This window comes from Ceratotherium simum, chromosome 12 (assembly GCF_057802395.1).
Source record: "Ceratotherium simum simum isolate JZ-2026a chromosome 12, ASM5780239v1, whole genome shotgun sequence".
NCBI classification, from domain to species: domain Eukaryota; kingdom Metazoa; phylum Chordata; class Mammalia; order Perissodactyla; family Rhinocerotidae; genus Ceratotherium; species Ceratotherium simum.
The window spans coordinates 8,282,221-8,570,578 of NC_141911.1; the positions used below are offsets into that span (position 1 = coordinate 8,282,221).

At 40.5% G+C, this 288,358-nt stretch overlaps 2 protein-coding genes across 6 annotated transcripts; one reads left to right on the top strand and one right to left on the bottom strand.

Annotated features, from left to right (window-relative positions):
* Nucleotides 1-24,068: 24,068 nt before the first annotated feature.
* NUGGC (nuclear GTPase, germinal center associated) lies at nucleotides 24,069-78,965 on the bottom strand. Of its 5 annotated transcripts, XM_087437373.1 has the most exons (22): nucleotides 78,554-78,965; nucleotides 77,087-77,178; nucleotides 74,870-74,933; nucleotides 73,483-73,548; nucleotides 67,918-68,005; nucleotides 64,985-65,089; nucleotides 64,266-64,374; nucleotides 63,250-63,472; nucleotides 62,506-62,736; nucleotides 59,457-59,666; nucleotides 53,100-53,275; nucleotides 51,643-51,661; nucleotides 51,265-51,354; nucleotides 45,929-46,034; nucleotides 44,587-44,720; nucleotides 40,562-40,726; nucleotides 34,119-34,276; nucleotides 32,470-32,608; nucleotides 31,179-31,287; nucleotides 30,394-30,530; nucleotides 27,549-27,639; nucleotides 24,069-24,313 (listed from the first exon to the last, which is right to left on the bottom strand). In XM_087437373.1, exons 5-22 carry the CDS (start codon nucleotides 67,958-67,960, stop codon nucleotides 24,174-24,176), a joined length of 2,385 nt encoding a protein of 794 aa, XP_087293499.1. In that variant the 5' UTR covers nucleotides 67,961-68,005; nucleotides 73,483-73,548; nucleotides 74,870-74,933; nucleotides 77,087-77,178; nucleotides 78,554-78,965; the 3' UTR covers nucleotides 24,069-24,173. The 5 variants fall into 5 exon arrangements, with proteins under 5 accessions (XP_087293499.1, XP_087293496.1, XP_087293497.1 ...); XM_087437370.1 differs by lacking the exon at nucleotides 73,483-73,548; XM_087437371.1 differs by lacking the exon at nucleotides 73,483-73,548 and having other exon boundaries at nucleotides 78,879-78,962.
* Nucleotides 78,966-79,105: 140 nt separating this feature from the next.
* On the top strand, nucleotides 79,106-185,945 carry ELP3 (elongator acetyltransferase complex subunit 3). The gene is made up of 15 exons (XM_004433537.3): nucleotides 79,106-79,195; nucleotides 82,336-82,435; nucleotides 85,157-85,295; nucleotides 92,002-92,072; nucleotides 93,129-93,192; nucleotides 95,207-95,275; nucleotides 97,809-97,963; nucleotides 114,371-114,532; nucleotides 119,145-119,271; nucleotides 131,146-131,339; nucleotides 152,494-152,584; nucleotides 155,069-155,134; nucleotides 156,725-156,952; nucleotides 157,888-157,969; nucleotides 184,401-185,945. The coding sequence occupies exons 1-15, from the start codon at nucleotides 79,177-79,179 to the stop codon at nucleotides 184,475-184,477; spliced, it is 1,644 nt and encodes a 547-aa protein (XP_004433594.1). The 5' UTR covers nucleotides 79,106-79,176; the 3' UTR covers nucleotides 184,478-185,945.
* The last annotated feature ends 102,413 nt before the right edge of the window (nucleotides 185,946-288,358 follow it).

The window sequence follows — 288,358 nt, forward strand, 5'->3', positions numbered from 1 at the left end:
CAACAGTCCGTCTCTGGTGTGGCCCTACCCACAGGGGAAGGGAGGGAGGGGACCCAAATGCAGCCCAGGCAACCACTGATAGCTGATGACACAGACGCGGAAGGGTCTAGTTTTCTGCACCCGAGACCCATGAGTAGGCACAGAACCCTTAAACTGTAAAACTGCAGGGGAACGAAGCTTAGCCTTTTAAAGCCAGCAGCTTCAGGCGAGGGGATGTTTTTTTCTCCCTTTTGTTTCTGGTTTACTTCGCTTCTTCTAATGAGAAGATTTGTCCATATTGTTGCACGCAGCAGTAGTTCATTCCTTGTCTTTTTCTTTTTGCCGAGCAGTAGTCCATTAAATTCATGGACCACGATTTGTTTATCCACTCTCCTATTGATGGGCACTTAGGCTGTTTCCAGTCTTTGTCTATTACGAATAAAGCTGCCCAAACAGGCAAGGGGACATTTGACAGTGAAGTACAGGAAAGACCTGGAGGCCAGGTGTTCAGATGATACCTTCTTGTCACCTAAAATCAGAATGGTTCAAAAAATGGTTTGCTTCCACTCAATCGCAGAAGGCATTTGTAATAGGCATTTTCCCCCGGACAGTGTATGAAGCTCTGACAGCACTGAAGGAGAGCTGAACAGACTTCTGAACCAGCTGCACCTGCGGATACGGAAGGCAGTGAGGCACGTGAGAACATAATCGACGTGCTCCAGGGCTTCCTGCTTTCTTTGAATGATTTCATTTGATTGTCCCATCAGCTCTCTAGGGCAGAGGTGGGGAGGGAGTTATCATCTTCAGTTTCCATATGGAGAAACCGAGCAACACTGAAACTGAAGGTCACGATGCTGGGCTCTTAGACACAACATCCACAACTCTCTTCTACCTCCAGAGCGTCTACATCTGGGGGATTCCTTCCGTACATTCAGTTATTCATTCAACAAACGTCTGTTGTGTACCCTCATGTAACATATTCCAAATGTTTGCAAACATGAAGTAGACCCAGCCTCCATCCTTCAGCATCTCGGTCTGGGGGAGAGAAGGCACGAGAGTGAGAATCACAGCCCAGCACCCCACAAGGGGCTCCTCACGGCTTCAGGCGCTGCTTCTGTTGGATAAATCTCAAACCTTCATCCTCAGGCCTGCCTTTATTTTTCTTTCCCCCAAAAGGAATCTAAAAAACTCTAAGAAGCTTAACATAGCTAAGGAAAATGGACAAATCATAATCGTCCAACTTGTACATTCTTCACAAACTGAATAGACTTGTGAAACCAGCACCTGGGTCAGGAGCAGAACATTCCAGCACCTCAGAAGCCCCCCTTGTGCCCCTTCCAGTCACTAATCCCCCCAACCCAGGGAACCATGATCCCATACTCCATCACAGAGATGGTTTTGCCTGTTCTTGAACTTCATATAAATGTGTGTCTGGCTTCAACACCATGTTTGTGAGATTATTGGTGTATTTAGCAGTAGTCCATTCATCCTCGTTGCTGTAAGTATTCCATCGTGTGAATATATCACAACCAATTTGTCCTTTCTACTCTTGATGGCCAGTTTCCACTTTTGACTATTATAAATAGTACCGCTGTGAACATTCTCGCGCACGTCTCCTGGTGAACAGGGGTGCATTTCTCTTGGGTCTGTACCCTGGGGGGGACTTGCTGGGTCACAGGGGGCATGGTGTTCCACTTCAGCAGATATTGCCCAAGAATTTTCCAAAGTGGTTGCACCATTTGCCCTCCCTCCCACAGTGTGTGAGTTCCAGGCGCTCCGCGTCCCCGCCTGTGCTAGTAATGTCTATCTTTTCCATTCTGTCCATTCTGGTGGGTATCTACAGTCATCATCCTGTGGTTTTAATTTTTATTTCCCTAGTGACGCATGAAGTCAAGCTCCTTTAACTATGCTTATTTGGTCTGATTTTTTTTCTTTTTAGGTGAACTCTGAGACTGTAATTCCAGCTGTCCACACATCTCCAATTACACCAGCAGGTCCCTGCCTGGGATTTGCACGGACTCTTCCGTCTGCCTGTAGTGGTTCCCCAGATATTTGCAAGGCTGGCCCTTCTGCCTCCTTCCAATCTTTTCTCAAATGTCACCTTCTCAGAGGAGCTGACCTTAACGATCCTGTTTAAAACCGCTATCTGCCCCCACCACTCCTGAGCCTCCTTCCCCTGCCCCACTTTTTCTTTTCCTTTTTTTTCATTGCCCCAATTGACTTTAACTTACTACATAATTCACTATGCTTGCCAGTGACTACTAATGTATTGTTTATGCTTGTAGAACATTAGCTCCGTGAAGGCAGCTGACTCATGCATCCCAAACGCCTAGAACAGTGCCTGGCACACAGTATGTGCTCAATTAATATTTGCTGCATGAAGATCTGGAGAAAGTGTGGTCTAGGCACAGGGAACAAGCAGGTTCGAAGACCCCAGTATGGAAACAAAGTGGATGTGCTGGAGGGACAGAAAGGAGGCAGTGAGGCTGGGGCACAGAGAACGCAGTGCACCAGGGGATGAGGCAGACGAGGGGCGGACTGGATTCATTCTGAGCCCAGCGAGAAAGGTCGCTGCTCCACTCATGTATCTCCCTCTCTTCCCAGGGAGCACAAAGATCGCAATATGAATTTTTTATTCCTTTTTAATTTAAAATAATCTTTAAATTAAAAAATTTTTAATTGTGCTTAAATACACATAACATAAAATATATCATCTTAACGATTTTTAAGTGTTCGGTAGTGTTAAGTTATATTCGCATTGCTGTGCAACCATCACCACCATCCATCTCCAGAACTCTTCTCATCTTGAAAAACTGAAACTCTGTCCTCATTAAAGACTAACTCCCCTTCCTCCCGTGCCCCGTCCCTGGAAACCCCTGTTCTACTTTCTGTCTCTATGAATTTGACTAACTGGGTACCTTGCTGTTTCTTTCTTTGTAGCCTGCTCTACAAAAAATATATTTTTATTAATTTTTATCTTTAGCATTTCCTTTTTTGTTAGTTTTTAACCTGTTTCATGTGGAATACAAATATTTCAAAAACAATTCTTGTGCATGTTCATAGACCAGTGTTTATATTTTTCTGTTGTTTTTCAGCTTTGTAGGAATACCCTGGAAAAAGTATGTAATCTCTCAAAACCAAGAATTTGGATTTACTGTTTTTAAAAAGTTAACTATTGTTTAATAATTTAATTTCATCAATTCAGGTCTTGTTCAGGAGATAGTTTTGGTAAAAAGTAATTATTGTACACATGAAAACATAGAGGAATTTAGCTTTTGTGGTTTTATAAAATTTTGTTTGATCAATAATATAAATGCTTTATGCTTTGTCATCTTATTGTTTATTTCAAAGCACCCGACTGATCTTAACTGAAATCCCTCAACCCCTCATAGCCTGCTCCCCCTGCCCATAGGAGCTAAACGTGAGGGAGGAGGCACGGATCTGAGGACAGGGGCTTCCGAATGGGAAGGTCCAGGCGTCTGGGAGAGACTATGCCTGATCCGCTTTAAGTCATTCCCAGTGATTTTTATTTCCTCCTTTATAACTGTCTGTATCCCCCCCCCAATAATTATGTATACTGTATTAGTTCAAAAAAATACAATAACCTTTTAAAAAGACACTGTAGGGCTGAGTTAGGGGCAAAGCCATAGATTTATGGTGTCGAGTCCTGGACTTTAATCTGACCATTCGTAGGGGCACGTCCTAAGGCAAAATCATGAAACTTCTCGGTCTCAGTATTCTCCATAACCCCATATCACAGGGCAGTTTCCAGGATCGGATGCGATAAGGCAGTGACCGTGAGCCCACTAGTTTCATGAGATGTCCGTAGGAGTCTCTTGAAAAAGGAGTCTCTGGTCAGAGCAAAAGTGTCCCTTTATTGCAGGGCTTATCAGAGCCTTATATGTGTGTGTGTGTGAGGAAGATCGGCCCTGAGCTAACATCTGCCAATCCTCCTCTTTTTTTGCTGAGGAAGACTGGCCCTCAGCTAACGTCCATGCCCATCTTCCTCCACTTTATATGGGACGCCGCCACAGCATGGCTTGACAAGCGGTACGTCAGTGCGCGCCGGGGATCCAAATCAGCGAACCCTGGGCCGCTGCAGCGGAGCGCGCGCACTTAACCACTTGCGCCACCAGGCTGGCCCCCTCATCAGAGCCTTTAAGATGCTATTGAGTCAGGGGCTGGCGGGCTGGCCCTGTGGCGTAGCAGTTAAGTGCATGTGCTCTGCTGCTGGCGGCCCCGGTTCAGATCCCCGGTGCGCGTCGATGCACTGTTTGGCAAGCGATGCTGTGGCGGCCTCCCACATAAAGTGGAGGAAGATGGGCACAAACGTTAGGCCAGGGCTGGTCTTCCTCAGCAAAAAAAAAGAGGAGGATTGGCGTGGATGTTAGCTCAGGGCTGATCTTCCTCACAAAAAATAAATAAATAAATAAGATGCTATTGAGCATGGTGACTTTCCAAGAGGAGGACATAGTATTAAGATTTCTCCATTCTTGATTAAACACAGAGAACAGGGCTAGTGTTCCATGGGACACACTGAAGGAAATTCTGAGCTAAGGTAGTAAAAAGATTTGTTTATAATTTAAACAAAAACAAATATTAGAAAAATGTAAGGCTTGTTCCTCTGAGTGCCAAGTAACAGATGTCTTCTACTATTAGAGTGTGAGGAGAAGCCATTCATTCTGAGAGGACAGTAAGATCCTGCCTGTCACCTTCCTGAGGGAGGGACCACAGCCCCCTTGTCACTGTCTCCCCATCCTGCAGCACAGCCCCATAAATGCCAGTGAGCTGATGCCTAAAGCGCGGCGTCACTTCCACGCTCAAGGCCCATGGCTGCCCCCTGCCACCGGCTCACCCTCTCCGTCCTGTTTTCTTCCACCTTCACCCCCACACCCCTTTCTTTCTCAGCACTCAGCCAGTCCCTTCTTGCCCTTCCCCACCCACACCCTCCTACTGAGACTGTGCCCACTGCCCGCCCTTCTCCACAGCCTCCCAGACTTTCCAACGCAGCCCCCCATTGGAGACCGGCCCGAGCCTTGTCCTCGCCTGAAGCCCTCTCCACTGACTGCCCTCCTCTTCTCGCGATGGCCATTGTGCTCAGGGGCCACTCCACCTGTTCGGGTGCCCGAACAAGCTGCTTTCAGTTGCTCTGAGCTCACTGAGGTCGGGATTCATGTGCTACACTCTTGTGTGCCCCCTCCAGCATCTAGCCCAGTGATGGGCCCAGAGCAGGTGACAGATCAATATTACTAATTAGTGACCTGGACAGTAGGTTTCAGAGAGCCTTGTGGAGAGAAGACTGGACTCCAAGCCAGGACGCCCAACCTTTACTCCCAGCTGCGCCCTCCCAGGTGCTGTGGGCGTGGGCAAGGCACCAAACCTCTTCAAACCTTCGTTTCCTCATCTGTAAAACTGGGTTACTACTTCCTGGCCTTCCCATCTCAAGGGTTCTTACAAGGGAGAGGGATGTTGAAAACTCAAAGCACTCACAAATGTTAGCCATTGTTATTATTTTTCAGAGCTGACAGCCCCTGACAGATGGAGTACTAACAGTGATGTGGTTCTTTCTCTAGTGTCCAGCTGCTGACAGCTGGCACTGGGTCCAAGAAGTGGGAGCAAGAGCCTCTGCCTTGTGGAGTTCCCTGCTCCTCATCCATCATGGAATCCGCCCAGCCATCTGCTTCGTCTCCTTGTGCTCAGCTCATTTTCATTCGTTTCCCGGAAGGTGTGGGGATGATGGACTACACGAGGCAGCACAGGTTTTCTGACACGGGTCCAGGGTTGTAGGCAGTAAAGGCGATAAGCCCCCTCCCCACCAGGAGCACAGCCCAGAGACTCAAGATTAGGGCTTGCCCGGATCTCCTTCTATTGTCAAACTCAATGACCCAGGGTACCCGAAATGAGTCACATAGTGAGGGGCTCCACAGGAATCTTTCTCGGAGCTGAGATGATGTAAACTGTGTTTGGAAATTGGATGATGAAGTAATTTTAATTGAGCAATTTGTAATTGGTAGCCAAACATGTTTATTCAAGTGAATCATAAGAAACTTCTCAAAACAGGGTGAGATTTGGGCCAAAACTCAGAAGAAGAGATTTTGTGGGATAAATGTAAAACAGACAGCAATGTTGGAAAAAATTCATCTGCCCACGTGCAGGATATGGGATACCAGGCTCTTCAGGGGCATGTAAGAAAAAAGCCTAAGATTTTAGATGACTTTGAGGTTGATGTAAGTCAGCAAGAGTTGAGAGAAACACCTATTTCAAAACTTAGGCTGCATTAATGGAGACATGGTGAGCAGGAAAATGGAGATGACAGAGCTCCTGCAGCCTGCATCAATGAGCTCACACCTGGTGAAGTACATCCAGTTCTAGGTGCTTCTGATTGACCTTAGAAGTGTGCCCCTGGGGTTGACCAGGGTGATGAAGGGTCCAGAAACCAACAGGAAAGAGCAGTGTTTAGCCCAGAGCAGAAACCACTCAGGGAGATGTGATTTCTGTTTGCAGATGTATTAATGGCTGTTGTGGGGAGCAGTGTCAGGTTTTCATTAAACTCTCCTAGAGAGAGAGGCAGACTCCCACTTGACATGTAGAAGCTCTCATTCACAGTCGAGCTGTCCGGATCTGGGTGTCTCTGCTGAAGACTGAGAGTTCCCCGCACTTGCCTTGTTTCATCAGATCCCAGGCAATCTGTGCCGGACAGAAGTACCGCAGAGGGTCTCCCACACCAGGTGACTGGGCGCACCCAGTGACCTCTGATAGCTCTCCAGTCTAAGAGGGCCTTACACGAAAATTTCCTCCACCTCCATAAAAAGTAACCTACGATTGATTTCGCTGCTTAGATTGCTTTGGTTGGGGGAGAGAAAGAACATTCCATGCATGCCTTTAATATTAAGAACTAAGAAAGGAAACATTATATTCAATAAATATAATAGGTAATAATAATAAAGCTATTTTGGCTGCATATTATGCCAGAAAGAGAGAAAAGGAGAAAAAAGAAAAAAAGATGAAGAGAAATCGGGAAAGAATGATGGAGGAAAACAAGGCAAATAAATGAAAAAAGGGAGAGGGAGGAAAAGAGTGAAGGAATTAGAGAATAGAAAGCGATAGAATATTTTTCTTTCTTTCTCTTCCTTCCTGAAGCACGGTACATATCATGGCTAGTGCAAAATGGAGGTGTTCTTTTTTTTATTTAGATTTTACATTTATCAAAGATTGCATGCATTTTAATAATCTTTTAAAATAATCAAATAGTTCCACAGGCTTATTACAAAAGCAACATCTCCCTAACCTCTCAGACCCATTTCCTAATTGCCATAGGCACCCGCTTTCAACCCTGAAACTGTTACTTTTTATATTTATTTCCACATTTCTAAATAACACAGTTATACTATTTCTTGATTTGTTTGGTTTTTTGTTTCATGCATTGTCCATTCCCACTATGGGAAAAAGAGTTAGCTTTCTTTACTCTCTCTCCCACCCCAGGCACTCCTTCCTCTGTCCCCCTAATACAGCTATTTCGTACTTTTGTTCAGATCATTTTTCGGTTTACTTTATTATGACTATACAAATACTGTTCACAGCCAAGCCATGCAATATATTTTCTTCTACAACATTTTATTTTTCCTGAAGTTAATAATTATCTTATTTTTCTGTTTGTGTAGTTTTCTATTTATCTATCTAATTCTTCTCCAATCTCCCCCACCCTCCACACTATTTGCATCCACCTCCTCTAGATATAGTCAAATACATCAGCTAGTCTACTAATTTACATTTCTGTAGGTATCTCCCCCACATTTTCTGGTCTGCTTTGTGCTGGACCAATTGTTCTCTCCACCTAGTTTCTGGCTATTACCCAGAGATTGTCCTCCGCCTCACTCCCGGAGCTTGTCCTTGATTCTATCTTGGGTTGGAGCCTCTGCTTTCTTACTATCCTGCCTTACTCTTTCTTAATTTACTTCCTTGTTTTGGTGGAGCACATTTATGGTGGAATATATTTATGGAGACCTTGCATGTCTGAAAATACCTTTATTTTCCCTCACCCTTGACCAATAGTTTGTCTGAGTATAAAATTTAGGTCAAGATATTTTCTCCTCCAAATTTTGAAGGCATTCTACCGGCGTCCTCTAGCTTCCAATATTATGAAGTCCAAAACCATTCTTATTCCTGACCTTCATATATGACCACCTTCTTTTCCTCTCCAGAAGTGTTTGAAATTTTCTCTGTCCCCAGTGTTTTGAAATTTTACAAAGATGAGTGTTGGTGTGAGTCAGTTCTTACCCATTGTCCTGGGCACCCATTGAGACCTTTCAATCTGGAATCTCAGGTTCTTTATTTCTGGGAAATTTTCTTGAATTCTTCCCTTCATAATTTCCTTCTCTTTCCCTCCTCTCTTTTCTTTTTCACAAACTCTTGTAATTCAGATGTTGGACTTCCTGGACAAGTTCTCTAGTTTTCCTAGCTTTTCTCTCCCAGCTTCCATCTTCTCATTTTTTTGTCCTACTTTTGGGGACATTTCCTCGAATTTATCTTTCAAATTTTCTTTTCAATTTAAAAAAAATTTTTGCTGGTATATTTGTTAATTTCCAGAGGCTCTGTGATAATTTTTTCATTGTAACACTTTCTTCATATATCTTCATATATTCTCCCTAAGATATTAGGGAGATATCTTCATATATCTCCCAAAAGATATTGATGATAGCCTTGTAAAAATATTTTCTTCTCCCTGCAATTGTCTCTTTTTCCTCTTGTTGCTGTTCGTGCCATCGAGTTGATTCCAACTCCTAGCAACCCTGTGTACAGCAGAGCAGAACCTTGCCTGGTCTTTTGGCGCCATCTTCTCACCTTCTGGCGCTCTATCAGACAATGCTGCGTGGCTATTCATAGAGTTTTCATGGCCAAATTTTTCGGAAGTGGGTGGCCAGGTCCTTCTTCTTAGTTTATCTTAGTTTGGAAGCTCTGCTGAAACCTGTCCGCATGGGTGACCCTGCTGGTATTTGAAATACCAGTGGCATAGCCCTCAGCATCACAGCAACATGCAGCCGCCACAGCATGACAGCCAACAGATGGGTGGTGTGGTTCCTTGACTGGGAAATGAACCCAGGCCACAGTGATGAGAGTACTGAATCTTAAACACTAGACCACCAGGACTGCCTCTGTTTTCTCTAAGTTGCTTATATTCTATTTGTTTTGGTCTTCATCTTTTACATGAGAGACTTTCCTCTAAAGACTTTAGAGAAAAGTCTTATGCAGTTGACTTGTAAACTCCTCGTATTTAAGAGTGGAGGACTGAAAAAGCTACTTGAAAGCTCTGTGGATGTGGGTGGGCCAAGTCAGAGTTTCACTGTAGGGTGATCTGGATGGGCTGTTTTACTAGGGAACCCCCAATGTTTGTCTTTAAGATTTTTTTCTTGTTGTTTGATCATTTTCAGCCCTCCGCTTGGAGAGTCTCAGACTGGCAGCCAGTGTTCCGGCAGCTGAAGGGAAAAAGAGGGTTGGGAAGAAAGTCTCAGTGTCCTGTATGTGCACTTAACTTGTTTGCAATATGATTTCAGTATGACATAACCAGGCTTGATGTCCCTCAGTCTAGAAACCCTCCAGAGGCCAGCCTACAGTTTTCTGTTGGGGTCGGGAAGGAACAGGAGTGTGGAGTCAGAGAGGCTAGCTGGGAGTTGAAATCCTTTAGTAAGCAGATTCTCAGCCAATCATCCATCTTCAACCCAGTTCAAGTGGTACCTGGTGCTGTCAGTTCCTGAGACTTTGGGGAGTTTTCTGGTGTGTACCAGTTGCTGTTGCTGGGTAACAAACCATCTCAAAACCTCATGGCATGAAACAAAAACCATTTTAGTAGGTTCATGGAGTCCATGGGTTAGGAATGTGGACAGGCTAGGCAAGGATAGCTTTTTTCTACTCTACAATGTTTGGGGCCTGAGTTCGGCAAATTCAAACGGCTAGAGGTAACTCAAATGGCTGAAGACTGAAACCGTTGGGGGTGGAGATCTACTTCCGAGATGGTTTTCTCATCACTTACCCGGTACTTGGGCTGCAATGACATGAAGGCTGGACTCAACTGGAACTGTCTACTGGAGCAATTACACATGGTCTCTTCATGTGGTTTGGGTCTCTCACAGGATGACGGCTGGTATCTGAGAGGGAGCATCCCGAGACCAAGCGTTCCAAGAGAACCAGGCAGAGGCTGCATGGCCTTTTATGAACTCTCTTCAGAAATCGTACATCACTTCAGCATCACTTCTGCTGTACTTTATTGATTGAGGAAGTCACAAGATCAAAGTCACAAGGAAGTTCCAGATCAAAAGAGAGGATGTCTCTTATTGGGAAGAGTGTCAAAGAATTGGGGGGCTATGTTTTAAAACCACCACATTAGGTTTCAAACTAGATTGTTCCTCAGCCTCTCTGCTTTCCCCACTCCCAACTTAGGGTTCAATTTTCTTGAATCTTGCAAGTCAGTTATCACTAATTTTTCTGCTTTTCAGCTTCTAGAATTTTGTTGCTGTTCTCTTGTCTCCCATTCTCTTTGGCTTGGCTTGTGGCCAAAAACAACAACAGAAAACCCCCACAGAATCCTTTTAAAATTGTTTTAGTGGAGTTCTGAAGGCAGAGGAGATAAATGTTTGTATTCAATCTGCCATATTTAACCAAAGTCCAATTTATTTAATCATTAAAAATTATTTGCACATATAATTTTACACTAATTCATTAATGTGATTGTATTATCCATGATTGTTTTAGCCAATTTTTAAAATATTTGTCAGTCTACATACAGCTTTGTATCTAGACCCTTTGTCATCCTGGTCACCCTTCTCTGGACAGCCTATTCTTTCTCAAAGAGCCTGTTGAGAGGGACCACCTGACACTGAACCCAGGTCTGTGGGTATATAGCCGGTATATATATAGATATAGACAATTGCCTACTTACTCTGGACGCAATTCTTTCCTGTTGTAGCCTGAGACCAAATGACATTTCTTAACTGCCCTTCCACACTGTTGACCAAGTCACGCAGACCACCCTTACACATGGGCTGCTATTAAGCCAGGTTTTCTCCATCTCGTTCTTGTGCAGTTGATTTCTAGACTCTGAGTGGGAGTCCACTTTACATTTATTCCCAGTTATATTCGTCTTGTTTGTTTCAGTTCATCACCCCAGCCAATTGAGATCTTTTGAATTTTTATTCTGTCTTCCATAGTATCACTTAATCCTAGCTTTGTGTCATTTACAAGTCTGATGAGCTTGCCATCTGCCAGACCCAAGCCATTGATAATATATCGAAAAGCCCAGGACTGAAGCTCTGGGCAACTCCACCGGCTCTCTCTCCCTAAGATGACATTGATCCACTGGACAACTACGCTTAGCCCTTATCACTCAACATGTGTCTACTTGGCATTCAGCCCGTATCTCTCCATCATGACCACAGGAATGTCAGGAGTCTTTTGGCTTCTCTCTGTCTATGGAAATTATTTTAAAATATAATGTACTAATAGAAGATTTGAGGTATGGTTAGGCTAACAGATTGAGCCTTGAACACTGAGCCATTGAAAAGATAGTTTGTTCCTCATAGTTCCCAAGAGGAAGGTGCATGCCACACCATGGGGAGGGCCACATGGAAGCAACAGAGGGTCAGGAGGCAGAGGAAGTGAGGGGAAACCGTGGGCAAGAGCCTTTATTGTTATTTCCTCAGGAAGGAACCAGGGAAATAGGGCAAGCAGGTTTAGAAGTGGCTAGTCTAAATAATTTCAGTGGGCTCTGGGGCACAGGGGCTGTCCCTAGCTGTCTGGCACCTGGCCCTGGGGTGATTAGAGCAGGTGGATAGTGGCCTGAAGTGTGAGAAAGATAAAGGAGGTGGCTGGGGTGTGGGCTCTGGATTGGTTTGTTTGCATATGAAAAGCACACTCACTGGAGGGCAAGTTATCTCTAGGAATTGGATAACCCTAGGGTGGGGGAGGGGGCGGAGAGGGGGTCAGTCCCTCCAGGGTCAGCAAGGCCCCAGATGTCAAAGCATCAGAATATAGAAAATAAAAGATGTGATTAATACACAAATATAGTGTGTCAATACACACACACAGTGGGCTAACGTGGATTCAAAGTGAGTCTGTGGGCAGTCGCAGAGAAGTCCTGCCTCGGGGCTCACGACACTACACGTCTGCTCTTTCTCTGCCCCAAATATTTTCTCTTTCACCTTCCTCATCCAAAAGAAGACAAGTGACAGAATAATCTGGCCACTATTTCCACAGACCATTCCTATGGTTCCTCTCTGCTGATAGCTTTGGAAGGCTCCACTGGGAGGCAGCGGAGGTTCAGCGTACAGGGAGTGGCCAGCACTGGATCCTTCCCCTGTGTCCCTCAGCATGCTCCTTGGAAAGTGTGTGCACATGTGTGTGTCCTTCTCAAGATAGATCCATTCCTAGATCAGTAGTTTTCCCCTTCCCCAATTCCTAGTGAAACTTTATGCATGGAAACCTCAAATCCATGTTAAAGGCAGTGAGTCAGAATCAAGAATGGCTGGGATTAAACATCTGCTCCCTAAGATCCACTAGGATGAGCTCTCAGCAAGGGTGAGTGAGCATTCTTGCTGTAGGTCGCCTCTCCTCGTCTCTGGCTTGAGTACATCTGGTCACTACCCAGCACGTACTGGCTGCCTGCCACGCACATGCCACTGTGCCCCTCGTAGAGCGGACCACCTCCACCAGGATTTTAGCACATGTGAGGAACAGGCTCGTGAATCTCACTGTCTTTCTCTGGAAACTCTTCCAGTCCTTTGAACGAGTAGAGGAAAGCTGCTGAGGACCCAGACTAAAGGCAGATGGCACAACCCTTCTGCTCTGGTGTCTCCACGTCCCTACGTGTCACCAGATGAAGCCAGCACACCAGCAGGCGCCATATCTGTGTGAGCATAGTTGACTCCCCATTTGGTCACATTCCTTGGGTCACTGTCCACTGCCACAGTAGACGGAAAGTGAAAGCCCCTCCAGCCTCAGCTCCCTCCCTGCCCCTCCTCAGAGCCTGCATTCCTAGCAGGCGTGTCTTGGATTAGAGATCCAACAAAAGGGATTCTGCGGTCCCTTCCAACCCTCATGCCCTCTGACTGTGGGTTTTGATTGAAGGATCCCTCCTTCAGAAGCCATCCTCCCTGGGAGCAAGGCCTATTTTCTTGTTTTCTCCTTTGAGGGGTCCTTTCCCCAGCCTTACCCCCTGAAGCTGCTCATACACAGAGCCTGTTCCACTGCATGACTGATCTTCAGGCTGGGCGGCAGTATCTCCAGAGGCCACAGGCACTTTGCCAAGGGGTTGAAGCCCAAGCATCCAGATGCTGACAAGCCAAGCCCCCATGCTTGGCCTTTCTGAGCACTGGTGGCTTCCCGGGCCCCTTTGGTGCTGAAATTCCGGTATTCTGTTCAGCACATTCAAGCATGCAGTCTCATATTACCAGCACAGCTTGGCACACGTTCAAAGCACTGTGCAGTTGCACCCAAGCTTCCCGTTCCAGGCACCAGGCCCTCTTATGCCTAACCTTTTCTGATGGAGAGGGGAAAGCACTTCTCAGGGAGTCGGGGGACCTGCCATTAGTTGGAGGAATATTAATCCTTCAAGTACACAGCAATTCTCTTAAAAATTGCCAATGTATTCTACACGGGAAGAAACTCTTGAGGGATCTCAAGAGTTAAAGGAATAAACAGAGATAGAAGAGTTTGCCTCGTAACCCCCAGGCTGCTCCACTGCACAGGTCCGGGGGCACCACTCACATTGTATTCGCTGGGAGTTGCACCCCCTGCAGTTGTGCAGGGCTGCTGCCTGCTGTTTCCTTCCTATTTCTTCATCCAGTCCCATTGTCATTTGGGACACAACTCCCTACCCTTTGGCAAACTTCAAGTTAGTCTTTTAGACTATGAGTGCCAGAAGGGACCTTTGTGTTCAGTGACACACTCTTCCCTCATTCTGGAGGTGAGGAGGCTGTGGCCCGAAGAGGCGGAGTAACCTGTGTGGTCATCCCGGGCAGAAGAGGCAGGACCTGTAGCCAGGGCTCTTCACCTTCTCTTTACCTTTGCTCCCCAGAAAGTGGTCCGTAGACCAGCAGCACGAGCAGATGTGGGAGCCTGATGCAAGGGCAGCATCTCCAGCTCCAACCCCAGACCTGCTGAGTCAGAGCCTGCCTTGGAACAAGACTCCCTGCTGACTTGCGTAGACATGAGAGTTCAGAGCACTGACATTCCCACACCCAAGGAGAAATAATGGAGGCCTCTAAATGTGTTCTTGTTTTCAGAATAACCCAAATTTCTCCCACTCTGAAAGGGGAAATATTGATGAGGTTGTATGGGGAGGAGGAGGAGGGACTAAGATGTGTGCCTTTTCAGAATCGACTCATCTGGAGAAATTTACCCTTCCAGGTAGACAGCCTCGGAGGAGACATCCATTATCAAAATAATATACATTGAACAGTCTCAGTAAGATGTAAAGAAATACATGCCTAAACACAACCCTTAATTGTCATCAATTACGGCTACCTAATGTTGGCTCCGCCCAATCTGGGCTTGAGTGGGAATATTTAACTCACCCTGAACTCTTTCTAAGACACAGATAGTTTCAAAGTTTCAACAATTCTACTAGGTTTTTAAAGACTTCTTTCTACTACAGGTCTTGATTTCAGAGAGAGAGAGAGAGAATAAGAATCAATTGTCTTGGACTTTCTCTCCCAGGCAGCAGTCATCAGCTCTCTTCCCACCAGCTGTATCAAATCTGTCTTTTCCTCCACAGTGATATAAAAAAACAAAGATCATGGTCACATAACTTGTCCCCTTTCCAGCATCAAGAACCCACATATTTCTCCGGAGGAAAAAAATAAATGAAAGAATTTCTATGTAGACTATGCAGCCAGATTTTAAAACAGAGATTTAAAGTGGTTTTTCTCACAGAGGCTGTCTAGAACACAGCCTTATCTAGATTTCATGGATCATCATCAATTTTCTCTTTGTCCCTAATCAGATTAAACTGTGTGGTTTGGAGAGGGGGTATATACTGAGTTATGACATGGTATTTAGATTGAAGAAAACCAGCACGAATTCATATTCTTCTGGGTAATTCAATTGGGATGGGGAGAAATGCAAAAGAAACAAAAGAACTGGAAGTCAATTGATAACACTGGTTGCACATGGTATAATGCTTTCAGAGAACGTGAGGGCGCTCCTCTCAATTGTCTCCATCATATGGAAATGCTGATGTTGTTGTATTTTGATAATAACATCTTATTTATCCAGGATTGTCAGGTAATGAAGTGTTCCACGAACAACACATTCCCTTATGTCGTTTAGCACAGAAAAGCTTTTTTTATTTCTGCAATTTGGATTGTGCACATTCTAAAATTATCATATTCCTGCTTTCTTAAACAGAGCTTATTGGCTATAATTTAATATTTTTAATGAGTCAGAGTCACTATTTATGACTCTTGTAACTGCGGCAGTGTACAGGTGGCATCTCCCAAAGAAGAGACCTGGGGATGGAAAGAAGCTACTTGAAGTTGGCAGTGTCCATCTGAGATGGGCTAACAGAGCCCGTCTCAGCGCAAGCGGTGGCTTTAGTGATATCTGCCCGGGACAGGACAGCATAGAGATGCCTTCGCACAATCATGCCGAGAATCAGAGTCCAAGAATAAGCTCTCCTCATATGAGACGAGATAGTGTGGCTTCTAACATAATAATAAGAATAATTGCTTTGGAGAAATGTGCTTGCTTGCAGCTAATTTGCAAGGCCACATTCTTGCTGGTGGAGAGGTAAAGTTGTGGAATTAGGATCCATTCCTCCCCACTTGAGAATTTCAGGTTTTGACAAACCTAGGCAGAGAAGCATCTCCATCGCTTTCTGGCCAAAGCCTGAGCTCTAGAGTTTTCCAATGAATGGTGAAAAAGGGCGGAGTTCCCAAAGTAGGGTGCGTGGGGCCTGGAGGGGGCTGTTGGAGAAGGGAGGTAAGGAGGAGAAAGGACGTGAGGAGCAGAAACAGAGGGAGGTCAGGAGAGAGGGAGCCTCTGGAGGTCTCAGCCTGGAAGTTTCCTCTCCTTAGTAGCAAAGGCCATGCCTCTCGTCCTCCCACTGCTGTGCTCCGAGATCCTCCTGGCCCTTCAGTAGTTCAGCTGATCTGGAGGGGCAGGGGAAGCTTGAGAAAGGAAAGTACCTCCCTCCTGATGCCCACAGGCTGAAATGGAGATAAGGGTCAACTGCCTTCTCTCCCCTCCTCTACCACATTGTAAAAGTCTGTTTGGCAGCACCACCCCTGGTCACCAGCAACCATGGGCAGTGCCACCCCTGGTCACCGGCAGCCCCGGGCAGGCGACATTCCAGGCCCAAGAGACTGGAGGCTTATTCCTGGTTCTCCTCAACCTCCCTGCCCTAGACACTCACCCCCATAGGCTAGTAAGAATCACTCTGCAGGACAGAAAGTGAGGACATGTTTCTACAGGGTTAGACTTGTATCAGTTTTTAGTGTCTAGTGTCCTCCCTCATTGTCAAGCTGTCAGCAGTAAATTCCAACTTTTTTCATTAAAAAGGATGAGGCACTTATGTGGTTGTTTTTAGCCAAAGATGTATATTCTAAACCTAATCATGAAAAGATATCAGACAAGCCCAAATTTTATAAAACAGCTGGCCTGTATTCCTCAAAAATGTCTGAGGTTAAAGGAATCAAAGAGATATGACAGCTAAATGGCATACATGCTCCCGGGCTGGATGCTGTACTGAAAAGGGTGCTCTACAGGCTAAAACTGGGCCACTGGGGAAATTTGCATGTAGACTGTGGATAAGATGACAGCATTGTATCGATGTTGAATTTCCTAAATTTGATCATTGTACTGGGGTAATGTGAGAGAATATACTTGTTTTTATGGAATACACTAAAATATTAAGGGGTAAAGGGATGAGACATACGCAACCTACTTTGAAATAGATAAGAAAAAGTATGCACAAGCGCGTACACATACACACACATGAAGAATGATACAGCAAATGAAGTAAAATAGTAGCAATTTGATACAGGTAATAGGAGTTCTTTGTATTATTACTGCAACTTTTCTGTAAGTTGGAAATTCTTTCAAAGTAAAAAGAAAAATGTCAAAAAGAAAGTGATGGGGAACTCCAAAAGAAAAGATCATGAAAGGACAATTCAAATAGAAGAAACTCAAATAAACACAAAAAATGTTTCAACATTGGTAACAACCCAAGCAGTACAAGAGGGAAATGTTAAAAATCTGACCCTGTTAACCCACTGCAGTAAATGATAATATCCATTTCTGGTAAAAAAAAAAAAAAATCAATGTCACAGGAATTCTCATTTCTGCTAGTAAGTGGACAGTGTTCTTAGAAAAAAATTTAAATTTTAAAATGCTTTTATAATCAGATCCTGTAATAGAATTCTTAAAAGTTTATCCTAAAGAAAAAAATCAGAGATAGGGACAGAGATTTCTATATAAGAATATTCTCTATGATATTATTTACAATGAAGAAAAACAGCACTATCTAAATGTCCAACAACAGGATAATGATAAAATAAACGATAGTACATCTATACATTAGAATATTGTGCAGGCGTTGAAAGTTGTGTTTTCAAAAACTATTGTTTTCCCCGCCCACCTCACAGTCTTCTGAGCCACGTACCTTCTCCCCTGGTCTCCTCTAGAATCAAGGCCTGCCCTGAACCCCAGTCTTGCTGTCTCTGATGGTAGTATCCTGCCTAACTCTAGCCAGTCTCCTCTTTTCCTGAGCAGATAGATCTGCTGTGACTTATAACCCATGATAGAGCCTGTAGGCTACACTAAGGCACACAAGGAAAGTCTCTTGCTCCCGATATTAACTTCCTGAACCAGCTCTTGTTCCTGAATCTCCTGCATTCCTCTTGAGTCTACCCTTGGTATGTAAGCTTTTCCTTTCTTTCTGGCATCAGTTCTGACCTTTTCTTGTGGATTCATGTTAGTATCAGCCTGATGCCTCTTACCAAGACACAAAACTCTGTCCCAGCGTCCTCCCCATTTGTTACTCTGCCAAGGTGGGTGCCTTCCTGACAGACAGCTCTTCGTTACATTCTTCAGGCAGTTAACAAACAGCCCCACTGCCAGTGCCAGCTCTGATGAACCTTCTAAGATTCGGCTGGAGTTAACTCCATGGCTCCTGATAGCAATGAGGTAATTTCATTTGGGCAAAACTAAGATTTAGAGGCGAGAGATATAAATCCAACAAGATGTTGGTCCACAGCCCTCACTTGGCCTACAGGTTCTTTAGAAGTATGTTGTTTACTTTCCAAGTATTTGGAGATTTTCCATATTTCTTTCTGTTATTGATTTCTAATTTAATTCCACTTTGGTCAGAGAATAAAGTCTGTTTAATTTCACTACTTTTAAATTTATTGAGATTTGTTTTGTGGCTCGGGATATGGTCTATCTTGGTAAATGTTCCAAGTACAATGGAAATAAATGTGTACTCTGATGCTGTTGAGTAGGGAGTTCTACAAATATCAATTTGTAAAGTTGGTTGATATGTTGTTCACGTCTTCTACATCCTTTCTGAGTTTCTCTACTTGTTCTATCAATTATCGAGAGGGGGTGCTGAAACTTCCAACTATAGTTGTGGATTTGGCTGTTTCTCCTTTGAGCTCTATCAGCTTCTGCTTCATGTATTTTGAAACTTTGTTATTAGGTGCATAACTAGGATTGTTATGTTCTCTTGATGATTAACCACTTTATCACTATGCAACAACCCTCTTTATCCCTGGAAATATTCCTTACTCTGAAATTTACTTTGTATAATATTAATACAGCCAGTCTTCATTTAGGTTAGGATTTGTAAGTATATATTTTCCATATACACTTTCTTTTACTTTTAACCTACTTGTGTCTTTATATTTAAAGTGGGGTTCTTATGGACAATATATAGTTGGGTCTTGCTTTATAAAACCTAATCTAATAATCTCTGCCTTTTAATTACTGTTTTAGACTATTTACATTTAATGTGATTATTTATATGGTTGGGTTTAAATATATCATCTGGCTATTTTCTATTTTACCTTCTGTTATTTGTTCCTTTTTTCCTCTTTTCCTGCCTGTTTAGGATTGAGTATTTTTAATATTCCATTTTATCCCCTTTAGTGGCTAATTAGATATATCTCTCTTTTGTGTTTCTAGTGTTTGCTCTAGGGTTTATAGCATACATCTTTAACTTATCACACTCTACCTTCAAGTAATATAATTTCAAGTAATTTCACTTTATGAATATTTACAACAATATACTTCCATTTCTCCCCTCCTGGCCTTTGTGCTATTGTCATACATTTTACTTTTACATGTTATAATGCTTTGCTATTGTTTTTGTTTTAAACAATTTTTAAGTATTTTAAAGATATTAAAGAAAAATAAGAAAACGTCTTTTATATTTGCCCACATATTCACTATTTCCAGTGTTCTTCATTTCTTTATGAAGACCCAGATTTCCATCTGGTACAATTATACTTCTGATTGAAAGCCTTTAACATTTCTTGTGGTACTAGTCTTCTGGTAATTCATTCTGTCAGCTTTTGTATGTCCGGAAAAGTCTATATCACCTCACTTTTGAAAAATGTTTTCGCTGGGTATGGAATTCTAGGTTAACAGTTTTGTTTTATTTTTTTCAGTTCTTTAAAGAAATCACTCCACTGTCTTCTGGATTGCATTGTTTCTGATGAGAAGACTGCTGTCATTTTATCTTTATTGCTCTGTGTGAACTATTCTCCTCTTCTGGCTGGTTTTAAGATTTTCTCTTTATCACTGGTTTTCAGCAGTTTGATTATGATGTGGCTTGGTGTGATTTTCCCATGTTTCTTGTGCTTGGATCTCACTGAGCATCTTGGATCTCTAGGTTTATAGTTTTTATCAAGTTTGAAAAATTCTTAGCCATTATGCTTTTAAATATTTTTTCTGTGTCTCCATCTCTCTCCTATACTTCTGTGATTTCTGTAACACACATTTTAGGCTGCTTTATGATGTCCCATAGTTCGCTGATACTCTATTCATTTTTTTTTCCCAGTATTTTTCCTCTCTGTGTTTTATTTTGGTTATATTCTATTGCTCTGTGTTCAGGTTCACTAATCTTTTCTCTTTTTTTCATCTTTACTGAAGTATAACTGACAAATTGTAAGATGTTTAAAGTGTACAATGTGATGATTTGATATATGTATACATTGTGAAAAGATTTCCCCCCATCAAGTTAACTAACTAATACATCCATCATCTCACATATTAACCTTTTCTTAAAAAAAAAACTAGGGGCTGGCCCCATGGCATAGTGGTTAATTTCAGTGCGCTCCACTTCGGTGGCCCAGGTTCGCGGGTTTGGACCCTGGGTGTGGACCTACACCACTTGTCAGCCATGCTGTGGCTGCAACCCACATATAAAATAGAGGAAGATTGGCACAGATGTTAGCTCAGGGCTAATCTTCCTCAAGCAAAAAAGAGGAAGATTGGCAACAGATGTTAGCTCAGGGTGACTCTTCCTCAAAAAAAAAAAATTAAAACAAACAAAAACTACTCTTTTCTTTTATAGCATCTATTCTGCTGTTAATCCTATCTGAATATTGAATTTTTTTAATCTCTGGAAGTTCTATTTGGGTCTTTTTTATTTCTTCCATTTCTCTCCTCATTGCGTTCTATGCTTTATCCTGTCGTCTTGAGCATTTGGAATAAATTTAAAATAGCCATTTTAATATCCTTGTCTACTAATTCTGTCAACTGTATCATTTCTGGGTCTGCTTCTCTTGATTTTTCTCATTATGGGTCATATTTCCCTGCTTTTTTGTATGTCTGGTAATTTTTGTTTTGATGCCATACATTGTGAATTTTCCATTGTTGGGTGCTGGGATCTTTTATTCCTTTCAATGTTTTTATGTTTTGTTCTGGAATGCAGTTAAGTTAGCTGGAAATAGTTTTATCCTTCTGAAGCCAGTTTTTAAACTTTAGTCTAGGACTATTCTGGCCCCACTACTAAGGTAATATACTTCTGTGGACTCTACTTGATGCCCTATGTGTAAGAAGGTCTTTCTATTCTGGCTACTCCTAGCTTGATGTGAGATTTGGGCATTTTTCTGCCTGCTCCGTTCCAGTGGTTCTTTCTTGGTAGCTGCATGTGCTAATCAGTACTCAGTTAAACATTCGAGGGGGACCTGCTTCATCTCTCTGGAGATTTCTCTCTGTATAGTATAGCTCTCTTCTCCACAGCACTCCATCCTGTTAATTCTGTCCACCCTGGACTCCCCAAACTCTGAACTCTGTCTCCTTAACTCAGGGAAACCACCAGGCTCTGTTGGGGTTCCTGCTCCCTGTATTCTGGCCTGGAAACTCTATCTAGGCAGTGGGATGGGGCAATTGTAGGGCTCACCTAGTTTGTCTCTCTTTTTTCAGGGACCATTGTCCTACACTGACAATTTTCCCATACCTGAAAACTGTTGTTTCATAAATTTTGTTTGGTTTTTTAGTGGCTTAAGGCCAGAGGGTTAATCTGGTCCATGTTACTCTGTCATGGCTGGAAATGGAAGTTTTCCTCATTCCTCACTTGAAATACAAAAAGTAAAACTATGCAAACTGCAATAGAACTGGGTAGGTTTAGAAGTTTAAAATGAAAAGGAAGCACTGAGACCCAGCTACAGGGATGAATCCTTTTTTATCTTACTTAGGCAAAAAACATTAAAACAAGAAGAGAAGGATTTAAAATCCTAGAATTTCAAAGCAGCAAAACACTTTTTAAATCATCCAGTTCACCTCCCACATTTGGTATATGAGGAAATGAAATCTTAGACATGTTAAGGAGTTGTCAAAGGTCACATTAATACTGGGAAGAGGTTGGATTAGAACCCAAGTTTCCCAATAAACAAGCCATTAAACCATGTTACTTCTATTCTGCCCCCAAGTAACAACCATTTATCAAGTATTGTGTGTCAATACTTTGTAAGCATTATTTTAAACTTCCTGATGGACCCTAGTAGTTTCAAGACAGGTTCTACTGTTATCAGCATTTTACAGACAGATAAGCTGAAGCGCAGGGAGTTTAAATTTCTCTAAACAGTGGTTCTCAAAGTGCGTTCCTTGAAACACTTCAGGGGTCTGCTAGGCCAAACTATTTTTATAATATTAAAATGCTGTTTGCTTTTTTCTTTTTACCGTGCTGATCCTTGCACTAAAGGTTTAAAAGCCAAGGTGGGTAAAACCACTTGTACCTTAGCGTGAATCAAGGTAGTGGCACCAAACTATTCTAGTAACTATTGTATTTCTCACTATCCTGTGCTTGCAGTTAAAAAAATAAGCCAGTTTCACTTAAGAATGTTAATGAAACAGTATAAGTTATTAAGTCTATTAATTATTGACCCTTAAGTAGATGCCATTTTATTATTTTGTGCGACAGAAAGGGAAGCACACTTAAAGCACTTCTACTGCCTTAAGAAAAAGCATTTGCATGATTCAATTTTGAGTTGAACTTGACAATGTTTTCATGCAATATCATTTTTACTTGAAATAACAATTGACAAACTATGGTTAATCATACTCGGTTATATGGTGGACATTTTCTCAAAAACGAACAAAATAAACCTACCACTTCAAAGAAAACAACAGTATTTGTTGCCAACGATGAGAGGAGCTTTGAGGAAAGAATTTGGAATTTTATAAAACTTGTATCCTCCACTGTGAGTTTGACAGCTTCCCAACACTTCAAGACTTCCCTGATGAAGTTGGTGGAGATATCAACAAATAAAATTTTTTGGTATTAAATAATGAAATATGTCAAAATTTAGAATATTTGCTTGACTCTGTGAACAAATATTTTCAAAATGACCAATACCTGATGCCACAAAATCATGCATTGGTAAAAGACACATTCAAAGTATGAGATAGAAACACATTGTAATGTAACAGACCACGAAAAAAGTTCCCCACTGTGGTTTCAGATTCCACACTGCAACTAACCTTTAAGAAACTACCACTTTCAAGATGGTAGTACCAAAGAAGAATATCCAGAAATTATTTGAAAAGGCTACTAAAATACTCTGCTGTTTCCAACTCTACATCTGTGTGAGATTGTATTTTCTTCATGTATATCAACCAAAAAGACATATTATGACAGACTGAATGCAGAAACAGAGAAGAAAATCTAGCTGTCTTCTATTAAGCCAGAGAATAAAGAGATTTGTAAAAGTGTAAAATAAGGTCACTCTTCTTACTAAATTTTTTAAGTAGTTTTTCCATAAAAATATAATTTATGTGTTAACATGTAATGGGGTTATTGTTGTTATTTTTAAATGACTTAGTAATTACTTAAAAATTTTCTCAGTTTTAATTTTGAATACAGGAAATATCAAGAGATATAACCTATGTAAACAACAGCTCTTTAGGGTCCTCTATAATTTTTTGTGTGTGTGTGAGGAAGATCAGCCCTGAGCTAACATCCATGCCAATCCTCCTCTTTTTGCTGAGGAAGACTGGCCCTGGGCTAACATCTGTGCCCATCTTCCTCCACTTTATATGGGACAAGCCACAGCATGGCTTGACAAGTGGTGCATCTCTGCGCACCCGGGATCCGAACCAGGGCCACCAGCAGCAGAGCACGTGCACTTAATCGCTACACCAGGGGGCCGGCCCGCAGGGTCCTCTATAATTTTTAAGAGTGCAGGGTCCTGAGATCAAAATGTTAGAGAAGCATTGATCTTAAATAATCCTCCTGAGAAGTGGTAAAGCCACGTCTCTTGTCTGTCTGGCTCTCAAACTCATATTGTTTCCACGGCACAATGTTACCTCCTTACCCAAAAGTCTCACCAGTATTAAAAAGGGAAATAGAATTGGATCCCTAATGCTTTCTTTTGCAATGGTTTTTCTTTCCATAATATTTAAGTTTTTCAATGTTTAGATATTTTTCTTTGGTGAAGCACGAGTGTCTTGTTCCTAAAGCTTTAGAAGTCTGTTAGGGATTCAAGATGACTATTTTTGGCTATAGAATAAAAATGAAATGATGTTGCTCAGCAATCAGCTTATGCCAGAAGTAATAATAATATATTGAATTTTATATTGTATATAAAGCCGAAACAGTTGGAAGATGTTCTTTATTAGATTTTTTTAAAAGAAGTAATTCTAATTATTTGGCTCCAGGCTTGTTTTTCATCCCTTTAGTGTTAAAGCCCCAAGAATTAAACCTATGTTCGAGGAGGGCCAAGTTTGCTGGGGGACATCCTGAGGAGGAAATCTTGCATGCCCCTCCGCAGCACTGCATTCTCAGCAACCTCCCTCAGGCCTCTGCGCAGCTTTTCCATCTCCTTGTATTCACTCTTGACGTCTACAGAAGAGCAGAAAGCATGCATCAAGAGTCAGAGTCCTTTTCAGAAGTGTCCCCAGAAAACAAAGCTCCTGAGAATCCTGTTATGACCTATGTCACCTGTCCCAGAATACGAGACCTAGAAGAGAGATCAGAGAGTCCAATCGATTTGTTCTATAAATAACCTGATAAAACTAGGCATTCTTTCTCTTACCTTAAGGCTCATCTCAGCATAGGAGCCACTCTCGAAATGAACACAAAACTACACATAAAAAAGGTTCTGGGAAATCACTGGGTCTTTACTAAGGCCTCACAAGCACTCAGTGGAGGGATACAAAGCACACCACACAATAAATCTCCCCTAAGTCTTCTCCAGGCATCTCTCTCCTTCCCCTGATGTCTCTCCTCCCAGCAGTCCCCATTCGAAGTGAATTTGCTCTGTTTTGGCATCTCAGGTTTTCATACCATGATCTGCAATCAAATTATATCATTGTGAGGGTTAATTGTATGTGTCAACTTGTCTGGGCTGCAGTGCACAGATATTTGGTCAAACATTATTCTGGATGTTTCTGTGAGTGTATTTTTGGATGAGATTTACATTTAAATTGATGGACCTTGAGTAAAGCAGATTGCCTGACACAATGTGGGTGGGCCTCATCTAATCAGTTGAAGGGCTGACTAGACCAAAAGGTTGGTCTCCCCCAAGCAAGAGGGAATTCTCCAGCAGACTGCTTTCAGACTTCATCTGTAACATCCTCTCTTCCTGGTTTTACAGCAGATTACTTTTGGACTTGAACTGCAACTGTTTCCTGAGTCTCCAGCCTGCTGGCCTCCCCCTTCAGATTTTGGACTCACCAAGCCTCCATAATCACATGGGCCAATTCCTTAAAATAAACCTCTTTATACATATATACACATACACTCGATTTGTTCTGTTTCTCTGTAGAACCCTGACAAATGCAGTCCTCTTTAAAGGGACACCTCAGACCGACCTTGGGCTTGGCCCTGGCATTGCTCCTGAATGCCCCTCCAATCCCCCTGGGCTCTGCACACCCCATGTTATGGCTCAGACTCACCCACCCTGAGCCTGGTCAGCAATGGGACTCAGGACCAAGAAGGGAGTTAGAACCCCGAGTCTACTTGTCTTGCTCCTGAGTCTGGAAGGTGTCCCTCTCCTCGCCGCCTCTTAAACCCTATCTATCCTTCCAGTCTCTACTCCAGGACCCAGCTTACATGAAGCTTCTCCAACGTCCCAGCCCTGAATAACCACTGTCTTCTGAACTGCTGGACTAACAGTCTGGTGCCCGAGTGCGTCCCCTCCCTCAGGTTTTTGTTTAAATGTCACATTCCCAGTGAGACCTTCTCTGACCACCTTGTCCCCTACTCCCAGCCCTCCCTCTCCCCTTTCTCTGCTTTATTTTTCTCCGTAACATTTATCACCGTTCGGCATGCCACACATTTTCTTTATTATTCTGCTCATTGTCTGCCTTCTACCCGCTGGGCTGTAAGCTCCGTGAAGGCAGAGATTTTTGTCTGCATCAGTCACTGCTGTATCAACACCAAGAACACTGCCGGCACTAGGAGACGGTTATAACTACTTGTGGAGTGAATGCATACTATCCGCCACTGTGATTTACATTCTTACCCGTCGTGTCGTACCAACTAGGTAAGACTTTGCAGGGGCTATTTTAGATCTCTTTGGCACCTGGCACAGTACTCCCCACATGGTGTATATTTGCTGCTGATGGTGAAGAAAAGGAAATGGTCTTAAATTATGGCAGGAGCAATTTACATCAGACTCAGGGGAACATTTTCTGTGTGCGAGACCTGGACACGGAAGACCTTTCGGGAGCAGGAGTTCTTGAAAGAAGACACAATTGGATAACTATAATCTTAAAACAGTTCCTGTGGAGGCCTAGACAGAAAGTCACGAGAGAGCCCAATAAATTACAGTCTGAGGGTGTCATCTCCTTCCTGAGAGACCATTAGGAACAGGTTAGACGTCTAGCTACCCAGCCAGAGATGGGGATGATGATGCTTTGCAGAGAGAGAGAAGTGCAGGACAGACATTCAGAAGCAGCAATCATGGCTTTTACTTTGGAAATAGCTCTGACCACATCCGCTTGGACATAATGACACACAGCAATGGCATCAGACCTATTTTTTTTCCAGCAGGCAACTGTGCACATAGTTTAAAATTTAAAGGCACAAAATATACAGAGTGCAAAGCAAGTCTCCCTGTCCTCCAGCTTCACAGCTCCCCTCCTTGGAGGCAACCAGGATGACCAGTTTCTCATGTATCCCATGGAGATTTTTATGCATATACATATGTATTTCCTTTTTTCCTCTCACAAATGGCAATATATTACACACAGTTCTTCACTTTACTTTTTTCCACTTTACAATATATTTCAGATTGTTCCATACCACTACTATATATAAAGTCATTTTATTCTTTTTAACAACTGCATGGTCCTCTACTCGTTGTGTACCTAAGTTAACATAACCAGTGCCCTTCCAATAGACATTTGAGTTGTTTCAGTCCTCCACTAGTTGTGCATGTAAGTTAACCTAACCAGTGCTCTATTGATAGATATTTGAGTTGTTCCAATGTTTGACATCATAAACAGTGCTGCCCTGAAGGACCTTGTCCACAGGCCATTCTGCTCCAAAAGATATGTGCATTTTTAATTTTGTTAGAAATTGCTCAATTGCTTTTTGCACCAGTTTACTCTCCAGTTTATACCAGGGGGCTTGGTGGAGCCCATGGCATGAAAGGGACAGGGCACACACAGCTGGTGTTGCATCCCCAGGCTCCTGGTGGATGAAGAGAAACTTCCTCCACCACCACCAGAAAATGAGGCTTTTCATGAGAAGGTATCAACTTTAAAAGAATAAGTTTATGGAGACAGCAGGGCAGAGTTATGGACTTGAGTTTGTCACTTTCCAGCTCTGGATCCTTGGGCACATGATCTAATCTGAGTCTCTGTTTCTGCATCTGCAAAACAGAGCAGTAACATCTGCCTCCGAGGGCTGAAGTGAGAATTCGATGAGATGCTGTGCACAAAGCCTGAGGACAATGCTTGGTCTCCACGGGGTGCTCAGCAAAGGGTGGGAAAGTCATAATCGTCATCATCATCTCCATTCCTTGCCCTGAAAATTCTTCCTAACCTAATTTCCTTAAATCCAGTAAAGAGCAACCACAGCTAGGGGTGTCTGCAAGATCACCCTTTATACACAGGTTTTATGTATTTACCTGCAAGCTCCTTGTAGAGACCATCCCCCTGGGATGAAGCAAGGGTCAGCATGGTGGCAATACTGCCCTTTACCTTCTCCGTGATTCCATTCTGCACAAAAAAGGATGGTCATTCTGTTAGGATGGCACAGCCCAAGGGAAAAGGAATCTTATGAAAGGGACCCCACACAATCCCCCAACCAGAGAGTGTACAGACCGGGGTTGCCAAAATCAAAGCCAGGTCCAAGGGGGGACACTTTAGAGAACACCGAAGGGCGAGGAGTCATCAGGGCAACGTTTCTGTGGGATCCCACCTGCCTCAGCATCTCCTTTCCTGCCCATCAAGACTCACGGGGGATTGCACCTCTGGTGCTGACTGACTGAGTCAGGAGCTAATGGAGGCCTGGGGAGAGAAGAGGAGCCACAGAGATGGAAGAAGAGGACACGCCTGTCACTACACCACTATGCTATCACACAGTCAGTCACTGGATGAACGTTTACTGCGTGCCTGCTTTGTGCAACATGCCATACTTGACATACCTGATTCTTCCACCCAACGGCCTGAGAAATGTCTTCTTGCTACTCTCAGTCCTTCTATCAACAAAACCACGTTCCCTCTTCTAACCACCTCTTGTCTCCCTTTGAAAATTACCTGACTCTTTGCTCTAAACTGACAGAATCCAGTCTTGAACCTGGATCTCCAGACTCCGGGTCTTATGCCTTTTTCTTCACTACAGCAGGCCAAGAACCCTAAGCTTTAGTCTCAGCTCTAGCTGTGAGCCTTGAGCTAGTACCTTAGGCACCCTGGCTCTCAGCTTCCTTGTCCGCAAGCTCAGGGAAGGGAACGCTCTGACATCTTGCCCAGTTTCAACTTCCTACATTTCTGTCATTTAAGATACATTTGTACATTCTCAATGTACTAATCATTTTTTAGTGGAGTTGTTTTCTTGGGTACCTTAAGGGCCGATTTTTATATACTCAATGGGGATTGGCTGCTGTAGAGTTTGGCCAATTTTCTGCATGTCTTTGTGGATTGTGATAACGTGTTAAATGACAGAAACTCAGCTGCTACTGGTAAATGAGATACATCTTAGCCTATTCCAAGAGAAATTACATCCTTCATATTGTGGAAAAGGTATTTTCCAAAACTGCCATGGTGGGAGGAGGGGAGATTGAGTGGAAGCAGGCTGGAAATGCTTCAGGAAGTAGGTTGGTCCAGAGGTGGACTGAAATAGCAAATAGCCAGGTTCCTCAGGAGGTCAGGAGAGGGCCAGCTAAGCCTGGATTGAAGCAGAATAACTTGGAAACTCACATGGCCAGGGAGGGGCCAACAGTGGCTTGGATTAAAACAAAGAATTTATATTACTTGGAGAGGGTGCAAGCCAAGAGACCCAGAGCTGAGACAAGATGGTCCAAGTGTACTTGACAGAAGCACTTTAGTCCAAGGAAACCATTAGAAACTTCCAAATACAGTCACGCATCGCTTAACGACAGGGATACATTCCGAGAAATGTGTCATTAGGCAATTTTGTCATTGTGCAAACATCATAGAGCATAGCACTTACACAAACCTAGATAGTATAGCCTACTATACACCTAGGCTATGCAGTACTAATCTCATGGGACCACTATCATATATGCAGTCTGTCATTGACAGAAACCTCGTTATGTGGTGCATAACTGCAGATAGAATCGAACCTAAATCTATGCTAGGTATCATAACTGACAGACCTCTAACCGTTTATTGACACTTATTTATTGATATTTTATGTAGACTAGACATTTCTTTCATTAAAAAAACCTGTCCTGAGGGGCCAGCCTGGTGGCGCAGCAGTTAAGTGTGCGCGCTCTGCTTTGGCGGCCCGGGGTTCACAGGTTCAGATCCTGGGCGTGCACTGACGCACCACTCATCAAGCCATGCTGTGGCAGCATCCCATATAAAGTAGAGGAAGATGGGCACAGATGTTAGCTCAAGGCCAATCTTCCTCAGCAAAAAAGAGGAGGATTGGCATCGGATGTTAGCTCAGGGCTGATCTTCCTCACCAAAAAAAAAAAAACCTGTCCTAAGATTATGCCGTTGTTGGAGATGCTGGAGCCAGGTTACCTGGTCCCAAATCCTAGCTCTGCAACTAACTAGCTCTGTGGCCTGTTGATACACCTCTCTCTTGCTTCAGTGCGTGTGTGTGTGTGTGTGTGTATGTGTGTGAGGAAGACTGGTCCTGAGCTAACATGCATTGCCAACCTTCCTCTCCATTTGTTGAGGAAGATTAGCCCTGAACTAACATCTGTGCCCATCTTCCTCTATTTTGTATGTGGGACGCTGCCACAGCATGGCTTGATAAGCGGTGTGTAGGTCCGTGCCCGGGGTCCGAACCTACGACCCCCAGGCTGCTGAAGTGGAGAGCACAAACCTAACCACTACGCCACCAGGCCAGCCCACTTGCTTCAGTTTTTTATCTGTAAAATGAGAATAATAATAGTACCTACCTCACAGACTTGCTGGGGATTAAATGAGCTGATGTATGTAAAGAGCTTAGGACCCCATCTAGATATTACAGTTGTTAGTCTATCAATTACTTATTAAAGAGAAAGATGCAGGAGAGAGCCAGAGGGGCTGCATTTTTGAAGTCATAGCCCCAGTGGGGAGCCCAGCACCAGCATGCATGGTGGCAGTGAAGGAAGAACGCTAAGTGCCAGCTGCCTCCTCTCCCGGCATCGTGGGCAATGGTTGGGCCCACTTTGCAGAAGGCATCTGGCTCTATTTGGGTCCAAATGACTACTAGTTCTTTCCATCTTCCGTACCCGCTTCCTCTACTCCCCCAGGAGCCTCTTCAGGACTGGAATTCAGACTATGGATGTGGAGTACCTTCAGCTGCTGAAATTGGTGCTGCATCCTTTCTTGAGCCCTTTCAAACATGCCCTCGGCCACCTGCTGGTCCACCCCTCTTCTGATGACATCTTTCATTCTCTCACATGCTTTTTTGCCGGTGATCTGAGCTGCCTCTGGCAAAAATGATAGCCACAGTCACACCACAGCAACGACTTGCTTAGAAATCTTTAGCATCAGAAGGACAAGCAAACAAACAAAATACATACACGCACACATATATGTATATATGTACATACACACACACTTACATTATTCATATATGCAGCACCATTTTCCATACAGTGGAAATAGTTTTATAATAACATGATACAAAAAAATTAACACTCTCGATATTTAGATAACTATCACTCAGAAAATCTAATGAGTGAATTAAGCAGAAGCTTACAAAATTCCACTCCCGACCTCAAGAAAAAACAATGGGAGCTAGAAAGTGAGTTTACAAATACTTAAGGAAAATACGAATGCAAATTGGATAATGGATGTTATAGTTTAATTAGCTGAGATGCAGCATGGAGAGGAGAAGCAAGGTGTCTAGATAAAGGGTGGACAGAAGGAACTGGAAACACACAGATAAAAGTGACTCATGAATTACCTCTCCCCATAACTTTGCAATTATTTGGTTTTCAATTTGTAGAGTAAGAGTGTCTTGGGGACTTAGGGTGCAGGAAGACAAATACTTTGAGGGGAGAGCAGCAGAAAAGGATGCTAGAGGAGCTAACAGAGAGACCCTAGAGGAAGGGAATGTTGCCCTCCAGACCCACCTTCATAACAGGGCTTCAGGTCGTTCTGAACAGAGGCAGTGAGAGACTCATAGATCCTCCTCTTCTTTCTGAGGATGTGTTCCTCCAGGCCTCCCAGGATGGCACTTATCTGAGAATCCACGTTAACAAAAGGCCGTTTGTGACAATTCCTTCACAGAAGCAGGTCAGGTGTCCCAGTGTGGGGCCACCATTTCCCTCTGCCTTATAATTCTGGTTGGCTATTTACATGTTGTTTCCACAACTGGGCTGTGAGCTTCTCACAGGCAGGAACTATGCCTTAAGCATCTTTATACCCCAAAGTGCTTCCCACCGTGCCTGGCACCTACAAACAACTTGGTAAGTATTTGCTGAGTTGAACTCAGGCACAGGCAAGGTGCTGGAACAGGCCCTCTTTGGGGGAGGGTGGAGGAGGCACAGGATATTTCTCTAGTGTTGCCATGTAATTTCAGCTGGGCCTGTGCTATGGACTGAATATCTGTGTCCCTTCAATACTCATATGTTAAAATCCTAACCCCTCAATGTGATGGCATTAGGAGGTGGGAAGTGATTAGCGCCTGAGGAGGGAGCTCTCACGATTGGGATTACTCCCTATATAGAAGAGACCCCAGAGAGCTCCTTTGCCCCTTCCGCCATGTGAGGTTACAGTGAAAAGATGGCTGTTCTCTGAACCAGGAAGTGGGCCCTCACCAGACATCAAATCTGCCCATGCTTTGATCTTGGACTTCCAGCCTCCAGAACTGCGAGAAATAAATTTCTGTTGTTTATAAGCCACACAGTTTATGGTATTTTGTTATAGCTGCCTGAACAGACTAACACAGCCTAGAAGAAAATGGGTCACAGACAAGAGTCTTGGGTACTCAAAACTAAAAAATAATCTGCAAAAAAATGACACTTCTTTAAGCTTCAATGCTTTGGATAATACTTCATAATATTGGCAAAAATGATAGAGAAGTTAGTTAAAATGTTACAAGTGGATTCAAATTTTTGTATATCCAAGGACTCCTTGAAGATTCTTCCTGGGAACCGAGTCTACCGCCTCAGCATTCACTATCAGTTGCTTCACAGCGGAACAAAGCTTGCCTTGGTGTCCTGCACCTCAGTGGCAGTCTCAGGACCGCTCCTCTCTCCCCCACCCACTGTGTTTCGTATCTCACAGCGTCTGCTATGGGACACGCCCAGACCCTGCACACTCCAGGGGAACAAGAGGGGAGAGACAGGCAACCTCCAAAATCCTGTTGGGAAGAAAGCCACTCCCAACCTCCCTGCCCTCTTCACCTTATAAGGGTCTTACCTCTTGGATTAGGAAACTTTTTTTGCAGCTATTGTATTTCCAGCCATTTTTTATCCCAATTTCTGTCATTTTCTCCTGTAGAGAGTGCTTAAAAGCATCTATGTGAGGCATCAAAGCTGAACCAGTGGGCTTTCCAGCTCTACAGGGGAAAGCAACATAAAATGTTAAGAGACAACGTGGCTACTGTGGGGCTAAAACAAAGAGGAAACTGGCTGGTATCCTTTTATTCATTTTTAAGGAAAGGGGATGAGATCTAACAGTTATCAAATTCCTATAATGTGCCAGGCATTGTGCTGTGCCTGGCCCTTGAAATAAAAACCTATGAAATCAGTGCAATGATGCCCATTTTACAGAAAAGAAAACAGGTTCAGAGAAGATTGCTGATGTGTTCAAGGCCACACAGCTAGTAAGTTGCAGAGCCAGGCCTTGGACACTGATCTGTTTAACCTCAAAACTCAGTCTTTCCACTGCCAAGGTGTATCCACTTGGAAGAGTGGGACTTGAACTACATCTTAAAAGATGGGTGAGATTTAGGGAAGTGAAAAGAAGAAGGAGTTATTCCCCATGGGGACAACATAGGGAACATCCCAGGAGTAAGAAGCCGCAGGTTATAGAGAGGGCATAGGCTTTAACTCCTAGCTCTCTGCTTATGAGCTGGGTGACACTGGGAAAGCTGTATGATGCCTCTGAAACTCAGTTGGTTCACTTGTAAAAAGACAGAAGCCACTTCAGAGGGTTATTGGGAGGATTCGATGAGATAATGCATGCAAAGAGCTTAGCACAGTTCCTGGTACATCTCAATTGCTCTTTGCAACCCTCCAGGCTGGCTAAAGCAGAGGGCTGACACTGGGCCACAGCGAGGGGCGAGATTGGAAAGGCCACTTGGAAGCAGGTGCAATGTCTTGAATGCCATTCTAAGAAATCTGGAGTTCACTCTACAGACTGTAACAAGGGTGGGGTGGGCGTGGGTGGAATGCCATGATCTTAAATGAGTTTAAAGGAAGATGGGGGTGGGAAGGGAGGCGCTGAGTAAGAATCAAGCAAAGGTAGAATGGTTCAAGCAGCAGCAGGTGGTGGACCAGGTGAAATGCCAGAGGCAAAGGAGGGGGACTGGGGATGGGCTGCTGCACCAGGGATGAGGAGATTCTGTTTCTGTTGATGGAGAAAAGGATTGGAGGTCAAGGAAGGAGGGAAGGAGGGGACACCTTGAAGATCACACAGCTGGTAAGTGTATGAGCACGTGGTATGTCAAAAACAAACAGCCATCAGCCAGCCACTTCCCCTTCTTGAATTCAGGAAAATTTATGAAGGCTACATGTTTGCTTAACTCCACACTTTCCAACCAAAATACCCTGTCCTGGGCTCAGATCCATAAGAAAATTTATCCCCTACTGCATGTATGAGATATCTGAAAAATAATGGGAATCATAATATTAGTCTGAAAGCAACATTCAGGTCACCATGCGAAATTTTTAAGTAAACCAAACCAAGAAGGCTTTTGTGTTTTGCCAAAGACTAAGCTTTGCTCCTCAAGTTGCAAGCTACTCTTTACACTTCCAGATGCAAAGTACAGATTCTTAAAGATGAGACTCTGGCCCAACGTTCTTCAGATGTTTGTTCACAAAGGAGCAAGATGAAGGATCTTTTACCCAAAAATGCCTCCAAAAACAGGATCGATCTGGTCGTAGATGGGCTGAGTGATGGCTTCATTCAGGTCTATTCTTGCGAGAGTCCTGGAGGCATAGATGCCATTTTTCAGGCAAACAGCTTTCAGAGTCTGGTGAAAACCCTGGTTTCCTCTACTCCTCTAGATAATTAAACAAAAAGTTAGTAAGAGTTAGCAGGCATTAACTAGGTCACAGGATCAGAAATGCATTGCCTTTGGCCAAAGGCTATTACTAAGAATCACGGGGAAGAGTAGAGACAACTTGATCTTTCAACATATTATTAAGCTGGACAGAGAGGACAGCAGTCACGACTCAAGTCAGCCGGGTACCCCTGCCCTGGGTTTCCAAAGCACCCGTGCTCACTTTGATCACAAGTCTTCTCATACAGTTTTGTATTTGTCTGTTTACTCATTAGGCTCCTATACTAGACCATCACCTTGTAGAGATCAGGCACAATGTCTTATTCATCTTGATGTCCTCACCATCTGGCAACAACATAAGTAGTGCTTGATAAATACTGTTAAATGAGCAATCATTAAATGAAAATGTGCTATGACCCTACTGTGAGTATATATTTCAGATTTTCCAAGTTGGTCCAAATTTTTATACTTTTTGTTAAATATCTAATGAAATATAATTGATTTGTATATCTTTGTAATATTTTTCCCACAGAAATAAATTAACAAATCAAAGGGAAAACATTATGAAGCTAGAGCTATAAGACACATTGATAAATTTCAGCCAGATAGTGAAACTTAGTAAAGAGAATAAAAGTACATTTGCACTGACCAAAACTTCAGTGGAGGTCTTTGTGATTATCAATCAATGATATATGTTTTAAGGGAATATGTTTCAAGTCAATGCCTGTGTAGCATGATACAAATGGCATCACACCATATATATATATTTTAATATTCTGTTCTTTTCAGTTAATATTATAACAATGAGCATTTCCTCAATTCATTGTAAATACTTTCAAAAAATTATTTCAATAACCACATAATATAATATCATATGGATGTATAATAATTCATTTTATTATTCTCTTATTATTAGACATTCAGGTTATTTTACTATGTTACATAATGATATGCTGTTAGTATATAAAGGTTTGCCCAATTCTGATCACAAAGGAAAGTTGCTTATCAAATAGGAACACCTTGGGTATGTCTGTAGTCACAGAGAAAGAAGCCATTAAAGAGGTGAGAGAGGGGACAATTCAGAGGATGAAGTCCTAGTGAAGGCCTGAAGGCCTCCTTGCTTTCACAAGCAAATGGTCTCACAGGAGTGGTCTCCACCTCATGCCTTCACATCTCAACACCCACTTATTCACATTTTGTGATCTGGGATCTTCCACCATCACATAGAAACAGTTCTCTCCAGGGTCACTTAGTTATCTATTGCTATGAAACAAATTACCCCACATTTAGTGGCTTCAAACAATAATAAACACTCATTATCTCTCACCAGTTCTACGGGTCAGGAAATCGAGTATGGCTTGTTGTTGTTTCACTGTTCACTGGATGGCCGGGCTGGCAGCCAAGGTTAAAAGGCAGATAAGTGCCACCCAGGGAAGAGACCAGTGAACGATTCAAGGTCGCTGAGAACAGACAACATGCACACCAGGCTCAAGCGGTACAGTGTTTACTTATAGCAAGAGGAGGAAAAAGCGTGCACAAGATCCAGCCCCTCGCCGTGCACGGGTCCCCGTGGCCAGTGGATCCACTCCACAGCTGACGCAGGTGACGTGCGGCTCACATCCCACTTTGTGCTGCAGTAAGAAGGACCCGAGCCCTCCCCCACGGATCTGAAATACAGGAAACTCGGAGCTTGCCTGAGGCCTTTGACACCTGCACTAAGTAGAATAAAAAAGTATACACTGAGCATAAAACAGGGAAAGATACTCCCACACAAGACAATAAGCCCAGCACAGGCTGTGAGGGCTTTTATCTGTTGGTAAGACAGTGTTCCAGGCCCAAGGCCCATTCTTATGTGGCCAAGTAGGGGTCAAAACTGCATGCATGAGATGAACTTTCCCAGCAGCTAGCCAGATCTGGCTCAGGGCTTCTCTGTGAGGTTCCATCAGGTGTTGGTGGGGTTATGGTCACCTGAATGGAGCTGTAGGCTCTGTTTCCAAGGAGTTTCACTACAGGGCTGGCAAGGTGGTGCTGGCTATTGGTGACGGGCCTCGGCTCCTCTCCATGTGGCCTCTCCACACAGCTGCTCCACTTCACATGTGGAGGCTGGCCTCCCGCTGCGTGAGTGATCCAAGAGAGCAACGTGGAAGCTTCAGTGGCCCTTGATGACCTAGTCTCAGAAGCCACACACCGTTCCCTCTGCAGCACTCTACTGGCCACAGAGACCAGCCCTCATTCAATGAGGGAGAGAATCCACAAGGACACGAATACCAGGAGGTGAAGCTCACTGAGGCCATGAGGCTGCCTACCACAGTCACCAATGAATACTCTCAATGGCCAAATAGCCTTTTCCTTACGCCAATTCTGCTTGACCTCTCAGGAGTATCTGATAATCTCCTTAACAAACTTTCCTGCCTTGGTTTTCTTATTGGAAAACAAGAAATTAAGCATTACACTAAAAATAAGTACAAGCAAATGAGCATTACACTATTTCCTTCTCCTACTACCTCCCAGACTACTCCTTCTCTGCCCCCTCTCCTGGCTCCTCCTTATTTTTCTTCTCCCTAAATGTGGCCTTTGTTTGAGGTAATGTCATTTTATTGCCCTTCTCTCTACTCCTTCTCAATACCATTCACTCCTATAGATCTGACTATCAATTTCTTGCAGGTGATGATCAAATCTAGACCTCCAGTGCCCCCTCTCTCTAGGGCTTGAGTCCCACACTTCCATCATGCTATTAGATATTCCACCTGGATTAAACACTAAATACATACTCTCCGATACTGAACACATTACCCCCCCATTCCTTTTTTTAATTTATGAGGTCTCTCTTAGGTGCAGATCTTCCCAGAAGTCTTTGCCTCCTTGCTCTCCCACATCCCCCATACCAGAACTATTGACAATTCTGATTGAAACATCCTTCAAATTTGCTCTCCAAGCCATCTCTTCCTTTCCATTCCATCTGCTATGACCCTAGTTCAGAACCTCACTGTGTCTCACCTAATCTAAGAGACTCTCAATCAGACTCTCTGCCTCCACCTTTTCCCACTCTAGGAGCACATTAAGCTTCCCACAGCATAGCTCTGACGAAGCCATTCTCCTGCTCGAAACTTCACCAAATTCAAACCCTTTGACTTGGTCTAAAGTCCCCAATAAATTGACTGTCTCCAGCCTAATACCCCAGAACCCTGCTGTCTGTACTTTAACGTACAGGTAGACAGACTAACCCACATGCTGGCTCCCAAATGTGTTTGTCCTCCCTCACCTGGAATGCCTACCCTTCCCCTCCATGCCTCTGCATATGGAAATACTACTGATCTTTCAGGGCCAGACTCAAATATCACCCTCTGTAGAAGGGTTATTTGGTTGTCCTCTAATATACCCTGTGATTTCTTTCTCAACATCCACTCCTCACTTCTCCTGGCAATTACCAGCTGTCCCTTACCTAGTCCTGTTAGGCCTAAACTATTTGGGACAAGGCATTCTCTTGTTTCAGAGACTGGTTTAGAAATAGGCATGTGACTCATTGAGAGCCATAGAAATACCAAGGAAAGTTTGCTGGGGTTTCTAGGAGGAAGTTTCTTCACTCTTATGAGAGACCTCCCAGAAATGACCATCCTCTTCCTCTAGGCCACTGGCTCTCAACCTGGAGCAATTTCGTCACTACTGAAGAGTAGAGGGTGCTACTGGCATCTAGTGGGTGGAGACCAGGGATGCTAAACATCCTACAATTCATAGGACAGCATCTCACAACAATTATCTGGCCCCAAATGTCAATAATGCTGAGGTTGACAAACCCTGCTCTAGAGCTTGCGCTGCAGAGATGTGAGTCCAAGGACAGCTACAGCCATTTTGTCACCACAAGGGAAGCAGCCTGAGAATGAAGCCCATACCTAGAGGAGAGCAAGGGGATTGCAGACACAGAGGGCCAGAGCCACTGCATTAAGTCGATCCCCCCAGGCCCACTCTCCTCTGGATCTCAGTCACATGGGCCAATACATTTCCTCATGCTTCAGGTTGCCTTGAGTTAGGGACTCTGATTTGCAGCCAAAAGATTCCAACCTGCCACAGCCCACGAGAATGCTCTCCCTCCTCTGAACACTTGGAGAACTTCTGGGCTCTCGTGTGGTCCTCACCACATGCGACATTTTATTGTTCCATGCTATCTCGTCTCCTCTGCATGGAGACTGTACTTGGGTCTTCTTTCTATTCCCCCAAACCTAATAATAATAACAGTTGACCTTTATTACACTTTCTATGTGCTGAGTGCCTTGGTCAAGTTTGGGGCTGTATCTTTACATGCAGTATTTCAACTAATCTTTACAACAACCCTATGACATAAGTACAATTGTCCTCATTTTACAGATGAGGACACTGAGGCACAAAGGAGCTAAGTAACTTGTCCATGGTCACACAGCTGGTAGATGGGGAAACCGAGACTCAAACCAGAGCCCATGCCCTTCATCAGTGGGATATGCTGTTCCAAGCACCCACGCCTGTAGTCAATAGTTCTTGAAGAAACGAGTGAATGCACCAAACTTCACTACTCTTATGAGGATTTACAAATGTTAAACTATGTAACTGGTTGGTAATTACAAGTATCTACAATAGTTTTCAGAGCACAGTTTGGGAGATGCAACAGGCAAGTGTAGGGGTTGCACGTCCAGGCTCTGAAGCTGGACAGGCCTGGGGTAGATGTGGATCCCATGTGTGGCCATGGACAAGTTATTCAGCCTCTGGGAGGCTATAAAACTAAAATAACAATAAGAGCATTTACTACATAGAATTGTTGTGAGGATTCAATAAGTTAATGCACAGTATCTGGCACCAGAGTAAGCATTTCCTTCACGTTTGCTGAATGAATGAATGAATGAAATCATGCACACATGCTACATTCATGGATACTCAGCCACCGACCAGCTGTGCGGAAGGCACACTAGCTCTCATTCTCCTATACCCAAACTCTAACAGTCCTCTCCAGTGACCCCGGATTCATTCCATTTCTTTACTCTCTTAGCTTTTAGTGCTTTTTGCATTTATTCTTTGTCCACACTAGAGGTATCTCCTACTCTCTTTCAGCCTAGTTGCAGCACATACTTACTAATCTAGATATCTAAACAAGCTCTTACAAAAACCACGCAGATAACAACAGTCATAAGAGACCATACACTAGAAAGCTGGTATCATCTGTGTGTATGAAAAAGCCGACAAAAAGGTAGAGCTCCATTACACACCACCTTCTCACTGCTAACGTTCCAACTTTCCAACTCCTATTAAAAAGAAACACAACAACACACACTATGCACTACTCTCAGCGCTAGAGACTTCTGTATCGTCCTTGCCACACAAGCAGTGTTTTCCATCACCCCTTCTTCTCAACAGGCGTTATGGACTGAATTGTGTCTCTCCACATTCACAGGTTGAAGCACTGACCCGCAATGTGACTGTATTTGGAGACAGGACCTTTAAGGAGGTAATTAAGGTTAAATGGGGTCACCAGAGTGGGGCCCTAATCCAACAGGACTGGTGTCCCTATGAGAAAAGGAAGAGACACCAGGGATGCGCACACAGAGGAAAGGCCATGTGAAGACACAGTGAGAAGGTGGCCATCTACAAGCCAAGGAGAAATCAGCCTTGCAGCACCTTGATCTTGGACTTCCAGCCTCCAGAATTGTGAGAAATAAATGTCTGTTGTTTAAGCCCCCCAGTCTGTGGTATTTTGTTATAGCAGCCAGAGCAAACTAACACAACAGTCCTCCTTTTTTCACCCCTTAGCCTTAGACAAATACTGCCTTACACTTACATTTTCATCCCTCAGAAACCCGATATAACTAATTAAAATATAAAACAACAATTTGCATGCCAAGTAGAGGTTACAAGATGTTTTCTTATTGTGTAATCTAATTGATACTTACATCAACCCTATAAGATAGGTAGGGCAAGTATTTAGCACCCCCATTCCACAAAAGAAAAATCCACAGGCCTAAATGGGTGTAGGACCTTGCCCAGGGCTATACAATGGACGTTTGGTGGAGCTGCCACTCAAAATAAGACCCTCAGATCCTAAATCCCAGCTGTTTCTACTGAACCATGTACCCTTTCCTGGGTCCTCGCAATGCACAGTTCAACAATTCCCTCTATGTGCTTTCCTACAGGCAATCTTCACTCTCTCCTATTCTTTTCTAGCTCTTTCTTTCCTTCAAAAGCAATGGGATCATGAAAAAAGAGCTTGGGGATCAGGTAGACTTCACCAAACATCATGGGTTTTCCCTGGAAAGGGTCACTCACCACCAAGCATGCCCCGAGGATCCGTCGATAGGAAGTCCTGGCATTTCTGACCCCTTCTTGCAGAGGCTGTGCTATGTGGGCAAAGCACTGGTCGATGGCCTTCTCCAGCAGCTGTATCCTCTCCTCCACAAATCTCCGCAGGCTACTCACATGCAAGTATTCGTTCTAGGGACAAGGGCCAGAAGGAGCGTGAGGCCACCCCCTCCCTAAAGGCACTTTCTCCTCACTTGGCTTCCTTTAAGCTTGCCCACCAACACAAGATTTAGCTTGAGCTAACCTCCCATGGTTGACTTCTCCCTAACATCCCAAAAAGGCACCCCTTGGTGCACAGACCTCCTTAAGTTTTATGGGATTGAAGAACAGAACAAATATATGCCTCCTGCAACTTATTTCAGGTGTATAATCCATAAGGCTATTTGGAGGAGTAACCATCCAAATAAAAACTCAGTTGTTATTAAAACAGATTTTTCCAACGACATCAGATTCGACAAACATTTAACAGCTTTGACTGTGCACAAGGCAGATTTCGAGGATAGTGTTTCCCAAACTTTAATGTCCATGCAAATCACTGGGAGAGTTTGTTCAAATCTGAGGGCCTGGGATTCTACATTTCTAGCCCCAGGTGATGCTGATCTTCTGGGCTCTGGATCACACTTTGAATAGCAAAGCTACAGGACCACAAAAAGAAAGAGTTGGCCTCTTCTTCAAAGAATACAGGGAGGAAAATATCTATTTAAATAATATAAGGGGGTAACCACCAGTGGCAGCCTGGACCTCCAGGTTCCAAACTGGGAATTTGTGTCTGTTCCCTGTGTGAGAACCTTGGGGGACCACACAGTGCCTGTCTGAAGCAGATGGAAGCCACACACCTTAGCTCAGCACTTAAGGCCCTTGGTAGCCAGGACTCAACCAACTTCTCCAGCACCACAGCTCTGTTTGCCCGAAATGTCCTCCCACGCAGCTGCCCTGAACTTGCTACCATTCCTCAAATGTGTCATCCCTTTTGTGACTCCATGCAGCTGCACAAGCTGTTCCCAACTTCCCATCCTTCCAGACAAAGCTCAAAAGTCACTTCCCATGTGACGCTTTCCCAGACTCTCCAGGGCAGAGTTGGGCTCTCTTTCCTGCGTTCCTGTTGCATTTTGTACACCCCTGTGCACAGCATTCCTCCTGCTCTGCTATGTCTCTGTCATTCCACATCTCCTTTCCTGGACTAGGAACTTGCTGAAGGGACAGACTGTGTTATTCCTGTTTGTTTCTTCCGAGGCATGGCACAAAGAGTGCAGTCCATAAACATTTGTGGAGTGAATGAGTGGCATGGAGCAACTGCTAGATAATGTAGGTTTTTAAGTTCTAGTCCAAATTTGATGACAGAAATAGCTCTCAAATTGATGTGTGACCTTATATAGATCACAGCTTCTCTGGGTCTCAATTGCACCATCTTTGAAGTAAGTGAATGGGACTGAATGATCCTGAAAACAGCCTCAAACTCCCACACTCTGAATCTTAGAGTTGATGAGTTTTAGAGTTTGTGGAGACTATTCAGCCTTAGGAACACCCTTGGGATTTTCATAGTTTTCACTATTAAGAATTCCGGGGGCCAGCTCCATGGCGTAGCGGTTAAGTGCGCGCGTCCTGCTGCTGGCGGCCCAGGTTCAGATCCCGGGCGCACACCGACGCACCGCTTGTCAGGCCATGCTGTGGTGGCGTCCCACATAAAGTGGAGGAAGATAGGCACGGATGTCAGCTCAGGGCCAGTCTTCCTTGGCAAAAAGAGGACGATTGGCATGGATGTTAGCTCAGGGCTGATCTTCCTCACAAAAAAGAAAAAAAAATTAAGGACTAGATCCCTGTTCATTTAAAGTCACTAACTATCCAAACTCTAAATTTTTTGGTTTGAGTCACAATCTTAAAAAATGATCAATCACACACATTTTTAGGTTTGATTTTTCCAGAATGCAAAGGAACTGACAAAACTTTTGCCTTCCAACTTTCTATCAAAGAACTAAGACTGAGACCAATATCTAAGGCCAAGGAATTTTGAGGAAAGCTGCTGGCAACTCCCTCTAATAGGCTATCACAGAAGTGCCAACCAGCCCCCTTCTCTGTGTTTTCTGTCGCCTGGAGTCTGGCTGCAAGGATGGGACTGAGCCCCCACACAGGCTGTACCTCCGCATCAGCAGAGGAGAGCATGTGGGGCAGGCATTCTAAGTTTGATTGCAAAATGCTTTGTCCTTGTGTTTGTAAAATAAACCAAATACACACAGCACCATGTCTGATTCATTTTCCATCAGCACTTCCAAAAGCAATCTTTTGCTGGGCAGAGAGGCAACTTTCAACCTTAAGAACTTTTTCGGGAAGTTAGAAGGTCAAACCCTTCCCCAGTATTTCAGAGGACAAAAGTCAAATTAGAAAATCTTAGATTTCAGGAGAGTTTTTCTTTTTTTTCTTACAGAACTAGACCAAAACAAGGCATAAGAAATATGATGAAAAGGACAGTGAATCTCACTCCATATGTCACTTTTACACAGAATTTCTTAAATGTGAACATTTGACCAAAACTGCATAGACCATCTACATTTGGCATTGCTTCCTTTTCACATGGAAGTCAGGTCCCACTGTCTGCCTCTCCTTGCCACTGGCTACCCCAGGTTCACTTGCCCACATTCTCAGGACCAGCCCCTTGAACTCTCATAGGGCCCTACTGGTGCACTTCCACTTTCTCTGCCCCTTCCCTGTTCTGCATAACAAGAAGTCAGACTTAGTTGTGCAAATCTGATGGGTGAAAGAAAGTGCGGAAATAAATAAACACCAACCAAATGAGAATACACAAAGCCTATTTATTCAGAGCTTGCTATAGCAAGGGAGTCAGCTACCATCACTTGCGTTTGGCAAAGACTCAAAGGCAGGCCGAGGGGTGGGTAGGCTTCACACACGCCCTGATGGGAAGCCACTGGCACAGGGAAGCCGCAGGAGAGCTAACTAAAAGTGGGGATCCTCTGTGATTCATTAGGATGCATATTTGGCTGTCTCTAGCTGGTCCTAAGTTGGAAGCAGGGATAAAGATTAGGGAAGCTGTCAGTCATTAACCAAGGTCTGGCCATTTGGGGCCAATCGTTACAGAGTTTAGCTTCTTGGATTGTTATTAGACTTAGCAGTCTGCCTTTCCATAAGTCTAACTGACAGCAGGCTGGCTTCCTGAGCTCTTATTGGACATAAGGGGCTGGTTTCCTAGGCAGGTTGCTGCAGGCTGTGGATCAGAGTTCTGTTTTTATATACGATTGTCCGTTATATATTCAGTCCCTCACAAGGAAGCAATGCAGTTGGTAATTGATTCCAGCAACAGAGTTTTCTCCAAAACTACCCCAAGCCTCTAATTTATCAGCTTATACCTCTTATTTTAGGGTAAAAAAAAAAAATCACCCATCAAAGGGATAAATTTGCCCACTATGAGAAAAGTAATTTTTAAGTGATCATTCAGAAGGCCCGCATTCTAGACTGTGAAGATAAATATCTAAACTCTTTGCTGAAAGTCCCTCCTAGTTTCTTTCCTCTTACGTTATTTCCCTATGCTGCTCTGAGTGTGAGATCCTGACAGCACCAGGGCATGAAGGAAATCCACAGAAAGACGAAAATTTTTGGACTGTACACATAAACACGTCTCCGGAGGATAACCAAGAATCGTCTGTATTCCACTAGAAAGAAGTAAACAAACCACTCCTGCCATCACTTAAACACATTCCATCTTATTCAAGTCTCAGGAGAGGTGAAAGTAGCCACTATTTTTACATTTTCCCCTCAGCCTATCTATCCCAGGTAAAATATTCTTCTTTTTTTTTTTTTTTAATCAAATGTCACAATTTTAAACCTCTAATTATCCTTTTGTCCTCTTTAGATTCTCTGAGGTTAGCATCTTTCTTTGATACGAAAAGAAAAAATACTGTAAGCTAATTTTCTGACTTGGTAAAAGGGAGTGTTCTGCCCAGGCTGGGAGGCAGAGCACATACAGACAGTGTCTTCCATACCGGCAGGTTTTCCGTGCAGCTGAAACTGTCTGTGAGGAGCAACAGGCCAAAGGCTTCAGTAACATACTTGGTCACCATCCTCCTCTTCTTGTCCAAGAGCCTTTTCCTGATATATTCTCTTAACTTGGGGATTTCTGGAATTCACAGGCAGCACGACCAATTTTAGAGTTCATAATAAATAGAATTCATAAAAATTAGCAAATCAGGATGGCAGTCTGAATTAACTACAGTTGAGATGCTATGTGTGCCGGGCGCCCACTAAACCAACCTTTCCGGGGACATTTTTCCCAGCTCTAGGATCAACAGTAATGAATGGTAGATCAGCAATGATGAATATTAATTTTATTTAGCAGTATAAAACAAACTACATAGAAAAGTGCAGGCTGGTTAAAAAAATTGGCACTTCCCTTTGGATTGGTACTTACCTGAATAGTGGAACTGAAGGTGCTCACATTTCTAGAGTCTCAGCTCTTCAGTCTCCCTGGATTTTTCTATGTCAAATAACCCTTAATATCAAAATAGCTCATGCTTGATGTAGAAAGGGGTAAGAACCTCTGACGAGTGGGATTCCAGATTAGAAACTTAAATTAGCCCTAACCCTTTGTTAGTCAGAAGAAACAGATGCTATCCTACTTATTTCCCATTATTCCTGTAAGTGGAAATTTTTCTATATTATTCCCTGAATATGCTATGCTGATTATTTCTTTTGTATCCTTGTTCAAGCAGTTCCTCCATTTCTGGAAACATTTCACACCTTCTGCTCCTTAATCTCCACTCACACTCATCCACGTCTAGTGAAATGCATGCACATTTTAAGCCATTTCAAGCTCAGATCCTGCCTCCTCACCAGTTTTCACCGAGTCCTCTAGTCACACAGATCTCTGCGCTCTCTGACCTTCTGTTGTACTCATGGCACCATTTAACTTAGCCTGTTTTTCACTTTGATTTTTGCACATTTAGCTACTCATGTAGGTTTTAAGTTCTATGAAGAAAGGGGCCACGTCTTCTACCTTTTCCTCCTCATGGACAAAGCACACAATAGATATACAGTAAGTACTTCTAATACCCATAGCTGGGTGAGTGAGGAATCTCAAGCCAAATACTAAAGAAATGAAAACCTGATCACTGACTTTCACCAACTCATGGTAAGATTTAGAGCAGAAAGGAATTGTGGTCTCAGGTACCACAACAACACAGAGAGAAAAACAAATATATTTGCTAATAGTTATAGAAACTGTGGTAAGCTAGAAGTATGGCACAGAACATTCTAGAGCAGAAAATTCAGAATGCCAAGCTTAATCTTGAGAATTTTAGTCATTGAGATAAAAAAAATGTAAATTACCAGTTTCCTCCTCAGTGAGCAGAGCCTGCTGCCAGTACTCCTGGGCGCTGACCGTGTACACCAGATCTGAGGTGTCCAGAACCTTGGAGTCGGCTGGCAGTTTTCTCTGCAGTGAAGGAGGCACACAGGGAACAGAACAACTCAAACATGGCAAAGGAAACAATGCAAGGCCCCACAAGAGCCTTCCGCAAATGTCAGCTCATTCACGTTCAGTTCTGCGAGAACTCCATAGGAACAGACAACATTCTGTATGTCAGATGTTCCCATCTGTTCCTGCCTCACAAGATCAGAAGTTGTGAGGAAACTGCCGCATAGATACCATTCTCTTGGGAGTTAAAAATATCAGTTCCATGGGCCAGCCCGGTGGCGCAAGCAGTTAAATGCATGCGCTCCGCTGTGGCGGCCCAGGGTTTGCTGGTTCGGATCCCAGGCGCACACCGACGCACCACTTGTCAAGCCATGCTGTGGCGACGTCCCATATAAAGTGGAGGAAGATGGGCACAGATGTTAGCCCAGGGCCAGTCTTCCTCAGCAAAAAGAGGAAGATTGGCAGATGTTAGCTCAGGGCCGATCCTCCTTAAAAAATATATATATATATCAGTTCCAGAAGGAAATATATATATATATCAGTTCCAGAAGAAATATGTAGAGAAAATAGTTCAAAAGTGTATTTAAATGTTCAGAGAGGGAAAAGTACCAGGACCGTTTTTGGAAAAAGAAGCACAACTCTGGCAAAGGCAGTGAAGGGCTGTGGCCAGCTCGTACAGCTCCTGTGAGTCGACTGCACGCAGCTCTTCCCAGCTCTGCCTGCGGTGACATCACATTGGTAGCTTGAAATTGGCAATGGTGGGAGTATTTACACCACGAGAATCTGCAAATGCTACAAATCAGGGCTTTTTCTTTTTTTTTTTAAACAGCTGATTGTTCAACATTTACCAGCACAACACAACAGACCACTGGGCAAAGGTCCCACGAAGTTTCTCAGCTGGGTAGTTAATGAGCAATCATACACATTTAAAGGCAGAGTAATGTTTAAGCAAATGATAGTTTTAAATGTCAAAGAATTAAGAATCATGTGAGAAAATCTTTTTTTATGATTAGAAAAACATCACAGAGAAGTCACACTAGAACTATACATAAATATTGTTCCATAATCTTTCATTCTTCTCACTTAAAAGAGAAAAACCAGAAAGCATGTGCATGTGTATGCACAGGTATTTTGGGGCGAAGAAAACAGTAGAGAGTTGTCAATTTCTTTCTGATGCAAAGGTATAAAAGCGCTGAGTGAGTAGTCCACTGCGAGAGGGGAGAGGCCACCCCTCCGACAAGTTGTAAACCCAGGTAGTTAAAGCTGGAATGGAGATGCCTGAGTAGCTTCCAGAAGCCCCACAAACTAGAGTCAAGGCTGAAACTGTATAAAGGATCTGCCAAGATTAACTTTTTTTTTCTTCTGATAGTGTTTTGACTCTAGGAAAAAAGTTTAGGGAAAGCTGAAACTATTTTCTAGTAGGAGATAAAACTAACGCGGAATTAAATTTAAGTAGAGTTTTAAAACAGTTAAAAGAAAGGAGTATGCCTAGCTGTGTCTAGATGTTTGCATTATTTAAAATCTTGTTTTAAATTTTGTATATCTTTTCTAAAATTATTGAAAATTAGTTAACACATTGTTATTATAGTACAAAGAAATATTTTTATAGTGTCAATGAAGTGACTACAGTATGCTGGTTCCATATTAACATAAAAAAGAAATAGAAACAGTTATAGCTGGAAGGTAGGATCCAAAAGGTAAGCAGATACTCATTAAATTATCCCATAGAAAGATTAGTCACTGTTATAATTTGCACACATGGTTTGTTATGACAGTGTATAACACAATATGTTAAAGTTTGTAAGAAGTTATCGCATATGAGAGAGGAGAAAACCTGAAAGTTCACGATAGAAGGGATACTAGTTGGAAGCAAAATATAGTAAAGTTGGAGTTACACTGAAATCAGTAATACAAATCATGGCCTCATTTTTTTAAAAATCTGTCTTCTCTAGCGTTGTCATTAAAATGATTCTGCCGTGATATCATTCTGTCCACTTCTTTTACCTGGATGAAATAATTTGATATGTACCCCTAGCATCCTAAATTTTATTTCTAATATTATTCTCTGCTAAAAGAAACCCAAGTTTCTTTGAGAGTAGTAGGTCCATGTCTTGGGGCAGGGAAAAATGAAATGGCCCTGAGTATCTTGTTGTTGCCAGAGAGCAAAAATGTTTTTTAAAATGTCTGGGTACTGCTAAAAGAAACCAGCTTAAATTAAGGGCTCCTAGACTAAGATGAGAACTTGAACATCAAAAAGAACACAATAATTCTGTGAAAAGCCATGAGTTCACTACGATCCTCAAACTGAGCAAAATAAGGTACTGGGAAATAATAAGAAATATATATACATATTTGTCTCTGCCCCAGTTCCTGACACAGGGCTCCTAAACCCCTTATAAACAGGGGTGCTAGGAGAATCTTTTGTTCTAACATTTAGTCTTTGACCCCAATTCCCAGCACAGAGCTCCTAAAACCATTGTATTTCCTAAGTGATAAGAACACTAGGAGCATCTTTTGTTCTAATATTTGGTCTTTGACCCTGGTACCTGACATAGGGTTCCTAAATCCCTTGGAATTTCCTGGATGATAGGAGTGTCTTTTTTTCCTAATGAAGTGACTCTGGATGGGCTCCTGGATCAGGGCTGGTCACCAGAAAGACCAAGCCATTAGAAGCTTGGAATTTTCAGCCCCATACCCCATTCTCCAGAGAGGGGAGATGGGCTGGAAATGGAGTTAATAATTGATCATGCCTACATGAGGAAGCCTCCACAAAAATCCCAACAGTATGGGGTTCAGAGAGCTTCCAGGTTGGTGAACACATCCACATACCAGGAGGGTGATGCACTCCAACACCACAGGGACAGAAGCTCGTGCACTCAGGACCCTCCCAGATTTCACCCTATGTATCTCTTCATCTGGCTGTTCATCTGCATCCTCTATCATATCCTTTATTATATAATAAACTGCTAAACATAAGTAATTGTTTTGCTGAGTTCTGTGAGCAGTTCTAGCAAATAACAGAACCCAAGTGGAAGGAGGTCATGGGGACCTCCGATTTGTAGCCAAGTCAGACAGAAGTTGTAGGTAACCTGGGGACCTACTACTTGCAATTGGGATCTTAAGTAGGGGGCAGTCTCATGGGACTGAGTCCTTAACCTGTGGGATCTGATGCTATCTCCAGGTAGACAGTGCCACATTGAGTTACACTGTAGGACACGCAGCTGGTGTCACAGAGAATTGCTTGGTGTGAGAAAACCCCCACACATCTGGTATCAGAAGTGTTGTGAGTGTGGTAGTAGTGCGAGAGTAAAGGAGGGACACACAGGAGGAGGAGTGTAGGTTCTCTTACAGGTGTGCTAAAGCACAGGTAAGAGGCTGTATAATAACCAGCTCAAACAACATGCCAGAGAGCATCAGAACCCAGCTCTCTTTCACCTCCCACACACAATCAATCATCCAGACCTGTGGATCTGAACTCCCTAATATCTCCTGAATGCACGTCCTCTACTCTATTCCTATAGTGACTGCATAATTCAGGCTCTTATCACTTCCACCTAGATTACAGAAAAAGCCTCTCAACATCTAATCTTCACTTGCCCCTCCCCCCACCATCCATTCTCCACACAGCTGAGAAAATAATCTTTCTAAAATGCATAGTATTTCCAAACTGAGACCTATAAATGTGGTCTCAGGGTCTGTAAATTTTATTACAATATTTTTTCTTAATTTTCATTTTTATAATTAAAAAATATATAGACATCTATATGAATGGTTACCTTATAATCAACTTCTGCCTCATATTTTCTATTACTAACATTCAATTTGCTCCAATGAAGGCATGCAGTACAAGTAAAAGTTTCACAATAATTTAAGCTGAAATAAAGTGGTTGGAGAATTAAGGTATCACCTAGCCATCAGAGATGTAGGTACGCAGACTTCAAAAGAACTTGTACCACAACAGTCAGAACCACAGGCACCCTGCAAGCTGACATATCCTGCCCCGACCCTATCTCGTACACGCCAATTTACCACATTTATTAGCAGTAAATATAGTTGTGAATTGTGTTTTGAAGTATTTTATGTTTCTACTTCCAGAAACAACACAATTAGGTACTCATAGAGCATATTTCTTTAACGCCAACAAGAACAATTAAAGAGAATAAGACCAGCTTAACTGAGTTATCGCCTCATTAAAACCAGCATTCAAGAAGGGCTTGGTAAAAGACTTTGGCTTAAGTATGAGATCTGATTATTCTGAATTAGAAACAAAAGCTTTGAAATTTTCAATTCCACATTGTACATCAGACATTTTCTGCATCAATATAACTGAAGTCAAAATACAGGAAGCAATTAAATATAGAACTGGACATAAGGCCACATGTTTTTACTATTAAATCCAGCACTGAAGATTTGGTTTCAGCAAAACCATATCACCTATTGCATTATACTAACTATGATATAACACTTATGTTTTTTTTAATATTTCATCTTAAAATTGGTTTCAGTTTTACAGCTGTATAAGACTACTGTAGCAAGGAATTTTATGTTGCACACATTTTAGTGGCAGAATAATAAAAATAATTTAAGAAAACACCAAGATTCCCACAGAACAATTACTCAAGCTTGAAAAATAAAGCTTAGGCCTTATCTCCCAACACCCCTGCATATACCCTTTGCTGGGCCATTCAAAACTACTGGCATGTAGTTTACCAAAGATAGCAGGCTTTTGCAATCATGTTCTTTCCTCCGTCTCAAATGCCCTTCCTCCTACTTCTTCATCTTATTCAAGACTACTGGTTCTTCACAATTCTACTCAAGGTGAGGAGTCTTCCCTGAACCTCTCCCCAACACCGCCTCCCCGACTGCCAGTGTGATTTGGGCATCCTTCTTCGGTGTTCCCCCAGCACCCTATGCATTCCTCTAGTGAAGCACACCTTAAACTGTATGTGGATCCCTGATTTTAACTGTACATATGTCTCAGCAGACCATATGCCCATTCAATCCTTCTAACAATCACAGGAGATAGATGCTATTACTTCCCCATTTTACAGGTGAGAAAATGGAGGCTCAGAGAGGTACAGTAATTTGCCTAAGGTCACAAAGTTATTAATCAATAGGACTAAGTTAAGTAAAAACTGTCTACTCCAAATCTTTTGCCCTTGCTACTATGCAAGACCAAATAAACCTTTTTTTCTCAATATCTTTTGCTGAAAAGCAAAAGAATACATAGAGAAATCTGTTAACTCACCTTTAGTTTTTCCTTGAGAATTGTATTCCTCTGTAGTTTTATCATTTCATTTCTTTCTAAAACAGCCTCTCGCTGACTTTGAATAGCTTGCTAGATTGTGAAAAGAAATAAAAGCACAGCAAAGAGTCCAGGGTTACCAAGAGTGATGATGAAGTGATAAGACACACATTTTTTCGGTCTTCATTTGGCCCAGACAAATGTGAATGTATTTGAATTATATAATATTAATTATAAAAAGTATTATTCAAAAATAACTAGTCCATGCATATGTCCAAACTCAAGATGTTTACATTAAATGTGTACAATTTTTTTGTATATCAATTATATCTCAATAGAGCTTAAAAAATAAAAAAATGAAAATAACTAGTCCATACTTACAGTTCTCACTTTTCTTTCCCTGAAATGAAAAATGTACAATGTTAAGTAAAATGTTACTTAACTCATTATGTGTGACGGTAGTCTTGCAACTTTCCCTGAAAGCAGCGTATACTGTACTGTCATGCCTTTATGCCTTTGCATAAGCTCTTTCTTTGGTCCAAATGCTCTCTCTTCTGATCCACCTCCAGTGTCCATTTGAACAAAGTGTCTTTATTTCTCAATATTTTGTCGTCAGTGGAATTTTCTGTGACCTCACCCCCTGGCCCAGTCAAAATGCAACCCCCCTCTCTGGGTCCTATAGCACTTTGCTTGTCTCTCTCATATAACTTTTAACCCTCTTTTAAAACAGTGACCTCAGCCACTAGGCAGTATGCCCCTCTGAATCTACAGCCCCCACCACCGTGTTCAATAAACTTTTAATAAGTTCGATTGCATTATGTTTAGTTTCAGAGTTGGCACTGGAAAGGGGGAGCTTGAGATACTAGTCTGTGGTAGGGGTTGGAGTGAAGGGAATCTGTAGGAAAAAAAAAAATATATGAAGCTGAAATTCCAACCTAGACTAGGGAAGCAAGAAGTTAGGGGGAAAAGCCTTAGCCTATTTCTTCACCCCAGAAGTTTTCTCTGCTTAGTGAATTCCTGGAGACAGCAGACTCAAGTTTCAGTGGGAGTGGGGGAAATGGCAGAAGTGACAGGTGAAGAAGCTCTGGTCAGAGCAGCAACAGTGTTACATCCCATGACCATACACCCTGTGTACCCAGGACAGACCAGTTTATACCTGCTGCTCCTCTGTAAGGGTTAATAACACCCCATTTCACTTTCAAAGTCCCAATATGGAAGATATGCTATAGTCCTCCCAGTTACGGGGGTATTGGAGGTCTACAGGGAAATCAACATCTATTAACATCTATTAAGCTCTAAATGCTTACCTTTCATTATTTTTTGTTAGAATCTGACTCCGTAAGAATGCTTTTACTTTTAGCCAAAGCTCTAAAACTTTGAGAACCTTGCTCCAAATGGGTTTAAAAGCTTAGGAGTAGACAAACCTGAAACAGAATCTGACACTTCAAAGCTATATGGTGCCCGACAGGATCACAGCCAGTGCCTGCCAGCTGTGGGGCATCTAGGCTTTCCACATCTGTGGGGGTGGGTGGGCCCACCACACCGCACAACTCCAGGAGGTGCTCCTTGCCTTTCACACACGTGAGTGGCACCCCTGGAGCTGTGCAGAGGGCAGCCTGTAGGGTGTGAAGCAGCTACTCTGGAAGAGAGGCCACACGGTTCAGATTCCCAAGACAATCTACCCAAGCGTCCTGATGTCCCAGGAAGTCACCCAGACTCCTCTTTCATCCCCAACAGTTACTTTCCTAAGTTCACAATGCCCATGAGTCACAGCTCTGTCTTTAAGGTAGTGGGACCCATGGAGGAAAGCCCACATCCCGGCAAGCCCAGCACGGTACCTTAGATATTCCGGCAAGTGGAGTTTGTCGGTCTTGGTGACCACCAGGGCAACGTCCCTGCAGAAACCCCTCTGGCAGGCTTTGATGCTCTCATTCAGAAGGTTTTCATGGACTCTCCCTCCAGAAACTCTTTCAATGTCACTAATCACCCAGATCACTGAGCATTTATCAATGGTCTGTGAAACATGACCACAATGTTTCAGAACATAAATGGTGTCTCAATTGTAGAGGACATGATTCCTTAATGTATCACTTATGTCCTCCATGCTCTGCCCTCCAGCACTCCAGTCCCACCTCTCACCACTCCCCACCACACTCTCTATGCACCAGCCCTACTCAGCTGCTTGCAGTTTCTCAGACGTAAGTTTCTCTTGCTCTTTTATCTCTCAGGGTCTTTGCACTTGCTGCAACCTCTGCTTGACCTCCATTTGCCTTTTGAGATGCTGCTAAGGGCCACCTGAGGACAGGTGGGCCGCCTCTCCTCCACATCCTACAGCACCTAGATTTATCTGCCATAGTACCAGTCAGACAGAGTTATTGTGCAGGGTAGGCACTCTGCATCCCCCTCCCTCCCACATTGTGAGGTACCAGATGGGAAGGGGCTGCACCTTTCAGCTTGGAATCCTTATCACCTCAAGCACAGTGCTTGGCCCATACTAGAGGCTTCATAGATGTTCGTGGCATAGTGATTGAAAGAATTCAAGAAATCAGACCTCTAGTCCCAGATCCATCAGCGGCTTGCTTTACCTCAGTTGTCTTCTGGGGAAAATTATTGTTTCTCCAGAAAGAGTTCTGGTCATGCACCTACCCCAAAGCTATCACCACAAGGCATCATTTTCATGTTTGCCTGCCCCTGCATATTCAGCACACTGCCACATGTGGCAGCAGGGAGCCAGAAACCATATGATTCAAGTTGCAAAGTTCAGTGAAAATGAAATTACAATTTATGATTAATATCATAAGTATTGCTTTAATATGTAACTTTAGTAACTTTAATGTGACAAGTAATCATATGTTGCCTTGTGACATTTCTCTTACTGTATTGTTTCACTTGTCTTATGTCTCCATATAAATGAAAAGCTGGTCCAACTCAGGGATTGAGTTTATTTGTGGTTCCTCAGAAAAGCACTTTGCACATAAAAGTGTGACAGTTTGTGACTTAATAATTAAATCATTACTTTACTTTATACCAATGGATCTTAACTAGTGGCGATTTTGTACCAGAGGACATTTGGCAATGTCTGGAGACATTTTTAATTGTTATGAGTCGGGGGGGCACATTAGTGGGTAGAGGCGAAGGATGCTGCTAAACGTCCTATAATGCCCAGGTCAGCACCCCACCCCAACAAAGAATTATCTGGCCCAAAATGTCAACAGTGCTGAGGCTGAGAAACCTTGTCCTAGAGCAGTGGGTTTCAAACTTGTTTTTAGCAGTGGAGCCTTTTTCAAATGAAATCTTGGAAAGAATTCCAATTGTCAACCTTGATTTTTAAACACAGAACTGTTTTAATTGAATTGGGGGTGGAGGGTTTGGAGCCCCCACCTGCTCAGTGGCCCCCACCCTCTGTCCATGAATCTCCTGGCTTCAAGGATCATTGTTTTAAAAGCACCAATCTCTACCATAGACAAACTTCGTTATTTTATAGAGAAGGTAATAGGCCCTGAGAGGCAAAGGACCAGTTTAAGACCACACAACTATGGGTCCTGAACCTCCTCCCTATGCAGATAGACTCACATTTAGGTAGAAAAATAAAAACAATCGCTCCATTCCACCTCCCCAATTATAAACAGTTTAGGGCAGCTTTAAGCTATTCTGTCAGGTTGTGGGAGATGGTAAGATACCAGGCTGTGAGCTCCTCAAGGGCAGGGCCTCTTTCACCTGTGTATTCCCCATGGTCCTGGTAAACTACAGGTGCTTAATGAATGTTTCTTAACATGAGAAGAGGACTGGTTACAGTGATTAAATTTCAGGCCCTACATAAAGCTCCTGACTGCCAGGATTTGGTAAAGTTAGAGTCGTGGAAGACAGGAAAAAGCCTATCTATAAGACGAGAGTGACTGGACTTAGGAGGGGGTGGGATGACACCTCCGCCACCCCACCACCTTCCCTCTCCGTGATAAGAATGGGCCTCAGAGAGGTCAGGTGACAAGCCCAAAGTCTCACAACTTCTCGGTGGCAGAACAGAGACGTCTGAATTCCTGGCAGTTTTAGCCGAGGGAAGACAGAGCTGGCAGCTGGAGGGACAGGGGAGGGGGCGTACAGAGGGGAGTCTTGAGTAACTTCTTGTGAGAGGCTATCACAAAACCACAAGAATGCAGGGGAGCCGAGGCCAAGCAGAGCAGGCTTGGAACCATCCCTCTGCTTCAGCCCGACCTCCTCAGAGCGGGTGCTCGGAGCCAGATCTGCTGGCTCCTCTGTTCTGAGCAGCTTTTGATAAGCTGCCCAGCATATCTGAACTGGCAGCAACCAAGGCTCCATCCAGCGAGAGGTTGGCTGCCTCCCTAGGCTGTCGCTCCCTGGGCCCAGCGTGGGACTGGCCAAGACGGACGATTTCACTCCAAGAGCTGAGACCCTGCAGAAACAAAGGCTCTCTTGGCCAGGCCTGAGCAGACTGACCAAGGGCACAGACACTGGGACTGCCTTCATCTTAAAGGAACTATTAGGGACTTCCTGGGGGTAAGACAGAGCCTCAGCTGGGAAGGTAGGAACATGACCTCTGGTTCAAATTCTGCCACTCAGTAGCTGTGTGGTGTTGGGCAAATTACCTCCCCTTTCTGAGCCTTCATTTCCTCATCTGTAAAGTCAAGGTGATACCGGCTCAAGACAAGGTTGACATGAGGGAAGCCATGTTGTAGAAAAGAACCCCTACTGTAACTTTGAATGACCTCTGACTAACTAGCCCAGCTGGATATGCACCCTCCAGGAGATCTAACTGCTCTGTAGATTTTATGACCCCTGCTTGTGCATGTACCTCCCAGCTGTGATAAGATGATAACTTTGTTCTTTTGAGTTCCTTAGGAATGTGATGACCCCCGAACAGAGAATCTATGCTAATAGCCATCATCAATGAAAACTGAAAGATCTGGTGTGGCACTCCCAGTCTGTAAAACCAGAGGGTCAACACTCCTAACCCTCTCCCCTATAACCCACTGGCCAATATATCTGCTATAAGACTTTGTGCCCATTAAGATGTTTTTTTTTAGACATTAGTCACCCATTTTCCCTCTTGCTAGCAAGCCGTAATAAAAAAGTCCTTTTTCTCCTACCACCTTGCCTCTTGACTATTGGCATGTCTTGCGGTGAGCAGAAGGCCCCACATTTGGGACGTAACAAGGGCATAGGCTAGATTATCTGCAAACCGTCACCCTGCACTAGATCTTGATTAGAAACCATAATCACAAAGCTCCCCCAGCCCACAGTCATTCATTCAGCACAAATCTGTGGAATTTGACATTGACATATAGCAGAAAATCAGTGGTTCTGAAGTGAATCCTGCAGCAGCTGTTGTACTGATAGTGACTGGCCCTCCCTCCCAGTTCCCCCAGCTCCAGTCCTGTGTCCCCATGTGTCCCCCCTGTGCTCCTAAGCTCCTTCCGCCTAAAGATGCGCTTTCTTTCTCTATCATGTGCCCCAGTCCCTCTTGCCCTTCAAGCTTCCCCAGGAAGTGTAGTATTAAAGCCCACCCCCAACTTTTCCAAGCTTGTCTTCTGCACCTCCTTCCTCTACATCCCCCACACCCTCTTCCCCCCAGCCTCCCAGGAAGACTCATCTTTCTCAAGCACGCAGCTCCCTCAGCCCTCTGGGTCTTTGTTAATGCTGTTCTCCGGCCCGGAATGGTGCTCACTGTCCCACTTCAGAAGGCGGTTGCCTTCTCTGCCTGGTGGAGGCTGACCTTAAGTGTCCTCTCTGAAGCCTCACCTGCCTCCAAAAGGAATTCACCTCTTAGTGCTCTCATTTGTAAGTAATACGGATCATTAATTAGTGTGACCAACTGACTCCCTTCTGGATTATGAGACTCCCAAGGGCAAGGACTATGTCTCTGTCCATCCAGGACCTACTACAAAATTGAGTAGATGCTCAGTGGGTGTTTGTTGAGGGTGTGGGTGACCAAAATTGGCCACCCTGAAATATATCTCTTTACCTTGATTATTTTCTCTGACGGACATGTGACCTCCCCCAAACTGCCTAAAGAATTTAACATAGAAGACCTGTTTCAGGAAGGAGCCTCTACCATATGATGGCTGTAATATAATGTAAAATAGATGTTACAATAGAAAAGGCACCAAGTCCATCTTATCAAAAATTCTCTTTCCCCAGCCACATTCTCTAGGCGGCCCTGAAAAGACCTGCCAGACAAACATTTACATTTATAAGGGAAATCTCTATTTGTAAAGGTCTCCTCCTCTCTGTATTGGGAAGAGGGGGGAATGACCTCATCTCTAGAAACATATCAATGTGGAAGGTGAGGACTTAAATCTGCATACTCTTGATTACTGTGATTTCTGTCTCCCTCCTGTCTCCCTCCCCACCCCCAACATCCTCCTTTGTCTTTCGCTGAAGATAGTATTTAAGATGAGAACCTCCGCCATTTTGCTGAGAAACTCAGTTTCCCAGGTTTCTCCCATGTATACATGTTATTAAACTTTGTTTTTCTCCTGATAACCTGTCTTTTAATTATTTGGCCAGCCACAAGAACCTTAAGGGAAAGGGCGGAGGGGGATTCTCTCTCTTCCCCAACAAGGGAATGAGATCTCTTGTTGGAGGTAATTTCTATGTTTGAGTGTTCATAGCAATTTGTCCATCTCTTTCATCACTACCTGCCATGTATTTAGTCATTTGTATGTTTCATCTCTCCTATTAGACTCTAGGCCCCTTGTGGGAAGGTTCTGCTTCTCACTCAATATTGCTTTATTTTGCTCTCGGCTTTTCAGCTGTAAAGATAATACATGTTCATGCAAAATACACAAACAATGCAGAGGTGTATGAGTAAAGAGTGGTAGTAAACACAGAAACTGCTGTTAACAGTGGGGTGTATATCCTTCCAGAAGGCAGGATCTTTTTGCTGTGCATTTACAAACATTACACACACACACACAAGCTTCCTAACATTAGAGGTTATGTTCTGCATCTTTTCATTTAGTTCTGTTGGATCATGTAGGATATAGTAGGGGTTAAGAGCAGAGAGGCTCTCAAGCCATCTTGCCTGAGTTAAAATCCTCACTGTTATAATGGGCAACTTACTTTACTGAGAATAGTATCTAGCACAAAGAAAATGCTCAGTAAATGTCTGCTATTATTATTAGCTATAATCTTTTCATCCTCAGGGCTTAATACATTGTCTTACATATTATATGTGTTTGATGAATGAAAAGCAAATGAAGAGAGAGAAACTCTTAAAAATACTTCAACCTCTAATCATTAGGTGCAGATCAGACTACCCTAATGCTTAACTCTCTGGCTGTAGACACATCCGGGGGTGCCTAGTCAGCTCATACCTCATTTACTGGGACTTGAACCCCTACCCAAGATTTTGGCTGGAGGGCTGGACTTTCACGTCAACCATCACCTTCAGACACAGCTGACTGCACTAGGGACGGATACTTGATCCAGTAAAAGTTAATCCATTAGCTGGGCAGTAATTGATCACATTTTCCTTCTTAGGAATTTGAACTAAAACATACAGAGACTATTGTCAGACAGCTGTAGGCAGATGAACTACAATGCCATTTAGAGACAGGCTAGGGTGATCATTTTCCACAACATGGACCTTAATGGCTAAGTAGAGAAAGCTAGGAGAGAAGCAGGACTCTGCAGAGAAACAGTTACAAGAGACCATGCAGAAGATGAGAGAGATAAGAGCTGCTTCCACCCTGATAGGTGGCCCTGAGGCCTGACTGTGTCCCACAAGATCCTTTGATATTCTTTTCATTGACCCCTCTTAATTTGGGATTGCTTTAGTGGGTTTCTGTTCCTTATAACCAAACATGGTAGCAGCCTCTTGGTTCCTTGGTGCTTGGCTGTTGGCTTCTCTGCTTTGTACCCAAATCTTGGCCTCCCTTTCCCACTCGGTGTTTATTTCCTCTGCTTTGTCTTAGGCCACTCTATTGCTGACCCTTCTCATATATCACATACTCTTATTCCAGCTACCAGGCCTACCTCATGATTCCTCCCTCCCCAATTTCTCTGGCCACTCATATCCTGCCATTACCTTGAGGCTTAGAACATAAGTAGTAGAAGAATTTAACTCCCAAGAGCTCATAAAGTCCCTTAAGCTGAAAGTGGAGCATTCTTTCTTGGTTTAGAAAGGGTGGAGGAGTTGAGGGGAGAGGGAACGAAGCCATAAGAAAGAGAATCACCTTTTTCCACATCTCATCTCTCTTGCTGTTGAAGTCCCCTGTGCCTGGAATATCCACCAGCACAACCCCTTCTGGAATCAGCTCTGATTTGGGAAGAGTCACTTCCACATGTTTGATCAAGGGCCAGATCTGTGTCTCAGCTGATTCTCCATCCCAGTCTCTCCTCTGAGTCCGGATGTAGGGGTCCAGCTTGACAGACAGCTCTCCTGCCTGAGGAAGGACAAAGTCACAAACCCCAGATTCTCCCTGCTCTTCTATCCTGGATTGGCTGTAATTCAGGTTCATTGAAGGTACACTGAGTAACGGTAAGAAGCAGCACTGGGCAATGGCCCCAGGAGGCCTGTAATACAGTCTGCAAGGGTCTAGACTCTGAGAGCCAGAAAGGATCCTGGAGATCAGGAAGTTTAAGCTCCTTAACTTACAGATGAAGAAACCAGAGCCAGTTAGAATGGGACTTCAGGAAAGTTACAGCTTTGCTGGAGAATAATCTTATCTTCTAAGTTCCATTTCAATTCTAAAATTAATGTAAGTAATATGCAATTCGCTAAATTTTGCAGAGAGAGGATTTTTCTCACATGGCTACAGGGAACATTTTAATTACCAAAAAGTCCTGATTATAGGAAATTGATATGATATGGTGATCATATTTTCCAAATTTAAAATTGGTCTGAAATTGATCTTTAAAAGGGTTTTTAAAATTTATTTTCCAAGTACAAAACATATCTTGAACAGTAGGCACTTCCAGGATGTTTTAATGATGGTGGGTAAGATGGGGAATGGTTCTCAGCATATTGCTCCAACCTAAACATATCTTGGAGCAATGACACATTCATGCCAGCAACTATGTATGGCAGTGAATCTCTATGGGGAAACTTCAGGGGACAGAAGATTTGGGATGTATGGTGGTCATTGTTAATAAATATCTATAAAACGGTCCTGAAAGAAAGATAAGAAAGTAAATTCTTGAGAGAGTTGAGACTAAATCAGAGGATTTGTTGCAATCTGGGTAGGGAACGACAGATTTCATCAGTTATAATCAAATAACAAGAAACTGTGAAAGAGGAGATGATAAAAGTTTTAAAAGACATTTTAATTAAAAAATAAAGCAGATATAATAAGGGGAACATAATAGAAAAAGCATGGGCTTGAAAAGTCCCTTTCTATAAAAAGAGGGCTCAAGTCAATAAACTGGCTCAAGGCAAACCATTCTGGGAGGCAAACTCCAATTCCCTCATCCCAGTCTGGAATCCCTGACCTAAACTCGGAATCTGTGCCTTCACTCACTGAGATGGTAATTCTGTGCCCGTTTCAATGGGTAACTTTGTAACACTGGGAAGGAATATTTCTAAATACAGAGTAATGAAGAAATATAATATTAATACCTTCATGTAAGTTGTGTGTATTCAGATAAAGCACATAACCAGTTTTGGAATCATTGTGTTTCTTTGAACATGTTCAGTCTAAGTTCTAGATATTAGAAATGTAATTATTTTTAATAGTACTATCCATTTAAATATACGAAATGGCTACTCCATGTGTTTGATTTCTTAGATATACAAGAGCTAAGTGCCTTGAAAGTTTTCATTCATTTGACTTCTAAGTGTGCCCGGTCAAGTATTTAAAATTTTTTGAGAGAATCCAACATATTAAATTTGAACTACAATATCAAAACTCTAAGGAGGGCTGCCCCCGTGGCTCAGCGGTTAAGTGCACGCGCTCCGCTACTGGTGGCCCGGGTTCGGACCCTGGGCGCGCACCAACGCACCACTTCTCCGGCCATGCTGAGGCCGCGTCCCATATACAGCAACTAGAAGGATGTGCAACTATGACGTACAACTATCTACTGGGGCTTTGGGGAAAAAAAAAAAGGAGGAGGATTGGCAATAGATGTTAGCTCGGAGCCGGTCTTCCTCAGCAAAAAGAGGAGGATTAGCACGGATGTTAGCTCAGGGCTGATCATCCTCACACACACACAAAAAAACAAAAAACTCTGAGGAAATTTGATTAACTATATAAGGAGGATTTGTTATGTTAAATATAGGAGAAAATTCAACATTAAATTTTAGAACAAGTGTAAGTAATTGTTCTTATTTTACACAAAAAATGCCAGATTTATAAATAGAATAATATTTTAAAGATCAATTTTAAGATACAAGAAAAACTAGGTTTTTAAATGTACAATTTTAATAAATTAGAAATTAGTTCCATAAGTATTTTGCTTTAATTTAAAATTTAAATTTCATTTAATAAGATGAATACTGATTATAAAGTGAGGAGAACATTGTCCTACAAGTTGAATATCCAATATCCATCATGTCCTTCATCCATGCCAGCAGAATCCTGATTGTTTGTTTGTTTAGGGGTGGGTGGAGATTGGTCTCAGTCAATCATGACACGTCTGCTTCTCGCTTTCTCTAGACTCCTGTCAGCTAGGAAAGGCTACGTGACTCAGTTCTGAACAAGAAAATCTACACAGAAATTTGTTGGGGGTGTTTCTGGGAAAGCTTTTACTTCCCATGAAAGGGGAGATGTGTTTGGTGCCACCTCTTGATCCATTTCTTCCTTCCATGAAGCTAGCTGTGAAGTCTAGCAATTCAATAGCAATCTATGACTATGAGGCAACAAATATGATGGAGGGCCAAGGGAACCAGAGAGATATTGATCTTGACATTGTTGACCCACTGAACCAACCCACAAACCCAACTGCCTCCAGACTTCTTATATGAGAAAATGAATAAATCCCTATTGGTTTAAGCCATTATAAGTTGGGTTTTTTTAAAAAAGTCATTTGCAGCCAAAAGCATTCTTAATTAATCCTCAAGTAACCATAAATAGTCTTTCCTGTGCACAAAAGCTCTCCTATTTGGACACTAAAAATTCCCATTTGACAGCCATAAATAATGAAAAATAACTTGGTCATGGATACTTCTAATTTCGGTATCATCTTATTTCCAATAAAAACACTGCACTTTGAGCAAACCCCCCAAATGGATTCAATTATTATACTTGAGACTCATGATAAAATAAAGAAAAAAAATTTTGAATCTACCTCTTCTGCCTTGAGGGTGATGATTCTGGAGGTGGGAATCTTTCCTTTGGGCTTTGCCCTTAGTAACTCCTCATAGTTCTTCTTTTCCGCCCCATTTCCATAAAGCATTTGTAGCTTCCAGATGGCTTCCTCCACTGCATCATCCCTATCCCACTCATCCGCCTCTTCTCTACCCAGCTCCTCTGTCCTGTGCAGGAGTTTAGTCAAGTTCTTCAGCTCCTCCTTCCACTCCTGCCAAGGCAGAACAGGGCCAAGCCCCTCATGACACAGATACAGAAAACAATGACAAAGGGAGGAAGCCACTGTCCCTGTGGTGGGCAAGAGGGCTGCATATTCAGGAAATCTAAAATCATCTAATCCAGTGAGGGATCATCTAATCCAATCCCCTTGTTTTGTTGATGAGGAAACAGGGACTCAAAGAGGGAAATGGCTTGCCCAAAATCCCATAACAAACTGTGACAGGACCCAGGCTAGAACCCCCATCTCACTCTATTGAAGTTTCTCATTCTGTACTGTATTCTTTTCATTCAACAAAGGCATGAGCTATACTTACAAGGAATATAATCTCTAAGATTATATTAATCTCTAAGAGAGAGGGAAAAGGAAAGAAAGAAAAGGGAGGAAGGAAGGAAGAGAGGGAAAGAGGAAGGAAAGGAGGGAGAGAGGGAGGAAAAGAAGGAGGGAAGGAGGAAGGAAGGAAAGAAGGAAGGGAGGGAGGCAGGCAGGCAGGCAGGCGCCACTTACCTGGTCAGAGAGAAGGTGGATTTTGGCCTCATACTGCTCACAGCAGCCCGAGCTCACTTGTACAATACATGACGAACATATACTTTCTCCAGACACTGGTAGAAACATTTCTTGCTGGATGATGGCGTTTATCAGGGAGCTCTTCCCAGCCCCAGTGCTTCCAAATAATCCAATGTAGATTGGGTCCAATGATGGTTTTTCAATCAAGGCAAGAAGCCTGTTTCTAGATCAGTTTTTAAATGCACATTGTCTTGGTCATCAAAGCATAGTGGGAAGAACACTAAGTTCTAATCCTAGGCAAGTCACTACATCTTTCTGAGTCTTGCTCTCTCCTTGGTCAAAGGGGAATATTAACCCCCATTTACTATACTGAATTGTCATGGGGATCAAATGAGATTATGCAAAAATACTTGGTAATGATAATTCTACACAAACTCTATAATGTCTATATAGATGTGAGGCATCTTTGCTTGTGTTCTATGAAAATTACATAGTCTTGACCCTAGAAATAAGACTTATGCAAAGGTAAAGTAATATTAGGAGGAACACAAAGTCTTATTGAGCAGAAGAAATTGCAGCCTCAGCATTACCCAAGTCCTTCAAGTTAGCTCAGCACAAGCAGTTGAGGGCACAGCTTAGAGTCACATAGTCTGGGTTGGATTCTGTGCCCTTTCACTTACCAACAGTGTGACTTTGGTCAATGCCTTGGCTTCTCTAAGCCTCAGTGTCTGTAAAATGGGGATGATTGACAAAAACAGCTCCTACTTTACGGGGATATTAGAACAATTAAATAAATTTCATATATGTAAAGTATTTAGCAGACTACCTGGCAACAGTGACAGTTAATGAATGGCAACTATCAGTAACAGTAATAATGGTCCAGAGCTACAGAAATATTCAGTCTTCTTTGCTTAGTTTCTAATTGGAAATTCCCTTTTGTTGTCAGAGAAAAGCACTACAATCACCCAAAGAAAGACATCGCCGTAAAATTTGAAGGTAGCTGTTATCAGACTCACATGAGATACTTGACTCCATTAGGAATGCTGTCATCCAGGAAGACAGACTGAATAAGTTTCTGATAAGTGTTGCTCAAAACCCTTCTGGTCCGTGACTCCAATTTTTCATCTGGAATCAATAGAGATGTATTACTTGGGATATACCTTGCAGGGATCAAGTACAAGTTCTCCACAGGAGGAATCTGCTCAATATTGCAGAGCAAGAAAAAAAGAAATGAAATGAAAAGCCAATTAAACAAGATAGCAAATTATCTGACACTAGAGATAATAGCTCATGGGAGATAGCAATCGCTAATTCTGAGAGCCTCCAAGGAGCCACACTGCTCTGAAACTCTGTGTAACAGAAGTCAGCATATGCTTTACCATGGGCTTTAGCCTTTCTAGATTCTTCTCTCTTGTGGTCATAAAGAGAAAAAAATGCAAGGACATCATATAAATACCCACTAAAGTACCAAACCAACCATTTTCACAGTCTTTTTTCTAATCAGGAAGAGGCTATTTTTGATAACAACCCTCCTATCCAGAGACTCCTAGAGATAAATTGTCAAATTGCGTATCTCTGCAGAGACTATGAGGCCTCCCTTTCTGGATCAGGTTCATTTGAAGATGTTTCATCTTGCTTTAGACTTTAACCTTCTCTCCCTTTGAGCATTTTAACACATTTGGAAAAGAACAGAGCCATGTTAGAACAAGCTAGATAGCAATTTCATGACACTCACACTCCTTAAGAGCACTTTGTTCCACAGAGGGAAATGCTCGGAACCGCTGGTCTCGATCTGAACGTCTTCTTTTTTTCATTGGTTCTTTAAATAAATCATCGTCAACTAGAGATAAATGAGAGGTTATTTATTAAAGGTCTTGGGGCACAGTATATTTCCCTGCCCTCTATCAATACACAAACCTGAAGAGTCTAAGAGGAGCCCCGCCAGCTCTGTATGCCTGTAAGCTCATTTCAGAAGCAGGCACTGTTGGGCCATTCCAGTCTGGTTTCTTCCCAGAGTCAGAGGACTTTTTGCATCTAGTTCCAAAATGCAGAGTCCAACATATCTCCCCAAATGAAAAGTTCCTGTTTGGAAATTCTTAGAAGCCAAAGTGGCTGGGTATTTTTCACCAAATGCCAAGTTTTAGGAAATCAACCAACTGTGTAGAGAGAAACCCAAGATAAGGCTAAGTGTGGGGTGAAGAAAGGCCTCTGGGAGGTCTTTCCAAAGTGGGAAAGAAATTGATCAAGAGCAGAATGCAGAAGAAAGAATGGCCCACATGACCAGGGAAAATCTCTTCTTATCCTTGAGCCTCAGTTTATTCATCTGTAAAATAAGAAAGCTGGCAAAAATATAAGTAACACAAGAGTTTTGAAGGGTACCCTACCAGATGGATGCCCTTCAGAGATTAAATTTGGGGAAATTTTTCCCCCTTCTTCACTGAGAGACATTATCAGCCGCTTCCTTACATAGGCAAGAATACAAATCTCTGAGAAGCAGATCTTTGTAGCTCTGCGAAGATTCATTCACTTTACTGGTTTCCCTTGGTTATGAAGTGAAGCGCTGGTAGGGTCCATAATCCTCAGGAAAGGGTATAACCAAAACATTGTGTTTTGGATGGATTTTAGAAAACAACCCCCAGTGGTATTCACCTGGTTAGAAAGGAGCAATAAGTGAGTCTTCAGGGTCAAGGTTATTGGAAATGGTCCTAACCCAGTGCTCCTAGGCTGGCTTGTGCCTTAAGAAATGGCTGTGAGGTGAACTGGAAGAAAAGTTGATCCCCAAGAGTCATAACACTCTAAGTTCATATAAGGGCATGAAGCCCCCAAACTGAGCATGACAGTAGGAAGTGATCTTCCCTGAAGAACCACAGAGAAGGAGCTTCACTTGGGGACCCAAAATGACAGACCAAGCAGAAGGCCCAGCCTCCACACTGGGCTCCAGATATGGGTCTCCCAGACAATCCAGGTGGCCTTCCCTCTCTGTTCAGCCTTGGTCTTCCCCCACAAATTCTGCCGTGTTCTGGAGCCAGCTCACACCCCACAGAGTATTGCAGGGCAGAGGTATGCTGTTTGCCAAAGCTTGAATCTGTGCCATCTCATGCTCAGCAGTGACAGGGAGTTGAAAGAGCTTGTACTTCAGCCCCTTCTATCTCAGACCTTCTAACTTTACGATTGAGCTCAACTCAAAAAATTCATCCTGGCTAAGTTTCAGGACTGCATTAGAACTAAATAGCAAGTGGTTGCTGGCTCAGTGGCTGGAGAGGGAGAGGAAGACACAGAAAAGAAAAGAATATGTCACTCGGGCCCCTAGGCCAGCTACCCGCTGAAGAACACTTTAGTCTGTGTTACAAAAGGTGTCTCAGAATTCCAGGATGTTTCCACAACCTGTCTGTGGAAAGAAAGTAAACGGACATCAGGCCTTGACCTCATCTTTGTAACTCGGGAACTCTTTTGTGTAAACAATGTTTGCACAGCATCTTAGCCACATGTATAAAACAAGGGACAGGTCCACATATCCATGGCCTTTATTTCAACTTTATAAAGACTGGCAATTAATCTGATAAAAGACTGGAATCTTATTTCTCAACTAAAGCAAAGGCTAAGAAGTTAGATAAAACAGCAGGGTTTTAAACTTCTTCTTCAATTTCTAAAATGAAAAATCACCAGAAAGAAGAAAGTACTCCATCTTGGATTTATACCATTTAAGGGTAGTAGTTTCATACTAAATTGTAACTGGAATGAACTGGCCTGAACCTGGACTATATCTCTTATTATTCCCTGTAATTGTTCAAGCACTTCCTCACCTTTTCCAGCATTTTATACCGAATTACCTGAGGAGATAGCAGTAGGGATGGGTGGGGGCAATCCAAAGAAGTAAACCTTAGTCTACTGCTGCTGTTGCTTCTTGCTGCCACAAGGTGTCACTTTCGAAAACTGACCCCAAACAGCCTGACCCATGCAGGTTCATTGCTGATCCAGACCTGTGCCAGAGACTGCCAGGATCTTCCAAGCAAAACAACTTCACCCTTTCAGAGCTAAGCCCAACCAAGGGTGCCCCAAAGTTGCATTTCTTTCAGTTTGTGTGCCCAGCCATGCCTCAGATGGTAGCCACTACCCCACTGACCCAGAAACACTGCTTCCCTGGCCTCTATGGGGATTCATTCTCTGCGAGTGAGGACATTCTTCCTCTTCAGTTCTAAAAACACAAAGGATGCGATACACCCCGTTTTCTGCACGTAGGGGTTACTTCCCTGCATCTTCCTAAGGAGAGTTCCCTACTTGGCTCCAGGGGTCCCCCATCCAGCCTTCTAGGGAGAAGGCCACCCTCGATGTCTCCAGTGTGATTCACCCTGCATTTCTCCTTCTAAGGAAAGCACCTGACATGATTCCAGGGGCCTGACCTTGTCCATTCAAGACAGGCTACCCGCAGAAAATCTAAGCCAGTTTTCTGGAAACTCCTTTTAAAGGGGAGGGGGCACAAATTTAATTGCTGGTCAGACAGTCGACTACATTATGAATAAGCTATTTTAGTTGTTGTTGAAATAATTTATTCACTATTAAAAAGTGTCATGAGAAAGTAGCTTCTGAATTCTTAACCCACTTGCCCTTGATTATATACTGGTAACTAGCTCCTATTTGCTTCATCAGAGGATCTTGTAGGGACATTACCTGGATGTGGCTCCTGACCCACAAAATCCTCAGTTTCTGCCATTTCCTGTTATGTAAACGCCTGCTTTTATCCACTTAGAGAATCAGCCTGAAAATACATACAAAGTACAAGGGTAGGGGGGGCACAAACACAGGACACAGACACAGCAGAAATTGTAAATACAAAAAGCAAAAAACAAAAATAACATGTAAATTTGCTATGCTTTGTTTCCCCAAGTAGATTCCAAGCTCCTAAAGGTCAACGATCATTCTAACTTATCTTTGAATCCCTCACAACACCTAGTACACTACGTGGTGATTTAAATATGACACAAATCAATGTTTGACCATTGCTTTTCAACTACAGTTATATCTATAGAACTTTAAACTGATATGACCTGAGACTTTTAAGGCAAGTCACTCTGAAATGAGAATAAACCTCTAGTGACAAGAGCCATGAAGGTGAAGGCAGATGGCTTTGCTGCTTTGGGTGACATCAGTGCCCTACTCAGGTAAGCCTCGAACCCTTGTGCCAGTAATGTTTAGTGCCAGCAGGTCTCAGCAAGAATCTGAGAGACGGATGGAACCTTTGATATTCCTAGGGTTTCCTGGAGTTGCTTTGGGGGTTACTGAGTGGGGAAAGAGACATGCAATAACTAGGTTCTCCGGATCTTCCTCATCACCCCACCCCCACTTCCACCAGGAAGACACCCCTACTGGGGCTATAGGCAGCAGCACAGCATGGGAATCTGCAGGGGAGGGAGAAGGAGAGGCACATCCAAAAGGAGAAGTGTCAGATCCAACCTGTCTTCAGTTCACCGGCAGACAGGGCTTAGGTACAGAGGGAGAACTGGACCCATAGAGGCTCAGAACAGAGGGCACTGCACAGATGGGACGGGGATATGCTATCCTGGAGCTTCTTTCTCCACATATCGAGGAGAATTTGAGGAACACAAGTGGGGAGCACCCGAAGTGCTTACTCTCCATGTCTAATGTTGCTATTTGGATTCTCAGCTGTGTAATTCAAAAGCAGACAGTCACCAGCCCTTCTGAAATATGCAAAATTCCACCTGATCTGTCAAGCCCCACCAGACCCATAGGCCGTTAGTTAGGGAGACTATGCCTCATTTACATATTAACCCCAAATGAAAATCACAACTCATCAGTTGAAACAGCCTCGTACTCGAGTATAGTTTGGCTGGTGGATATTAACTGACGAAATGGTTTCTGTACTTGGTAGGTGTTGACTGAATGTGGTGTGAACCTCCACTATGTGCAAGGTCCTGAGCCTTAAGTAGAGTTCCTATATTTCCATTCCTTATCTTGTGGCCCCCTCTCAGACCACCTCAGACTCCTTACAGATCTCCAAAGCAGGGTATCCTATTGAACTGCCATGCATTTTAGCACATGCTGTTCCTTCTGTGTGGAGTAACCTTCCCCTCTTCTTCCTGGTGAATTCCTACTCTTTCCTCAAGATCCTGTTTTAGCATTTCCTCTGTGAAACTGTGTCTTGATTCCCAATCATTTCCCCCTTGTGTCACTACTGCACCAAGCACACCTTTGTTACAACGCTTTCCACGCTTTGTTTATGTCTCTTCCTCCTTACTGAACCATGAGCTATTCAAGGTCGCAGCTGCATTTGTTTCAATGTCGTATTTCTATCATGAAGTGCGATGACTGACAATAAATGCTGAATGAATGAATGAAATAATGGATGAGAAGCTTTTGGTGAAATTCTACACCAAAGGATGGTTAAAAACAAAATTTGTTTTTGATATGATTAGAGTCCTGCCTTAAGCAAAGAGTAGGAACAAATAGACAAGTATGCAAATGGAGCAGCATTAATAGTGAGGACTGATCCACAGGAACTGGGAATGTTTAACGTGAGGAAAGGAAGACACAGCAAAGGCCAAAGATGGGGAGAGGACTGCCTAGTGGTCTTCAAAAACATGACCTTAGAGCTGCATATAAAAGAGGGACAGTGTGTGGTTTCTATGGTCCCAAGAAGGGAGAACTAGATCCACTAGGTGGAAAGTACAAGAAAGCACATTTTTGCTTAACATTCTCTAGTAGTCAGAGCTGTCCAAAAAGGAATGAGCTCTCTTGGAAAGTAATGAATTTTCCACTATGAGAGGTGTTTGAACCTATATTGGTATGACCACCCAATAATGGCACTAGACTAGACGAATTTTAAGGTTTCTTCAAATCCCAAAACTCTATGTTCTTCCTTGAAATGTTCACCAGTAAAGCTGGTAGTGGAAGTGCTCTGTGAGGTCACTAAAATTCATGAGAGACACAAGCAATTCCTGGTTTGAAATGCTGAGTTGGAAACACTAAACCACATCAAAATCTAGCTGAGTTAGGAGAAAAAAGGGTAGATGAGCTATAAGGTGCTCAAGTATATAGTAACGCCCATAAATAAGTTCAGATACAGAATTAGGAATTACCCCTAGGAAAGCCATCTGTTGTTTTCTGAAGACAGCTGCTCAATGAGCCATAGTCACACAAAATGTTAGATATCATATCACTGGAGCACTGGAAACAAAACAAAATGTATGATCCTACCAGTGGACAAATCCACTGTAGACCTCCAAGACAACTTGTATTCCGTGTCAAATTCCAGGAAGAAATAGAGAAGCCAGATGAAGTCCAAAAGCACTAAGAAACTGACAAGTGTTACCACCATTCGAATACAGATTAAGGCCCTTCACTCTGAGAGGTAAGTGGATTTAGAGCAGAAGCAGACATGTTCACCAAATTCTAGGATGTGGGCAGTGGTTTGGGCTTCCTTCAGGGTCACAGGAACTTCAGTTCGTCTGACTTCACTTATTAAATCAACAGTACACAGTGGCCAGCAATGGCTGTTAGCATGTAACTATCCAGGGTTGGATTGTCTTTAGCTGCATGCAGTGGAGACACAAAACCATGAGCCTCCCACTACAGCAGCAACTTTGGTGCCAGTACACAAGTAATTTGTGACCCCTAACTGAAATGTGGAGAAATTGGAAATTATTTGAGTTGCAGTTGTAGGGAATTGGGCTTCAAATTCCTTCTGTCAATGTTGAAAGACTGACAGGAAGGGATCATTTGACTGGCAAACTAGGACACTGGAAAATGGAAGGGGATCATTTGATTGGCAAACTAGGACACTGGAAAATGGAAGGGGATCATTTGCAAAAAGGCTGAGGAGGCAGAATGAAATAAATGCCGATCACTTAAAAAGGAAAATCTATAAAAAAAATACATCAATTAATAGGGAGAGTAGTATGGTATAGACACTCAGTATATAGTCACTGACTTGACCTGAAGGATGCAATGGGAAGGGCATTAAGCTAGAAATCAGGTATGGAAGATTCCAGTTCTGACTTTGCCACCAGTCAAAGGAGCTGTGGGACCTCAGACAAGTCATTTTATCTCTCTGGGCCTTGTTTTTCTCATCTATAAATGAAAGATTGAACTAGTCCTCAAAGTGAAAATGTTTTTAGATTTAATTGGGAGCCAAAGGATTAAAGTTCCTATTTTGAATGTTACCTGTTGTTGAAACCAAGACTGTACCAATGATTAGGGCTCCTGTGTAATCAAAAGTAGCACAATTGAGGTTACTGTAGTCTCAGGTTCATTTTGTTTTAAGGAGCAAACGACCCACAGGTGCATAGTTCTTCCTCAAATTATGTTGGGGTCCACTTTCCCCCAAAGAGAGGCAGTAATGATGGTACATTTTGTGAAAATTTGGTTTCTGGGGAGAAGCAATTGAAAACAGCCCAAATGTATTGCTCATGCAGGCAAGGTTTTCACGTGTGGTTTATCTCACTTGTATTTCAACTGTGTGGTTGGCACTTAAGTTTTGCTTTTAGTACTTATTTACATTCATGTGCATTGAGCCTAAGAATAGCATCTTTTAAATTAGACTCTCTGCATATTTAGCTAGATATGGGAAGGTTGCACAGAACCAGTTTCCTGTTAAATAATTGTGACTTTTGACAGTTATTCTTGCTTCTCTCACTCTCTCTTTCTTCTGTTTGTTTGCTTATTGCCTTTTTTCTTAAAATAACACAACAGAGGTGATTCAAATGCAATAGTCATTCCTACACTAGAACAGCTTCATAGAGTGGAAGCAAGTAAAGAATGCTGTGGAGCCCCTTCTTCTATAGACATGAACACCAAAGCCCAGGGAGGTCACACAGTGATTCCAAGTTCACACAGTGATTCCAAGCTCAGTGTTCCCTTCATTCCACCAAGCAGGCTCTAAGGGGTGCTGTCTAAACAAAGCCTCTGGAGGTTAAGAGTAGGAGAGGGGAGAGAACAGTGCCACAAACGAGGGGCTCCCTCAAATGCATGACAAAGGCATTTGGAGAATGAAGGCTGTTGAGTATGAGGGAGAATCGCAAGTTGATAAAATTACACCTAGGGACTCACATTGAAACTACTGCCTGAAAATTCTGCAACACCCTCAGAAGTAAGACAAGCCAGACAGAGTGTGTGTGTTGTGGGTGAGCGTGTGAGAGGGAGACTGAGTAGTACACTTTCACTGCATTCGTCTGTGTCTGATGCAGAACTGAATGTCTTTATTAAGAACTACAAATGTCCTCTTCTCTTCCCCTAGCTCTTCTCCTTTACCAGAATCTCATCTCACCCTACCTTGCTTCACATCATTAACCCTTCCCAACATTATTCTTGTTTTCCTTTCATTCCTGCCCTGACCCCCACCCCAAGGTAGCACTCATAGGAAAAAATCAAAATGCTTAAAGTAGCAAAGTTCCTATAAGGGGCATTTTGATCATTAACTTTGGTTTATTCTCTACTTTTGATAAATGTGGGAAGTGCTTGGTACACAGTAAGCACTGAATAAACATTTGTTAATGAATGAAGTGTATCTTTCAAATCTATCTTAGATGGTGAGATTAATAATGGCAGGAATTATATTCATTCATTCAACAAATATTTACTGAGTGTCTGCTATGTACCAGGCACTGTTCTAGGTGTTGGGGATACATCAGGAACAAAGTGGGGGATGGGGAGGGTGTCTGCATGCACAGGGCAGACTGTGAATGGTGTAGTGGAAATTACTCAGGATTTGGAGTCAGACTGCCTGGTTTTTGGATCCTGCTCCAGTACCTCAACGCAACACGGAACAAATCACCTAACGTCTCTGAGCCTCAGCTTATCCACATATAAAACAAGAATGTAAAAACACTTATATCAGGAGTTCATTGTGAGGATTAAATGTAATATTGCATGCAAAGTTGCTCTACAGGCACTTCAGCATCTGTACAAATATTATTTATTTTCAGAATATTTGGTGAACACAGTTAAATTAGAAATCAGTACTATTCACCCGGGGCAAGTCTATTTAGTTTTGGGGGTACACATGCCACTTTAACTGATAAACTGACTCCCATTCTTGTCTCTGTTGATCAATCACCTTGACAGCTCTATCCCATCTTCCGTCAAGAGTCCTTGGTAAAGTCTCCTCCCCTCCCACAGGGAGGTGGGCTGAAGTATGAAATAAGGAGGAGATTCTTAATAAAATGATGGAATGTTGATGACATTTAGGATTTATTTCCTTTCTTTTTAAGTTTTAAGTACCTTTGGTGTTGGTAACATTTCCTAACCACCGTATTGGACATTGCACTGCTCTTCCAGACTAGATACCTGCCAAAGGAGCAATTTAAACACATTAGCTAGAAGTAAAAGTGAAACAAGGGCCTTCAAACCCCCAAAGGAAAAGAGTTATGTTTTCAGCATTAACACATGTGTGCAACATTAGAAGCACAGCCACCAGAGGTAGATATAATAAACGAGGTATTGGGATGACATGATTTTCTCCGTCCTTCTCCCTCAGGTGAATAGGTAATAAAATAAGCAGATATTTTCATAACATACTCTACCAGATTCTAACGAAATGAATTTGAATCCTCTCATATTGCTCCCCCAAGCTCACCAAAGTTAATGAGGCATAAGATGACATCAATACGACCCCCAACTATGCCTGAAATAGCTGTTTTCTTTGGGGAGGAATGATTAGCGACTTGCCAACGATCACACTCTTAAGTAAAATTCAAACTAAACCCTGATTCTCCAGATTTCTAGTTCACTGGCCTTTACCCATAGCCTTAAAATTCACTTAAACAAGAAAGTAGAATACACTTTCTCTCAAGAAGTAATTTACTTTAAGAAAATCAAGAGAGGGAAAAGAAACAAATCTTCCATATAGAAAAATTCCAAATAATTTATGTAGATAGTCCACCCTCAAGGAGAAAGAGCGTCACTTCCTACTCCATAAGTGTGGGCTTTGCAGGGCAACTTCCTCCCAAAGAGGACAGTATGGAAAGGAGGGGGAAAGAGCAACTTTGCAGTGGAGAAACCTGACAAACACGGCCTTAGCCGGGTGATCAAGGCCAACATCAACATTATAAACCATGTTGACAGTATGTAACTCTGACGTGATGTGATGAGGATGGCACTGTAATTCTGTGACCTTCCTCCTCTAAACCCATAACTCCAGTCTAATTATGAGAAAAACAAACAAATCTCAGAGGTGAAGCCTACAGAATATCTAACGAGTACTCCTCAAAACCTAACCAGTACTCCTCAAATACCTGACGAGTACTATTCAAAACTGTCAAGGTCATCAAAAACAAGGAAAGTCTGAAAAACCGTCACAGGCAAGAGAAGCCTAAGTAGACATGACAATGCAATGCAGTATCCTAGATGGGATCCTAGGACAGAAAAGGACATTAGATAAAAACTAAGAAAATCTGAATAAAGTATAGCTTTTAGTTAATAATAATGTTACAAATATTGGTTCATTAATTGTAACAAATGTACCATACTAACGTAAGAGAGAAAACTGAGGGTGGCTTATATGAAGACTCTCTGTACTATCTTCTCAATTTTTCTGTAAATCTAAAGTCTATCTTTTCTTAAATCAACCATAAGTTACAGCATAAATAACACAAGAGAAACAACTTACCAGAGGTCACTCTTTCTGCTTTGGCTCCAGGAGTCCACAAAAGAGACGGTGGCAGTTTCTTTGCCTTGGTACAGATATGTGGAAACAGCTGAGTTATACAGCCCGTCGTGGCCACAGTCACAAAGCCATGTTTACAAAAGCAGAAGCGAAACTGATTTGCCATCAGGGGGCTATTTATAACAATCTCCTCCCTCAGAAATTGATTTGTGCTATTTCCTCTTTCCTTTACAGTTAACTTGTATGTGAACTGGGGATCTTACACCTTTCTCTGCCCTATGCCTACAAGCAGGCAGACATTGGTCATTTTTCCTCTCCAAATAGATTGCAGCATCCACCTGCAGCACCCTTTTTTTGAGGGTAAAAGTTATTCAGATGGATCTGACTTACTTCAGCAGATAGGAAAAATGCCCCAGTCCCAAAAGAGACAATGCACTGGTTCCCACACCCCCAAATACAAGACAACCAGGAGAGATGGATGATATGAGATGGTGAAAATAAGCTGATTCTTGATACAAAGTCTTGAAATTCACCCAAAACCAAACAACATTGAATTGTTTGATTGTAGAAATGAGTGTCATACGGTTTTAAATAACGCTTTCTGGAACTTAAATTTTACATCTGTTATTTAAAAAAAAAAAAACATAAAAACAAATATTCTTAAAATGCTGTCCAGGAGAGAAGAAAGTAGAACCTACTCCACTTTGCTGCGTCTGACAACCTAAACAATCACATCAAGTGCAGGGAAAAAGCTATCTTTTAAATCTTCAGCTTCAAGTAGTGTTTTGACCTTGAAAGGCAGACTCAGTCATTACTAGGATAACCCTCAGTAATTGTAGGTATGTTTTTAATCTAAAGTGGGGATTCACAAAGCAAAGAGGTCAGAAAGAATTGAAGATAAATACTTAGACTGTGGTCTTAAAAATTGCTTTGAACTTTTGGCAAGATGGTGTGCCTCATCCATAAAAAAACCATAAAAATACCAATACAAAGTTCAAAACAAAGAAAATCAATGTGAATACGATCATTAGTGTTGGATCTTCTATTTATCTCTCTGGGCAAAATCATATCTTATACTTATATTCATGTCACATGTGCTTAGCTCTCCCTCTACTGGCTGTTTCTTTACTTCAACAGTTAACTGTATTCTTAATCAGAGGTACTACTAAAGTACCTGATAAGTAAAATTAATTTTGATCATTTTTAAAGCTGCCTGGGTTCTTTATGGTCCCTGACACTTGCTGTTGGATACCTGAATGCTAGGTCTGTTAGAAGTTTGGGCAAACCACCGGGCTGAATTTTCATTGAACTCACTGGAAACATTGAAGCAACTGAAAGAGAACTTCCACAGAGTCCCACCATCTTATCCAACCACCTATCAGAATCTTCACTCATGTGTTCTGCTTTCCAGCCTATAAATAGATGAACTATTCATGTGTCCATCAAAAACTAATCCCTTCTCTTATGCACCAGATTCCATCCCCTCTCTCCAACTGCAGGATTAGGTAGAGTACTTTCCCCTCTTCTCTTAATTCATCAGATTTTCACTCTCCACTGGATTATTCCCATTGGCATACATACTTGCTGTTAATTATTCCATTTTAACAAACACTCCCTTTGACCCCAGTTTCCCTGCCAGCTACTACCCCATTTCTCTGTACTTCTTTATAGCAAAACTCCTCAAAAGAGTTGTCTAAACTCATTGTCTCAAGTTTCTCTCCTCTCAATCTATTATAAACCTTCTCTAGTCAAGCCATCACTTCTACCATTCCATGAAACTGTTCTTGTCAAAGGCCCCAATGATCCTAGTCAATTTTCAACCCTCATCTTACTTGACCCATCAACAGCATTTGACCCAGTGGATCACTCCCTCCTCCTTAATAGATTTTCTTCTCTTGGCTTCCAGGTAAGCACACTGTCCTAGTTTTCTTCCTACCTCCTCAGCCTCCTTTGCTGGTTACTCCTCTTCTCCCCATCCTGCTAATAACAGAATGCCCCAAAGCTTAGTCTTTGGTCTCTTCGCTTTCTTTTCCACATTCACCTTGTTTCATAGCTTTAAATTTCACCTATATGCCTATAACTCTCAATTGGTATCTCCAGGCCCAACATTTTTCATGTCTTACCACATCCCAAACACATGTCCAGATTGACCCCCTCAAAACCCCACTCCACCTACAGTTTTTTCCATTTCAGCTAACAGCAACTACATGGTTCCAGTACCTTGGTCCAAAAGCTTCAGTGTCATCCTTGATGTTGATGTCTGTCTTTCTCTCATATCCCACATCTGATCTGTCAGGAAGTCTTATTGACATCTTCAAAACATATGCAGAATCTGAACACTTCTCACCATCTCCACTGCTTACTACCCTGACTCGAGTCATAATGATCTCTGGCCTTGTTCAGTGGTTCCCAAACTTTGCTGCACATTGGAATCACTCGAGGGTCTTTAAAAAATACTAATGTCTGGCTCCCACCCCTTGATATTTTGATTTAATTGGTATGCGATGTGACCTGAGCACTGGGATTTTTCACTACTCTGTAGGTGATTCTAAAGTGCATCAAAGTTTGGGAATCACCAGCATAGGTATGATATAGCCAACTAACTGATCTCCCAGCTTCTGTTCTTCATCCTCTACAATCTATTCTCAACACAGCAAATAGAGATATTTTAAAATTATAAATAAGATCATATCTCTGCTAAAAATTCTCCAGTGGCTCCCCAAATCACTTCAAGTAAAAGCCAAAAGCTTTATAATGGCCTATAAGGTCTTATATGAGCTGCACTGTCCCCCACCCCACCCCATCACTTCTTCGACCTCTAGTACACTTCCTCACTCACTGCTCCATTGGCACTGGCCTCCTTACTTTCCTTGAACACACCGGGCATCCTCTCACCCTAGGACGTTTGTGTGAACTGTTCCCTCTACCTGAAATACTCTTCCCCCAGATATCTGCATATCAAATATTAACTCAAATATCACATTCCCAGTAAGGCCTACCCTAATCCCTATTTAAAATTTATGACTGTACTACCCACTTTGATCTTTCTCTTATGTGAGGTAAAAGAGTGACGAGGTGGATGATGGTGACTTTAGATACGGAAGAGTGGGGAAAGAACAGATTTGGAGTAAAAATAGAATTCTGTTTTGGACATGCTAAGTTTGAGATGCATATTAGACACTCAGATCTAACAAGAGGTCAAATAGGGCAGAAGTTGGGGCTGGACTATAAAAATGGGAGCAGATAGATGGTATTTAAAGCTAGAGTACTCTGGGGATACCTTGGGAGAGACAAGGCTGAGAAGTGACCCCTGTTGTACACCAATATTTTGAGGTGAGGTAGACAAGTTCACACGAGACTGAGAAAAAGTAGAAGAGAAACCAAGAGAGTGTGGAGAGTCTTATCATGAAAGACTCTCACGGAAGCCAACTTATGTCAGTTAGTACTAGGATGACAATAAGGGCAGATTACTACTGAATTTGGCCTGATGAAGTCACAAAACTTGACCAGGATAGTTTCAGTGTCGTTGTGGGGTCACAGTTAACTCAATTCTAGTGGGAAATAAGGAACTGGAAACAGCACGTTTTCCTGTCTTTATGTTAATGAGAAGGGTTCATAATTTCTGGTCCATGAACAAAAGAGATCACGGATGGGTCATCCCAAATCCCGCCTCCAAACTCTGCAAACCTTTGTGCGTGTGTGCGTGTTTCTGGAGAGACCTGATGGCTTTTCTGATGGCTATCGACGATACGTGCCATTCATCCGAGACCAAGGCGACCACTGGCGTCAAAGCCCGCACCTCAGATTGTTACTTGATTCCGCACGGTCTCTCCCAGGCTCTGAATTTAGCTTCCACCACACTAGCGGACTCGTCCTCACGCCTTCTCCCACTCACGTTCCCGCCTAGCCCCCCTGACGTGATGCACTCTGAGCTCCTATACCCTTGTACTCTCTCATTTAGGCTTCCTGCCGCAGCCTCTATACATAAGCTTTGTATGTACGGCTATACTACCTAGGTCGAGCTTCCTAATGCCCAGCTGCCGTTGCGTTCAGAGGCTCCCACGCTACAGCCCTTGAACCCCACATGCCATCGCCTCCGCCGCAGCCTTTCCCCCCGCCTCCTGCGGCTCCGCGCGCCGCCGCTGGGGGAGGGGTGGACCTTTGCGCGCGCCGTCTTCTGTGAACAGCTTTACGATACATTGGCCGTCATTTTACGGCAGGCCGGCGTTGCTTTGTGGCTGTCAACTCTCCCCGAGGTGCGAGTTGGTAGCTACACCTTCTGTGGAGACGGCTGCTAAGAAGGCGAAGAAATGAGGCAGAAGCGGAAAGGTGCGAAAGGGAGGGACTGGAAGAGGGGGAATGGGGATGGTAGGGAAGCGGCGAACACGTGGGTGGTCAGACGCTGACCCAGTTTTTCCGGCGGGAATCCGCTGTCTGGTCCAGTCGCCCCACCACCTGAGGTCAGCCTGTCTGTCGGCTCCAGCCCCCTGCCTTCTCGTTTTACCTATTGCGGTTTTTAAACCAACCTGCTCTTACCCTTCCACTTTGGCAGTTACTTGATGTCTTTTGCATAAATAGCAGGAAAAGCTTTATTCCAAGGTATGACGTTCAAGTAGCTAACGTGGTCGGTCGATTTAACGCGTTCTCGGACTCTTAGTTTGCCAGAATTTGTTTTAGGACACATTTCACGTGTGGGGTTTTTTTTTTTTTTTTTAAGTCCTAAGTTAAAAAAACAAAAAAGAGCAACTCTGAATTATTCTTGGATTCTGTGGGACAGTTATGCAGTTATCCCCGTTTGTATTACCTCCTGAGTTAGAATGCAGAATTCCATCTTTAGTTTTTCAACAGGATGGAGTCAGATTTCAAGTATTTTCTCACAGGTTCTAATCTTATCTCTGGACTCATTTGAGCAGTGGGTCTAATAATAATAATGGTTATGATAGTAATAGCTACCATTTATTGAGCCTTTGCTATGAATTCTGAAATCGATATCATCTCCTTTTTACAGATGAAGAAGCTGAGGTTCAATGAGTTAAGTTGCTTTCCCAGCCCAAAATTATGCTTAGGAAGTGGAACTGGTTGGTCAGGCTGTCTCTATGAACCCCAAAAACATAAAATTAAAAATAAAGCTGTCCTTAATCACTATGCCTCTTGGCATCAACTGCAGTTTCTTGGAACAACAGCTCCAAGTGTCACTCAGTTGTCTCGTGGCATCAAACTCGACATGCCTCAAATTAATTTGTCATCTTCTTCCTCTAACTTGCTCCTCCTCAGTCCGTCAGTCCAGACAGCTTTACACTTTTAATTTCATCACCAAGCCCTGTTAGTTCTTACTTAGAAATCATGTCTTGAAATAGTTTATTTCTTATCATTCTGGCCACCATTGTCCTAACCCACCTTCATCGATAACTAATATTTGAATAGTACTTTGGCTTTCATATACATTATTTCAGTTGATTCTTACAATGGTCTTATGAGGTGTGTATGTATTTCCCCAATTTTGCAGGCAAGGAAATAGGGGCTCAGAAGTCCTCGATCTTGGCATTATCATACAGCCAGTAGGAGTTGGGAGCTAGAAACAGGAGCCTATTGTCCAAGTTTTTTACTTTAAATCTTGTGAGGTTTTTTTCCACAATGTTGCCTTTCCAGAGCCTTTTACTTAGTATCCAGATGGTATGTATTCTTTTCACCTTCTAAATCATTTTTTGTATCCTCATTTTCTTTAGTGTATTTTGTATACTTATTTTCTTTAAACACTGCTTGCATCTTTTTACTCCCAAACTTGAGAATGTATAGTTCTCCACTGTCTATTGCATTGCATTTAAATCCCTTTGCTTAGTAGCCCGTGTACCCTGTACTTTATTCTTCATTGAGCTCTGTTAGAAAGCCTGTATTCTAGTTAGGCAACGCACCTTCATACAGAAATAGGTAATTCCTATACCTAAAATTGTTTCTTCTGGATTGCACTCTATTTTGCTTGTTCAAATCCTGCCTTTTTTTTAAAGACCCCTGTGCCATTTCCTCCATGAAGCCTTTTCTTACTAATTTACTTCTCCATTTAATTCTTGATACAGGTGGTTTTCAAATCTTTATTTTTATCGCCTGAGTCCCCTTTTCCCCTCCAAATAAATTCTTATTCAGACCCTTAGTATATAAATAGATAAAAGTCAAGCTGCTTTTTTGAAATGGAGAAAGAGACTCTCCTTTTCCTTCCTCCTTCTCTCCCCCTTCCTCGTCCTTTGCCATCACCAGCCCTACCTCTGTTACATGGCCCCTGGGGCGCCTCTGTAGAACTCTGAAGTGCTGAGTTACATGGTTTGGAAAGCATTTAGCCTTTAATTGTAGAAGGACCTTTTTCTCTCTCAAAGTGTTTTGTATGTGTTTGCCTTGCCTCATTAAATTAGAGGCAGCTTGGTACAGTGAAAAAAGCATGGAAGTTGTGGAAAAAAGACCTGGATTTGAGTCTTAATTATGCCATTTACCATGGCATCTTAACTTGCTTTAATTTTTCACATCTGTAAAATGGGATAACAATACCTACCTTACAGTGTTGTTGTGAGGTTTCAAATGAAATAAAGTAAATAAAAGGGCTCCCTAACTGCGAGGGCTTTCTCATCTATGCTTCTCTCTGATGACTTCATTGTCTTTGCACACCAGCTTTCTCTACAGGCAGGAAGCATGCTTGCTAGCAGCTCCCAAACTGAAATCTCATAGCTTTTATCACTGGAGAGAGACTGGCATTTTTTGCCTTGAGGAAAAGAGCTCAGATTGGCCTGACTTGGATAGGTGGCCATCCTTGAACCAGTCAACAGTAATTGGGGGGATGGGGTCTTGTAAGAACATGTCACCTTTTGCTGTTGCCTTTTAGATGAGAAGGGGAGCCTCAGTTGCCTGGAGAAGGTTGCGATGGTGGACAGACTATACTATATCTTAGAGATGTATTAAGATCCTTAGACAATGTCCTTTGTATTACAATGTAGTATTACATTGCTTTATTATACTACTTCTGCAGATACCTGGATTTGAGTTTCAACTTCGCCCCCTGGTAGCATTTTTATGGGACAGGAAAATATTCCTGTTCTTTTTACCTTACTCTGTTGTGAGAATCAGATGAAATAATGCATCTAAATGTAATTACAAATCTGGAGATAGAGGGAAGCTATTTTAACTACTTTGGTCCTTTCTTGTGTGATTAGGTTCTTTCTCCTGTTTGTCTCTACTCTTTCCTGTATCTGTCATTCTCATGGTGTATGTGCTTCTAAAGTGAGCCCTTCCCATATATAGGTGAAACCAGGTTTGTTTTAAATTAAAGATACAAAAGATGATCAAATTGTAAACAGTAGAGGTTTAGTGTCTTGTGAACTTGAGCTATTTATTTGGCATGGTTGGAATGATTTTGGAAGGAAAACCGCTAATATCTTTACTGAATAATTATGATTTTTTTATGTTGTTAAATATTATGTTTCCAGGAGATCTTAGCCCTGCTGAGCTAATGATGCTGACCATAGGAGATGTTATTAAACAACTAATTGAAGCCCACGAACAGGGGAAAGACATCGATCTAAATAAGTAAGTTGATCTATGAAAAAGAAGGCAATCTTGTTCTTAGGTGGTAGATCTCTTTTATGAAATTATCAAATACTGCTTGTTTCCTATCTCATGTTTTATTTTTTAGTTGAGAATTTAGCTTTCTGCCCTGCCCTGTCACTCATTTATGGCAAAAAGTATCATAGCTTAATAATACTAATAGCTTCTAACACTTAGTAGGTGCTTACTATATTCCACTAGTGTTAGTAGTGCATTATGTGCTCAGTTGATCCTCTCAAAAGCTGTATGAGATAGGTACTTATATCACCCTCATTTGACAGATGGGTAATCTGAGACAGAAAAAGGTTAAATAATTTGTCCAAGAGTAAATAACTAGTAATTGGCAGACCTGGGATTTGAAATTAGGTCGTCTGTCTCCAGAGCCCATGTTCTTACCTTCTGAGCTACATCCCTTCACATCCTTCTTCTCTTCCCTACTGTCTCAGAGGAAGCAGTAGCTCTCTCCCAGGAAAACCCTCCCTTTGGGGCCTTTGATCTAATCCAACCCTTCCCTACTTGAGAACCTCTTTGACATGTTCATCCACTTCTCCACAGTCATGTTCAGCTTTAACTTTGCTACTCCCTCAAATGAGAGTGGTCTTTGATCTCTGCATCTATTTTTTTCACTATATAGTCACTATATACATCTGCTGTAATGAAAAGGTTCTCCCTACTTCCAGGTCAGCAATGATCTAATCACCATATGCATGACTCTTTTTTTAGACCCTATTTTCTGTTACTTGAGATACTCCAGTGTTTTATCCCTTCCTTGGAACATTGTGCTTAATAAACATTTGCTAAAGAAATAAATAACTATCCTTTTTTGTCTATGAATACATTATATTTACTGATTTTTCTACCATGTCTTTAGCTGGTTTTTTCCTGTCTTTGTTGGCTATACCCCTAATTATACCAATCTTTTATTTCTAGTGAACATTTGTACTTCTTGTATATTTTTGTCGTTCTCTTTAATTTATTACATCTAAAGCTAAAGCTTGCATCTTTCTTAAAACCAGTCCCTACTCAGATGTCCTCTTTGCTTAGTTGTGTTAACCTTCACTCAGGCTTAAAGCTCTAGTGTCATCTTTGAATCTTTCCTTTAGGTCCAATTAGGGTCTAAATTTTGCCTACTCTTTCCTCATTACGCCTCTCACTTCCATTTCCACAACTAACTCCTATTCCATCCCTTTTTAACCTTAAGTCTAGACTACTGCAATAGTTTATGCTTTCAGTCCCTTTTAATCTTTTGCTAGATTAATTTTCCTTCTTTTCATGTTTTATCATGTCATTTCCCTGTGCGGGAACTTTCAGCTTGTCCCCAGTGCTTATGGAATTAAATGCAGATTTCTCAACCCATTATGTAAGACTTCTCGATCTGGCCTCAACTTACTTTTCCAACTTTTCAAACTTCTGTACCTTTATATTGAAAATCTTCTGCTTTCTGTCAAGTTGGTTTACCCATATTTCTTAAAATATGTCCATTCCTATTTTTGAGACTTCACATAAGCCAGCCTGTCTGTGCTCAGTGACGTCTTTCTGTTTTCATTGTCTTTCTGAAGCCTACTCTTTTTTCTGTGCCTGTTTTCTGTGAATATCTCCTCAGCATACATTGAGTTCCTCTAGAACTCTGGAAGCATTCATTGTTATTTGTGTGTTTTATCACATATGTTTTTATCACTTACAAATGCTACACATGCATGCCTGTCTGCAAACGTAGAGCATGAAACGACTATGCCTTATACCTCCTGACATACCAAGTATTTAGGTTGTCTCTTGTACATATGGGGTACTCAGTTAACATTTATAGAAAATTATACAAACACCTCACAATATTTCTAGGTGGATTAAAATGAGAAATTAAGATGACTATTAAGGTTTGGCTAGCAGCAAAGAAAAGGAAAGCTGGTAGAATTATAGAGAAAAGCAGGGAATTATCAGTTGAGGTAAAGAGTACTCCTGGGGGTTAGGGTTAGGGTTAAAATCAGGAAGGGATAAATGGGTCTTCTGCAGTGCTGATCATATTCTATTTTTTGGAGTGTGGTTACATGAGTGGTTGCTTTATAATTGTTAAAGTGTATATATATTTTATGTTCTGCTCTTTATGTATATAATATTTTGTATTAGAAAAAGTTTTAAAACACTCTTAAAAATATATGCTTTATTTCCCATTTGGTTCTGCATAGTTTTCCTTTGAATTGTCTTTTTGTTTGTTTGTTTGGTCTAAGACAGTGGTTCACAACCAGGCATGATTTTTCCCCCACAAACATTTGGCAATGTTTGGAGACGTTTTTGTTTGGTACAACAGTAAGAAGGGTGCCAGTGGGTAGAGGCCAATGATGCTGCTGAATAGTCCCCCACAACAGAATTAATCTGATCCCTAATGCAGTAGTGCTGAGATTGAGAAAAGGGTATAATCCTTTGAAGCTGGAGCACTGTTTTGAACGATGCCTACATTGTGTCACCGTCCTGGGCCCTTCCCTGTAGTCATCTAGTTTTCTTTGGTACTCCAGAGTGAGAAAAGGAAGTCATTCATTCATGAATTCTTCTATTTCCCTGATATTCACAGATATTAAAACCACGATTATCATCTGGTAAAAGGATAGGGAAGTGACAGGAGTTGATGTTGTTATTCATAGGTCATCCTTTTGGTAGCTTGTCCTTGAAATAGTGTGATCTTGATAATGCTAGATGCTTTACTTTCAGGGTGAAAACCAGGACAGCTGCCAAATATGGCCTTTCAGCACAGCCTCGCCTGGTGGATATCATTGCTGCAGTCCCACCTCAGTATCGAAAGGTCTTGGTCCCCAAGTTAAAGGCAAAACCCATCAGAACTGCCAGTGGGGTGAGTGATTCAATTCATGAAATATTGATTGTGTATCTGTTCTGCCAGAAATCCCTGCCTCCTTGTAACACCAAGGTAGTGACGTGGAGGTGGGGGATTTGGACTAATAAAATCCATATATTATGATATGTGCTGGAGTGGAGACATGTGCAGAATGGTAGGAGGGCATACAGAGGAAAAAATTTGTTGTGCTTAAAGGAATAAAGGATGTTTTGGTGTCTTTAAAAGTATAGATTGAGGCTTGACTATCACAATCTTAAGCTTGTGTCTTTCAATATAATTGACACCTATAAAAGGTACTTTTAAAAGATAGTTAGTGGTGCAAAGCCATTCTGTATACAGTAATTGTGAAACGGTTGACACAGTAGGGAGCACTCTGAGAGTCCAGAGGACAGAGATGTCCCTGCAGTAAAAAAGACTGGGGAAAGCCCAATAGAAAGCGTGGAGCTTGCTTGACATATGAATGGTGCTCACATAAGCAGAGAAGAGCAGGCTTGAAGAGTAATGTGAGCAAGGGCGCAGAGCGCTAAGGCACAGAGGTGGAGATGATATAAGAGGTGTGGATGTGCAGGGAACAGTGTACACCAGACTGGAGTTGATCATTCATTTGGGAAAGCCTTAGGGCGTGGTATTGAAGAGTTAGTTTGGGATCAGCTTGTAAAAGATCTCAAATGTCCCACAAAGAAGATGGACAGTAGGAAACTGTTAAAGATTTTTGAGAAAGGGAGTGATATGAACAAAACAGATTTTCAGAAAATTAATTTGGATACAAGACATAGGGTAGCTTGGAGACAAAAAGAACAGTTAGTATACTCTTGGTTTGACTGAGGTGTGAAGAGTTAAGATCCTGAATTAGGGTAGGGGCTCTAGGATAAAAAGGATGAATGTGAGAGATAGGGTTTGGACCCTGTTAAAACATGGTACCCAGAGTTGAATTCTGTGGTCCTGTTGTGATCTAAGAAGTTCAGTTTGTTATTGGATGGGGATATTATACTTCTAGTAACTGCAGCTTGTGTTTCTTTATTTGGTGGTCATATCACTTGGATCATATTACATTTGTGGCTACTAAGACCCCAAAACTTTTATATACAATGTACCACCAATCCTGGTCTCTTCTCCTTTGTGCTTAAGTGTTTTTGTTTTGTTTCTTTGTACTTAGTGTAAAACGCTCTTTAAGAAAGACTAATAGGGGCTGGCCCGGTGGTGCAAGTGGTTAAGTGCGTGCGCTCCTCTGCGGCAGCCCGGGGTTCACCAGTTCGGATCCCGGGCGAGCACTGATGCACCGCTTGTCAACCCATGCTGTGGCTGCATCCCATATAAAGTGGAGGAAGATGGGCATGGATGTTAGCCCAGGGCCAGTCTTCCTCAGCAAAAAAAAGAGGAGGATTGGCAGATGTTAGCTCAGGGCTGATCTTCCTCACACACACACAAAAAAATTAGTTAATTAAAAAAAAAAAAAGAAATACTAATAGTTCCAAACCCCTTGTTTCCTATTTTCCCCCCCAGAGCAACTACTTGTAACGCTTAGCTGATTTCTTAATGTTTCCATATCCCTAAATAACATGCTTTATAGATAAGTCTTGAATTTTTAGTTTTCAGCACCGTGTGTGAGCTTGCCACTATGGAAAACAAAGATTTAGCAACCTTTCAACCTGATCGATACACCTGTCCTCAAGTATAACAACCAAAACTAACCTCAAACTTGCTCGTTCATCTTTCATGTCCATCTTAGTTCATGGTGCTCCCATCTGCTGAGTTCCCAAAAGATGTGAAGTGCATTGTCCATTTCTACCACCGCTGGTAGGAATATTTTGGCCTTTATTATTTCTTATTTAGGTTATTTCAGTCATTTCGTAAGCTATTAAAAATAGCAGAAGTATACAGCTGATTGTCATTCCTTATCTGCTATGTGTCCTAACCTCAATGCTTTTATTCCTGATGTTACTCTGGTGGTGATTTGTTTTTATTTTTTTATAGAGAAGTTTTAGGTTTACAGAAAAATTGAGCAGAAAGTACAGAGTCCCCATATACTTCCTTTCCTCCTCCCCAGGTTGCCCTATTATTAATACCTTGCATTGGTTTGGTACATTTGTTATAATTGATGAACCAATATTGCTACATTATTATTAATTGAAGCCTATAGCTTACATTAGGGTCACTCATAGTGTTGTACATGCTATGGGTTTTACCAAATGCATAATGTCATGTATCCACCATTACAGTATCAGATGGACTAGTTCACTGCCCTAAAACTCCACTACTCATCCTTTCCTCTGCTCTAAACCTCTGGCAACCACTGATCTATTTACTTTTTCCATAGTTTTGCCTTTTCCATAATGTCATATAGTTGGAATCAAACAATATGTAGCCTTTTCAGATTGGCTTCTTTCACTTAGCATTGTGCATTTAAGGTTGCGCCATGTCTTTTTAGTGGCTTGATAGCTTTTTTTTTTTTTTTTTTTTTTTTTTTTTGTGAGGAAGATCAGCCCTGAGCTAACATCCATGCTAATCCTCCTCTTTTTGCTGAGGAAGACCAGCTCTGAACTAACATCTATTGCCAATCCTCCTCTTTTTTTTTCCCCCCCGGCAAAACCCCAGTAGATAGTTGTATGTCATAGTTGCATATCTTTCCAGTTGCTGTATGTGGGACGCGGCCTCAGCATGGCCAGAGAAGCAGTGCGTCGGTGCGTGCCTGAGATCCGAACCCAGGCCGCCAGTAGCGGAGCGCGCGCACTTAACCGCCAAGCCACGGGGCCGGCCCCGATAGCTCTTTTTTTTTTAAGCACTGAATAGTATCCCATCGTCTGAATGTACTCCAGTTTGTTTATCCATTCACCTATTGAAGGACATCTCAGTTGCTTCCAACTTTTGGTGGTTATGGACAAAGCTGCTATAAATATGCAAAGGTTTTTGTGTAAATATAAATTTTCAACTCATTTGGGTAAATACCTAGGAGCACGTTTGCTGGATCTTATGGTAAGACTATGTGTAGCTTTGTAAGAAACTGCCAAACTGTCTTCCAAATAGGCTGTATCATTTTGCATTCCCACCAACAATGAAGGAGAGTTCTGTTGCTCCACATCCTCGTCAGCATTTGGTGTTGTCAGTGTTCTGGATTTTGGCCATTCTAATAGGTGTGTAGTGGTATCTCGTTGTTTTAATTTGCAATTCCCAAGTGACGTATGATATTGAGTATCTTTTCATATACTTATTTGATATTATTTCGTATGCTTATCTGTATATCTTCTTTGGTGAGGTGTCTGTTCAGATCTTTTGCCCTGTTCCTAATTGGGTTGTTTGTTTTTCTTATTGTGGAGTTTTAAGAATTCTTTGTGTATTTAAGATACATGTCTTTTATCAGATATGTGTTTTGCAAATATTTTCTCCCAGTCTATGGCTTGTCTTTTCATTCTCTTTAACAGTATTTTGCTCAGAGCAGAACTTTCAAATTTTAGTGTAGTCCAACTTAACCAATTTTTCTTTCACGTATCGTGGTTTTGGTGTTGTATCTAAGACTCATTGCAAAACCTAAGGTCACCTAGATTTTCTCCTGTGTGATCTTCTAGAAGTTTTATAGTTTTGCGTTTTACATTTAGGTCTATGATCCATTTTGAGTTTGTTTGTATTTGAGTTTTTGTTTGTTTTTTTTGCTTAGAACACAATGATTGTTATTATTCTTAGTAGTATCACTATTAGTTATAACAATAGCTACCATGCTGCCCACCTGTTACAGACTGGCCGCTGTGCTAGTATGTTTTCTAATTTAGTCCTCAAAACAGTTTTGAGGGGTCGGTAGTATTGTCCTCATTTTACAAAATAGGAAAATACACAATTAGGGGCAGAGAAAAAATTCAAACCTATATCTCTTTGGCTGACTCCAAATTCATTGCTTTTTCTACTTTATCACTAACTTTTGAAATGTATTCTACAAAAGTACAGGATTTCTTAGAAGTTTTTTAGGAGCTACTATGGGGAGTAATAGGGAAGCCATGGGAGCAAGTCCCATCTCTCCTTCACCCAGGGCTGTTGCTTATATCTCTTTTATAAATTGAGGTTTTGAGTAAAACGTTACTGAACAGAAGAGTTCTGCTGCTCAAAAGATGATTGAAAACTACTACACATTGCTTCCCTGGCACCTACCTCCCCCTTCTCAGCTTGGTTAACTCTTACTCAGCATGATTGTGAGCCTGCCCCCACCCCCGACGACCCCCCCTGCCCAGGGAAGGCATCCCTCACTCCCTTGGTCAGGGCTAATTAATTGCCTTCTTTGAGCATTCCTAGTATTTTCTGCATGCTTCTTACCATGTAGTTCTGAAATAGCTTATTTCTGTATGTCTTCCTCCCCTACTAGGTAGTTTGATTTCAGAGGATAGAAGCAGTGCATTGATATTTTTGTAGTCTTGGGACCTGTCTGTTGTGTGTAGTTCAGAACCTGGCCCATATAGTAGGCCCTCAGTAAGAGATTGTTGAATTAGATTGACCTCATCAGTGGTTTGTATGGTTGTGTCTCATTTTAAATAAAAACATTTGTTTGAAAATCTAAGTTTTTAATTCAGATTTGCAAAATTATTTATTTTGGAGTTTCTCTAGATCACTATTGAATGATTTAAGTTAAACTTTAATAATTTTTATTATGAAAAATAGTTACAAACTTATAGAAAAGTTTAAAGTCCAGTACAAAGAACATTTTCCCCTGAACCATTTCAGAGTAAGTTGCAAAGCTGAGGCCTTTAGATACTTTAGTGTGTATTTCCTAAAAACAAGGACATTTTCTTACATCACCCCAATACAGCCATCAAAATCAGGAATTTAACACTGATACATTACTATCATCCAATCCTCAGACCTCTTTCAAGTATCACCAGCTGTTTAAATAATGACTTACAGGACCCAGTTCAGAATCAACATGTTGCATTTAGTTGTCATGTCTCTTTGGTCTAGACACTTCCTGTGTCTTTCCTTGACATCATTGCCTTAACACTTTTGAGGATTTCGGGCAAGTTATTTTACAGCATGTCCCTCAATTTGGCATAATTAGATGTTTCCTCATAATTAGATTCAGGTTATACATCTTTGGCCGGAATACCACAGAAGTGATACGGTGTTCTTACTGTATCCTGTCAAGTGGTGCATAGTTTCACTGATGTTCATTTTGATCAAGGTGATGCCTACCAGGCTTCTCCTCTGTAAAGTTATTCTTTTCTACTTTGTAATTAAGAAGTTTTGTGTGATGAAGTACTTTGAAACCTTGCAGGACATTTGGTCCTGTCCAAAACGTCCATGAGCACATTTGGTCCATGCCAAATGATTTTGGACAGGACCAAATATCAAGGACCTTTTGGCATGGACCCAGTGTCTCCATGGACGTTTTGGACAGGATCAAATATGACCACATATCTAGGACTTTTTGGTGTGGACCAAATGTCTAATGGCTGTTTTGGACAGGACCAAATGTCTGCTGATCCTTTGAAACTATGTAAATATCCTGTTCCTTATCAGACTTTCAGTTTACTCATTTATTTATTTGTATGAATGGATTAATGGTTTCCTATTTGGTGGGTTATAATCTGTTACTATCATTATTTATTTTGATGCACAGATTATCCCATATTTGACTAAGGAGCCCTTTCAAGCTGATTTCTGTGTCTTTTTAAAATGTCCCCATCATTCTTTGAGCAGTTTCTAGCTTTCTGTTATAATAAAATGTTCCCATCTCATCTTGTACTTTTTTTACCCCAGCCCTGGAATCAGCCATTTCTCCAAGGAGCCTTTTAGTAAAGAAGGGTATTTAGAAACCAAGATCTGATGCACTCACTGCTATTAGGGTGTTGCTGCTCCCAGACCCTCTCAGTGGCCCAAGCTAGGACACATATATGTGTATAGACATACATACATGTGCACATATACATAATTTGCATCTATATTTATTTGTATGTCAATCTGTATATATTGAAAACTATGAGTTCACAACAATACCTTCATTTTCATCCAACCCACAGAGTTCATTCTAGTTTTCTTCCTTGCCATATTTATAACTTTGTTCTCTGACAGTAAGAAACCTGGCTTATATTCACCTTAGTGTATACCCTTATTTGACCAACCACCCCTATATGTAACTAGTATTCTGTCTCCACCATCACCTCTCTTCTCAAGCAGATGCTCTTTTCACCCCACTTGGGCTCTGATAGACCCCATTCTGATAGAGAATGTTTTGTATACACTCTGTGAAGTCTAGCTCCTGGTTTGATAGTCTCTGCTCTAAATGTTGAGATCTAGTGTGTCCATAAGCAGTTTGAGTTAGGTTTATCTAAACCTAACAAAGGTTAGGTTTAGATAAAATTTTATAGAATTGCATAATTTTTTGTTATAGGCTGTTTTAGTAAAACAAATCAGAGTGAACAAAAGAGAATAAGAATTACTGTGACTTTAAAAATTATCAATTCCTTATTTTGCACTTAATTTATTGTAAAACATAATACAGCCTAGTATATACAATGTGTATGTACATTTTAAAGATTAATAACATTGAAAAGAGATTACCCTTATACCCATTGTTCAACTTAAATAATATGACATTACCAATACCTTTGAAGCCTCTTGTGTACCACTTTCTGCATTCCTCTCCCTCCTTCTGAGAGATAACCACTCTCCAGAATTTTGTATTAATTATTCCGTAATAACTTTTTTGTTAATCTTTCTTTTATAGATTGCTGTTGTGGCTGTGATGTGCAAACCCCACAGATGTCCACACATCAGCTTTACAGGAAATATATGTGTGTAAGTATGGTAATTTTGATAAGATGTGTGTATGTGTAGGTATTTTAATTGAACTAGTAAGTCCACTAGAGCCTTGATGGTGCATGCTGGTAATATTTACAACTTTGATTTAATAGATTCATGAGTTAGTTCTTTGAAACAAGCAACTGTTGATAGAATATTTCAGTGTTTTAAAAATGAATCATATAGGGGCCCAGTAGTGTAGTGGTTAAGGTCACGTGCTCCACTTTGGTGGCCTGGGCTTCTTGGGTTTGGATCTTGGGTGCAGACCTACGCACCACGCCTCAAGCCATGCTGTGGCAGTGTCCCATATACAGTAAAGGAAGATGGGCACAGATGTTAGCCCAGGGCCAGTCTTCCTCAGCAAAAAAAGAGGAGGACTGGCAACGGATGTTAGCTCAGGGCTAATCTTCCTCACCAAAAAAAGAAAAAAAATGAATCATATAAAGATTTTAATTTGTTACAGTATATAATAAAAAAAATATAGGTTATAGAACTCAAAACAGTAAACATTCTATTAACTCGATAAATGAAACATAAAAATATGAGCTGTCTACATTCCAAATAGCAGAAATATAGAATGAATTTGGATCAGAAAAGTATCAGAATGAAAAATTATCCTTATAAATAACCTTTAAACTTCTTAAATTTAGATAAATGAAAAAATTAGCAGAAGAATATGCATGTTCTAGGTAGGAAGATTAAACAGAAGAAAGATTTTCTAAAGTATAGTTACCAAGAGAGCACTGTGAGTATCAATCCAGACTTAGAACAACTTGGGTCCTGTTATTTGCCCCTAAAAGCTTAAACCTATAAAATAATAGTGACTGCAGTAGTCTGAAAATGACTGTAATAAAGTTCCTTTGTATGTTTATCTTGTTTACTTGTTAGTAGAAAATATATTATTTGCAGATACTGCAAAAATTGACTTTTCTGTTAGGATTTGAAAATGAAGCTTGTTTGGTATCAGGATTTTATGGAGACTGTAGATACTTGAACTTGACTGTTAAACTAAGTTTTGTATCTGACATCTTCATTCTTTTGTTGCATTGGCAGATACTGCCCTGGTGGACCTGATTCAGATTTTGAATATTCCACCCAGTCTTATACTGGATATGAGGTAAAGTAATGTGAGGTTGTCCTGAGGAAGTGTTACATCATGCTTTACCTATAGTGTGCTTTTATAAGTACTGGCTTTCTTAAAATTTTTATTTTTTGTGTTTTTCCTGATTGCAAAAGTTGTTCCTTCATCACGTATTTGCTGAGTGTCTACATATATTGTTCTGGTCACTGGAGAAATACTTATGTAAGCATTTATTATTAATATATGTCAAATACTATTCTAAGTGATTTATGAATTTAAACCTTAAAGCAGCATTTTGAAGGTAGACATTATTATTATCCTGGTTTTATGGATAAGGAAACAGGCCTAGAAGGCTTAAACAGCCGGGCCAGAGACACACCGCTAATAAGTGACAGAGCCAGGTTTTGAATTCTGTGCTCCTCACTGCTACATTGTACTGCCTCTGCAGCAGTGAAAAAACAGATAAGGTCCCTGGTTTTGTGGAATTTACCTTCTAATAATGGGAAATAGACAATAAAGAAACAAACAAGAAAAGAATGCCAGTAAATGCTAAGCAGAGAAGTAAAATCAAGTAAAGTGTAGTACCTGGGTGGATACTTTAGGCGTGGTGGTTAGGAAGGGGTTGTCTGAGTCCTGAATGACAAGAAGGAACATTTCAAGAGTGTCAGGAAAGAGCATTCCTAGCAGAGAGAATAGCTAGACCAAGGAGCTGTGGTAGGAGTGATGGCGGGGTGTTCTGGAGCATAGTGGGTAAGGGGAAGAATGAGATTGGAGAGACAGACGGCATAGGGGTTTGTAAGCCAGGGCAAGGAGTTTGGCTTTTATTATAGGTGTCATGAGAAGCCATTAAGATTTAAAGCAGGGGAATGATATAATCCAAGTTAAGTTTTTGAAAGATCATTTGATGGCTCTGTGGGGAAAGGACTGGTGTGGGGGCAAGAGTGAAAGCAGGAGAACCGAGAGCAGGCTTTTGAAGCAGTCAGCCTCCTCAGAAGAGGTCAGCAGCCAGCACACCAGATGACTTTTTCTCATATATGGTTTTTCATTTTTTACCTGTTTTCCATAGTTCAGATTTTTAAAAATACAAAAGGAGTTATTCAGTGAAAAGGCTCCCTCTTATTCCCATCCCTTAGCCACCCCTTGCTGCTCCAGCACTGCCCCCAACAATCAGTATTCTCTCTTTCCTTATACATCCTTAAAAAATGCTACATGGATATATAAGCACATATATATTCTTTATCATACTTGTTTACACATATTAGTGTATCAAAACCTTGCACTTTGCCTTTTTCATTTAACAATATATCTTAGAGATCATTTTGTATCAGTATATTGTTTCATGGTTGTAGAATATTCCCTTGTATAATAGCATAAAGTCTTTTTGTTAAGCCATTACAGACTATGTTGTATTTAATGACCTTGTTTAAAGTTTAGTTTAACAAATAACTCTTTTAAATATGTATGCACAGCTATGTCTGTGAGTAGTATAACAATTTGGTGACCCTGGAGATTCTGTAAGTGTTTACACAAAGGTTAAGTATGATCCAAGGAGATGCCCTGCTGTTGAAATACTTCTGACAGTGGAGGTGGAGACTAGCCAGGTGCTATTCAGGACATTATTTTGAACCCTGACGAGACAGAGAAAGGAAGAAAGGAGCACAAGAAAATTTTATTTATTTATTTTTTTAAATTTTTATTTCTTCAATTTTTTTTTTTTTTTTTGTGAGGAAGATTAGCCCTGAGCTAACATCTGTTGCCAGTCCTCCTCTTTCTGCTGAGGAAGATTGGCCCTGGGCTAACATCCATGTGCATCTTTCTCTACTTTATATGTGGGATGCCTGCCACAGCATGGCTCGATAAGTGGTGCATAGGTCTGCGCCCAGGATCCGAACGTGCAAACCCCAGGCCACCAAAGCAGTGTGTAAACTTAACCACTACACCACCAGGCCAGCCCCAAGAAAGTTTTATTTTTAATACAACTCTTTTGAAACTACTTTTTATTTTTACTTTAATGTGGGCATAACAGGATATTTTTGTCTTTTTTTCTTAGCCAACCTCCATGCGAGCTATCCGTGCTAGATATGACCCTTATCTACAGACAAGACACCGAATAGAACAGGTGGGTTTTAAAAAGCATTTTTAAATTAGATTTTCATGCTTTGTTAGGAGGTATTATTGTTTGATTTGAGTCGAACCTGAAATAAGAACTGAAAGAGTGTTTTTTCGCTTTGTAAGTTTTTAATATCCGTGGAGGGAGGGAGATCTTTTGCAATACCGTGCAAGATCAAAAACACTACTTCCTTGAGAGACTGTATTGTTTTCTTTAAGGGTTTCATATTCTCTAAGTCTTTCAATTTGTAGAAAGTCATTTATGATATGAAATTTATGGAATGTAGATATGTCGAAGTTCTTAGATAAGTCGAAGTTCTTAGATAATAGGTAGATGGATTCCATTTTAGCTTCCATAAGCCAGATAACTATTGTGACTGGTTTACGGGGGTGGGAATAGGGAAATAACTGCAAAGGAGTACAAGGAAGTCTTGGGAGTTGTGGAATTGTTCTATATTATGATTGTGGTGGTGGTTATACAACTCTAAACATTTATCAAAACTCATCCAATTATATATTTAAAGTTAATAGATTTTACTGTATGTAAATTATACCTCAATATAACTGATTAAAAACAGGTACCGTGGGGGCCGGCCCCGTGGCTTAGCAGTTAAGTGCGCGCGCTCCACTACTGGCGGCCCGGCTTCGGATCCCGGGCGCGCACCGGCGCACCGCTTGTCAGGCCATGCTGAGGCCATGTCCCACGTACAGCAACTAGAAGGATGTGCAACTATGACATACAACTATCTACTGGGGCTTCGGGGGAAAAAAAGGAGGAGGATTGGCAATAGATGTTAGCTCAGGGCCAGTCTTTCTCAGCAAAAAGAGGAGGACTGGCATGGATGTTAGCTCAGGGCTGATCTTCCTCACAAAAAAAACCAAAAAAACAGGTACTGTGTAAATGGCCTTTCTCTGTTCAAGAAGTCTGAACATTAATACAGATGTTCTTTTTTACAATTTTATTTTAAACTTGTTCAATTTAAAAAAATGTGAGTGCTCTCTATAGTTTTTACAGTAACATCTAGTAGGGCAACTACAAAATCTCAAATGGAAAGTAGTACATACCATAGTCAGTGAGTTGCTTCTGGGTTTATTTAACTAGCCTTATTAGTGAATACCAGCCAGTTCTAATTTCACTTCACTGTCACCCAAGCATATGTGGATCAGGATTGTCAGCTATAGGAGAGGACCCCACTTGGGTGGAGCCTGCATAGTTTAGAAAAGCACATTCTAAACCATTGCTTCTGTTTCTTTTTTAGTCATGATATTTAATTCATTTAACAGGTTTCAGTAGAGTGTGGAATGTTTATGTTTACCAAAAAGGAACATGAGTTCTAAAAGATTTAGAAACAACCATAGAGCAGCGATTCTTTTCTTAACTATAAATGCGCTAGAGTACCTGAGTAACTTTTCCAAAACACCAGGTCTTTGCCTCTGGACATTCTGATTAAGTCTGGTTTAGAGTCCTGGCAAGATATTTTGAAAATGCTACCAGGATGATTTTGTTGTGTATCCCTTGTAAACAACCATGGATATAGAGTATTCTTTTAGTGTTGATATATATATATATATATATACACACACATCCTTACATATATATATTTGCATGTGTATGCATATACGTGGCATGTATATGTGCACATGTATGTATAAATATGTGTAATACATAAAGATGTATGCATGTATAAACTGTTGCTTGCTATTTTCAGAAATAAGTATAAAAAAATGTTCCTTTTTGTCCATGTTGAGTGTAGACATGCTTTACATAGTACATTAATTTGGGTTCATAATTTGGTAATCCACTTAACCCATTTTTTCTCAAGCCTAAGATATGGCAAGAAATTTAAATACCTAGTTTTAAAAATTAGAATTTTGGCTTATTGTAGTTGACAAAATGAAAGATCTGTACCATTCTGTCCCCTAGTATAGGAGACATCATATTTCATATTTTATCAGACTTTTATTTTCCTTTCTTTTTTTCCAGAAAGTAAGCTTGAGGTGCCACCTGTGCCCAGAATCTTCACAATTGATTTAAAACTTTAAAATTTTAACTTAAAACTGCTTTCTTAAGTTTTCTTTCAAATCTAGTGTTATTTTTCTTCCATTTTCATCTAGTCCTGATTGTGTTGGATATAGTCATCTTCTTTGTCTCCAAGGCTTACCACAAAGTCTGGCATAAAATACATGATCAATAAATATTTGTTTATTAGGTTACATATTGTATTGCTATATTTGCCTTTACTGCTTTCTAGTTTACATTCTGTGGGTTTTTAAATTACTACTTAACTCTGCGGGTATTGATGTCAAGCTTGTTTATTATTTTTAGTTCTCACTCTCCCCAGTTATTTGAGCTATAATTATTTTTTTCTCTTTCAGATTCTGGAGTCTGTTTTTTAATCCACAATATTGCTGAATATGTTTAATTGCTTCTCATTTTTAAACTATACTGATGAAAACACTGCAAATTAAAATTCGAAATTTGCAATATCCTCTTAGAGTAATTGACTATATCTGTCTAATGCTGATGAATTTGTGTCTTTCAGTTAAAACAACTTGGTCACAGTGTGGATAAAGTGGAGTTTATTGTGATGGGTGGAACATTTATGGCCCTTCCAGAAGAATACAGAGACTATTTTATTCGAAATTTACATGATGCCTTATCAGGACATACCTCCAACAATATTTATGAGGCAGTCAAGTAAGAATTTTATCATACTCTCCAAAGTGGTTGTCAGTTATCCTCCCAGCAGCAGCCTGTGAGAGTTCCTTCTGCTCTACATCTACTTTCCTAGTTCTTTTTTGGGGATGGGAGGAATTTTGTTATTTGCATATTTTTGATGATTTGTAAGGTTAAATACATTTTTTTCTGGTTTTATTAAGATATAATTGACATACAGCACTGTATAAGTTTGGTATACAGCATCATGATTTGACTTATATATATCGTGAAATGATTACCACAAAAAGTTTAGTTAGTTAACATCCATTATCTCATATATTACTAGTTCTTGTAGTTACTTCTGTTTTGTGGGAAAGGATTATTTTCATTGAAATAATCCTTTTTTAAAAAAAGTAAGTGTGGTTCATTGACATTAGTATTCTCAGAGAAAGAGTGATTTACAAAATCACTGTGAAGATCTTTGCAGCCTTAGGCTGGTCTAAACTGCAGCAGTAGTTTTGATTGGGCTAGGTGAGTTTTCAGCCCACCCAAAAAGAGCACTGGAGGTACTCTTTATCTGAAACATTTAGCTGCTATAAAATCAACAAAACAAGTGACTATTATTTAATAAAGTGTTATTTATTAATAACTACTATTTAATAACTATTAAATAATTCTGTTTATGAAGGAGATCATTTATTCATTCCAAATTCTAGTTGGCAAAGCAGAAGAGAATTATGCATTCTTTTGATACCTCATGTTTCAATTTTGAGCAACAACAATACTAAAGTTTCATATATAGTTCAAAGATTTAAGAAGTGAAAGTCTTAGAATAATTTTTTTTTTTTCAAAAGTTTCAGGAACACCTAGCTAGTTCTTGTGTAGGGTACTATTCCCTCTTTTTTTTTTTTTTTTTTTTTTTAAAGATTTTATTTATTCAGTTTTTTCCCCCCAAAGCCCCAGTAGATAGTTGTATGTCATAGGTTCACATCCTTCTAGTTGCTGTACGTGGGACTCGGCCTCACGTTGGACGGAGAAGTGGTGCCTTGGGGCGCTCCCGGGATCCGAACCCGGGCCGCCAGCATCAGAGCGCGCACACTTAACCGCTAAGCCACGGAGCCGGCCCGGGTACTATTCCCTCTTATTTACCGAATGTTTATTAAGGGCCCACCAGGTACTATGCACTGCTCTAGGCACTGGGCACAGCGTGGTGAACAGACAGATGTTGTCCTTGCCCTGTGGTGCTTACATTCTACTAGTTCAACAGATAAACAGTAAGTGTAATGATGGGGATAGACAGACTACTGTGATAGAGAATAAACAGAATTATTCTCTAGACAAAGTGGTGATATTTAAGCTGAGACCTGGAGTATAAGGAGGAGTTAGGCCAAGAGCAGAATAAATAAGACAAAGGCAATGAAATGGGGAAGAACTTGGGGTGTTCTAGGAACAGAGAGGAGGCCAATGTGGCTAGATTCCAGTGAACAAGGGAGAGAATGTTATGAGGTGAGTTTGAAGAATTAGGTTTGGGCCAGATTATGGATGCTTTTCAGGAGTTAACATTTTATTTGAAATGCAGTAAGAAGTAGATTAATGGTTTTAAGCAAGAGAGTGACATATTCAGGTTGATGAGTAAGAAGGTCTTTCTGACTGTTGTCTGGCTAATGGATTAGAGGGATAAGAGAGTGAAAGTGGGAAACCAGATAGAAGACTGTTGTATCCATCCTAGTTCACATGAAGGTGATGGCAGTAATGATGGAGAAGAGAGGATGGATTAGGGCTGTATTTTGTTGTTGCAACTGACAGGACTTTGGATTGGGTTGGGCATGAGAAAGAGGAAGGAATCAAGGATGACACCCAGGTTTTGGTTGTAGGAAATGGTTGCTGGGTAGTGCCATATACTGAGATAGAAAAGACAGAGGGAAGATTAGGTTTGTGGGAGAAAATCAAGAGTTTTGCTTTGGATATGTTAAGTTTGAAATGCCTGGGATACATTCAAGTGGAGATGTCAGGTAGGCTATGCAAAAGACATCTGGGCTGGCAATACAAAATTGAGGATTGTCAGCTCATAGGTGGTGTTCATAGCCATGCAAATAGACAAGATCACCTAATGGGAGAGTTTCCCATCTCCAAGGTATACTACATGCAAAAGCAATTCTTAGAGCAAGTCTTACAGTATGATCCCATAATTTTTGTGTGCATGCACATATAAGTATAAATACATAGAAGAGGTAGTAGAATGATGATCATCATAGGCATTAGAGCTAAGAAGGAAGGAACATGGGAAACGGGGGTAAAGGAGGATGTTTACATTTACTCTGTATACAGTGTACTGGGTGTTGTGATAAGTATTAATTCACTTATCACCTCCAGCCCCCATAAAAGTTTGCCACAAAGCTTTTCACAGTCTGCAGTTTGGGTCCCCTGGGTCATTTGAGCTAGGCCAGCTGAAGATCTGCATAATGAATTTTTAGGGTGCAGCTAGTTTGACATTTTTATCAATTGAAACTTTAAAAATTTTGTTTTGTTTTTAATGTGAAGTTTTAGCTTTATTTTTGCAGAATATTCTAGTGCCTAAAGGTGTTTATAAGTTGTCTGTTGTTGGGGTGAAAATGGAGTTTGATATTACAACTAGCTAGCTTCAGATTACAAAATGTTTGTAGGAAAACCCTTTTGGAGAAGAAAGCCTCTTTCTGTAATGGACTAAGCAAAGCCAGCATTGTTTAGTTTCTGTTCTTGAATTTACCTCAAGAGGGCAACAAACACTTTGCTTTCAAATAAAAATGTGTATATGATTTGAGCCTTCGTTGCAACAAATCTCATGAGTGGTTCTTGGGAAGTAATAAAAGTGTAATCTGGGAACCATAAAACCATCCATAAATGTTACACTGAATCCTGCCAACCCACACTTGACATGTTTTTCTCTTTTTTCCTGATCTCTATACTTTTATGAGATAACCTAGAAAAAGCCGATTTGTGGCATCTCGTGTGCTTTGTTGAGATAAATTTTTACTGACAACTCTGGTATTTGTGTTTTAGGGAAACTTTGTTTAATTTGAAGAAATAGTAGTCTGGTTTGTACTGTAGACTAGAGACGTAGAAAACTATTGTCAAGTGTTAACGTCTTTGTGAAGTAAAGAGCAGCCCAGAGATACTGTGTTGTGGACATAACATGTTTTTCTCAAAAGTTTTGGATGAGATATTTACCTTCTGCCCTCTGTTTTATCTTGCACAGAGGGTATTTGTGAAAACTGGTTGGGTTACCTGTGTGGCCCACCTCTCTCAGAAGTAAGGTGATGAACTGCGTGTTTATTTTACTAGTAGCTGATATTAGTACAACTACACAGATGTAATACTGACTTTCATTAGCTTAGCAGAGTTTTTTTTTAAAGGTTAATTTTAAATGAAGTTAAAAATTACATATTGTGATGGACAAGTCAACAATGTTTAAGATTAAAAGTGTTTGTTCAAATTAGGGTCAAGTTCTACCATCAGCTTGAGTGTCCCTGCTTTGCGCGCGTGTCTAACCTGATTAAAGTTTTGCTTCTTTCTTAAAAGATTAAGAGTCAGAGTAAGGAAAAGCCCTAACAAGGTGAACCTGGTTATTATTTATGGCAAGTTAGTAGCAAGCAGTATATTATATCCTTGCAGATGGAAAAATTAGAAAGCTGATTGAACAGAGAGTTCAAGGACAAAGCAGGTATGGTTTCTGTGAAGGCTCATTAAATCAAGCAAAGTGATAATCACTCATTATTATCAGCTAGACTGAGACTCTTCAGTAGTCTCCAGAGAGCAACAATTACTGGTGACTGTCATCCTCTAAAAATCATAGCTCTGGAGATGAAAAGGACCGGCAATGGGATCTGAGTCACCCATTCACCAGAATGCAAATGTTGCCAAATAACTCAGAACAACCTTTTAAGATAGTTTTATTTTTTTAATCAGCCTTGCCCAGAAGCAGTTTTACATTCAATCTTTAATGCTCCTTGGCTGTTTTCATAAGATGCAATTTAAAAGGGTAGTTACCCATCAAGAAGTGGGTGAGTCATACCTTCTCCCTGTGGAATTTTTAATTCATTTCCGTTCCTCCCTCTTTTTTCCCCCCCATCAGTGACTTGAAATCCTTCAACCCAGTCCTTATGTGTCTTGGGAAAGCTAGAGTGCTAGGTAATGCTGGGTACCAGGCCCAGAAGTCAGTTTCATAGACTTACAGAGTTATAAAAAAAGCAAAAGCAACCTAAGAAGACCTGAAAGTGACTATCTCCTGTTTTGCTGCCCTGGACCTTATTTCTGGCAGGCCTCAGAACCTCCCGCATTCCTGGGCTTCGGCTCTAATACTCCCCACCCCTCACGTTATATATTGACCACTTTTACTTCCTCCCGTGGTCAACCAGATTTTCATAGGTGGTAACCAGGATCCTTAACATTGTCAGTCCAACCTAGTTATCTAAAGAGATATTAGTTGTTTTTCTTCCAACATTTTATTTCAAACAAACAAAAATTGAAAGAATTTTCCAGTGAGCACTACATTCTTGTCACCTAGATTCTAGAGTACTTGCTTTATCACATACTTATCCAACTGTCCATTCCTCTATCCATCCATCTATCCCTCTTTTTTTTTTTGATGCATTTCAAAGTTGCAGACTTCAGTATACTTCTCCCCAAATGTGTCATCATGCACATCATTCATTAACTAGTTTACTGTCTGTGGTGTTTTCTTTTGAGGTAAGTTTACATACAAAGAAATGCACACGTCTTGAGAGTATCATTTGATGAGTTCTAACAAATGCATATACCTGTGCAATAAAGCCCGATTAGGATATAGAACGTTGCCATCATCCCAGAGAGTTTTCTCATGCCCCTTCCCAGTAAATCCTCACCTGCACCTCCCAGAGGCAGCTGGTGTTCTCATTTTACTCCCTTCCATAGATTAGTTTCGCCTATGCTACAACTTCATATAAATGGAACCATGTAGCATGTATGGTTCATCTTTTGTGTAAGGCTTCTATCACTGAGCACATTTTGAGAGTCATCAGTGTTGTTGGGTATTTCAGTAGTTGTTACCTTTTTAATGCTGAGTAGTGTTCCATTGTGCACGTAGACCACAGTTTGTTTATCTGTTCTCTTGATGGACACCAGGGCTGTTTCTAGTGTGTGGCTATTATGATGAAACTTCGATGAACATACTTGTACAAGTCTTTTTGTGACTATATGTATTTATTTCTCTTGGGTAATAACTGGAAGTAGAATTGCTACATCATGTGTTTAGTTTTATAATAGCCAGGCATATTTTCAAAGTAGTTGTACCATTTGTACTCTCACCAGTAATGTATGGGCGTTCAGTTGTTCCACATCCTCACCAACATATGGTGTTGTCAGTCTTTTTAATTTTAGCCATTCTAGTGGGTGTGTAATGGTATCTTGTTGTGGTTTTAATTTGCATTTTCCTGATGACTAATGATGTTGAACACTTTATTATGTGCTTATCCTTTCTGTATATATTTCCTTTGTGAAGTGTCTGTTAAAATCTTTTGCCCATTTTTTATTTGACTGTTATATATCCTGGATACCAGTCCTTTGTTAGATTTATATTTGGCAAATATGAAAACCCAGTCTGTGGCTTGACTATTCATTATGTTAATGATATCTTTGAGCAGAAGTTTCTTATTTTGATCAAGTCTAGTTTAACAGTTTTTTTGTTTCGTAGTTACTGCTTTTTGTATTGTCTCTAATAAACCTTTGCCTATTCCCAAGGCACGAAGATGTTCTCCTTTATTTTCTTCTAGTTATAGTTTTAGCTTTTATATTTAGCTTTCATATTTAGTCTTAGGATTCATCCTGAATGAGTGTTTTCAGTAGTGTGAGGTAGAAGTCGAGGTTTCTTTTTTCCCATATAGATATCTAATCATTTCAAAATTACTTGTTTAAAAACTTCCCTTTCCCATTTAGATTGTATTGGCACCTTTGTCAAAGATCAGTTGACTATATAAATGTGGGCCTGGGCTCTCTTCTGTTCCATTGATCTATTTTTCAATCCTTATGCTAGTACAACACTGTCTTGATTACTGTAGCTTTATAGTATATGTTGAAATCAAGTTGTGTCAGTCTTCTAACCTTGTCATTGTTTTTCAGAATTGCTTTGGATATTCTAGGTCCTTTGCATTTCTTTTTTTTTTTTTTTTTTAATTTTTTGTTTATTGCAGTAACATTGGTTTATAACATTGTAAAAATTTCAGGTGTACATCATTGTACTTCTATTTCTGCATAGATTACATCATGTTCACCACCAAAATACTAATTACAACCCTTCACCACACACATGTACCGAATTATCCCTTTCACCCTCCTCCCTCCCCCTTCCCCTCTGCTAACCACCAATCCAATCTCTGTCCCTATGTGTTTGTTTATTGTTGTTATTATCTACTACTTAATGAAGGAAATCATACGGTATTTGACCTTCTCCCTCTGACTCATTTCACTTTGCATTATACCCTCAATGTCCATCCATGTTGTCACAAATGGCTGGATTTCATCATTTCTTATGGCTGAGTAGTATTCCAAGCATTTCTATATAAAGTTTAGAATCAGCTTGTAAATTTCTGCTAAAAAATGTGATGGGGACCGGCCCGGTGGTGTAGTGGTCAGGTTTGCGTCTTCTGCTTCAGCAGCCTGGGGTTCACCAGTTCGGATCCTGGGTGTGAACCTACGCACTGCTCATCAAGCCATGAGGCAGCGTCCCACACAGAGCAACTAGAAGGATGTACAACTATGACATACAAGTATCTACTGGAGTTTTGGGGAGGAAAAAAGGAGGAAGACTGGCAACAGATGTTAGCTCAAGGCCAGTTGTCCTCAAAAAAAAAAAAAGTGTGATGGGGTTGGGATTTAGAACAATTTGGAGAAAATCGATAATTTAACAATATTGAGTCTTTCAGTCCGTGAACATATATCTCCTCATTTACTTAGGTCTTCTTTAATTTCTCTTAGCAGTCCTTAGTGTGGAGATTTTGTAAGCCTTTTATTAAATTTATTTCAAAATATTTTTGTTTGTTAATGCTATAGTAAATGAAATTAAAAAAAATTTATTTTCAAGTTGTTTGCAGCTAGTATCTAGATACACAGTTGATTTTTGTATATTAACCTTATATTGTATGACCTTACTAAATTCATTACTTAGTTTTAAAAGCTGTTTTTTTAAATCTGCTAGGATTTTCTTCCTAAACAATCATGTAATTTGCAAATACAATGAGTTTTAATTTTTCCTTTTGGATTTTGCATGCTTCTCTTTTTCTTGCCTCATTGCAATAGCTAGGACGTTCGGTACAGTGTTAAATAGACGTGGTGAGAGTGGGCCTCTTTATGTTATTCCCAATAATACAGGGAAAACATTTAATATTTCAATATTAAGCACGATGTTACTTATGGGGTTTTTTGTAGATACCTTTATTAGATTGAAGAAGTTTCCTGATAGGTTTTATCATTAACTCATTTGTCTAATGATTTCTCTGCATCTATTTAAATGATCACATGATTTTCTTCCTTTATTCTGATAATATAGGTTACTTTGATTGATTTTTTAGTGTTAAACTAACTTTGCATTCCTAGAATAAACCCAATATGGTCATAATGTATTATCCTTTTTATATATCACTGGGTTCAACTTGTTAATACTTTATGGAGGGTTTTGTATATATGTTTGTGAGGGATAGTGATCTTTAATTTCCTTTTTTGTAATTTCTTTGTCAGGTTTTGGTGTTAGTGTTATGCTGGCCTCATAAAACAAGTTAGGAAGTGCTTCCTCCTCTGTTCTCTGAAAGAGTTCGTGTAAGATGAATGTTATTTCTTCCATAAGTGTTTGCTAAAACTCACCAGTAAACCTGTTCAAGCCTGGGGTTTTCTTTATGGGAGTGTTTTAGGTGATTAATTCAATTCCTTTAATAGATAAGGGATATTGAGATTTTCTGTTTCATCTGTGTCCATTTTGATGTTACATTTTTCAAGGAATTTGTCTATTTCATCCAAGTTGTCAAACTTTTTGGTATTAAGGTGTTCATAATATTCCCTTATTAGGCTTTTAATGTCAGTAGGATGTTAATGATCACCCTTCTTTCAATCCTGATATTGATCATCTGTGTTCTCTTTTTTCCTTGATTAGTCTGGTTAGAAGTTTATCAGGGGCTGGCCCCGTGGTGTAGCTGTTAAGTACGTGCGCTCTACTGCTGATGGCCCGGGTTCGGATCCCGGGCACGCACTGATGCACCGCTTGCCAGGCCATGCTGTGGCCGTGTCCCGTATAAAGTGGAGGAAGATGGGCATGGATGTTAGCCCAGGGCCAGTCTTCCTCAGCAAAAAAAAAAGAGGAAGATTGGCGTGGATGTTAGCTCAGGGCTGATCTTCTGCACAAAAAAAACAAAAAGAAGTTTGTCAACTTTGTTGGTTTTATGTCCTCTACTTCATTGATTTCTGCTTTTACTTTTGTTATTATCTTCTACTTTCTTTGAGTTTACTTTGCTCTTCTTTTTCTGTGAGTTAAGTATAGTATAGAAGCTTGGCCATGATTATAGACCTTTTTTTGTTCTACTGTAAGTATTTAAAGCTTTAAGTTTTCCTCTAAGCACTGTTTTAGCTGAATCCCACAAGTTTTGATATGTTGTATTTTAATTATTATTCAATTCAAAATATTTCCTAAAATCTTTTATATTTTGACCCATGGATTATACAGAAATGGGTTAATCTCCAAATTTCCAAAAATATGGAGTTTTTCTTGATATCATATTGTTGTTGATTTCTAATTTAATTTCATTTTGGTCAGAGAGGGCCTATTCCATACGATTTCCGTTTTTTAAAGTTTTTTTTATTGTGACTTATTTTCTGGGCTGGCGTATACAGTCTCTATTGGTGAACATACTATGTATATTTGAAAGAATGTGTATTCTGCAATTATTGGATGTAATGTTATATCTGTTAAATCAAGATTGATTGATAGTGTTGTTCAGATGGTCTTTGTCTTTGTTTTTGGGATTTTTTCTTTGTCTGGTTCTATCAGTTGCTAAGAAAGAGGGATACTAAAATCTCCAACTATAATAGAATAATTATCTATTTCTCCCTTTATTTATATTAGTTTTTACTTCATTTATTTTGAAGACCTGTTATTAAATGCATACACATTTATGATTGGTATGTTTTCCTGATGTATGAGCTTTTTTTTTTGATAAAGAAGATTAGCCCTGAGCTAACATCTGATGCCAATCCTCCTCTTTTTGCTGAGGAAGATTGACCCTGGGCTAACATCCGTGCCCATCTTCCTCTACTTTATATGGGACGCCGCCACAGCGTGGCTTGACAGGCGGTGCGTCAGTGCACGCCTGGGATCCAAACCTGCGAACCCCAGGCCACCGAAGTGGAGCGTGTGCACTTAACTGCTGTGCCACTGGGCTGGCCCTGTGTATGAGCTTTTTATCATTATGAAATTACCTTTTTATTGTTATGAAATGTCCTTTATCCCTGGGCTTGAAGTTTCCTTTATTTGATGTTGATTTAGCCATTACAGCCTTCGTGTACTTACTGTTTGCCCTGTGTATTATCTTTTTCCATCCATTTACTTTCTACCCATATGTGTCTCTATATTGAAAGTGGATTTCTTGTAGACAGCAGTCTACAGTAGTTGGGTCTTGTTTTTTTAATCCGTTTTTACAATGTCTGCCTTTTAATTGGAATGTTTAATCTAACATTTAATGTAATTATTGATATGATTGTATTTGCATATATCAGTTTAGTCACCCCCTCACTTTGGTTTTCGGTAGCCAAGAATAATAGTTTTAATGAATACTGTTATTGTTTAATTCTGTATAATGCATTTTTTCCTGTATTTTTTAATAGGGATTATCTTCTTAAGAGGGAGTATCCCCTTATCTAGCACAAATAGGGATTATCTTCTTAAGAGGGAGGATCCCCATATCTAGCACCTTAAGGATAGAAGGTACTTAGTAAATATTGTTAAGTGAATGCAATGGAAAGAACTTTGCATTAAGAATCAGGAGACTTAGGTTGCAGACTTATTTCTGTTATTATCTTACATTATTACCTGGTTTAAGCCACTTACTTGTTCTATGTTTTAGTTTCCTCATCTATAAAAATGAGTAGGTGGAACTAGATTATCTCTGAAATTACTTCTTTCTCTGACATTCTGTGGTTAAGATTTCTATTGGAATGAGAATTTTTATCTGAAAGATCTATTTGCTAGTTATTTTTCATCTAGCAGTCACTTTCTGACAATGACAACTTTTCTATAATGCATTTATGTATATAGCCCTTAAATTAGAATGTAAATATAATATTAAAAGAATGTGTAATAACTGTAATTTTTTTCTATTAATAGTGCATTGCTGTTGCACTATTAATAGGAGTATCTGACTAGGAGTATAAAATGATAACATTCTTGTCAGCTATTGAAGGAATCAAATGTTATGTGTTGTTTTTGTATACCTTAAACTTTGTCAACTAGCATGCTAGGGAGCAAGAGTCCCTGATTAGTCTCTAAGCTACAATGTCACCAGGTTAGTTTTTTATAGGTAGTACTCATTTAAAAATCATAATTCTGTTCCTCTCCGTTTCCTCAGTTTGTGTTGAGCAGAACCTTATTATTTTATAGACTCTTTTGACATAACTACCAATATCCAGGAAGCAAACTTGACCACCATCTCAAAAAAAAAAAAAAAAAGGAAAAAGTTATTTTTATTTATTTATTTATTTATTTTTATTTTTTAATTTTTTTCCCCCAAAACCCCAGTAGATAGTTGTATGTCATAGTTGCACATCCTTCTAGTTGCTGCACGTGGGATGGAGCCTCAGCATGGCCAGAGAAGCGGTGCGTCGGTGCACGCCCGGGATCCGAACCCGGGCCACCAGCAGCGGAGTGCGCGCATTTAACCGCTAAGCCATGGGGCCAGCCCAGAAAAAGTTATTTTTAAATCCTCAAACAAACCAACATCCAATGCAGTCATTCTTTTGTCTAGAATATCACTAGCACAACATTGTACAGAACATAAAATTTTATTGAGATATTTTCCAGATATGACCATAGCCAAAAAAAGAATGTGTGTGTTCTGTGGTGCTACTACTGAGGAATTACACCAATAACCCCAGATGTTATTTGGCAATTCACATAAGTCTTTGGCTGTCCAAAGAAGTTTTTAAATTCTACATACTCATTTAGGACTGTCAATGCAGAAGAGAGTTTGTACATCATGACTAATGAAAATTAAGATTTCATCTATGTACTATTATTATTTACTTTGAAGTTTGGTTTGAGCAGATTGAGTTTGAGGTAGAGGGGTGTCCATGTAGGAAAGTTTCCATAAGCCTTTCTGAGTTTAGAGCTCTAGTGAGATTTCTTTCCTGCAGGACCTAAAGTAAGGCACATCCAACTTCATTAATAACAGAGATTTTAAAAGAGGAGCAGGTTAATAGTAATGAGAAGTGTTCTTTGATGCCACAGCTTTCTGGGAGTGAATCAAAAAACAGTTTACAGAAGATAATAAAGAAATTTTAACATCAGTATGCTGTCCTCCTTCAGTGTCCCCATGGTTGGGGCCCTTAGGTGCAAGGAGACAGTAAATAATAATAGATATAACTTTTATAGGTCACTTTCTTCTAGAAATTAAAAGCATGCTTCCCAAGAAATAGCCTGTATTCATTTATATTCCTGCCACTTCTAGCTCTTTGTTCTTACGTGGTTCTTGGTTTTATGTGTGTGTCTTATACCTGCAGCTAGGTTGTTAAGCATCTCTGGGATAAGAACTGTTGTATTTTTGCTTTCTGTAAAATACCTGGCCTAGTGCTAGGCACCTTCTAGGGTTGACTGCAAGAGAAAAGATAACCAGTAGAATTATCTAGAGGCTACTGTGGAATGAAGAGAGACCTCTTCTGTCCTCAGTTATGCCTAATTCATTTATTTATTCTTCATATTTGTATTTTTTTATATTGAAGGAGAGTTTTTAGTGCTGAAGCCCTTACCTCTAAACATGTTCAAGCCTACTGCCTTCCAAGAACTTCCTGTCTAGCTAGACATATCCGCAAGTAATAAGGAGAACTCTACAGACAGTCCCCAACTTACGATGGTTTGACTTATGATTTTTCGACTCTACAATAGTGTAAAGCAATACGCATTCAGTAGAAACTATACTTCGAATTTTGAATTTTCAGCTTTTCCTGGGCTAGTGATAGGCGATACTGTCCTCTCTTGTGATGCGGGCGCTGGCGTTGAGCCGCAGCTCTCAGTCAGCTCCCAGTCAGGGTGAACAGCTGATACACTTAGAACCGTTCTGTACCCAGACAGCCATTCTGTTTGCCACTTTCACTACAGTATTCAGTAAATTACGTGAGATATTCAGCACTTTGTTATAAAATAGGCTTTGTGTTAGATGATTTTGCCCAACAGTAGGCTAATGTAAGTGTTCTGAGCACCTTTAAGGTAGGCTAGGCTAAGCTGTGATGTTTAATAATTAGGTGTATTACAGTCATGTGTCAAATAACGATGGGGATTCATTTTGAGAAATGCATCGTTAGGTGATTTTGTCCTCGTGTGAACATCATAGATTGTGCTTAAACAAACCTAGATGATATAGCCTACTACATACCTAGGCTATGTGGTACTAATCTTAGGAGACCACCATCGTATATGCAGTTCACCATTAACCAAAATGTCGTTATGCGGCGCACGTCTATAAATACATTTTCAACTTATGGTTTTTTCAACTTACCATGGGTTTATTGGCAGGTAACTGCATCGAAGTTGAGGAAGATCTCTATTCATAGTATGGGCAAGGTACTTTGGGAATGAGAGCACAGAGTTACTAAGAGGCATTGGGAAGATGTCATGGGAAGAGAACTGTATTTGAGCTTTGTTTTGAAGGCTAGGTGGCAGTTGGGTTTTTTTGCTTTTGAATTCCCAGGTTATTGTCTCATCCTCCCTCCCTTGTAAAAAAAACGCTGTCAACATAAGTTATTGGCTTAAGTTATGCTTTACAGAGAATATTAGCATCTTTTATAGTTGGTGCCACTCCTACGGCATACAAAAAAGTGTCAGATTCAACATAACCCCACACTGGTGGGGTTCAGCCTTGTTTAAGATGACTTTGTAATACTACAAAAAGAGCAGTGGAATTGGAATCAGAACACCTGGGTACAAGTCCTAACTTTGCTTCTTATTAGCTTATGAGCAGGGTTGGAAAATGTTTGGTACATTTCCTAGATGCCCAAGAACTTAAGAAGTCTACGGCCCTCCTGAAAGATATGGGAGTCAAACTAGGTACTAAAGGAGAGCCGTACTATTGCATGGCTATCTAAATGATTTGGAGGATTATAGCAGGACATAAACTGTCAGCTCAGATATTTTGTTTAGATTAGTTAAAAGCCTGTATGCACATATTTGCATGTTAAAGAACAATCATATTGATATCTTTACATCTCTGTTAAATGAAGAGACAAGATTCAGTGATATGTAGGACTACGTATAGCATTAACAAAAAAATTCTAGTAAGAGTACAGTGATCTTATAGGAAAGATGACCTTATACTCTGTTCTTTAGGAAGATACTCCATTGTTTTTGTCATTCAAATTTGATAAGAATTTCTGCTTAATTCCTTTTCAGATGAAAATACAATTCTGAAAAGAAGATAGTGGTAAAAGCCTTTTGTAAATATAAAATATTGGCTTTTAAAAACTTGAATTATTTTTTGTTCCTCCATTTGTGCTCCTCCAAATAGAAATGACTTTTCCTGTCAGAAGAAAGACATTTTTGAAATGTAGTTAAATTATTGTTTGAGAATAAGGTTTGCCCCTATGTCCTATAGTATATTCTCACTACTTGTGAAGAGACCTTATCATCCTTGCAAGCAGCTTCCTCTATATGTCTTGGTTGGGCCTTTGATCATCTGTGCAATAGAAAGATTAGCTAGTAATTTTCTGTTTCCTTCAGACAAATTCCCATTTGTGCAATTGCCTACCCTCTAGTTTTTTGCCAATGATGCAAGGTACTATTGTGCTTCCGAGCTTGCTAACTTAATGGCATCCTTTTAAGAAATACTGTAGGCTTTATAAAAATATCAATTAATAGGGAGGTTTGTGATACAATTTTGGAATGCCTGATTCTAAGATGTTCTCACTTTCTTTTTTTGTTGTTGTTGTTGTGGGAAAGATCAGCCCTGAGCTAACATCCATGCCAGTCCTCCTCTTTTTGCCGAGGAAGACTGGCCCTGAGCTAACATCCGTGCCCATCTTCCTCCACTTTTATGTGGGACGCCACCACAGTATGGCCTGATAAGCGGTGCATTGGTGCGCGCCCGGCTCCAAACCCGGGCTGCCAACAGTGGAGCACTCGCGCTTAACCGCTACACCACGCGGCCGGCCCCCTGTTCTCACTTTCTTAAATGTACTCATTTAGAGTTTCCTGCTTTTTGTTTTTTTAATTAACCTTCATGTAATTTGCTTTCTCCATAAATGTATGAATGGTTTTTTTGTTGTTGTTGTTGTTTTTGAGGAAGATTAGCCCTGAGCTATCATCTGTTGCCAATCCTCCTCTTTTTTGCTGAGGAAGATTGGCCCTGGGCTAACATCTTGCCCATCATCCTCTACTTTAAATGGGATGCCACCACAGCATGGCTTGATAAGCAGACCGTAGGTCCACGCCCGGGATCCGAACCTGTGAACCCTGGGCCACCAAAGCGGAGCACGTGAACTTAACCATTACGCCACCAGGCCAGCCCCTGTGAGTGTTTGTTTTAATTTAAAAAATAGTGGTTTTCCCCAAACACAATAATTGATATTTGAAGAAGGTAAGTTATGTTTATCATATGGCATTATGCATGCCTTGGTACCACCTATTTGAGAGGCGTGGGACTTGCTGATTCGATTGTTTCAGAGAGGCCAAATCATTTAGTATCTGTCTTAGCCAAGATTTGATAAGATCTGAGCTCTTTTTCTGTCTTAAGATTCATCTTTTAGTAACTTTGGACTAGTTGTTTGCTTTTAGTCTTGTTGGCTTAGGTAATCCTATATATAATCTTATGGAATATAGTAATACATAGCGCAAAAGAGTTTGAATGTCTAAAATAAAAGACTTCAGAATTAGTCCTCCAGTTCAGTGATTCTTAACTTTCTGAATAATTATTATTAGCATTAACATTAAATAAGTCAGTTTTTATGGACAATGAATGAAGGCATGAACCTAAAGGAGTTGTTACGAAACTATGGAAATTTTATGATTTTTACTTTTCAAGAAAGAGCTATGAACTTCTTTGGAAAGAAGGAAATTAAATGGCAAAAAAAGGCTTCCCTCCCTCACCCTCCCCAAAGAACTGATAAAGTTGTGGAAGGATGCACCGAGAAGAATTGTTGGGTTCTAGGATGTTACAGAAGTTGGAAAGGAGAGAAATATGATGTCCCATGCTGAATTGTCTAAGGAGTGTGATAAAATGAAGTACAGAGCAAGGATTTTGACATCAGATGGACCCAACTTGAAATCCTGCCTTGGATTTTATGAGATCTGTACCCTTGGACAAAGTATTTAATCTCTTTGAACATCAGTTCCTTCATCTATAAAATGGAGGTAATGAGACGTGCTTCATGGAGCTGATGAGGGGAGCATTCAGTATGTATGGAGTGTATAGCACAGTGCTTGGCCACAATGGCCTCTGGAAACATTATTTCCTATCCTCTCACATCAGCAGCCCCCTCAGCAAGTCATCTTTACTTCTCTGGATTTTTGGCCGGCCTTAAGGCATCAAGATTCAAACAGCTTGACTCTAAAGTGGTACTCACTACTCTGATAACCTAGTTTTAGTGAAAGAGAAAAATGATTCCTAATTTTGTAAATGATTGCTAAAATTAATAGGCTTGGCAGAAAGACGTTTGTGTATGTAGAAGACATTTTATCTAAATTATTCCTATGATCATTATACATACCATCCCCCCTTCTTTTTCTTTTATTTAACATGACTCTAAAATATGGAATGGGAAATAAATAATGCAGATGGTTTCCACTTATGTGAAAAATTGTTGCTAGGAATTGAAAAATAGGATTTTCACAGTTGAAATCACTGCTTTCAAAGAGATTATGGTTGCAGCATACTGCAGGAGAATAATAATGATGATGATGATAACATTACTGTAGTGTTTACTAGTTCAGTCACGTCAGTCCTATGAGGTATAGGTACTGTTACCTTCAATTTGCAGATAAAGAAATCGAAGCACAGGGAGGTTAATAGCATTCCTGTTTGTATAGTTAGGAAATAGCATAGCCAGGATTTGAACTCACACAGTCTGGCTCCAGGGCTGTGCTCTTAACCACTGTCTTGTACTGGGAGGACTAAGAGAAGATAATCCTTTAAATGGGAGCAAATGTCTGAAAGCTGTAGCAGATTGTTTACTTTTAGCTTTGCTCTACAGGTATTCTGAGAGAAGCCTCACAAAGTGTATTGGAATTACTATTGAGACCAGACCAGATTATTGCATGAAGCGGCATTTAAGTGACATGTTGACCTATGGCTGCACAAGGCTGGAGATTGGGGTGCAGAGTGTCTATGAAGATGTGGCCAGAGATACCAACAGGTAAGATGATGGCAAATGAAGGCAAGCATAAGCCTTCTTCTACTCCCACCAATTTTATCTACGTTCATACCCATCCTTTCCCTTTCCTGTGAGTCTCAGAGAAAGAGGTATCGGTATTCCTCCTTTTCAGAGTCATTCTTCTACCTATCCTGTTAGTTCCATCCCCTCTTTCCTTGAGTTTTAGTCATTCTCTACTGGCCCTTTTCCAGTAGCCTATAAACATGCTCATATCTCTTCCTATTCTTGTCATTAACAGCCTTTCCCATATGAAAAACAGGAGGCAGGACTCAAGGTCAGTAGTTTAAAGCAGGAGAGAAGACTAAGGAGAACGGGAGCAAAGAAAAGGGTTTGAACAAGAAGGAAGTCAGGATGAAATTTAAGAGATTGGTTTTAATGAAGCAGATGCTAATTGGCGAGGAAGTTTGCTTAGGGAAAGAGAAGTGTTGCTTAGGCAGTGAGTATAAACTTGAGAAATTTAAGAGTGTGAGGAAAGAAAGAAAGGTCAATAGAGCCATATGAAGTTCTCTTTCCTCTAGAAATATATCGTTGAGTTGAGGAGAAAAGATACACATGAAAGATTTAGCTGTTTAAGGAAATTTGTGATTGGTAAATTAGTGAAAAATAAGAGATTTCAGCAGTTCATTAGGTGGCAGAATTCATTGACCTAGGACGGTAAAGGCCGGCTTCATCGAGTAGGTATGTGTTGAGTTGGGCATTAATGTCTATTTTATTTTAATGGGGTTTGAGTAGACATGATTGGGGGTTGTACTAGGAGAAGGAAGTAAAGAGGAACTAGGGAAACAGACACTGGTCAACATCTTAGAAACAACCAAGAAGAATGCCAGGTTAAGGAGGGTGGAATCTTTCCTTTAGGTAATAGAGGTCTATTGAATATTTTTGAGCACAGGGAAGAATCTGATGGATATCAGGTTTGAGAAAGATTAACCTGAATTGAGTGCATTCATGTAGGGGAAAACTTGAACCAGGAACACTGCTTGGACTGCTGCAGTAATCAAGGGCTGTGCTAGAGAGGTACCTGTGGAGATGGAAAGAGTCTCTTGAAGGTCAGGAAAGCTTTCTGAAGAAAATGACATCTAAGCTGAGACTTACAGGAAGAGTTGAGTTAGTCAGGAGGGGAAGAGGAAGATTGTTTCAGGCAGAAAGAAGAATATGAGCAAACTCCTAAAGATGGGAGCACATGGCACATTGAGGGAATTCGAAGTAGTTAAGTTTTTTTTTTTTTCTTTTTTTTTTTTTTTTTTTATTGCAGTAACATTGGTTTATAACATTGCAAAAATTTCAGGTGTACATCATTGTACTTCTATTTCTGCATGGACTACATCATGTTCACCACGAAAATACTAATTACAACCCATCACCACACACATGTACCGAATTATCCCTTTCACCCTCCCCTCCCCCTTCCCTCTGGTAACCACCAATCCAATCTCTGTCCCTATGTGTTTGTTTATTGTTGTTATTATCTACTACTTAATGAAGGAAATCATACGGTATTTGGCCTTCTCCCTCTGACTTATTTCACTTTGCATTATACCCTCAATGTCCATCCATGTTGTCACAAATGGCTGGATTTCGTCATTTCTTATGGCTGAGTAGTATTCCATTGTGTATATATACCACAGCTTCTTTATCCATTCGTCCCTTGATGGGCACTTAGGTTGCTTCCAAGTCTTGGCTATTGTGAATAAGGCTGCAATGAACACAGGGGTGCATGTACCTTTGCAAATTGGTGTTTTCAAGTTCTTTGGATAAATACCCAACAGTGGAATAGCTGGATCATATGGTAGTTCTATCCTTGATTTTTGAGGAATCTCCATACTGTTTTCCATAGTGGCTGCACCAGTTTGCACTCCCACCAGCAGTGTATGAGAGTTCCCTTCTCTCCACATCCTCTCCAACACATGTTGTTTCCTGTCTTGTTAATTATAGCCATTCTGACAGGCGTGAGGTGATATCTCATTGTAGTTTTGATTTGCATTTCCCTGATAGTTAGTGATTTTGAACATCTTTTCATGTGTCTGTTGGCCATCTGTATATCTTCTTTGGAGAAATGTCTGTTCAGGTCTTTTGCTCATTTTTAATTGGGTTGGTAGTTTTTGTTGTTGAGATGCATGAGTTCTTTATATATTTTGGAGATTAAGCCCTTATCAGATGTATGGTTTGCAAATATCTTCTCCCAATTGTTAGGTTGTCTTTTCGTTTTGTTGATGGTTTCCTTTGCTGTGCAGAAGCTTTTTAGTTTGATGTAGTCCCATTTGTTTATCTTTTCTATTGTTTCTCTTGCCCGGTCAGATGTGGTGTTTGAAAAGATGTTGCTAAGACCGATGTCGAAGAGCGTACTGCCTATGTTTTCTTCTAGAACTTTCACAGTTTCAGGTCTTACATTCAAGTCTTTAATCCATTTGGAGTTAATTTTTGTGTATGGTGTAAGGTAAGGATCTACTTTCATTTTTTTGCATATGGCTATCCAGTTTTCCCAACACCATTTGTTGAAGAGACTTTCTTTTCCCCATTGTATGTTCTTGGCTCCTTTGTCAAAGATTAGCTGTCCATAGATGTGTGGGTTTATTTCTGGGCTTTCGATTCTATTCCATTGATCTGTGTGTCTGTTTTTGTGCCAGTACCATGCTGTTTTGGTTACTATAGCTTTGTAGTATATTTTGATATCAGGGAGTGTGATACCTCCAGCTTTGTTCTTTTTCTCAGGATTCCTTTAGCTATTCGGGTCTTTTGTTGTTCCATATGAATTTTAGGATTCTTTGTTCTATTTCTGTGAAAAATGTTGTTGGAACTTTGATAGGGATTGCATTGAATCTATAGATGGCTTTAGGAAGTATGGACATCTTAACTATGTTAATTCTTCCAATCCAAGAGCACGGAATATCTTTCCATTTCTTTGTGTCTTCTTCAATTTCTTTCAGAAATGTTTTATAGTTTTCGGTGTACAGATCTTTCACCTCTTTGGTTAAATTTATTCCTAGGTATTTTATTATTTTTGTTGCAATTGTAAATGGGATGGTATTCTTAATTTCTCTTTCTGCTACTTCGTTGTTAGTGTACAGAAATGCAACTGATTTGTGTATGTTGATTTTGTATCCTGCAACTTTACCATATTCGTTTATTACGAAGTAGTTAAGTTTGATGAGAGTATAGAATGTGAGGTAGAAGAGTGGTAGGAGGTAAGGCTGAAAAGGTAAACAGAGGGGCCAAATTATGAGGAGCCCTAGAAGTCAGCTCAGGGAATGTGGGCTTTAATCCAAGGACAAGCTGTAAGCTAAGTTGTGATATGAGCATATCTGCATTTTAGAAAGGTCACTTTATGGGGATCACAGTGTGGGAATGGATCAAGAAGAGCAAGCTAGAAGGAAGACCAGTTAAGAGGCAGTTGCAATAATTTAAACAAGACATGATGTCCTGAAAAGAAATGAATGACCGTGTTTGGTGACTTAGTAGAAATGAGGATAAGAGAGAATGGAAAATGGAGGAGGCTTAGAGGGAAGATGAGTTTCATTTTGGATATACTGAGTTTTAGATACTTGTGGGACAACCAGTTGATGGTTTGCTTTAGAGCAAAGCTGTCCAACAGAATGTTCTGCAATGACTGAAAAGTTCTATACCTGCACTGTCCAATATGTTAGCACAACTCAGAACTTTATTGTTCATTTTAATTAATTTAAATATAAACTTGAATAACCACACATACCTACAGACTATAGTGCAATGCAATTTTAGGGTATTGGATATTTGGGAGTGGTGTCAGGAGAGAGGCCTAGCCTGGTCATATAAACTGGGAAGTCATTAGCAAAAAGAGATTAGAAATTGAAACCATGGAAATGACTGAGAACATTCAGGGAGAATGGGATGGAGTCCATGGTTTCTAGGATTTTTTTGTGGTGAATGGGAACGTCTTGGTGGTGCAGGGATTAACATAGGGCTTCAGGGCTTAGTTATTCCTCTGACGGCTCCCAAACCGTTAGTAGGGCTTGCTTCCTACTTGGATGTGGCACTAGAATGTTAAGATGATTTATCCAGCTGGCCCCAAATGATTCTGCCTTGTCACTAAATCGTTCTCTCTTCTCGCTTTTTTAAGGACCCTCCAGCTCACCAGAGTGAAATCTATTTTGTATATAGGTGTCACTCTTCCTTTCTCTCTCTCTATCTCCAAATAATTTCAAAAGATTTTTAAAGGAAAAGAGCATAACAAGATGCTGCTTCTGCTTAGATTTGAGCTTATTATTCTTGTTTTAGACTTAGATATTTACATTAGTAAGCTTGTTTTGGCTGATGATGCTAAACCAAATAATTTTAGTATACATTAACTCTTGTTACTCCAGTCAGTTACTGTCAGAACTTTGAGTAGCTGCATAAGGGAATTTCTGAGAAATATCTTGGAAGTAAAATTATTTACTTCCAGGCCTTCTCAGGGTTGGAGATATAAAAATGACTTTCTGAGATTTCTTTTTCCCCAGCCATATTATTCTTCATTGTGGAACTACTGTTACATGTCTCAGAGATTGTTTTTCTTCTGTTCCTTGTGTTAAGTTTGTTCCCCATTTATTTGTGTAACAGGTGGTGAATTTTCTTTCCTTAGGGGCCACACCGTGAAGGCAGTATGTGAGTCATTTCACCTGGCCAAGGATTCTGGTTTCAAAGTTGTGGCTCATATGATGCCTGATCTGCCAAATGTGGGACTAGAGAGAGACATTGAGCAGTTTACAGTAAGTGTTACCTTAAACCAGGCTAGTTTAGAATGCCTCTGCATGCCACTTCTACCCTCTCTGCTCTTTTTGATTATTTACTGTTAATTTTTCCCCATTATTATTGGATTCCCCAATACATCCTCATGATAGAATAGTAGAAACACAGTAGACAAAGAGGAGTCACAGCTCCAACACCAAATAAAACCCTAACATTTTAGTATACTCCTTTCCAGGTCTTTTTATGCTTGGGCTTTTTTGGAGGATGAAGTGGGTTATACATATATACACACAGACAAACTTACACTTACATATACGATAGGTAATTATTTTAATAGCTTTTTCACTTAACATTATAACAGTATTTATCCATCTTACGGCCTGGTATCTGTTAAAATGTTAACATATTTAAATGTCTGCTTAATTTGCATTGAATAAGTATGCCATACTTTGCTCAACCACTTCCAAATTTTTTAAAATTGAAGATATTACCAGTTTTTCATATTGTAAATAGCACTGCAGGTAGACAATTTTATGCCTATAACTTTTTGTAGTATTTAGGATTATTTCTTTAGGATAAATTCCCTGGAGCAGAATTATCAGGTAAATGTATAAACACTTGAAGAATCTTATCATATTACTTAGTTGCTTTTCAGAGGGTTCTAACAATTTACACTCATTTTAAGAGGGTTATCTTTTTCCCAAAATAATTCTCTTCTGCTATTTATGTACTTTTTTATATATGTGCATATAATATTTTTATCTTTGCTGATTTGATAAAAGTGTGCCATTTCAACTTGCATTTTGTGATTCTGATAATATATTTTTCAAGTTTGTATTCAGTAATTATAATTCTTGCATCTTTTTGGAATTGTATGTTTTTGTCCTGACCAATTATTCTATTGGATATGGATATTTTTAATATTAATCTATATGAACTTTCTAGGTGAGGACATGATGGATTCATTGTTTTTTATATTTGTTACAAATATTTTCTCCAACCTATCTTTGGCCTTTTACTTTTGTTTCTCTTGTCAGATCTGCCCTCCCTCCCTCCCTCCCCCCTCCTTCCCTCCCTTCTTCTCTCCCTCTTTCCTTCCTCCCTCCCTTCCTCCCTCTCTCCCTCCTTCCCTTTATACCTGACTCTGGGGTTTGGTTTTGTATTGTTTTTAGTCTATTACATTTTGGCTTGATCCATGTTAGCTTTGTCTTGGGAAATGACACTGGTCAAAACTTTTTCTTCAGATTCTCAGCTAGGGAAAGTGTCTTAGGGATATCCTTTTAGAGAAAAGGATGAAAATATTTATCAAGTTATTTCATCCACAAAAATACTTTTATTTTACTCTGTTTAGAAAAATGGAATTCACCATGCCTTATTTGTGATGTTAATAATTCTTTCTTTCGTTTTAAAAAGTTTATTATTATTTTTTAAGCCAGTGAGTTACAACTGAAGGCCTGTTTATAAGATAGCATTAATTCACAGATGTCCCTGTTACTAATTCCCCCATATTGGCTGTGTAATAGATTTTGAGTCTTATATCCTCCTCTCAGTAGTTCATAGCCAGGTACTCAGACTCCAAGCCTAAAAGGCACCTGAAACATACTTTTCTTTAGCATAGCTTCTAAGTGGACCAGTGGTATACCCAGAATTCATAACTTTAATTGCCCTTGGAAAAAATATGTCATGTTTCAAGTAATAGCAAATAGCTGAGTCTCACTATTCATTTTCCATAGTGTCTTCAAAATAAAAGAATAGTTTAATAATAATATTGCAAAGACAACCCTTCGTGTAAACAGATTTATCTGCTTGTTTGTATTCTTTTCAGAGAAACCCACAGGGAATATGAGCAGACCATATGCCTTTTCTAACTGCATCCCAGCAAATATATAAAAAAATAGAGTTAAAATGAGAAATCTGATTTCTCTCTGGAGAAAAATTCTGTGCAAAATTAACTTATAAATTACCTTAAAGTAAATAATGTCTACAAATCAATAAGAAAAAGGTAGGCACCCCAATAGGAGAATGGGTAAAAAAACTTGAACAAACACTTCATAAATATGATATTCAAATAGCCAATAAACCTGTTTCAGAGTTCTCAAAGTCAATAATCTTCAAAGAAATGAAATTTAAAACTACAGTGCATTACTACTGTCTGCTCACTAGAATAGCTAAGAATAGCTAAAATGAAAAAAGACAATATCAAGTGTTGGTAAGAGTATGGAGCAACTGGAAATCTTATTTACTGCTAGCAGGAGTGTGAATTGGTACCATCATGTTAGAAAACTGTTTGACGTATCTGCTAAAGGTGAACATATGCATACCCCATGACTCAGCAGTTCTACTCCTAGATGTGTACTCAACAGAAATGCGCACGTATATTTACCAGAAGACACAGTCACAAATTACTGTTGGTGATATCAGAGTGGAAACAACCCAAATGTCCATTAACAGTAGAATGCATAAGTAAATTATGATATAGTCATATGATGAAATACTATAAAATAATAAGAATAAATTAATTACAACTTCGTACAACAACATGGCTGATTCTATCCAACATAACATTGAGCAAAGGAAACCAGATCCAAAAGATTACCTAACATATAATTCTATTAATATGAAGTTCAAGAACTTAAGTTGGAATTGTAACTAGAAACAGACATGAGGTGGGCTTCTGAGGTTTTGTTAATGTTCTTTTTCTTGATTTGAGTGTCTGAGTACTGGTTACATGATTTGTAAAAATCTGGCAAGATGTACACTTACGATTTGTATACTTTTCTGTATCTAAGATATATTTCAATAAAAAGCTTACATAACTTTTAAAACTAGTTTTTGTTTAGGAAATCTCATTTGGGCGTGTTTGGAATTCACAACCTTTTCCTGAATTAGGAGACAGTATATTTTACACTTTAAAAACTTTTTTCCCTTTATTTTATTGTCATATCATTAGCAACCCACAGATATATTTCCCTCAACGTGTTTTGTTCCATAGGAAGGGTTGTTAAATCAGGGGTCTGCTCATATAAGTGCAAAAGATAGCCTTGCCTGGCATGGATCCGTAAAGCTGCTACCCAGCCCACTAAGATGTTACAGCCATTTCTTTGGGGTTGTGTGCCTATGTGTGTTAGTTATAAATAGGCTTAGATCTCACACCTTGTTGTTTAGGTCAGTTCTGGGTCACTAAGTGCGTAACTGTTCATTTGTATCTGTTCATTGCAAATTCACACTCTTATCTAATGGTAGGAGCTTGTAGCTCTGTGTGATAAATAGTGTTTACTTATATTTTCCAGGAGCTCAGATTTATTTTTGAAATGAAGTTTTTTTTTTTCTTATAAAGCCGAAAGTCTTTGTTGTGCTGGGGAATGTTTAACATCTTAGGACTTTATCCTACAAGCATTAACTTCACCCTTTCCACTTATCCTCAGATAGGACTTATTTATTACTCAAAATAACTTTTAGTTGTTTTGGTGTTTTATTCTTTTAAAAACTAGACTGCTCCTGAATATCCAAGCTCAGGTTGCTGAAAATGCTTGAATGATGTCTGTTTCTCTCGAGGAAATATTTATCTCCAGAATCTCCTATCAGTAACTAGAAATCTTTCAAAGGCCATTAATATTTTGGCACCCTTTTGACACTCAGAAGTTCTTTTTTTTCCTACTGCACTGTTTTTCCCAAAAGCCATTGTGATTAAGTTACGGTTTGCAGGGATGATTAGAAGCATTTGTTGTTGTTATTTATTTGTTTGTTTTTAATGTAAAGGCTTGTTACTTAAGGTAGTGTCATAGAATGCAGGTCAGTATAGAATTAGGTCAGAAAAGACCATCTGTTGTAGCCTCCTCAGGTGAGGCAACAAGGCCCGACGAGGTTAAGCACCTTTCCATTGCACCTTTCCGTGTTTCCTTTCTAGGCAAAGGAAAATCTGTTTTACTGTCAATGACTGTGCGTGACCTGAAAGATGTTGAAATTCAGGTCAAGTTGGATCTTACAGAAATAAAACTTTAAACCTCATTCTGTTTTTAGTTATTTTTTATTTGTATCAAAGTAATACATGCATATTTTTAAAGTAAAAATGTACTATAAGGCCTACAAAGAAAAAAAGCGATACCCTTCCTTCCTCTTCCTTAGTGTAGCCATATCATTTTACAAATGTTCCAGTGTCTCTGCTTTAATCTCCCATTCATTCCTCAAATCAGCTACAGTTTGGCTTCTACCCTTCACTGAAACTCTTCTCTCAAATGTTATAAAATACTTCCTAGTCTACAAATCCAAAGGATACTTCTCTGCTGTCATTTTATTCATTCTTAGCATTTGTTATTGTTAAAGACTATCTCCATTTTGAAATTCTCATCTCCCTGGCTGTTGTGACTCTACTGCCTCCTGGTTCTCTTCTTATTTCTAGGACTATTTCTTTTCTGCTCAGGTTTTTTTTTTCTCCCCACCACTTAATGTGGATTCTGTCTTTTGCTCTCTTCTCCACGCTTGCCTTTCTTCGTTGTAGTAACTCTACCACTTACCCCTCAGTGACTCATTTTCTCTCCAACCTTAAGCCTTAGGCTCCTAAGATCAATTACTTAATACTCGTCAACTAGCACCAGATGTCTTACATGTACTTCAAACTTAATACGTCCAATATGTACCCATTTATCCTTTCCCCCAGTAGTCTCCTACTCTTATATTTCCTGTCATACTTGGTGGCCCCATCATCCACGTAATCTCCCAAGCCAGAAATTTAAGAATCATGCAGGAGGAAGTAGAGCATATTTGGACTCTGGAACCAGGCTGCGCCTAGTTTGAATCCTGGTCCCACCACTTAGTAGCAAATTGTTTGACTGCTTTGTTCCTCAGTTTCCTCATCTCTAAAATGAGGCTAATTATAATATCTACGTGTTATGAAGATTAGCTGAAATAGTACATGCAACACACTTAGAAAAATGCCTGGCGCATAGTGAGTGCTCAATAAATCTTTGCTGCTGCTGCTGTTACTATTCCCTCATACCCTTACTCTAATCCAGCAGGAAGTCCTGTCAGTTACTTCCTCTGAATGTCTTTCAAAGCTGTCACCTCCTCTTCATCCCCACCGCCACAACTTCAGTTCATGCTTTTGTCAGCTCCTCTGCACAAACAGCTTCTTTTTTTCTTTTTTTTTATCTTACCATTGTCTTCATTTATTTTTTTTTAAATTTTTTGTTTATTGCAGTAACATTGGTTTATAACATTGTATAAATTTCAGGTGTACATCATTATACTTCCATTTCTGCATAGATTACATCATGTTCACCACCCAAATACTAATTACAACCCATCACCACACACTTGTGCTTAATTATCCTTTTCACCCTCCCCACTCCCCCATTCCCCTCTGGTAACCACCAATCCAGTCTATGTCTCTATGTGTTTGTTTGTTGTTGTTTTATCTACTACTTAATGAAGGAAATCATATGGTATTTGACCTTCTCCCTCTGACTTATTTCACTTTGCATAATACCCTCAATGTCCATCCATGTTGTCACAAATGGCTGGATTTCATCGTTTCTTATGGCTGAGTAGTAGTCCATTGTGTATATATACCACATCTTCTTTATCCATTCGTCCCTTGATGGGCACATAGGTTGCTTCCAAGTATTGGCTGTTGTGAATAATGCAGCAATGAACACCGGGGTGCATGTATCTTTAGGCATTGGTGTTTTCAGGTTCTTTGGATAAATACCCAGCAGTGGAATAGCTGGGTCATATGGTAGTTCTATCCTTGATTTTTTGAGGAATCTCCATACTGTTTTCCATAGTGGCTGCACCAGTTTGCACTCCCACCAGCAGTGTAGGAGAGTTCCCTTCTCTCCACATCCTCTCCAACACATGTTGTTTCCTGTCTTGTTAATTATAGCTATTCTGATGGGCGTGAGGTGATATCTCATTGTAGTTTTGATTTGCATTTCCCTGATAGTTAATGACTTTGAACATCTTTTCACGTGTCTGTTGGCCATCTGTATATTTTCTTTGGAGAAATGTCTGTTCAGGTCTTTTGCCCATTTTTTAATTGGGTTGTTAGTTTTTTTGTTGTTGAGATGCATGAGTTCTTTATATATTTTGGAGATTAACCCCTTATCAGAGGTATGGTTTGCAAATATCTTCTCCCAATTGTTAGGTTGTCTTTTCGTTTTGTTGATGGTTTCCTTTGCTGTGCAGAAGCTTTCTAGTTTGATGTAGTCCCATTTGTTTATTTTTTCTATTGTTTCTCTTGCCCGGTCAGACATGGTGCTTGAAAAGATGTTGCTAAGAGCGATGTCGAAGAGTGTACTGTCTATGTTTTCTTCTAGAACTTTCATAGTTTCAGGTCTTACATTCAAGTCTTGAATCCATTTGGAGTTAATTTTTGTGTATGGTGTAAGGTAAGGGTCTACTTTCATTTTTTTGCATGTGGCTATCCAGTTTTCCCAACACCATTTGTTGAAGAGACTTTCTTTCCTCCATTGTGTGTTCTTGGCTCCTTTGTCAAAGATTAGCTGTCCATAGATGTGTGGGTTTATTTCTGGGCTTCTGGTTCTATTCCATGGATCTGTGTGTCTGTTTTTGTGCCAGTACCATGCTGTTTTGGTTACTATGGCTTTGTAGTATATTTTGAAATCAGGGAGTGTGATCCCTCCAGCTTTCTTCTTTTTTCTCAGGATTCCTTTATTTATTCGGGGTCTTTTGTTGTTCTATATAAATTTTAGGGTTCTTTGTTCTATTTCTGTGAAAAATGTTGTCGGAACTTTGATAGGGATTGCATTGAATCTATAGATTGCTTTAGGAAGTACGGACACCTTAGCTATGTTAATTCTTCCAATCCAAGAGCACGGAATATCTTTCCATTTCTTTGTGTCTTCTTCAATTTCTTTCAGCAATGTTTTATAGTTTTCGGTGTACAGATCTCTCACCTCTTTGGTTAAGTTTATTCCTAGGTATTTTATTCTTTTTGTTGCAATTGTAAATGGGATGGTAGTCTTAATTTCTCTTTCTGCTACTTCGTTGTTAGTGTATAGAAATGCAACTGATTTTTGTACATTGATTTTGTATCCTGCAACTTTACCGTATTCGTTTATTACTTCTAAAAGTTTTCTGGTGGATTCTTTAGGGTTTTCTATATATAAAATCATGTCATCTGCACATAGTGACAGTTTCACTTCTTCCTTTCCAATTTGGATCCCTTTTATTTCTTTTTCTTGCCTGATTGCTCTGGCTAGGACTTCCAGTGCTACGTTAAATAGGAGTGGTGACAGCGGGCATCCTTGTCTGGTTCCTGTTCTTAGAGGGATAGCTTTCAGTTTTTCACCATTGAGGATGATATTAGCTGTGGGTTTGTCATATATGGCCTTTATTGTGTTGAGGTACTTTCCTTCTATCCCCATTTTATTCAGAGTTTTTATCTGATGTGGAATGGATGCTGTATCTTGTCAAATGCTTTCTCTGCATCTATTGAAATGATTATGTGATTTTTATTCTTCATTTTATTAACGTGGTGTATTACGTTGATTGATTTGCGAATGTTGAACCATCCCTACATACCTGGAATAAATCCCACTTGATCATAGTGTATAATCTTTTTAATGTATTGTTGTATGCGATTTGCTAGTTTTTTGTTGAGGATTTTTGCATCGATGTTCATCAGTGATATTGGCCTGTAGTTTTCTTTTTTTTGTGTTGTCCTTGTCTGGTTTTGGTATCAGGGTAATGTTGGCTTCTTGCAATGAGTTAGAGAGCTTCCCCCCCTGCTCAATTTTTTGGAAGAGTTTGATAAGGATAGGTATTAAGTCTTCTTTGAATGTTGGGTGGAATTCACCAGGGAAGCCGTCTGGTCCTGGACTTTCATTTTTGGGGGAGGTTTTTGATTACTGTTTCGATCTCCTTACTGGTGATTGGTCTATTAAATTCTCTACTTCTTCTTGATCCAGTTTTGGAAGGTTGTATGATTCTAAGAATTTATCCATTTCTTTTTTTCTTTATTGAGGTCATACTTGTTTATAACATTGTGAAATTTCATTTGTACATTATTATTTGTCAGTCAACATATATATATGTGCCCCTTTACCCCTTTTGCCCACCCACCAACCCCCTTTCCCTCTGGTAACCAGTAATCTAAACAGCTTCTTAACTGACTTGCTGCCACCAGCTGGGTTCCCTTCTAATCTGTCATTCACATTGCCACCACAATGATGTTTGTTAATAACTTTTATAAGATAAAGTTAATTTAAATAATTAAAATCATTATCAAATAATATTTGAAAATCCAATATGTCCTAAAGGGGTCATATCAAAACAGAGGTCCTTGCCACTTTCAGTTGTTATAGCTGGGGGTTTTTTCCTGGTATTTACCTCTGTATTTCTTACTGCTATTCTTGGATTGCTTTTTCCTGACTATCAGTTTTAGATAGATTCTCTTGTTTTACTGTTATGGTAATTGAAGAGTTAATTCTTTTATGTTCTTCTCTCATTCTTCCAATGTTGTTATATCACTATTTTATTTAAATTAGTAGTCACTGTTTATATTATAGTTTTTATATAAATTATTATTCACATGGAGTCAAGTATATACTAACATTCTTTTTTTGAATGATCTTTTGTTTTTTCTAGAGTTAACAATTGTCTTATTTTTTTAGTTGCTTAGTTCGCTATGTACCTGTAACTTTCAGATGTACCTCTCAATGTTAAAGCCTCTCTTTCAGTGGCCTACCTTATCAGATATTCTATCAGTTCCTTTTTATGGCTAGAAACGTAACTCGTGGCGGTCCTATCTTCCAGGTCTAAAGTGGGCTGACAGTTCTCTGTGCCTAGTTCACTGGTGTTCTCCTTGGGAGCTTCTTTTCACTGCTCCTGGATTGGATCTTTTGTTTTCTAGATCCCAAGTTAATGCCTTTTGCTGGTGTATTCCTTTACTAAAGCACATTCTCTAGCAGTTTCCTAAGAAAGGATTCATCATGGGAAGTACGCCTTTTGCAAGCTCAAAAATGTCTCTATTCTACCATCACACTTACAGAATTCTATAAAATTATTTTCCTTCAGATTTTTTTAAGGTATTGCACCATTGTCTTGTAGTTTTTAGCACTGCCATTGAGGAGCATAATATTGTTCTTATTCCTAATCCTATGTTCCTTGTTCCTTAATCCTATAATATATATAACCTGGTTTTTTTTCCACTCTGGAATATTTTAGGAAATTCTCTTTATCCCATTTATTGTGAAATTTCACAATGGTGCATCTTGGCCGAGTCTTTTTAATTAATTGTGTTAGATATTGAAGGACCCTGTCATCTGGGAAATTTTCTTACGCTACTGGATAATTTTTTCCATTTTATTTTCTATAGTCTCTTTCTAAACCTTCTATTAAGCAAATATTGGATCTCCCAGGTTGATCATCTAATATTCTTATCTTTTCTGTTTTTCATCTTTTTTTTCTGCTTTCTTATTATTTTCTCACCTTTATCTTCCAACCTTTCTATTAAATGTTTTATTCTTGTTATAGTTTTAATTTCCAAGAGTTCTTTCTTATATTATGGTTGTTCAATTTTCTCTAGCATTCTCTTCTTGTTTTATGAATGTAATATATCTTTTCTTATCCTTCTGAAGGAATTAATTATAGTTGGGTTTTTTTGTTTTCATTTTCCTTTATTCAATGCCTCTGTTTCCTCCAAGTTCCTTTTTTTCTTTTTGTTTTGGTCTGCCCTTCATAGTCTAGGCTTTCCCCAGGTTTCTGGTGATCATTAGCCAAATGGTCATACTTTAAAAGTGAGGGACGGAAAAACAAGATTGCAAACTCTGTGTGGCTAGCTGCTGGGTGTGCCTCACTGAAGGATGCTCATGTAATAAGCTCTCCTTTCTTTAAGGGATTCCCAGAGGTCAGTATCTTGAACTCTTATTTTGAGCCGTTTGATTAATCCAGAGACGAACTCTCCAACTTCCTGCTTGGGAGTGGGTGGTGTGCGTAGGTCACAGAAAATTGACTGCTGGCGTCCGAGGAGGAGGGCATGGAGTCCACCAGTCAGTGTGCTAGCTTTCACTTAATCTTCCTGTTTTCGGCCTTGATCTTCACAGGCCTTCCTTTGTACCTGGTATCTCAGAGTCTAGTGGCTTTCCAGTTTCTCCAGAGAACAAACATGTAGCTGGCCGCCTGTAGGAAGAGTTAAAGAATAAGAGATAAACCCCTCCGTGTACAGATTTTGATCCAGTGCTCTCTTCCTTCCTGCCCAGTTCCTGGTACTTCTGATCCATGAGCCTTTCTGGGACTTGGGTGGGCCTGAGCTGGCCTTTCATTGGTATCCCCTTTTGCAGTTTTCTTCACTTGCAAAGTCATTTACCAATCTTCCATCTATTTTCTGTCTTCAAAACATTTATTGCCATCACTTGTCCCCCTCCTATCTCCTCTGATGTTGTCTTTGTTCTTCTGAGTTTGTACTTTTTAAAAAATTATTTCTTGTTATTTTAGTATGGTTTTGGAGGGAACAGAAATAAACACATTTTAATTCTCCATGTTTAACCAGAAATCTAGAACCAATTCCATCTGTCATCATTCTTATAAAAGGAGTATATCAGCCCATATGTCTCCTAAATTTATTATACAAGTACCAGAAGTACTTTTCTGAAATCCTGTGTTCCAGTATGGATTCAGACTAGGTAGAGAATGACTTGCATACATGCTCTTTGTGGATGGCTGCAGAATATTTATTAAAGACCTGAAGAATCTTTAATATGTAAATGTTACAGGGAAAATTACATATAATTACAGAGGAATATCCCTAAGACCAAATGGTGCACACAGAGTACAGCATTTAAAAATATGATAGAAATCAATGAGAGAGATTGAAAAGTCTATAGTTACATTTCTTTGAAAAGAAAATTAAACAGTGGAAAGATCTGCAAGAATAATGTAGCACAAGATAAAAAGCATTTTTACAGTTCACAAGATATAGTACTGTTGGCCGTATAGATACTAATGCCAGGGTGGGGGTGAGAAGAAACTATATGAGTCCACCTTCATTCCTCCATCACATGTCATGCAAAATCAAGATAAGAGCAAATTAGCAGTGCAAAGTCATGGAAAGGAGAACCCGTGGTGTCTCCTTGCTACACCCCAAATAAAGAAATAAGGCAGCCAGCTGGGATGATATAGTACAGGAAATGACTATGTCAAAGTAGATGAATTAGATATATTGCTCAGTGTCCAGATAACAAATGGACAGTGTGTATCCCGGGTTAGGAATGGTGCCAGTTGGCCTGAGGACAAAATGGTCCTATCCAAAGATGGGCATAGTTTTCATATAGTAAACGTTTTAGGTTTTACAGGCCAAATGGTAATCTCTGTCACAACTTCTTAAAAGTTTAAACAATTAAATATATATTATTATTAAATGGGAGGATACAGCCTAGGGATGAAGGCAGACATTGAGTAAATTGTCAGTATGATGATGTTAAGAAAGCAGTAATATAAAATTCAATAGGATTTTTTTCTTTGAGTGAGGTAACTTGTATTTGAAGGTCAGGAAGGCCTCTCTGAAGAATTGGCGATCAAGCTGAGACCTGAAGATTAGCCAGATGAAGAAAAGTTGATCAAGTTTCCAAGCAGAAGAAATTGCCTTTGCAAAGGCAGAAAGGCTAGGTGGTAAGGGTGACATTTGATGAGATTGCAGCAACAGACAGGGGCTGGATTAGCGAGGGCTTTGTAACCCAGCACACACGTGCTTTGCTCCAGTGAGACTATAAAAACAAGTTTCTGTTCTCTCTGCATCCCCTCCCTTGATGGAGGAAAGGAAAGGCAGTCTAAGCACCAAGTAGTTGTGTGAGAGAAGCTGGCTCAGGATTGAAACTTCACCATAAGTAATCTCTACATAAGTAATGGAGAAGTAATTTTCTGTTCTGTATTCACAGGAGTTTTTTGAGAACCCTGCTTTTCGTCCTGATGGTTTGAAACTCTACCCTACCCTGGTGATTCGTGGAACTGGGCTTTATGAGCTGTGGAAATCAGGAAGATATAAGAGTTACTCTCCTAGTGACCTGATCGAATTGGTGGCTCGGATCCTTGCCCTTGTGCCTCCTTGGACTCGAGTGTACCGAGTGCAGAGGTAGTGTATCTTTTATGCCAGAAATAATCAGTGACTAGTCTATCTGTTTACAATTTCTAATGAGAATAGTCTGATTTCATATTGAGGGCTTTGATTTTTTTTAATTAAAAGTGGGACAGCTGGAATTCTGTCTGTAAATAGAGAGGAATGGAAATGAAAAGATAGCATGTCCAAGCCACTTTGCCAGTATCATTTTTATTCATGTATTTATTTCTCCATTCATTCGTGAGCCAGGAAATGGAGTGATGATGGTAAATAGGCATGGTCCTTTGTTCCAGGAGCTTATGATCCTAGATCAGGATTTCCTTTTCCAGGTCTACTTCAATCTAGATACAGTAGTGAGTATGGGAGGAGAAAGTGGAGCCATGTGTCCTACTGTTCTAGAGCCTCTGAAGAAAAAAGGAAGAGTAGCAACAATCATTCTTTATAGATATTAATGTGAATGTGGAGAAAGAGTGACATATTCCTAATAGCATGAAGGAAATCATCCTAACCATGTTTTTCCTAGGAGAGAGAAACCAAGATCTCATTTGCAATCCTGGGCCTTTTATTTATTTATTTTTTTTACTAGAAACGTAATATAACATTGAAGAAAATTTTTAAAAGCCAAAAAGTTACCTGTCTATCTACAACCCTAACAAAGCAATTCCTGTATTTGCGGCCATTAAGGCACATTCCCACCACTCTGCCAAAAACTGCCCAGAATCCAGTATTACAAATACAAGGCCAAAATGTGACTAGCAAATGCATGTATAATAAACTGCTGTGACTACTACTCCACTGAGCACAAAAATTGTATTACTAATATAAAACAATGAATACTGAAAACAAGCAGAATTATCAACTAAATGAAAATTATCAAGGATATAAAATAATGAATTTGCTTAAAAGTTGAAGGATGTTTACACCGTACTTCTGCCACAACATATTGATTTCTTAAATGTTTTTAAATTACAGTTGTCCCTTGGTGTCCACAGGGGATTGGTTCCCGGACCCTCGCAGATACCAAACTCCGAGGATGCTCAAGTCCCTTATATAAATGGCGTAGTATTTGCATAAATCTACACACATCCTCCTGTATACTTTAAATCATATCTAAATTACTTATAATACCTAATATAGCGTAAATGCTGTGTAAATAGTTGTTATACTCTATTGTTTAGGGAATAGTGACAAGAAAAAAAAGTCTGTACCTTTCAGTACAGGCGCAACCATCGTAGGCCTTTTTAATTGGCAGTTGATTGACTCTATGGATGCGGAACCTACAGATATTGAGGGCTGACTGTATTGGCCCAACTTAAGGCTCTAAATTGCCTATGTGATCTCTGTTTTTTAAAATACGCTTAAAAATACTAAGGAGATATTGAATAGAAAATTCAGCTGTCTAGAATTGTTTGCATTGTCCTTCCCCTTCTTTTTCAACCCTTCTGGAACAATCCAGTCCAAAAACCATTAGAAGATGCTGGACAATGCAGGCATCCACGCGGGAGAAGTAGGGAGCCACAGGGCCCAGAGCAGGGTGAGAAGGGTGTTCTTGTGGAGGAGGCAGTGGTGTGGTGCAGGCTGTTATAGCCCGAATGTGATAAAAAGGGCATTCTCGCAGAAGGCTGATCTGGCACAGGATGTCAGAGCTGAGCAGGGTGGGGAGGATGTCTCTGAGGGCATGTAGAGAGGAGGACAGCAACAAAAGATTGGTTACTTGCAGGGGGTTGATGTAATAAGTAGATAATATTAAGGATAATGGGAGCTAGGTTCTTTGTTATCTGAGAAGGGAATTACAAATGTGAAAAAGGAGAAAATTAGAATGTACCCTGCGGGGGCTGGCCTGGTGGCGTAGCGGTTAAGTTCGCACACTTGACTTTGATCCGAACCTGGGGTTCACAGGTTTGGATCCCGGGCATGGACCTACACACTGCTCATCTAGCCATGCTGTGGCAGCGTCCCACATAGAAAATAGGGGAAGATTAGCACAGATGTTAGCTCAGGGCCAATCTTCCTCACCAAAAAAAGAATGTACCATGTGGTGTTTTGGAATAGGAGATATTGGTGTGAACTCATGGTTTTCAACATATAGGTAGATATAGAAATAATTGTAAATGTAGTAAATAATAATAAATATAATGTGTGTGTCCTTTTCACTGTGCCATTTTTTTTTTTTTTTACATTTTTGTGCTGTTTGTTGTTGATTTCACTGTTTAAACTGGCCCTTAAGCATAGTACTAAAGTTTTGTGTAGTATTTCTAAGAGCAAGAAGGCTATAATGTGCCTTATGGAGAAGATACATGTGTTAAATAAGCTTCATTGAGGCTTGAGTTATAGCACTGTTGCCAGTGAGTTCAGTGTTAATGAATCAACAATATGTATAAAAGGTGTCCTTAAACAGAAGCACGTGTAAAACAAGGTTATGTATTGATTGGTTGATGAAAATGTTGTGACCAGAGGCTCACAGGAATCTAACACTGTATTTCCTTTAGGGGCAATTTTTTAATATTCACTAATTCAGATTGTACATATTGAAAACACAGCATACTTCTATGTTACTCAACCAAAACTCCGTTATCTGAATTTAATCATGAGGAAACATCAGACAAACCCAAATTGAGGAACATTCTATAAAAATAACTGGTCTGTAATCTTAAAAAGTATGAGGATCAAGGAAAGGTTTCCATTTTGAAAGGACAAAAGAGACGTGATAACTAAATACAATACAAGTTTCTGACTGGATCCTTCGGCTAGCAAGGACATTATTGCGACACTGGTAAAGCTGGAATGGAGCCTAGGATGAGACAATAGGAAAGCAGCAATGTTAATTCCCTGGTTTAGATGGTTGTGTTATGGTTATGTTAGAGAATATCCGTGTTGTAGGAAATAGTTCAAGTATTCTGGGGCTGTTGGGACATCTTGTTCCCAATTTACTTTCAAATAGTTCAGGAAATAGTTATTGGTACTGCACTTGGGACTTTTCTCTAACTTGGAGATTATTTCAAGAAATTTAAATTAATACAATAGAAAACAAAGATGTAATAAGTAGTATTAACAACGACAAAAGAAAAAGATCATTTGTGTTTAACTGACTTGGGAACACAGAGAAGTGAAGATGCTACTTCCCAGCAGCAGAGCATGGCAACAAATATCACTGTTGTGTTGGTCTCAAGGTCTCAACCCATTGATAGTGATGCTGTCAGCTAGGAGGCACTCACCTTGCCCCTATTACTGCTAGTGAGCCCCTGACACATTTCCCCCATGGGGGCCAATGTTGTGGCTGGACCGGCCCTTAGGCTTCTTATCGTGATTGCAGAATGCACTTCAGCAAAAACTATCAGGGAAGTTTGAGGAACAAGATTTATTACTCACAGGTCTTGGAATAATAAGCCCAAGGGGCACACGGTGAGGGGGAGGGGAGTGGGAGCATGAACCTAGGGTTCTGCCCTTATTAGGATCTGAAGATGGAGTGTCTAGGGTTTTGTGGGTTCATTCTTTATTGGCTAATTTAAAGCATAAGAATGGGAATTAAGGTGTAGGAAAGGAGAAATAGGGTCACTCAAATGGTCAGTTATCTAGGTCACCAGGGCTTTCTCAAAGAGGAAACTTCATGGGTGGGCAGCCTAATTCCTTATCTGGATGTTTTGCTGGTAGCTGTGTCATACTGCTGGCAATATGTTTATTCAGGATGGATGTCTTTTGAAATGGGTTCCTCAGCAATCAAAAAAGTAATGTCAAGCACTTATACTACAATCAGAAGGCTTAATGTCAGGTGCTTACACTGCAGGGCAACCAGAGAACAGTGAAGATTATATTTCCCAGCAGCAGAGCATGGCAACAAATATCACAGAATAGACAGAAATTTTACAGCCATAGACACCATAGTTTTCTTTTTTTTTTTTTTTTTAACAGTTTAATTTTTTTTTTTTTTTAATTTTTTGTTTATTGCTGTAACATTGGTTTATAACATTGTAAAAATTTCAGGTGTACATCATTGTACTTCTATTTCTGCATGGACTACATCATGTTCACCACCAAAATACTAATTACAACCCATCACCACACACATGTACCGAATTATCCCTTTCACCCTCCTCCCCTCCCTTCCCCTCTGGTAACCACCAATCCAATCTCTGTCCCTATGTATTTGTTTATTGTTGTTATTATCTACTACTTAATGAAGGAAATCATACGGTATTTGACCTTCTCCCTCTGACTTATTTCACTTTGCATTATACCCTCAATGTCCATCCATGTTGTCACAAATGGCTGGATTTCGTCGTTTCTTATGGCTGAGTAGTATTCCATTGTGTATATATACCACAGCTTCTTTATCCATTCGTCCCTTGATGGGCACTTAGGTTGCTTCCAAGTCTTGGCTATTGTGAATAAGGCTGCAATGAACACAGGGGTGCATGTACCTTTGCAAATTGGTGTTTTCAAGTTCTTTGGATAAATACCCAGCAGTGGAATAGCTGGGTCATATGGTAGTTCTATCCTTGATTTTTTGAGGGATCTCCATACTGTTTTCCATAGTGGCTGCACCAGTTTGCACTCCCACCAGCAGTGTATGAGAGTTCCCTTCTCTCCACATCCTCTCCAACACATGTTGTTTCCTGTCTTGTTAATTATAGCCATTCTGACGGGCGTGAGGTGATATCTCATTGTAGTTTTGATTTGCATTTCCCTGATAATTAGTGATTTTGAACATCTTTTCATGTGTCTGTTGGCCATCTGTATATCTTCTTTGGAGAAATGTCTGTTCAGGTCTTTTGCCCATTTTTTAATTGGGTTGGTAGTTTTTTTGTTGTTGAGATGCATGAGTTCTTTATATATTTTGGAGATTAAGCCCTTATCAGATGTATGGTTTGCAAATATCTTCTCCCAATTGTTAGGTTGTCTTTTCGTTTTGTTGATGGTTTCCTTTGCTGTGCAGAAGCTTTTTAGTTTGATGTAGTCCCATTTGTTTATTTTTTCTATTGTTTCTCTTGCCCGGTCAGATGTGGTGTTTGAAAAGATGTTGCTAAGAGCGATGTCGAAGAGCGTACTGCCTATGTTTTCTTCTAGAACTTTCACAGTTTCAGGTCTTACATTCAAGTCTTGAATCCATTTGGAGTTAATTTTTGTGTATGGTGTAAGGTAAGGATCTACTTTCATTTTTTTGCATATGGCTATCCAGTTTTCCCAACACCATTTGTTGAAGAGACTTTCTTTTCCCCATTGTATGTTCTTGGCTCCTTTGTCAAAGATTAGCTGTCCATAGATGTGTGGGTTTATTTCTGGGCTTTCGATTCTATTCCATTGATCTGTGTGTCTGTTTTTGTGCCAGTACCATGCTGTTTTGGTTACTACAGCTTTGTAGTATATTTTGAAATCAGGGAGTGTGATCCCTCCAGCTTTGTTCTTTTTTCTCAGGATTCCTTTAGCTATTCGGGGTCTTTTGTTGTTCCATATAAATTTTAGAATTCTTTGTTCTATTTCTGTGAAAAATGTTGTTGGAACTTTGATAGGGATTGCATTGAATCTATAGATGGCTTTAGGAAGTATGGACATCTTAACTATGTTAATTCTTCCAATCCAAGAGCACGGAATATCTTTCCATTTCTTTGTGTCTTCTTCAATTTCTTTCAGAAATGTTTTATAGTTTTCGGTGTACAAATCTTTCACCTCTTTGGTTAAGTTTATTCCTAGGTATTTAACACACCATAGTTTTCTTACCCAAAGTGACAAGGTATAGATCACACAGGCCATCAGATAAAGAATTTGCATTCTTCCCCTTCATTTTCAGCTTTAAATTTCTTACTGCTGTAACCAGTGAATCAAAAGCAACAGAGACATTGCTATAATATTAAAAGCTTAATTTTATGGACTTTGTGAAATATCACTGTGAGACATTATCCTGGCCTACCACCAACTGAGAAAATAAAACCTTCGAGAAAACAAGAGCAGCAAATATAATCTCTGTAAGAAAATTGTAAAGGGGTCATGCCAGGAAGAATTAAGAACATGTATATTATACAACCTAAAGGTTGTATGAAGAGAAAGGCATGATATTGTGCATATCCAACATGAGGCTGATTAAAGAAACTTCCCTGTTCTCAGTTCTCCTATCATGACCCCATTCCAGCTCTCGCTGGAGAATTGGCCAATGGAAGAGTCCTCCAGCTCTAATTCCAGGAGGCCAAACTGTCAGTTATATTTCTCTATTGTTACCGCACCAGGTCCGTTTTTGCCCGCCGCCCAGAAAGCCAATCTCTGAGACAACGACGAGATTGCAGAGAGAGAGGGTTTAATCACAAGGCAGCCAAGTGAGGAAAATGGGAGAACAAGTCTCAAATCCGCCTCCCCGAAAATAGGTACTCAGGGGTGTTGATGGAGAAGGGGGCAAAGTGGTCTGAAATGATTGAAGCTGAGGGGAGATGAGGTAATTGATGATCTGCGCAAGCGTAGTCAGGCTTCATGTCTCTTCGTAGGACACGTGTTCACAGAATGGCGGCATTAACATGCCCTGAGGGTGGAGTTCCAACCTCTTGCCGTCAAAAGGGCCCAGTTGGTGGGTTGGTGGTCTCAGTCCGGCCTGAAGTGGACAAGGGGTTCAGTTCCTGAAAAAAAAGAGCTCAAACACCCATTACCACGGTAACCCAGGCTCCAGAGAGACATCAGATATAGGAACCTAGTGGGAGTCAGATGGCATATTGCCCAAACAGCACAGTTAACAATGAGTAAGTTTATCATGCAGATTTAAGTCCTCACCTTCCATTCTGATAAGTTTCTAGGTAAGGCCATCCCCCCCTTCTTCGTGGTACAGGGAAGAAGATACATTTACAAATGGAGATTTTCTTTACAAATGTAAATGTCTCCTCTAAAGGGTAACCAGAACTAAGAATGGGCTTAGCAGGACCCACCCAGGTACCCGGAGATGTCTATGGTAATGGCCTTTTCTGGGGGCAGGCCTCCCATCCCAAACTCCTTTGGTCAGTTAGTGGGGGTAGGGGTCAAAATGTCATTCAGGTGGAGACATATATTGAGTTGGCAAATTCCAATCCCCCGTAGTTACTAGCTGCTTCATCATCAATAGCTGTTTGCCGGTTTCACTATCAGTACATCACTTAAAGGGTTTATGTGGGACAAGGGCTTTATGTGGATGTAGGCTTAAGATTTTGAAGTGACACTCTATTACTTTATAAATGTGTGGGTGAATTAAAACTTAATGGAACACTGTAAAACAAGAGGTAAAATCTCTCTAAAAATGCGGAACTAGTAATGTCCTCAGTGAGTCTGAGGACGGTTTGAAGATAGTGATGACTCAGTTCCTAACATGGTAAATGCCTTTGGTGGAGAGAGTTGTCTAAAGTCTAGCTGTGATGTCTGATTTTCATGCTTTGAGACTGATAATTTACTTAACTTTGAATGTGATTGTTTTCTAGGTTTTTTAGTATAAAGATTAAAATCTTTAGGGTATTTTCAATTTTATGTTATTTTTTTATGTTTTTAGTGTAGCTATGATATTGTTATAGAAGTTTCCATTAGAATTCTGTTTTTTTTATGTAGCTTACTGTGGACTCATAATATTGAGTCAAGCATATGTTTTTCTATAAACATGGGCAGAATTCCTACAAATATTTTATGTTACTTTATTTTGCATTGAATACTACTCAACTATTACTGTGGCTACCTGCATGGGAATTCATTCAAATTTATTATATTTTGATACTTGCTTTTTACCCATTTTTATTTACATATTTTCTTTGTATATACTGCATTAAATGATTCAAATTTATTTTATATTGACTTGCTTTTTCTTATCAATAATCACTGAAATTCTAGACTAGGCTTTTGCAGTGCTGAGGTATAGGTGTGATGTGTTTCTGCTGTGTACCACCATTCATTGCTCCTAGTACGTTTCTTTTTGATCGTGTGATTTTATAGTTTTTTCCAACAGAGTTTATAGACTATTACTAATTATCCAGAATTTTTATTTTCTTCTTAATTTCCAGCCGTATAGTACTATATTTACATGAACAAAATAATATTTTCTCTATAAAGCTGCTTTAAAATCCCTTTCAATATATGTATTAATAACAGGGTTACATTATTGTTACAAAACTTTCTTTGTATAATTGGGATGCAATTTACACAGCAGTACATTTTATACACTGGCAAATATGCTGTTTGCATTTTTGCATTATGCTTCTTGGTAAAAACTTAGAATAATCTTCACTTCTAATTTTAATGGCAGCATAGTAGTCTAGCATTTTAATTTGTCTTATTCAGTAAACTATTCCCTAATGTTGTACATTTAGATTGCTTCCATGTTTCTTTTTTTTTTTTTTTAATCATTATCCTGGTCTCCGCTACAGCTAAAATTCACGTACAGAGAACTTTTTACTTCTGTTGAAGTAATCTCTTGGAGTAGTATAATCTAGGAGAAAGATTACTCCTGATAAGGATCTAAGCATCTTTATTATTATTATTATTATTATTATTATTGTTATTATTATTATTAATATACTTTCTGGAACAAGGAGAATATACATGAATGTTATAGTTTTTTCTATGTATATTGATATGGTTTTCCAAAGGGGTTATGTTACTGCACAAAGGGCACGATCTGCTCACTGCAAGATAAAAGCCAGTCGTAAAGAGGCAAGATGGTGGCAGAGAAAGGGCATTTTATTACAGCTTGCTAACAAGAGGGAAGATGGCTGACTAACGTCCAAAAGAACCATCTTCAGGGGGCACAAAATCTTACAGCAGTTATATAGGCTGGTGGGTTATAGGGGAGGGAGTTAGGAGTGTTGACCATCTGGTGTTACAGACTGGGAGTCACCACACCAGATCTTTCAGTTTTCACGGATGATGGCTATCAGCGTAGACTCTCTGTTCTGGGGTCATCACATTCGTAAGGAACTCAAAAGGACGAAGTTATCATCTTATCGAAGCTGGGAGGTACATGCACAAGCAGGGGTCGTAAGTCCACAGAGCAGTTAGATCTCCTGGAGGGTGCATATCCAGCTGGGTTAGTCAGAGGTCATTCCAAGTTACAATAGGGTTTCTTTTCTACAATATGGCTTCCCTGAGGTCAACCTTGTCTTGAGCTGGTATCAATTACACCAATTTAGAGTAAATAGATACTGGTTTTATCACTCCATAGAAATGGATGCTTCTATTTTTTATTTTATTTACCTAGGGGTATTAATTTGCATTTTCCTAGTTATTAGTGAGGATTAACATTTTTTCCATGTAACTGATTATTATTTGTGTTTCTTCTTATATCAGTTGTGTGTTTATATATAATTTGCCATTCATGGAATTTGGATTGTAAAGGAGATGGTGCTTTTTAATGAGATAGCTCAAAAAAACTTCATAAATTTTGCGTTTACCTGTCAGAGCCTTTTGAATTATCTTCTCTTTCTTGGACAGATAAGACTAGGGAACCAAAAAGGCATGTCCATGTTCACATAGTACACAACACTTAATAACAATTTGATAGCTATGTTCTGGTAAAACAGCTTCGGGTCTCAGCTTTAAAACTTTATATTCCATTCCAATTGTTATATATATATATTTTTTTAATTTTTTGTTTATTGCAGTAACATTGGTTTATAACATTGTATAAATTTCAGGTGTACATCATTATACTTCTATTTCTGCATAGATAACATCACGTTCACCACACAAATACTAATTACAAGCCATCACTACACACATGTGCCAAATTATCCCTTTCGCCCTCCTCCCTCCCCCCTTCCCCTCTAGAAACCACCAATCCAATCTCCATCTTTGTGTGTTTGTTTATTGTTGTTGTTATCTACTACTTAATGAAGGAAATCATACGGTATTTGACCTTCTCCCTCTGACTTATTTCACTTTGCATAATACCCTCAATGTCCATCCATGTTGTCACAAATGGCTGGATTTCATCGTTTCTTATGGCTGAGAAGTATTCCATTGTGTATATATACCACATCTTCTTTATCCATTCATCCCTTGACGGGCACTTAGGTTGCTTCCAAGTCTTGGCTATTGTGAATAACGCTGCAATGAACACAGGGCTGCATGTATCTTTACGCATTGGTGTTTTCAAGTTCTTTGGATAAATACCCAGCAGTGGAATAGCTGGGTCATATGGTAGTTCTATCCTTGATTTTTTGAGGGATCTCCATACTGTTTTCCATAGTGGCTGCACCAGTTTGCACTCCCACCAGCAGTGTAGGAGAGTTCCCTTCTCTCCACATCCTCTCCAACACATGTTGTTTCCTGTCTTGTTAATTATAGCTATTCTGATGGGCGTGGGGTGATATCTCATTGTAGTTACGATTTGCATTTCCCTGATAGTTAATGATTTTGAACATCTTTTCATGTGCCTGTTGGCCGTCTGTATATTTTCTTTGGAGAAATGTCTGTTCAGGTCTTTTGCCCATTTTTTAATTGAGTTGTTAGTTTTTATGTTGTTGAGATGCATCAGTTCTTTGTATATTTTGGAGATTAAGCCCTTATCAGATGTATGGTTTGCAAATATCTTCTCCCAATTGTTAGGTTGTCTTTTCGTTTTGTTGATGGTTTCCTTTGCTGTGCAGAAGCTTTTTAGTTTGATGTAGTCCCATTTGTTTATTTTTTCTATTGTTTCTCTTGCCCGGTCAGACATGGTGCTTGAGAAGATGTTGCTAAGAGCGATGTCGAAGAGTGTACTGCCTATGTTTTCTTCTAGAAGTTTCATAGTTTCAGGTCTTACATTCAAGTCTTGAATCCATTTGGAGTTAATTTTTGTGTATGGTGTAAGGTAAGGGTCTACTTTCATTTTTTTGCATGTGGCTGTCCAGTTTTCCCAACACTTTTGTTGAAGAGACTTTCTTTTCCCCATTGTATGTTCTTGGCTCCTTTGTCAAAGATTAGCTGTCCATAGATGTGTGGGTTTATTTCTGGGCTTTCGATTCTATTCCATGGATCTGTGTGTCTGTTTTTGTGCCAGTACCATGCTGTTTTGGTTACTATGGCTTTGTAGTATATTTTGAAATCAGGGAGTGTGATCCCTCCAGCTTTGTTCTTTTTTCTCAGGATTCCTTTAGCTATTCGGGGTCTTTTGTTGTTCCAAATAAAATTTAGGATTCTTTGTTCTATTTCTGTGAAAAATGTTGTTGGAACTTTGATAGGGATTGCATTGAATCTACAGATTTCTTTAGGAAGTATGGACATCTTAACTATGTTAATTCTTCCAATCCAAGAGCATGGAATATCTTTCCATTTCTTTGTGTCTTCTTCAATTTCTTTCAGCAATGTTTTATAGTTTTCGGTGTACAGATCTCTCACCTCTTTGGTTAAGTTTATTCCTAGGTATTTTATTCTTTTTGTTGCAATTGTAAATGGGATGGTATTCTTAATTTCTGTTTCTGCTCCTTTGTTGTTAGTGTATAGAAACGCTACTGATTTTTGTATGTTGATTTTGTATCCCACAACTTTACCATATTCGTTTATTACTTCTAAAAGTTTTTTGGTGGATTCTTTAGGGTTTTCTATATATAAAATCATGTCATCTGCACATAGTGACAGTTTCACTTCTTCCTTTCCAATTTGGATCCCTTTTATTTCTTTTTCTTGCCTGATTGCTCTGGGTAGGACTTCCAATACTGTATTAAATAGGAGTGGTGAAAGTGGGCATCCTTGTCTGGTTCCTGTTCTTAGAGGGATAGGTTTCAGTTTTTCACCATTGAGGATGATATTAGCTGTGGGTTTGTCATATATGGCCTTTATTATGTTGAGGTACTTTCCTTCCATACCCATTTTATTCAGTTTTTATCATAAATGAATGCTGTATCTCAAATGCTTTCTCTGCATCTATTGAGATGATCATGTGATTTTTATTCTTCATTTTATTCGTGTGGTATATCATGTTGATTGATTTTCAAATGTTGAACCATCCCTGCATCCCTGGAATGAATCCCCTCTGATGATGGTGTATAATCTTTTTAATGTATTGTTGTATGTGATTTGCTAGTATTTTGTTGATGATTTTTGCATCGATGTTCATCAGTGATATTGGCCTGTAATTTTCTTTTTTTCTGTTGTCCTTGTCTGGTTTTGGTATCAGGGTAATGTCGGCTTCGTAAAATGAGTTAGGGAGCTTCCTCCCCTCCTCAATTTTTTGGAAGAGTTTGAGAAGGATAGGTATTAAGTCTTCTTTGAATGTTGGGTAGAATTCACCAGGGAAGCCATCTGGTCCTGGACTTTTATTTTTGGGGAGGTTTTTGATTACTGTTTCAATCTCCTTACTGGTGATTGGTCTATTCAAATTCTCTATTTCTTCTTGATCCAGTTTTGGAAGGTTGTATGATTCTAAGAATTTATCTATTTCTTCCGGGTAGTCGAATTTGTTGGCATATAGCTTTTCATAGTATTCTCTTATAATCTTCTGTATTTCTGAGGTGTCCGTTGTAATCTCTCCTCTTTGATTTCTGATTTTACTTATTTCAGCCTTCTCTCTTTTTTTCTTGGTGAGTCTAGCTAAAGGTTTGTCAATTTTGTTTATCTTTTCAAAGAACCAGCTCTTGGTTTTATTAATTTTTTCTATTGTTTTTTTAGTCTCTATTTCATTTATTTCTGCTCTGATTTTTGTTTCCCTTCTGCTGATTTGGGGCTTTGTTTGTTCTTCTTTTTCCGCTTCCTTTAGGTGCATTGTTAGATTGTTTATTTAAAATTTTTCTTGTTTGTTGAGATAGACCTGTATTACTATAAACTTCCCTCTTAGAACTGCTTTTGCTGTATCCCATAAATTCTGGCATGTCGTATTTTCATTTGTCTCCAGGTATTTTTTGATTTCTCCCTTGATTTCTTCATTGACCCAATCATTCTACGGTAGCATTTTGTTTAATCTCCACATATTTGTGGCTTTTCTGATTTTCTTCCTGTAGTTGATTTCTAGTTTCATACCGTTGTGGTCAGAAAAGATGGTTGATATTATTTCAGTCTTCTTAAATTTATGGAGACTTGTTTTGTGGCCTAATATATGATCAGTCCTGGAGAGTGTTCCATGTGCATTTGAAAAGAATGTGTATTCTTTGGTTTTTGGATAGAATGTTCTGTATATATCTACTAGTTTCGTGTGTTCTAGTGTGTCCTTTAGGGTCACTGTTTCCTTATTGATCTTCTATTTGGATGATCTATCTGTTGGTGTAAATGGAGTGTTAAAGTCCCCTACTTTTATTGTGTTACTGTCTATTTCTCTTTTTGTGTCTGTTAATAATTGCTTTGTATATTTAGGTGCTCCTACATTGGGTGCATAGATATTTACAAGTGTTATATCCTCTTGTTGGGTTGTTCCCTTGATCATTATGTAATGCCCTTCCTTGTCTTTTTTTACAGTTTTTATTTTAAAGTCTATTTTGTTTGATATGAGTATTGCTATCCTAGCTTTCTTTTCATTCCCATTTGCATGGAGTATATTTTTCCATCCCTTCACTTTCAGTTTGCGAGTGTCTTTAGGTCTGAAGTGTGTCTCTTGTATGCAGCATATATGTGGGTCTTGTTTTTTTATCCTATCAGCCACCCTATGTCTTTTAATTGAAACATTTAGTCCATTGACATTTAAAGTAGCTATTGATAAATATGTACTTATGGCCATTTTTTAACTTTTTTTTCTCAGTGCTTTAGTAGTTGTTCTCTGTTCCTTTCTTCTTCCCTTGCTCTCTTCCCTTGTGGTTTGATGGCTTTCTTTAGTATTGTGTTTGGGTTCCTTTCTCTTAGTTTTTTGTGTATTTATTATAGGTTTCTGGTTTGTGATTACCCTGGGGTCCATAAACAGTAACCTACGTTTATAGGAATCTGTATTAAGTTGATGGTCTCTTTAGTTTGACCTCTGTCTGAAAGCTCTACTCTTTAACTCCCCTTCTCCCACATTTTATGTTTTTGGTGTACACTTGTCTTTTTTTAATACTATATTTTGCTAATAGATTACTTGATATTTTTTAATTGGTCATTTCCCCACCCCACCCCCCTTTTTTTCTTAACTAATTTACACTTCTAATTTTTTTTTTTAATTTTATTTATTTATTTTTTCCCCCGAAGCCCCAGTAGATAGTTGTATGTCATAGCTGCACATTCTTCTAGTTGCTGTATGTGGGACGCGGCTTCAGCATGGCCGGAGAAGAGGTGCGTCGGTGCGCGCCCAGGATCCGAACCCGGGCTGCCAGCAGCGCACTTAACCGCTAAGCCACGGGGCCGGCCCTACGCTTCTAATTTTATGACAGTTGAGTCAATAACATTTTACTGGGTGTTGTTATGAAGCAGCATCCTAATAGATGATTCTGTATTGCAGCCCTAACGGGTGCAGTCAGTGATTAAATGTAAAATTCTGTCCAGACACATGATGGAGTCACAGTAAACTGCTGCTGCCTGCAGCCTATTTGACAGCTGTCTGCCTTCATGTGATATTTAAATCACTGTGAAGCATTAGAATGGGAATACCAATTTGCAACCAAAACATGCTTCTGAAGTGTGAGAAACTTCAGACCAAAAAAGTTCTAGACATCACTTTGAAAGGTTTTTGATGAGCAAATTGCAAATATTAGCACCTCTAAGCTTAGCACCTCTAAGCTTGAAATGCTACCTGTTGAAATAGAAAAGTGAGTATTCTTGAATGTAATTTCTCTTCAAGCCAAGATAGTGAAACTAGATTGAAACAAGTTGAGAAGCCTAAAAATAATTTTAACTCCTACCTAGATGGATGTAGCAAGTTCAGATGGTCAGTAATCTTACCTGAGTTTTGAACTCCTAGAAGACTGTAACAGTGTCTGTTTATCTTTATATATTCCAGATTGCTTAATACACTACTTTGCACACAGACGATGCTCAGCATATATAGAATTATTTCCTTTCCTTTTCAGTGAAAAAGACTTTATCACTGAAAATGGAGATTGCCACCTTTCTATTCCTCAATGAGGGAAAACTCCCATCTGGTATACTCCAGGCATGTCACTGCCAAAGACCGTTAAAGCCATGTTGCATTTTTGTAGTGACAGACATAAATTTAAGGACATCTGTGAACTCTCAGCAGCATTATAAAGCCCTGTGTTACCAGGTCCTCACTGACTTGAGTTTTGTGGTAATCAGGGCCAGCTTCAGGGTCATGTGACCTGCCCGGTCTCATAAGGCCTTGCACTTGGCTTAATGCTCTGCTCTCACCATCTTTGAATTATTAATATTTTTAACAAGAGGCCCCCTGTTCTCATTTTGCACTGGGCCTCACAAATTATTAGCCAGCTCTGCTAGTAATTCTTTCTTTCTGTCATATAGTTGTCCCTAACAACACTACATGATAAAATCTATTTCTTAGAGAGTTAACTTCTATTGAAAATTTTAGTGTCTTTTAAAAGTACTGGTTCATTATTAGAAATATTTGTAGGGCCGGCCCCGTGGCTTAGCGGTTAAGTGCACGCGCTCCGCTACTGGCGGCCCGGGTTCAGATCCCGGGCGCGCACCGACGCACCACTTCTCCAGCCGTGCTGAGGCCGAGTCCCACATACAGCAACTAGAAACATGTGCAACTACGACATACAACTATCTACTGGGGCTTTGGGGGAAAAGAAAACAAGGAGGAGGATTGGTAATAGATGTTAGCTCAGAGCCGGTCTTCCTCGGCAAAAAGAGGAGGATTAGCATGGATGTTAGCTCAGGGCTGATCTTCCTCAAAAAAAAGAAAAAGAAATGTTTGTAGCACCCATCTTCTTTTCCTTTCCCGTCACCTGTGGAGGGAGTGCCACGGAGGCTTTGACAGCGGTCTGCCTGGCATCTGAGGAAATGGAGGGCAAGCGTAGGGAGTACAGAGGTGGCCGCTAGAATAGTTGGGAGATTGGTTACATTGAGCAAATAAGTTACTTGATTTAGCAAATAAGTAACTGTACTACAGATAAGAGAGCCGGATTTCTCACTATCTGAAGGGATTTACGAACATTGAAAGGTAGAAAGCTGAAAAGAACACTAAGGCATTAGATTAGAATTGTGATTATCAGCATGAACTCATGGGTTTTTTCATTTGTATTTAGAAATAGGTATATGTTTATATGTACCCCCGGAGATATCGCAGGTTCAGTTCCAGACCACAGCAGTAAAGCGAGTCACACACATTTCTTGCGAGTCACACACATTTTTTGGTTTCCCAGTACATATAAAAGTTATTTTTATTCTATACTGTAGAGTTAAGTGTGCAATAGCATTATGTCTAAGAAAATAATGTACATACCTTACTTTAAAAATACTTCATTGCTAAAAAATGCTAACCATCATCTGAGCCTTCAGTGAGTGAAAATGTTTTTGCTGATGGAGGGTCTTACCTCAGTGTTGATGGGTGCTGACTGATCCTGGTGGTGGTTGCTAAAGGCTGGGGTGGCTGTGGCAGTTTCTTAAAATAAGACAACAGTGAAGTTTGCTTCACCGATTGACTCTTCCTTTCACGAACAATTTCTTTGTAGTATGTGATACTGTTTAACAGCATTTTACCCACAGTAGAACTTCTTTCAAAATTGGAGTCAGTCCTGTCAAACCCTGCCACTGCTTTATCAACTAAATTTATGTAATATTCTCAATCCTTCATTGTCATTTTAGCAATCTTCACATCTTCAGCAGGAGTAGATTCCATCTTAAGAAACCACTTTCATTGCTCATCCATAAAAAGCAACTCCTCATCTGTTAAAGTTTTATTATGAGATTGCAGCAATTCAGTCACATCTCTAGGCTCCAGTTCTAATTCTAGTTCTCTTGCTATTTCCACCACAGTTGGAGTTACTTCCTCCACTGAAGTCTTGGACCCCTCAAAGTCATCTGTGAGGATCAGAATCAACTTCTTCCAAACTCCTGTTAATGTTGATATTTTGACCTCTTCCCATAAATCATGAATGTTCTTAATGGCATCTAGAATGGTGAATCCTTTCCAGAAGGTCTTCAGTTTACTTTGCCTAGATCCATCAGAGGAATCACTATGGCAGCTAGACTTTATGAAATGTATTTCTTGAATAGTAAGACTTAAACGTTGAAATTACTCCTTGATCCATAGGCTGCAGAATGGATGTTGTGTTAGGCAGGAAAACAACATTAATCTTGTTATACATCTCCATCAGAGCTCTTGGGTGACCAGGTGCACTGTCAGTGAGCAGTAACCTTTTGAAAGGAATCTTTTCCTAAGCAGTAGGTCTCAATAGTGGGCTTAAAATATTTGGTAATCCATGTTGGAAACAGATGTGCTGTCATCCAGGCTTTGTTGTTCTATTTGTAGAGCATAGGCAGAGTAGATTTGGCATAATTCTTAAGGGTCCTAGGATTTTCGGAATGGAAAATGAACTTTGGCTTCAACTTAAAGTCACCAGCTGCATTAGCTCCTAACAGGAGAGTCAGCCTGTCCTTTGAAGCTTTGAAGCCGGACATTGACTTCTCCTCTCTAGTGATGAAAGCCCTAGATGGCATGTTCTTCCAATATAAGGCTATTTTGTCTACATCTGTTGTTTAGTGTAGCCACCTTTATTAATTATCTTAGCTAGATCTTCTAGATAACTTGCTGCAGCTTCTACATCAGCGCTTGCTCCTTCACCTTGCACTCTTATGTTATAGAGATGGCTTCTTTCCTTAAACCTCATGAACCAGACTTTTGCTAGCTTCAGACTTTTCTTCTGCAGCTTCCTCACCTCTCTCAGCCTTCATAGAATTGAAGAGAGTCAGCGCCTTGCTCTGGATCAGGCTTTGGCTTAAGAGAATTTTGTGGCTGGTTTGATCTTCTGTCCAGACCACTGAAACTTTCTTTGTGTCAGCAACAAGGCTATTTCACTTTCTTATTCATGTGTTCACTGGAGTAGCACTTTTAATTTCCTTCAAGAATTTTTCCTTTGCATTCACAACTTGGCTAACTGTTTGGCACAAGAGGCCTAGCTTTTGAGCTGTCTCAGCTTTCAACATGCCTTCCTCACTAAGCCATTGTAGGGTTATTAATTGGCCTAATTTCAGTATTGTGGTGTGTCAGAGGATAGCGAGGCCTGAGGAGAGAGAGAGAGACAGGGGAACGGCTAGTCAGTGGAGAAGTCAGAACAGACACATTTATCAATTAAGTTCACTGTCTTATATGGGTGCAGTTTGTGGTGCCCCAAAACAATTACAATAGTAATATCAATGATCATGGATCACCATAACAAATATAAAAATAATGAAAAAGTTTCAAGTATTGTGAGAATTACCAAAATGTGACACAGAAACACAAAGTGAGTAAATGTTGGAAAAATGGTGGCAATAGACTTGCTCGATGCAGGGTTGCCGCAAACCTTCAATTTGTAAAATATGTAGTATCTGTGAAATGCAATAAAGCAAAGTGCAATAAAACAAGGTATGCCTGTACATATGTGTATATACATACATAAATTTCTTAATTGTGTATACTGACAAGGTCTAGAGGCAATGACACCTCAGCAGTAATGAACACAGTAAGTGCTCACATTTTGATTTCTAAATATCACTCTCCACTAAAAGGAATCAAGGATGCTTGGAAAAATGGCCAGTCCCAGAGCTGTGACAGCAAATGTACAGGATAAACCTGGAACATGTTGTTGTTCCAGAAAGTAAGGAAGTATTCCAAGAATGATTGGGACATGTCAAAAGGACCCAGAAGCCAGCCTGAATGCACGCCCACTGGCCAAATCTAATTTAAGCAACAAAATAAATAATGTTAAATCAGATTACAACTCACTGAATAAAATAGGAATCCATGAGTTTATAAATAAATGAATAAATAAATAGGGAAGAAGGGAAAGCTCTTCATTACAATACAGGCTCAATTAGTAAATGCAGAAGGTTGATAGAAATAGATAACCCCCATTTGAAAATGGTTATGGGGAAGGAGATACAGACAGGAGTCATTGGTGGATGCTAGACTGGTAGTTAGAGGGTTAGTGAGGAACATGATATTGGCGTGATTGTTTCAGCTCTAATACTGTAAACAAGTATCCTTTTTGCATTCTATTTAATAACACATTTTTTGCATTTTCTACTTTTTCTTGATTTTGATGTTTAAAATCGCCCCCAAATGTAGTGCTGAGGTGCTGTCTATCTAGTGTTCCTGAGCACAAGGAGACTGTGATGTGCCTTGTGAAGAAAAGAAATGTGTTAGATAAATGTGTTAATGAATCAATTATGTATTAAATAAAGTGTCTTTAAACAGAAACATACATAAAACAGGTTATATATTGATTAGTTGAAGAAAATGTGACTAAAGGCTCGCAGGAATTATATATTGATGAGTTGAAGAAAATGTGACTAAAGGCTCGCAGGAACCTAACCCTGCATGTTCCCTAGGAGCAATGCCTCAGTGTTTCTAATTCAGCACGTTTATAGAATGTAACTGCCATGAATAACAAGAATAGAATGTATCTGTCATATAATGGACACTAACAGTGGTTGCCATTGATTTTATCAGATTAATTTCATATCCTGTAACAATATTTTAAATTTTAAGTTGTGAAAGTATATACGTATATTTGTGAGTTATTTATAAAATATTTTGGGGTATAAAAGGCATTTAGAAGACTTTAACATTGGCTTATATAGTATGAAACAGTAATGTATTTGCACATTTCCTTGTTAAAATAAACCATACTTTTTACTTCACTAGCCTTCATTCAGTTTCATCTGATTACAAATTTAAAATGTATTTGATTTTAAGCAATTATAGGGCCTGACCCCATGGCGTAGTGGTTAAGTTTGCTGCGCTCTGCTTTGGCGGCCCAGGTTCACGGGTTTGGATCCCAGGCGTGGACCTACACCACTCATCAGCCATGCTGTGGTGGCATCCCACATATAAAGTACAGGAAGATTGGCATAAATGTTAGCTCAGGGCTAATCTTCCTCAAGGAAAAAATGAGGAAGATTGGCAACAGATGTTAGCTCAGGGTGAATCTTCCTTAGGAAAAAAAAAAGAAATTACTGTTGCAAAGATAGAAAGTTAATTTATTTTAGTGAAAACTACAAATAAACCATATCTATTTACTAATCACTCTAAAATATGTTTTTTTATGTCACTCTCACTTTAAACTCTCTGGTATGTCACTGTCTTAAAGAATTTTGGCTTATCCTTGCTTTATAGTGTCTTGATGGAAACTCTACTGGCTTCCAGAGCCTAATAGACTTATTGTATATAGCTTTTAATGCTAATTGATTGCCTTATGATACTTTTGAATAAGGAATATCTATTAGAATCAAATGGATGAATTAGCTAATTGTAGTTACTTAACATTTGGAGGGATAAGTAAAAAGAGAGGGCAGAGAGTCAAGTTGATTCAGAAGGAAAAATGAGAAGAAAAGATACATGGCATATTCTTCAAGTCTGTCTTCTAATCAGCCAAATATTAGACAAAACAAATTGAGGACTTGTCTTTGAATAGGAAGCAGATGTACTGAGCATATTCTTATTTTATATTTTTTTTAAACTATTTTATCTTTAGATCTGATTTTTGTCTAGAACAGGGTGTTGGGGGCTACTAAAATAGAACTGATAACTTCAACTTTTGTTTGAAGTCTCCTTGATCCCTGGCACTTTACACTATATTAATGCCAGGAAATAAATTTTGTCTCCTCTCATCTCTAGGCAAGCTGTTATTCTTCTAATACAGAGTCATTTCTAATTTAGATTTTTGGGAAACAGGGAAAAAATTTATCCTTTGGGACTAGTTGTTAGCTAAGCCAGGATTTTGAGCTTCCTGGTTACTTGTCATTCAGGAACTGTATAGGAAAGTGTTCGTAAGCTGTAAATCAGTGCATTAATAATAATTCTTATTTCTCCTCTTTAAACAAATTGGATTTTGTAAAAAAGTTTTATTTCTTATTTTGTTTAGTACAAATGTCTCTTCAGCCAAAAGTGATTACTAATGGTTATCAGATATTTGTTTTGTACTTTAAAGTGATTTTTGTCAGGTGTTTCTCACAGAAACCTTGAGTGGTAGGTGAAAATCATAATTTCATTGATGGGAAAACTGAGGGATACAGAAGCTGTGAGTCTTGCTTCCTGGTTAGAACATTCAGCCTCTGCTTTTCTGGTCTGCTTTGTAGGTTTTTGTTTTTGTTTGTTTCTTTTTTTTTTTTTCATCCCTACCTTACTGCTGTAGAGAATGATTTATATTTTGCGACAGCTGATGTTTTTCTCCTACAGAGATATTCCAATGCCCTTAGTCAGCTCAGGAGTAGAACATGGTAATTTGAGAGAGCTGGCATTTGCAAGAATGAAAGACCTTGGAATACAGGTAAGAGTTTGACCCTGACTCTTGAGATCAAAGTAATCTGAAACAAAACAAAGGTTTGATACTATCACAGTTACAAACTTATGAATTCGGTCAAAAAGCTTTTATATATTAAAGGCATTCTTACGGTATGTGTTGAAGTTGAAGCTAGTGGTTGCAAAGGCTGCATGCTATCCCTTATACCTCTTCTGCTTTCTTCTAAAAGAGTGTAGGTTTGTCAGTTTAGTAGTTGTTTTTTCTACCTACTCAGTTGGCAACTATGTGCTCAACTTCCTTTTTTAAAACATTTTTTCTTTTAAAGTATTGGGTGTTCACTTCTTGACTAGTATGTTATAGAAGAATATGAGGATATGATGTTTGAAGAAACAAGGATTACGTGCGTGAAATAATTACCAAACAATGCTATTGCCCACATATACCGGTCTTCCTTGCCCTACCCCACCCCCAAGTATTCAGTAACTTTTTTATTTTACTAAGCACCTCCTTTCTGCTGATCCCAGAAGTACAAAGAGCCCAGGAATCTGCAATTTAAGTCTCTGTGGGTGATTCTTGAATCATGATAAGGTTTGAAATGCAGTGCCCTAGAAACTACTTTTTAGAGCTGTTGAAGAGAAAAGGCCAGAAGTGGTGTCAAGGCCTGAGCATTGATTCCTGGGCTCTGCCTTCAAAGATTCTGATACACTAGGTCTGGGATGGAGCTGTGAGATGTTCTCATGCACAATACAAACATAGACAACTACACTTTGGAAGACATCGTTGTGAGGACTGCATATTGTGTTTGGGGACTTACCCAAGACATTTTATTCTCTCAGTCAAATTATTATGGAAAAAATTTTCCAGAAAATTGTTTGTCCAAAGGAGAGTTTGTGAACATTAGTGGCTTATTCTACCAAAAAAAAAAATTTTTAGTTCTAGAAAAACAGCAAATTTATTTACAGTAATTAATAGCACCAAACAAGATTGTATGCCTGCTCTGCTTCCCAGTCTCCGGCTCTCCTTGTTCTCCAACTCCCCTCTCCTCTGAGAATACCACTGCCAAAGTGACTGACCTGATCTGGTTATCCCAATAACCTCAGCATCCAGCTGTCATCTTTAACCCTATACCCCTCATAAAGCTTGATAACCTCTCTTCAAGTAAACTGGGATTGAGTCTGAAGACTGGAATTCAGTCATAGCCAAAAGACATCTCATTTACACAGGCAATGTCTTACCGGAAAATAAGCACACATCAATCTCTGCCTTTAAAAAAGCATCCTCCTCACCTAAAAAAGAAAAAAGAAACAACATGCAAGGGTTCATTAAGAGCATATAAATGTAGTAAATTCACATGCAAGCTACTATATAGAACTGCTGTAGTTAAAAGGTAACATCTAAATGTAATAGATGTGTAATTACAGAGATCTGTGATCCTTGTTTGCTATATTATTTTTGAGTTCATGGTATCCACATCAACAAAGCATTATTATCTGGTGCTGGTTCTGGCATGGAAATTGCTTTGTTTTTATAGAACTAAATAATGAGCTCTTATTTTTCTTATGAAATTCTATACATATATAGCAGTCCTTCATAAATATACTATTAGTAGTGTAGCTTGCATGACATCATCAAATTTCCTAGGGTGATCTTTTCTCACTAGTGGAAAATGTTAGAATTCTGAAAATAATTTTTCTGGTTTATTCTATAGGGAAAACTATACATAGGACATATAATGGAATACTGTAAGGATTTTGTAATTATAAATGTCGGGCTATGTAGCATGCCCACTGGGTTGTGGAATAGAAGTGAGAGTTGCATCACATACACTTGGCCATGCAGACCAAGCATTGCATCCATATCATCTGCAAGCAGCTTTATGCCTCCCAGGGACACTCAGAGAGCCATTTGTAACTGTGGTTCAGGTTGTATAATAAATGCCTTTAAGTTCCTTCTTTCCTTTCTTCTTCCTTCCCTTCCTTCTTCCCATCCTTTCTTTTACAGTGCCCTTCTGTGCAAAAAAAAGCAGTCTTCAGCATCCCTCTTTTTGACATTTCTAAAGTGATATAAATATGGTGATGCTAAAAATGTTAATTGCCATAAAATGGTGAAGATTTTAAAAAATTTGGAATTTGCTCTTTACTTTACTATTTACATACTTTTGTATTGCACTTTCAGATACAGTGATATCCCCTGAGTAAAAACTATTTTCAGATTTTAGGACATATGTTCTTTACTTCCAATATTACATTATATATTGATCTCTTTTGAATTCCAAACTTATTTTAAAAGCAATACTGTACTCATTTCATACATTTCCATTCCTTTTTCTCTTATCCTCAGATTTATTAAAGATGGCTTCATTTTTACGTTCAATTCTTCTGTCTCAATATAAATTATGTCCAAACTTTGAGCCCAGGTTTTGGTGGAGAGGCTTCAATAAAAATTGAAGTTTTATATTTGCCCCCTCCCCTACTTTTCTTTTCTTTTCTTTTTTTTTTTTCTTTTTGGCAGTGTCGAGATGTGAGAACCAGAGAAGTTGGAATCCAGGAAATTCATCACAAAGTACGGCCCTATCAGGTTAGTTTCTTCATTTTATAGAGAGCTTGGATCCTGTTTGTAAATCTTTGTCAAGCCTGGACCTACACCTTCTTGCCAACGGGACTGAACTCTAGAAGTTAATGAGTAAACTAAGAGCAAAGAGTAATTGAGGATCAGATACAGATGTCAAGCCAGGAAAGCCAAATATGAGGGTGGCTGAATTCTAAAAGAGCCAGGTGAAGAAAACCAAGTCTGAACTTCATTCAGGATCAGCACTGTCCAATAGAACTTTCTGCAGTGTTTGAAATGTTCTATAATCTGTGCCATCCAATGTGATATCAGTCACCAGTCACATGTGACTATTAAGCGCTTGAAAGGTGGCTAGTGCAATTGAGGAACTGGGTTTTTAATTTTATTTAATTTTAATGAATTCAAATGTAAATAGCAACATGTGACTAGTGGCTATCTTCAGGGAGAGCTGGATGTGATCCACTTATCTCTCTGTCCAACTGTTAAATTATTGCCCCTTGGTCATACTTAAATGAACAGATCAGCCCTTATCCACAGGGGTTTCACAAAACTTAAGCCTAATGCCTGAAGACATTCATTATAATGAATTAACTTCTCTCCTATGTATCTATAATGTCTAACCAGGTGCCAAACTTTTTGTGGGGTTTAGCTGTCTTAATGGAACCCTAGAATAGATGATATCTGCATTAGTATTTCTGTTCTCAAAATGAATTATTTGTTTCATTGACATTTTTCACATTTGGGACCTTTTGAGGGGAAAAAGTAGACCCAAGCACAGTTAATCATTTTTTTAAATTCTTATACAATCCAGTTATTTAGCAAACATTAAGTTAAGAAGAAATATAAGTATTAGTCTGAATTGTTCACCTCACTCTGGGTACAGTCTGCCCATTTTCGGAATATATCTGGGTGTGACCATGCCCACGTATGTAGGTTTCTCTGTGTTAATGCCAAGTACAAGGGCCACATGAACAATGAGTTGAAGAGTCAAAAGCCTATGTAGATTGCTACCACAAAAGCTACTCTTGGTGATTGAATTTTCTTAAACATTTTAATCTTGTAACTAGGCATAATATTTTAAAGGCCCCTATGGGATACCATACTTTCTTAAAATCCCATCAAGGAACAAGTGACTAATAGCATATTTTTTTTCCTCCAAAAACAGGTTTTAGAGGAGGAGGTAAGGACTAGAAAATGAAACCATTGTGCACCTGACAGTTTTGGGGCTCACAGGTGCTCCCAGGAACTACATGTGTGATATAATGTGTGATTTTACTTTAGAGGTTCTTCATAGAGGATCAAAGATTTAAATACATGGAAGCATTTACTGAGCCAGATCTCTGTTAGGATCTCAAGGTTAATGAAGTTCAGATATTTATGAAATTATAAAATTGTTTTCTTTTTATAAAAGTCCATGAATAAGGCACAAACTCTTACTTAATCAGTGATATTTGAGAGTAGACAAGTAAAGAGAAACATAATTCATGATTATTCATTCTTTATCCCTAATTGTGGATATTAGCCTAAATAAATACATATAATTGTACAAATGAACTTTGTTCTCTAAAAAAATTTTTTGTGTGGTCATTTATTAAACAGGTTGAATTGGTAAGGAGAGATTATGTTGCAAATGGTGGCTGGGAAACATTCTTGTCATATGAAGACCCAGATCAAGACATTTTGATTGGCCTCCTGCGATTACGAAAGTGTTCAGAGGAAACCTTCCGTTTTGAATTGGTTGGAGGTGTTTCTATAGTCCGAGAGCTGCATGTGTATGGAAGTGTAGTCCCTGTAAGCAGTCGGGATCCTACTAAATTTCAGCATCAGGTATCCTGTATTCCATTTCTGTTTGACTCTAGGAGGAAAAGAAAAAAGGAATGGGGCGAGGGGGCGGGGGAGGGCAGAGGAAGAGAGAGAGAAGGAGGAAAGGGGAAAGGGAAGTATAGAAACAGAGGAACCAATATTTTAGTTATTCAGAGATGTTTTCTCTCCAAATTGCACCCTTTTGGGTGTGAGAGGGGAGGAGGGAGAGATAAATTGAGACTCAGTCAAGTGGAATATAATGTTATATTGAACCACATGAAATTGCCATTTTTGAAAGTCAGAAATGGTCCAATACTTGCAATTTCGTATAATTCAACTATTATAGTATCAAAGGAGATGATAATGTGAAAGCACTTATGAAATATTAAAGCACTTCATAAATGCAAGCTATAGGATGTATAGTGGAATAGTATTCCACTCCCCCTTAACAACCTAAATAGATAAATAACTCATGTTTTTAAATTTCGGGAAAATGGGTTAAAACCACTAATGGTGGCTATAGCATCAACTCTAAACCCCAAAATTGGTGATTTAAGAATATTGCCTGGTTTCAGAGCCTTTTAGAAATTGGAGGGGTGACTAATAAATACAAGATTAGATGCCCCAGACTTCCATCACCTGGAGATTGCCTAGAACTTGTTTTAAAAGAGACAGAAGTTGAGAGGCAATTACCCCCTTGCTGTGACTAGATTACATCATGCACAAAATACCTTTTGATGGCTTTTGTTGCCAAGTTATTCCTTTTTTACTGGTCTGCTACAGTGTGCTTTTGGCGTAATTGAATGGTTTCTCTTTCCTTGCTCCCATGAATGGGTTTTTGTCACTCTTACTTTAACAGATTTTAGCAACTACTAAATGTTACCTTTCTTGTTTTATGGACCCCTCTTAATGACTTCTTTCCTTCTGAATTCCCCAACCCTCTCCATTGCTCCTTAAAGGGATTTGGCATGCTGCTGATGGAGGAAGCAGAAAGAATTGCTAGAGAAGAACATGGATCTGGGAAAATAGCTGTTATATCAGGTAATTGGGAGAGGGCAAAGTTCATGATTCATTCACATGTTTAACTTGGTACCACGTTAAAACTACCCTAGGCCTTTCTTGCCCCTATTTATGATGATTATGTTCAAAATTGGGCAGAACGGAACAGTGAAAGACTTGTGCTCAAACACCAAGAAAATTCCTCTAAGCAGTTTGGTGGAATAGAGCTTTCAGAAGCCCTCCAGCTCTGAGGGGCAAGACCAATAATCTGTATCCTGTCTTCCTCAATGTCTGTCACACTAGTTATCGGGATCAACTCCTCTTGTGCTTTGTGCCCAGTTACTCTGTCTGGGAAAATGAAATTTGATGATATGGATCCAAGAAAAACAAACTAATGTGGAGATGATCAGTATTTGTGTTCAGAAAATTAAAATAGAACCTCAGTTGCCAGTATAAGATGTTTAAAGGCAGAGTTCCTTTCTCCTTACATGTTGTTCTCAATGACTTTGCTCTTGGAGAACAGCTTTCCCCTGTTTGGAAGCTTCCCCATACCTTATCTAGGACATGAGATAATTGGGGATGTGGGCATGAAAAGAAAATTCTGGTATGAGTGGAACAAGAAATAATGTATACACCCTTTCACTCCTGCTCTTTAGTATTGTATCCTTACAAAAATTGCTATTCCCAATAAGAAGCTAACATGGTGAAAGCCATGATCAAAATTTAGGTTTGTTTTCCCATTAGACTACTGCATTCTTAAAGGCAGATTATTTTCTCCTTAGAAAATAATCTTTTCTGAAAATGAAAGTTGAAATAAGATTTTTTTTTCAAAAAATCAGTAAATTGTTGCCAATCAATAAATCAGTACCCTTGCTCAGGTTTTAATGATTATAATTATGCAAATGTAATGACCCAGGCTTACTCAGTCATTTAATTTGGCTATGGCTTTGGCCTTATCCAGACAGATTCATATAGCATTTCTTAACATGGCTAGCTTTATATATTTTTCTCTATTATCTTTAGTCCCACTAAAGAAGAGGGAACTAAATGAGGCTCGCCTGATTGGTACTGATATTTGTAACAAAAAAATGTTTACCTCTCAATTGTTTAACCTGTGGTTGACCAGAAGTCAGCCTTTCCTGGTATCAGGAAAGGGCCAGACTGACTTGGAACTCATTCTACACATGTATCTGTGGAGGGTTGAGATCACCTGAAATTACAGTGGCCTCTTTTGCCAGAGCACTGTCAGTGTTTTCAGTACAGTACTTCTCAAGCCTTAATGTGCTTGTGAATCACCTGGAGATCTTGTTAAAATGCAGATTCTGACTCATTAGGTCTGGGGTGGGGCCTGAGAGTCTACATTTCTAACCTGCTTTCAGTGATACCTATTCTGATTGCCTTCAGACCACACTTGCAGTGGCAAGATTTTAGTATTCTCTTCAAAATCAAGGTAAGGATACTTGCTGTGACCCTGGCAGGGCCTGCACTCCCAAAGTCTGACATGCTATCACGTGATTTTCTGGTGTCTGGGAAACTAATCAATTGTAAAACTGAAGAGCATCAGTATTCTATCACTTCTCCAGATTATTTCATTTGCCTTCATGATATCTGTCTCTTTTTAGAAATGTTACATGCAGAGTGGGGCCCCTCACTTGCCTGAGGTCACATTCAGTTGCCCATAAGAGCCTCGGTTTCTGCTTTTTATGAGCAGAATGTCTTTCTATGTGGAAATCAGCATTTGTCTTCTTTCTAGCTTTTTATCATAATCTAAATAATGGCTCAATTTCAAATCATCTGCTTGTAGATTTTTTTAAAATAACAAGAAGAAACTTGCTGAAAATAACAGGAAAGAACCTTTCTCCTTTTCAGCTGCTACAATAGGACTACTAGATTTCTGTACCGGGAGTTTCTTTTGGCCAGTGGGTTTCTATAGGAGCAGCTCTAGAATGCCTCCTTGGAACTAAAGTGAGTTCCGTGAGAGGAAGGAAGTGAAGCATTACTTCCTGCCACTGTGGTCTATAAGCCCCACCATTGCTTTCTGTTGGGGAAACCACATAGGGCCTTGACTTTCTGTTTGACTCAAGATCTGGTCACCCTTCAAATGAAAAAGCCAAGAACATTTACTCTGCGTATGATGCATTTTATTTCTCTAATTTAGTAATATATTACTATTCTATTTAAGTTTCTGAATCAGACACCTGAGAGGTCCATTATTCAGAACTTTGAGGAGGGCAGATTTAAAGTGTTTATTATTATAACGTGTTTTTTATGTTTTTTTTCCTTCCATGTTTGTTCCTTTTGACTTTGGTCTTTCTGCTTTGAATACAATGATGTGTGTGTGTGTTTTAATTGGTTTTTGTAAAAAGTGAAACATACTCTCCATAAACTGGTCCTTAGAATGAAAATCTCTTTGTGATAGTACTGGTATTTGTGTGCTGCATTTATTCACAATACTCTATTAGATGTGATTTGTAAGAAGAGACACTGCGGGGAAGGGTTTGGATTCCATTCCTGTGTTGACAGTAGCTCTCCTTGTGATCTCGGATAATTTTACTTGATCTCCATGAACCTTTATTTCCTTACTGAAAACAAGTGGGCTAGGTTATCTTTTATAGTTCTAACAGTCTAGAATTCTGCCCCTTAGTATCTTAATTTCTTTTAGTTTTCACTGTGACCAATTGTGTTTTACTGATTACATTTTAAGTAGATTCTTATCTGAAACCATATTAGGATACCCTTTAATTTCATCACTAATTGATTTCAGTCTCATTGTAGGTTGGGTATTTGATGATAAAAATGATGATAAAGTTTCCCATAGTTAGCTAATCTTATCCGTGATTTGTGGATGCATATTAACTTCAATCACAACTGGTGGTACTTGGAGACCTTTTTCTTTTTGACCTTGTCGTTGATTTGTAAATTCATCCTTGTCCTAGGCTTTTGTAAAACTCGTACACAGTGGTGGCCTAGATATTCTGTCCTAGCATAACTAGTTGCTTGAGTAAGGGAGGGACAGATCATTTATCATTCTGGTTACTGTGACTTGAGAGTAATGCATTTACATAGAATTTTTTTTTAATTACATTCTGATTTATAATGACTTCTCTTCATCTTGCCAGAAGATTTTCTCTGTTAGTCGGATTTATAATCTTTGATTCTGCCTCTAGACAATATTATTAACTACACAGTAGATCTGATTTGAATCACTAGTCAGAAAGACTCCATGGAGTCTATTTTTTCCTATTAAAAAAATTGTTTTTTATCTATGTTACTTCAATATATTTTGTTTATAGAAGGTACTACTATCCAATTAAAACATTTAAATATGAAAAACCAAAGGGAATATATCTTTTTAAAAAGTTTAACTTTACAGCTACATGAGAAAACTGAAAACTTCCTTGTTTATCAGAGTCAAATGAAGCACTTTCTTAGAGAGGCTTTTAGTTTATTCACTCTCTTTTTTTAAGTATATATAATTGTCTTAGTAAGTAAACTATGTGTTTTACAGTCAACCATCAACACTAAATTAAACAAAGCAAAAATGAAATATTTAGCTTATCAACATCAAAATCACTTAAGTGTCTTGAGTATCTCCTATGTGCAAGGGACCAGAGCTGAGAGTGCAGATAGCGGAAGTATGAGATGCTGCCCTGCCTTTCCCTGCCTTTGAGGGATGTTCATATTGGGCTGGACAGCCAACTCAGTCTTCACCCTACAGATTGTCCTTAACTGCAGAGGAAGACAAGTTTTTCCCTCTACTTACACTATTTCTCAACTCAGGATTAATTGCTTCAGAGTAAGAAAATAATCTTTTTCTACATATAAAAATGGGTAAGTCAGCAATATAAGAACAACCAGTTTATAAAATGTGTAGGCGGGAAATAACAGTTAATTGCTGCTAAATATGTAAGCTGTTGATTAGTCCCTATTAAGTACAAGTGCTTTAGTATCTGGAATCAACTTACTTATGTAGCTTCTGTCAACACATGTCTGAGATTAACAAATCGTTATCTACTTAAAAGCCATGAAGTTGATATACTTGGATGATCAACACTCTTTCCTTTAAAAATGTTAAGATGAAGCAGTTTTTTCCCTTCCCTCTCTTATGGTGTAAAGTGCAAGAGATTATAATGTAGAATCTAACCGCAACATTTGAAATGCCATCACTAATAATCACCATGGAAACCAGAGATCTCTGATGTCACAATGCCCGTACCATTTCCAAAAGGGCAAATGTGACTGTCAATAGCCACTATTTAAAAGCCACTTAATACCCCCAACAGAATGATTTTTTTTTCTTTTGGCAATTTTGGCTAGGTATCAGATCCAATCATGTTACTGTTTCTGTTTGCCAAGCTAATTGCTATGCATGGAGATGAACAGCTACTCCCCAAGCTCCCCCCACTACCTTCGTCATAAGCAATATTCTATTTGTGTTCTTTCAAGTAGAAAATTAATATGGCCATTGGCCAAGAATTGTACAAGGCTGATAAATCACACAGTGTTGGTGAGAAATGAGGAAAATGTCTGAGTGGTTGATGACAGAAATCACTGAATCAGAGACTGATAGCCATTTTGTTTAAACCTATTAAAAAAGGACAGCAGAGGGGAGGGGAGAGGTGCTTGAATATAGGCTGAGTAAACAGTCACTGTGGAGATGAGATCATTCTAAATCATGGTGCTCAGAGTTATATGACTCTAAAGCCATGTCTACAATCCCTACTAGTGAAAAAAATCAATGTGCCTGTGCCTTACATAGTCCAGTATGGCTTCCTAGGACTAAAATTAATGGTCTTGTACCCCAGAACCACTGATTAATAAAATGATATTGGGCAGAAAATAACAGTTATTTTGTTTCATTAAACTACAAATGGCTGAGATTTACTTACTGGACCCCAGAAACTTCACCTGTGTTCCAGACTGCAACACATCTCTCTCTGTTTTAGGTGAAGGTAGTTTTATTCTTTGCATTATAATGTAGTTGAAAAGAAGGGTACATTTGTAACTAGATCTGTCTGGTAATGGACTCAGAATCCTTACCAAATGCCTAGAAAAGCTTTTCCTCATTTTGGCTTATCTATTTGCTGCTAATGGACACAGGAAGCCTGCTGCATGCAAACCAGTTTGTGCCGCATTGTGCATATGTTAATATAGGACTTCTCAGAAAGGAAGGGAAAAGATTGTTTGCTCTTTTATACTTTCTATTTCATCCCTTTACATAATTTATCTTTTAATAAATTACCCCCTAATTAAATGCGCATTGTTAGGGTTCTATATATTCCTCTATTTCTTCCACATGAACAAGGATCATACATATTTCTTTTTTTGGTGCATGTTCCAACAGGATTATGTTGTTGTGGTGGTTAATATCTTTCTTTTTAAAGACAATAGATACAACATAAAATATTGCTTTACTACAAGAACTTTATTAATTTCGGCATCATTATTAATCAGACTAGCATTGATGACATAGAGTACTATTTTGCTAGGTAACAAATTAGCTAAATGTTTGCTAAACTAGCAATTAGGTGTCTGTATTGCAACTGGACTGTGAAGGCATTGCTGCAAAGCTCCTCTCAGGACTTATTATTCCCTGACTTGATTGTTACTCATTTGTACGTGAATCAGGTACCAGTTCATAGTACGCTGCATATCAAGTGCATTAGACCCATTGCACACTTGGCATCACATGACTGTATTAATTATGGCACGTTTTTCAAATATTCCTGAATAGGCCACTACTGAGTTTCCACTGTTTGGATTCTTCAGGCAACTGAATTTTTGGTCACATTTCCTAGGCAGAAGCTAGTGATACTGGTAGACAGTGGCTTATTGGCACTTGAGGAACAGCATTTGGCGAGTGCTGTTGCTCTTCCCAGGTCCATGCTCTTGAGTCTTGTGTCTCAGAAACGTGCACATTAAAGTCTTGGAGGATAGCCTTACTAATGTTGACACATGTAAATTTGTAGACTTTTCCTCCCCGTTCTTGATCTTCTTAGTTTATGGATATTAGGATTGATGGTTATACAATTCTCCTTGGGAAGAGGAATAGTGTTATATCATGTGGTTCCAAATAATATTCCGGAGAGGCCTGGGAGCTTTGATATAAATGACTGCCTTTATTGTAAAGTTAGACACTTCACAGGCTTTTTTCTGAGGAAGGAAATCTTCCCCAAAGTGGTCTAGCCTACACTGTTCACCATCTGCTATCTGTGTTACAGTTTGTTGCAATGTTAACTCCTTATCAATGTAACATTCATATGATTACTACTGTTCTTTTCTCTAAATATTTTACATTGCTATAATCCATTCAATTTGATAAAGCTTTTCTCTTTTAGATCTGTTAGAGGCAGGGATTTGGCAGATTCTTCCCTTTTAGGTGAACAGATAACTAAATAATGCTGGAAAATATTGATGCTGCCTTCCTTAGCAGCAACCAAGATACTGGTTTTATAGAGCCTTTTACTTTGGGCATTTCTAGTTTCAGCAGGACATACACAGGGAATTTCTTATTCTTTGGTCAGTCTAACTTAAGCTCTGACCAAACACATTTCCAAGACTTGACCTGGTGGATTTAGGGTTTTAGATTGTGGCCGTGGGATAATGTTTCCTTGTGCACCTCATCCTCTACCTACCTAAGCATCTAGTCCAGTTCGTCCACCATTTATGAATGAATCACTGATGTTCAGTATACCAGTCCAGAAGCCCCAGATCTATACTCTAGGTGATCCGTTAACCTCTTACTGCAAATCTTACTAATTAGTGTTTGTTTTGGTTATTTATTCCTGTGTAACACACCACCCCAAAATTTAGTGGCTTTAAAACAACAACCATTTTATTTGCCCAGTGATTCAGTGGGTCAGAAATTCAGCAGGGCATAGAGAGGATGGCTCATCTCTGTTCCACAATGTCTAGGGCCTCGGCTGGAGTGGCTTAAATGGCTGGCAGCTGGCTGGAGTGGCTTGTCTGACATCTCACTTTTAGCTGATAGCAGGTCCTCGGTTGAGACTGCCAACATGAGCACCTTGGTTCTTCTCATAGCATGAAGGCTGGCTTCTAAGAGGAAGGAAGCAAAGGCCTGGGCTTGGAAGTCTCAGAACATCTCATATTCATTATCTATTGCTGTATAATAAATTACCACAAAACTTAGTGGCTTTTACAGCAAGCAGTTATCTCACAGTTTCTGTAGGTCAGGAATCTATAAGTGACTTAGCTGGGTGCCTGTGGCTCTGTATCTCATAAAGCTGCATTCAAGGTGTCAGCCAGGGCTGTAATCATTTCAAGATTCAGTTGAGGTTGAAGGATCCATTTCCAAGTTCACTGTGTGGTTTTTGCAGGCTTCAGTTCTTCACAGGCCATTGGTCTTAGGTCCACACTTTCTCACCATGCCACATGAGCCTCTTCGTAGGGCTGCTCATCACATGGCAGCTTGCCTCGCCCGGCAGAATGATCACAGAGACAGAGAACCCCTTTGAAATGGAAGCCATAGTCTTTATAACCTAGTCTCAGCAGAGAGTCAACGAGTCCCTCCTGGCCTTAAGGGGAAGGCATTACATGAGACTGTGAATACTAATAGACAGTGAACTTCAGGGGTCATCTTAGAGACTGGGTACCACAATGTGACTTCTGCCCCCATTCTGTTGCTTGAAGAAGTCATTCGGCCAGCCCAGACTTAAAGGGAAAGGAAATAAATTCCACTTCTCGAAGAGAGAGGATCTGGTGGTGTCCATCTTTGGATACTAATAGAATACATTTTCATTAACTTGCAGTTAATAGGCATCCAGTCCCTTTCTACAGGAAACTTCATTTAGCCTTCTCCCAGGAAGGACTGTCTTTGGGCATACCTAGCTTTAAGGATTCTTGTCCCAATCCCAATATCATATTTTCATATAGCCAATCATGGCAACACAATTACACCTAACTGTGCTAAGCAGAGTTTGGCAGGCCCCATAAGAAGCACCTGCCTCTGAACTTTTGTCTGCCATTTCTCTTCCATGAGGACATTCCTCTCCTTCCGTTACAAACCTATCTAAATGTCTGATGCTTTAGGTCTATGATAATGGCCATTTATATCTTCCTTCTAGGTTATGGAATATAGAAAGACCATCTTTGGACTGAGGGTACGTGGTTTCCCACTGGAGATATCTTACCCTAATCTGCATCCTTTCCCCCCACAAACACTTGAAGATAGTTAATGAACCTTAAAGTCTTTTTTTTTTTTTCCATTTGGGGAGGTTCTAAATTCTATATAACATAAAATCTTCCATTATAACCATTTTTAAGTATACAATTCAGGGCCATTAGTTACATTCACAATGTTGTGCAACCATCACGAGTATTTCCAAGACATTTTCATGACCCCAAACAGAAACTCTGTACTCATTAAGCAATAATTCCCAATTCCCCATCTCTCTAGCCTTTGGTAACCTCTAATCTACTTTCTGTCTCTCTGAAGTCGAATCATACATTATGTGTCCTTTTGTGTCTGGCTTATTTCACTTAGCATGTCATCAAGGTTCATCCATGCTATAATATGTATCAGATTTTGCTTCCTTTTTAAGGCTGAATAATATTCTTTTGTGTATACACACACACACACACACATTTGGGTTATTCCTATCTTTTGGCTATTGTGAATAATGTTGCTATGACATTGGTTTCCAAATAATTATTCAAGTCCCTGCTTTCAGTTTCTCTGTGTATATACCCAGAAGTGGAGTTGCTGGATCAAATGGTAATTCGGTTTAACTTTCTGAGGAATTGCCAAACTGTTTTTTTGTTTGTTTGGTTTTTATTTATTTATTTATTTATTTGTGAGGAAGATCAGCCCTGAGCTAACATCCATGCCAATCCTCCTCTTTTTGCTGAGGAAGACCGGCCCTAGGCTAACATCTATTGCCAATCCTCCTCCTTTTTTTCCCTTTTTCTCCCCAAAGCCCCAGTAGATAGTTGTATATCATAGTTGCACATCCTTCTAGTTTCTGTATGTGGGACACGGCCTCAGCATGGCCAGACAAGCGGTGTGTCGGTGTGCACCCGGTGCGCGCCCAGGATCTGAACCCGGGCCATCAGTAGCAGAGCACGCGCACTTAACTGCTAAGCCACGGGGCCAGCCCCCAAACTGTTTTCAATAGGGGCTGCATCGTTTTATAGTCCCATCAACAGTGCAGAAGGGTTCCAGTTTTTCCACATCCTTGCCAACACTTGTTATTTTCCCGTTTTTTTTTTTTTTAATAGCCATCCTAGTGGGTGTGAAGTGATGTTTTCTTAGGGTTTTAACTTATAATTCCTTGAGGACTGATGATGTTGAATATCTTTTCATGTGCTTATTTGTCATTTGTGTATCTTCTTTAGAAAAAATGTCTATTCAAGTCCTTTGCTCATTTTTTAATTGGGTTGTTTGTTTTGTTGTTGTTGTTGTAGGAATTCTTTATGATTTCTGGATACTAGACCCTTATAAGATCTGTGATTTGCAAATATTTTCTCCCATATGTATTCATAAAACATAGTGTCTTTAGTTTTCTTTGTGGTGTCTTTCTTTGTCTGGCTTCGGTATCAAGGTATTGCTAGCTTTTTTGGATGAGTTAGGAAATGTCCCTCCTCTTCAGTTTTTTGGAAGCATTTGAGAAGGATTGGTGTAATTATCTAAACGTTTGGGAGAAATCACCAGTAAAGCTATCTGGTCCTCAGCTTTTCTTTGTTGGGAGGTTTTTAATTACTGATATCTCCTTACTTGTTATAGGACTGTATAGAATTTCTGTTTCTTCTTGAGTCAGTTTTTGTAGTTTGTGTTTCTATGAATTTGTCCATTTCAACTAGGTTATCCAATGTGTTGGTGTACATACACATTCATATTGTTGTTCACAATATTCTCTTATAGTCCTTTTTATTTGTCAAGTCAGTAGTAATGTCTCTTCTTTCATTTCTAATTTTAGTGATTTGAGTCTTTTTTTCTTTGTACTTTTTTTCATACTTTGTATGATTTCAATCTTTTTACATTTATTAAGACTTGTTTTATGGCCTGATATATGAGCTAACCTGGAGAATGCTACTTGTCCATTGTGGAAAATGTGTATTCTGCTGTTTTTGGTGATGTGTTCTGTATATGTCTGTTAGATCTAAGTGATTTAAAGTGTTGGTCAAGTCCTCTCTTTCGTTATTAATCTTCTGTCTGATTTTTCTATCCATTATTGAAAATGGGTATTGAAGTCTCCAACCCTTATTGTAGAACTATCTGTTTCTCCCTTCAATTCTGTCCATTTTTGCTTCATATTTTTTGGGGCTCTGTTGTTACGTTTATATATGTTTATAATTAATAAACCTTAATGAATTGAACCTTTTATCAATATATAATGTCCTTTGTCTCTTGTAAACTTTTTTGACTTAAAATGTGTTTTGTTTGATAATAATATATCCATCCCAGCTCTCTTTTAGTTACTAGTTGTTTTCTTAGTGATTACCGTGGGGATTACAGTTAAAAAATTTATAACAACCTAGTTTGAATAATACTAATTTAGTTTTAATAGTATGCATCTGCTCCTATACATCTCTGTCTCTCTTTTACATTGTTATTGTCACATATTGCATCTTTAGACATGTGTGTCGATTAACATAAATTATAATGATTGTTTTATGAATTTGCCTTTTAAATTATATAGGAAAAAAGAGGAGTTACAAACAAAAAGTACAGTAATACTGGCTTTTATATTTACGTATGTAGTTACCTTTACCAGTGTTTTTTATTTATTCATTCATATGGCTTTGAGTCTGATGTCCTTTCAGTTCATCCTGAAGGATTCTTGTAGGGTAGGTCGAGTGGTAACAAACTTCCTTAGCTTTGTTTATCTGGAAATGTCTTAATTTCTCCTTTATCCTTGAGAGATACTTTTGCCAGATACAGAATTCTTGTTTGATAGTTTTTTTCTTTCAGCACTTTAAATGTGTCTTCACACTGCCTTCTGACCTCCATGGTTTCTGATACCAGCTGTTAATCTAATTGAGGATCCCTCATGTGTGATGAGTCACTTCTGTCTTGCTGCTTTCAAGATTCTCTCTCTCTTTAGCTTTTGGCAATTTGACTATAATGTGCCTCGGTATGAATCTCTCTGAGTTTATCCTGCTTGGAATTTGTTGAGCTTCTTAGAAGTGTAGATTCATGTCTTTCATCCAGTTTGGAAAGTTTTTGGCCATTATTTTTGTTTCTTCCCTTTATTGCTCTCATCTCCCTCTGAGACTCCTATGATATGTCTGTTGGTATGCTTGATGGTGTCCCACAGGTCCCTTCGGTTCTGTTCATTTTTCCTCATTCTTTTTTCCTTCTGCTCCTTAGACTGGATAAATTCAATTTCATTATCTTTGAGTTCACTGATTCTGTTTTCTCCCTGCTCAAATCTTCCATTGAACCCCTCTAGTAAATTTTTTAATTTTAGCTATTGTACGATTCAGCTCTAGTATTTCTATTTGGTTTCTTTTTATAATTTCTATCTCTTTATTGACATTCCTTCTTTGTTCATACAGTATTCTGATTTCCTTTAGTTCTTTTTCTTTTTCTTTTAATTGAAATTATATTTGACATATAACATTGTGTAAGTTTAAGGTGTACAACATGTTGATTTGATATATTTATGTGTTGCAATATGATTGCTATTGTAGCATTACTAACACCTCTAACACATCACAAATATATCATTTCTTCTTTGCGGTGGGAATAATTAAGATCTAGTCTCTTAGCAAATTTGATGTTTATAATACAATATTATCATCTATAATCACTATACTCTGCATTAAATCTCAAGGACTTATTTCTCTACAAGTTGCAAGTTTGTAGTCTTAAATACCATCTCTCCTATACCCCCACCCCCTAGCCCCTGGAAACCACCATTCTACTCTGTTTTTAGGAGTTCAGCTTTTTTAGATTTCACATATAAGTGATGCTATACAGTATTTGTCTTTCTCTTGCTGACTTATATCACTTAGTATAATGTCCTCTTGGTCCATCCATGTTGTTGCAAATGGCGAGATTTCCTTATTTCTCCTGGCTGAGTAATGTTCCATTGTATGTATATCTACCACAACTTCTTTCTCAATTCATCCACTGACAGACACTTAGATTGTTTCCATATCTAAGCTATTATGAATAAAGGTGCAATAAACATGGGAGTGCATATATCTCTTCAATATCCTGTTTTCATTTCCTTTGGATAGATACCCAGAATTGGAATTGCTGTATCATATGGTAGTTCTATTTTTAATTTTTTGAGGAACCTCCATACTGTTTTCCATAGTGGCCTCTCCAATCTACATTCCCACCAACAGTGCTCAGAGTTTCCCTTTTCTCCACATCCTCTCCAACACATGTTATCATCACTTGTCTTCTTGGGGAAGGCCATTCTAACAGGTGTGAGGTGATAGCTCATTGTGGTTTTGATTTGCATTTCCCTGATGACTAGTGATGCTAAGCACCTTTTCATATACCTGTTGGTCATTTGAATGTCTTCTTTGTAAAAATGTCTGTTTAGTTCCTCTGCCCATTTTTTAATCAGATTGTTTTTTTGTTATTGAGTTGTACGAGTTCTTTATACATTTTGGATATTAACTCCTTATCTACTGTATGGTTTGCAGATATTTTCTCCCATTTCTGTAGGTTGCCTTTTCATTTTGTTGATTATTTCTTTTGCTATACAGACGCTTTTTAGTTTGATGTAGTCCCACTTGTTGATTTTTGCTTTTGTTATTTGTGCTCCTGTAGTTCTTTGTCCATGGTTTCCTTTAGCTCCTTGAGCATGTTTAATACAGTTGACTTTGCCTACTGATTCCAGTGTCTAGGCTTCCTCAGGCATAGTTTCCGTCAAATTCTTATTTGCCTGTTTTTTGTATGCTTTGCAATTTTTTGCTGAGAACTGCACATTTGAGTAGATTCTCTCCCTCCTCAGGGATTGCTCTTGAGGGCTGCAGTCATCCAGTTGTATAGTGACTTTTCCAAACTATTTTTGCAAAGTCAGTATTTTTTGTTGTGTGTGGTCACTAAAATTTCTGTTCTGTCATCTCTGCAATCAGCCTGTGACCTGACAAGGATTTCCCCAAATGTCTGGATCTTTAAAAAAGGAGGGGATGGTGTATGTCTCTTCAAATCTTACAATAGACACCCCGGGGAATCCAGCACAGCAAGGAGGGGCCAAAGCAAAGGCAAGAATCTGTGCTAGTCCCTCCAGGAACCTCCAAATGAAACAGTGCACAGCCTCAAATTTTTGGAGGACAAGGGCTTACTGCCCACCCTGGCTCCAGCTAGCCACTCTAGGAATGGGGGATGGGAGGTGGTTCACATCTGCTGCTCTCTTACCAAAGTTCTCCGCCTCTCCCTTTATCAGGCACTCCCCTGGTTGCTGTAAGCATCTTTTCAGGTTCTAGTGTCCCAAAAGAGTTGGTTCTGATTGCTTTTTCCAGCTTAATGGTTGTTTCAGTGGAGGGACTGATCTCTGGAGTTTCCTACTCTACCATTTTCTTTCTTAAAGTCTATTTTTTAAAAGACTATAAATAGAAGGGATCCCTCTTCCTACCAGCTTATAGTTGGCACAGTCTTTAACTTCTGCAGAGACACACTAATGATTTGGGACATGAGCAACGTAGTGAGAAGGATCTGTGACATAACAAACATTCTGTGCTGGCGGGAACAGAGCCACTCCCTTTTTGAATTAGGTGATTATGACCCCTCACATGTCAGACTCCCTGTGACGAAAAAACCTTTCTAAGATCTGCGAGATAACCCACCAGCATCATCCTACTCTAAGTTACCACAATAGCTTCTATTTAGATTCTCTCTACTTGCTTTATAAGTTACCTACTTTTACTTTTTGTTCATTTTTACTTTGTTATTATCTTGGTATAGGCATTTCAGAATGGATAGTGGAAGCTTTAGGCTGCTGGGTAGCAGGTTGGATCTTATACCTCTCCTGAGATAGTCTCTGTGTCTTCCAAGGTGTTGGAGAATAATGTATTAATGTGCTGTATAATGACTTGAAATAACTACTTTGAAGAGCTAAGATTACACATGGCTAACCTTGTAAGATATATATATATATATATATATATATATATCTTGATCAAATATTTACTGAGTATGTACTAGGAGCCTGGAGGTTAAACAGTTTTATCTCCTGGAATTTTCAAGGAAAGAAAAACTCTGGCCTAATAATTTAGACATTTTCATGTCTGAAGTAGGAAAATAAATTAGAAATGTAGAGGTGCACTCCTGTTCTTTGACACTACCTTTGTTCAGACACGAAGCTGTCCTTCATCCTTAGTTATATATATATTTTTATATATATATATATTTATATATATATTTATATATATATATTTATATATATATATTTATATTTATATATATATATTTATAGATATATTTATATATATATTTATATATATATTTATATTTATATTTATATATATATTTATAGATATATATATTTATATATATATATTTTTTTTTTTTTTTTTTTTTAACAGAGTAGGAAAAAAATTCTGTTTCAGAGATTTAGGCCATTGAGTTAATTGGTTCATTTTCAAACATTCAGAAGAAAAACCTTTCCCCAACTCTCATATCAGTGTGCATTGTTGAAGAGTGAAATATTGCCCTCCTGCTAAGAGATCAATGAGATATAATAAAGTCTCATTTCAGTAGCAAATGAATGAAACTGATGAATCCATTTGCCTTGTATTAATGCTGCTAGGCATATATCAAGCACTCAATAGTTGATTATATCAAGCACTCAATAGTTGATTAACTGAACCCAAAAGTAATTAAGACACAGTTTCTTTAATTTATTTTTATTTCACTGATTTTTTTAATTAAATGATCATGAATTATCATCTCAATTTTTTGCATCTAATCAGAAAAATCAGAGGTTTAAGTTTCAGAGGATAGATTTAGCATATTTTTTTCTCTCTTCAAGTTTGGCTTTAGGAATGTGATGTGGACTCAATTTTAATTTGGTCCAACACATAACTAAGGATGAAGGACAGCTTCGTGTCTGAACAAAGGTAGTGTCAAAGAACAGGAGTGCACCTCCACATTTCTAATTTATTTTCCTACTTCAGACATGAAAATGTCTAAATTATTAGGCCAGAGTTTTTCTTTCCTTGAAGAATTCCAGAAGATAAAACTGTTTAACCTCCAGGCTCCTAGTACATACTCAGTAAATATTTGATCAATTAAACTTCTTTAATTATTTCTTCTCTATTAAATCGCATTAGTAATTTCATGTTTTTTCTTTGCGCAGTTGGAATCACTAAACCCAAGAAGTTCATTATATGTTAAACAATGAATTGTTTAACCAATGCCTGTGTAATCCCCACTTAGGTCAAAAACATAGCCAGCATCCAAGATGTGCCCCCTGTTGACCCTTCCCAATTGTCCCCTCCCCACTCTTTGCCTTCTTCCTTCTCCCCAGTAGCCTAACTTTTTTGGTATTTTCTTCCATGTTTTTCTTATTTTCCACTACCTAATTATGAATCCTCTTGACTATATAATTTAGTTTTGTTGTTTTTGGTTTTAGCTAAGTGGGATCATTTTAGTGTATTTTTGTTGTTGTTCTGACTGCTTTTGTGCGACATTGTGTGTGAGATTGAGTCACGTTGCCTGTGACTGTGTTCATTCATTTTCATTGATATGTAGGATTCCATTATGCAAATATCTCACAATTGATCTGTTTTACTCTTGCTGGGTATTTGGTAGTTTCTAGTTTGGGCTTGTGAATATTCTTGTATATTTTCCCTGGGACCCATAAACACACATTTCTGTGAAATCTATACCTAGGAGTGGCATTGCCTAATTATAAGAATTACATATGTTCACCTGTAAGAGTCTGCAAAGTGGTTTTCTAAAGTGCTACCAATTTTCAGTCCCACCAGGAATGTATAAGAGTTTAAGTTGGTCAGTATGATGAGTATGTAGTGATATTTCTTTGTAGTTTTAATTTACATTCCCTGATTACTATTGAAGTTGTATTGGCCATTTAGATATCCTCTTTTCTGAAGTTTCTGTATGTGTGATATATTTTTTTTTAAATTCATAAGATATTATTATTGCTATTATTGTTGTTACATACAGTCAGTATTCATTTAGATTTAGTAGTATATGTACCACTTCCTTTGCTCTTCAATCCTTGCTGCATCTGTAAGGTAGTTTATTCATTTTCATTGATATATAGGATTCCATGATGTGGATATATCACAATTTATCTGTTTTACTATTGATGGGTATTTGGGTAATTTGCAACTACTGTTTTCTTTGTGCCTAAAGAATTTATTTTAGTAATAATCTCCAAGTAACAAGTAACAAATTATTCATTTTCATTATATGAAATGTCTTTATTTTGCTTCATTCTTGAAGGAAGTTTTCACTGAGTATAGAATTCTGGGTTTGTATTTTTTTTCTTTTAGCACCTTGAAGCTGTCTTTCCACTGTCTTCTGGCTTTTAATGATGCAGTTAAAAAGTCAGATGTCTGCCTTTGAGGATATTCCTCTGGCTGCTTTAATGATTTTTTTTTAATATCATCTTTGTTTTTAGACTGTTTTCTCTAGTTTCACTACAATGTTTCTAGGTCTGGATTTCCTCTGCTTGGGCTTGCTTATTAGGCTTCATGGGGCTTAATTGGTGAGTTGATTTTTTTTTTTAATTAGTTCTGAGTAATTTTCAGCCTCTGACTCATATATTGACTCTATCCCATTCTCTCCCCCTTTCTTCCTGGGACTCCAATTAAACATGTTAGACCTACTCATTGTATCCATTGTGTCTCAAAACCACCCCCCCTTCTGCCCCCCTGCATTATTTTGTTTCTCCATGTTTCATTGTTGATAGTTTTCTTTTGGCTTACTTGACTAATTCAGTCTAATCTACTGCTAAACTCATCCATTGATGCCTTAGTCCTTATTTTATTTTTCAATTCTCTGATTTCTGGTATCTTTTTCAATTCTGTTATATCATGTTACAGTTTCCTAATGCTTTTAAACATTCTTAAATTCAGCTTCTATCTCCATGAACACAGTAAGCATAGCTCTTCTACAGTCTGTATCAATGATTTCAAATCTGGAGTCCCTGCAGTCTCTTGTTTCTTATTATTGTGTCTTGTCTCAAAGTGTACCTCATTGCTTTTTATTATTTGCTGAGCATTTTATGAGAGAATTTGCTTTCAGGAATACTTCAAGACCTAGATGATGTTAGCTTCCTCCAAGGGGGATCTGTGTTTCCTTTTGCCAGGCCTCTGAAAGCACTAGTTATCCAGGAATAAGGCTTGACGTTTATCTAGGTCATCTAGATGACGCCCCCTTCCCCGCCCCACCCGCACCCACCAGCAGTCCCTCCCCCTGCTTCAAAGTGGAGCCCTGAGAGAACAGTCCCGGATGGAGGTTGTTAGGCTGGGGTCTGTGCCTTTGCCAGGCTCTGAGTTCAGAGCTCTTGTTCTTCCCCCTCCTTGCATCTGGGAAGCAGCTCTGCCTTCCGTTGCTCCTCCCCCTCCCACAGCGTGGGCCACAGCCCTTTGTTGAGGAGAGTGAGGTGAGGAGTGTCACAGCCGGTTCTTGGCTTCTGGTGGCCACAGGATTCCTACCCAGTCCCACCTGTCTCCCGCCGGCCTTTGTCGTTCTCAGCTGCCCTTCTTGGACTGGTAAATGCTACTGAGGCAGAAAAGCCTCTACTCCTTTCTTGATGCTCACATTTTCTTATTCTCTTCCTGATATTCAGTAACTGCTTGGCCTTTGATTTTTTTTGTTTAGTGGAAGCATTTTAAATTTTGTCCAAATTTTTAAATTGTCCCCAACTGGAAAGTTGATCCTAATCATTTAGTCTGCCATAATCAAGCCTGAAGTCACCTTCTTTTCTTTAAGCTTAAATACTCCTGACTTGTCTGCCCTTCCTCTAGGATCTATTTCCCATCATTGTTCTTTGTTGCATTTTTCCTCACAAACTCCATATTGTGTTTCTCTTTGTTTTAAAAAGGGTGACCACAGTTTATCAAGTGGTTGCTAAAAAGTATCCCCCCTTCCCAATAGTTCTTACATTTGTAAGCCATATCTGTTTACACAGGTTTTTATAGCCTGCCTATGTTATCAGACCCTTTTATATGACTTATTCTTCTGTTTCTCACCAAGCCCTGGTAGTGAAATGGAAATAAGGTCACCATGTTTGTTTTGTCTAGTGATTAATCAAACAAAGGACACTGAAAAACTGGAGGTAAGGTGATCAAAACAAGTCAAATGTCCTTTCTGTACTGTGCTGTTACCAGAGCAGATGATGTTTATAGCCAGAATGGGTAAAGCAGAGTCAGAGATTACCCATAACACAGGCGCCATAGCTCATTAGAAATACTCTGTGAGCCATGGAGTCAAGCATGCTGGGTCTGAGTTATGGTTCTCCTTCCCAGCTGTGTGACCTTGACTTATGACCCCTTCTGAAACTCACATTCCTCATAGGGTAATAATTCCAATCTTGTTAGGTTTTAAATTAAGTTGGTGTGTGTCCAGCTTCTAGCATGCAATGCCTGCCGCGTATTTAAGTGCTCAGAAATGTGTCTTCCTCCTCTAGCTTTATACTTTATAGTCAACCAACTATAAAGTTGTTGCTTCTTTTGTTGGTTGTTTTGAGATCAGGAGTTAGAATCACAAGCTGGGTCAAATTTAGGTTCATTTCCTGCTCCTAACTTATTTTCTCTTTTAAAGGGAAATGTGTTTATTTTCTGTGTCCTAGGCCTTTACATGGTGATGGATTTACTCCCTTAGAAAGAAAGGGCTGGAGTAATGTGGAGAAGCAAAGAGTTGTCTTACAGCCCCTTCAGGTATCACAATGACTAGTTTACTCTTTTTGTGTGCTTTCTCCTCCTATGTTTTCTAAAATAGAATCAGAGTAGAATTTAACTAAACAGCTAGGTTTGTTCCATTTTCATCTTTGATTAATCTTTTTAAGGTTTTGTGATTCCTCCCCCCCATTTTTATTAAAGAGCATCGAGCAACCCATAATTAACCTGCTCCTATAGCCAGCAGCAAGGCAGTTGGCATGTACATTTTATGTGATTGCCTTTCTTTCCTCAAATATTAGAGTAAGGAAAACTGTGTCTTAAGCTAAATGGTACACATCTTTCAAAGATGGGGAGAGGGGATCAGAAAGCAGAAGGCTTTTTTGTCCGTTGTGAAGGGCTTGAGGCTTGAAGGCATTTGGTACAGAAAAAAGATCAGAGAAGTGCTTGTAGCCCCTGGTCTCCCCAGGTTGGAGGTTCATTGGAGCAATAAGCCGGGGATCATGGTGGGGAGAGGGAAAGGGGGCTTTCCCTCCAAGTGCTGACCAGCTCTCTGCTGCTCTCATCTGTCTGGAGTGAACAGTGTCCTCTGCCTTAATTTAACACTCTGCCCTGGGGCTGCATTCTATCTGAAGTACCTGCAGCTAACACGTCACATATCATGTTAATAACTTAATTTTTAATATCTAAAGTTTATGCACATACACAAAAGCTTATTTTCTTCTCCCAAAAGAGTATGCGTCCTAGGGCAGAGGTGTAGGCCAGTGAGGTAAACAGAGAGGCTGGTCACTAAAGCCAAATCTCAGAGTATCACTCTAGGCATGTCTCAAGGTATTCTTTTTTCACCTTATCTCATTTCATCATCATCACAGCTGGTAACGTGGGGAAGATAAAAATATTTATCCTGCCTCCAAAGGTAGGAAAGAGGCCCTTGTGATATAGGTAAATTCTGGCTGTGGGTTAGGTAACTTGGAGGATCCAACAAAGCAAGCATTTGGACCACCCCACTCCTCCTCGTCCTTAATGCTCTACTAACAACTGTCAGCTCTATAATAGGGCACCCTGGGGACTGCTGCATATAAATCCCCAACCCGGGCATTTAGCAGAATCACACGCAGCTGATCGGGTGGAGAACTCAGTTACTTGTACAGCCTGCTGCGTCTCTCCTCAAGGGCAGGAGCAGTGTTATGCTGGGCCTGTGAGACAGCCTGCCCACATCAGTCCAGGAGGTTGGCTGACGTCAGCTGTGAAATGTAATTGCTTTTTCTTGGCTGGCTAACAAAAGGAAAGTTACTGTGACGAGGACTGTCTAGGAGCCCTACTAAACTTGGAGAGGAGAGCAGAGTGTGGCCTTCACCCAGCCCTGGTGACAACGTGTTCCCATCTAAGCTGGCTAAGAATACTAATACTTTTGCCAGCCTATTCTGCAGATTATAGAAACTGGAGGAAATCTTTCTTGCATGAAACAAGAGGCACAAAGAAAGACAAATGGGTAATATTTTTGTTTAGTTGTTTAAGTAAGAAAAGGTTGGAGTCCAGGCTGGCTAGAGGTCAAACTTCTTTCCCCAAAATACTTAACGCGTCCCAGAGGGTCCAGAAGTAGACTTTCCATCTCAGTGCTATTACATGTTATTGAAAAGAAGGACAGGAGCTCAAAAATAGACCTTTCCTTCAGAAAGGCACATAGCAAAGCCTGGGTGCCTCTCCTCAAGCTCTTAGTTTCTAGGGCCCATCCCCTGTATAAGCAAAAGTAGAGAGCCCCAGGAGCCTGTGTGCGCTGTTGGAATCATTACTGAGGAATGCCGAGTTGTACCCCCATAAAGCTGTTCTTTTAACAGGCAAGCTTAGGAAACCAGGGCACTCGAGACCGTTGATCTCTGCGGTTATCCAAGGGCTGTTTAGTCCTGTGTGGTTGTAAGGAAGTGCTGCTCTCTCACCTCTGCAGCTATTGATAGTGGACAGACGTAGGTTGCGGCATGTTTTGAAGTAAAGCACTTTGACTAGCTGCACATCTTCAGTCTGGTAATTACTAGTAAAGAAGATTACCATCATCTTTGTTTAAAAGAGGAGAATTAAGTGAGCTGAGCAGAACCAAAAGGAGACATTAAATATATTTTCTGACTTCACATAAGCAGAAAGCTGGAAGCATTAGAATTCTGATAGATAAATTGATAATTGTTGAAGCTGGGTAATGGGTATATGGAGGTCAGATATACTATCACCTCTTCTTTTGTGTATTTAAAATTCTCCATGGAATTGTTTTAAGTCCATGGAAAATGACATCTGTTTTGTAAAATTAGAGTGAAAGTATAAGAAGCCAGAAATATTTCTGAAAAATATAGGGGAAGTTTTTATTAGATAGAGATAATGGTATAAATCAGAAAGCTACCTCTACATTTTTAGCTAACAAGGTAGGAAATTTGTAACTAAATTAAGAAGCCCTGCCCTTTATCCCTTTACATTGAGTCATTCCCACTACCTGGCACCTAACATACAGCCAGTTCTTTTTTTCTTTGTAGGTGCACAACATAACAATAACTGAATACTGTACAATAAATCTACAAGCAGTTATTGCATATTGATCATATGTCCGACACTGTACTAAGCCCTAATGACAGAAGTCATTGACTTCAAGGAGCTTACATTCTAGGACGTGAGATAGACGTGCAGGTGAAATAAAGCACAGCATGGTTACTAAAGCAATAGAACAGCTAGCATGGAGAGAGGGGATTATGAATTCCAGCTTCTTTGTGGACAGGGGAAGTGTGTGCAGAGGTCTCCTGGTGGTGGTGGTGTCTGAGTTGGGGGTTCAAGGATGAATGGGCATGCACTGTGCTGAGGGGCAGCACTGAAGGGGCAGCAGCAAAGCCAACATGTGGACTAGTGAAATTATACCTGGTGTGGTAATCCTGGACTGTAAGTAGTAAGGTCAGTTGTGGCAGGAACTAAAGCTGAAGAGATAAACCAGAGACTAGGCCTGAAAGACTTTGTATATCAGGCTGCGGAATTTGAGCTTTATCTTAGAACACACCATTAGCAATTTTAAATAGGAGAGTGGCATGGTCAGAATTACCACTCCGGATTATGATTTTAAATGGTGACTTGACCTCATGTGTTTATCTCTTCCTGTCCTCAAGCTTACATGTTATTTATAATATTTTCAGTTACAAGTAACAGAAAACTCAATTCAAAATGGCTTAAACTCAACATGGATGAACCTTGGAGGTATTATGCCTCCAAGTGAAATAAGCCAATCACAAAAGGACAAATACTGTGTGATTCCCACTTACATGAAGTACCTAGAGTAAGCAAATTCACAGAGACAAAGTAGAATGGTTGCTAGGGACAGGGGGAAAGGGGAGTAGGTTGCTATTATTAAATGGATACGGGGTTTTGCAAGATGAAACAAGTTCTGGACATGGATAGTGTTGAGAGTTGCACAACAATGTGAATGTACCTAATACCACTGTCTCCATTTTCCCACTCTGCCATTCTCCACACATCTCTGCTTTGTCCTCAGCCAACTCCCCTTGCAAGACTACTACCCCAGTCAGAAATTACTTTCCAAAACAATATCCAAGAAAAGAGACCATCTTTCTCTGTGTCTTTTTTCAAGAGCAAGAAAGGCCTCCAAAATCACATATTACTCAGGATCTCCACTTGAATGTCTATAGCCATTTTATCTGCAGCATGGCCAAAACCGAGCTCTTGTTTTCCCCCTACACCCCTTCTTCTCACCGTCTTTCTGGTCTCAGTAAATAGGAACTCCTTCCTCCAGACCTTTCCTTACGCAGACCAAAAACCTTAGAGTCATCTTAGACCCCTCTGTTTATGTAACACCCTATATCAATCAACAAATTCTTTTGACTCTGCCTTAAAATTAAATGTTTCCAGATTCCAGCTACTTTTCACCACTATGACTCTCCTTTGAGCCACCACCATCTCTTACGTAGATTATTATAAGAGCTTCTTAACTGGTCTCCCTATTTCTGCCCTTGATCATTTATTCATTGAACAAATATTTATTGAGTACTTAATAATGTGCCAGTCATTGCTCTGGGTACCAGCAGTTCTGCAGTGAACAGACAGATGAAAATCCCTGCCCTCCTGGAGCTTTCATTCTGTTCTCAAAACAGCAGGCAGAGTGATCTCTTTCACATATGTCAATCATGGCACTCCTTTGGTCAAAACCGTTAGATTCACCTGCCCATGCTAGTAGTCTCTATGTGTAACTGAAGATGAGGAAAAGTCAGGTTTGAATTTTGAAGTGCCTGTGCCTCTACTGAATGCTGTTGTGTCACACAGCATAGTTCAGTTTGAATGTGGATTTTAAAGTGGGAGAAAGGGAGGTGGAAGAATAGTTTCTAGCAAGTAGGAGTCTAGAAATGGAAAGTACTGCACTGAATGACTTCAGAGGCATCTGTATACTACAGTGATGGCTCTGGTAATGGTTTCTTAACCACCTGCCTCTCATCCTACCCCTGCTACCTTATTTCACTGAATTCTTTGGACAAATTGAGTTCTCAAAACACATTGAAATATCTATTAAATAGATGTGCCCCCTCTTGAGATTTTTTTTCAATTGAGATATATATGCAATAAAGTACACCATCTTAAGTTGTACCACTTGATTAATTTTTCCATGTGTATGTTCCCATGTAACTACTAACCCAGATCAAGGTATAACATTTTCAGTATTCCAGAAGACCCCCTTGTTCCCTCTCTCAGTCCACATCTTCCAAATGTAACCAGTATTTTGACTTCTATCACCATAAAATTTGTTTTGCCTGTGTGTGAACTTTGTGTTGATGTACTCTTTTATATCTTATTTCTTTCATGGAAAATTAGTTCTGTGAGAGTCATTCTTGTTGTTGCAGATAGCTATAGTTCCTTCTTTTTTCGTTGCTGTATAGTATTCCATTGTGTGAAAATACCACAACTTATCCATTCGGTTGATAGATACTTGGGTTATTTCCTGTTTGGGATATTATGACTAACATGTCTTTTGTTGGATGTAAGCAATTTTTTCCCCCACTCAGGAGTGTAATTTCTGGGTCATAGGATATGCTTATGGATATAGTGACTTTAGGAGATAGTGCAAACAACAAAGTGGTTGTACCCCTCTGAGAGTTTTGAGATGTATTCCTGTATTCAGTGAGTCTGAACTGCTGCCTGATCCATTATTTGTTCTTCATGTTTTTGTCTTCCCCTTGCTGTACCCCAAGCCACAGTGTTGAACAAAAGTAATGATTAGAACACAAAGACAAGGTGAAATTGTGCAAGATGGAATATCAGTAATCTTGGGATTAAAAGGGAAATTCTCCAGTGACCTGATACAGTTCTGTTACCTCCATCACATCAGTTTCATTTCCATTTTCTTAATACTTGAGAAATTTTGAAGGTGGTAGGAAACAAAACATTGGTGGGAAATTTTCTTCCTAAATAGCAAATGTTTGGGCTAAAGAATTAGGCTGGACTTGGAAGAGCTAACAGTTATTTGATTTCATGCACAATACTGATCACTAGGAATACAAAGTGATGAACAAGATAGAGCTTATGCTGTGTAGGGAGCAGACCAGCGATCGTAGTCCACCATGGGGAGAGCTGGGGTGGGGGGGGCGAAGCACTGTAAAGAAAAACTCTATTGTTTTCATTTACATCACACACAGTACTCTCTGAATACTACAGCACTACTGACACCAGATGTGTGGGTTTTCCACACATCAAGAAATTCTGCAACACCAGCTGGGGGTATTGCAGAATTAAGCTATGGTTTAGCTTAATTCTGACACTATCTCCAGGGACTCCAAAGGTTAAGGGCTCAGTTCCCCAAGACTGGCCCCACTTCAGATGCCAATCACAAGTCCATGTTGTTACCTGTGCTTCTGAGCAACAGGCTATAAATCAGAGGTTCCCACCTTCTTGGGTTTGATGAATTTGCTAGAGGGAACAGCATGAGCAAAGCCTGGAAGCTAGAGAAAGAGCTAAACACACCCAGGGAAAAATTAAAACTTCACTGAGGCTGAAACATAGTGTTTAAGGGGAGAGCAGTAGCAAGAGATGAAGCTAGAATTGAGATGAAGCTAGAATTATAATTGGGAAGCAGATCATGAAAAACTTTAAAATGACAACAGTCAATGTTTCTGAGGAATTGGCCCTTTCCAGACGCTGGGCTAATCACATGTCATGGACTATCTCATTTCATACTCAACATCCTTAAACATGAGTACATTACTGTTGTTGTTACGTGCCATCAACTCAGCTCCGACTCCTGGCGACCTTGTGAATGAGTGATGTCCACAATGTCCTGACCTCAGCAGCCCTACTCAGCTCCTGTAGACTCAGGCCTATGGCTTCCTTTATGGAGTCAACCCATCTCATATTTGGTCTTCCTCTGTTCCTGCTGCCTTCTACTTTTTCCAGCATTATTGTCTTTTCCAAAGAATCCTGCTGTCACGTGATGTGCCCACAGGAGGACAGCCTCAATTTTATCATTTTTGCCTCCACCGATAGTTCAGGCTTAATTTGCTCTAGGACTCACTTGTCCATCTTTCTGGCAGTCCAGGGTATTTGTAGAGCTCTCCTCCAACACCATATTTCAAATGAACCAATTTTTTTCCTGTCAGCCTTCTTCACTGTCCAGCTCTCACACCCGTACATAGTAATTGGGAATACAAGGGTGTGGCTAATCTTGGCCTTGTTCTCTAATGACACTTCCTTACACTTGATGATCTTTCCTAATTCCTTCATTGCTGCCCTATTACAGAAGATAAAATGGAGGTTCAGGGAAATTAAGTAATTGGCCCAGGCCACAGACCTATAAAATGGCAGGTCTAGGTCTTAAACTCATGTGTAACGGGTCAAAAGCCCATTGTCTTAATCACTCCTATGGATACTACCCTATCCTCCTATGAGCTCAGCTTCTTACATTTGATTGTGTTTTATTTTAGAGGTAATATTTAGGATAGTGTTCTCAAACTTAATATATAGATTCCTTTTAAAGAAAAAAAAATTCATGGACCTTTAGTATTGACTTAAATCAGCTACTGTTCCTTAAAGGTTGCAAACATAAAACTGGTCTAAACTCCTGGTGCTTATACTGCACATATAACAAGATAAATATACCAATTAATACAAACAAAACTAACAAAATGCAAATTAACATTAATGTGACTGATGGTGATATTTTGCTGAAATTGTCGCTCACGGTGAGTGAGTGTGGCACTGATGCTAAAGCGCAGGTTCTTTCTTCCTTCAGCATGCCTTTGCTGCCCGTGGCTCTCTGGAGATCCCCTGTTCCTGCACCTCTTCTCTCTTTCAAACTTCCAGGAAACTGTAGTACTGTTGGTCTTCACTGGGAGTGTAGACGGCTCACCCATTAAATCCCCCTCTTTGCATTCAGCTGTGACACCTGAAGCAGTGCTGCATGATGCCAGCAGGCTTGTAAATACACAGGCTCTGAAGTGCAGAGTTTCTATATTTTAATGCAGCTGGAATTCAAAGAAATGAAACTGTTGCAAACTTATTAAAATAGGATTCCATCTTGACTGGAATTTGGTCTGTGAATGAGAGTGGGAGAGGGAAGGTGTATGGCTCAGAGGGGAGCCTCTGCTGGCTTTTGAGGGTTACTAAAGTTTTGCTTAGTAGAGGCTCTTCTTACTTTTGTTTTTCTGCTTCTTCACAGGGGTCGGCACCAGGAATTATTACAGAAAGATTGGTTACAGATTACAAGGCCCGTACATGGTAAAGACACTAAAATAACAGCCACACCAGTCCACCTTGGTGTAGTATCCTCCCTGGCGAAAAAGAAAGATTCATGATATCTTGAATACTCAGCAGAGAGGCTGAGCAAAGCAAATGGACCTCCCCTGTCCCCCTGGCAAGGAGCTTCACTCTCTTCCTGCAGCTGTGGAGACTGGAAACTGCTTTTAGGACCAGGCCAGGCATCTGCTGACCAAGCCTGCAGAGCCTCTGGTGCTCAGAGCTCCCGTGCTGCCCTCTCCTGTGTGTTGTCAAGAAGTCTTATCAGTTTGTGAGGTTTAAGTCATGTATCCAATTTCTAAATTCTCCCTGAGGCTTGCTTTGACTCAGACACAGTGACAAAAGCAAATTAATCAACTCATTTGGACACTATAATTCATGAAATAAAACTAGCTGTTGTCATTTGAGGAGTAAACTTAGGAGTAGGTTATTTATAATATGCTATAGGGACAAAAAGTTCAGGTTGGAACGTATGAGAACTATCAGACTTTGATCCCTGGCCTTTAACTACATATGCATTCCCGCACCAGAAAATGAGTTTTTGTTTTCATGGAAATCATTTTGTTTCCTGTGCCGATGTATGAAATAACAGTGTGACGGGGAGAGAGGAATTGAAGTTTTAGGTTTGTGTTTCAAGCTTGAAACCAGCCTTCTCCATTCAGGAGTCTACTATCTACAATGGGCCATTACACACATCCTTTGTTTCACATTTTTTATTGTCTGTGCTTCCCACACTCTTGACAACTGCGAAACAACGTGAGCAGCACTCATGCCGGGAGAAGCGTTTGGCTTCCCCTTTTGTGTGTCCTGAGCAGGCAGAGTCTGACATGCACGGGTCTGAGGTTGTGTGGCCCGAAGTCAAGATTCGCTTCCACAGAAGCTGTTCCCTGCATTTTAATTCTTTAAGATGGATTTTGGTTTGTTTTAAAGGGAGAAAGGTAAAGAGTTCAACTCATATATGAAAGCAAAAAAATGGAAAACAGGCCCAAATCTAAAAATAGGAAGAAGATTGGCTTTTTCAAAGGTTCATCTTATAGAACTGCCTCTTTGTGACTTCTGGGTAATCTACTAAGGAGAGGGTCAGTTCTTACCCCTGCGCCCCTTGGCTTCTGTGGCATTTTACAAAGGTTTATTAAATGGAATTGATTCCCCTCAAAGGTTTGAAAAATAAATGCTTCAACATACAAAGAAGAATCATGTAAGGTTTTTACTCTCCCTGTAAATGCAGTGACATTTGCCATGAATTTACAGCTGTGGGTTTCCCGTCTGTGGCGCTTTATCTCCTCCTGGGTACTATTTGCCATTTCATTAAACTGCCACCAGGCAGATGGCATTGGCTGGCTTGTGGGCTCACTGGGGAACTACACAGGCTTTCCATGAGTACAGTTTAGGGAATTCAGCTACTTCTCAATTATGCTTGTTTTCCCTATAAAAATGAAACTATTAAACTAATAAAGCATACACCATACTGGCTGTTAGCGCAAGTGATTGGAGAGAGAGTTGAGTGTGTGCTGCTCCCTGACTGCTGGCCCAGGCTTGCCTCTGCCTGCACCATGACCTTGGCTTACACAAGAGTTTCTGGGCCTCCATTGTCCCATCTGTTCTGTCTACCTACATGGATCAAAACATGTAATGTACGAACCTGTCCTTTGTAAAATTGTAAAAAGGCATTCACATGTAAGGTTTACTTTAAAAGATAATTTAGAGCAAGATTTTAAAACAAAATTGCCTCGGAACTTGCACATTTCTAATGCCTCTCAGTCATTTTTTATCTGTATTTTCATCTCAGAGGTGAGAATACCTCCTTTTTGGCTCATCCTCAGCCTTTCTTGGAGTGAGTCTCGTAGCCTTGTGCTAAGCTGTGGAACCTTTAAAGTGTCACCAGTGGGGCAGAGCTCTTGCAGCCTTTCTGCCACTAGAAGCCTCAGCTTCTCTCCTGACTGCAAGGACTTTGCCTGCCGTCCGTGGTACTTGGCGCCTCCGTGGCCTGGCCGGCCTGGCCCTCCAGAGGTGTGTGCTCTTCAGTCCAACCGGCTGCCTCGTAAGAAAGATCAGCTGGTGTGATCCTGCCAGCCTCAACACAAAACCTTAAAGCAACAGCTTGTGTTTCTGATCTATATTGAACAACTCCTTAGCAACTGCCTCAAACCCACTCAGATAGCTCTGCTTTTAGTTCAGCTTTTTGTTAAATCACCTGGAGAGTTATAAAAAAAAAAAAAAAAGCCATATCAAAAACAGACTGAAATCTATTTGAATAGAAAATGAGATTTTAAAAATACGTTATCACCAAGTAAAAGGGCCTGGTAAAAGCTCATTTCTCAAACTTGGGAACGAATGGACCCCTTTTAAAGGGAAAAATTCCTGCTGACCCAAAAGAATACTGAAAAGTACAACTTAAAAACCAAAGCCTGCTCTATGTAAACATCTTTCAAATTGCAAATTTTCATTTCCAGAGGTTTTTGTGGGTTTTTTAAAGATTATCATCTAATTGAATTCACAGAATTTTGTTCTTAACTCACAGACCTCCTGAATTTGTGAAAGAGCTCAAGGTCTAGGTTCTGAAAACCTGGGTTCCTCCATTAACTCTGAAGCTTTGAGTAAGTCCCCTCACCTTTCTGACCTACACTTCCCCATTTGTAACGTGAGATAAAGAGCCATCTCTCAGGGTTAGCCCAAGGATCAGATGTGGTCACATTTGAGAGATATTGCATAAACCACGGCATCCTCTATATAGACAGTTGTTACACTAATGAAGTGGCTTCTTGACAGATGTATGACCTTGGGCAACCAAACTCTGCCTCCGCAAGTTTCTTGTCTGTAAAATGGAAATGATGATAGTACCTCCCTCATGCAGTGAGGATTAAATGAGCTCATGTATGTAAGGTTCTTAGAACAGGACCTGTGGAACATAAAACATACTAGAAATACTAGCTGTTATTACTAATGTCTAACAAGTGCAGTATTTGGCCCATGTTAACGGGGGAGTTTCTTATCAGTTGGCAATAGAATCTGATTTTTTGCTAGAAGCCAATGTCAGAAGAATAGATTCTCTGCTTCTCTGAGGCCTTCTCTTCTCCCATCCTCTAGTTGGTCCTTCTATTTCATTCACGTAAGTCTGAGGTTACAAATTGTCAAATCCATGCTTTGAGGGACAAGAGACAGACTCTGCAACAGCAAAAAAGCATTTTAAGATATCACTGTAATTCTGGGGGCTTCCCAGAAAGTAGTCCAGTATCAATATGGGTTGCCAATCTCCCCTGTGTGCTCTGGCAGCTGTGTCCACTTAGGGAGTCCCTCTGAGGGAGTCTGGCAGCCTTTCGGGGTGGGGAGGAAGGGTGGTGCCACATTTCTATATGTTAGAGTTGTATGTGTAAGCAATATATTTGTGTTTCATTCTGTGAAGGCAGTTTCAAAAACTAAGTTACAGATTTTTTTAAGAAACTGATTTTAACATAGACAAATAGTCAAATACACGCCCGTAAGAAGTAGCAAACCAGCTGCTTTTCTGCATCCAAATGTGCAGGCTTATCTCCTGCCTCTGTTTCTTCACGTGCCTGGAGTACCCTTCGTTCCACCTGGAAAACTCCTCCTCCTCCTCCTTCCAGGGAAGGAGCTGCCACCTGCTGCACCGTGTGCTGGGCTCTGCGTTAGCTGCCTCACGCTCTCCATCCGGGTTATCCTCACTGGAGCCCTGAAGGTCAACTCTCGTCTCCCCCAGTTAACAAATCAGGACGCGGGCTGGTGTCTTTATCTCTGAGCCTGAAGTCACAGACAGGGCCACCATGTTGCCCAGTTTCAGTCAGTACCATTCCTACAGTGTCCACAGATTGCATACACTAATATGAAAAGTGCCGCCCAGCGGCCCAGCACGGCAGCCCTGATCTCAGCTACTAAGTGGATTTAGGATTCAAACCCAAGTCAGGGACATAGCCTCCTTCACTCCCCGCCACCCACGTTTCCCTTTTTAGGGGGGAAAAAAGTGTTCAATCAGCTTATGTTTAAAGAGGATGCTAACAAGTACTGAGCCACAAGTCTGTGCTTTCATGTTATTGTTTGATCCTCACTACAAACAGCCTTTGAGGAGAGTCCGGTCGTCATCCCAATCTTTACAGTCGCAGCTAGTGGAAGTGAATGATTTTGTCAAGAGAATGCAAAGCAAAGGGAGAGTCTGTTCTTTTTATTTAAACGAATATAGCTTTTCTTGGTTCTAAAAATTACATATGCTCATTATAACAAAGTGAAACAGGAAAGCACTAAATAATGTGAAATCCCACCATCAGAGACAACCGTGGTAAGCACCGTGATGAACGTCCTTCTGCCCATCTCTCCCTGCACATGTACACACACACACGATCAGTTTTACATAAACCGGTCATGCTGTGCATGTTCCTTTGTAACCGTTTTACTGGACAGAATGTGGTGTGAACATCTTCCCATGTCAATACACGTGGATCTACTTCATCCTTTTTAATGACTACATATCTGATAATCCATTGTGTGCAGAGGCCATAGTTTTTTTAACCAGGTCTTTCATATCTTATATTCTTTTATATTCTCATTGTCACGATAGTTAGAATCGTGTATTAAGAATGGGGCTGCACACATTCATTGACTCAATACTAAGATTTTCTTCTTTAAATTTTTTTCTACAAGCATCCACTCATCCACAGCAAGCTTCTGTCTCTCTCTCTCTAGTTCTTTTACCCCCAAGTCTTTCAATCCTTAATTCATAACCCACCTTCCAGGAGGTGGGGGAGGAGCAAACCTGTCTGAGGCTTGGCCTTTCTCATTCAGAAGGCAGCAGCACATTGATTGTGAACAAGTCCCATCATGCAAATGCCGGTTCACTGAAAGGCACTGGAGTGTGAACTGCTTTTATTGAGGTCAGAGGTGATCGCACCTTACCTTTTCTCCCCTGAGGGAAGTTAACTGCCTCAAGTCAGATTCCTGTGCCAGCTGAAGCACTGCAGAGAATGTTATCCTCTTGTCTCAGGGCCGACTTTGTCAGCGAGGTTAGCAAATGTGAGCACCAAGAAGACAACCATACCTGCTGTCCCAGTCAGCGCAGGTGGGGAAGGGCTCGGCACTTGGACCCCTAAGGAAGAGCAGGCCTGACATTCAGCTGCCTGGATTTAAGGCTTGCTTCCACTTCTGGCTAGTTTTGCAAGAACTAGCGTCTTGGACCACTGCACGTCTAGGGTTTTGGGGCAGCAGGCAAAGGATCATTTACATCTGCCTGAAGGAAAGGAAAGGAACTCTGGGAAAAGGGAGGAGGAAAGAAGTAGTATCTGTTGAGCAGAGAGTCCTGTTATCGCCCTCACAACAATCCTCTGAGGCAGGAATTACGGTCTCTCCATTTTACAAATGAGAAATCAAGGTTCAAAATAAGTAAACTAACCAAGGCCACAAAGTTAGTAAGTGAAGAACCGAGTATAAAGGCAACAAATTGACATTCACAAACTTGCAAAGATTCAAGGACTCTAATACCTATGAGCTGTGCTGGCTCCAGAATTTCTAAAACAAAGGGTTTCGGGCTGGCAATTAGGTTGGAAAAGGATTCTTTTGAAGCTACATGTGCCTAGCAGACACTGTTTGCCCTACACCCCACCTACCTCAGGCCACTTCTTGGCACCACTGCTAATGAGCTCTTCTTTGAAAAACTACTTGATGAAGAAATACAGCCAAGAGATACATCCAAATTGGGAATAGGAACAATATGGAAAAAAAGAACCAGCACGAAGTAATCAGTCTATTTAAATAGAGAATTGAAACTAACTCTTGAAGTTACTGTTGTAGAAATGAGAGGAAGCATCTGGGTTAAAATGGAGGATTGAATAAACACATCTAGTTTTGCTCCCACCCAAACCTCACACAAGACTAAAGGGGATCAAAAAATAAAATAAATCCACAATGACAGGAAGAACAAAAGACAAAAGTGATAAGATTTTGGAGGTTATAAAGCAGATGGATGGTAGTAACTCAGCAGTTGAGACTGGGCAGTGGAGAAAGTTCACAGCCAATATGATTTATACCTCAGAAACTTCAAAAGCCACAGGAACTGACAGCAGCATACACTGGAGAGGACGAGAAGAGGCCAAAATAAGGAGGACTGATGAAAGTTGTTCAACAGCTGTTAAGTCCGCATACCCATTCCTTCCATTAAGCAGATGCCCTGTTCTCACCTCAGCAATAGTCTGGAGGTTTATTCTCTGAAGAGGGTCAACCAGGATCTTTGGATGAAAGAACTCCTGACAAAGTTGAAGGTCAGCATAATATAACTGAGAACAGGATGATTAAGTAAATCCATGCATAATAAATAGTGAGTACTCAGACTTCCAACTGTCTTCCCCAACTCAGTTTTCAGAATGCTGGCAGCTAGACCTTTTTCCTACAGGCCAGAAATTGAAAGGCTCTTTTGGAGAATCTAACCAGCCCTAGAGGAAAGACCTAAAGATACTGTCATATAGAGTTTCTCAAGAAACAATCCAGATGGCTGCTCCACAGCAAAATCAGTAAGCCCCACTGTTATGGACTCAATGTTTTTGTCCCCGCAAAATTCATATATTGAAGCCCCACCCCCGCAATGTGACTGTATTTGGAGATAGGCCCAAAAGGATGGTAAAGTTAAGTGAGATCATAAGGGTGGAGCCTTGATCCAACAATATTAGTGTCCTTATAAGAAGAGATACAGAGGAGAGTAACATTACTAAGCTAGTGACATAGGTCCCTCCTGGCTTTGCTCTCCCTCACAAAAAGAACAATTAACAACTATTCATGGACAAGACACCACTGAGGAGAATCGTAGAACATGAGGGTGAGGCTGAAGCACCCCGCTCCCTTCTGCACCACAGAGACCAAGACAGATGGCATATGAAGGGGTAAGAGGAGCAGCCACACGCTGACTGCATTGCCCCTCCCCCTGCCAATGCAGCACCACGTCAAGAGGTCACACCTGAGCCTACAGTTCCTCCAGTGGGAAAAAGCCTAGGTGGACATCCAGCTCCCCCAGTGTTGTGGGTCACTTTGTGGGAGCCCCCACTCTGATCTTGCCCCATGGAGACTGCAGGAGAATCTGTGGGACTTGACCACTGGGAATCTGTTTTTTGTTGTTGTTTTTTTTATAGACGTGTGGGGGGGGGGGGAGGAAGATCAGCCCTGAGCTAACATCCATGCTAATCTTCCTCTTTTTGCTGAGGAAGACTGGCTCTGAGCTAACATCTATTGCCAATTCTCCTCCTTTTTTTTACCCCAAAGCCCCAGTAGATAGTTGTATGTCATAGTTGCACATCCTTATGTGGGATGTGGCCTCAGCCTGGCCAGAGAACCGGTGCATCGGTGCGTGCCCGGGAACCGAACCCAGGCCGCCAACAGTGGAGCGTGCACACTTAACTGCTAAGCCACAGGGCCGGCCCCGACCACTGGGAATCTGATTGTGATGGAGAGGGGTGAGGGGTTTGCAACAACCAGCACTTGGATCTTGGCAGGCCAACTTCCTACCTGCATTGCCCAAGTAGTAGTCCCAACCACCACAGCTGCTTTGCTCATCTGCAGAGTCAAGATGGTAGCATAGTCTAACTAGGGAACTCAGCAGGATGCAGGTCTGCCTGATCTGGATCCTCAAATGAAGAGCTTTTTCACCTCTGGAGCTTGGTCTGCCCCTGCCCAGGTAAGGGAGCTGAGTTATAGCCACATCATTGCTGAGTGTAGCCCTTTCCCGGCACAGAAAGCCTAATCAGGAACACCTGGAAGCTGCATAGCCCAGCAATACTCAAGCAGAGGGTACAGCAGGCAGAGCTGATCATCCATAGAGCAAAGCCAGTGGCACCATTTGGCCAGGGAACTTGGGTCTTGAGTCAATACCACAAACAAAGAGCCTTGCCTGGCTTGGAGGGTTCCCCTGCTTTGCCCAGGCAGGAGAGCTAATTCATAGTCCCATTCATTGCTGAATGTAGCTCCCAGACTCTCCCGACCAGAAAGCCAGAGGCTGCTTGGAGCTGGCCTTCTCATCTCATCCTGACAGGGGAGCTGAGTCACAGCCCAGTCCACTGCTAAGTATATCTCCCAGCCCTGCCAGACCAGACAGCCTGGCAAAAACCCCTGGAAGCTGTGTAGCCCAGCAATGTTGAAGCAGAGAGTATGGCAGGCAGAGCTGATTGTCCACAGAGCAAAGCCAGTGACACCATTCAGCCGGAAAACTTGGGGCATGGGTCAGCTTGAGTCAAGACCATAAACAGCCTTGTCAGCTTTGGTGCTGGTCCTCCCACTGTGCCCAGGCAGGGCAACTAATTTGTAGCCCTGCCTATTGCTGAATACAGCCTTCTATCCTACCAGAGAACCAAACCAGAGCACATGGGATGCTACATACCCCATTAAACTGCCCTGCTTATCGAGGCACTTGAACAGAGAACACAGCCTGTGGCTTTCCCCATCTGCAGAGCATAACCCATGACCCCAGCTGGCCAGAGAATTCAGTGCACAATCCTGCCTGATTTGGGTTCCCAATGAGCTGTGCAGGCCCTGAGGCCTGTCCTGCTGCCCTGCCAGGGCAGAGAAGCTAATTCATAGCCTCACCTACTGCTGAATATAGTGCCCAGTCCTGACCATCTAGTAAGCCTCGCCAGAGAACCTAGGTAACTGCAGAGCTCATTCTACAGCCTCGTTTGAGCAGAGAACCAATCCACCAGTCCCATCTAACTGTTCTTAACCAGAGAGCAACACACCCACCTCCAACCTCAGAGCTCAGGTAGCGGCCTCTCCCAAAAATATACCCTGTTAGCAACCTCCCCCCTGCCCAAGGATGTTACCAGCAGACATGTCCAGAAACCCAAAGTAAGCTGACTGGTGAAGAACTGTCTCTGCCAAGGGGAACCTGTCAAATCTGAAAGAAGAGATTGCTTACTCAAATGTGCAGATACAAATATAAGGAACCAAGGATTATGAAATATCAGGTAAACATGACACCATCAAAGGAAACTAATAAAGCCCCAATAACCATAAAGAAACAGAGATCAATGAGCTGTCAAATGAAGAATTCAGAATAATCCTCTTATTCAAGTTTAGTGAACTATAAAAACACACAGACAACCAAATGAAGTTAGGAAAACAATGCATGGACAAAATGAAAAGTTAAACAAAGAAATAGAAACCATAAAAAAAAAAAGAAAAAGAAATCCTAGAGTGAAAAATGCAAAGACTCAGCTCAAGAATTCAATAGAGAGCTTCAAAAACAGACTAGACCATGCAGAAGAAAGAATCAATGACATAGAAGACAAGTCATTTGAAATTATCCAGAGGAGCAGAAGGAAAAAGAGAATGAAAAAGAGTGAAGAAAGCCTACAGGACTTATGGGACACAAGCAAAAGAAACAATATCCACATTATGGGAATCCCAGAAGGAGAAGAGAAAAAGAAATGGACAGAAAGTATATTTAAAGCAATAATGGCCAAAAACTTCACCAATCTGAGAAGAGAAATGGACATCCAGATGCACGAGGCCCAAAAGACCTCAAATAGGTTGAACCCAAATAGGGCCACACTAACACATATAATAATTAAATTGTCAAAAGTCAAAGACAAAGAAAGACTTTTGAAAGTAGCAAGAGAAAAGATAGAAGTTACATATAAGGGAACCCTCATAAGAGTATCAGTGGATTTCTCAACAGAAACTTTTCAGGCCAGGAGAGAAGGGGATGACATATTCAAAATATTGAAAGAAAAAAACTGCCAAAGAATTCTATACCTGGCAAGGCTGTCCTTTAGAAATGAAGGTGAAATAAAGACTTTCCCAAACAAACAAAAGCTGAGAGAGTTCATCACCACTAGACTTGCCTTACAAGAAATGCCCAAGGGAGTTCTCTGAGTGGAAGTAAAAGGATGCTAATTAATATCATAAAAACATAAGAAGGTAGAGTAAAACTCACTGGTAATGGTAAATATAAGTCAAAGTCAGATTCTGTAATATAGTAATGGTGGCACATAATTCACTTAAACCTCTAGTTTAAAAGTTAAAACAAATGTAGTAAGAATAACTGTAACTATAATAATCTGTTATTGGTTACACAATATAAAACATGTAAACTGTAACATCAATTACCTAAATTGTGAGGGGGTGGAGAAGTCAAAGTGTAAAATTTAGGAATGCTATTGAAGTTAAGTTTTTATCAATTTAAAATAGGATGTTATAATTTTTTTCTTTTTTTGATGAGGAAGATCAGCCCTGTGCTAACATCTGCCAATCCTCCTCTTTTTTTTGCTGAGGAAGACTGGCCCTGGGCTAACATCAGTGCCCATATTCCCCCACTTTATATGGGACGCCACCACAGCATGGCTTGCCAAGCGGTGTGTCGGTGTGTGCCCAGGATCCGAACCAGCGAACCCCGGGCCGCCACAGCAGAGCACATGCACTTAACCGCTTGCACCACCAGGCCGGCCCTAGGGTGTTATAATTTTAAGATATTTTATGTAAGCCTCATTGTAACCACAAGGGGAAAAACCTATAGTAATTACACAAAAGGACATGATAAAGAAGTCAAAGCATACTGATACCAAAAGACATCAAAATACAAAAAAAGACAACAGGATAAGAAACAAGGAACAATGGATCTACAAAACAGCCAGAAAACAATTAATAAAATGGCAATAGTAAGTCCTTACCTATCAATAATTACTTTAAACATCAATGGATTAAATTCTCCAATCAAAAAACAAAGAATGGCTGAATGGATCAAAAAACAAACAAGATCCAGTGATATGTTGCCTACGAGAGACTCACTTTAGCCTTAAAGACACATAGACTGAGAGTGAAGGGATGGAAAAAGATATTTCAAGCAAATGGTAACCCCAAAAAAGCATGGGTGGCTATACTCATATCAGATGAAATAGACTTTAAAGATGGTAAAAAGAGACAAAGAAGGTCATTATATAGTGATCAAGGAGTCAATCCATCAAGAAGATACAACATTTATAAATATTTATGCACCCTCCATAGAAGCACCTAAATATATAAAGCAAAACCTAACAGGTCTAAAAGGAGAATTAGACATCAATACAATAATAGTTGGAGACCTTAATACCCCACTCTCAACAATGAATAGATCATCCAGACAGAGACTCAATAACGAAATAGTGGATTTGAACAACACTATAAACCAAATGGACCTAACAGTCATATACAGAACACTCTATTTGACAACAGCAGAATACACATTCTTCTCAAGCACACATGGAACATTTTCTAGGATAGACCATATATTAGGCCACAAAACAAGTTTAAGCAAATTCAAGCAAATTCAAATTTAAGATTGGTATTGAAATCATACCAAGTGTCTTCTCTGACCTCAATGGTATGAAACTAGAAATCAATAACAGAAAGAAAACTGGAAAATACATGGAAATTAAACAACACTCTCCTGAACAACCAACGGATCAAAGAAAAAATTAAAGGGGAAATAAAAAAGTATCTTGAGACAAACAAAAATGGAAAAACAACATACCAGAACTTATGGGATGTAGCAAAAGCAGTTCTAAGAGGAACGTTCAGAGCAATAAACACCTACATTTAGAAACAAGAAACATCTCAAATAAACAACTTAATTCTACATCTCAAGGAACTAGATAAAGAAGAACAAACTGAGCCGCAAGTTAGCAGCAGGAAGGAAATGATAAAGATTAGAGCAGAGAAACAAATGAAATAGAGAACAGGAAAACAATAGAAAAAATTAACAAAACTAAAAGTTGGTTCTTTGAAAAGGTGAACAAAATTGACAAACCTTTAGCTAAACTAACCAAGAAAAAAAGAGAAAGGACTCAAATCAACAAAATTATAAATGAAAAAGGAGACGTTACAACTAATACCACAGAAATACAAAGGATCATAAAAGGCTACTATGAACAACTATACACCAACAAACTGGACAACCTAGAAGAAATGAAAAAATTCTTAGAAACATACAACCTACCAAGACTGAATCAGGAAGAAATAGAAAATCTGAACAGACCAATTACTAGTAAGATTGAAACAGTAATCAAAAATCTCCCAATGAAGCAAAGGCCAGGACCAAATGGCTTTATTGGTGAATTTTACCAAACACTAAAAGAAGAGTTAATGCCAGTTCTTCTCAAACTCTTCCAAAAAATTGAAGAGAGAACACTCTTAAACTCATTTTATGAAGCCAGCATTACCCTGATACCAAAGCCAGAAAAGCATACTACTAGAAAACTACAGGCCAATACCCCTGATGAATATAGATGAAATTCTCAATAAAATACTAGCAAACTGAATTCAGCAGCACATTAAAAGGATCATTCACTATGATCAAGTGGGATTTATCCCTGGGATGCAGGCATAGTTCAACATATGCAAATCAATCAATGTGATACATCACATTAATAGAATGAAATAAAAATCATATGATCATCTCTATAGACACAGAAAAAGCATTTGACAAAATTTAACATCTGTTGGGGCCGGTCTGGTGGTGTAGCAGTTAAGTTCATGCATTCTGCTTCAGCGGCCCGAGGTTCACAGGTTCAGATCCCAGGCATGGACCAATGCACTGCTTATCAAGCCATGCTGTGGCGGCATCCCATATAAAGTAGAGGAAGATGGACATAGATGTTAGCCCAGGGCCAATCTTCCTTAGCAAAAAGAAGAGGATTGGCATCGGCTGTTAGCTCAAGATGAATCTTCCTCACACACACAAAAAAATTTAACATCTGTTCATGATAAAAACTCATAACAATTAGGTACAGAAGGAACATACCTCAAAATAATAAAGGCCATATATGAGAAGCCCACAGCTAACATCATACACAACAGTGAAAGGTTGAAAGCTTTTCCTGTAAGATCAGGAACAACACATGGGTGTCCAACCTCACCACTCCTATTCAACATAGTACTGGGAGTCCTAGCCTGAACAATCAGGCAGGAAGAAGAAATAAAAGTCATCAGAATTGGAAAAGAAAAAGTAAAATTGTCTCTATTTGCATGTGACATGATTGTATATATAGAAAATCCTAAAGATTCCAAAAACTGGTAGATATAATCAGTGAATTCAGTAAAGCTGCAGGATACAAAATTAACATACAAAAAATCAGTAGCATTTCTACACTAACAACGAATTATCTGAAAAAGCAATAAAGTAAAGCATCCCATTTACAATAGCATCAAAAACAATAAAATAGTTAGGAATAAATTTAACAAAGGAGGTGAAAGATCTCTACACTGAAAACTACAAGACATTGATGAAAGAAACTGAAGAAAATACAAATAAATGGAAAGGTATCCTGTGTTCATGGATTGGAAGAATTAATATTGTTAAAATATCCGTACTACCCAAAGCCATCTATAGATTCCATGCAATCCTTATCAAGACTCCAAGGGCATTTTTTACAGAAGTAGAAAAAACATTCCTAAAACTTATATGGAACCGCAAAAGGCCCCGAATAGCCAAAGCAATCCTGGAAAAAGAATAAAAGTGGGAGGCATAACACGCCCTGATTTTAAGCTATGCTATACAGCTGTAGTAATTAAAACAGTATGGTACTGGCATAAAAACAGACACATAGACAAATGGAACAGAATCGACAACCCAGAAATAAACCCATACATATATGGTCAACTAATATTTGACAAGGATGCCAAGAATACTCAATGGAGAAAAGATAGTCTCTTCAATAAATGGTGCTAGGAAAATTGGATACTCACAGGTAAAAAAAAAATGAAACTAGACCCCTATCTTAACACCACTCACAAAAACTAACCCAGAATGAATGAAAGACTTAAATGTAAGACGAGAAACCATTAAACTCCTAGAAGAAAACAGGAAAAAATCTTCTTTACATGGGTCTTGGCCATGAGTTTTTGGATATGACACCTAAAGCACAAGCAACAAAATCAAAAATAAACAAGTGGGACTACATCAAACTAAAAAGCTTCTGCACAGCAAAAAAAAAAAAAAAAAAATGATCAACAAAGTGAAAAAACAACATATGGAAGGAGAAAAAATATTACAAACAATACATCTGATAAGAGGTTAATATCCAAAATATATAAAGAACTCATACAACTCAACAGCAAATAAACAAAGAATCCAATTTAAAAATAGGCAAAGGACCTAAACAGACATTTGTCCAAGGAAGATATATGAATGGCCAACAGGTACATTAAAAAGTGCTCAATATCACTAATGATTAGGGAAATGCAAATCAAAACCAAAATGAGATATCACCTCACACCTGTTAGAATGGCCATCATCAAAAAGACAAGAGATAACAAATGCTGGTGAGGTTGTGGATAAAAGGGAATATTTATGCACTGTTGGTGGGATTGTAAACTGGTACAGCCACTCTGCAAAACAGCATGGAGGTGCCTCAAAAAATTAAAAATAAAACTACCATATGATTCAACAGTCCACTTCTGGGAATATATCTGCAGGAAATGCAAACACTATGTCAAAGAAATATCTGCACCCCCATGTTCACAGCATCATTATTTACAATAGCCAAAACATGAAAACAACGTAAACATCCATCAACAGATAAATGGATAAAGAAGTTGTGATATGTATATACAATGGAATATTATTCAGCCATAAAAAGAAGGAAATCTTGCCATTTGTAACAACATAATGGACCTTGAAGGCATATGCTAAATGAAATAAGTCAGATAGAGAAAGACAAATACTGTATGATCTCACTTATATGTGGAATTGTTAAAAAAAAAAGAGAGAGAAAACCAAACTCATAGAAAAAGAGATCATATTTGTGGTTAGCAGAAGTAGGGGGTGGGGAGACAGGGAATTGGATGAAGGTGTTCAAAAGGTAGAAATTTCCAATTATAAGGCAAATAAGTACTAGGAATATAATGTACAACATGATGACTGTGGTTAACACTGCTATATGGTATATATGAAAGCTGTTAAGAGAGTAGATTCTAAGAGTTCTCATCACAAGGAAAAAAAACATTTTTTTCTTTTTTTCTTTTTGGTATCTATTGAGATAATGGATGTTAATTAAACTTATTGTGGCAATAATTTCACAATATATGTAAGTAAAATCATTATGCTGTACATCTTAAACTTACACAGTGCTATATGTCAATTACATGTCAATAAAACTGGGGAAAAAAAGAAGAGACAACAGAGAACTCACTCTTTCTCTCTCCACCATGTTGAGGACACAGCAAAAAGGCAGCCATCTGCAAGCCAGAAAGAGAGTCCTCACCAGGAAGCAAACCCTGCCAGAACCTTGATCTTGGACTTCCTGGCCTCCAGAACTGTGAGAAAATAAATTTCTGTTGTTTAAGCTACCTAGTCTGTGGTAATTTGTTACAGCAGCCCAGGCAAATTAGATACCCACTGTACACCCAGAACTTCCTATCACCTTTTTAGCTCCCCTCCCCTCTTTTTTTATTTTTTTTTAGTGAGGAAGATCAGCCCTGAGCTAACATCCATGCTAATCCTCCTCTTTTTGCTGAGGAACACCGGCTCTGAGCTAACATCTATTGCCAATCCTCCTCCTTTTTTTCCCCCCCAAAGCCCCAGCAGATAGTTGTACGTCATAGTTGCACATCCTTCTAGTTGCTGTATGTGGGACGCAGCCCCAGCATGGCCGGAGAAGCGGTGCATCGGTGCGCGCCCAAGATCTGAACCCCGGGCCGCCAGCAGTGGAGCGTGCGCACTTAACCGCTAAGCCACGGGGCCGGCCCACTCCCCTCCCCTCTTAATCATGAGAAGACAGCCAAGAATTATTAGATTTCTGAGGAAAACCTCAATCATGGAAGACAGGAGAAACAAACAGGAGAAAATGACTTGGAGAAAACAGATACATTGGAGAAAGGACTCCAAAAATCATTAATAGCCTCAAGGAGATAAGAGATGATATCACATCCATGAAATAACAAGATGCTGTGTGTATATTCACAAAGGTAAATGAAAACACTAAGAAAGAAAGAAACATGGAGCTAAAATTAAAAGCTCAGAAAATTGGAAGACCATCCATGAAGTCTAACAACTAAATAATAGGAGTTATAGAATGATGAAATAGCAAAAGAGAGAAGGGACTCTGTTAAAAAAAACAAAAAAACAAAAAAACATTTAAGATATTTTCCCAGAGAGTGACATAAGCAACATGGTGGAGTGAGCTGTTCCCTTTATCTCTCACTCTTTGAATTACAACTAAATGGACATTCATTGATCTATGAAAGGTACCCACACAGCACAACAGGATGCCTGAGAGACCCACGAGAGACCCACACAGCTATACATCTGAAGGTGGATGGACTGGGCCTCTGTGAAGTAGTGGAGATAGGTGGGCACTCCCCAACCTTTCCCTGGCATGCACACGAACAATTTCCCAGCCGGGAGCACCCCTAGAGCCACTGTGGTCCCACAAGTGGGAATGCACCTTAGCACAACTGTAAGAGGCAGCAGAGGCAGCCCTGAGCATGCAAACACTTTCCTGCTGGCAGGAGAGCCCACCATGCCACTGCAGTGCCAACGAGTGGCCCAGGCTCAGACCCTGCAAAGAAGCTCTGGCCACCGAGCACAGCAGTCAGCACAACCATAAGAAGAGGTAGCAGCAGATCTATGAGCATATGAGAATGTTTTCTCAGCTGGTGGGAGCACCTGTAGTACCACTGCAGCCCCATAAATGGGAATGTGCCTTGGCACGACTGTAAGAAGAGGTGGCAGCATCCCTGAGCCCACCCACAAACACTTTCCCAACCAGTGGGACTGCCCACCGTATCCCCACAACTTCCAGCAGATGGGGTGGGATCAAAAACACAGCTCCTGCTTCCCCCCAGCAGTAGCAAGTGGAATCTGTGACCTGTGACCTGCAACCAATACTACCACAAATGCACTAGTAAGGATTAGTTCATCAAGCACTGTGAGAAACTACAGCAACAATTCAGAGCAGAAGGAAAATGACAAATCTCCAGAATCCAACCCTGAAGTCACAGAAATTTACAATCTAAATGACAGAGAATTCAAAGTAGCTGTCAAAGAAACTCAATGAGTTACAAGAAAACTCAGAAAGACAGTTCAATTATCTCAGGAATCAAATTAATGAGAAGAAGAAATACTTTACCAAAGACATTGAAACAACAAAAAAAAAACAAGCAGAAATTTTGGATATGAAGAACACAAATAATGAGATAAAAAAATCATCTAGAATCCTTAAAAAATAGAGCTCACGTTATGGAGGAAAGAATTAGTGATTTAGAGGATAGAAATATAGAAATAGTTCAGGTGGAGGAGGAGAGAGAACTAAGACTGAAAAAAATGAGGGTATACTTTGAGAAATATATGACTCAATTAGGAAAAGCAACATAAAGATTATAGGTATTCCAGAGGGAGAAGAGGGGGAGAAAGGAGCAGAGAACTTGTTCAAAGATATAATAGCTGAGAACTTCCCAAACCTGGGGAAGGAACTGGACTTACACATGCATGAAGCCAATAGAACCGCTAATTACATCAATGCTAAAAGACCTTCTCCAAGGAGTATAATAGTAAAACTGGCAAAAGAAAAAATATTAAGGGAAGGAACGCAGAAGAAAATAACCTACAAAGGAACCCCTATCAGGCATTTAGCAGATTTCTCAGCAGAAACCTTACAGGCTAGGAGAGAATGGAATGATATATTCAAAATAATGAAAGACAAAAACTTTCAGCCAAGAATACCCTATCCAGCAAAACTATCCTTCAGATACGATGGAGAAATAAAAGCTTTCCCTCTATAAAAGATAAACAAAAGCTGAGAGAGTTCATCACCACTAGACTTCCCCAGCAAGAAGTGATCAAGTATGCCCCCATACCTGAAACAAAAAGGAAAAGATCTACAAAGCTTTGAGCAAGAAGTTAAATAGACAGACAAAAATCAGAAAATTGCAGCTGTCTTTCAGAACAGGGTAGCAAATACTTAATTATATCTTAAAAGATAAAGAGAAGGAAAGCATCAAAAGTAACTATAAACACTGCAACTTAGTCACAAACGCATAACACAAAACAGAATAATTTGTGACAACAATAACTCAGACAGGGAAGAGGAAAGGGATGGAACCTGCTTAGGTTAATGGAGATAAGAGGCTGTCAGAAAATGGACTATCTCATCTACAAGATCTTTCATATAAACCTCAGGGTAACCACTAAACAAAAAATCAGAGCAGAGCCATAATTCATCAATAAAGAGAAAACTGATAAAACCACCACCAAAAACCACCAAAATGAAATGGCAGTGAGAAATACAAAGGAAGAGAAACAATGGAAATACAGAACAACCAGAAAACAAGAGATAAAATGGCAGTATTAAGCTATCATATATCAATAATCACTCTAAATGTAAATGGATTGAATTCTCCAATCAAAAGACACAGAGTAGCTGGATGGATTATAAAGCAAGACTCAACAATATGCTGCCTCTAGGAAACACATCTCAGCTCTAAAGACAAATATAGGCTCAGAGTGAAGGGATGGAAGACAATACTCCAAGCAAGTGGCAAACAAAAGACAGGAGGTGTTGCCATACTTTTATCAGACAAAGTAGACTTCAAGATAAAAAAGACAATGAGAGACAAAGAGGGGCAGTATATAATGATAAAAGGGAATTTCCACCAACATAATACTTATGAATGTATGTGCATCTAACATAGGAGCACCAAAGTATATAAAGCAACTATTAGCAGACCTAAAGGGAAAAATTAACAGCAACACAATATTAGTAGGGGACTTCAACACCCCACTTACATCAATGGATAGATCATCCAGACAGAAAGTCAACAAGGAAATAGTGGATTTAAATGAAATACTTGAGCAGACAGACTTAATAAATATATAGAGAGCATTCCATCCCAAAACAGCAGAATACACATTCTTCTCAAGTGCACATGGAACATTCTCAAAGATAGACCATATGTTGGGAAATTTAAGAATACTGAAATCATATTAAGCATCTTTTCTGACCACAATGCTATGAAACTAGAAATCAATCAACTACAAGAAAAAAGCTGGGAAAGTCACAAACATGTGGAGACTAAACAACACACTACTGAACAACAATTGGCTCAATGAAGAAATCAAAGGAGAAATAAAAAATACCTGGAGACAAATGAAAATGAAAACACAACATCCCAACTCTTATGGGATGCAGCAAAAGCAGTCCTAGGAGGGAAATTTGTAGCAATACAGGCCCACCTCAACGAACAAGAAAAATCTCAAAACCTAACAGAACTAGAAAAAGAAGAACAAACAAAGCCCAAAGTCAGCAGAAGGAGGGAAATAGAAAAAATTAGAGCAGAAATAAATGAAAATAGAGACTAAAAAAACAGTAGAAAGGATCAATAAAACTAAGAGCTGGTTCTTTGAGAAGATAAACAAAATTGACAAACCCTTAGCCAGACTCACTAAGAAAAAAAGAGAAGCTTCAAATACATAAAATTAGAAATGAAGGAGGAGAAATTACAATGGATACCGTAGAAATACAAAGGATTATAAGAGAATGCTATGAAAAACTATGTGCCCACAAATTGGGTAACCTAGAAATGGATAAATTATTAGACTCATACAACCTCCCATAACTGAATAAATAAGAAATAGAGAATCTGAATAGACCCATCACAAATAAAGAGATAAAAACAGTAATCAGAAACCTCCCAAAAAAACAAAAGTCCTGGACCAGATAGCTTCTCTGGAGAATTCTATCAAAATTCAAATAAGATTTAATACCTGTTCTTCTCAAACTATTCCAAAAACTTGAAGAATATGGAATGATTCCTAACTCACTCTATGAAGCCAACATTAGCCTGATACCAAAACCAGACAAGGACAACACAATGAAGGAAAATTACAGGCCAATATCACTAATGAACATAGATGCAAAAATCCCCAACAAAATATTGGTATACGGAATACAACAATACTTTAAAAGGATCATATACGATGATCAAGTGGGATTTATACCAGGGACCCAGGGGTGGTTCAACATCCACAAATCAATCAATGTGATGTACGACATTAATAAAATGAGGTATAAAAAACACATGATCATCTCAATAGATGCAGAGAAAGCATTTGACCAGATCCAACATCCATTTATGATTAAAAGTCTCAATAAAATGGTTATAGAAGGAAAGTACCTCAACATAATAATGGCCATATATGACAAACTGACAGCCAACATCATACTTAATGGTGAAAAATTAAAAGCCATCCCTCTGAGGACAGGAACAAGACAATGGTGCCCACTCTCACCACTCCTATTCAACATAGTACTGGAGGTTTTGGCCAGAGCAATTAGGCAAGAAAAAGAAATAAAAGGAATCAAAATTGGAAAGGAAGAAATGAAACTCTCACTGTTTGCAGACAGCATGATTCTATGTATAGAAAACACTAAAGAAGTCACCAGAAAACTATTAGAAATAATCAACTACAGCAGAGTTGCAGGGTACAAAATCAACTTAGAAAATCAGTTGCATTTCTGTACACTAATAACAAACTAGCAGAAAGAGAAGTCAAGAATACAATCCCATTTACAGTTGCAACAAAAAAGCATAAAATATCTAGGAATAAATTTCACCAAAGAGGTGAAAGATCTATACACTGAAAACTATAAGACATTACTGAAAGAAATTGAAGGAGACATAAAGGAATGGAAAAATAGTCTATGCTCGTGGATTGGAGGAATAAACATAGTTAAAATGTCCATGGGTCAGCCCGGTGGCTTAGCGGTTAAGTGCGTGCACCGCTACTGGCGGCCCGGGTTCGGATCCCGGGCGAACACCGACACACCGTTGCTCCGGCCATACTGAGGCCGCGTCCCACATACAGCAACTAGAAGGATGTGCGACTATGACATACAACTATCTACTGGAGCTTTGGGGAAGAAAAACAGGAGGAGGATTGGCAATAGATGTTAGCTCAGAGCCGGTCTTCCTCAGCAAAAAAGAGGAGGATTAGCACTGATGTTAGCTCAGGGCTGATCTCCCTCACACACACACACAAAAAAACGTCCATATTACCTAAAGCAATCTACAGACTCAATGCAATCCCAATCAGAATCCCAATGACATTCTTCACGGAGATAGAACAAAGAATCCTAAAATTTATATGGAACAACAAAAGATCTTTATTTTTTTTAATTTTTTTTATTGCAGTAACATTGGTTTATAATGTATAAATTTCAGGTGTACATCATTATACTTCTATTTCTGCATAGATTACATCATGTTCACCACCAAAATACTAACTACAACCCATCACCACACACATGTACCGAATTATCCCTTTCACCCTCATCCCTCCCCCCTTCCCCTCTGGAAACCACCAATCCAATCTATGTGTCTATGTGTTTGTTTATTGTTGTTATTATCTACTACTTAATGAAGGAAATCATAAGGTATTTGACCTTCTCCCTCTGACTTATTTCACTTTGCATAATACCCTCAATGTCCATCCATGTTGTCACAAATGGCTGGATTTCGTCATTTCTTATGGCTGAGTAGTATTCCATTGTGTATATATACCACATCTTCTTTATCCATTCGTCCCTCAATGGGCACTTAGGTTGCTTCCAAGTCTTGGCTATTGTGAATAATGCTGCAATGAACACAGGGCTGCAAGTATCTTTACGCATTGGTGTTTTCGAGTTCTTTGAATAAATACCCAGCAGTGGAAAAGCTGGATTATATGGTAGTTCTATCCTTGATTTTTTGAGGAATCTCCATACTGTTTTCCATAGTGGCTGCACCAGTTCGCACTCCGACCAGCAGTGTAGGAGAGTTCCCTTCTCTCCACATCCTCTCCAACACATGTTGTTTCCTGTCTTGTTAATTATAGCCATTCTGACGGGCATGAGGTGATATCTCATTGTAGTTTTGATTTGCATTTCCCTGATAGTTAGTGATGTTGAACATCTTTTCATGTGCCTGTTGGCCATCTGTATATCTTCTTTGGAGAAATGTCTGTTCAGTTCTTTTGCCCATTTTTTAATCCGGTTGTTAGTTTTTTTGTTGTTGAGATGCATGTGTTCTTCATATATTTTGGAGATTAAGCCCTTATCAGAAGTATGGTTTGCAAATATCTTCTCCCAATTGTTAGGTTGTCTTTTCATTTTGTTGATGGTTTCCTTTGCTGTGCATAAGCTTTTTAGTTTGATGTAATCCCATTTGTTTATTTTTTCTATTGTATCTCTTGCCCGGTCAGACATGGTGCTTGAAAATATGTTGCTAAGACCGATGTTGAAGAGTGTACTTCCTATGTTTTCTTCTAGAAGTTTCATAGTTTCAGTTCTTACATTCAAGTCTTTAATCCATATTGAGTTAACTTTTGTGTATGGTGTAATGTAAGGGTCTACTTTCATTTTTTTGCATGTGGCTATCCAGTTTTCCCAACACCATTTGTTGAAGAGACTTTCTTTCCTCCATTGTGTGTTCTTGGCTCCTTTGTCAAAGATTAGCTGTCCATAGATGCGTGGGTTTATTTCTGGGCTTCTGGTTCTATTCCATGGATCTGTGTGTCTGTTTTTGTGCCAGTACCATGCTGTTTTGGTTACTATAGCTTTGTAGTATATTTTGAAATCAGGGAGTATGATCCCTCCAGCTTTGTTCTTTTTTCTCAGGATTGCTTTAGCTATTAGAGGTCTTTTGTTGTTCCATAGAAATTTTAGGATTCTTTGTTCTATTTCTGTGAAAAATGTTGTTGGAACTTTGATAGGGATTGCATTGAATCTATAGATTGCTTTAGGAAGTATGGACATCTTAACTATGTTAATTCTTCCAATCCAAGAACATGGAATATCTTTCCATTTCTTTGTGTCTTCTTCAATTTTTTTCAGCAATGTTTTATAGTTTTCCGTGTACAGCTCTTTTTCATCTCTTTGGTTAAGTTTATTCCTAGGTATTTTATTCTTTTTGTTGCAATTGTAAATGGGATTGTATTCTTAATTTCTCTTTCTGCTGCTTTGTTGTTAGTGTATAGAAATGCAACTGATTTTTGTATGTTGATTTTGTATCCTGCAACTTTACCATATTCGTTTATTACTTCTAAAAGTTTTCTGGTGGATTCTTTAGGGTTTTCTATATATAAAATCATGTCATCTGCACATAGTGACAGTTTCACTTCTTCCTTTCCAATTTGGATCCCTTTTATTTCTTTTTCTTGCCTGATTGCTCTGGGTAGGACTTCCAGTACTCTGTTAAATAGGAGTGGTGACAGTGGGCATCCTTGTCTGGTTCCTGTTCTTAGAGGGATAGGTTTCAGTTTTTCACCATTGAGGATGATATTAGCTGTGGGTTTGTCATATATGGCCTTTATTCTGTTGAGGTACTTTCCTTCTATACCCATTTTATTCAGAGTTTTTATCATAAATGGATGCTGTATCTTGTCAAATGCTTTCTCTGCATCTATTGAGATGATCATGTGATTTTTATTCTTCATTTTATTCATGTGGTGTATCATGTTGATTGAGTTTCAAATGTTGAGCCATCCCTGCATCCCTGGAATGAATCCCCTCTGATGATGGTGTATAATCTTTTTAATGTATTGTTGTATGCGATTTGCTAGTATTTTGTTGAGGATTTTTGCACCAATGTTCATCAGTGATATTGGCCTGTAATTTTCTTTTTTTCTGTTGTCCTTGTCTGGTTTTGGTATCAGGGTAATGTCGGCTTCGTAAAATGAGTTAGGGAGCTTCCCCCCCTCTTCAATTTTTTGGAAGAGTTTGAGAAGGATAGGTATTAAGTCTTCTTTGAATGTTTGGTAGAATCCATCAGGGAAGCCATCTGGTCCTGGAATTTTATTCTTGAGGAGGTTTTTGATTACTGTTTCAATCTCCTTACTGGTGATTGGTCTATTCAAATTCTCTACTTCTTCTTGATCCAGTTTTGGAAGGTTGTATGATTCTAAGAATTTATCCATTTCTTCCAGATTGTTGAATTGGTTGGCATATAGCTTTTCATAGGAGTCTCTTATAATCTTTTGTATTTCTGAGGTGTCTGTTGTAATTTCTCCTCTTTCATTTCTGATTTTACTTATTTGTGCCTTCTCTCTTTCTTTCTTGGTGAGTCTAGCTAAAGGTTTGTCAATTTTGTTTATCTTTTCAAAGAACCAGCTCTTGGTTTTATTAATTTTTTCTATTGTTTTTTTAGTCTCTATTTCATTTATTTCTGCTCTGATTTTTATTATTTGCCGTCTTCTACTGATTTTTGGATTGGTTTGTTCTTCTTGTTCCAGTTCCTTTAGGTGCACTGTTAGATTGTTTATTTGAGATTTTTCTTGTTTGTTGAGATAGGCCTGTATTGCTATAAACTTCCCTCTTAGAACCGCTTTTGCTGTAGCCCGTAAATTCTGGCATGTCGTATTTTCATTTTCATTTGTCTCTAGGTATTTTTTTATTTCTTCTTTGATTTCTTCGTTGACCCAGTCGTTGTTCAGTACCATTTTGTTTAATCTTCACGTATTTGTGGCTTTTCTGATTTTCTTCCTATAGTCGATTTCCAGTTTCATACCGTTGTGGTCAGAAAAGATGCTTGGTATTATTTCAATCTTCTTAAATTTATGGAGACTTGTTTTGTGGCCTAATATGTGATCAATCCTGGAGAATGTTCCATGTGCATTTGAAAAGTACGTCTATTCTTCGGTTTTTGGATGGAATGCTCTGTATATATCTACTAGGTCCATCTGTTCTAGTGTGTCATTTAAGGCCAATGTTTCCTTATTGATCTTCTGTTTGGATGATCTATCCATTGGTGTAAGTGGAGTGTTAAAGTCCCCTACTATTATTGTGTTACTGTCTATTTCTCTTTTTATGTCTGTTAATAATTGATTTATATACTTAGGTGAACCTACATTGGGTGTGTAGATATTTACAAGTGTTATACCCTCTTGTTGGATTGTTCCCTTGATCACTATGTAATGCCCTTGTCTCTTTCTACAGTTTTTGTTTTAAAGTCTATTTTGTCTGATATGAGTATTGCTACCCCAGCTTTCTTTCATTGCCATTTGCGTGGAGTATCTCTTTCCATCCCTTCACTTTCAGTTTGTGAGTGTCTTTAGGTCTGAAGTGTGTCTCTTGTATGCAGCATATATATGGGTCTTGTTGTTTTATCCAATCAGCCACCCTATGCCTTTTAATTGGAGGATTTCATCCATTGACGTTTAAAGTAGCTATTGGTAAGTATGTACTTACTGCCATTTTTTAACTTTTTTTTTCTCTATGTTTTAGTAGTCCTTCTCTGTTCCTTTCTCCTTCTATACAGAATTGATGGTCTCTTTAGTTTGACCTCTGTCTGAAAGCTCTACTCTTTAACTCCCCTCCTCCCTCCTTTTATGTTTTTGATATCATATCTAACCTCTTTTTTGTACATTTGTATCCATTACCATCTTATCGTGGAAATAGATAATTTTTCCTATTTGTGGTCTTTTCTTTTCCCCTTAAATCAGTCCCTTTAACATTTCTTGTAGCACTGGTTTCTTGGTGACAAACTCCTTTAATTTTTGCTTGTCTGGAAAATTTTTGATCTCTCCTCCCATTTTGAATGATCACCTTGCTGGATAGAGTATTCTTGGCTGTAAGTTTTTTCCGTTTAGCACTTTAAATATATCGTGCCACTCTCTTCTAGCCTGTAAGGTTTCTGCTGAGAAGTCAGCTGATAGCCTTATGGGGTTTCCTTTGTATGTAACTTGTCTTTCTCTTGCAGCTTTTAGGATTCTCTCTTTATCTTTAATTCTGGACATTTTGATTATGATGTGTCTTCGTAGGGTCCTCTTTGGGTTTATCTTGTTTGGGGCTCTCTGTGCTTCCTATACCTGGATGTCTGTTTCCTTCCTTAGGTTAGGGAAGTTTTCATCTATTATTTCTTGAAATAGATTCTCTGCCCCTTTGTCTCGCTCTTCTCCTTCCAGGACACCTATAACACGGATGTTAGTGTGCTTGATCTTGTCCCAGAGGTCCCTTAGACTGTCCTCACTCTTTTTAATTCTTTTCTCTTTTACCTGTTCATCTTGGGTAATTTCTTCTAGTCTTTCGTCCAGCTCACAGATCCGTTCTTCTGTATCCTCTACTCTGCTTTTGAGTCCCTCTAGTGAATTTTTCATTTCCAGTATTGTATTCTTCATTTCTGATTGGTTCTTTTTTATATCTTCCATTTCTTTGTTGACATTCTCACTAAGTTCATCTATTCTTCTCCCCAGATCAGTGAGCATCCTTAATACTCTTTATTTGAACTCTCTGTCGGGTAGGTTGCTCATTTCTGTTTCACTTAGTTCCTTTTCTGGGGTTTTGTCCTGTTCCCTTGCTTGGAATGTATTCCTTTGCCTCCTCATTTTGCCTCTTTCCCTGTGTTTGTGTCTACGTATTAGGTAGGTCAGCTACGTCTCCTGCTCTTGGATAGGTGACCTTATATAAGTGATGGCTTAGGAGGCCTGCTGTGTGCTTCCCTTAGTTCTCAATGTTCCAGGGGTGACCCCTATGTGGGCTACGTGTGTCCTTCTGTTGTGGCCTGTTTGCTCTCCCTATAGGTGTCCAGGGAGGCCGAGTTATGCTCCTGGCCAGCTGTTGTAATGCTCAGCTGCTTGTAGTTGTTGTGGGCCCTTCAGTCTCTTTATCGGGTGTGGGGAGCCCCAGCACAGTTGGTTGCAAGTTCTAATACCACATTTGTGTTGCAGTATTTCTTTTAAGTGAGTAGGCCCCCAGCGTGGCAGGTTGTTATGCTCAGGGGCTTACAATTGCTATAAGCCTCCAGCCTTTAGGTTTCTTGTCAGCTCTCTGAGGATTGCAGCTGGGTGGGGCTGGCCTCAGGCACAGGAACACCCAATTGTTTCAGGCTTTGGAAGGTGGGGCAAACCTCCTACGTGGGTCTTTGAGAAGCACAAGTCTTCTGCAGCTGACAAGCCCTGCCACCCATAGGTCCACACACACAGTCAACACAGTCCTGCCCCATGTGCGCGCCCCGACCTCCTGATGTGGACCCAGTCTCTCCACGGCGGGAGCCCCACACACTCCACACTGCCCCACAATCTCCACCTGCTCCTTGTGCACACCCTGCCCCACTGAAGTGGGCTCCATTGCCAGGCTGCAGAGAATCTAGTCACCAATCTATGCAGGCCCACAAGTTGCCTGAGAGCTTGTTGTTGGGTGGGGCCAGTCTCTAGGGTGGGCTGCCTGCCCTGGCTGAGCTGGATTAAATCGGTGCTCTAGTGGGTGGGGCAGACCTGGGCTAGCAGGCCTCAGGGAGAACTCCAATGGCGTCTGAGTCAGCACGCCCACACCAGGCCACAACAATGGCCGCCGCCAATGTCCCCGTCCCTGGAGAGGTCTCACCTTTCACCGAGATGCACTCAGGGCCTATCAGGTGAGTCTCTTTTCACCAAAGAACTGTGCACCTTTCTTTCTGGTGATTTTAGATTGCTTTCTGAAATGGGTGAGTTTGTGTGTGGGCCCTTTAGGAGCCGGTTTTAATGTCTTTGTTAACCAGCTTTTCTGGGGGTACTCCCCAATGTTTTAGTAGCAGGCAAAGTCAGATATTATGCCACTCGTCTCGATTGTACTGGGTCCACAAAATGCCCACAGTGGGGGCACTCCCTGGCTCAGGGCCCCGCTCCTCCAGGGAGGGCTGCATACCTTTGGGCTGCTCCCCGGCGGCCGTGAGGCGCTGTGGCTTGTGAAGGCGGCGTTTTTTCTCTCCAGAAGGGAATTTCTGCCTCTTCCACCTCAATTAGGATTGTCCTTTGTTGCAGGAGTTCCTCTTATCAGTTTTCAGTTTTGTCTCAGGGGTAATTTTTCCATGAGTAGTTGTAAATTGGCTGTGTCCGGGGAGGAGGTGAGTTCAGAGTCTGCTTATGCAGCCATCTTAACTTCCAATCTCACAAAAGATCTTTAATAGCCAAAACAATCCTGAAAATAAAGAAGAAAGCTGGAGACATCATAATCCCTGACTTCAAAATATACTACAAAGCTATAGTAATCAAAACAGCATAGTACTGGCACAAAAACAGACACACAGATCAATGGAACAGAATTGAAAGCCCAGAAATAAAACCACACATCCATGCCAGCTAATCTTCAACAAAGGAGCCAAGAACATACAGCGGAGAAAGCAAAATCTCTTCAATAAATAGTGTTGGGAAAACCAGACAGCCACATGCAAAAGAATGCAGGTACACCACTATCTTACACCATACACAAAAATTAACTCAAAATGGATTAAAGACTTGAATGTAAGACCTGAAAGCATAAAACTCCTAGAAGAAAATATAGGTAGTACACTCTTTGACATTGGTCCTAGCAGCATGTTTTTGAATACCATGTCTACTCAGGCAAGGGAAACAAAAGAAAAAATAAACAAATGGGACTACATCAGACTAAAAATCTTCTGCAATGCAAAGGAAACGATGAACAAAATGAAAAGACAACCCACCAACTTGGAGAAAATATTTGCAAATCACATATCCAACAAGGGGTTAATTTCCAAAATATGTAAAGATCTCACACAACTCAACAACACAAAAACAAAAAACCTGATCAAAAAATGGGCAGAGGATATGAACAGACGTTTTTCCAAAGAAGATATACCGATGGCCAGCAGGCACATGAAAAGATGCTCAACGTCACTAATTATTAGGGAAATGCAAATCAAAACTACAATGAGGGCCAGCCCCATGGCTTAGCGGTTAAGTGCATGTGCTCCGCTGCTGGCGGTCTGGGTTCGGATCCCGGGCACGCACTGACGCACCACTTCTCCAGCCACGCTGAGGCCACGTCCCACATACAGCAACTAGAAGGATGTGCAACTATGACGTACAACTATGTACTGGGGCTTTGGGGGAAAAAAAAAAGGGAGGAGGATTGGCAATAGATGTTAGCTCAGAGCCTGTATTCCTCAGCAAAAAGAGGAGGATTAGCATGGATGTTAGCTCAGGGCTGATCTTCCTCACACACACACAAAAAAGCTACAATGAGATATCACTTTACACCTGTCAGAATGGCTATAATTAACAAGACAACAAATAACAAATGTTGGAGAGGACGTGGAGAAAAGGGAACCCCCATACACTGCTGGTGGGAATGCAAACTAGTGCAGCCACTATAGCAAAAAAAGTATGGAGATGCCTCAAACATTGAAAAATAGAGATACTATATGATCCAGCTGTCCCACTCCTGGGTATTTATCCAAAGAACTTGAAATCAACAATTCAAAGAGATCTATGCACCCCTATGTTCACTGAAGCATTATTAACAATAGCCAATACATGGAAGCAACCCAAGTGCCCATCAGCTGAATGGATAAAGAAGATGTGGTATATATAACAATGGAATACTACTCGGCCATAAACAAGGACAAAATTGTCCCATGTGCAACAACGTGGATGGACCTTGAGTGTATGATGTTAACTGAAATAAGCCAAACAGAGAAAGACAAATACTGCATGCTTTCACTCATATGTGGAAGATAAACAAACATATGGATAAAGAGAACAGATTAGTGAACAGATTACCAGAGGGAAGGGGGGCTGGAGGGTGGGCAAAAGGGGTAAAGGGGCACATATGTATGGTGATAGATAAAAATTAGACCACAGGTGATGCGCACAATGCAGTCTATATAGAAATTGATAAATAATAATGTACTCCTGAAATTATACAATGTTATAAACCATTATGATCTCAAAAAAATAATTGAAAAAATCAAAACAAACAAACAAAAAGATATTTTCCCAAATCTGAAGGATATGAATATCCATACCGAAGTGGAATTGTGATTTTCAAGTGTGACTATTTAAAAACAGACCCATACCAAAGTACAGAACTGTGATATTTCAGAACACTGGAGAGCAAAGAAGATCCACAAGTTTTGATGGGGCTGTGGAACAAGTTTTATATACATACACACACACACACACACACACACACACACACACACACACACACATAAAGGGTCAGGAATCAAAATGGCTTTGGACTTCTCAACAGCAACATGAAAAGCAAGATAGAAAGGAAGCAATGCCTTAAAAATTCTGAAGGGAAAAATTTCCAAATTCTATTCTTAGCCAAATTTTCGACTAGGTGTAAGGCTAGAAGAAAGGCATTTTCAGATATTTAAGTTCTCAAAAAATTTACTTCCCATGTAGTCCTTCTCAAGAAGCTACTGAGGATGTGCTCTACCAAAGCAACGGAATAAACCCCAGAAAGAAGATGCCATTAGAGACAAGATAAAGGATTTCCAACATACGAGAGAGGAGACAGGAATCCTGCAGATGATGGCAAAGGGAGATTCCTAGAATGATGGTTGTACCCAGGGCAGAGGGGCACGAATCCAGATTACAGCAGGATGACTCAAGACACAGACGTGTTGAGGAACGTCACCCTCAAACCCGCACTGTAGTTGTACCCTCTTTGTAACTGAGGCCAGAATGCCCATGTGAACCTGTTCCAAACTCTCAACTGTAGTGAGCTTATCCTTGCCACGTGCTGATAAAGTTTGTGCTCACCCCTTCATGCTCTGCTCCCCAAATCCTCTGAAGTCAACCATGATGGGATTAAGAGCAGAAAACAGAGCAGCCTTGAGTCTGTGGCCATGTTTCTGCCAGACATCCAGTACCTGTCCCAGACTACAGTCCTGCCAGACACTGACTACGGGATTCCTATATTTCAAAGATTTGCTCATAAGCCTACCAATGACTTCTCCAGAAGAGGCACCTGTGAAGTCTCAGGGTAGCGGAAGCCAGACTGTGGAGAGTCTCTGCTCAGCTTATCTTCTCCTGGGAGCCTTCTTCTCACAGCAACAAATTGCCCTGTCCTTACACAGCTGGGTAAAGCTATAAAAATACATACATAGAGACAGGCAGGCAGACAGACAGACAGATGTAAGGGATGATCAGCACAAAGTCAGAGAGATGGGGAGATAGGGAATCGTGATTGGGAAGGTACCTACAAATGTATTCTAAAGTTGTGATAAGGTAAGAACATGTATTTATTTTATTCCTATGCATACTTTATGTATATTTTATACACTCTAAAATATGATACATTTCCCAGTTATTAAAATGGTTTAAAAAGAAAAGAACAATTATATAATGTAAGAGATTTATAATATGATCATAATGGACTGGGACAGAAGGTCAACTATGAATACAAATTAAGAAGTAGAAGGAACAAAGGAAGGAAGATGTAAACAGGAGTGCACCGATTTCCCCATATTCCATAGCAAAAATCAATAGATTCAGCTTCATTTTTTAACTTGATAAATGAAGAAATAGAGGTTAAAGTTATAATGGTCATTAACAGAAAAACTAAGAACAATCTATAACCTTCCAATTTGCAAGAAAAATGGCAGGGGAGGAGAGTACGGAAAAGACTGAAGCCTCTGGAAAGCAAGACTGAAGATGAGGCCAGGAGACTTGAGATGTATATCAACTTTTCTGCACTATTTTATTTTACTTGATTTTTCTTTGGAAAATAGAATTGTTAAAAAAGTAAAGCAATAAAGGAAAATTGCAAGGAAGTATTAAAGACAAACAAAACAAAAAGATAACAGCATTAAGACCAAGCATACACTTGTAATTTTAACATATGTAAATGGAACAAACTCACATTAGGTCAAATAATAAAGTCCAACTATACGTTGAATACGACATATTTAAGATAAGGTGGCTCAGAGATATGGAAATTAACAGGTATCTAACCTGTTGTATTTAACCCATGATCCATTAAACATTAACCAAAAAAAAGCTGGGATTATGTTAATATAAGACAAAGCTGAATTTGAGGCAAAAAGTACTAAACACACAAAAGAAAATTTTATCATGAGAGACCTGATGATCCACAATGAGGTCATATCTCTCATCAATCATTATGTACCACATAACAGTGTCAAATGTAGAAATGGTTAAAGTATAATTTTCAAAAACATAAAAATCCTGACTCTCAGGCAAATGTAAAAAGAATATGTGTCAAAAATTTCATTTACCTAATTAATTAATGAGGGAACCAGAAAGATGTTAAAACCAGTCAAAAGACCATTTGAGAAGCTAGATATGTACATATTGTTAATTTAACAGATTATGGGTTAGATACAAAACTGGTTAATGTCCAATAGGGCCATAAACTGTAACCTTTGGAGTTATCCATTCCTCTGGAAAGAAATGATTTCCATCTCTGCCTGACAACTATCTTTGAGGTAACCTCTGCCCTTAGGGACTTGTAAAATTCCTAGTAGATAGAGTCAAGCCCAGCATTGCACTGAAAGAGCATCTGGTAATCTCTTGCCTATTTCCAAGTTTCAGATAACTTTTCCAGCAAAAGCACAAAAAGCCGGATATGCAAAGAGAAATTAACAAAATGCAATAGCAATGGGAGACTAATTCACCTCAGTCAGAGTAAAACCAAATAATTTTTTTAAAAAAAATAAGTAAAAACATAGGACAGGGGCTACAATCTCAAATGCCTGCAGGAGCCAAGGGATTAACATAAATAAGTGAAGTAGGTTTAAAAACAGATCAACAACCAAAAGTACAATAAATTAATGTGTAAGTACATGCTTCAAGCAGGATGTGATGATATTCTCTTCCTGTTATCACAGAATTTTGGCTGAAGTCCCCAAGCTGAAGATGATAGTGACAAGGACCTCCACTTCTACAGAGAGCTGGGATTTAATGAACTCTAGGGGTTTAATTAAACTCTAGCAGAACCAATAACCCAGTAAACTAGAACAGAACCAATCTAGCTGGACACCCCCAGCCTAAAAAGAGAAGACTGAAATGGGAAAGGAGAATTATTTGAAGGGCATTCAGGGGAGGAGAGGAGGGAGCAGGGGCCTCTCACAAGCCAACTGACGGGTCTCCAAGAGAAACACTAAACAAGGTGGGAATGCCTGGGAAAGGGGAGCCTGAGGTTTCCCTCCAGTTATAAATCTAATGGGCTGATCTTGGTAAGACCACCAGGGTGTACACAGTGAGAGAGGGTTTGGGGAGAAACTGAGTCAGGAGATACTTGTGAACATGGAGCCTGGCGCCTGCCTCTGAAGGAGAATTCTCAAGCCGGAAGCCAAATGGAACAGCTGGGACAGCAGGGTGAGGAGAGGGGACAGAAATGAGTACCAGTACAAGAATGGACGCAACCCCGTGAAGCCAGTGCACCCAGGGAACACAGCCTGCTTGAGACATCTTGAAGTTTCTCCTCCCAAGAGGGGTGTCTGCAGCAATGAAGGGACTCAGCAGAAAGAGACTGTCAGTCTGTGTTACAAATACCATAGACTGGGTGGCTCATAAACAATAGAAATTACTCACTGTTCTAGAAGCTGGGAAGTCCAAGATCAAGGCACCAGCAGACTTGGTGTCTGGTGAAAGACCGCTTCCTGGTTCGTAGATAGCCATCTTCTCACTGTGTCCTCACATGGCAGAAGGGGCAAGGGAGCTCTCTGGGGCCTTTTTTATAAGGGCACTAATTCCATTCATGAGGGCTCCACCCACATGACCTAATCACCTCCCAAAGGCCCCACCTCCTAATACCATCACATTGTGGGGGTAGGATTTCAACATATGAATTTGAGGGGGACACAAACATTCAGACCACAGCAGAGACTATAGACGCAGATGGGGCAGGGCAGTCGGGTGAGGAGAGAATCCACCAGATAGCTAGAAGCAGTGCTGCACAGAAGTCCTTGCAAAGGTGTTTCCAGAACCCAGAAATGCACCTCATGCATTTAGAGTAAAGAAGTGCCAGGTGGCCTTACTGCAGCACCTCCTGTCACATAATGCTTCACCCCTTTCCTCTATGCTCCCTGCCCTTCTCACACCTTTAAGGAGCCTGCAGCTGGAGGAGGTAGAGAGAGTGACAGAGCAAGATGGAACAAGAGTGAGAGGACACCCCAGGCCCCTTCCTCACAGCAAGGGAGGGGACGAGTCTGGAACTGGGCGTGACATGGCAGTGCTGACTTAGCCTGGCTTGGACTCTTAAATGCTGGCAAAGGAGACTGCTCTCCCAGTTAAAACAGGGAAACCACAAATCTGTCTGAGATGTCGCTGGGGCCAGGGAAAGAGATTGATGGAATCATGTGAAGGCAATGGTAGTAAAAAAACATAATAAAGCTGTGTCCTGACAGTGCCAGCTGAGCTGTCCCCTATAATAAAAGGTAAAATGGAAGTTCCAGCAGAGCTCCTGAGAAGGGAGACATCCAAGGGAGGTTCCAGACTCAGTTAGCTGGAGCTGTTCAGACTGATCTTAAACTTCTCATCCAGATCAGGAGTGTAAAAAGTCCAATTGGCGGGGTGGGGGGGCCCCGTGGCGCAAGCAGTTAAGTGCGTGCGCTCCGCTGCAGCGGGCCGGGGTTCGCCGGTTCGGATCCCGGGCGCACACCAACGCACCGCTTGGCAAGCCATGCTGTGGCAGCGTCCCATATAAAGTGGAGGAAAATGGGCATGAATGTTAGCTCAGAGCCAGTCTTCCTCAGCAAAAAAACAGGAGGATTGACAGATGTTAGCACAGGGCTAAAAAAAAAAAATTGGCCATTAAGAGATTCTGGAAAAGAATTCTTTAGAGAGAGACTCACCCCTTTCCTCAAAGAGGAGAGGTGGAGGGGTGCCCCTCGCCTGAATTAGGCTTCAACAGTATCTCCTCTAGGGAAATCTGGAAGGTTCTGACAGCCCCTCTAGGGGAAGTGAGAGGAATGAGAGTGAGAAGGGAGACCAGGGAGGGACACTCCTGGGATTCTTGTGGACACAGGTATGTGAGTGTTTCCAGGGACCAGAGGTGAGCCATGCAGGGAGGAAGCCAGCGTGGAGTGTCCAGGGCTTGTCCAAAAGGCTTCCTAGAGGAGCAAATAGTCTCAGCCAGGAGAAACTGAAAGTAACCCCAGATTCCAAAGGCTACAGAAGGAGCAAGTGGCCAACCAGCACAGAGATGCATGACCTTCTGCCCCACAGGTCCATCCAAACCTCTGCCAGCCCAGAGAGCACAAAGCCAGCTTAGGGCAGACCCGTCCTATTAAAAGCTCCTCCCACCCTGACTTGTCGCTGGCCCCAGCCCTTCATCCTGCAGGGAGTGGCGAGGAGGCGCTGACACCCCACTGTAGCAGGCCCCCACTGGGGAGAAGGCCGAGGTCACAACTTTGAAGTGTTTTTTGGATGTTATGTGGGATGTGACGTTCTAATTGTTGAAGTGAGATTGTGTTGAGGGGCTCAAAGAAAAGGAAGGACATCTTTTACCTAGGAGAGGTCATAAAGGTCATGGGAGGCCCCTGTGAAGCTCTCATCAGCTGGGCTCCTTCAAGATGGTAATAACATTCTAACCACACTTCATCCGCTCTGCCCATTCAGTTAGTGTGGACAACACTAGATTTCTATTTTAAATTGAAAACCAAAAAAACTGAATAACAAATATCTAACTACCTTTCTGTTTTAATAATTCATCCTTTCATTTGAAAAGAGACACTTGTTTTCTGTACCAAGATGTTAATGCTAGGTATGGAATCTGACGTCGCTGTGTAACTAGAAAATTCAGCCTCGAATCCTTAGGCTGGGTTATAAAATGGGTAAAATCATTTTTAACCACAGAAAAGTTGAGAATGAAATGAAATTCATACTATCAATACTTGGGGGTTAGGGTTAGAGATAAGCTGTGTATTTGGTGTGTAAAGTGTCATTTTTCAGAGAATGTGACATTGTTGACTATTTGACAGATCAGCTTGTGATACCAATTTAAAATGTGCAGTTGATTTTTAGATTAGACATGATTTTAAGTTGACAAGTGTGGGAGAATTTGACTAAATTTGTAAACAATGTCAGAATATTTAAGAAAACTTGAGTTTGCTCTATTTAAATTTTTTATGTATTAAATTTATAAGAATTTTTTAAATTACTTGGGAAGGTTTTACTTATTGAGGTCATAAATTGCCCAGTCAGGCTTTTGAAGTCTATAAAAAGAAAACCAAGTATATGGAATTTATACGAATTCATACATGCAATTTAAAACATTTAAGGCCATTTCATTAACGGAGTTGACAATAGGAGTGATTTTGAAGATTCATGATAAACTGCGCGCCAAGGATGGAGAAGTGCAGGGGTCACAGTATGTTCTCACAGTCGGTCCTCTCATTCCTTACTCTTATCCCTCACGGGCTCTGGAAGTCACACAGCAAGGTTAGCTACCTTGACAAAGTCAGCATTCTAGAACTGTCCGATGATGATCAGTTAACAGCATTCATTTATTACCAAGAAGTGACTATAGCGGGAAAATCTATAGACCTCTAGGGGAGGGCACTCGGTGAGAGGAATCCAGAAAGCCTACACAGAGAGTCATAGAGGATGCACAAGAGTTTGCCACAAGAGCAAGGATGCAGAGAGAATTCCAGGCTGAGAGAATCTCACCAGCCTTCGTAGAGAAGCCAGAGAGAGCAGAGTGCTCCAGAGGCAGCTGGATCCTGGTAGGAGGGTGGGCCCAGCCTTCAAAGGTAGAAAGACCAGTTTTAGAGAGAAATAGGCTGAACAAGGGTGAAGGAGAGAAAGCATCTGAGAATTCAAAATGCAGCAGCAAATCAACAGAAAGGAGGGGGGAGGTACACAGAGCTGAAAACGCAGTGTCCTTAACTCCAATTTACTCAGGCACAATGGCACCAGTGTTTTATAATCGTGTCTAAGTAGAGAACCACAAATGAGCAGGGCCTGGGGGCTGGCTCACCTGCTGCCGCCGTCCAGGCTGTGAGCTGCCCAGGCCTGGAGACCACGCCTCCCCCGCGTCTGTGTTCCCAGAGCCTGGAGCCCATTGCGTTCTCCTGCTGTGGGATTATGAAGACTTTTGGAAAGAAGCTGCGAGTCCTCAGCTCAGTGGACTCTGGACAATCAAAAGTGGTGTTTCTCTCTCAAATCTTTATGCACCTGTCTTGCCAAACACAAAAAATAACCAAAGCCTCTTTACATTTTCTAGCTTGCTTTTAATATTGTAAGTCAGGAAGCTTTTATTTTAAATGTTTTTATGAAAAAGTTTTCTATGCTTTAAAATGTCAACATTGATCTCCTACTTTAAACTCCAGGGGCCTTTTTCCTGGTGTTTTTCCCCTGGCCCCCAGGATTATGATGACCTTTCCCGCCTTCCTTGGGCTTCTGTGACGTTATACATTATACAACTGAACGTCCCGCTGCCCCCTCCTCCTCCTCCCACCCCCTTTCTACATGGACAACGCATCCACGCTGATCTAAGATGCACCGTGAATCTATTAGTGACAATCACATCCCCTCCTCGTGAGCTCCAGTCACCCATCTCCAATTGCATCCTTGACATTTCTACGTAATGGCCCACTGTCACCTCAAAGTCATCTAAAATTAAACTTGACCCCCTCCATCCCCACAAAAGAGCTGCCCTGTCTGACTCCCAGTTCTGTTAATGGCTTCAACATCCTCCCAACTACCCAAACTCTAAGTCTGTAGTCATTTTTAGGTTTGCTCTCTTCCCTGCCTCCCCCAACCCAACCTTCACCCCACCCCCCTCGCTGTGTATGTAGTCAATTACTGTATTCTTCCCTCAGATTTCTCTGGCATGCACCTGAATTTTCACTGCCCCGACCACTTTTTAGGTTCATATTACCACTGTTCCTTCTAACGGATCTACCTGCCTCCATTTTCTGTCTCCTTTAATCTGATCTATCAGATTAGTTTTACCAGAACAATGGTGAAAACAACAGCCAACATTTATTAAGCACTGACTATGAGCTGGTTTCTGTTCTAAGGTCTTTACATACATCCATTCATTCAATACTCACAGCAATCCTCATTTTGTTATTCTGCTTTTACAGATGTGAAAACTTGAGGCACAGAGAGGTTAAGGAGCTTGCCCAAGAACACACAGCCAGATGTCTGGAGCAGTAGGATGATATAGGGGCCCCCCATTGTCTACAGGATATAGCCCGACTACGTCCCCCACAGAGTGGCCCCCATCTCGTTCTCTCCGCTCTGCTGTACTCGTGTAGGCGAGGCTCTTGCCTTTGTCTTGGCTAGACACGCCTGGTGTTTTTCCTCTCCTGCCCTCCCAGGTCCTCCCCCATCCTCTCTGCCCTCCTGTCCCGTTCTCACAGACACAGCTCCACCAGCCCTCCTTTCATCCCCCATCGGGGCATCCTTAGCTCGCCGTGGTCTCTGCTGCCTCTGGACACTGCTGCTATTGTCAATGCCACTCCTTCGCACTGTGGTGGCGCCAATGGTATCTCATCTTTTGGGGTGTATGTGCCCAAGTAGGGCGTTCTGGCACAGCTGACTTGACGGGGCCATTTTGGCAGGGAAGATATTTTGAGGTGGCAAGATCCAGTCATAGCTAAATATAAATGCACCATTGTTTTTGCTTTTTGATGTTTATTTTATTGTATTTCATTTTTAGTTACCAAGAAATATTATAACAGACATCCTTAACCCTCATCCTTTCCCTGTCCCTCAACCTCTCCCTGAGCCTGGCTGGTGCTCACGGATGGAGTCGGGGGTCTGGGGTGCACATGACTTGGTCTTTTTTTCCTTAGCTACTTTAATTTTTTCACTAGGATATGCAAGCCCATGGTACAAAATTCCAAAGGTACAAAGGGTCTATCATGAAAAAAAGTCTCCTTTACTACCCTGTCCTCAGCTACCCACCCTTTTCCAAGAACAGCCACTCATCTTTTCAGAGATATTCAGTACATGTGCAAACATATCAATATATATACTTGATATTTTTAAAGATGAAAGTTCAATTATTTGTTTTTTGACATTGTGATTATCAAGACACGGCTATTAAAAAATTATCCTGATGTTGGAGGAACTGGTGTTTAATGGGGATAGAGTTTCAGAATTGTAAAAAGAAAAAGTTCTAGACATCTGTTGCACAACAATGTGAATATACTTAATACACTATACACTTAATGGTTAATGGTAAATTTAATGTTAAGTGTTTTTCACCATAATTTTAAAAAATGGTCCTGATGTCAAAATGGTGGCATTGATATGTCATGCATCTCCCCTCCTTCTGCTCCCCTCTTCCCCAATGCCAGAGCTGGTCCAGTGTCTGGGCTCAGAGCAGACATTCAATACTCTGGTTTGGTCGGGGCTGGGGGGGGGGCGGGGAATGACTCAGCGAAAACCCCAGCAAGGGAGGGAACCCAGGGAGGAGTAGAGTAGGAGGAGGGGGCAGGAGAGGGGAGAGATGAAGGAATAAACCCAGGAGAGAAGTAGATACGGAGAAAAGTTGAAGTGATGCAGAAACGTGAATTGCAATGCTCGCTGGTGCTCACCGCCCGGTCCAGCCATGCACTGACAAGCCAGGACAGCGCACCGCTGGGGAGGCCTCAAGACACTTTCTGTGGGTATCTCACTCATTCAAGCCCCGCCTCCTGAGGGAAGGGGCCCCGCTCGGCCCACTTTCACTACGGTCTGTTCACTTTGCAGAACTGGGCTCTTCTTGGCTTACCAAGCGCCGTTCTTACACCGTCCTCACCAACCCTTTGAGAAAATTGCTTCTGTGATGGCTCACAGAGAAAGAGCCATAAAGCACTGAATCACCGCTGCCCCTCCCGCCTTGCTCGGTAGCGTCTGCTTTGTGTTTACCCCTCCAGAGACAATTTAGGATCTGTTTCTGTGCTTTTGGCCCCGTACACGGCTGCCACTGCCGGCTAAACCGAAATCAGCAGTAACATTTTCCCCAACTCATTGTGTGCCTGAGACTGGCTGCCACTGATAAATTCCCTGCTTTGCCTGGCTACTAACCAAGTTGAAAAAGAAAAGAAAATCAGATCAACAAGAGAACATATCTGTGCTTGGCTGAGGCCCACCCGCTTCTAAATGATAAGCAAGAAGTTCATGCCCCTGACTGAGACTCTGAAAAAAACCTTTCTCTTTGTGTTTGAAAATTGTTTAAGAATTATTTTGAATGATGTAACTTTGAAAAGGCCCACACAGAAGGGAAATGAAACACTCCTTTAAAACATATAATTTTTTTTCCTAAAAAATGCCCAGCCATCCACATGCAAAAAAAAAAAAAAAGAATCTAGACACAGAACTTACATCCTTCCCAAAAATTAACTCAAAATGGATCAGTGACCTAAATGCAAAACTACAAAACTCCTGGAAGATAACATCGGAGAAATCCTAGATGACTTTGGGTATGCGATGACTTTTTGGATTCAACACCAAAGGCACAATCCATGAAAGAAAGAATTGATAAGCTAAAATTCATTAAAATTAAAAACTTCTGCTCTGGGAAAAACACTAACAAGAGAATGAGAAGATAAGCCACAGACTGGGAGAAAATATTTGCAAAAGACACATCTGATAAAAGACTGTTACCCAAAATATACAAAGAACTCTTAGTACTCAACAATAAAACAAACAACCTAGTTAGGAAAGGGGCAAAACATCTGAACAGACACCTCAGCAAAGAAGATATACAGATGGCAAATAAGCACATGAGAAGATACTCCACATCATATGTCAATCGGGAATTGCAAATTAAAACAAATTACCACTACGTACCTATTAGAATGGCCAAAATCCAGAACACTGACAACACCAAATGCTGGTGGCGATGTGGGCAACAGGATCTCTCATTCATTGCTGGAGGGAACGCAAAATGGTACAGTCACTTTGGAAGACAGTTTGGTAGTTTTTACAAAACTAAACATACTCTTACTGTACAATCCAGTAATCGTGCTCCTGGGTATTTACCCAAAGGAGTTGAAAACATACGTCCACACAAAACCTGCACACGGACATTTATAGCAGCTTTATTAATAAGTGTCAAACTTAGAAGCAACCCAGATGCCCTTCAGCAGGTGACTAGATAAATAAACTGGGGTACATCCTGACAATGCATTGTTATTCACACTACAAAGAAATGAAAAGACGTGGAAGAATCTTGAATGTACTACATCACTAAGTGAAAGAAGCCAATCTGAAAAGGTTACACACTGTGTGACGCCAACTATATGGTGTTCTGGAAAAGGCAAAACTATGGAGACAGGAAAAAGATCAGTGGTTGCCAGAGGTTGGGAGGAGGGAGGGATGAATAGGGAGAGCACGGAGGATTTTAGGGCAGTGAAATTATTCTGATGATACTGTAATAAGGGATACATGTCATCATACATTTGTCCAAACCCATAGAATGGACAACACCAAGAGTGAACCCTAATGTGCACTATGGACCTTAGATGTTAACTGTGTGTCAACGTAGGTTCATCAGTTGTAACCAAGGTACCACTCTGGTGAGGGATGTTGGTAGTGGAGAAGGCTGTGTGTGTGTGGAGTAGAGGGTACATGGGAACTGTGTACTTTCTGCTCAGTTTTGTTGTGTACCTAAAACTGCACTAAAAAATAAAGTCTATTAAAATAAATCATAAGGGGAAAGATTTTAAGAATAAATGAATACTCCAGGTCATGTGAGAAAAAAATGCAAATCCCTACAATAAAGGACCGCATGAATGACCGCACGAATCCCTCAAGCCCGGTGGCGCGGTGTTTCCCACACACATCAGGCCCTTCCTTGGACCTGTTAGAATGTGTGTGGTCTGCCCCTGCCCTTTTAAAACAAACTATCAAAGTGTGGCTCGGTAATTTTTTTTGAAAAATTGGTTTTCTCCTTATATTTTTCCCTTTTTCTTTCCCACTCTAATAGGCTCCATTCTAAGTCTCAGGATGTAGACCTTTTTTTTTTTTTTTGGTGAGGAAGATTGGCCCTGAGCTAATATCCATTGTCAAGCTTCCTCTTTTTGCTTGAGGAAGATGGTCCCTAAGCTAACATCTGTGCCAGTCTTCCTCTATTTTGTACATGGGATGCCACCACAGCATGGCTTGATGAGCGGTGCATAGGTCCACGTCCGGGATCCAAACCAGCAAACCCCAGGCTGCCAAAGTGGAGCCTACGAACTTAACCACTAGGCCACCAGGCCGGCCCCAGGATGTAAACTTTTATCACCAGTTCTTTGGTTGAATTAAGTGGACTGGCCAGACAGAGAAAGACAACAGAAGCTGGAACCCAGAAGGAATTAGATGCTGTGCATGAGAAGTCTCCATGCAAGGCCGGTCGGTTGCTCATGTCTCCATAGCCCCCCAGGACCAGTGGTCAGAGCACTGGACAGGGTCAGAAAAGGATTATTCACATAATCAAAGGCATTATTCTCATAAAGCAAGTGAAGAGAACAGGCACGGCCAGTAAGGATTAAAAAAGGATCTGGCTAGCAATTTGTGAAGATCTATGCATGTGAATAACTAAAACATGCATAGAGTCAAACTTGTTTGCATGTATATGTATGCATCTTAGGTTATATATCAATTATTCACACAGTGCACATAGATATGCACTTGTAGGCACAATATGTATACTGAAAAGATCAGAAAAAGTTCTCTTGATTATGTACCTTCAGCCAAAATGCAAAAAAGAATATTTCCAGTTTTCATCGTTATCATCATATTAATATTAACAAGAAAATTTATCACAACGTCATGCAAGCTGTTATGTTTCTCGGATAACAGGTTGTGCATTAATACACAGCTTTTTGTTGTTTTGTTTTCTTAAAGTATTCTGTTGTTACTTCTTTTAAAATTATAAGAAGAGTTCCACATCAATAATTATCCTGAATTTTTTAAATCCCTCTGAATCTGGAATGTAAGCTATAAATGTGTTTATACTTATTTTTTCTTTCTTTAAAACAGCTTTATGAAAATATAATTTACATACCATACAATTCACTCATTTAAAGTGCACAATTCAGTGTTTTTTAGTATATTCACAGAGTTGTGCAACCATCACCACAGTCAGTTTTAGAACCTTTTCATCTCCACAAACGGAAATCCCTTCCCCTTCAGCTATCACCTTCCTATGCGCCCCGCCCCACCATCCTCAGCAACCACTAAACTACTCTCTGTCTCTATGGATTTGCCTGTTCTGAATTTCATATAAATGGAATCATACAATATATGGGCTTTCATTACTGGCTTCCTTCACTTAGCGTAATGTTTTTGAGGTTCATCCACACTGTAGCACGTACCAGTACTTCATTCCTTTTTTGTGACCGATAATATTCAATTGGATGTATATACCACATTTTGTTTATCCGTTCATTTGTTGATGGACATTTGGTTGTTTCCATTTTTTGGCTACTGTAAATAATGCTGTCATAAACATTGGCGAACAAGTATCTGTTTGACTCTCTATTTTCAATTCTTTTGGGTATATACACAGGAGTGGAATTGCTGGGTTACGTGGTAGTTCTATGTTGAGTTTTTGAGGAACTGCCAAACTGTTTCCCACAGTGGCTGTACCACTTTACCTTCCCATCAGCAATGGGTTCCAATTTTTCCACATCCTCACCAATACTTGTTAATTTTCTCTATGATGCTGCTGCTGCTGCTGACAGCCATTTAGTGGGTATGAAATGGTATCTCATTGTGATTTTGATCTGCATTTCCCTAATGACTAATGATGCTGAGCATCTTTTCATGTGTTTGTTGTCCATTTATATATCTTCTTTGGAAATATGTCTATCTAAGTCCTTTGCACATTTTTCAATTGGGTTGTCTCTTTGTTGCTTAGTCTGTTTTTTCTTAATGATTATTGTTTTTAGCCCAATTGGCCATATCTGTTAGTAAGGCCCAGATGTACAGGTTACATTTCATGTCCCCCAAGGCTGTGACTTCAGTAAGAAGGACAAGTCTATTGTGGGATATGCTGCTGCATTGCATGGCTCTCTTGGCCTTAACTACAAGTTCTGTCATTCCTATGTCGTCTGGGGACTCGGAGTAAAGACTGATATTCACTCTGTGCACCGCTGTGAGACAGTTCTAGTCAAAGCACAGTCATTGCTTGAAGAGAGTTCAATGTAAGGAAGATTATGGCTAATTTTGTGAAATAAAGGGTCCAATTCTCCCCTTTTAATAAACTAAAATTTACAGAAAGAATTTAAAAATTTATACCTACCCCAAAGGAGGGAGTCAGTAATCTTTAGTATGATTTGCAACTTAATCTTGATGTAAAACGTGAGCTGCAGCAAAGGATAAATTATATTTATACGGAAAAACAGTCTGATTTATTTATCACTAACTGCTGAGACATCATAAAAATATTCTGTGATGGATGGAATGGACCGTGGGGCCTATACCCACCCACCTGGTGGAAGCTACTGCACTATTAAGCCTCCCGGTGTTCCTCGGAGTGGGTTAATGTGCTGCCTGCATCAGAAGCACCTGAGGTGCTGGTTAAGAATGCCTATTCCCATGTCCCATCCCAGTCCTAAATCAGACTTTCTGCAGGTGGGCCCAGGGATCTAAATTTCAGCATGTTCCCTAGGCAATTCATATGCAGAGGACAGTTGGACAAAATGAGGCTATAAGGCCTTTATCAACCTCTAAGGAATCTTGTGAATTTAATGGACAGAAGGAGCGACCATTTTTAAAGTCCTTAGGTTAAACAGGCATGTTAAGAGTCAGTCTCTCCTTCAAACAGGTGTTCAAGGCTTTTAAAAGAGTGTTGTCAAGTTAGAATTATCCTTATTTCTAGTTATCATCTATTAAACTGAAGTGCAGCCTAGGGCTACCAATACATATTAATCTTGAAATACTAGCTCCAATATTTCCAAAATATACATCCTCTAGAGGACCTTTTTCTGTCCCTACATATATCTCATACAGTGAAAGGGTAGAGATAACTATGTGTTCAGTAGTAGAGAGATCCTAAACTGGCACATTAATATGATGGAATATTATGCAGTTATTAAAATTATATTTATGAAAACTATGCAACATAAACAATGTTTATAATGTGACGTTAAGGAAAACAATCTAGATAGACTCTGATTATTATAGCTTTTATTAGAGAAAACACAAATACAAAAAATATTGTAAGTTCGTTCTCCAAAATATTAACAGTGGCCGTCTTTAGACAACATGACTATAATTTGTTTTCTTCCTACTGTTCAAAATGTCCAAATTTAAAGACCATACATTATTTTTATAATGTAAAAATTTTTTCTAATAAAAGGGATATTTTATTGCCATAAATAATTACTACCACTCAGTTCAATTTGTCTCAACATTGGTTTAGCAGCAACCATCCATCCTGCCTGCAGAGAGTTCACCTAATCAAGAAGTCAAGTCCTTCAGAAAATGAGGACTTGAGTTTTTCTCTTTCATCCTTCACTGGGCTGGTTTCCCAGGAGCAAAATGCTATGGGCATTTATTCTGAATGTTGTTGATTTTCACCAAACTGGAGGATATCACTTCGACAGGGTGTAGCGCTTTCCTGAGATAAATTCCAGCAATGGAACAGGGTGGAATCAGTTCATTTGAAAGCACAGAGTTATGAAACTTGGGTTCTGGGCCCTGACCTGCCCTCAGCTGCCTGTGTAATGTTGGGAAATTTACCTCCCCTCTCGGCTTCTGTGTATCTGAAAATGATGAGGTTTGGCTAGATCTGTAAGGTCTTTCCAGCTTTAACAATCTATGAATCCCGGTTAAAGAGGGCAGTGGCCCAAGGAGATCGCTGTTTCATAGCAAATATCCTCTTGTGTGTATGGTTGTGTGGCAGCATGAGAGGGAGGCCAGGAGAATTTATCCTCAAGAAATCATAGACAAAGGGCACAAAGATAGAGGAGCAAGGATATTCTTTACAGTGTTGTTTATAACAGTAAAATTATAGAGACAATGTAATTTTCCAGAAGTAGGAAAAGGATTAAATAAATTATGGTATAGCCAAAACCCACAATATTTGGCAGTCATTTAAAATTATGTAGGTCTGTACCTAGTGATGTAGAAAGCTATTCAGAACATATTAAATGGAAAAGCTACTTAGAAAAATGTATGAAATATTCCCTTTTGAAATATATATATCTGCACACAGTTCTTGAAAGGTTAATAGTGATTATTTTGTAGTGGCAGTGAAATTGCTGAAAAGATATTTCTTCTGGTTTATTTGTAACTTCTGATTTTCTATACTAAACATGCCTTATTTGTGTAGTTAAAACAAGTACACAAGTATATCAATCTGGGTTCTCCAAAGAAACAGAACCAATAGGAGATATATACATATTATTTATATATATATATATATCTGATAGATAGGAGATATACATTTATATGTATATGTGTGTGCATAAAGAGATTTATCTTAAGGAATTGGCTTACACGATTATGGGGGCTGGCAAATCCAAAATGTGTAGGGCAGGCTGGCAGGCTGGCAACTCAGGCAGGAGTTAATGTTGCAGTCTTCAGGCAGAATTTCTTCTCTGGGAAACATCAGTTTTTGCTCTTAAAGGCCTTCAACTAACTGGATGAGGCCCACCCACATTATGAAGGGTAATCTCCTTTACTTAAAGTCAACTGACTGTAGATGTTCACCACATGTACAAAATACCTTCACAGCAACACCTAGATTAGCGCTTGATGAAATACCCGGGTACTGTGCCCAGTCAAGTTGACATACAAAACTAACCATCACATAGAGGAATTCTTTTCAAGTAATAAAGTAAAATACCAAGATGGAGACATTTTAATTCACTGGGATCTCAGTGGGCCTGGGATAGGCAGTCTGGTGTGAGGAGGGGCCGCCCTCTGCAAGGTCTTGCGTATGGGGGGTCCGGTGGGCGTGAGAGTGGGGAGGCCTCAGGGGAGCGGCGATGCGCGGCCTGGCAGAAGGTATCGGTGCGTGGAGACGGTCCCCCGCTGTGAATCTTCAGTTACCAAAATCTCGAGATGCCTGTGAATCAGGGCCGCTGACATGCAAGTAGAAAAGCAGAAGAAAACCGTAAGAAAAGCAAGGACAGAAAATGTAAGGAAGCGTAACGTCCGAGGCCGTGGAAATGAGTTTGGGTCAAGTTCCATCGGACTTTCAAGGGGCGCAGGGGCCCACATGACACGGGTTTTTACCAATGAAGCCTGGATCTAAATGGCTTTGCAGAGTTCCTTTTCTCCCCGTGCTGGTGGCAATCAAGTGGCACAGACTGATGTAGCATACGTTTCATATAGATTTTGAAGTCATTAGCAGTTCTAAATTAACCAGCTGAGGGATCTCACTGCCTGAGGGAACGGGCACGGTCAGTGGGGTTCCGGGTATCGACGGACTGCTCAGCAGCAGAAGTGAGGCGAAAGACGGACGTTAGAGAAAGCGAAATTATAGGCGCACGGATGACCAGACGAAAATATCAGAATAAAACCTTGCTGCTTCATTTAGGGAAATTACAAGGCAAAACTGGATGATCTTTGTCTCTCAATATTTTTGGCAAACAGGAGGAAGACAGAGGTTGTTTCTTTTCCATTTCTCAGTCCTGGCAGATGAGATACCAAAAAGCCAAAACCCGCTCTGCACAGGGCAGACTGCTCCCGCCAGTATTCTCCTATCTCTATAGAGGCACTGGGGTTTTCTCTTTGCTTCACACTGTTTCTACAATGAGCAAGCATTACTTTCAAAATTTACAAAACAATTTACATTTTAAAACAATTTACAATTTACAAAAAAAACAATTTACATTTTAAAAATCTGGCAGGGGACTCCTGCATTCAAGATGGTAATTTGAGGACACACACTTTACCTCCCCTGTAATGCAAAAATCCTTTGAAATGATCCCAAAAATAGTAATATAGGGGGAAATATCTGTAGCAGGGCTGGAAAACAAAGGATACCATAAATAGGCCAGAAGCTCCAAGGATTTCATAGAAATCCTGAGGCAGATGGGAGCAGGGGGACGTATTGGGAGAGAATAAACTGGTCCACTTCTCTGGAGGGTGATGTATATTAATTATAAATGTACACACCCACATTTGTAGCCACCCAGCCCCTGGGAATTTATCCTAAAGAAATAATGGGACATATGTACAAATATGTCTGTTATGATGATAGCTGTAGTGTCACTCTTGTTTTATATTTTTTCAAGGTTTATTAAACTTCACTTATGTCCTTCAACCAAATGTTCCCCATCCATATGCTCACTCTAAAGGTTGAAACCAGTAAAAGAAAGCATTTCGTTACTATGATTACGTAAATATTTTCCCCTGCTGGGCTGCATAATATGTTAGAATTACAATGATTTCTCTATGAATTCAATTTTATAACACCAGGCCACTTGGAGGAGAATATCTCCAGCATCAAGATTCTCTACTTTTATACCCCATTAACTCCTAATAATTATGTTACATTTTATTTTGGCTGATGCGTTTCTTGTGCAGTTTTATCACTTCTAATTTTCGTTCCTTTATTTCATTATTTGCCTTTATATCCTCAATTTTTTCCTAACCTTTTAGTCATACTTAAATTCTGTGCCCCACCCATCTGTTTTTTTCTGAAGAAGGCCCCCAATCCTCTTCTGCCTTGCAGGCCAGGAGTTTCAAAGTCCACCACAAGTCTGGCGAGCTATCTTCCAGAACTTTCCTGCCCTGCCCTCCGGGGTTGGAGTTCACCAATTCCGTGTTCCCCCCTTTCCTGGTTTACATCCTTGTTTTGCTAGAGAACATCCTCAAGTAACTTCCTAAGAAAGGTAGATAAATAATATTAGAAATGAAAAAGGGAGCACAACTCCCAATGCTGCAGAAATAAAAAAAGATATGGAGAATATATTGTGAGCAAATTTATTAAGTTTGAAAAATTAGTTGAGGGCCGGCCCTGTGGCTTGGTGGTTAAGTGCGCGCGCTGCGATGCTGGTGGCCCGGGTTCGGATCCCGGGTGCGCATCGAGGCACCACTTCTCCGTTCATCCTGAGGCCGAGTCCCGCATACAGCAACTAGAAGGATGTGCAGCTACGACATACAACTATCCACTGGGGCTTTGGGGGGAAAAAATAAAATAAATAAAATCTTTAAAAAAAAAATAAAAATAAAATAAAATAAAAAAGAAAAATTAGTTGAAATGGATCAATTCCTTTAAAAAGTGGAGCCTACCAAAATCAATAAGAAATAGAAAACCTGAATCATCCCATAACCAGTTAACAATCTGAATCAGTAGTTAAAAGTCTTTCCACAAGGAAGCACAGTCAGACAGCTTTAATAGAAAAATCTACCAATCATTTAAAGAATGGATAAATTGCAGTCTTGAAGCATTTCCAAATGCTTCCAAGAAAGACAAAAAGAAGAAATAATCCCTAATTTATATCCTTTTATAACTAGCATAACCTAGTCTAACCTTAAATATCAAACACGAGACAAGGAATGTGTGAAAAAGGAAAGTTGAAAGCCAGTCTTACTCGTGAAACACTATGGTAAGGATGTCTGCTGCTCAACAAAATCCATGCTCTCTTTTTCTTTCTGGGTACCAGGATGACCTTGTAAGTGAGCATAAGTGAGGCCATCTTGTTACACTAAATGGCCCCAGCCCCTCCTCCGTGTGACTACTCACTGCTCTGCACATACTCCAAAAAATTCACACGCTCTCCTGATTTATGGCCTCTGCTTACGTATGTACTCCCCAATAGCTGATAAATTAAAAACTTTGTTCTATGAGTTTCTCTCCAGATACAGGCTGACCACAGGCGGGAAACACACCTACAAGGTATCTATCACAGCCGACAGAAGAATGAAACAATGTGATGCCTGGAGCCTGTCATGCCTGGAGACCAACATCCCTGGACCCCCTCCTTACTGCCCATTTTCCCTATGCAACTGCCTCAAGATTCTGTGATCTTTGAAGATGGGTTTTTGAGACATTAGTCACCTGTCTTCCGATTGGCTGGCTAATCTAATTAAACTTCGTTTCTCGATCTCTAACTTGTTGTGATTAATTGGCTCAGATCGCGGCGAGCAGTGTGAGCCCATGGCTTGGTATGGACGTCTTCCAGCCTCCCTTGCAGTTCGTGTGGCCAGAGGACTGTGTTCTAAACAACGCATTGTGAGCAGAGTGGTGTGTGCAATTTCAGGAAAAGGCTTTTAAGAAGAGCTCACACTTCCTCTACACTCTCTTTCCCTTTGCACTGGCTGAATGCAGAGGATTGCAAGGCCCTCAGGAATCATGGATCCACAAGACAGAAGGAGCCTGATTCCTACCACCTGGATTGTCACCTGAGCAAGAAATAAACTTTGATTGTGTGAAACCATGAAAATTTGACGGGTTATTTGTTACAGCAGCTAACATTATCCTTAATCAGAAGTTGATAGTTTGAAGTGAGGTGCTGCCATAATAAAAGCAAAAATATGTAACCATAGCTTGGCAATTGAGGGGCAAGCTGCAACAAAACAGAAATAGGAAAATCTGGGAAATCCTTTGGTAAAACTGTCACCTGTGATAACTTGGAAGGTAGATGGTGTGCCCACTCCAGCTTGTAGTTATAAGGAAAACGGTTGCCCAAGCCTCAGTGTTAGCATGTGTCAGTTTTTATTCGCCACCTTCTGCAAGTATTACAGGAAGAGTTGAGCACGGACAACAACGCCTGGTTTGAGAACAGAGATGAGGAAATGGTACAAAAATTTGGGTTCAAAAAGCTGAACCAGGTGTGGGAGATCAAAATTGGCCACCCCAAAATATGTCTCTACCTTATTTTCTCTGCCGGACATTTGACCTCCCCCACTAACTGCCTCAATTAATTTAACTCTGGGTATGGGTAATTTACATTTGTAAGGGAAATCTCCATTTGTAAAGGTATCTCCCTCTCTTTACTGGGAAGAGGGGGATGACCTTATCTCTAGACACTCTTATCAGTACGGGAGGAGAAGACTTAAATCTGTATACTCTTTTTTTTTTTTTTTAAAGATTTTATTTATTTTTTATTTTTCCCCCCAAAGCCCCAGTGGATAGTTGTGTGTCGTAGCTGCACATCCTTCTAGTTGCTGTATGTGGGACTCGGCCTCAGGATGAACGGAGAAGTGGTGCCTCGATGCGCACCCGGGATCCGAACCCGGGCCACCAGCATCGCAGCGCGCGCACTTAACCACCAAGCCACAGGGCCGGCCCAAATCTGTATACTCTTGATGACTCTGATTTCTGTCTACCTCCCCACCCCCACATCCTCCTTTGTCTTTATCTAAATCTATTTAAGGTGAAAACCTCTGCCATTTGTTGAGAAACTCAGTTTCCCTGGTTTCTTCCATGTATACATGTTATTAAACTTTGTTTGATTTTCTCCTGCTATTCAACCTCATGTCAATTTAATTTGTAGCCCAGACAGGAAGGACCCAGAGTGGGTAGACAATACTCTTCCTCCCCGAACACAGGAATCTAAACCCTAAGGGCTTCACTAGTTTGTCCAGGTTTCTCAATTATTCACAGGGACTCAGGATTGCAGCAAAGAGGAGATTGGGAGTGCTGCCGTCCGCTCAGCACTGTTGCTTACGTGGCCTCCAGGCAGCTCCCGTTAAGTCAAAAGGACAGAGGCTTGAGGGTGAGGAAGCAAAGAGGCCAGCTTGAGAATTATGCCTAGAACTATGCTGTCCAATACAAGAGGTGAGCACCAGACTCACGGCTCGTCAGAATTCAGAGGTACTGTACGTGCAAAACAGCAGATTTCAAAGACTCGGTAAGAAAAATAAGGTACAATATCTCATTAACAATTTTTTTATGTTAGTTACATGATGAAATGATAATATTTTATTTTATTTTTATTTTTTTTGTGAGGAAGATCAGCCCTGTGCTAACATCTGCCAATCCTCTTTTTTTGCTGAGGAAGACTGGCCCTGGGCTAACATCTGTGCCCATCTTCCTCCGAAATGATAATATTTTAGAATTGTATTGCTACCAGAAAAAAGAAATTCAGGCCTACCCTTAAGAGGCTGTGACTGTAAAACAAACTTTAGCCCTGCAATCTTGCATCTGCAAGAAATTCCCATTTCTGTTTCTGGGCTCTCAAAAATTTCTTTAAAAGGTAGAAATCCCAAATCAAGTACTACAATATCTATCACTAATCATCTTTGATTCAGACCTAAAACATATAAAACATATGAAGAAATTAAGAATGTGATAGAGAAAAATGGGGTGTCCAAAACACATTTGTTTTTACTAATCAAATTCAACACAATAGACTTAATACTTGAAGACAATTCTCTATAGTTTGCGATCTAGAGAAGCTAAAATTTTTAAATAAAAGGTGTGTAAATATGTTTGCCAGAGAATGCTGCCAGCAGGTAAAGATGAAGGGCTTTTAGATTTGCCCAAGCTATGGCCCCTTGGTACCCAGTTTCTTCTAGAAAACATGCTAGTTAAAATAGTAAACTATTTTCATGCTATGCATCAGCCTCTGGGCTGGTGGTACAGCCACTTACGAGAAGTCACATCTCGTTTTCTTTAAGAAATACTTTCATTCTGGAACAGAGCTTCCTGAGAGCCTTCCTTGCAGAGTTCCATTGATCAGGACTGGAGGAAGCAACATTTCAACAGGTGTACGGCCAACAGGCGACCCTGTGCATGATGAAGGGACTGCGGTGCCGCACCAGGTCAGGGGCCACGGCAGTGTGCCTCCTCATGCAGCCCAGCAGGAAGGACCTGCCTCCTCCAGTGAGTGCGGCCGCGTGGTCAGCCAGGATGATGTGCTGAACGCCCTGAAATAGTGAAGGGCTTCACAAGGAAGACCCGACAGCTGCTGTTATTAAAGAGCCCGAGTGCCTTTTTCTAAGCACATGGAATTGTTGTAGCAAGTATATTGAATGGAAGTGGCTGTCACATATTTTGGAATTTTCCATTAAATAATTTGCTTTTTCCAGAAAAAAAAAGTGGTGGTGGTGCTCTTGGTGGGTTGCTCCTACTTCCCCAGCTCATGGTGCCCGGCCCTCTGACCACCTGGCTCTGTCCTGAGGGCCCTTTGGAGGGTCCTGCAGGGCTCGGCAAGCCCAGGTGTCTTCCGGAGCACCTCGTCTTTTCAAAGTTCCCTGATGGTTGTTGCTGAGGAGCATCTTGCAGTCGTAATAAAGAAACACAAGTGCAGGTCCAGCCACAACATTGGCTTCGAAAGGGTAAATGTCTGAGGGGGCTTGTCATAAAAGGATGAATTATACTTCTTTAATGTGCCATTAACAGTGAGCACCTCTTTGGTGTTGCAAATGTGCGGTGTAACAGTAACAGGAAGGATCTAGCTGCTGAATGTACGGCAATATCATTCCTGCACTAGGGCATCATCCTTTTAGAAGGCGACTTCTAAACTTTCAATAATATTCATTCACAGTCTCAGTCTTGGGGCTGCGGGCACCAGTGTGGACGTTTATCCTGAAGTCCTGGCAGGGACCCCCGCGCCAATATGGCCAAGCGACCTTGTCTGTGTTCTGGGGCCGGCCACCGGTGATGTTAATGCTGATGTCCATATAGACACAGGCCATTACGACTGTTCAGCCCTTTGCATTCTCAAACTTATTGCCCGTAAAGGGGGATATTTTGAGATATTTAGTGTGGTTTTGAACATGCGCCTTAGACATTTGATGACCTTCAGCAAGTTTTGGTTACAGACTTTAGGCTGAAGATTTGAAGGGTTTTCTGATTAACTCAGAACCAGAGAATGCCTGTGAACTCACAGCACTTTCACCACCTAAAAACCACTGGATTGTCGTTGAGTTAATTAGAAAAATTACAATTTTAAAGTAAACTTCAATTTTGGAATAATTTTCGATTTACAGAAAAGTTGCAAAGATAGTTCAGAGTTCCTATATACCCTTCACCTAGCTTCCTCTGATGTTAACATCTTACATAACCATAGTAAATTTGTCAAACTAAGAAATTAACACAAGTACAAAACTATTAATTGAACTACAGACTCTGTGAATTTCACTAGTTTTCCCATTAATGTCCCTTTTCTGTCCCAGGATCCAATCTAGGGTTCTGCTTTGAATTTAGTCATCATGTCTCTTTAGTCTCCTCTGGTCTATGACAGTTTTTCAGTCTTTTCGTGTTTTCATGACCTTGAAAGATCAGGTATATTGCAGAATTCCCTCAAGTTGGGTTTGTCTGGCGTTTTCTCATTATTAGACTGGGCTTATGGGTTATTGGCAAGAATACCACAGAGATAAAGTGCCCTTCTCAGCATTTCACGACAAGGAATACATACCAATGTGATTTATCACTGGTGATGTGGACCTTGATCATTTGTTTAAGGCGGCATCCGCCAGGTTTCTCTGCTGTCAAGTTACTGTTTTTTACCTTTCCACACGCTATTTTTTGGAAGCAGGTCACTAAGACTGGCCCATACTCAAGGGGAGGGGACTTAACCTCCACCTCCTGGAGGAGGCAGAAGCCACATATATAATTCTCTTTAAGGAAGCTTTGTCCCTTCATCGATTTATTTATTTCTTCCATCATTTATTTATGTTAGTAGGGACTAATGGATAGTTATTTTATTCTTTGGGTTATAATCCATTACTATCATTATTTATTTTGTTCAAAATTTTCTAGCTTTGGCCACTGGGAGGTCTTCCAGTTGGCTCCTGTGTCCCTTTGATATGCCCCCATCCTTCTTCCCTCCTCCTTCCCTCCCTCTCTCCTTCTTCTTCCTCCCTCCCTCCTCTCCGCTTTCCTCCCTCCCTCTCTCCTTCTTCTTCCTCCCTCCCTCCTCTCCGCTTTCCTCCCTTTCCCCTCCCTCCCTCCCTCCCTTCCTCTCTTCCTTCCTTCTTTCCCTTTTACTTTTTCTTCCCCACCCCCCTCTCTCCTCCCTTCCCTGACTCTCTCTTCCTCCTTCCCTCTCTTCCTTACTTCATATTTCCTTACTTTCCTCCTTATTTATTTATTTGGTGAGCACTTCCTTACTTCCTGCTTCAAGATGATCAAGCTCATCTTGTATTTCTCTGTCCAGCTTTACTGATTGTAATTTTGATATTAAGATTTTAAATACACAGAGAGCAGAATGCAAAGCAGCCATAGTTCACAATATTGATGCTGATGAACTAATTAGCGTGGGGTCCATATGATGTGTTTAAAAACACAAGTGACATTCCGTCTGTCTTTCTTGGGAAAGTACCAGATAACTCCCTGAAAGAAGGACTCACACATGCAGAGAGAAGCTACGTCGTCTCAGCTCCAGAATCGAGCTGACCTCGGGAGCTCTACCTTCTTTATCCTATCAGGCATTCATCTCATCGTGACACCCATTTTCACATCACACAATTTTTCCAGGACAGACATCAAACCAGAAGAAACATTTTGTAAAGATCATCTTAAGAGACTTCATCTGCGTAAATTCCAGAAAGAAGGCGGGTATGATGCATGAGCCATCTGCCTGGATGAATGTGAAGATGCGGTCTGCTCAGCATCCTTCTTGGTTCCCATGTCTATCACTGCAAACATGTAGCTGTCGACTCCTGGTTAAATAAATACAAAAATAATCTGTCCTGTCTATAAACAAAAAAAAGGGGTCCTTCTCAGGAAAATTCAGACTCTCTCACAGAGTGGTCACGAAGTTTTCAAGCACACCCCACAGACTTTTAGCTTGGGTTAGAACCTAGTTGTTATGGGCTGAATTGTGCTTGTCCTCAGAACTCATGTGTTGAAGTGTAGATCCAGTCTGCTGCGACCATACATGGCCCAACTCCCACCACGATAGGAAAAAAAATCACCTGGAGTTGTTGAATTGGAAATCTGAGATTTCCTGAAATTGCCATCATTAGGCAAAATAATTTAGTATTTTTCTTCATGGGAACGCCACAAAGAGAAACAGATGTAATCAGCAGATGTCTTTCTCTTTTCTGTTCCCAAGGCAAGAACACTCTATCATTTTGAAATAGTCATTTAAAGAAGGTTTTTAGTACTAACGTACAGTTTGATTCAGCAGCTAAAGGAATACACTCTGGCCTTTACCTCCTAAACTTCAGTACCCTTAAGGTTCTGTGGGTGTCATCAAAGTGAAAGACAGAAGCACCACATGGAAATCCAGAACTTCAGCAACTGTTCTGTTGCTATCTCGCACTAAAGCACATTTTAGAACCATCAGCTCAACCGTATACAAGCAAATTGTATATCTAGAGTATCCTGTTTGAAAACGAGTGCTTATGTTGAACACATCTCGTGATGTATCTAAACAATGTATAATCAAAAGCTAAATTATGTTATGCACAATTATAACTACATGGGAAACATACACGTTTAACCAAAATGCCAAGAATTTTTATATGGCCGTGTTTGAGGCCATATATAATAAATGTGTGTTTTCCACTCTAAATAACAGCAAAAAAATTAATTTTTAATAAAATGTTAGCTTTATTTTTATGTCTCCTAAGTTCTTTTTATTACAGTGATAGTTGGCTTCAGCCTCAGTTTCAGCTGAATGTTGAATTTTTGCCCTTAGCCATTTGGAGATCAACCAAAATGAATATTGAGCGCACCTCAACGAAGTCCACTTCATCAAAGCACCCATTCTCCTACAGTGTTAATTGAAAGAAGCTGGGACTTTCATTTCTAAGTTAGTTCAACACGACAGAGCAGGTTATGAACAGCCAGAGCAGCTGAAAGAGGCCCAAATGCCCGGAGCTCTAGCCTCTGCTCTCCCCAGGTGCCCTCAGAGGGTGGGGTTTAGGGGCGCCAGGAGGAGCCAGGCGGGTTTCTCTCTGCCCTGGAACCAGTGAGGCGCATGGGCAGTGCCCGCAATACTGCAGCAACCCACGCTGGGCTTAGAGACCCAGACGCACAAGCAAAAACTGAACTCCGTCCACAGTAAAGCAAGCAGAAACGACCTCGCACACCCAGGGAGACAGCTGCTGGGGCACGCTGGGCGCCTCCTCCGGCTGCTTTTTTTTTTTTTTTTCTTTCCCCCAAAGCCCCAGTAGATAGTTGTATGTCATAGCTGCACATCCTTCTAGTTGCTGTATGTGGGACGTGGCCTCAGCATGGCCGGAGAAGCGGTGCGTCGGTGGGCGCCCGGGATCCGAACCGGGGCCGCCAGCAGTGGAGCGCGCGCACTTAACCGCTAAGCCACGGGCCGGCCCTCCGGCTGCTTTTGAAGTCCCCCAAATTGGGCAATTCTGTTTCTCAAAGGATTCGTGTGTGTGGTTGGGCAATTTCCCCCACAAAAATAAAACAAAGAATAAATAAGGTTTAAACACCAACAGAATCTTCTTTGTCTCTTCCGTGGTTAAGACGAAAAAAACTTGATTAAGGTGAAAGAAATTGTACGAGCGGCCATTTTGGCAGAAGGAGGTTGGTAAGCGATATTTGTTTGTGTTTTTTATTTTCTTGCTTTACTTTGGCCTGTGAGTCTTTGCTCTGCAGGCCAGGAAATTCCACACTGACGTTGCCCCAAAGGGAAAGGGTCACAGAGGAACTGGAGGGAAAAACATAGTTTTTGCCTTTAGGTTTAGAAAACTCCAGGCAATTTCTGCTTCCACTGAGATTTACCCTCCATCCTGAAACAACCAAACCTGGACAAAATACATGAAAACTGGTTTTCAAGACCGTGGACTTCAGGCAGGGAAGGACTGTGATCCCGGAGATGGGAAATAGACAGGGCAAGCCCTACGATTGCCCCAGGGAAGGTTTGAGAGAGTTTCCAGACACGGCGCAGGGAGGGGACCAGGTGGAACCCGGAAGACTCCCTAAATTGGAAAGACTGAGAATCCAGAGGCAGAGGAGGCTAGATTTGGCCAGGACAGTGAGCTGCATAGGGAGAGAGAGAACGCCGGAGCTCTGCAGGGGGTCTCCCTAAGTATTCAGCAGAGAACTGATAGTACACACACGGGAGGAAACTACTTGAGCCAGGGAAAGACCCACCTGAAAGAATTAGAGGGAACAGGGCCTGCGATGAATGGCAAATTTGATATCAAAACTTGACAGCGATCATTTCAGATGATGGGGTGCCACCAATGCAGTACTCATTTTTAATCAAAACTTTTATATGGGGCTGTGCCCCAAGAGGAAGACTACATGGCCTGGGAACCAAGGGATGGCGTCCATTATCATCACACCCAATGACCCACGTGGGGAATTTGTGCTTCCTGTCCTGGCAACTCTGGGCTCTGCAACTCAAGTTCCCATGGGGAGAACATCTATTCCAGTGGACACAGAAAGTCCTAGTGAAGTTTAAGCTGTGACTGCACCTGTGCACTTTAGCTCCTTGAGCCGAGGCACCACCAGAAAAGAAGGGGAGACACCATCCTTGTAGGGCTAATTGACACTGATCGACAGAAGGTGGTGGGGCTGCTGTAACAAAATGGGGGAGGAAGGATCCACTTGAGCACTTCTGGTTAGTCCCTTGTCCACTTGGGACAGAAAATGGACAAGTGCAGGAATCTAGCCGAGAAGGGCTTGATGACCAGCTGTGAGAAGGACTCAGAGCCCTCAGAGGTGAGAGTCTGTGTTATGCCGCCAGGTTAGCCACCAGGACAGCAAAGGTGCTAGCCAAGGTTGAGGGGAATCCATAAACACCAAAAAGAGGTGGTGGTGTAGTTCATCCCACGACCTTCCCCTTGTAAATTTCCCCCAGGAGGAAAAGTGCACAGGCATCCTGGAGTAACTGCTCCCAGAACATAGATGGAGAAGCAGATCCAAGGAGGATAATGGACTGTAGTGGACACTGTAATGTGCCAACCAGATCTGTAGCCACTGGCGGCTATTGGCAGATAGCTTCAGCTGTCAGCTTCTTAAGGGATTGCCTCAGCTGCGGAGAGCTGCCTTGCCTCAGACCACATCACTTCCCGGGGCAGCCCACATCCAGTGACTGATCAATGAGGGAGTATAAGGACTTGGCCATCTTGGCCCAACTTGGGACAACTCTGGAGGCTTATCCTAGCTACAGAGCAACCCGTGCGGTTGGCTAAAGCTGTCATGGGGCCTGCATCACAGTTGGACATCTTCCTCTGTCCGTTCCTGCTCCCGTCCCTCCCTTCAAAGGTATTGATCCCAAGGACACTCCTTAGCAAACATCCTACATCTCATAGTCTGCTCCCTGGGAACCCAATCTGCAGCACCAAGGTTACACAGCTAGTAAGTAGAGATGCTGGTTTTCAAAGCAGGTAGTGTGGGTTGGAAGGCTCACTCATAACCATTACACTCTATGGCCTGCCTAAGCCAGGAGTTTAGAATCAACCCTGTGAAGAAGGAAGGGGAGTGGGGGAAATCTTTGACTAACTTTAAATCTAAATCACTGAAGGGACTGAGTTTTTTAGAAGTGACTTGATTAAATTTTGATCAGGTAAATGAAGCTTGAGATAGAAATTATAGGGAAACAAGGGTTTCCTTTTTGCATATCTGAGTCTTAGAAATTATACCCATTACAAAATATTTAGAATCAGTGAGATATCACTATTGGAATTAAAGAAATAATCAGAATTATAGTGCTTATATAGTAACATAACCATTTCTGTATTTTCCCAGGAATTATCTAGTATGTCAGTCTACAAAAATCTTTCTGTGTCCCAAACATCAAGGCATGGAGCTAAAGAGAAAATATCTACAAGTCATCCAATTCGAAGTCATTCTTAGTCCCCTGTGTTAGGCTAAAACAATGGCCCCCCAAAAGATATCGACATCAAATCTGGACCCTGTGAATGTGACCTTATTTGGAAAAAGGGGTTTTGCAGATGTAATTAAGCTAAAGATCTTGAGATGAGGATTATTCAAGTGGGCCCTAAATCCAATGACAAGTATTCTTGTAAGAGAGAGGCAGAGGGCGACTTGAGACAGACAGAAGAGGGGACACAGACACACAGAGGAGAAGACAATGTGCAGATAGAGGCGGAGACTGGAGTGAGGCAGGCCCAAATCCAGGAATTCAGGAAGAGGCAGGGAACAGACTCTCTGCCAGAGCCCCCAGAGGAGCACTGCCCTGGTGGATTTCAGAATTCTGGCCTCCAGACCAGTAAGAGAATAAGTTCCTGTTGTTTTAAGCCATCAAGCTTGCAGTAGTTTGTTACAGTAGCCACAGGACACCAGCACACCCTCTCACCTTCTGCATCAGAACACATCCCTGACTGTTCATGAAGTATACAGCTTTACATCACTCAACTGGCCAAAGAAACAGCTGGAATAGCAGGACTCCCCCAGGTATAAGTGCTATGGGTACAATTGCTGTGTGAAAAAAACGCCCACAGCTAAGACACAGCAGTATTGATCTGCCTGTGGATATGAATTACAGTTCCTTTCCTGAGAGAGTGCACAGGGGGGTGGGAGTGCATAGATTTTTACTTCTTCAGTCTATTTCAGCCAGATTTACGCTCAAGGTCAAAAACCCACAGTCAGTCAGTCTTAGATCCAAAGAATTGATCTTACTGGCATTCTGATAATAAAATAAAAAGAACATCATTTATTATTCCATGACATGCAACCAATTAATGCCAAGCTGGGAATCAGATCTTTACTTTGATCCCATTTTCCACTGTAGAAAGAGTGTTGATACACTGGTGAGCATATCTAAATAAGGAAGAGGACACTTAGAAAGAAAGCCAAGGAGAGAGAGTGTTCTTTCACCTAGAGCAGCAAGGAGATTCATTTCACAATTCACCACTTTGACAGTAAAATTGTATAGAGAGCCTATTGTTATCTCTCCCTCTGGGAGCATACAGAAAGACTTGGCCTTATCTGTGGAGGCTCAGGAACCTCTCAGGGCTTGCTTAGGAGCCCCAAAGCTCAGTGTCTTTTCTCTGAGGAGTGTGGGGGCAGGTGGAGGTAGGAGCGAATTAATGAATAAAGAATGGGTTTTAAAAAGGCTTTAGAGAAAACTCCCAAGTAACGTAAAATTATTTAGTCCAAAGGCTTAAAAGTGAACAGGCAGAAAGGAATAAATAGTATTTTATTTAACTTTCTGAACAATTCTGAGAGGCAGATGTTATTGTCCCCATTTTATGGATGAGAATGAGGTTCCAAGAGGTTAAGGGACTTGAGGTCACAGTAAGAGAGAAAGCTGAGACTGGAATCCATACCTGTCTGACTCCAGAGGCCCTGCTCCTTGACCTCTGCCACATTTCCCCAAAGTCAAATATACACCTAGATAGAAAGGGGATATGCGGACACCCCCCTGGGAGGGAAAACAGTAAATCTTCTCTACTTCACAACACATGAGGTGGCAGGTCACATAAGATAATGAATTTATTCACAAAATACATTGAGTTCTTTCTGTTTAACCAATAAGTACTTAGGGCACAGAAAGATGAAAAAGGCACAGTTGTCTCTACTTTCAAGGAGTGTGTAGTCTAAAAGGAGAAACGTGAAATGCAGAAACGACAAAGTAAAGAGGATGGTGTGAGCAATAGAACAGAGTAGAGCTCCAGCACAGAAGCAGAAGGGAGAGGCTGCTTTCAGATGGAGGCGGCATTCTACCAAGTGGGAGGAACTGGGTCATGTGAGAAAGGAAATATCATGCTAAAGAAAGCATACACAAAGCTAGAGATGCAAGAGGGAATATGAAAATGTTTTGAAAATGTATAAAAAGTAAAGATTTATTTGGAAAGAAGCCCACATGGAAATAAATATGGGACAGACTTCAGCTTTTGTAATATCCGGGGACAGACCCCATATACCCAGAAGAGAATTAATTTGCTTCAGCCCATCAGCCCATTATGGATCTGAAGTTGAAAAGGATTCTTTAGAACCCTTCATTATACTATAATTGAGTTTTAATTAATATTTTATGTAATGCATTAGTTTGGTATATAGAAACAACTACAGTGAAATAAACATAATGATGAACTAAGAATTACAGCATAGAAAAATTTGGGTTATGAAGACTATGTCAAAATATAAACTATTGGATATAATATGCAGTGGAGACTTCTACTTCTGGAAAGATGGAGTAGACCTACTTTTCCCTACCCGCCCCCCCCCCCGCTAAGTACAACTAAAACTCTGGACAAACATAAGAAGACTCTGAAAGGTGGGGAAAGATGGCCAACTATGTAGGGACTTTGGTTCCTAAGGAACCTGGTAGTGAGCTCTCTGGATTTTCTTTTTGTCTCACATATTGCAGACTTGGAGCTAGAAGCTGCCATCTCAGAAACACAAATGAGTGCAGACAAAAAAAGCCCCAACAAAAATTTGCTCTCTCTAGCCAAAGGACCAGAAAAGGGCCAACAACTTAGCCAGACAGAAAACAGGCAACAACTGCTCTACTCCATCACTATGGAAAAAAATTGTGGCCCCATCCCCACCCATGCCAGTAAAGGCCAAGTGGGGGGCCTAGATTTCCACCCTTTCCAGGCTGTAATGAGGCACTTCAACATGCCCCCCTCCAACCATAGTGGTGTCAAAGAAGGCTAAGTATGGACCAGGATGTTCAGCCCTGCCAGGTGATAATGCTGTTCATCACCACCATCACCACCACCCCTCCCCGTGGTGTCAGTGGAGACTACACTGGGAGCCTGGACTGCCACCTACCTAGCAGTAATGAAGCCCCCGTTGTCTCCCCTCTGGGGTGGTACCAGAGGTTGCCCAGTGGAGAGTCAGGACTTTCATCAGCTTACAGCAGTAACAAGACCAGCACTGCCCCCCTAAAAGTGTCAGTGGAGACCACATGGGGAGCAGTAACAAGGCACTCATATGTCTCCAGCCAAGTTGGTATCAGTGGAAGCCTAGTAGGGAGATGCAACTCTTACGTCTCTCCAGTAGTAATGACAAACTCCCCACTGAGGTGTCAACAGAGTCCAAGAGGAGAATCCAGACTTTTACCTCCATCTGGCAACAGTGATGCAGCATCCCCCCTTAGCCTGATGGAGTGGTGTCAGAGGAAGCCACCTAAAACAGAAGGTTTAAAAAGATGCAGAGTCTCATAACATAATACTCAAAATGTCTAGGTTTCAGCCAAAAATCATTTGTCATACCAAGAACCAGGAAGATCTCAAACTGAATAAAAAAAGAAAATCAAGAGATGACAACATTGAGATGATAGAGATGTTAGAATTATCTGACAAAGATTTTAAATCAATCAGCATAAAAATGCTTCACCCAGCAATCAAAAACACACTTTAAACAAAAAAAAGTTTAGAAAATCTCAGCAAAAAAAAATAGAAGATACAAAAAAGAATCAAATGAAAATTTTAGAACTGAAAAATTAAATAACCAAATAAAAAATTCAATGGATGGAGCCACTGCCACAGCAGAAGCACCTGTGCCCTGGACCCTAGAGCAACTGTCGCTTCATGTGCACCCATGCTCTGGACCCCCGCTTTGCACACACCTGCACTCCAGACCCTGGCTCCACAGCCACTCCTCAAGTGCCTGCACCTCACACACCATTGCCAATCCTGCAGGAGGCATGCCTGTGCCTGGACACTGACACCACGACTTCCTCGGACCCTGGAACCACGTTCCCCCCATGTGCACCTGCATTCCAGACCTTGGCTAGATGGCCACACCACAGGTGCCCACACATCACACATCAGCATCATTGACACCATGAGCTCACCCGCATTCTGGACCCAGTGCCAAGAAGGATCCCCTTGGCCACAACTACCCGTTGTGGTGGAAAAAAAGAACAAGGGGACCCCAGCAGCATTTACCACAGAAGACCCTAACCGCCCTCACTCCACCATGGATGCCCGCAGCCTTGGCCACCAAGGATCCCTCAATCTTTGCCAGTGCTGACGTCAGCTGATGGAACTGCACAGAAATAACGCCACTGTGCCCTCCCTAGAGCCAGAACTGCCATACCCCACCCAGCCAGCACCCTCACATCCACTGGTAGGTGAAAGTCTTCACTTCACCAGAGTGTAAATTCTAGAAGAGGTGACTGCTCTATCAAATGTGCAGACATCAATGGAAAGCTACAAGAAACGTGAAAAATCAAGAAAACATGCCATCATCAAAGAAACACAGTAATTTTCCAGTAACCAACCCCAAAGAAATGGAAATACATGAATTGCCTGATAAAGAATTCAAAATAATGATTTTAAGGATTCTCAGTGAGCTACAAGAGAAAACATGGGCCCGGCTCTGTGGGAAAGTGGTTAAGGTTCTGTGTGCTCCACTTCAGCAGCCCAGGTTCATGGGTTCAGATCCCAGGTGTGGACATACTCCATTCACCAGCCATGCTGTGGCAGTGTCCCAAAAATTAGAGGAAGATTGGCACAGATGTTAGCTCAGGACAAATCTTCTTCAGGCCAAAAAGAAAGAGGAGGATTAGCGATAGATGTTAGCTCAGGGCAAATCTTCCTTAGCAAAAATAAAAATAAAAAAGAGAGAAAACAGATACTTCAATGAAATCAGGAAAACAACATATGAACAAAATGAGAGGTTCAACAAAGAGATAGAAATTATTACAAAAGAACCAAACATAAATTCTGCAGCTGAAGAATACAATGAATGAAACGAAAAATGCAATAGAAAGTGTCAATATGAGACACAATCAAGCAGAAGAAAGAACCTGAAAACTCAAAGACAAGTCATTTGAAATTACACAGTTAGAGAAACAAAAAGAAAACAGAATGACAGAGTGAAGAAGTCTTACGATATTTATGGGACATCATCAAATGAGTAAATATATGCAGTATGGGAATACCAGAAGAAGAAGAGAGAGAGAAAGAGGCAGAAAGCTTATTTAAAGAAATAATAGCTGAAAACTTCCCAAATTTTGGGAGGGAAATGGACATCTAGGTTCATGAAGCTCAAAGGTTTCCAAACAGGATCAACCCAAATAAGACTATACCGAGGTATATTATAATCAAATTGTCAAAAATCAAGGGCAAAGAAAGACTTGTGAAAGTAGCAAGAGAAAATGACTCATCACATATAAGGGAGCCCCCATAAGACTATCAGCAAATTTCTCAGCAGAAACCTTGCAGGCCAGGGAAGAGTGGGATGATATATTCAAAGTACTGAAGGAAAAAAACTACCACCCAGAAATACTATACCCAGCATAATTATCCTTTTAAAACAAAGGAGAAATAAGGTCTTTTCCAGACAAACAAAAACTGAGGAAATTCATTACCATCATACTTGCTTTACAAGAAATGCTTGAGGAAGTTCTATAGATTGAAACAAAACACACTAAACAGCAATGCAAAAGCATATGAAAGCATAAATCTCACTGGTGAAGGTAAATACATAGGCATATACAAATGAATTTAACTTTGAAATGATGGTGTGTAAATTACTTTTAACCCTAATATAAATATTAAAAGGTAAAAATTTGTTAGTGAATATATTTATAAAAAGAAGCAAACTCTGAAAACGAGAACACAATGTGTGTGTGGGGGGGGTAAAAGTGTAGTTTTCATATGTGATTGAAGTTAAGTTGTTATTAACTTAAAATAGAAGGTTATAGCTGTAAGATATTTTATGCAAGCCTCTGGCTAATCACAAACAAAAAACCTGTAATAGATACACAAAAGATAAAGAGAAAAGAATCAAAGGAAATCACTACAAAAAATATCAAGTAATGAAGGAAGAGAGCAAGAGAGGAAAAGAGGGACAAAAAACCTGCAAAATAGACAAAAAACAGTGGACACAATGGCAATAGTAAGTCCTCATTTACTCAATAAATACCTTAAGTGTAAATAGATTAAACACACCCATCAAAATGAATGGATCAAAAATAAGATCCAGCAATATGCTGTATACAAGAGACTCACTTTAGATTTAAAGATACACATAGGCTGAAAATGAAGGGATGGAGGAAGATATTTCATGCAAATGGTAACCAAAAGAAAGCAAGAGTTGTCATACTTATATCAGACAAGAACTGTAACAGTCAAAAATCATAACAAGGGACAAAGAAGGACATTATACAATGATAAAAGGGCCAATTCAATAATTGTAAATGCAATCAATATCAGAGCACCTAACTATATAAAGCAAATATTGACAGACTTGAAGATAGAAATTGACATCAATACAATAATACTAGCGTACTTCAATACCCCACTTACAATAATGAACAGAACATTCATAGAGAAAAATCAATGAAGAAACAGCTGACTTGAACAACATGATGAACCAAATGGGCCTAACAGACATATATAGAACTTTCCACCCAATTGCACAAGAATACACATTTTTCTCAGGCACACACAGAACATTCTCCAGAATAGACCACATGTTAGGACACAAAACAAGTCTTAAGAAATTTAAGATCAAAATCATTTTAAGTGTCTTTTCCAATCACAATGTAATGAAACTAAAAATCAATAACAGCAAGAAAACTGGAAAACTCACAAATACGTGGAAACTAAACAACACACTATTGTACAACCATTGGGTCAAAAAGGAAATCAAAAAGGAATTTAAAAAGTATCTTGAGACAAAAGTATCTTGAGAAACAACATACCAAAACTCATGGGATGCAGCAAAAGCAGTACTACATTAAATGTCTACATTAAAAAAGAAGAAAGATCTCAAATAAACATCCCAAAGTTAGTAGAAGAAACAAAATAACAAATATCAGAGCCAAAATAAATGATATAGAGACTAAAAAGACAATAGAGAAGATCAACAAAACTAAGAGTTGATTTTTTGAGAAGATAAATAAAACCGACAAATTCCTAGCTAGACTAAGAAAAAAAGAGAAAGATCAAATAAATAAAATCAGGAACAAAAGAGGAGACATTACAATGGATGCCTCAGAAATAAAAAGGATCATCACGGGCTATTATGAACAACTAAATGCTAACAAACTGGATTACCTAGAAGAAATGTATTAATTCATAGAAACATACAACCTACTAAAACTGAATCAAGAAGAAATAGAGAGCCTGAACAAACCAATAACAAATAAGGAGATTGAATCAATAATCAAAAATCTCCCAATAAAGAAAAGCCTAGCACCAGATGGCTTTAAGGGGGGTATTCTACCAAACATTTAAGGCAAAATTAATACCAATCCTTATTAAACTCTTCCAAAAAATAAAAAAAAGAAAGAACACTTTCAAACACATTCTATGAGGCCAGTATCACCCTAATACCAAAACCAGAAAAAAACACTACAAGAAAAGAAAACTACACGCCAATATCCCTAATGAACATAGATGCAAAAATCCTCAACAAAATACAAGCAAACTGAATTCAACAATACATTAAAAGGATCACACACCATGCCCAAGTGGGATTTATCCCTGGGATACAAGGATTGTTCAACATACACAAATCAACCAATGTGATAGAGCACTTTAACAAAATGAAAGGAAAAAAACCACATGATCCTCTCAATAGAAACAGAAAGAGCACTTGACAAAGTTCAACATTAATTCATGATTAAAACTCTCAACAAAATAGGTATAGAAAGAAGTTAATGCAATAAAGGCCATGTATGAAAAACCTACAGCTAACACCAATTGGGAAAAACTGAAAGCTTTCACTCTAAGATCCAGTACAAGGCAAAGATGCCCACTCTCAACACTTCTCTTCAACATAGAACTGGAAGTCCTAGCTAGAGCAATTAGGTGAGAAAAAGAAATAAAAGGCATCCAAACCAAAGAGGAAGAAGTAAATTATCTCTGTTTCCAGATGACATGATCATATACATAAAAAATACAAAGACTCAATTAAAAAAATTGTTAGAACTAATAAAAAATTCAGTAAAGCTGCAGGATACAAATCAATATACAAAAATCAATCATGTTTTTATACAAAAATAGCAAACTATCCAAAGAGGAAATTAAGAAAACAACCTAATTCACAATAGCAACAAAAAGAATAAACTTAAAGAGCTGAAAAATTTGTACACTGAAAATTAGAAAACATTGATGAAAGAAATTAAAGAAGACATGGATAAATGGGAAGACATCCTGTGTTCATGGATTGGAAGAATTAGTATTGTTCAAATGTCCGTGCTACCCAAAGTGATCTACAGATTCAATGAAATCCCTATCAAAATCCCAACGGCATTATTTGCAGAAATAGAAAAAACAATCCTAAAATTCATAAGGAAACACAAAAGACCCTGAGTAACTAAATCAATCTTGAGCAAGAAGAACAAAGCTGGAGGCATCACACTTCCTGATTTTAAAACATATTACAAAGCTACAGTAATCAAAACAGTGTGGTACCGGCATAAAAAGAGGCATATACACCAATGGAACAGAATAGACAGCCCAAAAATAGACCCACACATCTACAGTCAACTTATCTTTGACAAGGAAATTAGGAAAATGATAGTGTCTTCAATAAATGGTGGTGGGAAAACTGGATATCCACACGCAAAAGAATGAAATTGGACCCTTATCTCACACCATATACAAAAGTCAACTCAAAATGGATTAAATACTTAAACATAAGACCTGAAACTATAAAACTATTAGAAGAAAACATAGGGAAATAGCTTCTTGACATTGGTCTGGTCAATGATTTTTTTAATATGACACCAAAAGCACAGACAACAAAAGCAAAAATAGACAAATGGGATTGCATCAAACTAAAAAGCTTCTATAGCAAAAGAAACAATTAACAGAGTGAAAAGGCAACATATGGAATGGGAGAATATATTTACAAACCATATATCGAACAAAGAGTTAATATCTAGAATAAATAAGGGACTCATACAACTCAATAGTAAAAAACAAATGACCCAATTTAAAAATAGGCAAAGGACTTGAATAGACACTTCTTGAAAGAAGACATACAAGTAGCCAACAGGTATATGAGAAGGTTCTCAACTTCACTAATCATCAGGGAAATGCAAATCAAAACCAAAATGAGATATCACCACTTACCTGTTAGAATGGCTATCCTCAGAAAGATGAAAAATAACAAGTGTTGATGAGGATGTGAAGAAAACGGAACCCTTATATACTGTTGATGGGAATGCAAATTTGTACAGCCATTATGGAAAACACTATGGAAGTTCCTCAAAAACTTAAAAATAGACTATGATATGATCCTGCAATCCCACTTCTGAGTATATATTCAAAGGAAATGAAATCTAGATCTTGAAGAAATATCTGCACTCCCACGTTCAGTGAAGCATTGTTACAATAGCCAAGATATGGAAACAACCTAAATGTCCACCAGCATATGAATGGATAAACAAAACGTGTGCATGTGTGTGTATAAAATGAAATGTTATTCATCCTTAAAAAAGAAGGAAATCCTGCCATTTGCAACAATATGGATGAACCTAAAGGACGTTATTGCAAGTGAAATAAGTCAGATGCAGAAAGACAAATACTGCATGATCTCACTTATATGTGTAATCTAAAATAGTCAAACCCGGGGCCGGCCCGGTGGCGCAAGCGGTTAAGTGCGCACGCTCCGCTGTGGTGGCCCGGGGTTCGCCAGTTCGGATCCCGGGCACGCACTGACGCACTGCTTGGCAAGCCATGCTATGGTGGTGTCCCATATAAAGTGGAGGAAGATGGGCACAGATGTTAGCCCGGGGCCAGTCTTCCTCAGCAGAAAAAGAGGAGGATTGGCAGATGTTAGCACAGGGCTGGTCTCACAAAAAAATAAAAATAAAAAAAATAAAGAAGTCAAACTCATAGAAACAGAAGGTAGAATGGCAATTATCAGGGAATGGGGAGGGGGGAAATGGGGAGATGTCGGTCAAGGGGTACAAAGTTTCAGTTTTGCAAGATGAATAAGTTCTAGAGATCTAATGTACAACAATGTGACTATAGTTAACAATATTGTGTTGTATACTTGAAATTCGCTAACAGGGTATATCTTAATTATTCTCATCACAAAAGGAAAAGAAAAGAAAAATGATAACTATATGAGATAAAGGATATGTTAAGGAACTTGATTGTGGTGAATATTTCACAATGCATATGTATATCAAATCATCAAGTTGTACACCTTAATATACACAATTTTAAATTGTCAACTATACCTCAATAAAACTGAGGAAAAAACTCAACGGAAGGACTCAAAAACAGAACAGAGGGACAGAGGAAAGAATCAGTGAACTTGAAGATAGAACAACAGCAATTACCCAGTATGAACATCAAAGAGAAAATAGACTGAAAAGAAAATTAACTGAGCCTCAGTAAAGTGTAAAACTAGAACAAAAGACCTAACATTTGTGTTTTTGGAGTATTAGAAGGAGAGGAGAAAAAGGGCTGGGTTGAAAAATTACTTGAAGAAATAGTGGATGAAAACTTTCCAAGTTTGGCAAAGGGATGCAAAGCTGATTCAATATTCAAAATTTAATCAGTGCAATCTACCATATAACAGACTAATGAGGAAAAAATTACATGATCATATCAATTGATGTAGAAAAAGCATTTGGCAAAATTCAATACCCATTCATGATAAAAACTCTCAGAAAAATAGAAATAGAGGGGAACTTTCTGAATTTGACAAAGAACACATACAAAAAAACCTACAGATAACATTTACTTAGTGGTAAAAGCCTGAATGTTTTCCTCCTAAGATCAGGAACAAAGCAAGGATATGTACTCTCACTACTCTTACTCATCATAGTGCTGGATGCCCTAGCCAGTGCTATAAGGCAAGAAAAGAAAAGAAAAAGTCATATGGATTAGAAAGGAAGAAATAAAACTGTCCCTAATTGCAAATGACATGATTGTCTATGTTGAAAATCCCAAGGAATCTACTAAAACAGAATAAAACAAAATAAAAACCTCCTAGCAATAATAGGTGAGTTTGGCAAGGTCACAGGATACAAGACAAACATACAAAAAATAAATCATATTTTTATACCAGCAATGAACACAGGGACAACAAAATTAAAAATACAATACCACTTATGATCACAAAAAAATGAAACACATAGGTAAATATCTAAGAAAACATGTGCAGGACTTGAGTGCTGAAAAATACAAAATGCTGATGAAAGAAATCGAAGAAGACCAAAATAAGTGGAGAGACATACTGTGTTGATGGATTGAGAGACTCAATATAGTGAAATTATCAATTCTCCCCAAATTGATATACAGGCTTGATGTAATTCCTTTCAAAATCCCAGAAAGACTTTTCATAGATATCAACAGTATTATTTTAAAATTTATACAGAAAGGCAAAGGAACTAGAACAGCAGAAACAATTTTGAAAAACAGGAATAAAGTGGGAGGAATCAAGCTATCTGATTTCAAGACTGATTATATTATATACTACTTATATAACTTATATATACTACTTATATAACTTATATATTATAACTACAGTAATCAAAACTACGTGGTATTGGTGGAGGGATAGACACATAGATGAATGGAAGAGAATAGAGAACCCAGAAACACACCAACACAGATATGCCCAACTGATTTTTGACAAAAATGCAAAAGCAATCCAAGGGAGGAATGATATCATTTTCAACAAATGGTGCTGGAGCAACTGGACATCTTCAGGTTAAAAAAATGAGCCTGACCTAAGCCTCACACTGTATACAAAAATTAACTCAAAATGGATCCCAGACTTAAATGTAAAACATTAAACTATAAAACTTTTAGGAAAAAAACATGGGAGAAAAATCGTCAGGATTGAGTCAGAGTCTTAGACTTGACACCAAAAACACAATTCATAAAAGAGAAAATTGTAAAGCAAACTTGACGAAAACTAAAAACTTTTGCTCTGCAGAAAGACTCTAAAAGGATGAATAGACAAGCTATAGCCTGGAAGGAAATATTTGCAAACCACATATCTGCCAAAGGACTAATATCTAGAATATATAAAGAACTCTCAAAACTCAACAGTAAGAAAAAAGAATAACCCAATAAGCAAATGAGCAAAAGACATTTCACTGAAGGTGGCAAATGTGTGAAAAGATGCTCAACATCATTAGCCTTTAGGGAAATGCAAACTAAAATCACAATGAGATATCACTACACACCTATCAGAATCACTACAATAAAAAAATAGTGACAACAGCAAATTCAGGAAAGGATACAGAAAAACTGGATCACTCATAAATTGCTGGTGGGAATGTAAAATAATATAGCTACTCCAGACAACAGTTTGGCAGTTTCTTAAAAAACTAAACATACAACCGCTATACGACCCAACCATTGCATCTCCAGGCATTTATTCCAGAAAAACAAAAACTTAGGTTCTCACAAGGTTCTTAGCAGAATTATTTATAACAACCCAAAAGTTTAAACACCTCAGATGTCCTTCAGTAGGTGATGGTTAACGAAACGGTGGTACATCCATACGGTGGAATACTATGCAGCAATAACAAGGAATGAACTAGTGATACACACAACAACCTGGATGAATCTTCAGAGAATTATGCTGAGTAGAGCAAGCCAAACTCAAAAGGTTACATACTGTATGATCCCATTTATATAACATTCTTGAAATGACAAAATTATAGAAATGGAGATCAGATTAGTGTTGTTGCTGGCAGCTGTAAAAGGGCAACATGAGGGATCCACATGGTAAGAAAATGATTCTCTATCTTGACTGTATCAATGTCAATATCCTGGTTGTTATATTGTATGAGAGTTTTATGAGATATGACCGTTGGGGGAAACTGAGTCAAGGGAACAGGGAATCTCTCTGTATTATATACAATCACATATGAATCTACAGTTACCTCAAAATAAAGAGTAAAACCCAAAAATGCAGTGGAAACAGGACACAAGATGATATACACAATAACTGCAACTATATAAAAATATGTGCAAATACTGGAAAGAATAGACAAAACTGAAAATAGCTGTGCTTGGAGTAGAATTATAGAGAATGTTTTTCCTAAAATTTTAAAAGTGTTATTATTAAACTGTGTCTTTAATAATTTGTCTAGAGTATTTAGGACAGCATTCTGGTGAATAGTTCAATATTTCTTACCTTCAGATGCAAATACCAGATTTTACTTTTTATTGTAAGAGTAGCAAAAACTACACCCAACTTAATATGCCCACAAATGAGTCATATAAAATCTCTAAGCCTCAGTTTCTATGGAAGGTTAATAACATCTCTCCTATATGCCTCACAGTATTGTTCAATGAGGCTCAAAATGGTAAGGTGTATTCAGTCTGTAAATCCAACATAGTATGCAATTATAAAGTAGTCCCCATTTTAGATAAATTCAACGTACACAATTTCATTGACTAAAATTGACTGAAGCAAGGAATTTGATTAATTCTATCTACTGTTAAGGGCTGAATTGTGTCCCCTCAAAATTCCTATGTTGAAGTCCTAAACCCCTAGTACCTCAGAGTGAGACTGTATTTGGAAATATGGCCATTAAAGAGGTAACTAAGTTAAAATGAGGTCATTAGGGTGGGCCCTAATCCAACCTGACTGGTGTCCTTATTAGAAAAGCAGATTAGGACGCAGACACACACAGAGGGAAGACCCTGTGAGGACACAGGGAGAAGATGGTCACCTATAAGCCAACGAGAGGGGCCTCAGAAGAAACCAACCCTGCCAACACCTCAATCTCACACTTCCAGCTTCCAGAACTGTGAGAAAAATTTCTGTTGTTTAAACCCTCCAGTCTGTGGGACTTTGTTATGGTAGCCCTAGCAAACTAATACATCTACCTTGAATCCCCCCATTAAAAAGTTTTCAGATTTATTGTTCGCTAATGCTGTACAACAAAAGGTTCTAACCTGGGGTGTAGCCTGGACTCAGAATCAAACCAACCTGGATTACAATTCTGTGTCTGCCATTTCCTAGCTGTGTGGCTTGGGAAAATGACTTACTGTCTCTGGATCTTAGTTTCTTCATGTATTAAGGTGGGTTCCTACCTCATAGGGTTAAATAAGGATCCAATGAGACTGGATTAAAGGAGGTGAAGTTCAAGAAATGCCTGACACCTGCAAGGCACTAAGTTTATGTTAGCGTCCTTTCCCTTCTCTTCAAGATTGAATAGCCCCAGGTAACGGGGTGCCACCTCCACTTGTAGATACTTCTACACATCTGCACATTTTCATCTGAGTTTTACTTGATTTTCAGTTCAGATAGAAAAGGTAAACATAACCCCATTTTATAGAGAGGGAAAACTAAATGATTTGGACAAAATACGGAGTAAATTGTAGAAAAGACTAGAACCCAGGCTTCCTGTTTTCTGTGACTCAAAGGATGGAAGTTCCAAATGTGGGACGTGGCTATCCCCACTTGAGATAGGAACTTCTATCAATGGAGAAAGGGAAAACACCGCTGATGACGGTGTTTGCAAAATACTGCCAAACTATCTAGTAAGAGCTGTGAAAGTGTACTCCGACTTCGGGAAGCAGCCTCCAAGCAAACCCACAGAGGAAGTGATAATTTGTACAAAGAGGTTCACAATGGTTTCATCTAGAGAACTGAAAGTTGGGACATAACTCAAATGCCATTCAGCATGTACCACCACTCTCTCCCAAAACTAGGGAAATGGTAAAGGAAATTAGAATAAATCGATATGCTGGACTACTCTGAAGTTACAAACAACGTCAAATAGATGAATGATTTTAACACATGGAAATGTGTTTGAAAAAATAACAAGTGATCAAAGCAAGACGCGATTGCACCTGCGGAGCTTCCATCTGGGCTGCATTCATCAGCCGCACCGTCAGCCCCGCCGTGAAACTGGAGCGACAGGAAGAGAATGCGTCTTCATTCATTAGCTTCTTCCATCTGTAAAGTCGCTTAGATTTTTAAAATGTAAAGGGAAAGGAGTTCCCCCAACGCCTGCAGGGGGACAGCCGCTGTTTTAACTCCTTCTCCACAGCTCTAAGTGTAGAGTCCCTCACCATTTTTTGAGTAGTCAATCTACCAATTTGCTTATAAGCCGGACAGGGGCCAGGGCTCAGGGGGCGTACTTCCCCACCCGTAAAGCTCTATGTTTTTTCCTTTTGATGGTTTTGGATCCTGCCCTTTCTCTGTAGGTCTTCTGTCCCGGCAGCCCTGAGCAAACACAGCCTTGCTCTCCAAAGCCCGAAATTCTGGACTGCGCCTCTCCATAACTTCTCTTCCACAAAACCCTCTCCTCCCCAAACAACAGCTGAGAGAAAGGAATGTAAAGAGGATACCTAACTAAAAGAGTCAGAGTTTTCCCAGATCTTTACTCCTTGTGTAGAGGTAAGGGGACCTTGAGAATCCGAATTCTGAGTCTGAATTTTGACTTGAGTTGGCCCAGGGCCAACGCAATTGGCTTCCGAGTTGGCTCTGGACCAAGTTATTTAAGCCTCACTTTCGTCATCTGCAAAATGAGGTACCGCCATCAGCCTGGGAGGGTGGTGTGACGATGGTCGTGGAAAAGACTCGAAGCGGCAGCAGCACTGGGTCCTGCCCCACCCCCTCCCCTTTTCCTCTCAGCAGTTCCTCATCCGACTTCCGCTTCTTAGCTCCTCAACTGGGTTCCATTCAATAGATATTTTTGATTCACGGGAAGAAGGAACCTGGGAATGGGCTACCTCCTAGAAATGTCTCTAATTCTTTAAAAGCCTCTTATGAAGAAAACCATATTCTAAAGCAAGGAACAAACACAAGTCTTCTCCAGAACAAGGAAGGCAGTAAATGAGCACGCTTTTCTTCTCACATACGTCTTGCCTAGAGGCGGTGCCTGCCGAGTACCTGGTGACTGGGCTCTCTCTACCACCCTTCCCGCCCAGGAGAACTTGGACCAGGAGTCCAGGGAGGTGAGCTCGAGTCCCGGTTCTGGCGTGGGCAGAGCCTTTGGGCAGATCACCACCCAGGCTGAGCCTTCATTACCGCGTAACCTAACTCGAACGAGTCTCTGCCCCTGAATTCATCCAGACTCATTCTTCCAAAACACACTCTTCATTCCATCTCTTTTAAGAACGGTCTCCAACTCCTCTCCCCTGATTTCTAAAAGAAATCATGTCCATCTCCTTCCATCTGACCTTCACACAGCTCCATGGTCAGCCTCACCCACCCTGTCCACCCTTGTGCATGAGCCCTATCCGGTTCTGGTGCCCGTTCCCCGGCTCTCCCTCTCTGCTGTGCTCGCTTCTTCCTCATGCCTTTGCCCTTGCTTTTCTTTCCGTGCAAACCAAGTGTGCCTATTCAAGGCCAATTTTATATTTCTCTGAAGGCTTTCCAGACTACTGTAACCCCCCTCTTTCCCAACTCCATATGCCTCAAAGCCCCCTGGCCCCCCATTTCATTGAACAATTATTCCCTTTGCTCAGGGGTCACCGTTCACTGCCTTACCACCCGCAGGACTCAGAATGTTCACAAACGTGGCTTCGCCTGGCGTGGAAAGCTTCTTTCAAAATAGATTAGTAAACAAGGACCCAGGGGCTTTTTCCTGAAAGGAGAATTAAAAGATTTGTTTGAAGACTCTTTTTCATTTAAAAATGTACAAGGATATTAGCTTCAGGCTCCCTTCCGAAGCCAAGAAAAATACAAATTTCTTCTTAGAAGGCAAACATTCCATTTTTATGGATTAAATCTGATCCTCAGGATAAATGCTTAGTACAAGATATTTGTACTACTTTCTCTTAGGTTAACACCAGAGGTAACAGGGCAACAGCCTCCAGCAAAGCTGGGGCACTACTGAGCCTCAGAGAGAGTGAGGAGGGGAGGTCAAAGGTCAGAGGTGAAAGGGTACTGATACCCACACACTGGCTAAAATAAATTTTGGAAAACTATTTCATGAGATCATCATAAAGCAGATTATATTTTCCTCATGGAAACCCTATTATAACTGGAAGTTGATTGAGCACCATTAATATACCATAAAAGCAAAGACATACCATCTATAAAATAGTTCTCTAATTATTTACAAAAAAATTTATGCAAGAATTGGCATAAAAATATCATAAATATGCTATATATGCTGATTAAAAATAAACACATAAATGTACAATTCTACTATATCATATATTTTTATCTACAACTAACATATTAGTCATAATACTTGTAAACATTGAATTAATACTAATTTTCCTTCCCTTCTTGGTATTTGGACAAGTTTTAAGAGGATGAGTTGGACAGTCCAGGTTTCCTAAAGAGCTAATTGGAAAAGTTTGAATAAATGTAGCAAATACAAGTACTCAAAATGATCTGGTTAACCTTAGAGCGACCTCAAAGCTTTGTAGGTGGTAAATCAAGCAGGTGGGGGTGGCAGGCGAAGTGTGAGAGCCAAAGAGAGTGCTCCATAATTATTTTGGAAGGAGAAAAGAAAGTCAGTGACATTTTTGGTGGTAGGTGGTGGAGAGGGGGACCAATATGGATGGTGGCAGCAGATATTGGAGCAACAGTGTCCCACATTCTCTTTGTGTTGGTTAATTTTATGTGTTAATTTGGCTAGGCTCTGGTGCCCACATGTTTGGTCAAACACTAGTCTGGATGTTTCTGTGAAGTTATTTCTTAGATGTGATTACATTTAAAACAGTGGACTTTGAGTAAAGCAGATTATCTGCTATAATCTGGGTAGGCCTCATCCAATCAGTTGCAGGCCTTAAGAGCATAGACTGAGGTTTCCCAGAGAAGAAGGAATTCTCAAAATTGCAGGCTAGAAACCTTGCCTGAGTTTCCAGCCTACTGTCCTGTGGAATTTGGATTCAAGACTGCAACACCAACTCTTACCTGAATCTCCAGGCTGTTGGCCTGCCCTACAGATTTTAGACTTGTTAGTTCCCCCAATCACATGAGCCAACTCCTTAAAACAAATCTAGATAGATAGATGGATGGATAAATAGGTAGATAGACAGACAGACAGAGACATGTATATTCTACTGGTTCTGTTCCCCTGGAGACCCTAATGCACTCTTCTAGCACCAGTGGGCCCAAGACGGGAACGAGTTGTGCAGAGAGGGCCCTGCACAGCAGGGAAGCTGCAACAAATGAGGAAGACTATGGCCGAGAACTCCAGTTCACGCCATCCGTAGGCCACTTTTTCAAAGGCAAAAAAAAAACCCTTCTGAGGTTATTGGACAGCCCTGGACACCACAGTTTTTAGAAGCAAGAGCCATCAATTCAGAATCACTGCCCCAGGAGACTATCAGCAAAATCCCGCGGGGCGTCACAAATCTAGAAGGAAACCACGAACATTTTTTTGTGAATCGATCAGATGAACTTAGACGTGAGGCCAATTCACTTTGATATCTTGTCACTACAAGCCCCCCTGGAGAGATTTCCATAGTTCTTCCTGGGGCTGAGTACCGGGGACCGTCATGTAAATGCTTCGCTATCAACCACGTGGTTCAGGGCAGGAGCCAGAGCTCCAGAGCCAGAGCACCTGGTTCCACCACTCTGTCCCCGAGGAGGGACCAGGGAAAACCTGTGTTCTCGTTTGTAAAATGAAGATAATTACCAGGCTCACAGGGTGACTGAAACACTATATGAACAGAAACTGAAACCAGCCGCTCACTATAATCCAGCCCTATTTGCAAGACAACTCCCAGGACGCCTCACACAGGGAAAACAATCCCCTTCAGCTGCGACCACACAGGGCCTAATGTAGGGGTCCCCAGAATTTTGAGAAGGAGCTAATTCTCACATCTCAGAGAGCAGACCCCTTAGGGAAAAAATTGGCTGAAAGACGGTGACCGGCGGTGAAGTTGCTGAGGAAGAGGAAATTGGATTCTGGCAGGGGAAGCATCCCAGCAGCGCAAGGACGAGAGTGTTGCCATAGCACCCTCCAAACCAGGAACCCCACGATCCTTAAAAGCGGGAGGGGGGACTTCAGTAGGCTCCAAGATAATAACAACAACAAGCCCCTTACAATTATTAGCTCGTTTGATTCTCACAGTGATCCTCGGAAGCATAACTAGACTCTCTCTATTTTTTTCCTTTACAGGTAAAGAAGCCAAGTCTCCAAGAGGTTGACACTCGGCCAAGTTGAGATTGTAAAAGGGGAGCGGAGCCCACACACAGGCACGTGTGCTTCTGCACCTGCCCCCTTTCCACACACCTGTGTCCTCCTTCACAACATCATGAAGTGCCTGCTCTGGGCTGGGACCGTTACTAGTGCCAGGGTACAACGACAAACGAGATGGACAAGGCCCTAAAACTCACAGAAAGAACAATAAAAGGGTAAACAATTTTTTAAAATAAAAACGTACTTTCAGAGAACGATCAAGAGTGAACAAAACATCCACCCTCCTGGACCTTTTGCCTAACAAGGAAGACAGACATTAAATAAGCACAAATGTGTTGTCTTACAAAGGCTTCTGGGAAGAAGTGAGGTTAAGCTGAGACTGAAAAATGGGTAGGCATTATGTAGACAAGGTTAGGGTGGGAGAGTGGGTCTGTATTCCAGGCTGGAAGGATGCAGAGGATGGCCCTGAGGTAAGAAAGGTACGGAACCTCCAAAGAGCAGAAAGAAGTTCACACTGACACAGAGGCCAACAGGGCTAGTCTTACTCTCGTGGCCCAGAGTAAAGAACGTTTATATTAAAACAAAACAAGGATGTGCTCTGGCACAAGGTGTGAAAATCTGTGCATATTTTGAGTTCAGTATGAGCCCTCAAAGAAATCCCCAGCTTGGAACTGGCCCCTGTGACTACCTGTTCACCCTCGTCCACACTGTTGGGGTCACCAATCCTACAGACCTAATCCAAACCAAGCCCTCAAGACAAACATATAGCATTCAAGCATCCCAACTTCAATATGCTTTATAGTCACGTGTCACTTAACAACGGGGCTACAGTCTGAGAGATGTGTTATTAGGCGATTTTGTCATCATGCGAACATCCTAGAGTGTACTTACACACCTAGATGATATAGCCTACTACACGCCTAGGTTATATGGTACTAATCTTATGGGACCACCATGGTATATGTGGTCTGTGGTTGACTATCATTATGCGGTGCATGACTGTATTTGAAAGGACTGAATCATTGGCCCCTTTCTCCATAGGTACTGCTTGATGCAGCTCGCAAGCTGAATGTGATCTAGCATTCCTTGGGGCTAAAGGCCTGCATGCCGTGGGGAAGCCTGAACTGCTCATCTGGCATTCCCTTGCTTTTCCTTCCTATAGGAACTTGCAGCCCCACGCTGAGATTCCTGAGCCTTGGTGGAGTAGCCAGAATGAGCACACGCAAGCTCCAGAGCAGAGAACAGAAGAGAGAGAAGTCGAAGTGATGTGCTTACATCAGAAGCAGCAGAAAATGTCAGTGATTAAATTTAAAAGTCAGTTTTGATTCTGAGAATATGGAAGTCAAAGTCTATTCGGTGTCAGATTGAGCTAATAGGTTAAAAATTCAATCAGAAATAGTAAGGACTTGTCAGTGATTGAAGAAGACGCTCCAATCCCTTCTGCGACAGCAGCCAAGTGAGCCTGGTAACGTGCAAATCAGATCCGCTCACTCCCACGTGCCCTTAGGAGAAAACCCAAACTTCTCGCCATGGCCTCAAGGCCTTATGCCTCTCTCTCCCTGGCTCACTGTCCTCCAGGCACACTGGCCTCTCAGCGCTTCCACCCCGTTAAGCTCCTTCCTGCCTTTGAGCCCCTGTGCAGGCTGTTCCCCTTGCCTGCAACACGCTTCCCCCAGCTGGTATCTTTCACCTCTCAGCCTAGATATATCCTCCTGAGAGAGGCCTTCCCTGGCCATCCCATCTAAGTAGCGTCTCCCTGTGTTAGTCCCCACCTCCACACCCTGGTTATCGCCTTCAGAGCACTGAAGACAATCCGCTTAGTGTGTTTACTTGTGACCTGTCTCCCCACTAAAATGTCAGCTCACTGAGCACAGAGGTCTTGCCTGTCTTGTTCGCTGGTAAATTCCTGTAGGGAGACATTTGTCCATGGGCCTCTCACATTTCTGTATGTCTTTGAGGGAGGTTCTTTGTTCCAGACCATCCTTTCAAGGATGTTTGTTCAGTGAACAGCCTTGGAAGATCTGGGTGCTTCCTCCAGAGCACAGTCAGGTTTGCGTCCTGTCCGGTGTAAGAAAGCTGCATGCTCTAGAGCCAGGAGACTTTTGCGGGGAGGGCAGGGCCAGGGGTGACAAAGATGCCCCTGAGGATGCTGTGGGGATGTTCGGTAGATTGGAAATCACGGCACAGCGTTTTTCAGCATCTCCCTCCAAGAGGTGGCATCTTTCTCCCTACCCCTCGAGTCTGGACTGGCCTCTATACTTGCTTTGGTCAACTGGATGTGGTAAAAGGGAGTTCCAGAACTTAAGAGGCCTGTGGTTTCCACTCTCTCTTTCTTTTTACCCCACCATCATGTAGAGAAGCCCAGGCTCTTCTGCAGGGGAGAGAGGCCACATGAAGCAAGAGGCTCTGAAAGATGAGAGACCATGAGGAGAGAGAGGTCACAGGAAAGAGACCCAAGACCCCCCAGCTGACAGCCAAGGCTCCATCCACGTGAGCGAGGTCATAGTGGATCCCAGCTGACACTGCACGGAGCAGAGACGAGCTGTACCCACTGAGCTCTGTCCAAATTCCTAACCCACAGATTCACAAGCAACAAAAGAGTTGTCTACCTGCAGAGTGCTGGGGTGCTTTGCTCCAAGGCAATGGATAACAAGGGTGACAGAACAAGGAAATGAAAACACACCTCAAACAACTGAGAGTTTTCAGGGCCCAGTCTTAGAAATTATACAGGAAGTCAGACTATAACTGAGCCGTCTGACTCTGCATGTCAACTCAGCTACAAAAAGCAAAATCTGACACCAAATTCTTGAAAGATAATCGTCAAGGTGAGAAAAAGAGCCTTACGGATTTTACAAGCTATGTCATACAGAAAGCTTCCTAGAATCCTCTTTAGAATCACTCTTTATCAAATGTCTTTCACAAACAGCAACTGCCAAAAATTAGTCTTTCCCAATCTCTCTCTCCTCACACACATGCACACATGCACATGTGTACACACATGCATGAACACGTCCATATACACAGACACACACATACAGAGACGTGCGCACACACAGTTTGCCACCTCCCTGCCAAGTCACTCTCCTTGCTCTTCCTCCTCCGTCACTGGCTGTCCTCTCTGTGGCCAGCGACCCTCACAGCTGTGCAGAGCCCCCTGGGAAGCGTAGCCTCTTCTCCTTCTCTGACTCGTCTTGTTCTCTGAGGAGCAGCCACTGTAATTCAGATGAACCCATTCTCCACGTCATCACTTCCTCAAGCCGTGATGGCTGCCCTTGCCAAGACCAGTCCCGTGTATTTTCACACGTTTGCTCTCTTTCCTTCAGATTCTACAGTTGAACACTCAGGCATCCTTTCAGCTCCAGCTCAAATGCCACTTCTCAAAATGCTCTCTCCATGCACTTCACACCCACCCCCACACAGACATACAGCTGGAGTTAGCTGCTTTCTTTGTTGACCCATATCACCCTTCTGTCTTGTTCTACACAGGTCTAGCTACCTCACTAGTTGATCACCTGCGTAAATCAAGTGCTGTGCCTTATTAATCTTTGTAACCACCACAGGATCTAACTCAATACCGTGCACATGGCAGGCAGTCAATAGATATCAGTGAAATTGAATATAATTTAAACTAGGTCATCAATTCAGGTCCATTAAAAAAAAAATCACATTCGCTGAGATAAGCTGGGGACATTTGCATAATGAGTCAGCCCAAACTGGAAGCAACATCAAATAATAAATTATTTAAAATATAAAATTTACTTTATATTTTCAAACCAAAAATGTAATGGATTTTGTTTGGGAAGTGAGAATAAGAGTGATTTTTTTCTTCTACTTTTCAGTGTTTTCCTAATTTTCTCAAATAAATGTATGCTTATTTATAATAAAAATTAACTTTTAAATGAGTAACTCAAAACAGAAATCATATTATCATTTATGTTTAGTCCACTGGATGCTTTTTTTAAAAATGACATTAAAGCAGATACACTTGTTTCTTCAACCTGAAAGAATTATTCACCAGTTTTCTGACTCTGTCAGCTGAATATTGCACCCAAGAGAGAAAGATGATGTTTCATCCAGCTTTCTGGCAAAGCGAAGCCAAGCATCTACAAGCTGGTCAACCCACACGCCCAGCTGCCAGCTTCCCTGTCTCCAGCTCATCCTTGGGATTTAATCTCAGGCCCAGATTTATGGGTGAAATTCTCCCATCACATCCCATCCAGATGAACTCTCGAAGCGGCTCTAATTTCATTATTCAAAATCTTTTCAAAGTGAAAGTTCAAGAAATACTTCTGTTCTCATTTTGGGAAACTTCGTCTTAATCTCTTTCCTTAAGAGAGTCTAAAGTTGCCTGTAAAGTCAAATAAGATCATAGCTCCTCAATCTAGCATAAAAATCCCTCAGCAGCACCTGGTCCAGCTGCCCTTTCAGCTTCATCTCTAGGTACTCTCTGGACTGTGTTTCTCAGTGTGGCTGGCAGAGCACCTGCATCAGAATCACCTGGGTGCTGGTTAACTGCAGACTCCTGAGTCCACCTGCTGATGCAGAATTGAAAATGATTTCCCCAGGTGATGTTCTGGTCCACAAAAGCTCAAAAGCCACTGCTCCAGAGCACCAGACTGCTGGCCATTGCTCCAACATAGCACACAGTTTTGCGCCCTTTGCCTGGAACACCCTCTCTGTCTCCTTTGCCTGCTTATTTTTCTAGACCCAGCTCAAAGGTCACCTGTCCCATGAAGACTTCACTAGCCCTCTGCTATGGACTGAATGTTTGTGTCCCCCAAAATTCATCCATTGAAGCCCTAACCCCTAGTGCAGCTGTATTTAGAGAAGGGGCCTCTATGGAAGCAATTAAGGTTAAATGAGGTCATACGAGTGAGGCCCTAATCTCATAGGATTAATGTCCTTATAGAAAGAGACCTCAGGGAGCTTGCTCTCTTTCACACAAAGAATTGGTCAGGTGAGCACATAATGAGATGGCAGCAGCCTACAAGCCAAGAGGAGAGGCCTCAGGATGAAACCTACCCTGCCAGCACCTTGATCTTGGACTTCCAGCCTCCAGAACTGGGAAAAAACAAATTTCTGTTGTTTAAGCCTCTCAGCCTCTCTATGGTATTTTGTCAGGCAGAATCAATTATTTCCTCAACTGGTCCCCTACACTTATCACTTGGTACTGTAATTGGCTGGATCCTTGTCTGGTCTCTGCTGGACAGGAGCTTCTTGAGGACAGGGATGTCCCGGGCACCCAGCACGGGGTCCCTTTGGAGCCTAGAGCAGTAAAGGAGAGATGAAACTGGAGGTAAGTGAGGGCCAGGTCAGGAGGCTGTCAAGGGGCAATCTAATGAGTACAGCATGGAATAAACACAATGTGCTGGCAAGACCATGTACTTCCAAATCCAAAAGACCATGTTTAAACCCTGCACTAGTCCTTACTGGCTATATGACCCTAAGGAAGTCACTTAAGCCTCCCTGAATCTCCACTTCTTCATCTGGAAAATGAGGGTGGTACCACCTACTTCCCAGGTAGGGTTCCCAGATAAAATGTAGGACGCCCAGTTAAATTTGAATTTCAGATAAATAACATTTTTTTTAGCAATATTTGTAACACACTTTTACTATGAAAAATTATTTTTTATTTATCTGAAATTTGAATTTAACTAGGCATCCAGTATTTTACTTGCTAAATCCAGGAACCTATCCAGGGGTATCATGAGGATTAAATAAAATGATTACAAGGGCCTGTCAGCAGCGCGCATACAGTAGGCACCCAGTGGTAGCACTTATTAAACAACAGGAAATCATTAACATTACTTGAGCAAGAGCCTGACAGAACCATCCATCTTAGGGGTTCTAAATTTAGCTCTGGCAAAAAACAATTATCTGAGATTTCTTAGCATGCCTAGAAGTAGAAAGTTGAAGTCATTTCAAATATATCACGTAAGTAGCTTTCAATTATAACTTTATCTTTCACAGGCTCTGCCCCAGCAACTTGGTAATCTATTGGTTTTGAAGTGTCTAAAGTCTCTGCACATAATGAATGCGGATAATCATTCTCTCCCAGAATGCCTTGCCTTTGTTGATAGAGTGTGTCAGACATATGGTCTGACTCGAATGACAATTGACTAAATCATTGTTTCCACTCAATTAACTTACAGCCTCAGGTAGCAGAGCCAGAGTTCTGAGATCCAGTCTCCTGACAAGCCCCCTCCCCATCAACAGCCCCCGATCTCAACCCAAGGCTTCACTCGAAGAATGGAATACATCTTCTTTTCACAGATGACTTCTGGAGCAAACAAAAAATTTAATAAATTAACAGAGAAATCATGTAAAATTTAATAGAGGTGTACTTTTCTGTAGCATCATTGGAGAATAAGATGTGGCAGACTCCACCAGGCCAGTTGTCCCCCTAATTTTTTCTCCCCTCTTTCCTGGACACATGGTTAGACAGTTGGAGAGAGGATCTCCCAGTTTCTCTTACAGCCAGCTGTGCCCATGGGACTTGTTCTAGGCCATGGGTTGTAGTTGAAAGTGACATGTGCAGCTTTCATGTCACTTGTTGAAAATAGTGCCTGCTAGTCTGAGGTCCTGGATGAGGTCATGATGCAGAGGTCACCTACCTGCCCCAGACCAAAATGTGAGAGAGGAATAAACTGTGTTCTGGAAGCCACTGAATGTTCTTGGGCCTCTTCATTACACCAGCCTAGCCTTTAACTATGACAAAATTAGTCCATGTAACTCAATTTCCTCAGATCAATTACTAGGATAAATCCAAACAGCTTGACCAAGGCTGACAGGACCTTGCATGATCCGGCTCCTCCTCACCTCTGCAAAAGTGATGCCCCTGCTTTTTCTGCATCTGCCTCCTTTCTGACCCCTTTTCAGTAAGGTCCCACCTGCTGCCATGAACTGAATGTTTGTGTTTCCCCAAAATTCATATGTTGAGGCCCTCATCCCCAACGTGGTGGTGTTTGGAGGCAGGGTCCTTGGGGACCCTGGATTTAGCAAATTGGCTGCCCTGAAATATATCTCTTTACCTTGATTATTTTCTCTGATAGACATTTGACCTCCCCCAAACTGCCTAAAGAATTTAATATAGAAGGCCTGTTTCAGGAAGGAGCCACTATCATATGATGGCTGTAATATAATGTAAAATAGAAGCTACAATAGGAAAGTCACCAACAAGCCCATCTTATCAAAAATTCTGTCTCTCCCAGGCCACATTCTCTAGGTGGCCCTGTAAAGGGTTGTCAGACAACGTTTACATTTATAAGGGAAATCTACATTTGTAAAGGTATCTCCCTCTCTGTACTGGGAAGAGGGGGGATGACCTCATCTCTAGAAACTTATCAATGTGGAAGGTGAGGCCTTAAATCTGCGTAATAACCTTACTCTTGTTTACTGTGCTTTTCTGGTAATCTCACATAACTGACTCTCCTCACCCCCAACATCCTTCTTTGTCTTTAGCTGAAGATAGTATTTAAGATGAGAACCTCCACCATTTTGTTGAGAAACTCAGTTTCTCTGATTTCTCCCATTTATACATGTTATTAAACTTGGTATTCTTTTCTCCTGCTAATCCGTCTTTTAATTATTTGGCCAGCCATAAGAGCCTTAAGGGGAAAGGCAGAGGGGGAGTCTCCCTCCTCCCTAACAGAAGTAATTGGGTTTGGATGAGGTCATGAAGGTGGAGCCTTCATGATGGGACTGGTGCCCTTATAAGAGGATGAAGAGACCAGAGCTGTCTCTCTGCCCTGTGAGAACACAGCAAGAAGTCGGCCCTCTGCAAGCCAGGAAGAGGGCCCTCACTAGGACCTGACCATGGTGGCACCCTGATCTCAGTCCTCCAGCCTCCAGAACTATAAGAAATAAATGTGTGTTGTTTAAGCCATCCAGTCTATTGTATTTTGTTATAGCAGCCTGAGTAGACTAAGACACCTGGCCAACAGCACTAAAGTAAATATCTCACCCCTGACATCCCTACCCCCTCTATTTATTACCTTCTCGGCATTGCTCACACTCTGTAATTATCTTGTTGGCTTACTCTTGCACTCACTCAATGTCTCTCTCTGTCACCATGTAGGCCTCTTCCCAGCAGCATCGTTCCCTTTCTTCTTTCCCATTGTATCCCTAGAACATGGCCTAATGCCTGACATGTAGGGGTACTCCATAAACAGGTGTCAAAATAATGAATTATCGATTATTTAGATTCAGATATTTACAAATATGTCCAGAGAACTAGGATGGCTCCACAGACTACAACCTTGAGGGAAGTAGAGATTTCAGGGCCAGACACAGACTTCATCCAGAAAGAGGTTTGTGATGGTTATTTTTGTGTGCCAACTTGACTGGGCCATGGGGTGCCCAGATAATTGCTTAAACATTATTTCTAGGTGTGTCTGTGAGGGTGTTTCTAGATGAGATTAACATTTTAATCAGTAGACTGAGTAAAGCAGATGAGGCACCCCAGTGTGGGTGGGTCCCATCAAGCTGTTGGAGGCCGGAATAGAACAAAAGGTGGAGGAAGAGAGAATTCATTCTCTCTCTGCCTGACTGCTTGAGCTGAGGCATGTCTTCTCCTGCCCTTGGACTGGGACTCAAACCATCAGCCCTCCTGGTTCTCAGGCCTTTGGGCTCGCACTGAAACTAGACCACTGGCTCTCCTGGGTCTCCAGCTTGCTGACTGCATATCTTGGGACTTCTCAGTTTCCATACTCAGGTGAGCCAGTTCTTTATAATAAATATCTCTCTCTCTCTCTCTCTCTCTCTCTCTATATATATATATATATACATACATATACATATATATATCTCTATATATATCTCACTATATATACATATATATATATCCTATTGGTTCTATTTCTCTGGAGAACTCTAATACCAGGTTAGACAGGATGAGCTGCATTTGGCACAAGTACAGGCCTGAGGGGTGGAGCAGAACAGTGGTGGCTTTTCCTTAAATCCATCTGAACCTGGACATTTTGGTGGCGAGTGTATCTCCTGGAAGAAAGGACTCTGGGTGAACTAAAAGAGTGGTCACATTAGCTGTCACCCCTTGGGGCCCCAGCCACATAGCTGTGAGACCCACCTGTTAGTCCTACCTCATAGACAAATACAAGGCACTTGCACTAATGAGGCCTGAGAGAAGCATGGCCTTGATCTGAGAATGGTGGAGGGGAGTAGGCAGCTCAGGCAGGGCTCCTGGCAGCAGGAGGCGGGAGCCCAGCCCAAAGCTGCAGCTCTGGGAGCTGCAATTTAGAACAAATGGGAAGCATCTCTGTGCATGTGAGACGCTCCTTGGGGATTCCCAGGAAGATCTGAAGGGAAGGGGGCTCCTGAAGAAGGACTGCGCAGGAGGTAATGAGGTAAAGGTATTAATGCTAATAAGGCCTTGAGAGTCAAAGGCTGGGGAGATTTTGTACATGTGTGAATAACATTGGTGACATAAAATTTAACAGTCACTTTAATACATACCAGTAAAGGTTATAGCACACAATCATAAAACATAAGAGCTGGAATCTTTCAGAAGAAAGAAGGAGAGAGGAAACATTTGCTGGAAATCTTTCCATCAGAGTGTCCTGGTAGAAAACTCTGGATATATCTTTTAGGTAGTAATAAACACATATATCAACTCACTGTATCACATCCTTGCTAACATCACGCTGGCGGCAGGCATTTTGCACAGTTGAGACGTTAACATAATCAAGAAAAGCATTAGTTAACATCAGCTCGTTCTGTTGTCAAAATATTTTTTAATGCTATGCAATTTTGTGTGCATTTAAAATTGTATATAGATATTATTGGGACATCTGTGTAATCCAAGAAATTTTCATTTAATTCTCACATCAAACCTGTTTGGTTTGTTGGTCCCAATTTAGAGATGAAGCAACAGAGGCTCAGGAAGATGAAGCTATGTAGCCAAAGCCACATAGCTAGTAAGGGCAGGATGGAGATTAAACCTAAGACTGTCTAACTCCAAAGGTCTTTCCACTCCACCACGCCGCTTCCCTCAAGAGCATCCACCCCACCTTCTCATTCTACAGATGAAAAAACTAAGATTCCAAAGACCAGGTGACTTATCATGTAACAAGGCCAATGAGTGCCCACGCTTGTTCTAAAGTGCAGGTGCCCATCCTATTCAGGGTGTCAGTGTCCTCCAGCCAGAGACACCAGGAACTCACCTGTAGTTGAACAAGTGGGGTTTATCACACCTTGCAGTGAGAGGGAACACACACCGTGGGGAACCATGGGGTGTCCCAGGAAGAGAGTGTAAGAAAGGGCTAATTGTAGGATTGGGGTTTGTGCTAGGCAACTTAGTGGAAGGTTTAAGTAAGCAAGGACTGAATGCTGTCAGGAAGCAGGGGTAATCCTCTGACTGGGTATCTTAATCAATCTTTTCTAGGAGGAGAGAAGACCAGACTGAGGCTAAAGCTGCAAGTGGTGAGGAAGCAGCAGGCACTCATAGAATCTGGGAGATGGGGGCCTTAGTCTTCTATTGCTTTGTAGCAAATTACCACAAACCTAGTGGTGTAAAACAACACAAATTTATGATCTCACCATTTCTGTAGGTCAGAATCCAGGTGCGACATGGCTCAAGGTCTCACCAGGTGAGGGTTGTGGTTCTCTTCTGGGGCTCGAGGTCCTCCTCCGAGCTCACTGGCTGTTGGTGGAATTCATTTCCTTACAGCTGTAGGACTGAGGCCCCCATGTTCCTTCTAGCAGTTGGCCGGGGATGACTCTCAGCTCCCAGAGGCTCCCTGCAGTGTCCGCCACAGGCAGTTCCCAACAGGGATGTTTGCTTTCTTCCAGGCCAGCGAGAGTGTGACCCTCTGACTTCCTCTTCTACAACCTGCCAGAGAAAATTCTCTGCTTTTAAAAGGCTCATGTGATTAGGTCAGGACTGCCGGATAATCTTTCGATCTTAAGGTCAACTGATTTGGGACTTTAATCACATCTGTAAAATCCCTTCACAACAGTCCCTAGATTAGTGTTGGTTGAATAACTGGGGGAAGGTGTGTGTACACCAGGGGCAGGGCATCTTAGGGGGCAGGGCAGCTTAGAATTCTGCCCACCAAGGGAGTGGTTCATATTTTGTGGCTTGGACAATGTTCGTGTATTGTCTGTGTTCAGATACGATTAAGGAGTGCTCTTGTTTTTGTCTTGATCTGTTGTGGTCCCGGAGTGGGCTTTTCTGAAGTTGATATTGTATGAAACTTGTATTTTCAACAGGACAACATCCAGGCTTCGCCGATAGCACTAGACCAGCTCCCGGATACCAGGGGCTGCCGTTCTCTTTATCAAAGGGAAAATGATAATGATACCCAATAGGAAAAGCAGGCAGAGATACGAAGGGCAGTGCCCAGTAGAAAAAACCCAAGTAGCCAACAGAGACATGAAAAGACACACATCTCTAGCAATGAGGAAAATACAAAATAAAACGACGAGATGCATTCACACCCAGCAGATCTGCAAAACATGTAAAATCTGATGATGAAAAGGTTGGCAAAGATGAAGAGAGACAGGAAACTCTGTGTAATACACAGAGGAGTATAAACTGTTATGACCTTGGAGAGCTATTTGGCAACATCCGGGACAACTGAAAATATGTATATTCTTTGATCTGCAAGTTTAAAATCTATAAATGCCCTAAAGAAACTCTCACATATGTGCACAAAAGGACATGTATAAGAATGTTGCTTGTATGTAATAGAAACAAAACAAGTCCAAAAAATGGAAATAATCTAATGCCCATCCAGTGGAGAATGGATGAGTAAATTGTGTTATATTCAGACATTGCAACACCATATGGCATTTAAAAATGAAAGCATGGGCCGGCCCTGTGGCTTGGTGGTTAAGTGCGCGCACTGCAATGCTGGTGGCCCGGGTTCGGATCCCGGGTGCGCATAGAGGCACCACTTCTCCGTCCATCCTGAGGCCGAGTCCCACATACAGCAACTAGAAGGATGTGCAGCTATGACATACAACTATCTACTGGGGCTTTGGGGGGAAAAAATTAAATAAATAAAATCTTTAAAAAAAAAAAAAAAATGAAAGCATTAGAGCTACATCTATCAACTTTGAATAAATCCCAGAAACAATTTTGAGCAAAAGAACCAAGATGCAGTGGGACATTTATAGACAGACATCATTTATATAAACTTTTTAAACAGGCAAAACAATGCTTTATAATTTTTATGGATACCTAGCATATGTGGCAAAAATATAAAAATGTGGATGGAAATGATAAAGGCTGAAATCAGGAGTATGATCCCCTCTGGGGAGAGAGGAGAGAGAGGAAAAGATCCGAGAAGGGTCTCCATTGTATTCGTAATGTGTAATTTCTTTTAAAGAATTCTCCAGCAAATATGGCTTAATATTAAGATTTGATGAAGCTGGATAATGGGTATGTGGGTTTTCATTATATTATTTTTTATGCATACCTTTATGTTTGAAACAATAAGGGGGCCTAGTCAATGTCTTCACTAGGCTTTGCTGCCATGGAACTCAAACATGCTCTAAGATGGGAAAAATACTGTGATGTATTTAAAGGTGCAAAACAGACAAAACAAAACAAAAAGCCACTGGGCCAAGTGGCTTTTCACAGAATCACAGAGCCTTAGCATAGGATATAATCTTAAAGACACCTTGCCATATTGTTTACCTAATCCAGTGTCCTTTCAACAGCATCCCAATAAACTTCCAGCCATTGAGGACGTCAGCCTCTCCTAGGTGTAGCCATTCTATATTTAGATAGCTCTGTTGGAAAATTTCCATTTTGATATGGTGAAACCTGGCACCCTATCTCCAGATTCTACTCCCTGGGGCCATTAAACGAAAGATAAACTTCTTTAGATCCTTCATTCAGATCAAAATGGAGCTCGGCACATCACTGTCAATCCCTTTGCTAGCATGTAGAGGGTGCTCAAGGACCAAGGGGGCTAAGAATGAGGCGCGCTGGACCTAGAGATGCAAGCAGACATCTGGAGAGGAAAGGGAAGTGGGCCTTCCCCCTAGAGAGTTGAGAAACTCTCCACAGACCTTCTCTCCCCTTTGACGTAGCTTTCTACCACCTACCAAAGCTCCAGGTCTTGTTCTGTCAGATTCCTGAGGCTAAAGGAGAGAAGGTAAATAAAGGAGGAACAGAGTAGGGTTGAGCTAACATGGTTCTCTGATGATTATAATTCTTCGAATTTCCAGGTCCTGTTCTAAGTGCTCATATTTAATCATCACTACAAGGTACTCCTACCTGCCTTAGGTTGTATTGTCCCTTTTGAAGGGATTTGCCCAAGGCTCTACAGCGAAAAAGTCAGAGCCAGGATTGGACATTTGACGTGTGTACTCTGACCCCCATGCCATGTGGCCTCCCTTTGCACACTGATGGACGGAACAAGTATTATACAGCCTACACACTGACCCAACGCTGGAATGAGGGACACCAAGACTCTACCACACCTCAGCAGAATGGTAGGACAAGGCATTCCAAAACAGGTGAGAACTGGACACTTGGCAGCACTCAGCTTGTTGGCAAGAAGCAGCAAGCACCAAATGGAGGCCAGGAGAACATGACGTGAGGGCAAGCCTGCTTCAAAAAGGGGTGGAAATCTGTCTACACTCTAGACAGGGTATGTGCATAAGGATGTATCTATGCTTATGTCTACATGATGCATACTGTATGCGTGTGCATGTGTGTGTGGATTCTTACACAATCTGATCAGAACAAAGGTTAGAGCTGCCTTAGACGCAATTCTAATGTTAAAATCTAACTAGAGATACACCTAGTGGTGAATTGCCAGCTAAAGCTTCTGAGCCTTGAGCCAACAGTCATTATTATCACTGGCAAAAAGAATTTGAAACCTAGATGAGAGGCAGGAGCTATTCCTTGCTACCTTGGATTCCACACTTTGCTCACTGGAAGCTGCCTTAAGACACCTCTAAGTCATTCTTCAAGGCCTCAGCCCATGCCTTTGTCAGTTTAGGGGGCTGATTAGTTCCACCAGCCCAAGTCAATTCAATCCTTATTTCACAATCCCAATGTAGTGAGCATGGGCTGGACAAGTAACCACACAGACCTTAGGAAAAATTAAACTATTTTTTTCTGTTGTTGCTTCTTTTTCTTTCTGATACTATCTGCAGGGACATGCTACAGTGAAAAGTTATGACTGCCTGAAATGAGGATTCTTCTCTCTACTGAACTGCTCTCTGAATCCCTAAAATACAATCATATCTGAACAGCAAGGTCATATTGCTCACCCACTAAATCCTTTTTGGGATCTGCTTCCCTGAAAGTAACTCAGCCATGACCCAGCATAATCTCAAGGGCAAAGATACTCAGCAGTAGCCTTCTCTCACTCTAGCTATCTTATAAAAGTTGGAAGAACCATGCTGCATATGGAAGAAAATGAACAGTGACTCACATTTGCTTTCTCCTGGCACACTCTACTCAAGACACAATTTGTTCCTGCAGAACAATAAGGAAGAGGTATTCATTGGTTTGAGTATGAGTAACCATTTCAACAGAAAGAGACTTCCAAGCTATTGAATCTAAAGAGTAGACTGGGGTCCCCAACCAGCAGGCATCAGATAACACTCAGAGAAACACAAAATAAGGAGAGAAAGGGAGAAAGAGCCACAAACACAAGAAAAAGAGACAGGAAAAATAGAGCAGACATCCAAGAAGGTAAGAGGTAGTGTGGACAGCAGCAGCAAAGGGCTTGGAGGACAAATTAGGGGAGAGGAAATGACAGATAAGACTTGGAGAAAAATAAACAGACACAGTAAGAGTCAGCCAGAGACAGCAAATAGAGACAGGCAGGCAGAAACATGCAAAAAACACACAAAAACCAATAGACAAAGCAACCACTGGCAGAAGTCCTTTGTCTTTGTCTTAACCCAAAACAATTAATCCAGAACATTGGTGACAAGTATGTCATTGAAGGGACCATCTCTTAAGGGAAGACTGCAAGTGAAAGCCCTCAAGGTATAACTTCATCCACCCTATGTCCCAGTAAGCCATCCCCAGTTGGAAAAGCCTGGATAGAGAGCTCTTGGGCTCATGCATCCAAGTGAATCTTGCACATTTGCACCCTCGAGGAAGAGCAGTTACTACAGGTAACGTCAGCCCCATTCACTTCCAGGTAACGTCAGATGTGCTTTCCCACACGCCCTCTTCCCTTTGTACCTAGTGAGTCTGTACACAGCATCCTCTGGAAAGTTCCAGCGAGCACAATCAGGAATGGAGAGGTGACCACCCTAAAGAGAGTCTGTGGGTGGGAATGGGACACGGTCAAAGCTGTAGGGATATTTTTCCTCAATGTTTGCCAGGTATTTCCCCATATTTTTTGAAACACTTTATTGTCTGTATCTAAGCTCTGTATTGCTGGTAAATACAGAGGTCCCTTGCTATAGGCTGGTTGTTAACCTCAGTCTTTTCCTGGCTTAACCATACATACCCTAATGCTCTGACTGGTTGCTAATAATCCCTCATTTGGAGAACACTCAACGGTCTTCATAATGTATTCATATACCTTGAGTAAAGGATTTTCACAGAAACACTTTAAGGAAGGTAGGTCAGATATGATTTTCTCCATTCTGCATAAGGAAGCCCAGAAGAAACTCATTGAAAAAACCTATCTGAGGTCTCACAACCCAGCCACGGCAGAGACAAGACTCAGATTTAGGTTCCCCCGTCCTGTTCCATTCGCTTCTCACTCTATCACCTTGTCTGTATCCACGGGATGGCAGAGCTTCTGTCCTCACACATTTTCCCTCCTTTTGCCTCAGATCTACTTTGTTTTTAATTAAAGCTTTACAACTCTTGAGTCCCTACCTAGATTTCATCATCCTTCCTCCCTCCCCAGAGATAACCACCCTCCTGAACTCAGAATTTGTCATTTCCACATATATTTGATAGTTTCATTACTTGGATACATACACATAAATATCATAAAGCATTGTCTTCCAAATTTCAAAATCTTTCTATTATTCCACAACTTGCTTTTTTCTTTCCACAATGGTTTTGAACCTTGTCCATACTTAGGTGTAATTCATTTATTTAAAGTATTAGTAGTTTATTATTAGTATCCCATGGCCTCACTCCCTTTCAACAGCCAAAAGACTTGCTGCAAGTCCAATATTTCCCTTCTTTCACCCTTCCTCCTCTGGATTGAGCATCAGAATTTGGAGCCAGATGGGCTCAGCGATCCCTCCTGTGCTTCTGGTGGGCCAATCCCCTGCTATGTTACAGGCTTTACTAATTTCCACCGGGGTTTATCACAAGAGATTGGATTAATGAGACTGTTGATATAGTAATTTCACTGCCATCTTCATAATTAGTTCTCAGTGGAAATTGTTTTAGTCATGATCCCTCTCAGTAGGAAGAAGTCAAGATAAAACTCTGGGAATAAAGCTTTTAGAAACTATGGGAAGCAGGAAATTTGAAATGGGACCTGACAATTCCTACTCCAGAAGGCCACTGAGACCAGGTGAATAAAAGTAAAGTAAAAGTTGTGGTTTGGGCGTCTTGGGAAAGCATGTATAGGAATGTCATTTTCTAAAAATATTCTGATAAAATAATTAAACTAAATGATCATTATCTGGACACTCATCTTGGGGGAAAACCCTAGGAATTATGTGGCATAACAGTGGAATAAAATGGCATATGCTGGACTCCTGGGATAGATGGCCAGGAGAGCTACTCATTATGCTTACCTCTACTGCAGCACTCACCATTATATGATAGTTATTTACAAGCCTATCCCTCCTGTTGCAGCTGCATGTTCCATGACGGTGAGATCCATGTCATTTGTCCCCGGACCTTGGCACATATCTGGTGTTCCATTTGTCAAATGAACTGTTTAGTGAATGAAGAAAAGTAGCACAGGTGAAGTCCTGTTGGCATGTAAAAATCTCCTAGAGGGTTTTCATGAAAAAAGGAATTACACCAAGCTACCAAAATTGCCACAGAATAAGCTCAAATATGGCAGCTGCAAGCAGGAAGGGGCAGAAGCACATCTACGGATGTGATGAAGCCAAGTTCATTCATTCAGCAAACAGCAGACAAGTGCTTTCTACGTGCAGTGCAGGACCTGAGGAAGAACAGAAAGGACCTAAAGGGAAAGGAAGGAAGGAAATATTTACTCACTGTCTACTCTCTAACCTTATTTATCTTGAATATAATATTTACCACACAGAAAAGTGGGTGCAATCTCCATTTTACTCATGAAGACACCAAGCCTCAGAGAGGCTGCCCAACATAGCCACCATTGTTTAGCTAAACAGTAGTAGACCCAGGATTCAAGCCCAGTTCAATCCGACCTGAATGCCCATGGGCTTTCCATAGCAAACATGGCATCTCTCCAAGGTAAGGAATGGTCCTTAACTTTGAGGAGCTTATGGTCTAATAGGGGTGATCATTTTGGTTTCATAAACAAAAATAACAACTAATTAGGAAATAAACACAAAGAGATTGAGATTTCAGTACTCTTTATAACCAGGTAAAGTTTAGCCTATTACATTTTGCCTCCTACTATTTTTTTTTCTACATTCTAGAAAAACACCACTTCAATGTTTTTGTTTCTTCTATTTCATCTACCTAGGATGCTTTCTTTACTAACTCTACCTGACCATGCGTATTGAAGGTTTGTAGTGGATATTGTCACTTTTGGATCATCCAGAATCTGAACTTCCATCCAACATTTAAGGAATTCCCAGCCTTATGAATTTTAGTGAGAGGCAGGGCCCACCTCCCACTATAAAAGCTGAAAATGCCAACGGGTCACCTTCTCAGCCTCTCTTGCAGCTAGAACATGGCCACACAGACCAAGCTCTGCCAGTCAGGCACGCTCTCCCTAGACTCTGAAACAGGAGCAGGTGAGGCAAAGAAGCAAGGATCAAAGATGATTCTGTCTGGAAGTTTAACAAGATTGAGGTCCTAGAGTAAGAATGGTGCAGTGCTAATGGCAGCAGCCTCTGTCCAGAGCCAGTGGTCCTGGTGCTGCGACACATGGCCCAGTGCTCAGCAGTGGTGTCCTCCCCAAACCAGCTCTGTGTTGGGATGTACTGGGATTTTATGACTTGATCCTGGCCCAGTGACCTCTGAGCGCACACCTGCATGCCTCTACCACTCCAGCGGGCTAGACAATATCACTTCTTATAAAATTTTAATTTAGCGAGCAAAATGTAAGGCATAAACGGTATAAAGATACTAAACCTTAAAAGTAAAACTTTGAAAAATTAGTTACATCCCACTCACCTCTCCCCAGTGAGGCAACCACGCCGCTCTGAATTGATATTATCATCCGCATGCATCTTTAATATTTTACTACATAGGTCTGTAACCCTAAGCACTAGATGGTAATCATCTTGTATATTCTTTGACTTCGTATAAATGGTGTCATACTATATGTATCCTTCTGCAACTGGCTTTTTTTCACTCAATATTATGATTATGGAATTCTTCCGGGGTGATACACGTGGCTATTAGTTCATTCATTTTTACTGCTGTGACTCAGTGGAATTCCACTGGATGAATGTACCAAAATTTATACATTCCTCTATGGAAAGACATTTAAGTTATTCTAATTTTATGCTGATATAAATAATACTGCTACAGACCCTTTTGTACATGTCTCCTGGTGTGTGTGCAAGTGTTCCCAGAGGGTATATTTCTAGGAATAGATTGCTGAGTTGTACCATCTGAGCGTTTCCAAGTCTACTAGATATTGTCATGTATCTAGTCCTCTAAAGTGGCTGTATCTTATATCATTTTAAAAAGTTTCTTCTCCTGCTTAAACTAGCCAGAGTCAACTTAGTTACTAAGAATGCAGACTGATGCTGGGAAACAATTATTCATGGGTCTCCCACATTTCTGCATCTTAGAGCGGAGGCTCTGACAAGGTAGTTGTTGCAGCTCTAGGCATCTTGTCTGCATCGAGGTAGGAAGAAGAGGGAACGGACTGTACCAGTGCATCTGTTCTTTTTATCAGAAAACATTGCCCTGAAGGCCTCTGGATTGGAGTAAATCCATCATGACTCATTACTTGCAGTTAGGTAATCCCCACCCCCAACAAAATGAGGGTTCTGTAAGCAAGTAAGAAAAGGCCAAAAGAAAGTGGGGTGAATGTTTATCAAGGATCCAACAATGTCTGCCACAGTCTACCCGTGAGACCAGCCAACATCCCAATATCTGATCCAGTTACCACATCCAGCTCAAAGTCCAGGATCTTAGACCCAAATGTGCCTTCTCAAGGTCTGGTGACAACACATTATTTAATTCACCCAGTTGAATTCACCCAATAAACAGTGATAAAGAAAGAATAGGATAAGTGAATCAACAGTTTCCAGAAAAGGAGAAACCGGAAAATACAAGGCAGTCACTGGTCCATAACACAGTCCAGATACTCCAGCTGGCAGAAGAGTGAGTTCCTTGGTTGGCTAACCCAGAAAGCCTTGGTTCTGCCCTTGGAATGGTCCTCGTTGTCCATTGGCCTCTGTGACCCCTTGTCTTAGTCTCCAAGAGAAACTTCCTTGCCCATTGTCCTCCACAGCCCTCTCTGAGGTGGGCACTGAGGAAGATGGCCTTCTGGGAGTTGCACAGCTTTCACAGCTTTTTTAGGATTGATACAAGTGGTTTTTACTATTATGAGTAAGGCTACTATGTTCATTCTTGTACAAGTCTTTCTGTGGATATCAGAAACCATTTTTCACCAAACAGATTGAGAAAGATCAAAAACTTTAATCACATGCTGTGTTGGCAAGGCTGTGCAGGCAGGCACTCTCATATATATGCTGATGGGAGCATAAATTGGAACCACTTCCATGGAGGGCAATTTGACTAAATATATTACTCATATATACATATGAGTAATTCTGAGATATATATAGATATCTATCTATATACATTTGGCTATATACATATACATTACTCACACACTATCTTTTGACTAATTCCACTTCTAGGAATTTATTATACAAATGTATTCACACACATAAAATGACATTTCTACAAGATTATTCATTGCAGCTATGTTTCTAAAGCACAGGATTGGAAACCACCTAAGTGACAATCAATAAAGAATGGTTAAATACATTTGGTACATCCATACAATGATATCCTATACAGCTAGAAAAAAAGAATGAGAAAGCTCTTAATTTAGGTCTCTAAGACCTAGGTCTCTAAGAAACATTGTTAAATTTTAAAAACAGGTGCAAAGCAGTGCTTATAAGATAGTGAGTGCATCTGTGTGAGAAAGCAAGTCATACATCTCTGGAAGGCCACACAGGAAACTGATAACAAAGGTTGCCGATGGGGAAAGGAATCGGGTGGCTGTGAGCATGGGTAGGAGCAAGACTTTTCACTGTGTATCCATTCTCTTGAATTTGAGCCGTATGAATATCTTAGCTATTTAAAAGTTTAAATTAAAAACTTGGTAGGCCAATGTTTATAGCAGCATTATTCACAATTGCCAAAGGATGGAAATTACTCAAATGTCCAAATGAATGAATAAATAAAATGTGGTATATACATAAACAATAGGATATTATTCAACCTTAAAAAGGAAGGAAATTCTGACACATGCTACATGCATGAACTTTGAGGACATTATGCTAAGTGAAATAGCCAGTCACAAAAGGACAAATACTATATGATTCCACTTATTTGAGGTACTTAGATTAGTTAAACTCATAGAGACAGAAAGTACAATGGGGGCTGCCAGGGTCTGCGGGGAGGGGGAGTGGGGACTTAGTGTTGACTGGGGACAGAGTTTAAGTTTGGGAAGATGAAGAAATTCTGGAGATAGATGGTGGTGATGGTTACACAACAATGTGAATGTACTTAATGCCACTGAACTGCACACTTAAAAATGGTTAAAATGACCAATTTTATGTTATGTATATTTTACCACAATAAAAAAAAATTTTTTAACTTGGTAAGCCATACTAAAAGCCATTGAATTGTACATTTTAAATGGGTGAATTGTATGATTTGTGAATTATGTGTCAATAAAATCATCTTTTTAAAAACTTGGAGGGGGGCAGGCCCTGTGGCTCAGTGGTTAAAGCTCCACGTGCTCTGCTTCAGCGTCCTGCGTTCAAGTCCCAGGCGTGGACCCACTCTACTCATCAGCCATGCTGTGGAGGCGTCCCACATACAAAATAGATGAAGACTGGCACAGATGTTAGCTCAAGGCTAATCATCTTCCTCACAAAAAAAAAAAAACTTGGAGGCTTCCAATTTATTTGTTTCTGATCAATTCCACATGTAAGTAACTTCAATCAAAGATCTTGCTTAAACAGAACATTTAAGCCTGAAAAATTCATGCCTTGTACATAATACCTTCCATGTTCTACCCATTCCCCTAGCTCAGGGGTTCTCAAATTGTGGTTCTCAGACCAGGAGCATCAGCCTTCCCCGGGGAACTTGTTAGAAATGCACACTTTCAGGCCCCGTCCCAGACCTGCTAAATCTGAAACTCCGGGTGTGGGGCCCAGCAAGCTGGGTTTTAACAGGCCCTCCAGGTGATGCTCAAGTTGGAGAAGCACTGCCCTAGCAGGGCCTCTGCCTCATGATTATTGGAATATGGGGCCTTATATTAATGAGGAAATGGGTTCAGCTTCTAATAACCAAAACCAAGAATTAACAATAGCTTAAACTGGTAGTTTATATTTCTCCCACATAAAACAAGTCCAGAGGTATAGTATGGTAGCTCTGCTGTGTTCACTGGGGACCTGAGCTCCTACCATTCTACTTTGCCACACTTAACTTTTAGCCCAAGGTCGCCTCAAGGTCCAAGATGGATACTGGAGTGCCAGTCATCACACATCAATGCAGACAGAAGAAAGAAGAAGAAGAAAGGACACAAAGGAACCTGTAAAACTGAATTATCTCCCTTTCAAACAGCCTTTCCAGAAATTCTCATATCTCAATCCTGGGTTCAGACCTGCACGGGGGGCTGGAAAATGTAGTCCTTTATTCTGGAGAGCAACATGCTCTGTAGCATGTTACTAAAGAGGAGGGGGAAAACAAATTTGGGGATAAATAACTTTTAGTCTTGCCACTAACTTGCTGCTGATACTAACTTCAGCTTGGCTAGAGAAGCTGGCTTTCCAAATCTCTCAAGGTTCAAAACTGTAGAAATTTCAGTTAATGTAGATTGCAGGTTGCAGGAAAAGAATCTCTCTCTTTAAAGAGTCATATTTTCTTTTCTCTACCTCTCCTCTAACTTCTTCTCTCTCTTCTGGGACTTTGTTGAAATCTACATGCAAACAAACACAGTATAGTATCCTGAACTTCTCCTGCTATTTGCCGCAATACTAGAGCCCCAGTGCTCAGAGGAAGAGCTGCCCACACTTCAGTGGAAGCAGCAATGCCACATGGCCTGCCTCATGACTCAGTGTGTAAAGTGATGTTCCATGTGCCTGTGCCAGATTGAGATGCTCTGTGGGGGCCACACAAGCCCAAGAAGGAGAATCTCAGCAGAAGCTCCAAAGTTGTAGAGCGAAGCCATATTACCTCTTCAGTCCATAACAATTTTCCTTTTAAGAAATAGAACACCTGATAGGGAGGCCCCAGGAGGCAAAGACAGCTGAAGTGCCTATGAACTAGACATTCTCTGAACCACCTGGCCATAAAGTCGAGTGAGCCCAGTATCATCAGAGGAAAGGCATATGCAGGACTAGACCATGAAACTTTTTAAAATCCCACATGCAGGTGGCTAATACTCCCAGCATGCAGGGCCCTATTTCCTGACCACTCCTCTCCAACCCACACCCATGGTTTCATGCTGAGTGTCCTATAACCACTTGACTGAGGAAAAGTAAATTCAAGCCTGACTTTGTACAATAAGCTGACACCAGCCAGATGTAGACCCCCAAATGTTACCACCTTGTTTGAGGTGGTCCTAAAAGGCAGTGAGGAAGGAAATACATCATCCACTTTTCTTTGTAGGAGAGGTAGTCTGAGTTAAGAACCTAAATCAATTCGTGGTCAGTTGGTAATAACTAATGGGTTAGATGAATAGTGAGGGATTTGAAAGGAACAAGTTTGGAGGATTGGTGACAAGGATACAGTCATGCACCACATAACAACGTTTCGGGCAACAATGGACCACATATACAATGGTGATCCCATAAGATTAGTACTATATGGCCTAGGTATGTAGTAGGCTATATCATCTAGATTTGTGTAAGTATACTGTATGATGTTCACACAACAACGAAATTGCCTAATGACGCATTTCTTAGAACGTATCCTCGTCATTAAGTGACACCTGATTGTATTTGGGGAAAAGGCATGTGGATGGACCTTTCTATGTGGAGCCAGAACATAGAAATATTTGTGTGCCTTGTAAACACTTACCAGAATATCTCAACTGCCAAGGAAACTCTACATAAGTAGATGAACTAAGTAGATGAACTAGATATCACCCCCTGTAGATGACAATTAGCGTCTTTTTCGAGCCACCTTTGTTCTTGCTTTCTGACCTCATGGACAAAGCAGCCACCGCAGCAGGGGCAGGATGATGCATGAGGTCAACAACACGATCTCCACCTCACTATGGCTGGTCAGGCTACCGCTGTTCCTAAGCATCCAACTGACCAGGAGGAGCAACCAACCCTGGGCTCCAATGGGATACCAGCCACTTGTCAGCAGGTTGATTACATTGGACTCACACCATCATGGGAGTGTCAGCAGTTTGTCCTCAGTGAAATGCACAGTGATGTTGCCTGCCCTTCCAACGTGTTTCTACCAGAATGTCTGTGGATTTGCTGAATGCTTCATAAACCATTATAGTATTACCTATATTACTTCTGACCGAGGAATTCAGTTTATAGCAAAAGTGGTAAGGCAATTGTGCTGATTCTCATGGGATTCACTGGTGTCACCATGAACTATCACTCAGAAAAAGCTGACCATATAGAATGATAGAAGTCAGGGTTCTGTTCTTCAGGATGCTCTGTATCAACGGCAAATATGCAATGTCATTTCTCCCTTAGCCAGAATATAGGTCCAACTAACACAGGGTGCAGTAAGAATGTCACATCTCACGTGTATATGTCGCATCTCACCTAAAGACCTGCTAGCAACGTTTTTGCTTTCTGTTTCCTCATCTCTGGGCTTTTGCAACTTAGTACCTAAGGAAGGAATACTTTCATTAGGAGACACAATAGAGGTTCCACTTAATTAAAAGCTGAGACTTCCACTTGGCCATTTAAAGCACCAGAAGCCACTTAAAAAAACAGGCAGAAAGGGAGCAGATGTCAATGTTGGTTGGGGTGACTGATCCCAATCATCAAAAGGAAATAGGGTTCCTACTACACAACGGAGGTAGGAGGAATAGGGAAGGACACAGGAAATTTGCTGGAGTGTCTCTTAAGTACTGCTATTTATGGCAGGTCCTATTGGACGCCTACCTAACAGCCACTCCTTCCTCTTTCCAGCTAACAGAATCACAATACTCTCCATTATCAGGTGGTTGTGTGCTTCAGAGGGGCTAAGAACACAACAGCCCCAGTAGGGTAAATCTTGATTAATTTAAGCCAGTTGGTAATGCCATTTTCTTTTCCAGTGGTTAGGAAAGGAATAAGCATGAGACGAAAAGCTGGCCAATAACATATGAGAGGAAGCCTGTGAGGGGGACTTCCGGGAAAGGGTTCTTTTTTTTTTTTTTTGCTCTTAAAAAAAAAAGAGATACACAGCTATTACATACCCACAAGAACAGCAAAAATTGAAAAGAAAGACAATTTCAAATGTTAACAGGAATGTGGAGCAATTGGAACTGTCATACACTGCTGGGAGAGTTTAAATTGATACAACCACTTTTAAAAACTGCATGGCTGTATCCACTAAAGCTGAACATATATGGACCCTATGACCCAGCAATTCCACTTGTAGGATATACCCAATAGCAATGCATACATATTATACATCCCAAGATAAACATCCACTGAGATGTAAACATCAAGTGGTAGAGACTTGTCTACCTCATCACTTTATCCTCAGAGTTTAGAAAACAGCTTAGTACCTGGTAGACACACTCGATACATATTTGCTGAAAAAAAATGAAGAAATGAATATATTTTGATACATAAATATTAGTGTATAACCCTAAATTTTTCCTTAGGATTAATTTCTAGAACTAGATCTTCTAAGTCAAAAATTAACATTTTAGGGGCCGGCCTGGTGGCATAGTGGTTGAGTTCACGCACTCTGCTTCTGGCAGCTCGGGGTTCGTGGGTTCAGAGCCTGGGCACAGACCTGTGCACCGCTTATCAAGCCATGCTGTGGCAGGTGTCCCACATAAAGCAGAGGAAGACGGGCATGGATGTTAGCCGAGGGCCAAACTTCCCCAGCAAAAATGAGGATTGGCCACAGGTGTTAGCTCAGGGCTAATCTTTCTCACACACACACAAAAAACTAATATTTTATTGTGTTTACTACATATTGCCAAATCCCTCCAGAAAAATTAAATAAGCGACATTCTGACC

Coding starts and splice junctions, on each gene's coding strand:
- NUGGC (XM_014789916.2), bottom strand. CDS start 67,960: ATGGCAGAAACTGAGGATTTTGTGGGTCAGGAGCCACATCCAG. Junction 44,721..45,928: donor GCTCACTGAGGAGGAAACTG/GTAATTTACATT, acceptor TGTGAATTCCAG/AAATCCCCAAGTTAAGAGAA. Junction 32,609..34,118: donor GTTTTTGGAGGCATTTTTGG/GTAAAAGATCCT, acceptor TTTCCCCTGTAG/AGCTGGAAAGCCCACTGGTT.
- ELP3 (XM_004433537.3), top strand. Junction 155,135..156,724: donor ACAAAGTACGGCCCTATCAG/GTTAGTTTCTTC, acceptor TTTATTAAACAG/GTTGAATTGGTAAGGAGAGA. Junction 156,953..157,887: donor CTACTAAATTTCAGCATCAG/GTATCCTGTATT, acceptor TGCTCCTTAAAG/GGATTTGGCATGCTGCTGAT.